This window comes from Schistocerca americana, chromosome 9, assembly GCF_021461395.2.
Source record: "Schistocerca americana isolate TAMUIC-IGC-003095 chromosome 9, iqSchAmer2.1, whole genome shotgun sequence".
Classification (NCBI taxonomy): Eukaryota; Metazoa; Arthropoda; class Insecta; order Orthoptera; family Acrididae; genus Schistocerca; species Schistocerca americana.
This window is the reverse complement of record NC_060127.1, coordinates 59,677,581-59,904,450: the sequence shown is the minus strand read 5'-3', so window position 1 is coordinate 59,904,450 and position 226,870 is coordinate 59,677,581. Positions and strand designations below refer to the sequence as shown.

Below are 226,870 nucleotides of genomic sequence, written 5' to 3'. Positions count from 1 at the left end.
TCCAACTAAAATGTTTGACTCTAAATGCACTCAAGAGCAGAACACATTCCTTGCCACATTGTCAGACTGTAGCCCACTACCCATGAAAAATTTTCTAAACCTTCTCAGACACTGTGGTCAGGTGAAAAATCTTGGAGAGGAGGCAGCAGGTGGTCACTTGTAATGAAGAAGCCTGCATGGTGCTAAACCCTTCAGCCAATTGAATGTGTGCTAAAAATGCCAGCATCTGTTACTCAAGCCTCCCACCAGTATGAAGAAGAGTTCAGTGTAAAATTCCATAGTTTGTGTGTTGGTTAGACAGACCAATAGCAAGACGAAATTTTTAAAAGAGCAGAAAAAGTTATCTCCAGTCTGGAAGCAAAAATTTAACATATTTTCCCACACTTCTACGTCGTGTGGCCTTACAGATTTCCTGCCTAGAAGGACTGGATACCACGTCTCGCCTTCACAGCAAACGGACGTCAAACGCAACACATTACCCGTCACTGAGGCACAGTTTGCATCAGTGAACATTGCGCAGAATCCCCGTACGATCCGTGCCTTTCCTACAACCCTGCAAGCACTGGTCCCTGGTCATTTTCCGAAGTTGCTGCCATTACAACCAGACAACCCAGTGACGTGGTTTACCTTGGTGGACAACACATTGGACATACACGGAATTGCGGATGACAGCACTCGTTTTGAACCACCTGCATGACCATCCTGATCTGATCAGTGCCTTGTTGCTGAACCCACCCAAGAGCAACAAATATGCCTCTGCCCGAGCATTACTCATCGAACGCCTTTCTCGTCCGCCAGCAGGTACGATTCACAACATTATTTATGACAAGGCTTTAGCTGTCAGAACCCCTTCACAGCTGTCACGACAATTGCGTGCGCGGGTCAGTACCGAGATCTTGCTGAACTTGGTGCTCTGAGCTTTGTGCGTGGTGAAAGTGCTGCAAGAACTATAATTACATTTGCTCCCAAGTACCGCAACATCACTTGAGGATAAACTACGGCTGGCAGACCAGGCATACACCATTATTCGGCACCGCCACCTCCGTCCGCGCAGCACAGTGCCTAATACCGCTGAAGTTGGCAATCCTGTGAGTTGGGCAGTAGAGGCCGAGCACATGCATATTGTGGACAGCACACTGGACAACAGCCATCTAGCGGCCAAGATTGGGAACCGCGGTGGGCCGGCACCAGCCTCTTCCCACCCCAACCAGTGCATCAACCAAGCCGGGCCATGTATACGCCTAACCGTCCTGCCACCCCACGCACATCTCGTGCGACGCACCTGCCCTATCACTCCTATCCGCACTATCACTCGGCGCTCAATCGCAATTTCGCGCCTCTGCTCAAGATTTCGCGTGCATCAGAGGAGGATCAGAATGAACTGAGAGCATGATCTAGCTCCCTCATAGTAAAGGCAGCATTGTAGCACTCATGATTTGGAGAAGAGAAGGGTATTGCCCAAACCGCCTCTGTCCATTTCCGATGGAGGAAAGCAGGCGGATAGTGGGAAGAGCCCCAAACTTCCGCAAAATGGCGGCCCAAGGTGTTGGAGATAGCAATAGGGTCCATGATAACATCACCTGCTAGTGTCGGGCCAGAAATTGGCGAATGGATCTTGGTTCCAGAGAGCCGTCGGAAGTTGGCCCACATGACAGAGGAGTAGGTGGAACTGTTAAAAGAACTAATGAATGACAATTACAAGAAATAAGCCCTCGGTCACTATTTAACATAATTAACCTGGTTTCGACACTACTAGGAGTGCCTTCATCAGAATTGAAAATGATTAAAGTGGCCTATAACATAGTCACAGAGTTATAGGGTAAGACTTTTTATATGAAGAGTGATAAATAGTAAAAGACATAACCAGTACTTACATGTCACATATAAAGTAATTAACACAGCTTTAGTCACAAAATATTTAAGATAAAATAAACGAAGGCGAGCCTCTATGGGCTGCTCATACCTGTACGGCCACAGGATGCAACAGACTGAGGTGCCCGCGTTAACAATTGTGTGGCATTGCAACGAGCGTGCCATCTAGTGGCCGTAGGCACGATTAGGCCACTACCCATTCAAGTGTAGGCAGATAAAATTATAATGAATAATGTTCAGTACATAATGAAAATCTACATTTGTTTGACAGCGGCAAACAACGTAACATTTTGTCTGAATCAGAGCTTAGAAGCTCAATATAAAACATAAAACGTTATTATGAAAAATACAGAGTGGGCTGAATGACAGCTTGTAGAAAGCAATATTACATGGGATATGGCAACAATAATTAAAATCATGAAAATGCATAAGGAGACCCGAAATCAAATGTCAAGTAACGACTTTATTTCGTTGAAGAAATTTTTATTACGTAGCTGCAGCTGTTAATTGAGAATGAGGCTATTGTTTCTAGAAAGATGTTTGAAAATCTGTAATTCTTCTAGAATATCTAATCTACGCCCTTTCTTTTCGATATGCAAAATGTTGCTACCGCAAATAGCTTTAGGTGCATGACCTGTAATCTGATGGTCGGCAGAGGAAGAATTCTGGGGGCTGGTGCCATTTTTTTCTTAATATGTGTTCATTATATCTGGTTGTAAAGGCACATCCTGTTTGTCCTATATAGTAAGAAGAGCAGGTATCGCAGACAATTTTGTAATGTCAGAATTTTCTAAAGGGGAACGAATAGATTGTAAATTATGAATGAAGTGGTTTTTTTTTTCTTTCCAAATTGTTGTTGGTAGAAAAAGCAACATTGCGATCGTATTTATTTCGAAGAAGGCGTTGGATCTGATAGGAGATGGGCCCCACGAAAGGAATGGAGAAATATTTTTTTGGGTTTGACCCAATAATAGAGGTGTCGAGCGTAGTAACTCATTTAGTAGTTTTCTTTTGAAGGAGGTCATCTACTATGTTAGGTTTATACTCGTTATTAATTGCTATCGTTTTGAGTAAATCGAGTTCGTGTTGTTTTGTAGGGTGGGCAACCACAGCCAAAACTGTAACATTTTCTCAAAGAAAATTCCGCACTGGCTGTATGGATGATTTGTATTAAATCTGTGACCGGTTTCGCACCTCTTGTTGGTGCATCCTCAGGCAATCTGTACAAAAAATAATATGGGCTCATATAAACTATTTGATCCCCCAATTCTGAGGTGTAATTAAACTTTTAAATAGCCAGTTTTTTGAATGCAACAAGAAGTACTCACTTACGCTGTTTATAACATAGTAACGTTGAACATTCCCTGTAGCCACTCCCAACCATTCACGCCCAGTATACCGTCATCTGATGGAAGCGGTAGTTAAAATTTCAAAATCTTTTTAAAAATTTTTTTTAAATGGTGGGAGCGGCAATGACCTAGAAAATAAAATACGATGCTGATAAGACTCCCCTAAACACAAACAACGAACACCGGAACCTTAGCATGAACAAACAGCGGAATTAGGGCCATGTAAACATATCAGAACATCCCGTGCAAGTTGAGAGGAGCCGCGCGGCAGCAGACACGGCCTGACTGACTGGCCGAAACCCGGAAAGCACTCACGCAGTGGCGCGAGAATCGCCGGATGAAGTGTACAAGGTGTGAGGAGTGGGGGGTGCTGAACATTTGATAAACAATTCCTTGTGTTTTTTTTTTTTTAAAGTCTAATACCATACTAAGTGGTCTATATAATAAATGGGCAGTTAGTTAAAACCATAAGAATAATAAATGTGGCGGTTCTGAATGCGTAAGGCCCAGAGTATGCATAAAAATATATTGGACAGAATCTACTAACAAGTAAGCTATAGGGGTAAGGCTACCTGTTTAAGTAATCAAAATTTTCTAAAAGACCCTTGTGCCTCAGATCGCTCTGGGCATTAAGTGAAGAGTGAGGGGATTTCTTCAGAACTCTGAAGATTTCAACCTCTTCCAAAACATTAACGTGTTGCCCTTACTTTTCAAGTGTAACACCCGCATGTTGTTATGGATACCAGTGATATGGTGACCCGTTTCCCGCGAATGCACACCTACGGCCAATTTTGAGCTTGGGTCGCTGATGTGCTCCTTAAAGAGGGTCTCAAAACTTCTTCCTGTCTGGCTTATGTACTCCGCATCACAATCATCACAGGTGATACTATAAATCCCTGACGACTTGAAACTATTCCGTGTTGCAGCCTTCTTGCGCCTGACCTTCTGTCCATTGTTTTTAGGAATATAAAAAGCCGGATTTATTCCCTTAGAACTTAAGCATTTGCCGATTCTGCTTGAAATGTTACCATAGAAAGGTATCCTGTGTAATTTATGCCCAATAGGTAATCCGCTATTTCCTGGCTGTAGGGGAAGTGTATGTTCCGGGTGTGAGTGGGGTGCGAGCAGTGTTATGTTTCATGTTTATCTTCCGTAATACACCCCTGTTAATCTTTACAGCAAAATCCGCATCGAATCCATTCGAAAAGACGATAAACTGTTTTACTTTAAATTCCCGATCACTGGCTTCTTGAGATAACACTGGGCAACAATGAAAATGTTTCGGTCTTAAAAATAGTAAATTTACATGTATTTCCATCTGCTGAATTCAAAAATCACCATAAAAACGACAGATTAGCTCTTGTTTTGAAGATAAAGTGACATTTCATTTTTTAAAGTGAAGATTTTAAATTTGGGGGAATTTTTGTTGGGAGTTGGCACGCCTGTCAAATAACAAAATACAAACGGTCTTCAGCTGTTTGTAAATCATAAACATAGATACTGTTGCTGTGACTGTGAATAACATGTATTTTCTACTCAAATTAATGCCAAATTTCTGATTCGCGAGTGCTTTTTTGGTGTAAAATTTGTAAAAGCGCCACGAAAATGTGTAAATATGGTGAATAACTTTTGTTATATTTGTGGTGAAATAACATTTTTCTCACAGAAACGCTATCTGACACCTCTTGTAAAGACTGCCTATCAGTATTATTTCGCTATGAAAGTAGGGGACCAGGATAAGTCTTGGGCTCCACATATATGTTGCAACGCATGTTCAGTTACACTGCCAGAGTGCCTGAAAAAGAAGAAACGATCTATGGCTTTTGCTGTGCCTATGATTTGGCAGGAGTCTACAAACCATACAGATCACTGCGGACATGACGACAGCCGATATAATCTTAATAACAGACCAGAATTTAATCAGAACTGGCAGGATTCAAACAGGGCAGGGCCCTCTCGACAAGTTGAAATTGTAGAGGTTAGATCTCCAAATCCCAATAACGACATGCGACAACAAAGAGATAGTAGACAATGACTCACACCGGTGGCAGCCAAGACTTACGACGCCGACGATGTAGCTGCCGTGTCTATTAAGGGGACCACACTGTGGTTGAGATCGAAAAAAATAGATTTTCAGTTTTCATTATATTTCGATAGATTAAGGTTTTATTTAAGTACTCTGAAAAGGATTTTGCTGAAAAAATTTTTTTTTCAATAATTTAAAGAGCATTTTCCTGCCACATGTGTTTATGTGCCACGCCCACTTTTCTGCATATATTTTAGTTCTTTATATCCCCTACATTGCACGCTAGGGATTTTATTTTTTACTCCCGAGTGTATTGGCTATTCTTGGTGCAGTAACATTATTATAAATTTGAGAATACAGTAGAGCGTCGATTATCTGAACGTCGGTCAACCGAAAGACTGCTTAGCTGAACTGTGTACTCGCTCACACCTGTTACTCTCCCACCCTACTGTCCATCATCCCCCTCACTCCCAAATCAAGTTTCCCACAGTAGTCGCCGCACTGGGCCACCGCTGGCTGAACATTGCTTCTAATGAGGCCTTCATCAGGCGCTGCTGACCGGCCAAGCCGCCAGTCACTGTGTTTCAACAATCAGCACACTTCTGTCGGCTTGGTACTGGTAGTAGAAGTAGCGGCAGTATCAAAGCTGTTCACAGCAACAGCTGCGCCAGCTTAGAGTTGAGGCGTGCTGCTCCACGCAGTTTGAAGGATTGCGCGCCCCCAAGAAGAGCTTCTCACGGTGCAAACAGTCACCTGTTCTCTGTTACGACCACTTGTGTGCTGCTGCATGAAGAAGTGAACTTGACGATACAAAATGCTTAAACCTAAACGTGTTGTCCTTTCTATGAGGGACAAGTACGAGATTATTACTATATATTCCTACTGAAGTTGCCTTTGTATGTTACTTTGTAATACTAAAAGCGATGCCTGTTTTTTATGAATAAATTTACTGTACATACTTCTTTTTGGCAAATAAACATGTACAGTTCGATTATCCGAACAAACCAGTTTTCCGAACACGCATGTCCCCCAATTACTTCGGATAATCGATGCTCTACTGTATTATCAGATGTAATTTCTAAATTTATACAATGTAGACAGTGTGGTGAGTCACAGAGTGTGAAAATTTGTGCGAGTGCCAGTGGGAGAAAAGGCCTAGCAATTGCTTTGGATTAAATTTACACTTAATGCTCAGCTGTGATTTCATTTATGAGTTCTTCAAGACCAGATGCAAGTGGGCCTTATGAAATCAATACTAGATTACTTTATGCCTTATGATCCATTGGCAAGAGCATGGATGCAGGGAGAACATTTTGTTTAGTGATGAATTTACATCAACCACCAAATAAATTTGAAAAACTGACTGCAATATTAGAGAAAGCTGTATGTGAGGTCAGTGAAGAAAGCATGAAACTGCCTGCTAGGGAAGCAGTGGAAGAAAATGATGAATGTTCAGGTATTGCAGTTGCACTTGATATAAGTTGGCAGAAAAGAGGACATACTTCTCTGAATGGAGTAGTGACTTCCACGAGTGCAGACACCGGTAAAGTGTCAGATGTGGAGATAATGTCTAAATATTGCAAATGTTGTAAAGTCAATGAACATAAAGAACACAAAATAGAATGTGTAGGCCATGTTCAAAAACGTTTGGGAACATGGCTGAGAAAACTAACTGTTGATATGAGAGGAAAAAAATTAGAAGATGGAGAATTGTTGACTGGACAGGGTCGGTTAACTAAAACTGAAATAGAAAACTTGCAAGTATACTATGGGCAGGCAATTAGGAGAAATACAGAAAATCAGGAGGCAATGAAGAGAGATGTTTGGGCCATATTCTTCCATTAGTCCTCTACTGATGATAAGCCATGTCATGGATTGTGTCGATCAGGAGAAAATTCGTGGTGCAAATACAATAGGGCTCAGGCAACTGGAGAATCTTATTCTCGCCAGCATTCTCTTCGTGCTGCTGTTATTGCAGCAATTAAACCTATTTTCAGAGACTTGGCTCATCCTGGCATTCTAAAGAAATGTCTGCATGGGCAGACACAGAACTAAAATGAATGTTTCAACAGCGTAATTTGGAACTGCCTTCCTAAAACTGTATTTGTATGCATGCATACAATGAAACTAGGAGTTCATGATGCTGTTATTACACTCAATTGTGGTAATATTGGAAACTGTTGGGTGCTGAAAAAGCTGGGAATTAATCATGGTGCAAATATGAGCGCTGTGCTGCAACATTGCGATAAAATGAGGATAGCCGATGCAGACAGGTCTGCATCTAATATGGCCAAGAAAGCAAGACAAACATCCAGGAAGGTGAAAAAGAAGCTGGAAGAGGCCAAAGAAAGGCCATCATATGCAGCAGGACGGTTTTAATTAACTGTAAGTAACAAATTTCAAAAGTTTTTTCTTTAAAGTTAATTTCCCGCAAACTAAAATTTTCAGTTCATATGCCCCATTATATCAGGAACTATCATAGATAAATGAATGAAATTTTCAACATAAAAAGCCACCTCTGGTAGTACATTCATTAATATTCCCCCATTAGGAAGTTCACAAAAAAATATTTTCTGCGGAAAAAATATTTTTGGTAATAAATTTAAGAAAGTATTTCTTAAAAACTATAAAATGGATAAAATAGATTTTAATAGAGTTGACTCTATTAGCATCATGTAACATACAGTAAAAATATTAAGGTACTGCATCAATGGGTCAAATACTTCTCTAAATTAACATGGGTTGGATAGGCAGGGTGTGGTCCTCTTAATTACGTAAATATGGAAGACATTAGGGACATCTTACTCCAGGAACACGACGTAAAACAGAACAATATTGCATATCGTGTAATTCACATTACAGTAAATGACGTAAAATTTACGGCAGTACTTGACTCTGGCAGTCCCATTTCAGTAATTAGTGATATAGCCTTTAGCACATGCAACAAATCGAACAATTGCCCCACACTTCCGTTACCTAAGATTAAATTACAAGGTGCAATCTTTGGAAACAGCGTAGATGTACGGCAACAAACCACGTCACAATTCTCTTGTCAGAGACAGTTTTTCTATGAACTTTCTTATTGTTCCATTATTGTCGACAGAGATTATATTTGGAGTAGACTTTTTGAATGAATACAAAGCAGTCTTAACTTTCACGATGCTGAAATAAGTTTAGAGAAAGAAGGCAAGTCAATAGCTTTGAAATTTGAAGATTGGCTCTCAAACCATGACGAGGAAATTAATCGGTTTTACCTCTTGTTAGACAACAGTTCGGAGCTTTCGACGGGACTTGACACTAACAATCACTCTGAAAGTATCATACAGTAATCTATTACATGTTGTTGAGAAGAAAAATGGATCGATCAGGCTTGTCTTAGATTCGAGACAAATCACTATTATCATCATTCCTGAAACAGACAGACTGCAAACGTTGGAAGAACTTCTTCAAAATTTTGTTGATGTAAAAGTGTTGTCCTCTATTGATCTCAGATCCAGCTTTTATCAGCTCGAACTTCATCCAGAATGTAGAAAATACACAGTTTTTCTTTGTTTCGGCGTTTGTTATCAATTTCGTAAACTTCCTTTTGGTTTGAACATTTCTTCGGCAGCATTCATTCGTGGGCTAAAATCCATGTTACCTGAGTTCTTAAAATGTCATATCACTTTATATGCGTTCGATATTCTAATAGCAAAAGCCTCATAGGAACAACATAATAGCATCCTCAACAGTGTGTTACGCATTTCTGCAGAATCTGGAATTACAGTTAATTTGGAAAAGTCTGAGTTAGGTAGGTCAAAGGCGAAGTTTTTGGGACACATTATTCCTTATGAAGGCATTCAGCCGGATGCTGAAAAGTTAGAAGCAATCAGAGCCAATCCAGTTCCATCCACAAAAAAAAAAGTCCGCCGTTTTCTAGGTCTCGTGAATTTTTTACCGTCGTTTTCTGAGTATGCAACTTTGTTCTCTCACTGGAAATAATACTATTTGGAACTGGAACGTACAGGCACAGTTGGAATGCAATTCTTTTAAAGAAGGCTACTTAACGCGCCAATACTAGCTCATCCAGATTTGTCACAAGATTTCTGCCTTAGCACGGATTCTTCTAAAGTCGGTCTTGGTACCCATTCATTTCCAGAAACCATAGAAAATGACACTACTGTTCAGCAAACCATTGCTTTTGCTAGCCGCGTGCTAACAAAATCTGAAAAGAATTATTCCGTCACTGATTTAGAAGCTTTAGCTATCGTTTGGGCATTTAACAAATTCCGTTTCTTTCTTTCTGGTGCCGGCCGGTGTGGCCGTGCGCTTCTAGGCGCTTCAGTCTGGAACCGCGTGACCGCTACGGTCGCAGGTTCGAATCCCGCCTCGGACATTGATGTTTGAGATGTCCTTAGGTTAGTTAGGTTTAATTAGTTCTAAGTTCTAGGCACTGATAACCTCGGAAGTTAAGTCGCATAGTGCTCCGAGCCATTTCTTTCTGGTAAACACGTAAAAGTATACAGCGATCATCGTGCATTACAATTTCTTATGTCTTCAAAATTAAATCATGACGGGTTAAAACGTTGGGCATTGTTTCTGCATAAATTCCACTTCACAATAGTCTACATTCCTGGCAAGGAGAACATTGTTGCGGACGCACTGTCACGCGCATCGGCTGGGCTTGAGAAAAGTAACATAGAAGGCAACATCGAGAAAAATTTCAGTATTCTTTACAGGGTACTAGGAAGAGTAAAGATTTACACCACATTTCACATGTAAAACCGTTTATTGAGAAATAATCTGCTTTTTTTTGTACTTGTACGCTTTGTCACACTTAGAAACTGTTAACATGCAACAATGTTTTGAAAACTATCCAGGCAAGAACCTAGGGAACTTATTCAGAATGTAATTACGAATGCATTTTATAGTGAACAGACGACACAGTGTTATTGTGTGTACATTCTTGCTTGTTAGTTGCACAGTTATGTACCGACTATAAAGCTTACATATTTGGAACATATACTGCTAATGAGATTTTCATGCAACATTTTGGTTTACTTGAAAATACATTCTGGTTTTAAAGTACTTTCTGTGAGGTTACAGATGGCTTAGTATTTGGCTTGTTTGACAGCTACACGATTATATCTCGATGCTACTAATGAGTGACACAATTTACATTGTTGCTTTTGCGCTGTATCTGTTTTATATCTGCACAGTTTTTCTGTAGTATTATGGAAAGTAAAACATGTTTTAGTAGTAACTTTTGTGGTATAGCTACAATGAGATAGGTATTTTTTCGTTACACAACAATACGTTACAGTACAGTACTTTTTTGGTCAAGGTAATGTATGTAATAACTACGATATCTATTCGCATAGCATTTCACTTTTGTTTATGATGAGGTAAGTACATTGACATTTGCAGAACTTTGCTTACGGAGGACGATAATTACGACACTTGTCACATTTTTACCGTTAAGTAATGGCAGAAATTATCTTACAGCAAGACGCGCATTTTAGCGCTACAGGACACCCATCTGAGTGATTATTTTTTGTGCTTAAACATTTTTTAAAGATTTTTGAACAACAAAGAAGGTTTTCAGTGATACACTTCATTCCATTGCTGTAATCTGTAACACCTGAGAGTATAATTACATTAATCCTCAGGGGGTACACGTTTACTTTGTGTACTAAGTGTGTGGCAAGCGCTAGGAGCCCTAGCTAATATGGTGTTTGCTTATACAACTTTACACGTCGGTACCATATTTCTGTAACACAGCTATCTGATTATTTAACAGAGAAACAAACATCTTTTTTTACCACGTCAGTGATACATGTTCATGCAATTGCACAGTCGGATAACTTAACACTTACAAAAACTGTATTTTGTCTGTACTTTGTGATCTGTTCATATTTTTTCGGAACCATTGTGATTCTGTGAGAGCTTTGAATGATGTATTTGGTATGGGATCATGATTTTTGAAGTATGTTTGAGGTAGATGACTTTAATGAAACGAGCAGAGAGCGTTTTTTAAAGGTTTTGAGATTATTTAAGAAAGCTACGATGTTTTTGAGACTTGACTGAAGTGTTATGATGTTATTATTGTGACGACGATGTGTATTGTGCCGTCAAGGTGCGGTTGTGATAGTGATGAAGAGTGAGTGTGTGTGTGAATGTGAGTACCACTATGGTAACAGAAATTTTGGACATTATTATACATGAGATTTTGTTTCTACACACTTCTACTGTAATTTTTCGACCTGCGAAATTTTACTGGTATCAGACTGTCACTGTAGCAGGAACTGCTGTTGTAAATCTTTCGGTAAGGAAGGTAGGTGACCTTGACATAATGCGCTGTGGGCGACCAGCTGCACAACAGTCACCTGGAAAAGCCATTAGCGTGGGCCTTTCAGAGGCACAGGTGGAGAAAAAAAGAGGTCATTAACCTCACTATTGACATTTCTTTGTAGAAAGCATCACAAATACGACACACTCATACTTGAAGACATATGATTACAGTTTGGAGCTCGTAATTTCTGATATTTACTGAAATGCCTAATGAAATGATGAGAAATACTTCAAGTCTACACACCTGATTATGACTACTGTCTAGTTGAGAAATTTTTTTACTGCCTTATGAAATGCCATATGGCTAGTGAATGATGTTTCATGCCATGCATTATATATATTTGCCTATATTATTTAATATCTAGTTTCTAGCTTCACTGCAGCATTGGTTAAAATAAAATTTAATAGATGTACTAATAGAAATGTTTTCTGTCTACAAATGCATTAAATAATAATTTTATGATCTACTTTCTAAAAAAATGGGAGCACAAATAGACATTTCCCTTCACAGAAATTGCATACGTAATTTTTTCAACGACTGGGTAACTTGTTTGTTACAGTAAGTTATTGTGATGCATCACAAGATTAAGATGTGACATAGTTATTAAGGTGTAAACAGACATTTCCTATCTTTACTGTAATATTTTTTCTGCTTGAGTTTTGTCATGTTTAGGTATAAGTTATTGCATTTGCTGCTGCTGTTTGCCAGGCATAGTCCTACTGAATTTCACTTTGTATTACTCTGCTAAGCCACTTTTAATACTGATTTATTTTTCTTGTAACAGGACATTGGCTCATATTAGTGGTAATGTTGCATTTGCTTTGTTAATTTAGATATGCTGCAACTTGCTTTGCCAATTTGCATTTTTTTTGTCATTGCTGTTTGTGTTAATTTTTTTTTGCTGCTGCATTGCCTCGTTCTTTAGTATATATATCTGATCTCAGTAGATTTAAGTTAGCTTAAGAGGGAGTAGGCTATATAAGAGAATGAGTTGTGATGAATTGGAAGAAATGCATTGAGAAGCTATAAGTAAAAGGTTTGGCCAAAAAAGTAGTGTGCAATGGAGAATAATTATTTTGAAAGGGGATATGAACAAAACAGTAGGGTTTAGGGACAACAGGTTTAGGTAGGATTTTCTTGGAAACAAATGATGAGGTAAGATAATGAAAAATAAATAATGAGGTAAGAAATATGTTAACATATAAATGTAAATCTATGGAATGAAGCTTTGGGTTGGACTGCAGTACCAATTACACTGAAAACAAACCCTGTCCTTTCCTTTTGTGTTATTCCGCTATGTGTTTGTGTACCCTTATGTATTTGTGTTCTTCCTGCCTTTGTGTGTTTATCTGATAAGAGTTATGTTGTAGAATTTTTCTAATACTAAGCTACATTCACTATGATGAGGAGTACTGTTATCCTCAAATACTTTGAAAAATGTTTCGATATTATTTACTGTGTTATGTTTTCCTTTAATGATCATATGTCAAATTAATGTTTGAATATTCTCATTTATTTATTTATGTCATAATTCCTGTGACACTGATGTATATGCTTATATCTATTCTTTCGTAAAGCCTGTATTACTACAAATGTCATCTGTATTATTGTGTTCTTTAACGATGTTTTCTGTACCTTTGTAACGGTATTCTCATGTCATAAAATTGTATAGACACCAGTTCTTCGATTTTACTTTCATTTCACTGCACACGTTTCCGTTGGTCATAGTATATGCACAATAAGTGAGAAGTTAAAAAAAGGGTACTGTTAGTGCTTGCATGTGTGTTGATAATTCACCAAGGGACTGGTTAACGGCGCTGCTGGTTCTAAGGACATTCCAAAAAGTTTGTGGCACGAGTGGTGGTTTATGGACTTGCTATATTGTCCGCAAGACTCCTCAATGGTGACTGTCCACCCGAACAGTCCTAACAGATCGCTGCTGGCCATCTCTACAAGGACTACAGTGGGTTTGCACCTTTGGTGGCCCACCAATACCATTATTTCTACTAGGACTCCAGTGGGTCTGCACCTTTGGTGGCCCACCAATACCATAATCTCTACTAGGATTACAGTGGGTCTGCACCTGTGGTGGCCCACTAATACCATTACCTCTACAAGAAAAACTGTGGGCCTGCTCTGTGATGACCTACCTACCAATATTCTTCAAAACTTCGACTGACTCTGCTGTGGGTTTGCTGTGTTGTGGCCGCTTACCTGTCTGCATGTCAAGAGTTAGCACTGTCTTTCCGTTGAAAGGATAACATTACTTCTTCAAGACTGCATGGAAATCTACTACTTCCGTGTGCATTTTTTTTACTGGTCATACTTCGTAGTACTGTGATGAATGATCAAGACTGTCTTTATGAACTGTCAGGACAATTTTTGCTTTTGACCAACAGTGTATCCATAATTGTGTGCATTTGATATATTTATTATCGTTAATGTAAAAAAAATTAGTAAATGTGTATTGACCACTGCCTAAAACAATTTGTAATTTTTTTGTGGGGTTGATGGGGGCTATGTAAGTAGGCTGTTTAGGTTTTTATGTTGGTAAAGCCACATAGTGCTCTGTATCAAAATCACTGACTGTGCTGTGTGAAGTCAGTGACTGGTTGGACTCATTGTTGGAATATTCGCTAGTATAGTGTTGGGCAGTTGGATGTGAACAGCACATAGCGTTTGGCAGTTGGAGGTGAGCCGCCTGCAGTGGTGGATTGGAGAGACAGACACCAGAGTTTTGAGAGGTTACTATAAGCGGACGATCTTGATGTGTGTCTGCCAGAAAAAGGAAATTTTTAAAGATGGTTGTCATGAATTGATAGATGTATGTGATGACTTTTAAACATTATTAAGGTAAATACATTGTTTGTTCTCTATCTAGATCTTTCATTTGCTAACTATGCCTACCAGTAGTTGGTGCCTTCAGTAGTGAGAGCCTTTTATTTAGCTGGCAGTATTGGCGCTAGCTGTATTGCAGCAGTTCAAGTAACGAAGATTTTTGTGAGGTAAGTGATTCATGAAAGGTATAGGTTATTGTTAGTCAAGGCCATTATTTTGTAGGGATTATTAAAAGTCAGATTGCGTTGAGCTAAAAATATTGTGTGGCAATTTAGTGATGATCAGAATAAGTAAAGAGAAAACTGTTTGAGTACCTTGAGTTTTGCTCAGCTGTTTGAAAATCAAATAACGTAGAAGTTTACCAGCACAGTCATTCAGAATTTTTCAAGGGGATGTTTCACAGTCCACAAACCAAGATATATATATATCGTGTAGGGCCACAGCGAGCTCGCAGAAGTGGCGCAACACAATGTGGCATGGACTCGAGTAATGTCTGAGTTAGTGCTGAAAGGAACTGACTCCATGAATGCTGCAGGGCTGTCCATAAATCCTTGAGAGTGCGAAGGGGTGGAAATCTTTTCTGAACAGCACTTGCAAGGCATCCCAGACGAGCTCAATAATGTTCATGTCTGGGGAGTTGGTGGCCAGCGGAAGTGTTTAAACTCAGAAGAATGTTCCTGGAGCCAATCTGTAGCAATTCTGGACGTGTGGGGTGTCGCACTAGCTTCAATACTCCTCTGCGGACATCCACGGTCCATCGTGTCATGAGGTTGTCTCGATACCCGTACACTTCCTCCTTGTGTTCATACTCGTACACGTCCATCCGCTCGATACAATTTGAAACGAGACTTCGCCGAGCAGGAAACATGTTTCCAGTCATCAACAGTCAAATGTCAGTGTTGATGAGCCCAGGCGAGGTGTAAAGCTTCGTGTTGCGCAGTTATCAGGGGTACACGAGTGCGCCTACGGATCCGACAGCCAATATCGATGATATTTCGTTGAATTGTTCGCACGCTGACACTTGTCGATGGCCCAGCAATGAAATCTCCTGCAATCTGCGTAAGGGTTGCACTTCTGTCACGTTGAACCATTCTCTTCAGTCGTCGTCGGTCCCGTTCTTACAGGATCTTTTTCCTGTCGCAGCGATGTAGGAGATTTGATGTTTTACCCGATTCCTGATATTCACGATACACTCGTGAAATGGTCGTACGGGAAAATCCCCATTTCATCGCTACCTCGGTGATGATGTGTCCCAGCGCTCGTGCGCCAACTATAGCACCATGCTCAAACTCACTTAAATCGTGATAACCAGCCATTGTAGCAGCAGTAACCGATCTAACTGCGCCAGTGATTTGTTGTCTTATACAGGGTGTATCATAATTAATGGCGTAAACGCATATAGTTGAAAGTACACGATACCAGAAGCAAAAAAGTCTCAGTAAACATAGGGTCGAAAATGCGTGCCTGAAGAGCTACGAGCAATTTTTCATCTTCGATACTGTGAAGCAAATCTTCTCTACTGCAAGCTCTTTGCTTTCCACGTTTTGGGAAGTAGTAGTATGGACAAAAACAAGAAAAAATTTACTGTAACCTTTGCTCTAAAATGCGCACCTTAAAAGTTAGGAGCAATTGTTCATTAGAAGAGTTGTGTTTCCAAGTAGCGAAGATGAGCACGTGCTCATAGCTCTTACGGTATGCATTTTAGAGCACATGTTTACTGGACAGTTTTCTCTTGTTTTGGCCCACATTACCGTTTCCCAAAATATGGAAAGCAAAGAGCTTGCAGTAGAAGAGATTTGCGTCACAGTATCTAAGCTGAAAATCCGACCGGTGTGGGCGAGCTGTTCTAGGCGCTTCAGTCTGGAAACGCGCGACCGCTACAGTCGCAGATTCGAATCATGCCTCGGGCATGGATGTGTGTGATGTCCTTAGGTTAGTTAGGTTTAAGTAGTTCTAAGTTCTAGGGCACTGATGACCTCAGATGTTAAGTCCCATAGTGCTCAGAGCCATTTGAACCATTTGAAGATGAAAATTTGTTCTTAGCTCTTAAGGTATGCGTTTTCGACCCTATGTTTACTAAGACTTTTTTCCTACAAGTATCGTGTACTTTCAACTGTATGCTTTTAACCCATTAATTATGATGCACCCTGTATAGACGTTGCCGACCGCAGAATCGTATTTGCCTGTTTACATATCGCTGTATTTGAATATGCATAGCTATACTAGTTTCTTTGGCGCTTCAGTCTATCATCTCATGTTAAAGGTTAACACAAATGTTAGTTACAAACGGCTTTTATGTCTTGATGCAGCATTTCTCACTGCGCGTAAATTATCCAGACTATGTTCAAAAAGTATTTAAGAATGAGAGCACTTAGTGATTTCCAACAAACTTTACACCAAAGTTTATCGTAACAGACACGACACTCCGTCTCGTTTTTCTTACCCACAGCGGTAGCAGCGCCCCAAGCGGCCAGCAAGCTACACTTCCGAATACGTTACTGGGTGAGCGCGAATACTAACGTTTATTGATTTGTAACAAAGTTACTACAATAGCGAGTCTATGTAATGCCATACAAATTGACCTACAAAATGACACCAGATTTGTCATTCTTCAGTTTCCTAAGTGCTGGTACCTGGAAGGTACAAAACGGTAGGTTACAGGTCAGTTTATTTACATTTCTTTTGTAATTTACAGATCTTTACCAAATGATGTCATTTTCTTTTAATAACAAAAAACTGCTAATAAACACCAGAAGACCTGACCTTTTGCAGGAAGACGATGTATATCTATCCAACAACGCGGAGTTTTGTTCGCTACACTTTCCGCCAAATCGGTGTATTTGGAACGTGGGGAAACCTATATGGAGCACAATACCTATATTATTATTACACGGGATAAGCCACCACAGCTGTGGCTTGAGAGAAAACGACACAGAAGTGATAATAAATCGTCAAAAGCGATAAGAACTGTTTCCCAACACAGAAGAAACCAATTCCACAGTTGTTGCTAAATTTGAGCCACAAACGGTAAGAATATTCAATGCATTCGCTTTTGAAGCAAAAGTAATTACATTTTCAAAATTATTCGTGTGTTAGAAAGCCTAGTGAACTGTAAGAATGGCCGAATCATTAGACTATGTAAAAAAAAAATGTTTAAGTGTCAAGGAAAGTGCCTAAGATGATAACAACAGACAACAATATATATATAGGCTTCGTATGCGTGAAGTATATGTTGATATTTTCTTGCGTTCAGCGGAGTAAGATGCAAAATACGCATATTCAGAATCATTTCTTCACGAATAAGTTGTAACTTGTGTCATTGAATCAGCGTAATTCTGATGGTTTTGCATGTACTTCACGATAATTCATGTCTCTTGGTGTTTTACTAACGCATGTTACACACTATTATCACAACTGACAACTGTTCCGTTAATTAAGTGGAGAATAATTAAAAACTATCAGTCGAGACAACGTGTCCCAAAAAGGAAAACTCGTGTAGAGGCTGAGCTAACCTTAGGTGCTTTCACAGTTAACACAGTTACCCATAAACTGCGCAAAAGCTAATCGTCTTGATCATTCTGGGTATCTCTTCAAATCGTGGAAAAATTTTTAGCGTGCAAAGGCGTGTGACAAGAATCACTTGTGGTGTAAATTCATGAACATCATGTAGAAACACTGTTCAGGGAACTTTGTGTTATAACCACTGTTTCTCAGTATGTTTGTTCCTTAATGAAATTTGTTGTAAGTAACATATCTCTATTTCCAACCAGTAGCTCAATACATAGTATCAATACTAGGAATAAGAACAATCTACATAAAGACCTAAAATCACTTACCTTGGCCCAATATTCAGGAACAGATTTTCAATAATTGTTAAGGCTTTCGTGGCACTTGTTGACAAACTGCCTATTGGCTTCTGTCTCGGGTTCTTCGGCCGACGTTCATCTAATGATTTTTCTGACGTTTCGCCAGCACGAGTGGTTGGCATTGTCAAAGCTTCACCCTCCATTGCCGGTCGTGAACAGGAGCCGAGCTCGCGGCCGCAGACTATATGTACACTCTTTGACATAAAACTTGACCGGCGGCCGGCCGCTTCAGAGGCTAAGTCCGTGCCGATCGCGACATGGGACAATAAAACTGGCCAACCCGCTAATTCTCTAAGTACGGTCATCTGCACAATCTGGCAACACTGCAGACTGCGGCACTTCCTGGAGGAAAACTTGTCCCATGATGGAGAAACTATAGGCTGATTGCACCTGTGGTCTAGCGGTAGCGTGCGTTGTTTCTGTTCACAATGTCAGTGGATCGAGAGCAGCTGGCATAAAATATTTTTATAGCCTCTTCTGCCTGAATACTGAACACGTGAATGTAATAGTAGCGCAGATTCAATCTATTTCGCTTTCTGACACACCGATATCAAAATTTTGTCCAGTAACCATTTTGCGGCAGATTTCCTGCAGACTGTCCTCCTCTGGACGCCGTAATCGGCAAAGCTCCGGGATCCATTTGCTGGCTACTGGCAGCGGCCGTGGCGACAGCAGCGGCGCTGCACTCCCCCGTTCTTTATCGAAAGCGCCTGCTACCGCTCATCGCTTTTGATGATTTAAAACGCTTTATTATTAAGTGTTGCTCCACAGAAAATTTCTACGATTTCCATTCACGCTCAAAAGCAACGGAGACAGACGCCCTGATTAGTAGGCGGGTATTATATTACATTAATCGGCAAGAGCTGAGTATGGCCTGAAATTAATTTTATAGACTGGGACGAAATTAAACCACCTCACTACATTCGATGAATTTATAAATGCTTCATACCTCGTTTCTTTTCCTTTCAAACTCAACTATTTGTGGAACTTTTGGTCAATGTTTGGATGTTTTCGTCAAGCCAGAGTGAGCGTCTGTGGTGTAAAGTGTATTACAGTTCTTGTTTCATTTCTTATGGTAAGTCTATGCGATAAACTGTGTGAATACCTTGCAATGCATGCTCTGTAGCAGTGCAGGAACACTGCACATTTGGAGTTCCATGTATGGGTTCATGAAGTATTTATTGTTGATCGGAAGTGATAGTTAAGGTCATCAGATTTAAACCGGAAAAATTTGTTTCAGAGAACGGAAAGGAATTGCTAACACCAGTGTTAGAAAACGTCTACAGTTAAATGCTATTGCAAAAATTTAGAAGAAGGGAACTATATTAATGAACATGTGCACTTCATAAACAACCTTCTGACATGTTAGACCTATATGACGAACAAAGCTCAAATTTATATCGTTGAAAGTCGGTTTGAATCTTTTCAGGACCTATTTTACAGTGAAGCACCTTGGAATTTGCAAAGCAGAAGTCCATGATATTAACTTAATTTACTAAGTCGAAATCGGACGAAGGTTCATGTTTAAAGGCATTCTTCAGATTTCGCATAAGAAATTTTTACTAGCAGTTTGCAACTCCATTAATTAAAATGGAAAGTAAAAGGTTGTAGTCAGCGGCTTCTACCGTGATTCGAACTGCTGTGTCTTATAGTACAAGCACTGCAAAGCACAAGGGAACCTCTGAACTAACGACACACTGGCGGCCAGAGGCGGACTATAGTCACTGCGATGTTGCCTGAGCCTCAAAACGCAACCTTAAACACACAGAGGAGGTGGAGATTACTGTTTTAACGTCCCGTCGACAACGATGTCATTAGAACGGAGCACAAGCTCGGATTAGGGAAGGATGGGGAAGGAAATCGGCCGTGCCCTTCCTAAGGAACCATCCCGGCATTTGCCTGAAGCGATTTAGGGAAATCATTGAAAACCTAAATCAGGATGGCCGGGTGCGGGATTGCACCGTCGTCCTCCCGAATGCACACACAAACAGGTGTTACTTCTGTGAAGAACGCCGTTCTTGGAGTCCAGAAATTAAATATACTTTCTAATTGTGTCATCTTGCAGTGGATTATATCGTACGAGTCTTCGATGTGGGAAACGAATGTCAAGTGAATTTAGCGAGGTAACGCCGACCTACACCCGGAAGTAAATGCACTATCAGAGTGTTGACAAATACTTGCTACGATGCTGCCATTTCTCGGCTCTCTGACGAGGCAGCTCTTCAGCGAAATGCTTGCCGTGATTCTCCGATACGGTTCTTCAGAGTGGAGACGCGCGCGCACGTTTGGTTTTTATGCGGCGTTCTCCCCTGATGGTTTCTGACGTCGCCTTGTGGGCTATGGATACATATGAGACACTCAATTATCATTAATCCGGAATGATACAAGTTTCAGCTTCCGGCGTGGAAGAAGGCTGTTGACGCCGACATTATATCATTTCAACGTAGGGAAAGCAAAACGGATCATTCAATGTTTCTCATTCAACATAAAGCATGTGAGATAAATTTCCGTAACGTTCATAATCATCTAAAAATACAAACGAAGTAAAAATACACCGGAAGCTTATTCGAATTGAATATAATGTAAGATACCAAACGCTTTGCACCTCGATGTCGAATTTGTCCACTTGCAATCTTTTGCAGCATACACATAGAATGTCATGATTACCACGAGAATGAAGAAATATGTTGGTAAGGATGGAAGCAAGAAAGGACGCAGTCAACAAATATTTTATTCCTCATGGCATACATTTCATTTGACACGTAAGAAGAGGTAAAGCGGGAATTTACTTTCGTTAACACGAAAGACATGCCGCACATATTGATAACGAGGAAGTCTGCGTCTTCATACGTTTCCTTAGCAAATATCAACTTTAAATTGCATAACGCAAACATTTTTAACAGACACGAATTCCTACCCAGCATCTATTGTCCCTGTTAACTTGAAAATAAAAGACGACAATTTTTGTAATAAACCGTGACTCCCATCAAGACCCTTTTGTCCCTGTTATCTAACCACGAAAGATGTCTGATATACCTCCATTCTGAAGTAACAAAGTGTGCATGCATTTAAAGATGAAGTGCATGATGTGAAGTTCTGTGACGGAGATACGAACCCAACACGTAATCCGATTGTTAACTAAGAAAAATCAAATGTTACGTATCGGTTTTTCTTACGAGCCGCTAGGTGTCTGAATCTAAAATAAGGATACAAACTTTTGTGCCTAAGCGACAATCGAACTGCACACCTACCGTGCATCCACGAATATAGCATAAGTATCAGTTGCTTACTCATGAACAGTAAGATGTGTGCGTGTTTGACCAGAAATAACGACACCTGTTGCGATTGTTGGCAACACATGAACAGACATTGAAATTGCGCGTTAATTTTCACTAGCAGGTCGGTGTGCACTTGATAAAGCTAGAAATGAAATTATGAATATTTTTGTACTGGATCAGGTTTCAGACCCACATACTTACCTTTGGAGACCTAGAGAAGATTGCAGTCTTGGGAAAAGGAACGAAATGACTGAACTATACTGTTCCGAGAGATTCAGATCCTCGAAAGAGGAGATACGAATTCGAATCACAGTCCAGCACCAAATTTTTAAACGTCTCTAGTTCAATCAAGTACAAGTGAAATAAGAGCCCTGTCCCTTTAAATGGCTATCGGTTCATCAAATAAAATAAAATTTGCTAATGTAAGTAAGCTTACTGGCGACTGTATTTCTGTTTACCATGATTTCCGCTGTGTCATTTCCCAACGTAAACCGGCTCTGCCCAGTCGGTAATGAAGGAACGTGATGTTTAAGGCGGATTCTGGATTATAACGTCTTTCTCTTGAGGTTACCAGAGGTAAAATAAATATGTTTGTGCCTCTTAAAAGTAAATGCCTGAACCCACGCATTGCACCTGTGATAGCTCGTTCCACCAGACCATTGTGGTCACATTACCCAGCCCCAGGAGTGTGCTGTAACGGATGATGTGCTTAGCTTACAAAATTAGTCACGGTGGAAAAAATGCGAGTCTATTAAATGGTCAAGTAGAAGCAAGCTTCTGACGCAGAGATTATGCTATTCTCATGTCAGCAGGATGTAAAGACTCTTCTAGGCATCATAGGCTGGATGTGAAGCCATTTTGATTTTTCACAAATTCAGCAAATTTCGTAGTTCTAGAAAATCCACTGTGAAGTGTGAAGTTGCCGGATAATTCGATTATTACTGTTATTATTAATATCATTTTAATTATACCGCTGCTGGAACTCAAGTGCTTGAACATCATTTAATGCCTTTTGGTCACTATAGAAGTAGTTTCCCATGAACAGTTTCTTTCCCTGTCTACGGAATCCTTTTCATGTTAATATCAAACACCAGCAATTAGTCGTAGATTACATTAAAACTAAAGTAATTGACGAAGACGTTACGTGGTAACAAAATCGCACTGCCTTTCTTCATTTACTTTCGCCTAGAAATGGCTATCGAGTACTGACAAACCAAAAGGCAAGTGATCTTACTGCCTTCCGATATACGTTGCTGTTAGTTCTTCCACATGATGTGGTCGACATGACCTGTTTCGAGTAGTGTATGACAGACAGTGTTTTAGAAAATCTATTGTTTCCCTTTGCAATAAACAGAAGTATTTTCATTCTAAGCTGTCCAAGTACAAAATTTTCGCAATATTAGTTCAAATTTAATATTCGCTTCTATAATGTAGGAAAGTATTTCGCAGTCGCAAACTCGCATCCTAAACGTTGACCTTACACTTAGTCGCTGACCATAAAGTCTAGCTCAGAGTGACGCCAGTTTAAATAACCTAATGTAGCGAAGACTGTTTGCCAGTGCTCTTTCTCACCGGAAAATACGCAATTCACTCATTTGGCTCCATAACTACACTGTAACAGTAATTTCTGTGTGAAATTTGTCAGTAAGCTTTCGCCTTCCAACCGGCAAAATACGGAAGAGTACGGCCGGTAAACAATTCACAAACCACGATTTAGTGCCGATAAGACGATTTCTTTAAACATTGTCGAAGCTGAGGGAACTTAGTTTCTGCTTAAATTGTCTTAAGCAGCAACGTTCACAGATATCTCAAATAGGAAAAAGCTGAATATCCAGGTACGAAAGTTGTAAAACAAACTTCCCACAGTTTGTGTCAGGTTGATCTTTTCGTCTGATAACACTGCTTAAGTATTCTGTCTATGAGGTATCACAAGTAGTATCCCTGTAGCTGTGGGAATCATTGGTTCAAAACGAGTTTAACACCAATGGGTACAGGGCTGCTAAATTTTCAAAATTATTATCAACCTAAGTCTGAGTCCATCCACAAACTGAGGCGTATTTATAATATTGAAGCTAGACTGTGTATCCTTGTCTTTCTTGAGTGGTCATTGGAACGCGTTTACACAGACGTATACAATACTATGAATACTTCGAACGGTATGGTTAACGTTGCTCTCTTAAAAAATACATTTTGTTTTAAATTCTTCTGGGTCTTAAGCGTACAATATGTGTTGTAGATACAGTCTCAGACCAAAAAATTGACCGCCGAGTCGTTCACGTAAGGTGGACAATACAGTCATGCTCCTCTCAGAATTCTATGTCTGGCAATATGCTCGATCTGGCAACATGTAGACTGCGGCACTTCCCAGAGGAAGTCTTGACTCCAGTCTTAGTACATTACTCTTGACTACGACCGTAGTCGTGAGGTAAAACGCGAGACCAGCTAATATGATATTGCAGATTCACTTGTATTACACTCATAGCTTCAGCACCGAGAGGAAAGGGGCGATAAAAATTTTGTCGATATGTGCTTTCGGTCGCCAGACGTCATATTAGCTGGTCTCGCGTTTTACCTCAAGACTACGGTCGTGTTCCAGCAGCGGTATGAATAAAATGATATTAATAATAACAGTAATAATCGAATTATCCGGCAACTTCACACTTCATAGTGGATTTTCTAGAACTACGAAATTTGCTGAATTTGTGAAAAATCAAAATGGCTTCACATCCAGCCTATGATGCCTAGAAGAGTCTTTACATCCTGCTGACATGAGAATAGCATAATCTCTGCGTCAGAAGCTTGCTTCTACTTGACCATTTAATAGACTCGCATTTTTTCCACCGTGACTAATTTTGTAAGCTAAGCACATCATCCGTTACAGCACACTCCTGGGGCTGGGTAATGTGACCACAATGGTCTGGTGGAACGAGCTATCACAGGTGCAATGCGTGGGTTCAGGCATTTACTTTTAAGAGGCACAAACATATTTATTTTACCTCTGGTAACCTCAAGAGAAAGACGTTATAATCCAGAATCCGCCTTAAACATCACGTTCCTTCATTACCGACTGGGCAGAGCCGGTTTACGTTGGGAAATGACACAGCGGAAATCATGGTAAACAGAAATACAGTCGCCAGTAAGCTTACTTACATTAGCAAATTTTATTTTATTTGATGAACCGATAGCCATTTAAAGGGACAGGGCTCTTATTTCACTTGTACTTGATTGAACTAGAGACGTTTAAAAATTTGGTGCTGGACTGTGATTCGAATTCGTATCTCCTCTTTCGAGGATCTGAATCTCTCGGAACAGTATAGTTCAGTCATTTCGTTCCTTTTCCCAAGACTGCAATCTTCTCTAGGTCTCCAAAGGTAAGTATGTGGGTCTGAAACCTGATCCAGTACAAAAATATTCATAATTTCATTTCTAGCTTTATCAAGTGCACACCGACCTGCTAGTGAAAATTAACGCGCAATTTCAATGTCTGTTCATGTGTTGCCAACAATCGCAACAGGTGTCGTTATTTCTGGTCAAACACGCACACATCTTACTGTTCATGAGTAAGCAACTGATACTTATGCTATATTCGTGGATGCACGGTAGGTGTGCAGTTCGATTGTCGCTTAGGCACAAAAGTTTGTATCCTTATTTTAGATTCAGACACCTAGCGGCTCGTAAGAAAAACCGATACGTAACATTTGATTTTTCTTAGTTAACAATCGGATTACGTGTTGGGTTCGTATCTCCGTCACAGAACTTCACATCATGCACTTCATCTTTAAATGCATGCACACTTTGTTACTTCAGAATGGAGGTATATCAGACATCTTTCGTGGTTAGATAACAGGGACGAAAGGGTCTTGATGGGAGTCACGGTTTATTACAAAAATTGTCGTCTTTTATTTTCAAGTTTAGATTTGGTTACTGGTATTGGCAAAACTTTCGGTAATTCATGACTCTTCATGGCTAATCATCAATATGATGTGATTAGATTAGATTAGATTAGATTACATTAGATTACCTCTTGTTCAATAGATCATGAATACGACATTTCGTAATGATGTGGAACGTGTCATTTTAATGAAAAATTTCTTTAAATACCATGATTCAATTTCTTTACAACAATTTTTTACACTCTCTCTCATTGCTTTTTATTTCCCTCTCTCTCTCTCTCTCTCTCACACACACACACACACGCACACACACACACACACACACACACACACACACACACACACACACACACATTCTTTTTTTTTTTATTTGTTTGTTGTGCTCGACTATCGGCGAGGCACGAAAACGCCTGTGAATGACTTTCTTAGTTTTGAGTACACTTACGAAAGAAATATAAAAACAACAATGAGAGTTACTGATTTATGATGCTCAGTTTGCAGTCAGTTCTGAGTATTATTAGTAACTACGCTCCAGGCCCTAAACCTAGTTACAGAAAGCGAATCAGACGCATTACGTATTCCAGGCCGTAGCAGCCGCGACTTGGAGACACCAGCTATGGTCACTTCCCAGACCGCTGTAGGATCACATCGGTTCGTCTTCTTCCTGCTGGTACTGTAACTGAGATTTGGCAACAAGGCAACGTATGTTTGGCAACTCTGTGATCGACGAGTTACTTCCTGGTGTGCACGGAATTAAGCCTCAAAGTTCACTTGATTTTACCTGTCATTTCCATTGAATAATCTGAGTTATTATCGCTTGAAGGGTAACAAAAGATTGAAAAGTTACGGTTTTCAGCCCAGGAAAGTCGTTGCAGGTGGAAACCGCAACTAATCTCGACCTTTAAATAGCGGTTTACGAGTTCTAGTTACTATTGCCCTCAAAATCGGAAGCTGAGACCCATACCTCCTCGCCAGCTCTGTGGTAACGTGCTGACCTGTGAAACAGCGTCTGTTACGGTTCGCAGTTCCAGTCTCACTGACTGTAACGTTTTTATCCCTTCTGTGAAAGAGCTACAAGCAGTCAGATCAAACATCAATAAGGAAATCGCAAGAAAACGCTTTCAGCTCATAGTGCAATGTTGAAAAACTTACAATGCTGCACAACAGGTAACGCCTCTTTCCGCTGCTGACAAGCGAATTTTGGGTTTCTAGGAATACGTAACTATATTTATGAAATGCCACATTTGCATACCTCTTGAGTATGACACAGCATACCAATTAAACACAGACCCAATCAAAATCTAAGTGAGTAGTATTTTACTAATTCGTGTCGATAGAGGCATGCTTGTGTACAGATACTTTCGTCGTAAGGTTATCATGGTTAGTTTTATTTCATTTCTTATAATACAGTGCACAATTTTCGTAAGGTTTCCTTTAGTGTTGTTAAAACAATAGTAAACATGAGAGGGAAATTAATCATCAACGATATATGCGTATTCTCCGATGTTACCTATGACAGTCTGACAATGCACATGCAGTTTATTGATTACATGCATGTAGAAAACTTGTTCTGAGTTAAAGCTGTCAAAGTTTGAAGAAGAATAAAATATCACTACCACACGACAGATAATGTAGAAAATACTTTTCTGACATATTATGGCACGATGCGCTCTCCCTACACATCTTCGAGATGCATCTGCTGCCTGCTGTCTATTAAACCTGAACAGAACAAAATGTCACAGTAGTTAGTCCTTTTTCCACATGCGACTACTTTGGGTTGAGAAGTGAAGGGAATTAAGTTCAAAGTTCCATTAGATTGATAACTTCAGCAGAGAGCAGAATTGCGTTTTATTAAATGTGGCACTGAATGTATTCGAACTCGCGACATCTTATCTATGCTACAAGCTGACACGTAGCTACAACAGCTCCAGAGCTCGGCAACTATTCCTCCAGAACTTTTGGATTCCACAGCACTGTGAGATTATGCATATGGCCAGGTCTTGACTTCTGAGAGACAAACAGTTACAGCTTTTCTTTTGGACTGAGCGACGTTTTCTAGTAACAGATAGCGCAATAGAATAGCTCAAGTGGAAAGGAACACTTCCCATTTAAACTTCTGCATCCTACACTGTTGGCAGTTGTGTGTAGGTGGCAGTTTCGTGATTTTATTTCTGTGATTACAAAATAGTCGAATGTATGCACTGGGTAGCCGAGGCAGCTAGTTCATGGTGATTCGGTCAACCAGGTAAATGAATTTACTGAACATGCTGCAAATTACTACAGGGAGCCTGTGTGTCAGAATTCTCATCCAGTGTGGCGCAACTGCGTTACGATAGAAAAATGACTCGCAGAGAAGGGGATTTCGTGGTCTGTTGGACGGATGGTAGGTTGTTATACCTATGGTCTGGGTTCGATTCCCACTTCTGTCAATGATTTTAGATAGGGAGAGACAGATTCCATTCTCTCCTGGCTACACCAAGTGAAGGAGATATAATGGCTGCGTGGTCTGAAAATTCACATTAAAGATGATATTCCTTCTTTACCAAGTAGACGGTAGGTTGAACCACAATAAAGTCTGGAGTGGCGACATGTAGAAACTCTATCACCAGTAACCTTTCTTATACTAGTTATTTATTTCAAGTGACGACACAAACGCTATGTATGGTCACAGGACACTTATTCCATCTTTTATTTGAGCTTCTGTATGTCGATAAAACTGGTTCTGAACTGGGAATGCAACTCAGACCGCCCTTAACGCGGAATTTGATCCCTTCGTGGCAATACAGCTCGGCTACAATTTGTTGTTTGTCCAAAACTGCAGATTCCTCAACACCTTCACATATTACGCGTGAATGGGATCGAATCCTGGCCCGGCACTAAAGATTTAATTATGTATTATCAAGCTCTATCATGAGAACACCTATCTGCTGGTGGATAATAATTTTGATTTTTAATGTATTTTCATTCGCTGTCAACACTAACGATATCTGACGTTTTTAACTCCCAGTGAGACACAGAACTATTTGCGAGATGACTGTAAGTTCAAGATGCTATTCTGAGCAGCTGGTGGAGAAAAATTCGGTAGCTGACTTCTCTTTGTGTGTAGTCAACAACGATATGTGTGGGGCTCTATTCCCAGTGAGCGCTGAACTCTTCGTCATATTATTTCAGTTCAAACATGCTCACATGTCACTGCTGGTGCAACAAACCCATATTTAACGTTCGTTTTCTCTAGAATATAACAGCGATAGGTGCCGGGTTGGAGTCCTGGGAAGGAAAAAATTAATGTTTCGTCTCGTCATTTCAGTTAAAACATCTAGCTACTGCCGCAAAATTCCGATATGTCACATTTGACTGTGCTTCGATAGCAATCCGATTAGGTTCCGGGTTCGAATCCGTGTCCAACACACAGCTTTACCTCACGGCATTTCAAGTAAGTTACTTGTGAAGAAGCAATATTTAACATCTCTCGTCGTTCGTTAATAGGGACAATAGATGCTGGGTAGGAATTCGCGTCTGTTAAAAATGTTTGCGTTATGCAATTTAAAGTTGATATTTGCTAACTGATACTGTCTAAAATCGAGGTCTATCACTCTCTGTATGCCTAATCAGGAATGACTGTTAGTGTCCGTCAGTCACGAAATCTTTGCTTAGTCTGCATGAGCTGGGTTTGAATCCAAATGCAGAACAAGACGGTTCGTCGTGTCATTTAATGTTAATACATATTCTCAACTAGCTGCTTGTGAATAACTTAAATTTTTAATGTCATTTTGTGTTAAATACACTCCTGGAAATTGAAATAAGAACACCGTGAATTCATTGTCCCAGGAGGGGGAAACTTTATTGACACATTCCTGGGGTCAGATACATCACATGATCACACTGACAGAACCACAGGCTCATAGACACAGGCAACAGAGCATGCACAATGTCGGCACTAGTACAGTGTATATCCACCTTTCGCAGCAATGCAGGCTGCTATTCTCCCATGGAGACGATCGTAGAGATGCTGGATGTAGTCCTGTGGAACGGCTTGCCATGCCATTTCCACCTGGCGCCTCAGTTGGACCAGCGTTCGTGCTGGACGTGCAGACCGCGTGAGACGACGCTTCATCCAGTCCCAAACATGCTCAATGGGGGACAGATCCGGAGATCTTGCTGGCCAGGGTAGTTGACTTACACCTTCTAGAGCACGTTGGGTGGCACGGGATACATGCGGACGTGCTTTGTCCTGTTGGAACAGCAAGTTCCCTTGCCGGTCTAGGAATGGTAGAACGATGGGTTCGATGACGGTTTGGATGTACCGTGCACTATTCAGTGTCCCCTCGACGATCACCAGTGGTGTACGGCCAGTGTAGGAGATCGCTCCCCACACCATGATGCCGGGTGTTGGCCCTGTGTGCCTCGGTCGTATGCAGTCCTGATTGTGGCGCTCACCTGCACGGCGCCAAACACGCATACGACCATCATTGGCACCAAGGCAGAAGCGACTCTCATCGCTGAAGACGACACGTCTCCATTCGTCCCTCCATTCACGCCTGTCGCGACACCACTGGAGGCGGGCTGCACGATGTTGGGGCGTGAGCGGAAGACGGCCTAACGGTGTGCGGGACCGTAGCCCAGCTTCATGGAGACGGTTGCGAATGGTCCTCGCCGATACCCCAGGAGCAACAGTGTCCCTTATTTGCTGGGAAGTGGCGGTGCGGTCGCCTACGGCACTGCGTAGGATCCTACGGTCTTGGCGTGCATCCGTGCGTCGCTGCGGTCCGGTCCCAGGTCGACGGGCACGTGCACCTTCCGCCGACCACTGGCGACAACATCGATGTACTGTGGAGACCTCACGCCCCACGTGTTGAGCAATTCGGCGGTACGTCCACCCGGCCTCCCGCATGCCCACTATACGCCCTCGCTCAAAGTCCGTCATCTGCACATACGGTTCACGTCCACGCTGTCGCGGCATGCTACCAGTGTTAAAGACTGCGATGGAGCTCCGTATGCCACGGCAAACTGGCTGACACTGACGGCGGCGGTGCACAAATGCTGCGCAGCTAGCGCCATTCGACGGCCAACACCGCGGTTCCTGGTGTGTCCGCTGTGCCGTGCGTGTGATCATTGCTTGTACAGCCCTCTCGCAGTGTCTGGAGCAAGTATGGTGGGTCTGACACACCGGTGTCAATGTGTTCTTTTTTCCATTTCCAGGAGTGTAGTTCAAATGGTTCAAATGGCTCTGAGCACTATGGGACTTAACTTCTAAGGTCATCAGTCCCCTAGAACTTAGAACTACTTAAACCTAACTAACCTAAGGACATCACACAACACCCAGCCATCACGAGGCAGAGAAAATCCCTGACCTCGCCGGGAATCGAACCCGGGAACCCGGGCGCGGGTAGCGAGAACGCTACCGCACGACCACGAGCTGCGGGCACATCAATAATAACCTCGTGTATTGCTTCAGTGACTGTTACCGTCTTGTTTGACACCGAGATGATGTAAACAACACAAATTCGGGTCCCTGACAGATAATTCTAGTCTCTTCAGGGACTTAGGCTTGTTTGGTTGTTGTTGTAGATTGGCATTCGCGAAGAATACTACTGTCGCAAATCCTGAGAGGTTTTCGAAACACATACGATACGGAGGGCTAAGAATAGTCTCTCAGTTTTGACCTTTAGAATAGTAGTTGCCGCGCGGTGTGTCACAGATTTCACGGCCGCTTCTGCCGGAGGTTCGGGTCCTCCCCCGGGCATGAATGTGTGTGTTGTCCTTCGAATAAGTTAAAGTTAGTGTAAGTAGTTTCTACGTCTAGGGACTGTTGACCCTAGCAGTTTGGTCCCTTAGTCATTAGAACTTAAAAAAGAGCGCTAGCGGAAGGAATTGATAAGATCAAGCTTCTGCAGAACAACTGGAACTAATGAAAAAAAAAGCAGCTATGGTTACACAATTTGAGCACTTTACTGCAGCAGTGCCTTGTTCGCACAGTAGTAAATACTGCCCTTACCATAATCGTAGCTGACGTATACAGCTCCCAACGTGAAACATGAAGAGTACGACCACCTTTCGCATGAAGCGACCATTTTGAACTGAAATACGTTTCCTAACTCAAAACCACTCCTTCTGTGATAATTATTGACAATATTTGATCGAGATGACAAGAAAATATTAGATGGATGTAGCAGATACAATGTAGCCCCACAACCGCAAATCATTCTCATACTAACACAGTTGCCAACAAAGGTGTACGACGTTGTGAGTCCTTGACTACGTTAGTGGCAAGAAGATTCCGTTTCCTTAGCAGGAATTCTTCACGAACGGATGCGGATGCATTGCAGTCCGAATGACAGGTATGGCGGTATGCCTACATGTCTAAAAAGAGCAGAAAACCTAATTGTTAACCCTTTGAGTAATATTCCCACGTCTGTGACTCGTATCATGGTTAAAGCCCATGTGTTACCACTGTTCGTGCTTACCTACATCATCAAATAACAGCAGAAACGGAGAGAAATACTTTCGGAGTATACGCCTTGATATTTGAATTCATTTTTGGATGTAGCAGATTTTATTTTTCAATAAAGCTATTGTTTCTATTTCCAGACAACATTTCATATCCTTCTTACTTCTGCGCAGCAGTTATTTTGCTGCCCACATGGGAAATCACGCCTACGACTACCACCGTCTCATTTCCTGACCTAATACATTCTGCATAGCCTTACGTAATTTTACTGCTGCTCATTACCCTTTTATTAAAGGCTATACATCAAGGAAAGAGAAATAACATCTACATGCAATGTTTACCGTGATGCAATCAAAAAATTGTGCTTATAAAAGTGCTCAGAACCGCTGAACGAGCCTTTCAATTTGCAGCACACTCCAGACCGAGTGAAACAAAATAATATTAAGAGGAGCAAGTTGACCATAGCGAGCGTCCGGAGGGTTTGATGTAGTGCCGTGAAGTTGGACCAGTTTCAATCGAATTTAGTTCCTGATAGAACAAAATGTGATCTTGATACAAAAGCATCAGTGTACTCATATGGGAGCTCCTTCCGACGTGTAATTGATAGAATACCTGGTCACGTAAGGGTAACGTTTCGCTTGCGACCATCACTGATTTTAATTTCAGCCCATTCCTTGATGACGCACATTTTTTCATTGTTTCCAGCCTCAGATAATTCCTAAAGCGTTATATCGTGTGTTAGTCACACCGTAAGTTAGACACCCATAAAGCTGTGGCTTGCTTTAGAGCATCAAATTGAGCAGCGATTCGAAAATACAAAAGACCACTTCTGAAGAAGGGCCTGCTGGCAGCAGCACTGTGGGCAGTATCAATGCCCATGTTTTACGTCACAAGATACAGAAGTGATTTATATACATTTCGAAAAATTCATTTACTGAATGCTTTCGAGTCTGGTAGCGTATGGGAAGGGTGTTTTTGTCATGATGAAAAGTCGCGTAACGCAGATTTCACTAGTTTCGTTGGATTTGAGAATGGGAGTCAGTTTCTGGGTAGTCGAGTGATGTGATCATGGTCAAGACCGACTGCTATTTTCACACCACGGTGGCTGCAGCAGCGTTCCTGTTTCGTCAACACAAACACCACGTGTCTGGGCCCACTGCTCATGACGTCACATGCTGCGAGTGGCAGTGTCAAGAGGGCGCAGTGTTTTTTCAACATGTTACTCAAGTAATAAGTCAAATAGATTACATGGATATTATAAGTGGGACAGAAACCTTAATTTATCTTTCATTGCTTATTTGTGGGCTGACTTAAATGAACAACAGCATCGTTTAATATTTTGCCTAATGATTGTCAAGAATCACTGTTAAGAAAGAAACGACAAAGCATTTTAACGAAGTTTATATTTTTGTGTGTCAGATAACTGAAAAAAGATATTCTTTTATTTTGTCAGTCGTTGTTTCTCCACTGAATTGTAAATGGTTCTCTCTATAAAACGCATGGTAACGTCACAAGGGCGACAGTCGCAATGCAGTCGCAGTGGAATCGAGGGAGTAGGGGGCGCGTGGTTGCACTGATTGAGCATGGCAACTACTCGGCATCAGAAGCTGGAGAAAAGTGTGGAGTACCGGCAAGAACAGCTAGACGCTGGTGGAAAGACTACCAGGAAAGGGGCTATATAGGGCGGAAAAGAGGAAGTGGCCGGCGCCGTGTGTCTACTGCAGCAGATGATCATCGTGTTTTGGAGAATATACGTGCTAATCCATTCCTCAGTTGCCGTGGCCTGAAAGAGCTATCTCAGTTTCCCGGCAGCGGAAAGACCGTTGCGAGGAGACTGAAAGACGCCGGATTATATTGTCGGAGAGCTGCTGTAAAGCAGTCATTGACCGACTATCAGAGGATTGACCGCATGGCTTTTGCCGCACAACATATCGACTTTGACTGGAGCAGAGTCATCTTTTCGGATGAAAAAATATTTTCTTCCTGTAGCGACGCCCCTGTTCAGGTGAGGCACGAAATTTTCTCTATAAAGTTATTAGTTTATGCTGTTAGTGACATTACATTTGTAGTAAGCACAAAATAATAAATATAAACAGTTCCCTATATCATGATTTTAGTAGTTCATCCCTCATCTGAAAAGTAATTGTAACCCCTGAATTTGTGAATATTTGCATTAACACGCAAATGTTTTTTGCGTTAGGTATACCGCCCACGAGGACAACGCTTCCAGCCAATGTATATTAACGAAAGACAAAGAAGTGGACGGTTCTCTGTAGCTGTATGGGGCTATATTTCGGCTCATGGGGCAGGTCCTCTCTGGAGAATAGAAGGAATTCTCAACGGAGAGGCCTACATTAACATACTGAATGCCATTATGAAGCCGAGTGCTGAAATGCTGTACCCAGACGGTGAAATATATCTTCTGCAGGTGTGAACAGTGGACGTGTGGAACAATTAAGAGTATTTCCGGTTTCTCCTACGATTTATTCATTACTTTGATAGGCTCTACTTCTTATCGAAGCGACTAATCTACTTTGTCCGACGTATAATTTTGATATCTCCACCTTGCTTTGATATTGATGGCCGTGAAATATAGCTTTCCCGGGCATCATCTTAGTCTCTTTCTTAGTGCCTCGTTCGATAATTGTATGTGTAAGGAAGACGCCGTGTATAAAAAACTGATATACATAAATTTTCCTACTTACCTTTTCTCTTCTTAGGCTTCTCTCCACAGTTACTTCTTACACGACTCTGCGATTCGTTTCTATCTCCGTCTACCTTGTTTTGGTCATTTTCCACAACATTCAGTATCCTGTTACCTGTAGGCGGATTATACTTTATTTTTTCAGATTCAGTCTTTCACTTCCAAAGAAAAGAGTACTCCACATCGTCCATTTTGCAGTGTGTTTCTATGTTTCTATCACTTGTATGTTTACTTGAAAGAATATTATTCGTAAACATAAATGGTTTGCTAGCACTTTTATTCGCTTTACTTTTGTTAAGCATCTATTTCTCTCTCATTCTGGTCCTGGCGTGGCTGAAGTGCTATACTTTTAATGCCATCAGTTTTTATTGCTGTGTTCCTATGTTTATTACTTTTTCTCATTGCCATTACCATTGGTGGTTGTTCTTACATTCCAGTGTTATTATCTTCTCGATTTTCGGGTAATACCTGCAAAATGTTGTTCATTTTGTTTCTAAATCTGGAATGATTAGGAAATTGTTAACAAATGTGATGCAGCGTATCTTTTCACAATTGAATTTAACTTTTAATGTTAACTGTTCCGTTGTTTGTATTGCTTCTGTAATATATATACACATCTGTCAAACAGGAGAGACGAGGCCTGTATCACCAAATCCCAGGTCGTTCGCGCTGGTTTCTGCCAGCCACTTTGACATTGGAAGTGCGTGGCGACGGGGCTAGGAATCGGAGAGTGAACGTACTGGTGACGTAGTTTGAGGTTCCTTGTGTCTCAACCTAAAGCCGCTCACCCTAGTGTGCTTTCTGTCAGGAAATATCGTCCCCGAAAAGTGGACAGGATGGTTTTCTCATCCTTTGAAATTGTGTGATAGCCGGATCAGCACGTTTCCAGGATAGTACACAGTTGTTCATGGGTTCGAGATTTGTTTCTTGTATATCTTTTTCATTATTCATCCTTTACATTCAGTTTTGATATCAGCTGGCAACTGCCCGCATTGTCTTGATTAAAAATTATATGACAAAGAAACAAACTGTTTTCGTGTTTAATATTCCGTAGGTGCATGCAAATATATGAATTGGGTTACGATTTGCAGATTTCTTGTTCTTAGTCATAACAGCAACGTTGCATACACGAATTGTTCTTGAGCAATGAGCATTACATAAAGATACGTACTCGTAGTGATATTTAGTTCTCACTAATATGAAGGGAAGATTATTTTATTAACATTCCTGAAATCAGCCATTTACCTCAACTGCAGGCGTTTACTCCGAGCGCGGGGCCGCGTTGGCACGAGGTGTGAACAGGTGACGTCAGCGGCCACGGCCGCCTTCCGTAAATGCAACACATTGAGCGAACGAGCACGTGTAAAGTCCGTAGAGAATATCTCACTATAAAACAGATTTTTTTCTTCTATATATCTTTGACAGTGGATGTACAGAAGAAAGAATTCTATAGTGAAGGCAATCAATCGTTTTGAATAAGCGAAGCAGATTAGCTTTACAACCATGCAACGAGTCTAACAGTTCAACAGACTGCTGCACTGTATTGAACAACCTACACTCGACCTCATCATTACCAAAGCATAGGAGTGGTCTCGCGGTTCTAGGCGCTTCAGTCTGGAACCGCGCGACTGCTACGGTCGCAGGTTCGAATCCTGCCTCGGGCATGGATGTGTGTGGTGTCCTTAGGTTCGTTAGGTTTAAGTAGTTCTAAGTTCTAGGGGACTGATGACCTCGGATATTAAGTCCCATAGTGCTCAGAGCCATTTGAACCATATTCCGAAAGAAGGCCTACCTGTGTGTTATAACTGGCGCCTTAAACTGTATTACCATTCGCTCTGTATCCTGATCTCCGTCCCAGCACCCTCCCCTTGTCAGCATAGGTTTTTGTCAACAGCTATCAGCAAAGTATTTTGGACTGTGGAATCCTCCGAATGATTTATAGACCTGTAGCTTAGACTACACAGCCATTGCAGTTGTCGAATTTTTTCACAGTATGGAAATTAAGTATTCATAGTATTAGAAGTACTGAATTTCGAAATTAATGGATGATCATTTCTTTACAGGATCATAGCCCGATTCATAATAGCCTAGCAGTCCAGAACTGGTTCCAAGATCAGCAGAGAATAAAACTTCTTCCTTTCGTGCCAAAATCACCAGACCTCAACCCCATTGAAAATATGTGGGCGGAGGTTACGAGGTCGTTACCACCTGGGTCAAGGAATTCGGAAACTCTGTGGGAAAATATAGAGAATACATGGTGGGAGATCAACGATCATCTCAACCTCTCGAGGAATTTAGCCTTATCACTTCCCAGACGCCTTCGAGCAATTATAGAAAACGAGGGAGGATGGGTAGGGTACTGAAAGAAAAATAAAGGTCAAACCAGTTGCGTGGTCCTAAAGTGTTCCGGAAACCTACTAAAGCTAAATGGTCCCTGTGTATTCTCATTAAATGTGTCACTGCGTGATTCTTCCACATAGCAACTACTAATTAAATTCTTTACTCAAGGAAATAAATAAACAAATGTATGCACAACGGACAAATGTTTGATTTTGTAGTATTAACCCCAAATTTGGTACACTGTTAATCACCTGACGGTGTTTAAAGAAAAAGCGTAAGTAACCGGAATCGTAACTGGACCTGCATAACAACTCCTCCTCCGTTCTACAATCTATTTCGTTTCATTCTGTCTTACTTTCATCTCTCAAAACATAATAACGGTATTACCAGTAACATACAGGATTAAATTCCCTAACAGATGATCTTGTAACAGCTCATATAAAGATATTTCTACTTCCTATGGTTTCTTACGAAGATAACCATTGTCTCACCTACGGGAAGGAACGAAGGATAACCCACAATGCTTGATTCATAATGTCACAGCCACACACTATCACTCTTATTACCATTGGACAAAGCAATGATCGTATCTCAACGCGGACTAGTTCTAGAAAAATTCTGTAACTTCTTCAATCACCGTCTCATCCCAAAAACACCTCTCACTTATCGATGTGCCTCGATGTTAACTAAGTCTCGCGTGGTTGGAAAGTTCGCGCGGTCGCGATTCTGAAATTTACGTTCCGCTCATATTCGTGCGCGGCACGTTATTCCAACTGAAAAAAAAACCTCCACAAGTTACTTAGACTGATTTCCTAATAATATCTCGAGACCATTAAATAATATACCATCCAAAACCTCCCTTCCAAAAGATACATAAATACACACACAGAACTTTTCACAATACTTACAGTTCGTGTATAGATTGCATAGCATGGCTACACGAATTACTGTTATGCTGGTTCCCCTTTATTTAATTCAGGAAACCGGTCTCACTGATTCCCACGTATCTTTCAAATCCTGTTGTTCTAAAAATCAGCTTCACACGTAAATTTCTACTGACTCATTTCACAAAACGTGACTTCTTATTCTTTCATATTAAATTAGCAACCTTTCCTTCATCCATGAATTTCAGAAACCCGTCAAAATACAAATTGAAACACATGCAAGCTACAAATGGCTTCTTTGAAAATTAATTTTTTCAGATCAAAATTAAGAACATTACTTTCTACCATGAATTTCTCGTAGCAGCTCGATTAGTTGAAGCCACGAGTTAATATGTTCCTGCACTTCCAGATCAGATTTTGATACAAACTAACCAAAATCATGAATTGAAATTGACCATTACTAAAAAATTATGGTAAATCAACACATTCCTACTTATAAACTAATGGTTCCGAGCACTCACAAATGGTTCAAATGGCTCTGAGCACTATGGGACGTAACTTCTCAGGTCACCAGTCCCCTAGAACCTAGAACTACTTACACCTAACTAACCTAAGGACATCACACACATCCATGCCCGAGGCAGGATTCGAACCTGCGACCGTAGCGGTCACGCGGTTCCAGACTGAAGCGCCTAGAACCGCACGGCCTCGCCGGCCGTCCTCTCAACCCAGTCGACGTATATTTAGGATACGATAAGTGGGAAAAGTGGGTTTTCATACATTATACCAAAATAATAAACTCATTCAGTTACTCTGATCAATTTCCTTAACACAGCAGGTTGATTCAATAAAAATTAACAGCTCAGATCGAGCGTCTGATAACACATACCTGATACCTGACGTAGCAAGGTATTCTAGCAATTACATGTGGATAGTAATTCCTGTGTGAATATGCTGATATTTTTGTAGTGACAGCGCCTTTGGGTTATCGGGAAGTAAATTCGGAGGAATATGGCCAAATTAAGGGCGCTGCGTTGACAGTGCCCACGCTCAGTATGAAGAGCCTGCTGCTCTTCCTGTTATTTTGTTTCTTTCGTTCTGAGGTGTACCACGAAGTAAAGTTCTCATCCGCTAAGCGATTTTCGCTTCTATTCGAAAAGCTTCTTGAGTAACCCCGCAGTGAACATTACATAGAGATGACACTTATACTTTTTGAAATATGGACATATTTCTAAGGATAACGAACTGTAGTCGAAACTAAACCAGATGATGCTGAAGGAATTAGGGTATGACATGCGACAGTGAGAGTGGTAACCATTGTTTGCTATGTGGGAAGCAAGACACCTGAGGCCTTCAGTTGTAACTTGTATGTCAAATGCAATAACAAGAAATCCTTTTTGATGGGGTAAGGATGCTAAAATGATATATGTCTGAGGTTCAGGAAACATTATCTGAAAGTATATGACAGGCTTCCTGCTATTATGTAATGTCGCTTGCTTTCAGTAAACATATAGATAACCCATAGCAGGGCTTTCTCGTCATCCGAATCACATCAATGGGAATAGCCATCAGAGGGTTGTTACTAAATTGTAGGCACATGGCCAAAAATTTGGAGAGCAGAATCTCTCGCGACAGATTGGATGTCTGGATCCTATCATGAAATATTCAGGCTACGAAAACACGTTCTTCTTGCTGTCAGCGTGGTCCTGACTGCAACGTTGTAGGCATCAGTTGGCAATCCTGTAGGCATAACAATGATTTGCAGCTGTGGGACAGATTTATTCTGCTAAATTCGCCTGACGTTTTCTTGTCTTCTCTATGAAATATTCTGAATATTTTGTGAATACAAGGTCATTTCATGCAGATGCTACCCCTTGTCTCATCTTTCATTTTGCGAGTTTATCAGTTATATACTGCAGCCGCGATTGTGGCAATGAGAGTGTTTATGCTGGAATTCCTTGGCAGCGTAGTTGTAGTGACTTTATAAAATGGTAGTTGCCTCCGAAAGCTGTTCCAGGTTTGCTGCAAACGATGTATCAATTCCTTTCAGTAAATTTTAAATCAGGTGATACCTGTCACATGTAAGTGTGTCCTAACAAGTTCGCAGAAGTTGCCATGATCGTAGACCTAACTGATCTTAAGTCACATCAAAATTACTGACAAAATTACTGAACAGATTCGAAGCATCTGTAAGAGTCACGAATTTGTACTTTTTTTAATCAACTTGGTCTGAAACAAGAGGGGAAAAAACTACAGGGACAATGACTAAGTTTGTCAGTATACATTATCTGTGGTAGATCTGGAGGTGAAAACGTACGAAAAAGTACAGCTGCGCTTTTGCGAACTGCTTTTTTATTTTCGCATCAATAGTGTTGTGAACCCACCATCTGGTATCGATGCATTACATTAGCATCCATTATATATAATCATTTTGATAGTACACCGGATATTATAGATGAGTAGGACACAAGACGGGACGTATATAATGTCCGTTTGACGTCAACAGTGTGTAACATTTTACTTTTTTTGAATAGGACAATGTTGCTCTCCAATCATTTTAGATTAGTTACAATAAGCTTAAGCTGCAAGAGAATTCGCTTGTATTTTTCAATATGTGATCTGTTATCGGTTTGAAGGTCTTCCATTACATCGGCAACTTAGTGCAGCTCCTCCGAGGGCTCTCTGGAGTAGGGTGTAGATAGCAATGTGAAAGCCGCGAGCTTCATACTGTTAGTGCGATTGGGACTTGGTATACTCTTGACGACGTTTAGCACCTGTGCGGTCAGTAACCCAATTTCAAAATTCATGTTGAGTAATCCTGCTCCATTCAAATAATATTGTCTTTTTACATTGATAAGTAATCTGGATAGTCGTCACGTTCATGTGCCATCTACATCGCAAATTTAATGTTACGATCCTAACAAGTAACCTGCAATACGTTTTGTATTTCATAATCGGAACTATCTGCATTAACCGTCATCAGAGCAGTGTCAGGGAACAGACTGCAGCACTGCCTTGGTAGCTACTTGGAGACCTGCTTGAGTCGTGTTCTAAGGTTCACATTATATTACACTAGCGAGAAGTATCGACTTTTCCTTTTTTTCTGCAAACATCCAGAACTAAATTCAGTAACAAAATGCTAAGAAGATTTTGCATTGTGCCAACTCAATGATCAACCTATTTTTATAGATTTTTATTTTCACAGCCATTCTCGTTCTGCATTGCAATAAACTTCATTCATCATTTGCTTGTTCTTGTTACGATTATTATTGTCATTCTCTCACTCGCAAGAGTTTTCACATCCCTATTTGCTATCGATGCACATGAAGAGTGGCTATGAAAGAAGGGAATACTGAATGTTACGTTATGCAGAATACACTCATTTACTTCTACTTCTCGTGATCAACGCTACAGGAGAAAAGAGATACATAAAGTTGACAATGGAGGGCAGATATGCTGGCACAACTCTGCAACTATTCCTGTTGTTTTAACACAGCGTTACCAGATAAACAGGTGCTGCGGAATCGAAAATGTAGTACGGACTTTGCCACAGTAGCAGAGAGCTGCTAATTTCGGACCATGACCGTGGATTACGCTTCGGTCAGCTGCTGGTTACAGTGTTGCAACTGTAAATGGATGACTTTGTTTGATAGTCTTGTGCTGATGTTGTCTGAATAAATTATGCCATTGGATAAAAAACGGTTTAGTTTTGAGACCTAACCCTCGAGGGGAGAAGGCACAGTGGTCTGCTTCATGAATTCCAAGCAAAAAACACAAACAATACAGGAAGGGTTCAAACAACTACTTTCATGCAGAGACACGCATTTGGAACCTGTTCATCTTTAAGGGCCAAACAAGAGCGTAACATTACGGAAACAATAATCAAGCTACTTAGTATATAATAGAGCATACAGATTTCAAGGAGGAAACGTATGAAGACGCATACTTTCTCGTTATCCATATGTCTGGTATATCTTTCGCGTTAACGAAAGTAATATCCCGTTTTACCTCTTCTTACGTGTCAAATGAAATGAATGCCATGAGGAATCGAATATTTGTTGACTCAGTCTCTTCTTGCTTCCATCCCTACCAACATATTTCTTCATTGTCGTGGTAATCATGACATTCTATACGTTGCTGCAAAAGATTACACGTGGATACATTCGACATCGAGGAGCAAAGCGTTTAATATCTTACATTATATTCCGTTCAAATACGCTTCCGATGTATTTTTACTTCGATTGAATTTTGAGGTGATTACGAACGTTACGGAAAATTATCTCACATGCTTTACGCTGAATGAGGAACACTGAACCATCCGTTTTGCTTTCCCAACGTTGAAATGATATGTCAGCGTCAACAGCCTTCTTCCACGCCGGAGGGTGAAACGTGTATCATTCTGGATTAATGATGATTGAAAGCCTCAAATGTATACATAGCCCACAAGGCGACGTCAGAAACTGTCAGGGGAGAACGCCGCAGGAAAACCGAACGTGCACGCGCGTCTCCCCTCTGAAGAACCGTATCGGAGAATCACGGCAAGCATTTCGCTGAAGAGCTGCCTCGTAAGAGAGGCGAGAATTGGCACCGTCGTAGCAAGTATTTGTCAACACTGTGATAGAGCATTTACTTCCGGGTGTAGCCCGGCATTACTTCGCTAAATTCACTTGACATTCGTTTTCCACATCGAAGACTCATACGATATAATTCACTGTAAGATGAGACACCTATAAAGTGTATTTAATTTCTGGACTCCAAGAACGGCGTTCTTCACATACATAACACCTGTTTGTGGGTTTAAGGTTGCGTTTTGAGGCTCAGGCAATATCGCAATGACTATCGTGGGCTTGTTGCCGGCAGTGTGTCGTTAGCTCAGTGGGGGCAAAAGAAAAAAAAAAAAATGGTTCCCTTGTGTGCTGCGATGCTTGGGCTATATGAGATTGCAGTTCCAATCTCGATGAAAGCTGCTGAGTACAACTTTTCAATTTTAATTAATGGAGTTGCAAACTGCTAGTAAAAATTCCTTATACGAAATCTGAACAATGCCTTTACACATCAATCTTCGTGCAATTTCAACTTAGTAAATTATGTTAATATCATGGATGTCTGCTTTCCGAATGCCAAGATGCTTCACTGTAAAATGGTTCCTGAAAAGATTCAAACTGACTGTCAACGATACGAATTTGAGCTTTGTTCGTCATATATCACTTCTGATCAACGTTAAATAGTTCATGAAACCATATATGGAACACCAAATGTGCAGTGTTCCTGCACTGCTACAGAGCATGCGTTGCAAGGTATTCACACAATTTATCACATAGACTTACCATAAGGAATGAAACAAGACTGTAATACACTTTACACCACAGACGCTCACTCTGGCTTGACGAAAACATCCGAATATTGGCCAAAAGTTTGCACAAATAATTGACTTTGAAAGGAAAAGAAACGAGGTATGAAGCAGTTATTAATTGATCGAATGTAATGACGTGGTTTAATTTCGTCCCAGTCTATAAACTTAATTTCGGGCCATACTCCGCTCTCACCGATTAATGTAATATAATACCCGTTTACTAATCACGGCGTCTGTCTCCGTTCTTTTGAGTGTGAATGGAAATCGTAGAAATTATCTGTGGAGCAACATTTAATAATAAAGCGTTTTAAATCATCAGAAGCGATGAGCGGTAGCAGGCGCAGGGTGGTTAGATTAGGTTTCGTTCCATAGACCCAAAAATGGGATGATTCTCGTGGGTATGGAACAAGTCAAAAAGTATAACACAAACATATACCATCTTAATAGAATACCCACTAACCCGATCACTCGTCAGGAAATTCTCAGAAAAGGTGATTTTCGGGTCTATGGAACGAAACCTAATCTAACCACCCTTAAGACGCATCTGACTGTCTTGATTTCTCACCGCTTGCAGTGCTAGCGTCGCTCCAGCAGTCAAATAGTAACAGATTTGACACCAGAGTGTCGTGATTATTTGTTAGACTGTGCTTTACACATAATTTTTAACTTCTATCGAATTTACTTTCCTGCTGATACGCCCCTCCCTCCCCCATAGAATAATGAAAGGGAAAAGGTTTATCGCTTGGAATACTTCCACTGCTCATGCAGTACGACTTCAGGATCAGACGTGACGTATTCATTTAGTACTACTTTACACCAACTCTATTGGCATTAACATTTTGCAAACAATATCTACAAATACCACTGAATAGTCCTGGAAGATTATATCTTTGTACGAGATACGACGTCAAAAACACTGAAATAAGTGAAAAATAAGCTTTTGCTCGAAAGGGAGCGCAAATTAGCCATACTATACTCATTGTTTGATAAATAGAACACTAAGCAATTTCCAACAAGTAACAAAGATAATTTCAAATCATTTCTAAGTTCACTACTGGCCATTAAAATTGCTACACCAAGAAGAAATGCAGATGATAAACGGATATTCATTGGACAAGTATATTATTCTAGGACTGTCATGTGATTATATTTTCACGCAATTTGGGTGCATAGAGACTGAGAAATCAGTACCCAGAACAACCACCTCTGGCCGTAATAACGGCCTTGATACGCCTGGGCATTGAGTCAGAGCTTGGATGGCGTGTACAGGTACAGCTGCCCATACAGCTTCAACATAATACCACAGTTCATCAGGAGTAGTGACTGGCGTATTGTGACGAGCCAGTTGCTCTCCCACCATTGACCAGACGTTTTCAATTGGTGAGAGATCTGGAGAATGTGCTGGTCAGGGCAGCAGTCGAACATTTTCTGTATCCAGAAAGGCCCGTACAGGACCTACAACATGCGGTCGTGCATTATCCTCGTGAAATGTAGGGTTTCGCAGGGATCGACTGAATGGTAGACCCACGGGTCGTAACACATCTGAAATGAAACGTCCACTGTTCAAAGTGTCGTGAATGCGAGCAAGAGGTGACCAAGACGTGTAACCAATGGCACCCCATACCATCACGCCGGGTGATACGCCAGTATGGCGCTGACGAATACACGCTTCCAATGTGCGGTCACCGCGATGTCGCCAAACACGGATGCGACCACCATGATGCTGTAAACAGAACCTGGATTCATCCGAAAAAATGACGTTTTGCCATTCGTGCACCCAGGTTCGTCGTTGAGTACACCATCGCAGTCGCTCCTGTCTGTGATGCAGCGTCGAGGGTAACCGCAGCCACGGTCTCCGAGCTGATAGTCCATGCTGCTGCAAACGTCGTCGAACTGTTCGTGCAGATGGTTGTTGTCTTGCAAACATCCCCATCGTGGCTGCACGAGCCGTTACAGCCATGCGGATAAGATGCCTGTCATCTCGACTGCTAGTGATATGAGGCCGTTGGGATCCAGCACGGCGTTCCGTATTACCCTCCTGAACCCGCCGATTCCATATTCTGCTAACAGTCATTGGATCTCGACCAACGCGAGCAGCAATGTCGCGATACGATAAACCGTAATCTCCGAACTTTATCAAAGTCGGAAACGTTATGGTACGCATTTCTCCTCCTTACACGAGGCATTAAAACAACGTTTCACCAGGCAACGTCGGACAACTGCTGTGTGTGTATGAGAAATCGGTTGGAAACTTTCCTCATGTCAGCACGTCGTAGGTGTCGCCACCGGCGTCAATCTTGTGTGATTGCTCTGAAAAGCTAATCATTTGCATATCACAGCATCTACTTCCAGTCGGTTAAATTTCGTGTCTGTAGCACGTCTACTTCGCGGTGAAACAATTTTAATTGCCAGTAGTGTATATAGTTACCAGTTTCGATGACTCAGTGCACCATCTTCAGGCGTTAACAGACGCTGAGGGCGTGACCTCCAATCGTATACGCGATCCTATCAGTGGCCAAAGTGTACGAACTGGTTTATTACATATGAAAACGGCCGAAGTCCCTCAAACGTTCAATCATAAGGATAACCGATGCATGTTCAGAAATCAGTTTACATGAGATTTCACAATAAAGCCTGGCCATAAAGTAGATGTAAACAAATTATCTCCATCTTTAATCGTCTGAAACTGTGACTTAAGATTATATTTCTTAAATACCGAAAATGTGTGCTCCACAATTATTATTTCCCTCTTGTCTTTGACTCACATCAATGTTACACACTGACTCCCACGCTATCTCACACTTAGTAACTCAAAATTTCAACGATTTATACTTCCCCATACATTCAGCAATTTCTCTCTCATTTCCTAGGACAATAAAACAAATGAAAAATGCTATCTACCGGGAAATAAAATAACAATGGAGGTTCAAATGGTTCAAATGGCTCTGAGCACTATGGGACATAACAGCTGAGGTCATCAGTCCCCTAGAACTTAGAACTACTTAAACCTAACTAACCTAAGGACATCACACACATCCATGCCCGAGGCAGGACTCGAACCTGCGACCGTAGCGGTCACGCGGTTCCAGACTGAAGCGCCTAGAACCGCACGGCCACACCGGCCGGGTAACAATGGAGGCTAAAACTGAAATTATATACTTTTTATTTACGTTAGGGATTGAAAACCTATGACGTCAAGATCACACATGAAAACTTTATTTGATCATAAAACATTTTTGATTAGTGTTGTGCCTTTACAGCTTCACACATGCTTAAAACCTTTCTTAAAATGACAACATTCGTACATACTTGAAAACAGCTTTTCATCATTCGTGGCCAGGGTAATTGAACGATCGTCATAAAACAAAGGCGTTCGCAGATACAATTTAGTGACTGATACAATCGGTATTTACATCAAATCGTGTCAGTTGCTAAGTTGTAATGGCGTAACGCCTTTGTGATATGATCATGTACATATGTATGTATTAAACCGGGGACCTACAAACGACGGAGAGGCTTCGTCCCGTCGTAGCCCTCACTGGTTCACAACCCCACAACTGACCACAGCAGTCCACCCACCCCACCGCCGCCCCACACCGAACCCAGGGTTATTGTGCGGTTCGGCCCGCAGTGGACCTCTCCGGGAACGTCTCATACCAGACGAGTGTAACCCAAAATGTTTGCGTGGTAGAGTAATTATGGTGCACGCGTATGTGGGGACTGTGTTTGCACAGCAATCGCCGACACAGTGTAACTCAGGCGGAACAAGGGGAACCAGCCCGCATTCGCCGAGGTAGATGGAAAACCGTCTTAAAAACCATCCACAGGGTGGCCGGCACACCGGACCTCGACACTAATCCGTCGGGCGGGTTCGTGGCGGGGACCGGCACGCCTTACGGGTCGGGAAGCAGCACTAGTGACCGTGTAGCTAGCCGGGTGAGCTTATATGACCATTGTTCAATTACACTGGCGACCAGCGACGAAAAACTGTTTTTAATTATGTGTGGATGTTATCATTTTAAGAAAGTAATGATCTGCGAAGCCGTATGGCACCAATACTAACCAAGAAAGTTCGATGACCTGAAGATGTCTAGAATGTTAATCGAAACTAGTAATCAACCCAAACAAAGAAGATTTCATGTGCGATCTTGACTGAAACACCTTACAGTCCTGACCTGGCTCCATGTGACTATCATCTTTTTGGGAAACTGAAAGACTCTGTTCGTGGAACAAGGTTTGAAGATGATGACTCCCCTGTGCACGCTGCCAAACAGTGGCTCCAACAGGTTGGTCCAGAATTTTACCGTGCGGGTATACAGGCGCTGGTTCCAAGACGGCCAGTTGAGAGGGATGGAAATTATGTGAAGAAATTAAAATATTGTTCCTCAAGGAACTTTCAAACATGTAGAATAAAAGATGGATTATAAAAAAAAGTAATGTGCATTTTTTTTGGAGTGACCCTCGTATCAGCAAAGCTTTGACATTTGACCTCACCTGAAGAGCGTTTTTTGGTGTTGGAGAACATTACTCGACCCATTGTGAGGAGTGAACCTTGGTCTCAACACCATAACCGTAGACCCACGTCTCATCACCAATTATGAATGTCTTAAGGAACGTCTCGTTCGCATTTGCGCGACCCAAAAGTTCTTCACAGATTGCGAGGCTAAGGTCTTTCTGGTCTTGACTCATGAGCCGTGGGACGAACTTGGCGGCAACACGATGCATTCCAAGACGCCGTGTCAGGATTTCATGACTTTGAAGAGTGTCCTGAACGAGGGTCATCTTTAACTTCCGTCCGGCCATTTTTAAACCGTCTGAACCATTCTTAACATCAAGTATGGCTTAAACACTCATCACCGTAGGCTTCCTGCGTCCTTTGGTGTGTCTCTGTAAAGGTTTTCCACGCAAAATTTAATGCAGATTCTGGTCGCATGTGAAGCATGTTAGCGGCAAGAAACAATCAATGCCTTCTCTGCACGATAGCAGTGGAGATACAATGGAAGACAGTGCTGCCAAAGCAGTGTTACTAAACACAGCCTTTCTAAATGCCTTCACAAAAGAAGACAAAGTAAATATTCCAAAATTCGAATCGCAAACAGCTACCAACATGAGTAACGTAGAAGTAAATATCCTCGGAGTAGTGAAACAAGTTAAATCACTTAATAAAAGCAAGTATTGTGGTCCAAACTGTATACCAATTAGGTTCCCTTCGGAGTATGCTGATGCGTTAGCTCCATACTTAACAATCATATACAACCGTTCGCTGGACGAAAGATCCGTACCCACAGACTGGAAAGTTGCACAAGTCACACCAATATTCAAGAAAGGTAGTAGGACTAATCCACTAAATTACAGGCCCATATCGTTAACGTCGATATGCAGCAGGATTTTAGAACATATATCGTGTTCGAACATTATGAATTACCTCGAAGAAAACGGTCTATTGACACACAGTCAACATGGGCTTAGAAAACATCGTTCCTGTGAAACACAACTAGCTCTTTATTTACAAAAAGTGTTGTGCTATTGACAAGGGATTTCAGACCGATTCCGTATTTCTGGATTTCCATGAGGCATTTGACACTGTACCACACAAGCGGCTCGTAGTGAAATTGCGTGCTTATGGAATATCGTCTCAGTTACGTGACTGGATTTGTGATTTCCTGTCAGAGTGTTCACAGTTCGTAGTAATTGACGGAAAGCCATCGAGTAAAACAGAAGTGATTTCTGGCGTTCCCCAAGGTAGTGTTATAGGCCCTTTGCTGTTCCTTATCTATATAAACGATTCTGGAGACAATATGAGCAACCGTCTTCGGTTGTTTGCAGATGACGCTGTCGTTTATCGGCTGATAAAGACATCAGAAGATCAAAACAAACTGCAAAACGATTTAGAAAAAATATCTGAATGGTGCGAAAAGTGGCAGTTGACCCTAAATAACGAAGAGTGTGAAGTCATCCACACGAGTACTAAAAGGAACTCGTTAAACTTCGGTTACACGATAAATCAGTCTAACCTAAAACCCGTAAATTCAACTAAATACCTAGGTATTACAATAACGAACAACGTAAATTGGAAGGAACACATAGAAAATGTTGTGGGAAAGGCTAACCAAAGGCTGCGTTTCATTGGCAGGACACTTAGAAAATGTAACAGACCTACTAAAGAGACTGCCTACAATAAGCTTGTCCGTCCTCTTTTAGAATACTGCTGCGCGGTGTGGGATCCTTACAAGATAGGACTGACGGAGTACATCGAAAAAGTTCAAAGGAAGGCAGCACGTTTTGTATTATCGCGAAATATGGAAGAGAGTGTCACAGAAATGATACAGGATTTGGGCTGGACATCATTAAAAATTAGGCGTTTTTCGTTGCGACGGCTTCTTCTCACGAAATTCCCATCACCAACTTTCTCCTCCGAATGCGAAAATATTTTGTTGACACCGACCTACATAGGAACGATCACCAAGATAAGGGAAGTCAGAGCTCGTACAGAAAGATATAGGTATTTATTCTTTCCGCGCGCTATATGAGATTGGAATAACGGAGAATTGTGAAGGTGGTTCGATGAACCCTCTACCAGGCACTTAAATGTGATTTGCAGAGTATCCATGTAGATGTAGACTAGCTGTTCTTCTGACTCTGCCATCTCGAAATTATCAAACTGTGCGACACAACATTCCACTCAATACAGCACTGAACAATAACTAACAAACATACAACAATGAAACTGCTGGCAGTTACACGATAAATACAGCCATGTGCAGAGATGCTAACCGCAATTTGCTCCAACACGCCATTAGCACGAAATTACGAATGTTCCGGAATTTTTTGAACAGACATCTTATGTCTCTTGTACTGTAACAAGACGTCAGTCAGCCGCAGCGGTTTGAAAAGCTGCGCGAACAGTTTTTACTGCGGTAGCCCCGACGCTAACGTTGGCGCGAGTTGGTGTATCGGTCGCAAGTAGAGAACTGGTCAGACCACAGAGCGAGTAGCATCACGGGAAACCCGGAAGCAACAACGGGCAACCAAACAGGATGTGTCTGACCGTGTGCTTGGGTAGCCGTGATCCAGTCAATAAGCGAGGTGTGGAAGTAAGCCACGTGCGGTTGCTGTTTGCCGTAGAGCAGTCTGTTTCTGGATGTTGCTGGGAAGTACGAAATGGGACACCGTCTTGAGATGTTAAAATGTATCGCCATAGAATGCTACCCTGATTTTCTCAACGATGTTGCTGTACGGTCGGCATTGCGCCTCTGGGAGATAGCAGACAATGCCATTGCCTCGTGGGAAGGCTTTTAATCTGCGCTAAGGTAACTGTCTGTTATTGCTATGTGGCGGAACGGTTCTAGGCGCTTCAGTCTGGAACCGCGCGACCGCTACGGTCGCAGGTTCGAATCCTGCCTCGGGCATGGATGTGTGTTATGTCCTTAGGTTAGTTAGGTTTAAGTAGTTCTAAGTTCTAGGGAACTGATGACCTCAGATGTTAAGTCCCATAGTGCTCAGATCCATTTTGTTATTGCTAGGTTTTTAAGTTTTTCGTTAGAAATTACTCCTGTTTCTGAGTAAGTCTTTGTAATGATTTAGTACAGTTCTCTAGCACTGGATCGGCGTATAAGTTCGTAGAGTTTTTCCACAAGGGGGGTAGGACGTGAAACGCGCCGACTTGGAGCAGGAGAGGCCCCACAGGTCATTTTAATTTCCACTGTCCATACTTTTACAAATAAATTCATCAATCTTTCTCAGCGTGACCAGGAAGGATTCACACTCACAGCAGCGGAAGTTCATAAATATAACAAGATAATTTTTTTTTACATGTGGAATTTCATCATTTTTTCACTTACTATTGGCCGCATTTCTTGCTATAGGTACACTTTTATTCATAAGTAGGAGAGATTCTCCGATGTATTTTGCAGAGCATACAAACCATACTTACAGGTGTATGAAACTCTAGAATTTATTTAATTTATCAAAAAATGAATGAGCTGTTAAATTTTAAATTTCATGCTTAGAAAAAACTCAAATTTTATAGTTAATTATCTCAATTTTTGAGTAGCATGTAGAGCTGCATCAAACCAGTCTCAGGACTGAAGACAACAACAACATCTCAATTTTTACCACAGTTTTTAATAGAATCAGAAAATTCTAGAGTTTTGCTGTAAGGAGTTGTGTATCATAAGCATATCAAGTTTGAAAGTAAAAGGATATCTATTTTGGAAGTTACGTGTACCTAATTACATAAATTTGTGTTTTGCGGAAAATGGCCGTTAAAGTTTCTGCTTTTATTTGGCATTCTTTTAAGAACTGTCCAGCGCAATAAGCAGGTTCTATTTCATTTTCTAAATTACTTTTCTTCCTTTTCACATTCCTATTATGCACCTGTCTTGATTTTTTCACCTCCAAAAATGATTTATCTACTTTCACTACACGCTGTCTGTCTATCGCATACAAAGCTTTGATGCAGTTCACTCCAGGCTTAATTCCCATTTTCTCTAAAATATATTTCCTGCTTTGCATACCATTATTAAAATATGAAGCTGAATCAGAAACACCATTAGTAAGTGCATTTGTTCCCATAAAAATGGTTTTTGGCGACTTTCCGATACACCTTGGTTAAAACTTTCATGTGGGTCTTGGGTACCGCCATGAAGAAACTTCTTCAATAAGTTTTCATTTTCAGGGTCCCTGAAAATAGGTTTGATGGCTTCCATTACAGTAGTTGGTAGAGAATTCCTGTGATGATATTCTTCACTTGCATATGACAGAAGAATGCTGTGCAAAGAGGTGTGGCGCTGCCTCTTGGTACACTTAAGACCGAATTGCGTGCCTTATAATCTCTCAATTATATGTGTTTTATACATCAAACTATTCAGCAAAATGTGCGCTACAAAATAGGCATATTTTTGCAAAATAGAATTTTTAAAATTTTTTACGTCCTACCCCTTTGAATAAACACAACAGATGCACATAACAGAGACTTAAGTCATCAACAAAAAATTCTCCTTCAATATTTACAAGTCTGTCAAAGCTGTGGAAACTTTTCGAGTTCGCGACTGTAGAAATAATGTAGTTTTGAGGTGAAGAACTCATCAAACTATTTTCTGAGAGCATTTTCATCCGGGAAGGAAGTTTTTCGAAGATTGTTCGATAGAGAGCGGAAAAGGTGAAAATATGAGGGCAGATCAGATGAATAAGGTGGGAGCGGAATAACTTCCCAATACAACTGCTGTATAGTTTTTTTTTTTTTTTTTTTTTTTTTTTTTTTTTTTTTTTTTTTTTTTTTCAGTGTAGCAGGTTGCGGTCGGGCGTTATCGTGGAGTCTTCCTGGTCGTTGTTCTTGGATTGCGTCTGCAAGACGTCTCAGTTGTTAAAAATAAACGTCAGCTGTGAAGGATATAGGAAACGGCCTTGCCGCAGTGGATACAGCGGTTCCCGTGAAATCACCGAAGTTAAGCGCTGTCGGGCGTTGTCGGCACTTGCATGGGTGACCATTGAAGCCGTCATGCGCTGTAGCCATTTTGCGGGGTGCACTCAGCCTCGTGATGCCAATTGAGGAGCTACTCGACCGAACAGTAGCGGCTTCATAACGACCGGGAGAGCGGTGTGCTGACCCCACGCCCCTCCTATCCGCATCCTCCACCGAGGATGACACGGCGGTCGGATGGTCCCGGTAGGCCACTCGTGGCCTGCAGACGGAGTGTGAAGGATATACCTCGAGGAAGCAATCCCTAACACACCACATCGTCTCTGTTCCATCAGATGCATAACATTATTTTTATGTGGATGCACGATGGTCTCTCTACGTGGAGTTGCTGCTTCGTTTGGGCTCAACCATACCCTTATTTTCCTTACGTTAGCACAAAGGCACCGTTTCTCGTCACCAGTAACTTTACAGGGCGGGAATGGTCGGTGTTGTTGACGAGCCAGATGATGATAAGTAAGCAGAGATGCACCGGCTTAGACCATACGGTACCCATACACCTGATTTCTGAACCTTCTGTACTGCATGCAGATGCCGCACTATGACGGAATGGTCACAGTTCTTCACATTTGACAGTTTTCTAGTGCACTGACGTGGATAGCTCGCGCTATTCGCCCACGAGACTCAGAGGGCCATAGACACGGGTTTACAGGTAGATGCCGTGTTTCTTGACTTCCGCAAGGCGTTCGATACAGTTCCCCACAGTCGTTTAATGAACAGAGTAAGAGCATATGGACTATCAGACCAATTGTGTGATTGGATTGAGGAGTTCCTAGATAACAGAAAGCAGCATGTCATTCTCAATGGAGAGAAGCCTTCCGAAGTAAGAGTGATTTCAGGTGTGCCGCAGGGGAGTGTCATAGGACCGTTGCTATTCACAATATACATAAATGACCTGGTGGATGACATAGGAATATCACTGAGGCTTTTTGCAGATGATGCTGTGGTGTATCGAGAGGTTGTAACAATGACAAATTGTACTGAAATGCAGGAGGATCTGCAGCGAATTGACGCATGGTGCAGGGAATGGCAATTGAATCTCAATGTAGACAAGTGTAATGTGCTGCGAATATATAGAAAGATAGATCCCTTATCATTTAGCTACAAAATAGCAGGTCAGCAACTGGAAGCAGTTAATTCCATAAATTATCTGGGAGTACGCATTAGGAGTGATTTAAAATGGAATTATCATATAAAGTTGATCGTCGGTAAAGCAGATGCCAGACTGAGGTTCATTGGAAGAATCCTAAGGAAATGCAATCCGAAAACAAAGGAAGTAGGTTACAGTACGCTTGTTCGCCCACTGCTTGAATACTGCTCAGCAGTGTGGGATCCGTACCAGATAGGGTTGATAGAAGAGATAGAGAAGATCCAACGGAGAGCAACGCGCTTCGTTACAGGATCATTTAGTAATCGCGAAAGCGTTACGGAGTGATAGATAAACTCCAGTGGAAGACTCTGCAGGAGAGACGCTCAGTAGCTCGGTACGGCTTTTGTTGAAGTTTCGAGGACATACCTTCACCGAAGAGTCAAGCAGTATATTGCTCCCTCCTACATATATCTCGTGAAGAGACCATGGAGGATAAAATCAGAGAGATTAGAGCCCACACAGAGGCATACCGACAATCTTTCTTTCCACGAACAATACGAGACTGGAAGGGAAGGGAGAACCGATAGAGGTTCTCAGAGTACCCTCCGCCACACGCCGTCAGGTGGCTTGCGGAGTATGGATGTAGATGTAGATATAGAGATCGTTGTGGATTAATGCACTTAAACAATATTCATCAAACCCGGAAGGTCTTCCTAAACTTGGACGGTCCATAATGCCAAAACAATCCACCTCAAAAAGGAGAGAACTATTTTCTTGGCGTGCTCTGTCCACTGGCACTGTCCCCAATACGACGCAAAAATTTCTGAATGCTTCCGCTGTTGTCAACTCTCTATTGGAGTCAAACAAAAGAATATGTCAGAAGTATTCCGATTTCTCCACCTCGCATTCCATTTCCTAGCGTCCACAGATCCACTCACTATCTCTAAATGACAAAATGACATTATGTAAACTCAAATAGCAACAGTGAACTACAATTGAAAAAGGACAATCGTTACATGAATCCATAGCAACAGGAATACCAACATGCAAAACAAAAGCGCTACGAAGTTATGCACCAACCTCAGTGAACCACTAAACTATGTTTTTGTACGCTACCTGTCGCCAGACTGTTTAAACTCGTTTGACTAAAGCGACCTCGTGCTGTATGTTAGGCGCCTTTGATTTAGTGTTCTTGTAATTACCGCTCTGGTTCCTTGTGCAATAAATGAGATATGAACGTCGCTTATACTTGCTAATTTTGTTGGCATAACCCTACTTGAGTACAAGGCCCAAAAACATTTCGGCAAGTATTTGGAAACGCTTTATTATCATGCTGTAATTTTGAATTTTCATGATATTCGTTACACCTTGTCATATTTATGATTTATTCACACTGCGTTATTTGCTAGACCATGGGCGCTATCATTTAGAGCAAGGCTTTTTATGTGTGTTCTCACGGCTATAGATTGTTGGCTGCGCTCTGGCCTGAATGCAGTAAGTTTATTTTGAATCTGATATGTATTTTTAGACTTGTAAATTGTACTTATTTAGTGAGTTGGCACAGTATAATTTTATTACGCTATTTATTTTAATACTACGCTTTGTATCCTTGGTGTCTGTTAACCGATTTTGACTTTTAAATAATTTTTCAAAATGGTTTTTGTATCTTACCTTGAATTTTTCCCTATACTGCCATTTGGCTTAAATTTTAACACACCTCTTTTTGAAGTTTCAAGATTGATTGTAGTATTCATTTGTTGATGTTAAACAAAAGTTTAAAGATTATGATGAATCACAGCTCAGTCTAGCCCTACCACTTCTTGTTGTGTTACACCTTTGGCTTCACTTATCTGAAACACAGTTAACCAGTGAACGTCGTACATTTATTAGCATTCTCTAGAGGTCTTCGTCCGCCCCGATAGCTGAGTGGTCAGCGCGGCGGTCTATCATGCCAAGGGGCCTCGGTTCGATTCCCGGCTGGGTCGAGGATTTTTCTCCGCTCAACAACTGGGTGTTGTCCTCATTATCATTTCATCACCATCAGTGGAAGGCAACGGGAAATCACCACTGGAATCACTTCCCTAGATGCTCGGACGTCTCTGCCGAGTCTTTCCCTATGACAATACCTGCCATAAGACAGAACACAAAATTAAGTTTATAGATCTTCGCCTGCCTTTGGAGTTTTTCCACTTTTTAACTGTTCTGAATGAAGTGGAAGACTCTTTACATACAAATCTTGACCAACTGTCGATGCATTTTTGAAGGCGATTAAAAAATTCAAAAGAAGTAATAACTATGATAGAAAACTATATAAGCACTGCTGTTCATCTGATTAATTTACCGCTCGACTCACGTTGTTACATACAGTTTATCACTTTAATCAACACAAAACTTCAGTGCTAGCCATGTACTGATCGATATCTCTGTAATACTGAGATATTGTGCGATCGGTGAACCTAAGAAAGCATGGTATATTTGGCAAGGCAAAGGAATTCATCACTGGTTCGCTTAGTTTGGTTATCGGAACCATCTGATGGGCCACTGTAACTTCAGATGGGAGCTCCTAACATTCATAATAAATTTTTTGTTGATTTATTCTTTTCTGTGTTATTTAATACTACTTTTATAATTCAGTTTATTTATAGAAGCCGAGTATAGGAGTTGAAACTGAGCTTTCACTAAGGGAAAATGTTATTTTAATTGCGATGTAATATCATAGTACAGGGTGGCGGAGTTAAAGGTAATCCACCTCGCCTTTGAACGAGAATGCAACATTTCCACTTATGAAATAGAGTAATAAACAGCTACAACAGTGGACAGTTATATGCAAAAATCGATAGTTGGCGTTCTTCTGTCAGCGTTTCAGTTTATTTCATCAGCGAAGTTAGACGTTTATCTTTGCAGTCTGCAAAATGACTTTCTCGATAGAAGAAAGGATAGAAGTTGTGAAAGCATATGTGAAAACAGGTTCGATTAAGGAAATTCATGAAATTTTCGGAGTTCAAATGGTTCAAATGGTTCTGAGCACTATGCGACTTAACTTCTGAGGTCATCAGTCGCCTAGAACTTAGAACTAATTAAACCTAACTAACCTAAGGACATCACACACATCCATGCCCGAGGCAGGATTCGAACCTGCGACCGTAGCGGTCACGCGGTTCCAGACTGAAGCGTCTAAACCGCACGGCCACACCGGCCGGCTTTTCGGAGTCAAGTATGCGTATAGAGAACTACTAGCAAAGAGAACAGTCAGAGACTGTATAAAAATTGGCGTACTTACGGATTTGTGCAAAAAGTAAAATGACAAAAAAATTCCTTCAGTTCGCATACCAGGAGTTATTTGCAGACCTTCGCTGAAGAATTATCCAGAAACCAAAGCAGTAAACTGGCCCAACAGGTGCATGTAAGTAGGAGAAGTTGCTAGCGGATTTAAAAAAAATCTTAATTTGGAGCCATATTACGGACAGTCAGAAACGTGTAGATTACTACACATGGCTTCTGTATAACATCAACGATAGTTTCTTAGGTCATGAATGTTACATCATGAATGATGAAGCACGATTTCATCCATCCGGTCATGTGAATCCAAAGAACACGAGGTACAGAGCAACGGAGGACCCTAACACTGTGTGTCAGCAACCACTCCATGACCAAAGATTCGGCGTTTATTGTGGTGTAACAGGAACGCACATCATTGGACCGATATTTTTTCACACTGCGCTCGACGCAGTTGCATATATGGAAATTTTTGATACATTTTGTACTCCACTCACTGAATGCGAAAGACAATGCAGCTTCTTCTCCCAAGATGGGGCAACAAGCCACACGTCTAAGGCATCCCTGGAACGAATCCATGGTGTCTTCACTGAGGAACGAACTGTCAGCAAATATTTATGGCCGCGACGTTCACCGGATCTAACAACATATGATTTTTTCCTGTGGGGACACTAGAAGAGCAAGGTCTATGAAACAATACAGGAACTGAAAGACAATGTCAGCCATGAAGTTTCCGCCATCGATAGCCGAACTTTACGCCACGTTTATCTGAATATGCTAAGAGGTGCACAGCTGTGAACTCATGTTGCACGGGGTCACTGCCAACATTTTCTATAAATGTATTTTTCATTTTCAATAAATCGTATGTCCTTTTCAGCTCTTCGTTCTGCAATTTCGCTGCATTTCTTTGATACATACATGGGCTAGTTTTATCTGGACCACCTTATATTTATGATGTTCTGCACTCAGCGGTCATCTCATATTTTAAGAGGGCTCACAACCACAATAATACAGTCAGTACTGAAACTTCTTGGCAGATTGAAACTGTGTTGCAGACCTGGATCTGAGCCAGGGACCCTTGTCTTCTGCGGTCAGGTGCTGTGCCAACATAGCTATCCACGTATGACTCTGGACACACCCTCACAGTTCTAGTACTGCGATACGATCATTGTCGGCAAGTATGATAGCAATGTTGTGAGAGGCCCCATGGTTCCACTGCTTTGGAGAGGCACAGCAGAGTTACTTCTGGTATCATCTTAAGAGGAGCCATCAGGTATCGTTTCTGGTCACAGGTGGTAGTATCTGACGGATCTCTGACGGCAGAACATTACATCATGAGCTTCTAGCGTCCTCATGTGTTGGCTCTCATACAACCGTATCATGATGCCATTTTTCAACAAGACAACGCCCAACAAGACACTGAATGTGTCTCTGTGATGGTGAGGTACTCAACGTCATCCAACGATGCTAGACAGCGTCAAAGGTACTGGCGCTGATACATGTAAATGTACATATATACAGGGTGATTCCGTGATGATGTTACATTCAGGGATGGCAGAGAAGGATAAATGTATCAATTTGAGGTAAGGGTCCCTGTACTGGAAGCAGAAGAGTCCAAAGTTATTAGTGAAAACCGTTCTAATTCCTATTACAGTGGAATATATGTATTGGTAGTGTTGTTGCTAATACTATAGGGTGTGCGTCTTTAGATGTGGTAACAAGAAGAATGTATAGTAAACAAGGGCTGTAAGATGCAAACCTAAGAGTTATGAGCACTTGCTCAATACAGGAGATGTGTTTCACACTAGCGAAGATGAACAAGTGCTTCTTGCTTCTCAGGCAAGTATTTTAGAGCCCATGTTTACTAGACATGCATGAATGTCCGAAGGAACGTTGCATCGTTATCAGGAATAACACAGGCACTGCAATATCGTATTTATCCGCCGCCAACAGGGATGCGACTTTCAAGTAAAATGTCTCTCCTATACGGGAATATACACAATGGGTGTACGAGTACAGGTTGTACACACATGGCTGGCTAAATATGGATGTTCGGCTGTGGCTGTGAGTCATGCTCGGGTAGCCTAATGGTAAAGCGACCGCTCGCGATTAGCGGGAAATCCAGGTTCGAGTCCCGGTCTGGCACAAATTTTCACTGTCGTCATTCCATTCTACAGCTGATGGTTGTCCATATTCGCTGTTGCGAATAAATTTCTTGTAGTTACAACGGTTGTGGACCAGCTTCTCTCAGGAGAGGATACAACGACTTTGTGACGCCTTTCCCAACCGAGTCAGTGCATGCGCTCAGGTGAGAGCGAGTGCAACGTTGTACTGATATGTGGACTCATACTGCCAAGTTATTAATAAGTTTGAGTCGATTTTCAGATCATTGAAATAACAGTTGTTTTCTATTTCATTTCGTTTCTTCCTTGTGGATATTTAATTCTTTTCTTTACGCAGTGTATGTACACTATATTTGTTTCAATATTCGTAAAGGGGATTAAAAGGCCCATAAAATGTAGACAAATTGGGCAATTGTCAGGTTGCAAACCCAGACGTCCAGGGTTTAGTTTCCAGATAGACCACGGATTTTTCTACGTCACTTATCGTTTCTTTCAGCAAATGGTTCAAATGGCTCTGAGGACTATGGGACTTAACTTCTGAGGTCATCAGTCCCCTAGAACTTAGAACTACTTAAACCTAACGAATCTAAGGACACCACACACATCCATGCCCGAGGCAGGATTCTAACCTGCGACCGTAGCGGTGGCGCGGTTGCAGACTGTAGCCCCCTAGAACCGCTCGGCCACACCGGCCGGCTTATGTCATCAGTCGCAAGGATTTGGTAATTGTAAGAACGGCAAATTAGTCTGTCGTTCACACGCCACATTAAACGGTAGGTCCCTCTATAACTTACTACGTAAAGCAGTTGACAGGTCAAGTGAAAGCTGGGGCATACCACCTGCAAGAGAACCATTCATAGCGAAGTACTGTGGTGTTTGAAGCAACTGTACCTTCGGATTGACAGCATTATTTACTACATACGGCAAAATAAGATTAAAGCTGCCATCAACCAAAATGTTGTTCTGAACACCATAGTTCTAGCCATGTTCCTGCTGTGGGTGGTAATTCGTTACTGTGCTCCATCCTTTTGAACAGACTTACGCAGCCAATTTACGGTTTAACGAGGATTTTCAACCACGCTGCAAATCAAGATTTTCTACATTAATAAACGCTGTCAGAGGCAAGGAAACTGAAACATAACTGATAAAAAAGCATTCGCTTTACCAAGGACTGAGCGCAAGACCTTTGGACCAGAAATTTTTTTCCTAAGCGTCACCTCCACCTGTTCAGCTTATGCACGCGAAAAAAAGAGACCGGAGGCGTCTTCCAGACAACCTAAACAAGTTTTATGAAATCTAAAACCTCATTTTGGTACTGGTTGAGTTTGTCCATGAAAGAGAACAAAATCTTCTTCACGTAAACAATTAAAATAAACATTTCTTGGGGGGGGGGGGGGGGGGGGGAGGGGCGGGGGCAAAAATAAGTAATTAAATCTCGTTTTGAAAAAATAACAGACATATAACAAATTATTGTTTTAGAAGGCAAAAACAAAGAAGGAAAACTCCAAACTAATTGCAATTCCTCTGTATTGAGGCAGCAACTCATACATCGCTGTAAATTCGGCCTTCACCACACCTGATCTTCTTACACGGAGAATTCTACATCTGAATCTTCTTCCTCACTCTGGAAACGAGTGTGAAGTGCATGGCAGGGGGAACTTCCAACTGTGCCAGTTATTATGGCTTTATCCCGACCATTCACATATGAGGCGTGGGAAGAGTGATTGGTTGAACACATCAGTGCACACCATAATTAGTGTAATCTGGTCTTCGCGGTCCCTGCTGGAGTCACATTAGTGTGATCACCTGTCAAGAGTCTGATTAAGCACCTTTTGCAGCAGGGACCTCTGCGAGGCGTGCAGAAGAGTGTCAGTGATGTTCTGGAATGTACTGACAGGGATGTGGGGTCATGTCAATTGAAGTGGTATGACCTGTTGCGCTACGTTTCTCGGTTGAGGATCGGTGGCGTGAACAGCTACACTCATGCTCATAAATGAAGGATAACTGCAGAATGTGGTGCCACACAACGTGGCACTACACAAAACTGGCGCTAGTACCATAGGAACATAGGGAACACACACGACACAGATCTGTAAGTCCACAGTATTGGTGATAAGTCGAGAAAACCGTCCCGAAACATATGTGCTACGAAACGCCACTGTTTCCTGCGCATGAATCCCGGCATCAATATGTGATATGTTCACCATGCACACGTACACAGGCCGCACAACGGGTTGGCATACTCTGGATCAGGTGGTCGAGTAGCTGCTGGGGTAAAGCCTCCCATTCTTGCACCAGTGCCTGTCGGAGCTCGTGAAGTGTCGTAGGGATCTGAAGATGTGCAGCGATACGTCGACTGAGAGCATCCCAGACGTGCTCGATGGGGTTTAGGTCTGGAGAACAGGCAGGCCACTCCATTCGCCTGATATCTTCAGTTTCAAGGTACTCCTCCACGATGGCAGCTCAGTGGGACTGTGCGGTATCATCCATCAGGAGGAAGGGGGAACCCACTGCACCCCTGAAACGGCGGACATATTGGTGCAAAATGATATCCTGATACACCTGACCTGTTACATACAGTTCTTCTGTCAAAGATATGCAGGGGTGTACGTGCACCAATCATAATCCCACCCCACACCATCAAACCACGACCTCCATACAGGCCCCTTTCAAGGACATTAATGGTTTGGTATCTGGTTCCTGGTTCACACCAGATGAGAACCCAGCGAGAATCACTGTTCAGACTATACCTGAACTCGTCTGTGAACTTAACCTGGGACCACTGTTCCAACGACCATGTGCTGTCTTCTTTACACCAGGCCTTATGGGCTCTCCTGTGACCAGGGGTCAGTAGAATGCACCTTGCAGGTCTCTGGGCGAATAAATCATGTCTGTTCAGTCGTCTGTAGACTGTGTGTCTGGAGACAACTGTTCCAGTGCCTGTGGTAAGGTCCCGACCAAGGCTACCTGCTGTATTCCGTGGCCGTTTGCGGGCGCTGATGGTGAGATATCGGTCTTCTTGTGGTGTTGTACACTGTGGATGTCCCGTACTGTAGCGCCTGGACACGTTTCCTGTCTGCTGGAATCATAGCCATACTCTTGAGATCACACTTTGTGGCACACAGAGGGCGCATACTACAATCTGCTGTGTTTGACCAGGCTCCAGTCGCCCTAGTATTCTACTCTTCATAACGTCATCAATATGTGTTCTTTGAGCCATTTTCAACACAGAGTCACTATTAGCACGTCTGAAAACGTCTGCACACCTTCTCGCTGCCTGCACCGTACTGTGAAATGCACCATCACGCCTCTGCATATGTGGACCGCTGCCAGCGCCACCATGGGACGACCGCAAGTCAAATAAAAATGGTTCAAATGGCTCTGAGCGCTATGGGACTTAACATCTGTGGTTATCAGTCCCCTAGAACTTAGAACTACTTAAACCTAACTAACCTAAGTACATCACACACATCCATGCCTGAGGCAAGATTCGAACCTGCGACCATAGCGGTCACGCGGTTCCAGACTGAAGCGCCCAGAACCGCACAGCCACACCGGCCGGCACCGCAGGTCAAATTTACTGCATGATCACACCCTGAGGTGATATAAATCAGCAAACTGCCCACCAGAGAGTTGTTTCACCATGTATCAGCATTATCCTTAATTTATGAGCATGAGTATAGATAGAGGTGGTGCCACGGATCTTCAATTGGGTTTAAGTATGGGGAGTCTGGCGGCCAGTGGAGTGCGATTAACTGCTCCTGGCATTCTTTGAACCACACACGAACACTGCAAGCTGCGTGAGACGTTGCTTTGTCCTGCTGACAGATACCCTCATGCTGAGGAAAAACAAACTGCATGTAAGAGTGGATATGGTCGATAGATTTGGGAGGAGGAGACCAGAGAACGAGGTCATCGGTCTCATCGGATTAGGGAAGGACAGAGGAGGTAGTCAGCCACACTCTTTCAAAGGAACCATCGTAGCATTTCCCTGAAGTGATTTAGGGAACTCGGGGAATATCTAAATCAGGATGGCCCGACGCGGGTTTGAACCATCGTCCTCCCGAATACGAGACCAGTTGGCTAACCACTGTACCACCTCGTTCGGTGAGTGGGCATGGTTCCCAAAGATAGACGCATGTTTGTGATGATCCATTGTGCCTTCCAGAATGACGAGATCACCCGAGAAAGCTACGAAAACGTCTGCCAGAACGTGATGCAGGCAGGGTGTTTTCTTTCAGACGTTTCGTGCCGTACGCGCCAACGGCCATCTGTCCATTGATCATGAAACGTGATTCATCAGAAAACGCCACCTGTCGCTGCTCAGTGGACGTCTGTTCGCGGTATTGGTGTGAAAATTCCAGCCTTCGTCGGCGATGAACAGTAGACAGCATGGCAGCATGCACCAGGTACATCGCATAGACATCCACAGTAGTTGATGGGGCATTGTTGGTAGTTGCTTGGTTTGTCTGGGAGTTAGTTGTGCAACAGTTGCATGCCTGTTCACTTGTACACATCTCCTGTCATCTATGGCCTGTGGTGCACTACAGTTGCCTTGGCGCCAGTTTTGGATAGTGCCATTTTTCCAGGCATGTATAAGCTCCCGTCTCCTTTGGAGATTATATAGGTTAATTAATGATTATTCTGTTACAATCCCCTTGTTGTAGTTGACCGTGTATATCGAGACTTCGTTCATTGTTAGACTGATGGAGACGCATTAAGAGCTCGTAAAATTTAATTTATTTCCTTTATCACACTGCACAAACATGAACACACTATTATTCAAACTGTGCGCCACTACTATTAAACATAGAGATAAATCATTCGCTACGCAACCGCCTTTGGCTCGCGCAGCCTACACCTTCCACAGCCTCTCAACAACTGCCTCTGCTTGCAACTCTCTGCGCCACTGGGCATTGTCGCCCTCCAAAGAACAACCACTTACAGATACTACACACCAGTACCCTCACACGTGGTATACTTTAACCTAAGTGGCATGCCAACAGTTTACAAACTTAGCGGTCTGGGAAATGCTTTCACCCTTGGTCTGAAAAGCCAGTGTTCATGCCCTTACGGATATCTGATGAATCACTCTGTTTCTGCATTAAAATGACTCCACTGTTTCCAGTGTCTCTCAGATGTGCTTTATATACCCTCTACCACTAAAATGCGCGTCATTTATGACGGCGGCCGAGTTTAGGTTCGTTCTGCGCATCTGACGTCACAAAACATAGTCAGCCAATGAACAGAGAACGACGTTGCCAGAGTTCGACTGCAGTGCAGAGCACGGACGAGTGTCTTTAGTTTTAGAAACGTTCAGTCATAAATAAAGTAACTGAACAAAAGCAATGTCTTGATAACAGACTTTGTTTTATAGAAAGTTTGAAAAAAGCATTCTTTATACCAATTGCTTAATATTCTATTAATTAATTAAACCAAACAAGCAATAAGCCTCCTAATTCAGGCGATAGCAAAGAAAGGTGTTTGTATCATTCTCACTGACCGCTTTTTCGTAATAAAGAAGAGCGGTAATTGTTTATTTCCTATTGTACTTTGACGAAACGTGAGTAATTCATAGTCATACCAACAGTGTTTGTCGATATTTTGCGTGATATTTTAAAGTCCTCCGGGAGTAACATTGAATGCGTTAGTGTAATGGTTAAAATGTTAATGAACACAAAGCTCTTGGAATGGCATTGACAACGTCCCTTTTAAAAATGACAGCAATAAATTGGCGGGAGGTGGCAAGAAAAATCAAGGGAGCTTTGATTGAAAACAGTCAACGTAGCATAGACCAGTTCCAGAGAATACTGTTTAACAACACGTATATTTTATCCAAGGCCTACTACATAGCACAGGTTCTCCCCATTCCATCAATGGTGGCGAAGACGATCATGTCCACCTTAGCAAAGTTCTTGTGGAAAGGGGAATTGTTTCGAGTGCCGGTGAAGACAGCAGTTTTGCATCCAAGCAATGGAGGAATGGGTCTAACCGACATCAAGTCTAAAGCGATGGCATTGTATGTCAAACGAACATGGAGCATAATGTGTAATTATCCAGGGTGCATTACAGCAAAACTATACGATATTGTCAGGCCAGAAAGTGGAGAGCCCCCGATAAATATACAAAAAATAAGTTTTAAGCTGAAACACGTTAGGGAGTATTATCTTGAACTAAGTTATCTCAGCAAAAAGCTTTTAAACTCCAAAAACGTTACAGCAAAGGCGATTTTTATGCTGGAATAGCATGGAATGTGGTCTGGAAAAACATCAGTAGTGATGTTCTTTCGTCTGACGTGAGAACAGCGTGGTACAAGGTAGTCAATAACATCATCAGCACTAATGAGCGTCTTTTTGCCATCGGTTTAAGTGACACTAACCTCTGCAGCAAATGCAACCTCGTTGATAGTGTGCCTCATCGTTACACTTGTGGAGATCGGATTATCAACTGGAGGTGGACCAGGGAGAAAATTGCTCAAAAACAAGAACTTCAGCAAACAAAGTACCGACTAACATTTTCTTCAGACCAGAAGAAAGTTACTACCCTCAGGCAAAAAATAATGCAGTGATTTGGTTAATGGGCAAATATACAAGTTATGTTTTTAACAATATTGGGAGCGATGAGCATATTGAATACAAGATGTATATGGAAAATGAATCCGAGAAAATACTTAAATATCAGAATCACAATAAGAAACATGGTAACATGCTCCAGATTGTCTTCAACCGAATGGGTATAGGTTAGGAACTGGATTCCTAGTAGAGAGGGAATGAGTTGGGTCACGTTCGCGACCCTAACCTCACTTTCAAGTCACACATGAAAAATAAATCAGTAGTACAGCAGATACAAGAATATGGCGACAAATATCTGGTGTCTGATATAAAGGAAGATCTTGAACTCCCTATAGATGCGTTTAGAAGGCTGGAACTGACAAAAATAACAAGGCAGTGAAATATTTTGCGATGTCACTGTTCAGGACTGCTCCTCTGTCCATGTAATTTACCCTGGAAGGAACACACATCAAGGATTTACTGAATGATTAATTTGGGTCTGGGAAATGATGATGAGGAACCTCAGGCTGCAGAAGAAGAAAATGTGCATGCTGAACTGCTACCAGTTGAAGGCGACAGTGAAGGTGCTAATTGTGAGCTACTGCTAAAGACTAATTTTTTGAATGCTGTAATTTATGACTGCAATTATCTGTCACCTTATTTATGTCATTTCATTGTAGCCATTTTTGTTACTGTTTTTGGTTAATTAAAAAAGAAAGTGTATTGCTGCTAAGCGAAAGGTTCTGAGTTCAAACCTTGGTCGGTGTTTAATATTTTTTTTATTTAAAAACAATATCGAAGTGTCTTACTCCATGAATTTTATTCGTTTGAATGTAATTTTTTGAAATTTCTAGTGGCAACTAAAATCGACCATATAGAAAGTATACGCTATGGACTTTTTTCCTCTGCAAACTCTTCAGAATTTCGTGCAATGGTTTACTACATCTAATGCTGCACAATAACTGCGTTGAACATCGAAACAAAATTAAGTCATTTAGGGGGGGTAGGTTCCAGTCAAGAAGATGTGAAAAAATCAAATTTTTGGGCCAAATAGTTTTTATGAAATCGAATGATAAAGTATGTCTAAGCAGTCGAAGCACCATGTATCTGCACAGGCGAGCAGTGCAATGTTGACAAAATCGCGCACATCGCGGAATGCGGGGAGCACGTCTCTGTAGCAGCGAAAGGGTTAATGCGGCCGTGGTGACTTTACTTCATAAACTGCGCGCTCCCCCTTAACGTAAGTTTGCGAACTATACTATGGTGCTGCTTCTCTTGGCGCGTACAACTGGCAATGCAGCAATCTCCCGTGTTTGGGCGGGCATGCGTGACCCGCCAAGATAAAGGAATTGAACTATAGTACTGCCACCTTCCTCTTGCATGGGGTTATTGCATGTCAGAGTCAAACATGGCGTTATTCACATTAATGTGAATGGACTTCTAGATTCGTCATTTAAAGTGAAGAGGTTTAGGAATACCACTACCGAAGCACCAGTGAGTAATAAAACTGCAGAACTCTGTTTACGAATAACCTCGTCTTTTATTTGAATAACAATATCAAGTAGAGAGTGATTTGCTTTGAGGCTCGGTGACCATACTAGTGGTATACAATGACAAACATTTTCACAAGATTGGAATGAGAATGTAGACTATGGACACTGGGAGGGTTTGTTTGTACTGTCAGGGTCGCCAGCCGCCATAGCTGGACTGCTGTGTCACGACCTCTTGAGCTTGCCGCCCTCCTGGAACAGCGCCGAGAGGACCTTCCTGGTGAGGAGGTACACAGCTGAGGACGCGGCAGCGGCGGCCAGCAGGACGAGTGCGGTGACGTCGAGCAGCCAGCGCTGGAACCAGTGGAGGTCCAGCGAGGCGCAGCGCAGGTGTGGCGCCCCCTGGTGCCTCAGGGCGTACTCCGTCCACCAGACGGCCGTCTCCAGGGCTGTCTGCGGCCGGTCCCGGTAGATGGCCGACAGCTGCTTCATGCGCTGCTCGTAGCTGGGGGCACAAACAGGTTCTGGTTCACAACCGTGCTATCGGCAGTAGTTATTTAAAAACATGGAAACAGTCTGAACAACATATCCAAATTGTCACACTACAGTTCAGTGATTGCTACTCAAATGTTACTTCCTTCGCCCTCTACCCTTCTTTCTGAACAACTTGGAACTATCTAGATCTACATTTATATGCTGCAAGCCACCCAACCGTGTGTGGCGGAGGTCACTTTACGTGCCACTGTCATTACCTCCCTTTTCTGTTCCAGTCGCGTATGGTTCGCGGGAGGAACAACTGTCTGAAAGCCTCCGTGCGCTCTCGAATCTCCCTAATTTTACATTCGTGATCTCCTAGGGAGGTATAAGTAGGGGGAAGCAATATATTCGATACCTCATCCAGAAACGCACCCTCTCGAAACCTGGCGAGCAAGCTACACCGCGATGCAGAGCGCCTCTTTTGCAGAGTCTGCCACTTGAGTTCGTTAAACATCTCCGTAACGCTATCACGGTTACCAAATAACCCTGTGACGAAAGGCGCCGCTCTTCTTTGGATCTTCTCTATCTCCTCCGTCAACCCGATCTGGTACGGATCCCACACTGATGAGCAATACTCAAGTATCGGTCGAACGAGTGTTTTGTAAGCCACCTGCTTTGTTGATGGACTACATTTTCTAAGGACTCTCCCAATGAATCTCAACCTGGTACCCGCCTTACCAACAATTAATTTTATGATAATTCCACTTCAAATCATTCCGCACGCATATTCCCAGATATTTTACAGAAGTAACTGCTACCAGTGTTTGTTCCACTATCATATAATCATACAATAAAGGATCCTTCTTTCTATGTATTCGCAATACATTACATTTGTCTATGTTAAGGGTCAGTTGCCACTCCCTGCACCAAGTGCCTATCCACTGCAGATCTTCCTGCATTTCGCTACAATTTTCTAATGCTGCACCTTCTCTGTATACTACAGCATCATCCGCGAAAAGCCGCATGGAACGTCCGACACTATCTACTAGGTCATTTATATATATTGTGAAAAGCAATGGTCCCATAACACTCCCTTGTGGCACGCCAGAGGTTACTTTAACGTCTGTAGACGTCTCTCCATTGATAACAACATGCTGTGTTCTGTTTGCTAGAAACTCTTCAATCCAGCCACACAGCTGGACTTATATTCCGTAGGCTCTTACTTTGTTTATCAGGCGACAGTGCGGAACTGTATCGAACGCCTTCCGGAAGTCAAGGAAAATAGCATCTACCTGGGAGCATGTATCTAATATTTTCTGGGTCTTATGAACAAATCAAGCGAGTTGTGTTTCACACGATAGCTGTTTCCAAAATCCATGTTGATTCCTACGGAGTAGATTCTGGTGAGCAAAAAACATGTTCTAAAATTCTACAACAGATCGATGTCAGAGATATAGGTAATAGTTTTGCGCATCTGCTCGACGACCCTTCTTGAAGACTGGGACTACCTGTGCTCTTTTCCAATCATTTGGAACCTTCCGTTCCTCTAGAGACTTGTGGTACACAGCTGTTAGAAGGGGGGCAAGTTCTTTCGCGTACTCTGTGTAGAATCGAATTGGTATCCCGTCAGGTCCAGTGGACTTTTCTCTGCTGAGTGATTCCAGAGTCTTTTCTATTCCTTGGACACTTATTTCGATGACAGCCATTTTTTCGTTTGTGCGAGGATTTAGAGAAGGAACTGCAGTGCGGTCTTCCTCTGTGAAACAGCTTTGGAAAAAGGTGTTTAGTATTTTAGCTTTACGCGTGTCATCCTCTGTTTCAATGCCATGAACATCCCAGAGTGTCTGGATATGCTGTTTCGAGCCACTTACTGATTTAACGTAAGACCAGAACTTCCTAGGATTTTCTGTCAAGTCGGTACATGTGCCAGTTGCAGGTTCTTTTCATTTGTTACTACTCAAATATTATTTCGTTCCCCTTTTTTCCTTCATTCTGGACAACTGGGAACCATGTGCCAGTTGCAGTTTCTTGTCATTACTCTCATTTTATTCCTTCCTTATTCTTTCAACTTTACTTCATTTTTGTTTCCTTTTACATAGTTCAGACTATTTCCTACTTGTTCTCTTGCTGCTACTGCTACGGATTTCTTACAATTTTGACATTTTGCTCCTAAAGCTATATCTTTCTGAAACGCCATCTGCTTTTCTGTTGTGAATGTCATCGAAATATCAGCTTAATGGTTCAAATGTCTCTGAGCATTATGGGACTTAACATTTGGGGTCATCAGTCCCCCAGAACTTAGAACTACTTAAGGCTAACTAACCTAAGGACATCACACACATCCTTGCCCGAGGCAGGATTCGAACCTGCGATCGTAGTGGTCGTGCGGTTCCAGATAGAAGCACCTAGAACCGCTCAGCCATAATGGCCGGCTCAGCTTAATGTGTGCTATCACGTATCAGTACCACCCAAAGGGTGTCAATGTTTCCGTTTGGCGCCAATTGCAGTCACATGGGATCTGGCTGACCCAGTGGTGTGCGTCTGCTGAGCCACACCCCCAGCAGCTCTGTACTTCAAGCCCCCTCTGCCATTGCAATACAGGACACCCAGCAGTAGCATCTCAGGCAACTCATTCTCAGAGCCTCTTCAGTATGGGAAGTCACGCAGACATGGCTCCAACATCATCGTTGTTTCTGTTGTATGAACTGGACTCTGTTTCTTGCTGCACAATGGGTATTGAGTCCTTCTTCTTCTGGAGAACATACATTCAAAAAATCTTTTATTTGCTGTGATAATCTGTTCGCTAATCAGTTTTGATTTCAGCTTTCCTCCAACGACAGTTGCTGCTCCACTCTGTAGCCCATCTCTCTTTACCACTGTGCACAAAGTCGAGTAAGATGGCAAGAACTTACATGAAGTCATTAAAGATCGCCGAACTCACATTGAGCGAACAGTAGGGCTGAACAAAAATGACTGACAAGGCACAATGCATCTTGTAGAGGGTATAGTATGGTCGTATTGGAATAATTAATGTCGGGTGATGGTTTTAAAGTAATTCACGTGACATGAAAACTTTGTGGAAACGCGTCGATTTACTGAAGGCTAGTTTATCCCGGGGAAGTACTCAGAGTTGACCACGTCCGGGTGGCGGCGCGCGGCTGGGGAGCGGCGAAGGGAAGCGACAATAGGCAGCTTTGGGCAGCTCAGACTCTGAGAAAGCAGTAACGGGGCACGGCCTCCAGCTGCCTTAAGATGAGTGACAGTGAGGGGGTGGTTGACCCCATGCTAGTGTACCGGGGAGCAGACAGAGAACTTGTACGCCTGTTGGTAAATGTCCGTCGTCCCATTTTCAGTGCAACATGCGAAAAAGCCGCGCAAAGCTACGGTGGAGCAGTCAATAGAGGCCGAAATATGCGTGTTTGTGACTATAGTAACTTCACACTGAATTCACGGTCTGCAGAATCTCAAGTAAATCAGGTGAAGAGTGACAGAATGAAATACGCCGGCCTCCGATGGGAATGTAGGACCAAGGAATTTGAAGCACTCTCCTGGGAGTCAGAATTTCGGAAAAATTGGTGTCTTATGCAGATGCTAACCTTGATGGGTGGCCTGGGAGGAGCTAAATAGCAGAAGTTGAGAGAAAGGGAAATTTTGTGGGAATTTGTTCACTTCCCAGAGCAGGCATTGGTTGCAGCTGGGAAGCGATGCATAATTAACGCGACTTGCGCTGCAACTGGCGTAAGTGATTTTGCTGGAGGGGAAACCAAGGCGAAGAGTGGACTGACAGAAGTCTCCATAAAGGTTTTCTGTTCCCAGCTTGCCTAGAGTGCGGACGTGGCGCTCTTTACTCAGCTTGCCTGAGAGAGAGTGAGCATTTCTGCAGTTTAGGACTTAGCAAAAGGAACGATTGAGCTTCGTTCAGCTATGTACTAAGCAAAATGGTTAGGAGTGAATAGACGAGCGCAGCCTTGCAGCATCACGAGGCCGGTCGACGTCCGCACAATGACGCCGTACCACCATTCTGAATTCGGTGATATTGCGCCCGCTCCGGCTTGAGTTAGGCTACTGATTAATTTGTTGGATCACGTCACCAAAGTTTCCACAAGGGTTTCATGGACCGTGTACTGCAGGATTCTTCTCGCACTTTGCATTATGCCTGGGTCAGCCAATAGGAATTAATTTTGATTTATCGCGCTTCACGTAAACGCAATTTATTCCCACTGCCTGTTAGGAGAGTCATGTAATGTGATGATTGAAGGTCGTGAGTCAAAATAAATTTGTGCTAATCGACTGCATCTGTTTTCAATCAAGTAGCTGAAATCCCAAGTCTTAATTCATTTTATGTTCAACATTTGCATCTGGTGTTCAATAGCTGGATATAACATCAATGTGCACCCCTTTTTAATTAAAAGGGATCAATTCTGAATCAATTAATGTCAACACTCCCACCGCAGTTCAATCAGGAGACACAGGACCTTATTACTTTCTTTGTGTTATCCGATATTGCGTCAGTTTTGCACTCTCTGTTGATATGTTAGTCAATTAGCTGGGGTGAACACACGCCAAAACCAGATAAGTGAGAGGTGGGATGTTACAGTCGTACATAACATAATGAGCCAAGACAGCAAAATACTGATACAGATTATAGAATGGGAAACTCGATAGAACGACTCCCTTCTGGAGGATGAGCTATGAAATAAAATGAAATAAGGATATGGCATTGTTGTCCAGGAGGCCCCATCCGGGGAAGTTCAGCTGCCGAGTGCAAGTCTTATTTTAGTCGACGCCACAATGGGAAACTTGCTTGCTGGTAATGAGGATGAAATGATGATGAGGACAACACAACACACAGTTCGCGGGCGGAGAAAAATCTCCACCCCGGCGCGGAATCAAACCTGGGCCCATTGCATGGGAGGCAAGCACGTAACCACCCAGCTAAGCAGGAGCACATCTGCTATGATTGTTGAGAAATGTAGGAACACACAAAGATGTACTGACTCTACGATCTATCTAAGAAGATAGGTTAAAGATAGCAAAGCCTATGTTTATACATACATCAAAAAAAGTTTTGCATCACCTCGGTTCCGAGAGTTCCGGAACCTGCACAGAAAATTGGAATAGAGGTCAATATAAACACCATTTTCGCCCTTTTTATTGCTCATGAAACCATACATTGCATGTTGTACCACCATACAGCAAGACCTTCACAGGTGGTGGTCCAGGTTGCTGTACACACTGGTACTTCTAATACCCAGGAGCACGTCCTTTTCCATTGATGCATGCCTGTATTCGTCGTGGCATACTATTCACAACTTCATCAAGGCAATGTTGGTCCAGATTGTCCCACTCCTCAACGGCGATTCGGCGTAGATCCCTCAGAGTAGTTGGTGAATCACGTCATATATAAACAGTCCTTTTCCATCTATCCCAGGCATGTTCGATAGGGTTCATGTCTGGAGAACATGCTGGCCACTCTAGTTGAGCGGTGTCGTTATCCTGAAGGAAGTCATTCACAAGATGTGCACGATGGGGGCGCGAATTCTCGTCCACGAAGACGAATGCTTCGCCAATATGCTGCCGATATGGTTGGACTATCGGTCAGAGGATTTCATTCACGCATCGTACAGCCGTTACGGCGCCTTTCATGACCACCAGTGGCGAATATCGGCCCCACATAAAGCCACCGCAAAACATCAGGGAACCTCGCTGCATTCGCTAGATAGTGTGCCTAAGGCGTTCACCCTGACCAGGTTGCCTCTAAACACGTCTCTGACGATTGTCTGGTTGAAGGCATATGCGACACTCATCGGTGAAGAGAACGTGACGCCAATCCTAAGCGGTCCATTCGGCATGTTGCTGGGCCCATCTGTACCGCGCCGCATGGTGTCGTGGTTGCAAAGATGGACCTCGCCATGGATGTCGGGAGTGAAGTTGCGCATTATGCAGCCCATTGCGCACGTTTTGGGTCGTAACACGACGTCCTGTGGCTGCACGAAAAGCATTATTCAACATGTTGGCGTTGCTGTCAGGATTCCTCCGAGCTATAATCGGTAGGTAGCGGTCATCCATTGCAGTAGTGGCCCTTGGGTGGCCTGGGCGAGGCATGTCATCGTCCCTGTCTCTCTCTATCTCCTGCATGTCCGAACAACATCGCTTTGGTTCTCTCCGAGATGGCTGGACACTTCTGTTGTTGAGAGCCTTTCCTGGCACAAAATAACAATGCGGACAATGTCGAACTTCGGTATTGACCATCTAGGCATGGTTGAATTACACACAATACGAGCCGTGTACCTCCTTCCTGGTGGAATGACTGGAACTGATCGGCTGTCGGAACCCCTGCGTCTAATAGACGCTGCTCATGCATGGTTGGTTACATCTTTGGGCGGGTTTAGTGGCATCTCTGCACAGTTAAAGAGACGGTGTCTGTGATACAGTATCCACAGTCGACGTCTGTCTTCAGGAGTTCTGGGAACCGGGGTGAGGCAAAACTTTTTTTGATGTGTGTAGTATTTAGAGATCTTGAGAGCTGTTGAACGTGTTAACTGGAATACATTTAAGGTAGCAGGGACAAAATACAGGGAAGTAAAAAGTTATTCATAAATTGTATCGAAACCAGACTGCAGCTGTAAGCGTCCAAGGACATGAAATTGTAGCAATCGTTGAGAATAGAACGAGGCGGTGTTGTAACCTATCGCCGATGTTACTCAATCTGTATATTGAGCAAGCAATAAAAGAATCCATGGAAAAATTTGGAAATAGAATGTATTAAAGGGGGAATTAATTAAACCTTTGAAGTTTGCCAGTGACATGGTAATCCTGTCAGAGACAGCAAAGGACTTCCAAAAGTAATTGAATGGAACGGTCAGTGTGTTGAAAAGACATGTAAAGCAAAAGTAATGGAAGGCAGAATTACATAAGGTTACGCAGAAGGAATTGTCGAGCTCGACGTCCAGACTGTGAAGGATTAAGGTATGTCTAGCAACAGCCCTGTCACCTTCTGGGTTGTGGGGTCATGAAGATGTGGTACAGAGGTGTACGCGGTCAGCACTTTTGCAGGGTCCGGGCCGAGGTGCCGCTACTATTCGATCAAGCAACCCCTCTGTTGGTATCGAGAGGTTGAGTGCACCCCACAAAAGCCCCCCCCGCCACCCCCACAGGAAAAATTCCTTGTCAGTTTCGGGAGTGGAACATGGGTCCTCTGTGTGGTAGGCATCTGTGCTGACCTCTCAGTTATGGAGGTGGGCATGGAGGGATTAGATTAGGAAACAGGATAGTAAAACTTGCAGAGAAGTTTCGCAATTTTGGTAGCAAAATAACAGACAAAGGTCGAAGAAGAGAGGATATAAAATGTGTATTGTTTTTAGGAAAAAAAAACATGTGTGATGAAGAGGAATTTGTTAACATCGAACATAAAGTTCTGAAGGTATTTGGAGTCTAACCTTAAACAGTAGTGTAACGTGGAATATAAATTGGTTAGACAAGAAGAGTATAGAAGCTATTCAAATGGGGTGCTACAGAAGTATAGTGAAGATTAGATGTGTAGTTCGAGTAACTAATGTGGAGGTACTAAACTGAACTGGGAAAAAAGAAGTTTATAGCACAACCTGACTACATGGAGGTATCGGTTGATAGGACATTCCGGTAGTACCAGCTTGGTAATGGAGGGTAGTAAATAAGATAAAAATTTTAAAAGGAGACCAACGGACGAATGCAGTAAGCAGATTCAGATGGATGTAGGATGCAGCAAGACAACAGCAACGTTCCTATACATAACTTCTTGGATCAGTTGTGTTGATTTCATATTCTAGGAATACTTCAATATTTATTTTGTCAGCTGATTATCATTCGTTTTGTGTAAATACCCATAAAATATTAGTCTTCTTTCCGTTAGTGTTTCTCTTATTTTTTTCTATTTTTGGCATCAATCATCATTGCTCCTTAGTTTCCTGGTACCTTTTCTTCAAGATATTCTCTTCAATACTTCTACTTTCTGTGACCTGTAATTCATTTCTAGGTATTGATTTTCGTAGAGGCATTTTGGTTTAATGCCGTGTTATAATGCATTCTATTTGTGTTCCTTGATATGTGGTTTATAACGTAAATATTTTTTAATTCCATATTTCCTTTCTATTTTCTGAGTCCTTTTATTTATAGCACGTTTTTCTAATTAATCTTCGTCGTTTAACACACTTATACTTTTTGAACAGCAATAATTGACAAATGTCCAGCAGGAAAAATTTTCGTACATTTTTTGAGTTAGAGAAAACTTGGGGTTTGTCTGCTGAGGTCATAAATATTATGTACTTTCTGTCTGTTCCAAGAGATTGGCTTGTATTTCTGCACCTGCTAAATTTTCAGACAGAAGTGCAGAATCGTCTACAAATACCGGGCAGTTAACTGGTTGTACTTGATATTCTTACACAATTTCATTCCAACTTCTTTTAATCTTTCATTTCAGTTCCTTAATTTTAATAATACACAGTTGAAAATGACTGAACATCAGCCATAATCTCGTTTTACAGCTATATTTATTTTGCAGTGCTTAAAAATTTGGCACCCTTACATGGTCTCGAGACCGTTTCTGACCACCCTGAATATAAAAACTATTTAAACATTTGTGCCAACAATATTATGTGTAACTTGCAAATAATATACTGTAAAATTATAACATTAGTTGCAATGGCAATGGCAGGTACTTAGTATGATGTTAATTCTGAAACTGAGTGCTAGATTAGAGCATAATCTTTGACAGTGCAGTACGGTTGCAATACGGTCTTTGGCGGAGTTGAGAGTAGCCATCGAGATCAGTAGAGGTGGAAGTGTGGGAAGGAGGGAACGGACTGTACTATACCATCGCCTCTTCTGTGTCAGTATTTCCCACTCACCTTCAGCCACACCTCAATACATTCCTCCATCCCTATAGCTAATGTTAGCAGTCATCCTTTCTAAACATCCAACTTCTCTGCATAGAGTTGTCTATTTCGATCCTACTGCACTACAAAATCCCTACATGTTCACACCCAGTACAACCATTCATACCTGGTGGTCGATCCTGCAATGTCACACACTTTGTAACTTGTTCTGTTCAGCATTAATCGTTTCTAAGCTTATAAATTCGCCTTCCACAGTCAAGTTACACAAGGACACTGAAATGCATCAACTTTCCTCTAAGTATCCAAATTATCTCGGACACATCGTTTACTAACCTTCCTGAATGATACTGACAAGGGGTTGAAACTACTAATCAGCAAAATTAACTGTGGAGTAAGCACGACGTTGATGAAGGGAGTGTAATTTATCAGCTCGTCGCTTTCTCGGCGTGCTGCACTAATAAAAATCTCTCGGGTTTCCAGCCGAGTGTGTTCATCGAAATGGCACGACGTTTCGTCGAGTGTGACTCCTATCAACATCTTCGCCACCATATGTCACGCCATTTCTGTGAACTCACTCATTTGGAAACCAGAAAACTTGGGCATGATTCCGGTCTTTTTCCCACACCTTTCATCATTCCACACAATTTTACGACAGCGGTATGCACATACTGATAATTGAAGTGGTTCCTTCTGGCTACGTTATGTGGCACATGCACCGTTGCTTTATTGCTTTCTTCATTTTATAGTTTTTGTTGGTCATACGGCCCACTAATGTCTGTTCACTCTCATACATTTCCACAATTCGTTAAACATAAAAATGAGCTGCTACATAAATAAGCGGTGTGGGAATAATTATTCCTCACTGAAAGCAAAGGTGGAAGAAATCCATCCGCAATAATGTTACAAATGATTAAGGCCACTTTTCATCGGTGATAGTCAATATTTTTACCTGTCGCCCACTTTTGTGTCTCTACATCTACATCTATCTGTATCTATATTGTTACTCTGCAGTTCACACTTAAGTGCCTGGCAGAGGGTTCATCGAACCATTTTCATATTACTTCTCTACCACTCCATTCTCGAATGGCGCGTGGGAAGAAGGAACACCTAAATCTATCCGTTCGAGCTCTGATTTCTTCTACTTTATTATGATGATCATATCTTCCTACGTAGGTGGGTGTCAACAAAATATTTTCGCATTCGGAAGAGAAAGTTGGTGATTGAAATTTCATAAATAGATCTCGCCACAAAGAAAACCGCCTTTGTTTGAGTGACTGCCACCCCAACCCGCGTATCATATCATTGACACTCTCACCCATATTGCGCGATAACACGAAACGAGCTGCCCTTCTTTGCACTTTTTCGATGTCCTCCATCAGTCCCACCTGGTAAGGATCCCACACCGCGCAGCAATATTCCAGCAGAGGACGGACACGTGTAATGTAAGCTGTCTCTTTAGTAGGTTTGTCGCATCTTCTAAGTGTTCTGCCAACAAAGCGCAGTCTTTGTTTCGCCTTCCCCACAATATTATCTATGTGGTCTTCCCAATTTAAGTTGCTCATAATTGTAATTCCTTGGTATTTAGTGTCTGTTGCCCGCCCCCAGTAACTGAGTGGTTAGCGCGACAGAATCTCAATCCTAAGGCCCTGGGCTCGATTCCCGTCTGGGTCGGAGATTTTCTCCACTCACAGACTGGGTATTGTGTTGACATAATCATCATCATTTCATCCCCATCGACGCGCAAGTCGCCGAAGTGGCGTCAAATCGAAAGACTTGCACCCGGCGAACGGTCTACCCGACGGGAGGCCCCAATCACACGACATTTACAGTTTAGTCTCTGTTAGCAGCAAAATTTTCTAAACGCCTACTGGGTCCCCAAAACCTCAGTAATGATCATTTATGAAGTAGCAAAGTAACGTTACTTTATGAAGTTCATAAAGCAGATATACAGCGATTTAAAGCATATAATAATAATCACTCACCAAATAATTTGTGTCAAAATGTTATGAAAACATAATGAAAATGTTTTTATAATCGCTACCGTCTATCACACAACAGGAAAGTTTCCAAGCCCTCTGGTGGGCGGTAGGGATTTGGTTGACTGTCACCGCTTTCAATTAACTGGCAACAATGGAGGCGCTGCCACAGCCAATTTTGTAATTTTATTTGTTTGTTTACTTCGACTTATTTTCGAGGGTGGAGTAACTCAGAGCATTACTGTGGGTCTTTGCTGAGCTTAGCCCAGTATATGTATATTCTCGTAATCATAATTCCCATTGTTTCGCTAATACCCCGTCGCAGATTTGTGATACGTGAAATTTCCATGATTCTGCCACTGTGTCTATTCCGCAGTGTTGCGACCGTGTGTACTGTAGAGTCAACTTTCTGGCAAGAAATGTGTTTCTAGAGTACTGAATGATACATTCCCGTCACTTAACATGCCACACTGTGACTACACACTGGTTACTTATTTACACTCGCATTCATTCTCCATGCCTTTCCACGAGGGTTGAGGTGAGAACAATACCAGTTATTGCCATTGTATGATGTTACAGAACATCAACATATGTATATACAAATAATTTACAGGTTAATGTTTGAATCTGACAAGCAGAAGGCAGCATTTTGTGTCGCTTCATATACGAGGTGCATTCAAGTTCTAAGGCCTCCGATTTTTTTTCTAATTTACTACTCACCCGAAATCGATGAAACTGGCGTTACTTCTCGACGTAATCGCCCTGCAGACGTACACATTTTTCACAACGCTGACGCCATGATTCCATGGCAGCGGCGAAGGCTTCTATACGTGTCTGTTTTGACTACTGGAAATCGCTGAGGCAATAGCAGCACGGCTGGTGAATGTGCGGCCACGGAGAGTGTCTTTCATTGTTGGAAAAAGCCAAAAGTCACTAGGAGCCAGCTCAGGTGAGTAGGGAGTATGAGGAATCACTTCAAAGTTGATATCACGAAGAAACTGTTGCGTAACGTTAGCTCGATGTGCGGGTGCATTGTCTTGGTGAAACAGCACACGGGCAGCCCTTCCCGGACGTTTTTGTTGCAGTGCAGGAAGGAATTTGATCTTCAAAACATTTTCGTAGGATGCACCTGTTACCGTAGTGCTCATTGGAACGCAATGGGTATAGATTACGCCCTCGCTGTCCCAGAACATGGACACCATCATTTTTTCAGCACTGGCGGTTACCCGAAATTTTTTTGGTGGCGGTGAATCTGTGTGCTTCCATTGATCTGACTGGCGCTTTGTTTCTGGATTGAAAAATGGCATCCACGTCTCATCCATTGTCACAACTGACGAAAAGAAAGTCCCATTCATGCTGTCGTTGCGCGTCAACATTGCTCGGCAACATGCCACACGGGCAGCTGTGTGGTCGTCCGTCAGCATTCGTGGCACCCACCTGGATGACACTTTTCGCATTTTCAGGTCGTCATGCAGGATTGTGTGCACAGAACCCACAGAAATGCCAACTCTGGAGGCGATCTGTTCAACTGTCATTCGGCGATCCCCCAAAACAATTTTCTCCACTTTCTCGATCGTGTCGTCAGACCGGCTTGTGCGAGCCCGAGGTTGTTTCGGTTTGTTGTCACACGATGTTCTGCCTTCATTAAACTGTCGCACCCACGAACGCAGTTTCGACACGTCCATAACTCCATCACCACATGTCTCCTTCAACTGTCGATGAATTTCAATTGGTTTCACACCACGCAAATTCAGAAAACGAATGATTGCACGCTGTTCAAGTAAGGAAAACGTCGCCATTTTAAGTATTTAAAACAGTTCTCCTTCTCGCCGCTGGCGGTAAAATTCCATCTACCGTACGGTGCTGCCATCTATGGGACGTATTGACAATGAACGCGGCCTCATTTTAAAACAATGCGCATGTTTCTATCTCTTTCCAATCCAGAGAAAAAAAAAATCGGAGGCCTTAGAACTTGAACGAACCTCGTAAGTCTACCAGACTGAGCCGTGCTCTGTCCCAGCTACGCGTTTTCGTGAACTTCGCTGTGCATCTGTGTTTGGTTTCCCGCCCTTGTCGCGGGCCGGCCGAAGTGTCCGAGCGGTTCTAGGCGCTACAGTCTGGAACCGCGCGACCGCTACGGTCGCGGGTTCGAATCCTGCCTCGGGCATGGATGTGTGTGATGTCCTTAGGTTAGTTAGGTTTAAGTAGTTCTAAGTTCTGGGGGGACTGATGACCTCAGCAGTTAAGTCCCATAGTGCTCAGAGCCATTTGAACCTTGTCGTGGTGACTTTGTGGTTCTTCTTCCTTGTACGTGTGGCAGCACTGATGTGTATCGATATTTGCGCCGTGTACCATCTTTGGTTTGGTGCATACAGTTTCCGGCTAGGGGGTCTGGAGTGAGTCGGTCGGTTGTTGGCCGACGAGGGAAGTTACCTACGCGCGGTGCTGTCGGCTGGGGTCGCTGGCAGCCCCTGCGCAGTGTCGGAGTGCGTGTGGAGCTGTTCGATGGCGATGAGCTTCGTGGTTCACCGACCCAGGACGTCAAAGTTGAGTAGTGGTTTCAACTACCCAAGCCACGTCTACTCATGTTATGGTGGTTCACTTCGGTGGTTTGCTGTTAGGGAGCTTTTCCAAAAAAATGGTTCAAATGGCTCTGAGCACTATGGGACTCAACTGCTGTGGTCATTAGTCCCCTAGAACTTAGAACTAGTTAAACCTAACTAACCTAAGGAGATCACAAACATCCATGCCCGAGGCAGGATTCGAACCTGCGACCGTAGCGGGCTTGCGGTTCCAGACTGCAGCGCCTTTAACCGCACGGCCACTTCGGCCGGCGAGCTTTTCCAGTGAGCAACACTGAGTGGTTCTACGGCTGAGATTTAGCAGCCATGCGGTGCAATTAACTATTTTGGTCGACTACAATTTGAGTGCACCAGTGGAATTTTCTGTCTTGTGGCCGTTAGTGTTCTGATTACCTGCCCTGGGCACTGACGTAAATTCAGGCAGTGTCCTTTTGAGTGAAGTTAACTATATTGCCGTGTTTCAAATTCAAGTGTACCAACGGAATTTTCTGCCTTGTGGCCGCTAGTGTTCCGATTACCTGCCCTGGCCACTAACGTAATTTCAGTCAGCGTCCTTTCCTCGCCTGTTGTCGCTGTCAAACATGGTGTGTAATTTTGACAGCTAATACATACTCCATTGTGGATTATCACGTTTGTAGCATTGCCGGTTTGAGTTCTCATGTACTGATTGATGGCAAGCAACTCATTGTGTCGGTCGGTCCATGGCTGTCCCCTGGTTGGGTTCCGCGGGATCAATTATAGTTTGGCTCACCACCTCTCTTACGAAAGTGAACGAGGGCAGACCGACCTCCCTGGAGGCCTTCTGAGTGACACCGGTGTTTAATCATCTGTTGTCAGCTATTTTAAATTTTAGGCTTATGGTTATTTGTTTTGTTTTCTTAAAATTTTGCAAAATTGATTTTTAAATTTATCTTTCAAGCTTAAACACAAGATTATGGTAATACATTTTAAAGTTTTGAAACTTAACTGTGGCCTTCAGCCATTGGTACTGCACCTTGCATATGTTGCTTCTTTAAATTATTTTATTGCTGTCTTAATTCGATTTTTATCTTTTTGATTTTGTAAGATTTCTTGTTGTTAAACATGCTGGCCTTCTGACTTTAAAGGGTCTATGGTAATATATTCTGAAGTTTTGAAATTTAATTGTGGCCCTCAGCTATTTGTGTTGCACCTTGCATGTGTTGCTTTTTGGGTTTTAAATTATTTTATTGCCATCTTAATTGAATTTTTGATTTTTTTAAGATTTGTTGTTGACCTACTCCCTTTAAAGGTCTATGGTGATATATTCTAAAATTTTGGAATTTAATTGTGCCCCTCAGCCATTTGTATCACACTTTGCGTATGTTGTTTTTTGAATTATTGTACTGCTGTCTTAATTGGATTTTTATCTTGTTAAGAATTCTTGTTGGAGGCCTTCAGCCGTGAAAGAGTTGCATTCGGTAAAGATTCGGCTATGTGCCGCTTTGGTTGTAAAGGTTATTAAATTACAATAAATGACAATTAGAAGCAGAAACTAACCTCAACCTTTGGCCCTTTCCACAATCCTATTACCTGTTCTGACCAGAGAGTTTAGTGGGCGTCTCACAGACCACATATGAAAACGTGGAGTGGGGAATTCTTCATAGTACATCATGCTGTCCGTTTCTCCTCTACATTGTCTTCTTAAGATTGTGCAACTTGTCAGCTTCGCTTTTCAGATGGAGAGGCAATACTGAACGGAACAGGCAACCTCTGAATCGCGGTAGATACGGCAGCGCCTGTGAAGGTCCTTGTGGCCTCATTCAGACGAATGTCTCAGTTCTTATAATCAAATTTATCTCAAGACATTGGTGGCTCATCTTTATCTACAATAATCATGGAAGTCTTGCTTACAAGGCAAGAATGCTAGCCATTTCTCCACCATTGCCGCGCGGACTACACCGACCTCCACTGCCCTCCCCAACACAAACGTCAGTTCACATCTTCAGATTATTTTCCCCTTCTTAAATCATCACTATTGCTGAGGCTTCCCGGCACTGGAATAGCACCCCAGCGTTGGATGTAATAGGGAAATCCTGCACCTCAGGTGCAGGTGACCTATAGATCTTATAATTAAATTTTCCTCGACACATTTCAATCTAATCTTCATCTGCGAAAACGATGGAAGCTGAAGAAGTGAATTAAAATTTGTGCCATGGTCAGGAAAATAAGCTAGAGATGTGAAGTTTGCACTTGGGTAGTCCACGCAGCAACGTTAACTATAGTGCTGTGGTGGTGTAATGGCGAGCATTCCTGCCTAGTACGCAAGGAGACCCAGGTTGAAGTCCCAGCCGTGGCACGAACTTTAATTCGTTTCTTCAGCTTCCATCATTACTGTAGAACGTCTTAGTGTATGTGCGCTGTTTCTCCCATTCTGTGGCTCAGTATTCAACAGCTGAATACACGAGTGAAATTTCAGCATTTTATAGCATAACCGCATTTGCTGCCCAACTAATTACAGCTATTTGGTCGAGATATCTAGCCATGTTAACTCTGAGTAAACTACTTAGCTTCTGAAATGGAATTATATCAATAAACTTTAGTATGTCTCATGTCTTGATAACATCCACTGTGTCAGGCAGTTATTGGAGAAATGAATATAAAAACGTGTACATGATCTTTGTGGGCCTGCAGGAAGGCTTGAGCAGTGGTGCTTCAATATCCAATTCGCAGTGACAAATACTTCACTTTATACCTAATTGTTATGTAGATGGAATGTTGTGGCCGCTCGTTTACTTGTTTGTAATTGGACTGTCCACTCGCAAAATTACTTGTTCAGTATGATGAAGTGACTCGACAGGGTAGCCTACTATTACAATGCTTGATAATATTTGTTCTGACATTTTACCACCAGATCATCCGCATACTGGATTATCTTCGAGGTCATAGCTGAAATGCTGTGGAGATACACATTAAACCAAATGAGAGCCAGTACTGATCATTCAGGCTGGTTATTGTTGAGAGTACTCCATCTATTAGGTTCCTTAACCATAAAAAAAACTGGAAACCGTCAATCAGAGGGCAATGTTGTTGAGCAAACTATTTAGCTTCTCAAATGGAATTATATCAACAACCTTTAGCATGTCTCATATCATAATAATATCCACTGTGTCAGGCAGTTATTGGAGAAATGCAGAAATGAAAATTAAAACGCATGCATGATCTTTGTGAGCCTGCTGAGAGCGTATGACAATATCCCTAGAATAAAAGTTTGAAAAGCAATGAAAAGGGGTAACGTGAGAGGAAAGAGGATTAACTTGTTTGTGATGAAAATGCGAAACAACGCTATCCATAATATTTTCGTTAAAAAGGCCTGAAACAAGGTTGCGGCACATCACCTGCTTATTTAACATTTACTTGGAAGAGTCGCCGAATGGCTGGTACAAGGAGTGCTCAGGCATGGGAATAAAGATTGGTAGCGACACTCATCGGTTTCTTTTTATTTGCGGATGACCAACTAATATTACCTCAAGGTGAAGAGGATATGGAATGCATGCAGAGAGAGCTTAGAGAAGGATATAGCAAATAACGTTTGGAAGCAAATCTGAACAAGTCAGAGTGTATGTGTTTGGAGCAGGATTCGGTGAAAAGTGACATAGAGGAACGAAACAATGATGTTATTTCCTGAATAGCAATGGGGAAGAGAGATGGCTGCAGTTAATGAGGCAAGATAACATACGAATGAGAAGGAGTGGAAGCGAATGGAGATAACGTACTCCATAACAAAAGCTTTGCAGAACAGAGTGCTTCAGAGGTATGGGCACGTGCAGATAATACCTAACCATAGATGACGAAGAAAGATTTTAAACCGGCAGCCGCGAAGAAAAAGAAAGTGAGGAAGGCGAGCGCAAAATGTAAATGTCGTGTGACCCAGGCCTCCCATCCGATAGACCGTACGCCAGGTGCAAGTCTTTCGATTTGACGCCACTTCGGCGACTTGTGCGTCGATGGGGATGAAATGATGGTGATTGGGACAACACAACACCCAGTCCCTGAGCGGAGAAAATCTCAGACCCAGCAAGGAATCGAACCTGGGCCCTTAGGAGTGACATTCTGTCGCGCTGACCACGCAGCTACCAGGGACGGACATGGGAGCGCCAACATTGGGAAAATACACTACTGGCCATTAAAATTGCTTCACCACGAAGGTGACGTGCTGCAGACGCGAAATTTAACCGACAGCAAGACGATGCTGTGATATGCAAATGATTAGCTTTTCAGAGCATTCAAACAAGACTGGCGCCAGTGGCAACACCTACAACCATTTCTCATACACAAACAGCAGTTGGCCGGCGCTGCCTGGTGAAACGTTGTTGTGATGCCTCGTGTAAGGAGGAGAAATGCGTAGCATCACGTTTCTGACTTTGATAAAGGTCGGATTGTAGCCTGTCGCGATTACGGTTTATAGTATCGCGACATTGCTGCTCGCGTTGGTCGAGATCCAACGACTGTTAGCAGAATATGGAGTCGGTGGGTTCAGGAGGGTAATGCTGAACGCCTTGCTGGATCCCAACGGCCTCGTATCACTAGCAGTCGAGATGACAGGCATCTTATCCGCATGGCTGTATCGGATCGTGCAGCCACGTCTCGATCCCTGAGTCAACAGATGGGGATGTTTGCAACATAACAACCATCTGCACGAACAGTTCGACGACGTTTGCAGCAGCATGGACTATCAGCTCGGAGACCACGGCTGCAGTTACCTTTGACGCTGCATCACAGACAGGAGCGCCTGCGATGGTGTACTCAACGACGAACCTGGGTGCACGAATGGTAAAACGTCATTTTTTCGGATGAATCCAGGTCCTGTTTACAGCATCATGATGGTCGCATCCGTGTTTGGCGACATCGCGGTGAACGCATATTGGAAACGTGTATTCGTCATCGCCATACTGGCGTATCACCCAGCGTGATGGTATGGGATGCCATTGGTTATCATCTGTATTTGTTCTTGGTGTAGCAATTTTAATGGCCAGTAGTGTACATACAGCATGCAATGGAAGACAGAAGTCTAATGACGGATGATTGGAACGAAAGAGGCCCTTGGAGGTTGGAAGAAGAAAAGAAGAGAACCCTAGCATCAATCCTAGTCTCAATACCGTACCGTAAGCTCCTTCAGATTCGCTTCACCCGATTTGACACCTCTCTTAAATCTGGATTAAACCAATGTTGTTAGCCCCCGCATCGGATCGCTGCACTCCCAGTTATTTCAAAACCCACCCTGCTCCCCTAGGATTGTTTTCTCAACGACACGAAGTAGTGCTCTACCCCAAGTACATCCCACATTGTGGGGTGTTCGTGGTGTAGAGCACTAACCCATACGCTCCAGTAAAGTCGTTACGTGAGCTGTCTAAAGTTGCTTACGGCAGAAATGTCAGAATTGCGGACATGCGATGTGACGAAAATTTTCAAAACTGTACCTGGGGTTTTTGAGTATCTTGTTGATCCCCTCGAGGACCGACTCCTTGGTGAGTCTGAGCGTGTCCAGCTTGACGGCCGCGCCCTTGGCCACGTTCTTGCGCAGGTTGGCGTACTGGTCGGCCAGGAAGGGGACCCCCACCACGGGCACGCCGTGGTACACCGCCTCCATGGTACTCAGCATCCCTCCGTGGCTGATGAACACCTTCACATTGGGGTGTGCTGAAAACCAGACACTTTTGACATGCAGTGAGACATATTTCCAGCGGAAAGAGACAGCTTGGAAGGATACTACACTGAAGAGCCAAAGAAACCGGTACACCTTCCTAATATCGTGTAGGGACCCCGCGACGAAGCACATGCGCCACAACACGACCTGGCATGGACTCCACATGTCTGAAATAGTGCTGGAGGTGAATGACACCATGAATCCTGCAGTGCTGTCTGTAAACCCGTAAGAGTACGAGGGGGTGGAGATCTTTTCTGAACAGCACGTTACAACTCATCCCAGATATGATCAATAATATTCATGTCTGGTGAGTCTGGTGGGATGCGGAAGTGTTTAAACTCAGAAGAGTGTTCCTGAAGGCACTTTGTAGTAATTCTGGACGTGTGCGGTGTCGCATTGTCCTGCTGAAATTGCCCAAGTCCGTCGGAATGCACAATGAATGGATACATGTGATTAGACAGGATGCTTACGTACGTGTCAACTGTCAGAGTCGTATCTAGACGAATCAGGGGTCCCATATCACTCCAACTGCACACACCCCACACCATTACAGAGCCTCCAGCGGCTTGAACACTCTACTGCTCACGTGCAGGCTCCATGGATTCATGAGGTTGTCTCCGTACCCGTACACGTCCAACTGCTCGATACAATTTGAAACGAGACTCGTCTGACCAGGCAACATCCACCGTCAGTAGCTGACGGGCCCAGGCGAGGCGTAAAGATTTGTGTCGTTCAGTAATCTAGGGTACACGAGGGGTCCTTCCTCACCGAAAGCCCAAAAAAAGTGGCTCTAAGCACTATGGGACTTAACATCTGAGGTCATCAGTCCCCTAGACTTAGAACTACTTAAACCTAACTAACCTAAGGACATCACACACATCCACGCCCGAGGCAGGATTCGAACCTGCGACCATAGCAGCAGCGCTGTTCCGGACTCAACCGAAAGCCCATATCGGTGATGTTTCGTTCAATGTTTCGCACGCTGACACTTGTTGATGGCCCAGTATTGAAATTTGCGGAAGGGTTGCACTTCTGTCACGTTGAACGATTGTCTTCAATCCTCGTTGGTTAAGTTCTTGCAGGATCTTTTCCCGGCCGCAGCGATATCGGAGATTTGACGTTTTACCGGATTCCTGATGTACACGGTATACTCGTGAAATGTTCGTACTGGAAAATCCCCACTTCATCGCTACCTCGGCGATGATGTGTCCCATGGCTCGTGCCCCGACTATAACACCACGTTCAAACTCACTTAACTCTTGATAACCTGCCATTGTAGCAGCAGTAACTTATCTAACAACTGCACCAGACACTTGTCGTCTTATGCAGGCGTTGCCGACCACAAGGCCGTATTCTGCCTGTTTACATATCTCTGCATTTGAATACGCATGCCCATACCAGTTTCTTTGGAACTTCAGTGTAAGCAATTCAGAAATTCTACATAAGTATACTGTAAGATTCCGGGAGAACTGCCGGATGTCTGTAACATGTCGGTACGACTTTTCGGAGCAGAGTCTTCTAGCCATGTTCAGGTGAATACTAACGGGCAGTACACGGAGCCTCCCAATTTAAGATCGCACCGGTATATGCGTGGTATCCCAAGTGACAGTGCGCATGCGTTACCTGAGTGCATGCCCTTTTTCTGTAAGTCTGTGAGTCGGCCGGAGGTCGCAGGTTCGAATCCTGCATCGGGCATGGATGTGTGTGATGTCCTTAGGTTAGTTAGGTTTAAGTAGTTCTAAGTTCTAGGGGACTGATGACCTCAGAAGTCCCATAGTGCTCAGAGCCGTTTGAACCATTCTGTAAGTCTGTGAGCTGCTCTATGCGTTCTCCATGGTGAAAGCTCGTCTCTTCGGCATCAAAACGATTGCCTTTGCACGGTAAGACGGCAAGACGATGCCCATTACGCAGCACGAAGTTTTTCTGTAATCGGGTCCCAAGCAGAATTTATGGAAACCGCCGTCCCGATTTATATGGGATTCAGACAGGCCTATTTCCACTGTGCTCCAAAAGTTTGATATGTGAGCCACAATTTTTGTTTCGTTGCATTTCATCGAATGATCAGTGGGAATACAGTGTTCAGCGATAGCGGACTTCTTTGCTTGGAGAAGGCGAGTATGCCGGTGATGCTCTGAAAGGTATTTCCGTAAGAGCGTGCATAAATGATTACTGTTTTATAGCTTATTTGAGACTAACATGCTTACAAGTTTACACATACTGCGCTGTTTATTTACATGTACATTCTTTATTTCCTGCAAGGAAACAAGTAGGACGAGCCTGGTTACTAGGAAATTATATTGCAGCTTTTATTTACTTTACTTATCCACAATGTGGCTTTGTTGTATCGTATTTACGTTGTCCCATGACAGAACTTGATATGAATCAACCACAGATCCATTCATTACTCAGTGTTTTTCAGAGGCGTACAGTACAATGATGGAGTAGCACCGGTACAGTATTTCCCGGTCGCTGGATTGGAAGGAGAGGTCCTATTCCATGGCCTGCGAGTTCTCCAGACCTGTACCTTCGATTGTTTCCTAGCGGGATATCTGATGTCACTCATGCATGAGACTCCAGCGGATACAGAGATAGAATTAGCGGTCAGAATTGTAGCTATCTGTGATGTGATTTGAAACACACGAGGAATATTTGTCAGGGTGCGTCAGAATATTATTTGCCGATGTCATGATTGCATTGAGGTTGATGGCCATCAGTTTCAGAAGATTTTGAAAGATAGGGTACAAATAGTACGTTCATTGTGTCAATGATGGTATTTGCGTTTAACAACAAATAATGTAAATAAAAAAGTTCACAGTATTCAATGAACTGTGGACGAAGCCCGACCAACAGGCATTACACGCATTGATCAAAAATGATAGTGCATTGAGAATGGCTAGTTTCTAGCTGGAATCTAGATCTGCCAATAAAATTTTAAAAGGACGGACTGATAGCTGAAATCTGTTATTTACAAGTCAATATAGCAGTCACTGCGTGCAACAGCTTTCTGAATGGAAGGTAACCTGATGAAGTATGTTAACCTTCAGTTCCTATATTATGGGTCTTGAATGTTACCTATTATGTTGTTTATATAATAAGTGTTCAGTTACAAGTGTTACATCCCAACAGCAGTATAATGACCGCAGAGCGGATATGCCTGCTGTTTATAGTTAAGCTAGAACAGGTTTACAGGATTCATTGCACTACAAGTACAGTTTAATTATTCTAGGTGTTGTGTAAGGTTGTCAGCAGTACATGTTGGTGAAAGTGTTTGCTGTTTCAGTGAGTGTGTGTTTCGGTAGTGCTGTCTGTGTTGGTGTACGAATTGGAACTGCTGTCTTAGGTGCTTCGTGTGCCTTGCAGTGTTCTGTTATACGGCGGTGTCTGTCTGTATTCGTCATGTAATGTCCTTGAAGCATCATCAGCGATTTTATTTGTTACCTCGTCTTTGTCTCTTATTGCCCGTATTGGTGTCTGATGTGCTGGTCTGTATCGGTGACAGTGCAAAAGTATGTGTGAAGGTAGGAGACGAGGTACTGGCGGAGGTAAAGTTATGAGGACGCGACGTGAATCATGCTAGGATAGGTCAGTCGGTGTAACACTTACCCAAGAAAGGCAACGGTCCCGAGTTCGAGTCTCGGTCTGGCACTCACTTTTAATCTGCCAGTAAGGTTCATATACAGCTGCTCGCTCGTCTAAAGATTCTCACCTGTTGTTGTTGTGGTCTTCAGTCCAGAGATTGGTTTGATGCAGCCCTCCATGCTACTCTATTCTGCGCAAACTTCTTCACCTCCAAGTGACTACTGCAGCCTAACATCCTTCTGAATCTGCTTACTGTATTCATATCTTGGTCTCCCTCTAAGATTTTTACCCTCCACACAATATTAAATTGCTGATTCCTTGATGCCTCAGAACGTGTTCTACCAACTGATCCCCTAACCCAGTCACGTTTTGCTACAAATTCCTCATCTCCCCAATTCTATTCAGTACCTCCTCATTAGTTTGTGGTCTACCCGTCAAAAGACTGGAAAATTGCTCAAGTTACACCAATACCCAGAAAGGGAAATAGGAGTAATCCGCTGAAATGCACTAACGTCGATTTGTAGTAGCGTTTTGGAACATACACTATATTCGAACATTATGAATTACCTCGAAGAAAACGATTTATTGACACACAGTCAGCACGCATTCAGGAATCATCGTTCTTGTGAAACACGACTAACTCTTTATATTTATGAAGCAATGAGTGCTATTGACAGGGGATGTCAAATTGATTCCATATTTTTAGATTTCCACAAGGCTTTCCAAACTGTTCCTCACAAGCGTCTTCTAACCAAACTGCGTGTCTATAGAATATCGCCTCAGTTGTGCTACTGGATTCGTGATTTCCCGTCAGAAAGGTCTCAATTCATAGTAATAAAGGAAAGTTCTCTGTATCACCAGATTTCGAAAGCTTCTATTCTCTTTTTGTCTAAACTATTCATCGTCCATGTTACACTTCCATACATGGCTACAGTTCATACAAATACTTTCAGAAAAGACTTCCTGACACTCAAATCTATACTCGATGTTAACAAATTTGTCTTCTTCATAATCGCTTTTCTTGTCATTGCTAGTCTACATTTTATATTCTCTCTAATTCGACCGTGATCAGTTATTTTACTCCCCAAAACAGCAAAACTCATCTACTTCTTTAAGTATGTCATTTCCTAATCTGATTCCCTCAGCCTCACCTAATTTAATTCGACTTCATTTAATTACATAAAATTAATCGCCGGTAAAGCAAATGGCAGACTGAGATTCATTGGAAGAATCGTAAGGAAATGCAATCCGAAAACAAAGGAAGTTGGTTACACCCAAGTTCGATTCCCGGTGGGGTCAGGGATTTTCTCTGCCTCGTGATGACTGGGTATTGTGTGATGTCCTTAGGTTAGTTAGGTTTAAGTAGTTCTAAGTTCTAGGGGACTGATGACCATAGATGTTAAGTCGCATAGTGCTCAGAGCCATTTGAACCATTTGAAGTAGGTTACAGTACACTTGTTCGCCCACTGCTTGAATACTGCTCACTGGTGTGGGATCCGTACCAGATAGGGTTGATAGAAGAGATAGAGAAGATCCAACGGAGAGCAGCGCGCTTCATTACAGGATCATTTAGTAATCGCGAAAGTGTTACGGAGGTGATAGATAAATAGTGGAAGACTCTGCAGGAGAGACGCTCAGTAGCTCGGTACAGGCTTCGAGGACATACCTTCACCGAGGAGTCAAGCAGTATATTGCTCCCTCCTACATATATCTCGCGAAGAGACCATGAGGATAAAATCAGAGAGATTAGAGCCGGCCGGCCGGAGTGGCTATGCGGTTCTAGGTACTACAGTCTGGAACCGAGCGACCGCTACGGTCGCAGGTTCGAATCCTGCCTCGGGCATGGATGTGTGTGATGTCCTTAGGTTGTTAGGTTTAATTAGTTCTAAGTTCTAGGCGACTGATGACCTCAGAAGTTAAGTCGCATAGTGCTCAGAGCCATTTAGATTAGAGCCCACACAGAGGCATACCGACAACACGAACAATATGAGACTGGAAGAGAAGGGAGAACTGATAGAGGTACTGAAAGTACCCTCCGCCACACACCATCAGGTGGCTTGCGGAGTATGGATGTAGATGTAGATGGAGATTATCCTCATTTCGCTTTTATTGAGACATCAGATTCGCACCTAACGACTAGAAAGCTGCACAGGTCATACCAACACCCAAGAAGTGAAATAGGACTGCTACCCTTACAGAATTAGGAGCTACCACACTGACAGAAAATTGCACCAAATCGGAGGGGCTGTCGTCGACCCTTAACGTTTTGTAAGAATCCATCTGACTTGGGGGTTGCAAGCCACTATGGAATAGGAGGTAGGTGCGATCCCGTTGTGAGGATTCGTCGGCAAAGGGCTGTAACGCATTCTGACGTGAATGTAAAGGCTACATGCATTGGCCAGATCGCTGTGGGAGCGCCTGTGTGCCTGGAACCCTGAACAGCTACCTGCACGACTTCGTGGGGCGACCCGTGGGGTGAGGGGCTGGTGGGGAGTGGGGACTCTGAGCGACCTGGGACTAGCGCGCCGGTACTGTGGGGTCTCTTGCTGGCGTAGAGGGTGTGGGTTTGGTTGGGGAACGCCTCACTCCACCTGTCCTCTGCTGCACTCTTGTCAGTCTGCCACCTGACACTATAGCCCACAGACACTGCGCTGTGTTCCGCGGGGCTGCGAGGCGCACATGTGTTGCACACTGCCAGCCTGCTGTTGGTACACCGCATGTGTTGAAACACAGCTCTTAAATGCCGCAACAGCTAGTGCATCTCCAGTGCATCAGCCCTTACTAAATAGAATATGATCCCTTCTTCCCTGCAACTTCTGTTACAGTGTGGGATGGACTATCCCTTTTTGACCTGTGTTCTGTGGTATGCATTTGTTTTGAGTTGACTGTGTACATATGTGTTTTTTTGTGTGTCATATTTCGTAAGTCTTACATACACAGCTTTTTAATGTCATACAGTCCGCAGCCATTTTTTTTCAATGTATACATATATGCAACAGTAATTTCCCATTGTTTATGGTAATTAGAACAACTACTTTGGGTATGTCATAGAATAAGTATAATTGCCAAAGTGAGCGACATAAACTGAGGCGACAAAATTCGTGAGATACCGATATGATCATACACACATGCAGTTAGTATAGCATACACAAGGTATAAAAGGGCAGTGCATTGGTAGAGCTGTGATTTGTACTCAGGTGTTTCATGCCAGAAAGTGTCAGATTTGATTATCGCCGTACGACGGGAATTACTAGACTTTGAATTCAGACTGGTAGTTACAGCTAGATGCATGGGACATTTCATTTCGGATATCATTAGCGAATTCAATATTCTGAGATTCACAGTGTCAAGGATGTGGTGAGAACACCAAATTTCAGTCATTACTTCTCACCACAGACAACGCAGTGGCCAAAAGTCTTCACTTAACGATCGAGAGCAATAGTATTTCCTTACAGTTGTCGCTGCTAACAGACAAGTAACACTGCACGAAATAACCACAGAAACCAATGTAGGATGTATTATGACAAATGCACTATGTGATCCAAAGTATCGTGACACCCCCTCCCCCCAAAAAACAAGTTTTTCATATCAGGTGCATTGTGCTGCCACCTACTGCTAGGTACTCCATATCAGCGATTTCAGTAGTCTTTAGACATCGTTAGAGAGGAGACTGGGCGCTCTGCAGAACTCCAAACGTGGTCAGGTGATTGTGTGTCGTTTGTGTCATACCCCTGTACACGAGATTTCCACATTCCTAAACATCCCTGGGTCCACTGTTTCCAATGTGATATTGAAGTGTAAATTTTAAGGGACACGTGCAGCACAAAAGCGTACAGGCCGACTGACAGAGACCGCTGACAGTTGAAGAGGGTCGTAATGTGTAGTAGGCACACATCTATCCAGACCATCACACAGGAATTCCAAACTGCATCAGGATCCACTTCAAGTACTATGACAGTTATTCGGGACCTGAGAAAACTTGGATTTCATGCTCCAGCGGCTGCTCATAAGCCACACATCACGCCGGTAAATGCCAAACGACGCCTCGCTTGGTGTAAGGAGCGTAAACATTGGACGATTGAACAGTGGAGAAACGTTGTGTGGAGTGACGAATCACGGTACACAATATGGTGATTCGATGGCAGGATGTGGGTACGGCGAATGCCCGGTGAACGTCATCTGCCAGCGTGTGTAGTGCCAACAATAAAATTCGGAGGCGGTGGTGTTACTGTGTGGTCGTGTTTTTCATGGAGAGGGCTTGCACCCCATGTTGCTTTTGTGGCACTATCACAGCACAGGCCTACATTGATGTTTTCAGCACCGTATTGCTTCTCATTGTTGAAGAGCAATTCGGGTATGGCGATTGCATCCTTCAACACTATCGAGCACCTGTTCATAACGCACGGCCTGTGGCGGAGTGGTTAACGACAGTAACATCCCTGTAACAGACTGGCCTGCACATAGTCCTGACTTGAATCCTATAGAACACCTTTGGGATGTTTTCGAAACGCCGATTTGGTGTCAGGCGTCACCGACCGACATTGATACCTCTCCTCAGTGCAGCACTCCGTGAAGAATGGGCTGACATTCCCCAAGAGACCATCTAGCATGCTGAACGTGTGCCTGCGAGATTGGAAGCTGTCATCTAGGCTAAGGGTGGGCCAACAACATACTGAGTTCCAGCATTACCGATGGATCGCGCCACGAACTTGTGAGTCATTTTCGGCTAGGTGTCCGGATACTTTTCATCACATAGTGTATATCCGTTAGGACAATGTGGCAAAATATGCGTTAATTGGCTGTAGCAGCAGACAACCAATTTGAGTGCCTTTACTAACAGAACGACATTGCCTGTAGTGCCTCTCCTGGTCTTATGGCCATATCAGTTGGATCTTAGACGACTGGCCTGGTCGTTTTCTGTAGGTAAGAACTGATAGTAAGATTCAAGTGCGACGCATACCCCACAAAGCCAAACGCAAATCGGCAATGAGACTGTGCAAGCTAGTGATGGCTCCATGATGGTGTATTTACACGGAATGGACAGGTCCTCAGGTCCAACTGAAGCGATCATTGATAGGAAATGCTTATGTTTGGGTACCTCCAGACAATTTTCAGCTATTCATGCAGTTCATATTCCCAATACTTTGTGGACGACTGTGCGCCATCTCACCAGGCTACAATTGTTAGCAACTGGTTTGAAGAACATTCTGGAGTGAATGATTTGACCATCCAGATTACCCACCATGAATCCTATTGAACTTTTATGGGACGTATCTGAGAGGTCAGTTGAGGCACAAACCCCTGTACTCTCAAAACTCGCAATTATCGACGCTATGGCTCAATACGTCTACAGGGGACTTCAACGACTTGTTGAGTTCATGCCATGTCAAGTTGGAGCACTATGCCGTGCAAAAGGAGACCCGACACGATACTGGAACGTATCCCAAGGCTTTTGTCACCTTAGTGTAAAAATACATACACTACTGGCCATTAAAATTGCTACACCACGAAGATGACGTGCTACAGACGCGAAATTTAACCGACGGGAAGAAGATGCTGTGATATGCAAATGATTAGCTTTTCAGAGCATTCACACAAGGTTGGCGCCGGTGGCGACACCTACAACGTGCTGACATGAGGAAAGTTTCCAACCGATAACTGATACACAAACAGCAGTTGACCGGCGTTGCCTGGTGAAACGTTGTGATGCCTCGTGTAAGGAGGAGAAATGCGTACCATCACGTTTCCGACTTTGATAAAGGTCGGATTGTAGACTATCGCAATTGCGGTTTGTCGTATCGCGACATTGCTACTCGCGTTGGTCGAGATCCAATGACTGTTAGCAGAATATGGAATCGGTGGGTTCAGGAGAGTAATACGGAACGCCGCGCTGGATCACAACGGCCTCGTATCACTAGCAGTCGAGATGACAGGCATCTTATCCGCATGGCTGTATCGGATCGTGCAGCCACGTCTCGATCCCTGAGTCAACAGAGGCGAACGTTTACAAAACAACAACCATCTGCACGAACATTTCGACGACATTTGCAGCAGCATGGACTATCAGCTTGGAGACCGTGGCTGCGGCTATCCCTGCGATGGTGAACTCAACGACGAACCTGGCTGCACGAATGGCAAAACGTCATTTTTTCGGATGAATCCAGGTTCTGTTTACAGCATCATGATGGTCGCATCCGTGTTTGGCGACATCGCGGTAAACGCACAAGGGAAACGTGTATTCCTCATCGCTATACTGGCGTATCACTTGGCATGATGGTATGGGGTGCCATTGTTATGGGATGACACGTCTCGGCCACCTCTTGTTCGCATTGACGGCACTTTGAACAGTGGACGTTACATTTCAGATGTGTTACGACCAGTGGCTCTACCCTTCATTCGATCCCTGCGAAACCCTACATTTCAGCAGGATAATGCACGACCGCATGTTCCAGGTCCTGTGCGGGCATTTCTGGATACAGAAAATGTTCGACCGCCACCCTGGCCAGCACATTCTCCAGATCCCTCAGCAATTGAAAACGTCTGATCAATGGTGGCCAAGCAACTGGCTCATCACAATACGCCAGTCAGTACTCTTGATGAACTGTGGTATCATGTTGAAGCTGCATGGCATGGGTAGCTGTACCTGTACACGCCATCCAAGCTCTGTTTGACTCAATGCCCAGGTGTATCAAGACCGTTATTACGGCCAGAGGTGATTGTTCTGGGTACTGATTTCTGAGGATCTATGCACCCAAATTGCGTGAAAATGTAATCACATGTCAGTTATAGTATAATATATTTGTCCAATGAATACCCGTTTATCATCTGCATTTCTTCTTGGTGTAGCAATTTTAATGGCCAGCAGTGTATTAGCGGTGATACCAGATGGTGACCTTTCAATAGTTACAAAGTGGGCTCTGTGCTATACTGGTACTGTACAATTCTTCCAGCGTGGGTGCAGCGTAGGCGTTTGGTACGAGCGTTGTCAACTGCTTGATAAGTAAACTCGTAGTAGAGATACTGGCTGACTTGCATTAATGGAAAGAGGTAGGTACAGAAAATGATGCACGATGTCGTGCACGTACCCAGGATGTCGTTCTGGGGCGCCCACTTGATGATCTTGACGTTGGGCGGCTGACCAGGCAGGGAGTCGGACTCCCACTTCCAGAGCACCTTGTGGGGCAGCGTGGCAAAGGCCTCCAGGAAGGCGCGCCTGCTGGCTTCGTCCAGCTTGTCGCTCCGGATGTTGCTGCCCAGGCTCATGAAGATGGCCCCGTCTTTTGCTGAGTCCAGGAACTCCTTCAGGTCCTGCAGTGAAAAAAGTAAATGTTTGGTAATGATCGTGATGATATTAATATTTAGAATCTCGACGATGATGTCTTTAAGGGGATCTGGATGTCGTAAGGCTCCAAAAAATGGATTTTTTTAAAAAATTCCTGTGATTCCTTCTGATTATCAAAAAATATACATTACGTATAGTACCTCATCATTTTCGTGTTTAAATGCAAATTAAAGAAGATGCGGTGCGTGAGTTGTAGGGAAGCAGCCTACTTACGCCATATAGAATTCATATGCTTTCCATTGTGTGCCACCTGGTCCGCTATAATCAGCTATGACGTCACGAATGTTGGGCAGTACCTTAAAAGTAAAGTAAATAATCTGAAAAATTAATAGCGTGTCAGGAACGATGCTAAAATGATAATGTGTTAAGTTTTAGTTGTAACTTTAACAGTTTTCGAAATTTGGACGTGTTACGTAAAAATCATCGGCGCATCAGGAAGAGCTAGAAACTTCAAATTTTATATTCGGATTCCTTCCTCACTGTAATTTACTGGAAACAGCATGCTGGTTCTCACAAAGTAATATTACGGTTGAAATTCATGGTTTTCTGTTTTTGTCTCCTAAGAGTATGGAAGCAAGACAGATTAAGTAAGTGATTAGATAAAGCTAGGACGTTTAGATTTACGTAGAATGGAGATACGCTATAATAACAAAGATGTGAGAAGTTTCCAAAACATAGCTATAAAATTATAGCTGTAGCGTCTCTCCAAAGAGCACGTTCAGAGCTCATCTATTGCGTGCAGTGCAACTAAAATAATTCTCTCGCCAAAAGTATTTAACCTAGCCACATCAGAATTTTATTACAGATACTTACCTGTGTGCTGATAGCACAATTAAATTGAGAGCTTCATTGGCCTTCAGCGAATGTAGCAATTAATTATTTAGTAACTTGAATTGGCTTTTTTCCAGCCCAGCGGCTAGTCTGGAAGGCAAATTTTGTCGGCTGCGCCTTCGGCGGTCCGCACCGCGGCTACATAAATAAGAACGCTGCGATCTAGAGATGGGCAAACTGAAACACGAAACTGTTTCGAAACAAATGAGACAGTAAAATGTAGTCAGAATGAGATTTTCACTCTGCAGCGGAGTGTGCGCTGATATGAAACTTCCTGGCAGATTAAAACTGTGTGCCCGACCGAGACTCGAACTCGGGACCTTTGCCTTCCGCGGGCAAGTGCTCTACCAACTGAGCTACCGAAGCACGACTCAGGCCCGGTACTCACAGCTTTACTTCTGCCAGTATCTCGTCTCCTACCTTCCAAACTTTACAGAAGCTCTCCTGCGAACCTTGCAGAACTAGCACTCCTGAAAGAAAGGATATAGCGGAGACATGGCTTAGCCACAGCCTGGGGGATGTTTCCAGAATGAGATTTTCACTCTGCAGCGGAGTGTGCGCTGATATGAAACTCCCTGGCAGATTAAAACTGTGTGCCCGACCGAGACTCGAAGGTCCCGAGTTTCACGAAATGGTATGTTGTGTTTCAGTACCTGTGCCGAGCCCGAATCTCGTCCTACACAGAGCGGAATGAAACATCAGTTTCGATACAATTAGTCCGATCCAAGCACAGGTGGACTGAAACAGCCTTATTTTGAAACAACGATACAGTTTCTGTGTCTGGCTCGAGATCGAATCTGGTCCGGTTATCCGAGACAGGGGCGGAATGAAACACCACTGTTTCGAAACAGTGAACCACAACCGTTCCGAAACACTGAAACAGTTCCACGTATCGATACACTGTATCGAAACATAGAAATAGTGGCCAAGTCTACTGCGATCTAGAGCAGGGGTCTCCAAACGTTTTAGTCTGCGGGCCACATTGATTCCTCCACTAAGTCATAAGGGCCAAGATCTACCTAGTGGGATTAAAGAACCCTAACACTCCATGATCACCGTAATGTAAGGCTAAAAGAAAGATGAAATTGCAAAAATCTAAGGTTGTGGGAATAGCTAACACTGAAACGAACTACGATTTTTATTTATTTACATAATTTTGATTGGTGGACGTACCTGACCGAATTTCTGGCATATTTTATACTGGCGAATTTCGCCGACAAAAAAGTATGTCACTGCAAATTCTTCACGATAGCGTCCTGCACAAGTTAACGAAATCTCAAAATCATTGTTAGCAACACTATTACTACAAGACGTAACTGAGGTAGAGTTTGTCAACGCATTGTTATTTCAAGCAGCGCAACAATAAGTTTAGTTATGTAGTCTTGTAGCGAGTAGCAGAGCTAGAGCATATATTTGATCTGTTGCGTGATTGTGTCTATGTTGCGAGTGTCTCACGAGTTTTTTAGTGTCTTATGCGCTTTACTAGTAGGTGTGGGACAATTCAAAGTTTAAATTCGAAGAGACAAGGAAATTCTGAAAATAGAAATACGTAAAGAAAGTGAAACCTTGCTTAAGAAGCATCTTCCATAATAATTGATTACTAAGGCTAGACGCCGAAGTGGCGTCCATTTGAAAGACTTGCACCAGACTTGTGAGTAGAATAAAATGCAAAGAATTTTTTTACTTAAAATGTTTTCGCCAAACTAGTCTTTTAACCGTTTTTTTTCACTATCGCACGGAGAATGGTCTGTCTGTTTATTGTGGATAGCCCCAAGTTTAACTATGACCTTCCGCTTTGTGCAGATAGAGCTCCGACAATGTTGCGGTGTATTGGTCGCGATAGGCAGTATAGGCACCACCTCAAATACACTCCTGGAAATTGAAATAAGAACACCGTGAATTCATTGTCCCAGGAAGGGGAAACTTTATTGACACTTTCCTGGGGTCAGATACATCACATGATCACACTGACAGAACCACAGGCACATAGACACAGGCAACAGAGCATGCACAATGTCGGCACTAGTACAGTGTATATCCACCTTTCGCAGCAATGCAGGCTGCTATTCTCCCATGGAGACGATCGTAGAGATGCTGGATGTAGTCCTGTGGAACGGCTTGCCATGCCATTTCCACCTGGCGCCTCAGTTGGACCAGCGTTCGTGCTGGACGTGCAGACCGCGTGAGACGACGCTTCATCCAGTCCCAAGCATGCTCAATGGGGGACAGATCCGGAGATATTGCTGGCCAGGGTAGTTGACTTACACCTTCTAGAGCACGTTGGGTGGCACGGGATACATGCGGACGTGCATTGTCCTGTTGGAACAGCAAGTTCCCTTGCCGGTCTAGGAATGGTAGAACGATGGGTTCGATGACGGTTTGGATGTACCGTGCACTATTCAGTGTCCCCTCGACGATCACCAGTGGTGTACGGCCAGTGTAGGAGATCGGATCGCTCCCCACACCATGATGCCGGGTGTTGGCCCTGTGTGCCTCGGTCGTATGCAGTCCTGATTGTGGCTCTCACCTGCACGGCGCCAAACACGCATACGACCATCATTGGCACCAAGGCAGAAGCGACTCTCATCGCTGAAGACGACACGTCTCCATGCGTCCTTCCATTCACGCCTGTCGCGACACCACTGGAGGCGGGCTGCACGATGTTGGGGCGTGAGCGGAAGACGGCCTAACGGTGTGCGGGACCGTAGCCCAGCTTCATGGAGACGGTTGCGAATGGTCCTCGCCGATACCCCAGGAGCAACAGTGTCCCTAATTTGCTGGGAAGTGGCGGTGCGGTCCCCTACGGCACTGCGTAGGATCCTACGGTCTTGGCGTGCATCCGTGCGTCGCTGCGGTCCGGTCCCAGGTCGACGGGCACGTGCACCTTCCGCCGACCACTGGCGACAACATCGATGTACTGTGGAGACCTCACGCCCCACGTGTTGAGCAATTCGGCGGTACGTCCACCCCGCCTCCCACATGCCCACTATACGCCCTCGCTCAAAGTCCGTCAACTGCACATACGGTTCACGTCCACGCTGTCGCGACATGCTACCAGTGTTAAAGACTGCGATGGAGCTCCGTATGCCACGGCAAACTGGCTGACACTGACGGCGGCGGTGCACAAATGCTGCGCAGCTAGCGCCATTCGACGGCCAACACCGCGGTTCCTGGTGTGTCCGCTGTGCCGTGCGTGTGATCATTGCTTGTACAGCCCTCTCGCAGTGTCCGGAGCAAGTATGGTGGGTCTGACACACCGGTGTCAATGTGTTCTTTTTTCCATTTCCAGGAGTGTATTTGGCGGGCCGGATACCAGGGATGTCCGGCCAGCTAACGCGGGGCGGTTTGCCGTCCCTCGCGGGCCGGTTTCGGCCCGCGGGCCGTGGTTTGGAGACCCCTGATCTAGAGTCAGGCTCCATTTCTCTTCTAGATTCGTATCAGCGCACACTCCACATCGGAAGCCGCGTCGCGTTTGCGCAGCTACAAGGCATAGTCTTGGATGCCGTATTATGTAACTCTGTATGCACGTAACAATGAGTTCGAATTGGAGTAAAGTGTTAATTGCAGAACGACTCCAGTGATTTATTCTCAGTTTGTGTATGTCGTATTTTCATGTGTCGCTGCAGGACAGACCTACCATTACTAGCGTGGCGTTTGATCAGTATTAACATCAAATTTTGGCGAGCATTCACTTTGAACATTTACATCGATAACGGTTACTGAACAGTTTCGTTATCTAGGGATAATAGGAGCCGCGCAATAGACTCTGAACAACTCTGAGAGTACAATAGCTGATAGTAGCATTGCTTGGTTAAACATTAATTTGTTTGGAATTTTATGCTTTATCGTTTTCAGAATATAGTGTAAATTGTTATAGTAAACTGCATTTTCTATGAATCCCACACATCATCCTATACCCTCAGCATAGCGAACTTCAATGATCAATAAATCTATTTCTCCATCACAGTGGGCACAGTGAAATTTAATTACGGGCATCACGTTTTTGCTAATCACTTTCTTGTTGTCCGCAGCTCGTGGTCGTGGGGTAGCGTTCTCGCTTCCCGCGTACGGGGTCCTGGGTTCGATTCCCGGCGGCGTCAGGGATTTTCTCTGCCTCGTGATGACTCGCTGTTGTGTGTTCTTCGTCATCATTTCGTCATCATTGGCTCGCAAGTCGCCGAAGTGTGCCAGCTAAAAAGGACTTGCAATACGGTGGCCGAACTTCCCCCGCATGCCATACGATCATTTCATTTCACTTTCTTGTTGCCAACATAGTAGTTACAGAGCCTGTGTTGAGAATGGCAATAATACAATAGAAGATATAAATTTTCCACCCGCCGCCCCACAGAGTGCCTAGGTGTCACACTACTGTCAAACACGAAGCCTTGCTATAATGTCCCATAATGGTTATTTCGGAATCGCTATTTCCATAATAACTCATTTGTGTAATATCCTTGAAGAACATGCCGAGTCTACAATGAGCAGGGACTTATTGTCGATGCGAGTAGATTACTTGACTTTGCTCATGTTTTTTGCGTGTGTTCGTGTTGTAAACTTGTTGTTGTGAATGCATTTTCAAGCATTTTGCATCGTAAAATGCCAAAAGTGAAGAAGTTTAATTGCAGTCATACATTTTACGATGATCCACTTGATCTTTGTTGGAAATGGTAAAAATGAAGAAATTGTTTCGTCGCAACAAAGCGAGGTTAGGCCTAAAAGTTCGTCAGGCAGTGCTTGAAAACGCAGGTTGAAACACCTTGCCGAAAATGAACGAGAAGGTGTTGTAAATAATGAAAATAACTGGTACACTTTAATTAGGAAGTGCAAGGTTTCAGAATTGTTTTCTTTTTCTTGCTAAATGTAAAGCTGTACCAATGAAAAATAATTTACGTTTAATGAGGACGTAAGTAAGAGAGAAGGCCTATCTAGCAAATTTGTATTGGAATGTGAAGTGTGTAAAACAACGAAATGTACAGCGACATCTCCTATAACATGCACAAAATGTAGGACATGAATAATCGCCTTCCTTATGCCATGAGACGTTTTGGCAAGGAAAGAAAGGCAGCCCAGATGTTGTGTGCTATAATGGATTTTCCATCACCAGTTGAAACAAATTTGAGAGCTATTATAAACGTTGGCATCATGCCCTAACAGAAGTCAGTGAACATCTATGCGGAGGAAACCGAAAGATGCCATAGATGTTTGTCAGTCTACTGATATTGTTGCTGCATTGGGCGGTTCCTGCCAGAGGAGAGACTATGCGTCGCTGAATGGAGTTGTCACTGTTACCTCTGTAGATGCAGGCAAGTTGATGCACTGTGAATGCCTGACAAAACACTGCCAAGGCTGTGCCAGTAACGTAAATGAACAAATGGTTCAAATGGCTCTGAGCACTATGGAACTTAACATCTGAGGTCATCAGTCCCCTAGAAATTAGAACTACTTAAACCTAACTAACCTAAGGACATCACACACATCCATGCCCGAGGCAGGATTCGAACCTGCGACCGTAGCAGTCGCGCGGTTCCAGACTGAAGCGCCTAGAACCGCTCGGCCACTCCGGCCGGCCAAAACACAGAATCCGAATTGAATCTTCAGTAGTTGCATTTGGGTCTGCTTGCCAATAATTGCTTTTGTAGGCCTGTCTGGTTTTCAGACTGGTGTTATAAACGCTGTAATATGTTTTAATGAAGGAGTAACAAGAAAATTAAAAGCCGTGGGCAGACTAGGCATCAGAACTCGGCGCAACATGAAAAGTGGGCTGCTACAAGTGGACAGTGTAACATTATGTGATTGCCTTATCATTTTAAATCATTCACTAATCGAGCAGTCGCTCGGCAACAGCTACAGTCAGCAAATAATGTTGCGAGAATGTAAAAGGTGAACGACCTGTGACGTAACTTGTTTATTGTCGAAGCGCCGTCAGAGATGCTGTGAGTTGTTGACTTTGGAAACCGCGGCGCGAAAAACGGACAGAAGAAGAACACTTTTTTACACTTTTTTTTTTGATGTACGAGATATTCTCGATGAACAGTTACTCATTCTTCTCTTGTCTCCTGTAACTTGTGTCGGACGCGCATGTCTTGCCGCCGTATTATTATTGTTAAAAATAATATTGTTCTAGTGTAAAGTAAATGTGTAATACTAAAAGTGCCTAGCAGTAGATTTATTGTGCGACGTGTATGTGAAAACGTCGAAGGAATTGTTTTCATTACGAGAAGTGCCAGTCAAAACGGCATCCATGTTAAATCCTTCATGGCAGTGTAAGTTCGTCTATTAATTGCCATAAATTCAGACTTAAATGGAACTGGTGTATGGACTATTTATTTAATATAGAATCTATGTCTCACTCCTTCATGAAGTTATTTAATTTTCTTTATGTTTCTTCCAAATAGAGAGTTCACAGTCACGAATTCTTTCGTCGAGTTCGGACGGAAGTTGCATGCGGCGAAATATTTTCTCCGCGTCATATTCTACTGGTAAATGCATGATAAGCTACGGTCCCTTAGGAAATTCATGTTGAGCTATCCAAAAATAATTATATTTTGAAGAGGCATTTACTCTCTTCCGCAATGCAACTTCCGACTGATCAGACGATCCAACAAGAAACAGCCGCACACGGTCGGCGTTCGCAAATATATTTCCACCGCTGATTATAGCTATATGTTACAGCACAAAAGTAAACATATTGTTATAATTAGCGGCTACGAACGGGGACATTTATAACTGTATGTTTATGTATACACATTACGTAAACATATCGTTATAACAGGCAACGTCTCACTGACGCTGAAAAAGCTGCTGAAACCATGAAAAAGAGGCCAGAATACCAAAGAAAGGAGAAAACTAAAGAAGATGAAATGACACACAGAATCAGCAAGGTTATGGAGCTGAAATGTTGTGGCATGTTGTCATTGAGAAGGAAATGACATGCAAATCTTTAGTTTCAATTTCTCATTATCAAAGTTTATATATACTTAGATATCATTATCCCATCCAATATTGCGTGAATAATAATATAGTGCTTTCCAACACAGTGAACCACATTATTCAAGAACTGTTAAAATTTTTAAGCTGGGAACGTCATATTTTCTTAAAAACTGACTACTAAAAACATTTCATTAATACACAAAATAACAAATTGGTGAATATTCCTGTTTGACTGTTGCAACAACTGAATAATTAATAGAATAAAATTTGTTTAGGTTTTTTATTTTGAATAGTGTGGAAGTACAGTGTACTAAAAATAAAAATTACATATAATTTAGTATGCGTGATTAAATTCAGTATTCACTCCACTTTGTATCCCATGTTTCCCAATTTTTTTCTCATAGAGGTCACAATATACTCATTGTTCGGTAAAAGTTTCAATTCAATACCTACTAAAGTTCTTCAGTTGTTAGATTTCAAATTATTTGTAAATGCTACCGGCTATGACGTCTACGTCTCCTTAATGCTGATTGGTATTTGAAGTTCAGTGGATGTATGGAGTCTAAGTACAATATGTGTAGACAATAAGAGGAACGTATGCAACTGGTTATATCATCGTCTCTAAAGCATTTATCAGACACTTCCAAAATGTACAAAAGTGCGAAATACAATCTATGTGTACACTAAGCACTCCACCAGAGGGCGTGATACAAAAGGGGCCTCCGCTGCCATTATACTCGTAATATCCCTCTGTCCTGACCCATTGCTTTGGAAGGTCAGTATAGAAAACATCAACTGGAACAATCGCATAGAAAATGTTGCGGGGTAAGCCAATAAAAGACGGCTTCTTATTGGGAGAACACTTACATGATGCAAGAAACCTATTAATGAGACTGTCTACCTCAACGTTTGCTCTCTTCTGGAGTACTGCTGTGCGCTATAGGATCAGACAGGACTGATAAAGGATATCGAAAAAGTTCAAAAAGGCTAGCTTGTTTGGTGTTATCACGAAGTGAAGAGAGTCATTTGGATATGATTCACGAGTTGAGGAGAGAAACTTTAAGACAAAGGCATTTATTGTTGTGGTGAGGACTTTTCACGAAATTTCAATCACCAACATTCTCCTCTGAATGCCAAAAATACTTTGTTGACTCCTACCGTCCTAGGGAGAAATTAACATCTTATTAAAACAAGAGAAGCCATAGATTAAATTGTAAGATTTAAATATTGGTTCTTCTCACATGGGGTTCAACAGTCGAAAGGAAGTGAAATAGGTGGAGTGTGTTTCGATGAACTCTCTGCCAAGCTCTTAAATGTAAACTGTAGCGACTTAGATGTAGATGTATAAGCTCTAATATCTTTCATTTTCCCGTTGTCATCCATTTCCAAGGTGGGAGGAAGTAGAATGTCGCCTATCTCTTCTTACACCGTCGTTTCATGGCATTTAAATAGTAAACATCTGAAAGATTTAAATGTCTTATAAACCAGAACATATATTAAAATGTGCCTGTTGCAGTCCCCATCTTATACATTTAGCTAATACGCGTTGTGGTCCGTATATCATGTGCATTTAAATTAATGCCGATAGCTTTGTGAACAACGCGCTCTCAACTCTTCATACACTCATTACATGAAGTACAATCTCAAAAATATGCCAGTATTCGTACACAATACGCAAATGCTTTACAGACACAGAGAGCGTCAGAGAGAGAGAGAGAGAGAGAGAGAAAGGGAGAGAGCGGATACTTCTGTTGATGAGGGAAGACACTGTACTAAACAACATTAAATCAATATTTACTACATTTGCAGACAAATAATTAAAGCTATTACACTGAAGGGCCAAAGAAACTGGTATAGGCATACGTATGACCCTGAATAAGGAAAGGGAGAGAAAGGGAGGCATACGTATGACCCTGAATAAGGAGAAGTGTGAAGCTAAATTTCGATTACGCGATAAGTCACAAATCTGAAGGCTGTAAATTCACCTTAATACTTAGGGATTACAATTACAAATAACCTAAATTGGAACGATCACACAGATAATATTGCGATTCATTGGCAGAACATTTAAAAGGCGCAACAGGTCTACTAAAGAGACTGCTTACACCACGCTTGTCTGCCCTATTCTGGAGGTGGAACTGACGGATGACATCGAAAACTAGAAAGAAGGGTAGCTAGTTTTGTATTATCGTGAAATAGGAGAGATAGTGCCACAGACATGATACATGAATTGGAGTGGAAATCATTAAAAGAAAGGTGTTTTTCGCTGCGACGGGATCTTCTCAGGAAATTTCTATCACCAGTTTTCTCCTCCGATTGCGAAAACATTCTGTTGGCATCCACCTACATAGGGAGAAATGATCATCACGGTAAAATAAGAGAAATCAGGGCTCGCACAGAAAAATGTAAGTGCTCGTTTTTCCCGCATGCCGTTCCAGAGTGGAACGGTAGAGAGACAGCTTGAAGGTTGTTCATTGAACCCTCTGCCAGACACTTTATTGTGAATATCAGAGTAATCACGTAGATGTAGATGTATTCAAATACAGACATATGTAAACAGATAGAATACAGCCCTCCGGTCGGCAACGATTATACAAGACAAAAAGTGTCTCGCGCAGTTGTTAGCTCGCTTGCTGCTGCTACAATGGCAGGTTATCAAGAATTTAATGAGTTTGAACGTGGTGTTATTGTCGGAGCACGAGCGATGGGATACAGCAATTCCGAGCTGGCGATGAAGTGGGGATTTTCCCGTACGATCATTTCACGAGCGTACCGTGAATATCAGGAATCCGATAAAACATCAAATCTCTGACACAGCTGCGGCCGGAATAAGATCATGCAATAACGGGACCAACGCCGACTGAACAGAATCGTTCAACGCGACTGAGGTACAACTCTTCCGGAAATTGCTGTAGATTTCAGTGCTTGGCCATCAACAAGTGTCATCGTGAGAAACATTCGATGGAACATCATCGATATGGGCTTTCGGAGCCGAAGGCCCACTCGTGTACCCTTGATGACTGCACAACACAAAGCTTTACGCCTCACGTAGGGCCATCAGCACCGACATTGGACTGTTGACTGGAAACATGTAGACTGGTCGGACGAGTCTCGTTTCAAATTGTATCTAGCGGATGGACGTGTACGATTATGGAGACAACCTCATGAATCCATGGACCCTGCATGTCAGCAGGGTACTGTTCAAGCTGGTGGAGGCTCTGTAACGGTGTGGGTGTGCGCAGTTGGAGTGATATGGGACCCCTGATGCGTCGATATACGACTCTGACAGATGACACGTACGTAAGTCCATTGTGCGTTCAGACGAACTTGGAAAATTCCAGCAGGACAATGTGACACCTAACACGTCCAGAATTGCTACAGAGTAGCTCTTCTGCCGGCCGAAGTGGCCGCGCGGTTAAAGGCGCTGCAGTCTGGAACCGCGAGACCGCTACGGTCGCAGGTTCGAATCCTGCCTCGGGCATGGATGTTTGTGATGTCCTTAGGTTAGTTAGGTTTAACTAGTTCTAAGTTCTAGGGGGCTACTGACCTCAGCAGTTGAGTTCCATAGTGCTCAGAGCCATTTGAACCAGTAGCTCTTCTGAGAGTTTAAACACTCCCGCCGGCCATCACACTCCCCAGACATGAACATTATTGAGCATATCTGGGATGCCTTGCAATGTGCTGTTCAGAAGAGATCTCCACCCCCTCGTACTCTTACAGAATTATGGACAACCCTGCAGGATGCATGGCGTCAGTTTCCTCCAGCACTACTTCATGCATTAGTCGAGTCCATGTCACGTCGTGTAGCGGGACTTCTGCGTGTTCGCGGAGCCCTACATGATATTAGACAGGTGTACCAGTTTCTTTGGCTCTTCAGTATTTTAACAATATGTTTTTAGGGTGGCTACGTGTCACAAGCAAGCTATTAACGTTCATCTTTCCCGATGCAGTAGGTCAGATACAGAAGTGTGGACACGCAATGGAACGTCTATGCTAACAGGTGTAGCCCTCTTTGCGGCATAGTAACATCAGATAGTAAATTTTGTGATGTGTTTATGATAGCAAAATTTTGTGATGTGTTTACGATAAGATCATTAGATGCGGAGGGAAAGACAACTTACCCCCTGGAGTGGGTACATTTTAAGATACTAATCATCACAATATCTGTACCAGTACCCTAACACCAGTTTTGAAAATTTAATACTTCGCGGAGTAATTTAGGAACAGAGTTAAAAATTGATGCAGATGCTTGAATTGACATGTGGTTTATTCAAACAAAAAACGTGCACGAAATTACCAACCGATGTTACTTCATTTGGTAATAAAGCAATAATTAGCAGAAAATTGATTTTTTGAAAATACAATTATCTATATAGCACACGTTCAGCGTGTCAGCCATCATTACTTGTAGTCAAGGGACAATGTTGTGAACGACACTATGCAGCATATCACTAGGTTTGTTGAGGAGTTGCTGTCGGATGTTGTCTTTCAGCATCTTTAATGAGGTCGGACGATCGTGGTAGACTTGCAACTTAAGGTAACCCCATCACCAATAATCACACGGATTTATTGTCTTCGTTTCATAAGATTTGGTTACTGATAATAACTTGACACCAGTGCCTATGAGTTTAATTTGTACACCACAGCACTGAAGATGATCACTATGTGATTGAAAATCGATTTTGCTGTCAATAAGCCATCAATATTACGGCCAACGCTGACCTTCTCTCTAATTTCACGTTTATGGTCGTTGTACACACAGCACTGTATGGAGTCGCCAATTAATAAGTTATCTATGTGCTGCGTAAATACCAATCCCTGCATCGCGCGTCCGTACTCTGCAATTTTACTTGCAATTAGCAGCCGTTTCATCGCATTACTCCGTCAAACCTATCTGGCAAGGATCCCACACCGCGCAGCAGTATTCTAACAGAGGACGGACAAGCGTAGTGTAGCCAGTCACCTCAGTAGATCTGTTACTTTTTCTAAGTGTCCTGCCAATAAAATTGAGTCTTTGATTAACCTCCCCCCCCTCCCCCCCAACATTTTCCACGTGTTCTTTCCAGTTTAAGTTGTTCGTAACTGTACGAGGGTGAGTCAAATGAAAACCTTAAATATTTTTTTAAATATTATTTATTGTGCAGAAGTAGTACAAAGCTGTATCACTTTCAACATAATTTCCCTCACGGTCAAGACAATTCCTCCAGCGCTTACAAAGTGCATAAATTCCTTTAGAAAAAAATTCTTTTGGTAGTCCGTGCAACACTGATGCACCGCGTGGCGTACCTCTTCATCAGAACGGAACGTCTTTCCTCCCACTGCGTCTTTGAGTGGTTCAAACATATGGAAATAACTTGGGGCAAGGTCTGGTGAGTATGGTGGATGAGGAAGACACTCAAAATGCAGGTCTGTGATTGTTGCAACTGTTGTACGGGCAGAGTGGGGCCTTGCATTGTCATGTTGCAAAAGGACACCTGCTGACAGCAATCCACGTCGCTTTGATTTGATTGCTCGCCGCAGATCATTCTTTAGGAGACCTGTGTATGATGCCGGCCGCGGTGGTCTAGCGGTTCTGGCGCTGCAGTCCCGAAACCGCGGGACTGCTACGGTCGCAGATTCGAATCCTGCCTCGGGCATGGGTGTGTGTGATGTCCCTCGGTTAGTTAGGTTTAAGTAGTTCTAAGTTCTAGGGGACTTATGACCTAAGATGTTGAGTCCCATAGTGCTCAGAGCCATTTGAACCTGTGTATGATGCACTGGTGACAGTGGTCCCTCTAGGCATGTAATGCTCCAAAATGACGCCTTTTTCGTTCCAAAAGAGAGTCAGCATTACCTTCCCTGCTGATGGTTCTGTTCGAAACTTCATTGGTTTTGGTGATGAGGAATGGCGCCATTCCTTGCTCGCTCTCTTCGTTTCCGGTTGGTGGAAGTGAACCCAGGTTTCATCACCAGTAACGATTCTTGCAAGGAATCCATCACCTTCTCGTTCAAAGTGCCGAAGAAGTTCTTCACAAGTATCAACACGTCGTTCTCTCATTTCAGGTGTCAGCTGCCGTGGCACCCATCTTGCAGACACTTTGTAAAACTGGAGCACATCATGCTCAATGTGGTTCAAAATGGTTCAAATGGCTCTGAGCACTATGGAACTTAACATCTATGGTCATCAGTCCCCTAGAACGTAGAACTACTTAAACCTAACTAACCTAAGGATATCACACAACACCCAGTCATCACGAGACAGAGAAAATCCCTGATCCCACCGGGAATCGAACCCGGGAACCCGGGCGTGGGAAGCGAGAATGCTACCGCACGACCACGAGCTGCGGACTCTCAATGTGGTGTGCTGACCCATGACTAACCAGTAAACATTCTGCAATGTCATTCAATGTCACTCGGCGGTTTTCCTTCATTATGGCTTCAACTGCTGCGATGTTCTGTAGAGTCACAACTCGTTGTGCCTGACCTGGACGAGGAGCATCTTCCACTGAAGTGACACCATTTGCGAACTTCCTACTCCATTCGTAGACTTTCTGCTGTGCAAACATGCATCACCGTACTGAACCTTCATTCGCCGATGAATTTCAATATGTTTCACACCTTCACTACGCAAAAACCGAATAACAGAACGCTGTTCTTCGCTGGTGCAAGTCGCAAGTCGGGCGGCCAACTTTATACTGATATAGCGACGGTATGTGTGCATCTGCACTATGCTGCCAACTACAGGCCATTCTGCTCGCTGTGTATAGCACGCTCACCAACTTACAGGATAACGGCGCGAAATTTCGATTTGTTATTACAAATTTAAGGTTTTCATTTGACTCACCCTCGTAATTCCTAGGTATTTACGGCCTTTGGATTTGACTGATTTATCGTGTAACCGAAGTTTAACGGATTCCTTTTAACACTCATGTGGATGACCCCACACTTTTCATTATTTACGGTCAGTTGCCAATTTTCACACCATATGCATATCTTTTCTGAACCGGTTTGCAATTTGTTTTCATCTTCTCATGACTTTGCCAGATGATAAACGACAGCATCATGTGCAAACAAACTAAGACTGCTGCTCAGATTGTCTCCTAAATCATTTATATAGATAAGGAACAGCAGAAGGCTTATAACATTACCTTGGGGAACGCCAGAAATCACTTCTGTTTTACTTGATTACTTCCCGTCGATTTCCATGATCTGTGACCTCTCTGTCAGGAATTCACGAATCCAGTCAGGGTATTCCATAAGCACGCGATTTCACCACAAGCCTCTTGTGTGATATAGTGCCAAAAGCATTCTGAAATAGCACTGAACACTTCGTGTTGGCGATGTTATTACTGATTGCGTCCAAATAGGACCAGTGTGCTGCTATTCTTTTCTTGGCTGCCGAAGCACAAACACTAGTAGACATCCATCGGAGAATGAAGAATGTATACAGGGCAGCATGTCTGTCGAAACCCATTGTTGTGGAATGGTGCGCCAAGTTCTGCGCTGGTTGCGATTCGACACAAGACGCCAGTCCATCTCGGAGGCCAGCCTCGTCACGGAAACTATTTTCACCACAGGGAACCGGAGACGAAAGCGTCGATGATCAGTGGTGTCATCCGTGACCTCCTCGTCCCATCGAGTTCAAGAGCCAGCCAACTGCTGCAAAAATGATGCTCACCGTGTCCTTTCATTAGCGCGCCCATAGGCTTTTGATTTCAAGGAACCTGGGGTCTCCATCACTGGGGAATAGTACTGTGCAACGTTGGACCAATCGCGGGTGTAGTTGACGCTAAACGTCCAGAAAAACTGGTCCAGAAGGTGCTGGTTATTCATGATAATGCATGTCCCCATATTACAAATGTCGTAACACAGAAGTAATGCCAGTTCCGTCGGGAGACACTCGAGTACCCGCCTATAGTTCTGATCTCCCACCACGCGATTATCAGGTCTTCAGTTGCTTAAAAAAAGGCCTTGGAGGGTCGACAGTTTCTTTTAGAGGAGGATCTGCAGGAGGCAGTAACGGACTTCTTCACGCAGCGGGACACGGTTGATGGGGTGACTGCCTGAAATTGGAAATTTGTGGTAAGGTATTATGGGACCAAATTGCTGAGGTCATCGGTCTGTAAGCTTACACACTACTTAAGGGGACCACACCCTGCCTATCTAACCTGTGTTAATTTAGGCAAGTATATGACCCATTTCTGAAACAACTATTTGAAAGAGGACCTTACTATTTTTACTGTATGTTACACGATGACAATAGAGTCAACTGTACTAAAATCTACTTTATCCATATTATAGTTTCTAAGAAATACTTTTTAAATTTATTAACAAAAAATATAAGTTTTTTCTACAGAAAATATTTTTTTGTGAATTTCCTAATGGAGGAATATTAATGAACGTACTACCAGAGGTGGCTTTTTATGTTATGCAGAGTCTCTGAAAATTTCGTTCATTTATCTATGATAGTTTCTGATATAATGGGGCATATGTACTAAACATTTTAGTTTGCGGTAAACTGACTTTAAGGAAAAAACTTTTGAAATTTGTTACTTAAAGTTAATTAAAACTGTCCTGCTGCATATGATGGCCCTTCTTTGGCCTCCAGCAGGTCTTCCAGCTTCTTTTTCACCTTCCTGGATGTTTGTCTTGCTTTCTTGGCCATATTGGATGCAGACCTGTCTGCATCAGCTACCCTCATTTTATCGCAATGCTGCAGCCCAGTGATCACATTTTCACCAGGATTAATTCCCAGCTTTTTCAGTACCCAACACTTTCCAATATTACCACAACTGAATGTAGTAACAGCATTATGAACTCCTAGTTTTATTGTATGCATGCCTACAAATACAGTTTCAGGAAGGCGGCTCCAAATTATGCTGTTGAAACATTCATTTGGGTTCTGTGTCTGCTCATGCAGACATTTCCTTACAAGGTCAGGATGAGCCAAGTCTCTGAAAATAGGTTTAATTGCTGTAATAACAGCAGCAGGAAGAGAATGCTGGTGAGAATAAGATTCTCCAGTTGCCTGAGCCCTATTGTATTTACACCACGAATTTTCTCCTGATGGACACAATCCATGACATGGCTTATCATCAGTAGAGGACTTAGGAAAGAATATGGCCCAAACATCTCTTGGCTTATCATCAGTAGAGGACTTATGGAAGAATATGGCCCAAACATCTCGCTTCATTGCCTCCAGATTTTTTTTATTTCTCCTAATTGCGTGCGACATGGCACACATCCCGTGAAACGATTTCTCTTGTGAATGAAAAGTTTTCTCAAAAAATTATCTCTTTGCGTGGCAAAGAGGAAGGGTGTGCCAAATCATGCAGGCTTACGCCTTGTGACTTCTTTTGTGGGGATTTGTGAAATCATAAGTGTACGTGAAGAAATCACAAACAATACACCAAGTGAAGGATAAAATTAAAAGGATTATTAATGGAATTCCACCAGGTGTTTGTGAGCGCGTCATCGAGAACTTCAGTGAACACGTTGCTCTTTGCTGCGTGGCCCAGGGTGGTCATATGAAGGATATAACTTATCATACATAAATGGGAGAAGTTACTTAATGTGTTTGTGCAAAAATTTACATTTTTAATAAATTTTGTGCTTTCTATATTCGCCCCCACTCCCCGGACTCCCTCTACTACCTCTACTCGCAATAAATTTTGCAGACAGTATCCACATACAACTCTAAATGTACCTGCAAGGTTATATTATTATATGCCACATATACAGAGTGTTACAAAAAGGTACGGCCAAACTTTCAGGAAAAATTTCTCAAATACAAATAAAGATAAGATGTTATGTGGACAAGTGTCCGGAAACGCTCAATTTCCATGTTAGAGCTCAAATGGCTCTGAGCACTATGCAACTTAACTTCTGAGGTCATCAGTCGCCTAGAACTTAGAACTACTTAAACCTAACTAACCTAAGGACATCACACACATCCATGCCCGAGGCAAGATTCGAACCTGCGACCGTAACGGTCGCTCGGCTCCAGACTGTAGCGCCTAGAATCGCACGGCCACTCCGGCCGGCTGTTAGAGCTCATTTTAGTTTCATTCCAACGTGATCAAATTGTAAATTTTCACAATCAACATGTGTGGGCTGACGAGAATCCGCACGCATTTGTGCAATCACGTCAACAACACAGATTTTCTGTGAACGTTTGGGCAGGCATTGTTGGTGATGTCTTGATTGGGCACCATGTTCTTCCACCTACGCTCAATGGAGCACGTTATCATGATTTCATACGGGATACTCTACCTGTGCTGCTAGAACATGTGCCTTTACAAGTACCACACAACATGTGGTTCACGCACGATGGAGCTCCTGCACATTTCAGTCGAAGTGTTCGTACGCTTCTCAACAACAGATTCGGTGACCGATGGATTGGTAGAGGCGGACCAATTCCATGGCCTCCACGCTCTCCTGACCTCAGCCCTCTTGACTTTCATTTATGGGGGCATTTGAAAGCTCTTGTCTACGCAACCCCGGTACCAAATGTAGAGACTCTTGTGCTCGTATTGTGGACGGCTGTGATACAATACGCCAGTCTGCAGGGCTGCATCAGCGCATCAGGGATTCCATGCGACGGAAGGTGGTTGCATGTATCCTCGCTAACGGAGGACATTTTTGAACATTTCCTGTAACAAAGTGTTTGAAGTCACGTTGGTACGTTCTGTTGCTGTGTGTTTCCGTTCCATGATTAATGTGATTTGAAGAGAAGTAATAAAATGAGCTGTAACATGGAAAGTAAGCGTTTACGGACACATGTCCACATAACATATTTTCTTTCTTTGTGTGTGAGGAATGTTTCCTGAAAGTTTGGCCGTACCTTTTTGTAACACCCTGTATATGATAACGTAAACACAAGTTTCTTGAATAACTAGATTTTCTTAAAACGGAGCGCAAGTTATCCAGAACAAACTCATGTGCTATGTCACAATGAAAGCGTTCCCTTAGCGAGTTGCAACAGACTTCTGGTCCAGACTGTATGCCAATTAGGTTCCTTTCGGAGTATCCTTATGCATTAGCTCCATACTTAACAATCATATACAACCGTTCGCTCGAAGAAAGATCCGTACCCAAAGACTGGAAAGTTGCACAGGTCACACCAATATTCAACAAAGGTAGTAAGAGTAATCCACTAAATTACGGGCCCATACCGTTAACGTCGATATGCAGCAGGATTTTAGAACATACATTGTGTTCGAACATTATGAATTACCTCGAAGGAAACAGACCATTGACACACAGTCAACATGGGTTTAGAAAACATCGTTCCTGTGAAACACAAGTAGCTCTTTATTCACATGAAGTGCTAAGTGCTATTAACAAGGGATTTCAGATCGATTTCGTATTCCTGGATTTCCAGAAGGCTTTTGACACTGTACCACACAAGCGGTTCGTAGTAAAATTGCGTGCTTATGGAATGTCGTCTCAGTTATGTGACTGTATCTGTGATTTCCTGTCAGAGAGGTCAGAGTTCGTAGTAATAGACGGAAAGTCATCGAGTAAAACAGAAGCGATTTCAGGCGTCCCCCAAGGTAGTGTTATAGGCCCTTTGCTGTCCCTTATCTATGTAAACGATTTGGGAGACACTCTGAGCAGCCGTCTTCGGTTATTTGCAGATGATGCTGTCGTTTATCGATTAATAAAGTCATCAGAAGACCAAAACAAACTGCAATCGATTTAGAAAAAAGTATCTAAATGGTGCGAAAGGTGGCAGTTGACCCTAAATAACGAAAAGTGTGAGGTCATCCACATGAGTACTAAAAGGAACTCGTTAAACTTCGGTTACACGATAAATCAGTCTAATCTAAAAGCCATAAATTCAACTAAATATCTAGGTATTTCACTTACGAACAACTTAAACTGGAAAGAACACATAGAAAATGTTGGGAAGGCTAACCAAAGGCTGCGTTTTATTGGCAAGACACTTAGAAAACGTAACAGACCTACTAAGGAGACTGCCTACACTACGCTTGTCCGTCCTCTTTCAGAATACTGCTGCGCGGTGTGGGACTGACGGAGTACGACGAAAAAGTTCAAAGAAAGGCAGCACGTTTTGTATTATCGCGAAATATGGAAGAGAGTGTCACAGAAATGATACAGGATTTTGGCTGGAAATCATTAAAGGAGAGACTTTTTCGCTGCGGCAGAATCTTCTCACGAAATTCCAATCACCAACTTTCTCCTCCGAATGCGAAAATATTTTGTTGACACCGACCTACATAGGGCAGACCGATCACCACGATAAAATAAGGGAAATCAGAGCTCGTACGGAAATATATAAGCGTTCATTCTTTCCGCGTGCTGTACGAGATTGGAATAATAGCGAATTGTGAGGGCGGTTCGATGAACCCTCTGCCAGGCACTTAAATGTGATTTGCAGAGTATGTAGATGCAGATGTAGGTGTAAAGACGATCAGAACTCTGCGTTTCCAGACGCAAACCTTTCACTTGCTCAACTTGCAATATTTAACAAACTAACTCATTTGTAAGGCAATCAAGTTGTGATGCTGTTTTACGCGTTGGTGTTCGATGTTGATATTACTGGCTGTTTCACTAAGCAGCAATCCAGAACTGTATCCAATGTCTTTCTGCAGTCAAAGGACACTGATTTTGTGTCGGCCGGAGTCTACAGTTGTTACTGTAAGCTTCAAAAAGATTTTAATTTTGCGACAGAATCACGTTTACGTTTTAAGAAAACTAGTTTCGACTCTCAGTTGACAATCCTCAGTTCCAAGTGCAACGCATAATGTTCCTGTGCTGCACTGAGGATTCTTGTTTCAGACAGTCGAAACGAGTTTTCTGAAAACATAAACCTGATTCTGTCGCAAAATAAATCTTTGTACCTTCGTTGCATCTGATCCTAAGTCCTCACATGCACGGCGATAAGCATCGCATCTGCGAAAACTATCAAATTAACAAAAAAAAAAAAAAAAAAAAAAAACGAATCTGTAATCATTTCAATTTTTACCATTCACTCATCACCTTAGCAATATTAGGGCAATCGGGTGCCCTCTTACGTATGGGCTTTAGAGTGTAAGTTACTAAGACCATTGCGTAACAAGAGTAGAGCATTGCCAGAAGAGAGATCGTGTTCCAGCTTTCCAGCAAGTGCAGGTCTGTTGCGTTACGGACGAAAGGTGTGCGATTGAAATGGTGCAGAAACTGAAAACGCAGTCCACAGATCAAGTAAGCGAGTCGTGGGACGAATCTTGTAGGCGAAACATCGAAACTGCACCCAGATTTCACGTGAAATGGACCAAAAGCACTGTCGCTTCCAACTGTAGTGAAATAGTGCCAAAAATTTGACCAAGGCCACAACCGAGATGGATGATGCTGATAAGGAAGACCAGATCTTGCGCGATGCGATTTCCATCTTTTTGGCAAACCGAAAGAGGGAGAGAGCTTCCACCGGTGAGGAAGTTCACAGAGCGCTTCTCGAACAGCTACGTGATCAAGGACCGGGTTTCGATTGTTGAGGAACTGAACGACTGATAGAATCTTCCGATTTTGTTTGCAATGTGTAGGCGACTGTAATGAAAAATATGATGATGTATATGTGTCACTTTGAAGCACAGTGAAGCATTCAATAGCAAAAATGTTTAAGCTAATTTTTGATGTCCCCACGTACATCCAAGCAAGCATTCTATATATTTTACGTTATGTTCAGAGCGACACACATTTTATGATAAGTTTCGTATTTAATAAGGGATAAAACATTTAGGAATAACTGGGGGGGGGGGGGAGGGGTGTGGTTGGCAAAATAAAATTTTCTGCACCTGAAGGTAGGCAACCCATCTTACATTGTCCACACACAGGACAATTGGGTGGCCTATCTTAAGGCGCAGAGAATATTTTTCCTGCCAGTTTTACTTTGTCTGCACCATGCAACATGAATAACAGCAGCTATATAAGAAAAAATACACTTCATATTATTCCCCGAGAAGTACATTGACAAAAACAAATTAGAGGCAGATGGACTTAAACTGAGGGCGCTAGCAGCAATTAAAGTAAGTGAAAGGAGGAAGGAGGAGAGAAAGAGGAATATGGTAGGAACACAAGTATTGAAGAGAGGGCGAAAGACAGTGGCCCGACTCACTGAGAAGTGAAAACAGAAACAAACACAGCTGGGAGAAGATGGGAGCTTCTACTTTATTGTTTGACAGGGGAAGCTGGTACTGTATGATAATCTTTTCAGCGAAATGTTATGAGGGTGACAAAAGGAAACGATTTTGCATTTCCTAAACATGCAGCAGAGCATTCAGTTTTGCGCACACTACAGGGCAGCGTGTTCAAAATGGTTCAAATGGCTCTGAGCACTATGGGAATTAACTTCTGAGGTCATCAGTCCCCTAGAACTTAGAACTAGTTAAACCTAACTAACATAAGGACACCACACACATCCATGCCCGAGGCAGGATTTGAACCTGCGACCATAGCGGTCACACGGTTCCAGACTTTAGCGTCTAGAACCACTCGTCCACTCCAGCTGGCACAGCATGTTCCACAGGCAGACAGCAGCAGCAGAGGATGAGTTTCTGTTTTACGGACGGGCACAGCTAAGATACTAGAAAAGCGAGACGTTGTGTTGGGACCGTGATGGCATAGCATGTATATGATCTCTGATGCTAGATACTGAGGTGGTTACGCGGTAATGAGCTTATGAAGTAGACGCACAGTGTGGTAGTCACATAACTTGTCTGGCCAGAACTATCCCAACTGGACATATCATGCGTTGATGTGGTGTTGTGTACATAGTTCCACGAAGTCAGTGCGTACACAACTTTCCCACTAGAGCGCGCCCCCCTAAGCACAACTCCACAGGCGCAGCACTCGTCCATCTCTGCACTACGAGATGGCGCTGCCATAGAGACGGACCAAATTCTGCTTCCACTGATCTGCGTATTAGTATGTAACGCAGCCAATGAGATTGCTGCTAATGTAGAACCGTTTCTCCTCGAGGATCACACTCGTACAGTGATACATGAATGCACGAGGTATTATAATGAGTGTAAGACCTCCGATTAGTTAGTCTGCATTTGTCTGCACCAGTCTGTATCAGTCTGCATTAGTCTGTACCAGTCTGTACGAGTTCTACATTTGTCTGTACCAATCTATAGTCAAGTTTCAGTCTGCACCTAACAAGATTACCATATTCCTGTACATAGCCATGAAGATAAATGTATAGACACTTTTGTCAAGTATCAGAGATATATGTGAGAATAAGATTAACGTACCAATACCAAAGGAACTTCAGATGGTCGATTGTAAATAGCATCCAGAACCAAGTTAGGTAATTTTTATGCTTGTTATTATTTTAATAAATGTGTGTGGAAATTAATCAAGTTCTGTTTAAAGTTGGTCACCGTCAATCTGCTACTCTAAGCGTGCATGTGGCTTTTCTATCATCTGACCTAACGGCAGAAGATAAACACGCCACGATAAGACCACGAAACATATTGCTGACACTCGCCTACTTCGTTAGAGCGACAAGTCAAATAATCTGATGGTGTGTGTACTGAAGGTCTTACAGTACGCACACCACATGTGGTCAAATATTGTTGCAAGATAAACAAGCATTGACGTTTTTTTCTGACTGTCTACAGTTTTCTCTACTCATGTAGTGCTGGATTACATGACAGTACACTCTTATCACAAAGTTCAGCGAATTCTAAAATCCGTGTTTGGAAGGGCACAGTGTGACAAGGTTCAACTCACCTTGGATAATGGCTGTGGAGGTTTCGCTTGCAGCCCTCCGATCTCTATGATGGCCGGCACCAGCGGTTTGGGGTAGTCCGTGCTGAAGTGGGTGTTGACCATCACGAAGCTGACGTTCTTCTCGATCTCGCTGGGCAGCGGCGTAGAGTCGCCGAAGAACTTCCTGCTGAGCTCATTCTGCTCTGGCATGTATAAAAACCTCCGATACAGACCCACATACGTGTCGAGCAGAAAGTTTTGCATCCTCTGGGTGAATGTCATGTGGTCAGTGAGAGGTAACGTGTACGTATTCACGTAAGACGGGTTCTGGAAGTTTCCCGTCAGGTCGTTCGCCCACGGAGGACAGGCGTAGGCAGTGATACCGATGACTGGAGGGTTGCCGAATTTACTGACAAATCCCAACACGCATTCCGGTAAGGCGACTTCCGTGATGACGAGGTCGAACGTCTCGTTCTTCGCCAGCTCTAGCAACTGTCGAGCACCTTTCGAGCTTAAGGTGTGTCGGCAAGTGGTTAGTCCCCAGGTGAAGATTTCCCCGACCATGCCCATCTGACTTACTTCGGCAAAGCTCTCGTAGTCGTAATCTTCGTGTATTGCCTCGTATGCCCCTTCTATCAGGATCTCCCGGAGGTTGGGAACGGGTTTCTTCTCCCGGTCTGGAGCGAACACGGTCACCTGGTGACCGCGTTTGGCGAGCTCGAGCGTGAGGGCCCGGTTGAAGATGTGGTGGCTGCGAGAGACGGTGGTCATCAGGCAGAGGATCCTGGCCGACTCACACTGGCCGGCCAGGCACACGACCAGTACGACTGACGCCCACGCTGTAGTCTTCCTCATCCTGAAACAGCAGGACATCATCAACTAATCACAGACGTTCGTCGATTAAAGGATCTTGGCTGGCTTACAGAATCCTACAAGTCACAAGCAAAGTACAGACACTCACGCCCTGAAGCTATGGGGACCCATCAGCAGGTGAATATGTGGTAACTTCAAGAGATAGTGTTTATCGAGTACAATAGTTTTCCTGGGTCTCAGGGTCCCGCCAACCCAAGTGTAGTGTACTCACGAGGAGTCTGTTGTCTGTTTCATCGTGAAATACTAGGACATAAACCAGTTAAAATATACGAGGGTAATCCCAAAAGTGAAGTCTCCTATTTTTTTATAAGTACATATACCTGTTTATTTCTACAATGGTTTACATCCGTTTACAGCTTGAACATTTAGCTATTTTTCGACATAATCACCATTTCTGTCGAAGCGTTTTTGTAGACGCTGTGGCAGTTTTTGTATGCCCATGTCATACCAGCTCGCCGCCATGCTGTTCAGAAAGTTATGAACCTCTTCTTTCACCTCGTCGTCGGAGCTGAATCACTTTCCGGCCAAATGTTCTTTTAACCTAGGGAACAGGTGATAGTCACTGGGCGCCAAGTCAGGACTATAGGTTGGGTGGGTGATTATGTTCCACTGAAACTGTTGCAGGAGACAACGGTTTGCCGAGCGATGTGTGGGCGAGCGATGTCATGGAGAATGTGTACGCCCTTGCTCAACATTCCTCTTCTCCGGTTCTGAAATGCCCGTTTAAGTTTTTTCGGAGTCTCACAGTACCTGTCAGCGTTAATTGTGGTCCCAGCGATTCAGCTCCGACGACGAGGTGAAAGAAGAGGTTCATAACTTTCTAAACAGCATGGCGGCGAGCTGGTATGACATGGGCATACAAAAACTGCCACAGCGTCTACAAAAATGCATCGACACAAATGGTGATTATGTCGAAAAATAGCTAAATGTTCAAGCTGTAAACTGATGTAAACCATTGTAGAAATAAACAGGTCTATGTACTTATAAAAAAATAGAAGACCTTACTTTTGGGATTACCCTCTTAGTACTATGAGAGATGGTGTTCATCACGTAAGGAATCTTCACTGAGTCTCATTATACGCAAGTACAATGTAGCTTATATCCAGACTGAAGTCTCCCACGTCCTGAAACATTAGGACGTAATCAACCAGTGAACGTTTGGTGTTGTGACGGATGTTCATCAGCTACATCATCTTGTCAGACACAAAGATGCTCACCAGGTAGTGAAAATCTCCTGGCTGTGCAAAATGGTGTTCATAAGGTGATTAGATTTTTTCCTCACATGGGTCCACCAATAGCTAGATTAGTCTAGCTGACACAGCCTTCACTTAGCAAATGAACGAATACGTCACCGGTTTGAGGATACTCCTCATCTACAGTACGTTGGACGACAACAATCTAACCTGTTAGGGCGTAAAGTCAAGCGCTGCCACAGCAGTCGGGAATGGTAGAGCGTAGATGGCTGTGAGAAGACGTCAGCCAATCGCATGCTGACTGGACCTCCCTCCAGGATGACAACGCAACAGCAGTGGCCCTATGTGAAGAGGACATAAGCGCCGCGCGCGACTGATGCGGCCCGATTCAACAGCAGCTTCAAGACTATTGACTGGGATATCAGCGTCAACTCCACTTACTGCGCTTGTAGAATCTACGTTGCACATACTTGTGATAGTTTATACAGAAGAAGACTGCTTATTTTGTTCGTCGCTCTTTGCTTGCAACACTTCTGTGTAGATGTCAAAGTTAAGTATTGTCATTTACTTTCTGTAATAAAAGTCATTAATACGATTTGTTTAAATTGTTTTCTAGCGAACCGAGTATCGTCGAGAATAAAATGGTCGACACCAGAGCGAACCCTTACACATTCAAAATAGTACAAAATTCTGATTTTGTGAGAATGTGGTGGTTGCGGGAGTTGTGCCCATCTACACGGCTTGTTGTTAGATTTCAACAACGTGGAGGGTCAGTATGGCCAAAACCTAGACGGCAGTCTTCTACATACTGAAACAACAGGACATTACGAACGTGTGATTAATGGTGTGCATCAGAAATCATCGTGGGCTTACAGGGACGACCAGTGAGAGCCTTAGAATGGCCAAAACACAATTGTACTCTCATAAGGTAATTGAGTGTGTTGGCCTCACAGGGACGAACCAGAAATAGGGTCAGCTTTGATGACACAGGATTTTATAAATGGCTGTACAAGTGATGGTATGGAGGAGACTCAGTACTTACAGTATCTTGCAGTACTTACGAGATCTCCCACCAGAGGGCAGGAGGGCCGACCCCGAGACTAAAGCCTCCCACTTCTTAAAACTATGTGACAGTATTAATTTGTGAGGATGTGTTGACGATGAGAGGTGGTACTTAACATACGCACGTTATTGTTGGATTCACAAACTCGCAGTAGAAAGAGGGGCAGTATACCCAGTCTGTGGTTTTACATGTCCAGAAACCGTAGATTATTATCTATGGATGAAGATGTGGTGCTGTGACAGTGATGCTCTTCAGGAATACGACCTTGGCAGACTCTCAATGGCTAACTACACAAAAGCCCAGTATGATCGACACACAGACAGATAGTTCATACACTTAAATACCAGGACGTTACCAGTGGGATCTGCAGCGAACTGACGCATGGTGCAGGGAATGGCAATTGAATCTCAATGTAGACAAGTGTAATGTGCTGCGAATACATAGAAAGATAGATCCCTTATCATTTAGCTACAAAATAGCAGGTCAGCAACTGGAAGCAGTTAATTCCATAAATTATCTGGGAGTACGCATTAGGAGTGATTTAAAATGGAATGATCATATAAAGTTGATCGTCGGTAAATCAGATGCCAGACTGAGATCCATTGGAAGAATCCTAAGGAAATGCAATCCGAAAACAAAGGAAGTCGGTTACACTACGCTTGTTCGCCCACTGCTTGAATACTGCTCAGCAGTGGGGGATCCGTACCAGATAGGGTTGATAGAAGAGATAGAGAAGATCCAACGGAGAGCAGCGCGCTTAGTTACAGCATCATTTAGTAATCGCGAAAGCATTACGGAGATGATAGATAAACTCCAGTGGAAGACTCTGCAGGAGAGACGCTCAGTAGCTCGGTACGGGCTTTTGTTAAAGTTTCGAGAACATACTTTCACCGAAGAGTCAAGCAGTATATTGCTTCCTCCTACGTATATCTCGCGAAGAGACCATGAGGATAAAATCAGAGAGATTAGAGCCCACACAGAGGCATACCGACAATGCTTCTTTCCACGAACAATCCGAGACTGGAATAGAAGGGAGAACCGATAGAGGTACTCAGGGTACCCTCCGCCACACACCGTCAGGTGGCTTGCGGAGTATGGATGTATATGTAGATGTAGATGTAGATGATGTTGTCGCTATGAGGGTGTGGCTCATTAGTGGCAGGACACTGGCTGACAGTTAGTGGTCTACTGTACAGATGGCCGAGAGTGAAAAAGCAGGATATTATCACTGGGTAAAGATGTGCGAAATACAGTGCTCATCGTTCACAGAATCGTGGATGGCTTTCATAGTTCCACCAGGCAAAGGGTCAGCAAACCCTTTATCTGGAATTTAGTCACCAACACCCCGAAATTGTCAGACTACCTGCTTCCTTTGGAATTGGAACTATTACATTCTTCTTGAAGTCTGAGGGTATCTCGCCTATCTCATGCGTCTTGCACACAAGATGGAGGAGTCTTGTCGTGGCTAGCCCTTCCACGGCTGTCAGTAGTTCTGACGGAATGTCGTCTCCTCCGGGATCCTTGTTTCGGTTTAGGTCTTTCAGCGTAATGTACGGAGTGTGGCCATTTTTGAAAGTGATACATGGATGATACACAATTTAGACAAGAAGAGAATAGAAGCTTTCGAAATGTGATGCTATGGAAGAATACTGAAGATTAGGTGGGTAGATCACGTAAGTAATGAGGAATTACTGAATAAAATTGAGAAGAAAAGAAATTTGAGGCACAACCTGACCAAAAAGAGGGGTAAATTGGAACGACACATTGTGAGACATCAAGGGATCACCAATTTAGTATTTAGGCGAACTGGGGAGGCGGGGGGGGGGGAGGTAAAAACCGCAGAGGGATATCAAGAGAGGAATACAGTAAGCAGATTCAGAGGGATGTAGGTTGCAGTAGTTACTCGGAGATGAAGAGGCTTGGACAGGATGTGTAATATACTGATTACTCCTTGCTACTGTAGTGTTATCTTGAAACTGTGAGAAAGGAGGACAGGCGTTCCAAGGCGCGGAAGCAGAGACGATGCTGAGGGCAGACGAAACTAGGAGAGATATTGTTACATGAAGTAAACAGTAAGGGGAGAGCCTTGCGAAAATGCAGACGCCCCCAGACGCGGTCCCAGGGCGTTAGTTACTCCTCAAGGAATTAACATGTAACTTCATATGTCGTCTAGACGCTGTAGTAGGTTGCCACTGTAGAACTTTGTAACCAACAGGCACGTACTAGCGTATAAAGCCAGCTTGATACCAGCCCTGAGAACAGCAACATCAGTAGGCTCACAAGGGTTAGAAAGAGAGCGAAAACGCCAAAAACTGTTGACCCAGCAGTCCCTACTCCGGGGAGACAAAGGGGCGGGGCTAAATGACGTATAACAATAATGTTTCAAGCCTTCTTTGACAGAGCAGTTACATTTACCTTTCAACTGAACAGTGTTGATACCAAATAGGGACTCAGTGCAACTGCATTAACATCCCCGCCCTAGGAGCAGTAGTGGGGACCTAACATGTGATTGGCAGGCAACTGCAAAAGACCTACGGGATTAGCTGGGTGGCTTTGAGTGGGAAAAACAGTGCCCCCACGCGACTCTTTAAAACCTCTAGATTCCGCATTTCGGCAGAGTTCTCAGTCAGACGATCTGGGCACGGAATCCGCGACCGTCGACTCCAGCCTCGGTCCAGCTCCGCGCAAGTCTGCTCTCTCACTTGGAGTGCCTCAGTGAACTGTGTCACATTCGGTTTTGCAACTAATCTGTTGCCTTAAGAGGCTGCTAGTGTTTGCTACTGTGGTTAGCATCCACTCCTGGGACTTCTGCAGTGGCTTCTGTTGTAACAGTGTTGTTCATGCTTTTTCTAACCCTAGAACAAGCCTAGAGTGTATCAGTCCTGTCTGGAATAAACAGCTATTTCAAAACCCTGTTTGTCCAAGAGTCTCCACAACGAGTTCCCTACCGAGTCTCACCACCTGCATTTCTAGTAAATGCCTGCACCAGTGTTGGCTCATATAGAAGAAAACAATCAAATGCCTTCACTGTGAATTGTCCTGCCTTCTGCTCTGTACCGCCCGGGAGCGCAGACTGACCAGTAACCCCCTTTTTCCCCCTCCCACCTATGTCAGGACACTACAGATGGAGTAGCATGGAGAGCTGCATCAAACCATTCTTTGGACAGAAAGCCACAACAGCATCAGTAATGAAGATTCTCATCAGAATCTGGACAACGGTAGGACCGCAAATGATTATATTTTGGGGAGACCAAATTTGTCAGTAAATGGTCCATGATACCCCACATCCAACAACTGTAAGATACGATTTTGTCTTGCCACTGCACTAGTCACGGGTGTAATGCCTCCGGAAACATACTTTCAATCAATTTAGTACTGTGTTGGATAAAATCATCCTTCCTAGTTTCTACTTTCCTTTCAATATTACTGCCTTCTGACTCTTTCTATGAAACTCATCGCAGGTAATCTAAGTATTGCATATTTCGTCCTTAGACAACTTGCGAGCCATTTCTAGTACCAGCACCTATCACGACGTACACACAATAAACACTTCAGGCGCAGCGTCAATCAGCTACCACCTCAACAGCATTTATTTATTTATTTAAGCATCGCCTCCCAGCCATGAGCAACGCAACTGAACATTTACAGTACTCCCAGAAGATTAGATAAAGGGTAGTTTCAAGCCATAGGTTTACTGGATAATTCACCGATAGATAGCTTCTTGAAGAAAGAAATTCAGATGAACACTCACTGCTGGGGCTTAAGAAATCGTTACGATATTTTAGGTACTGTAAGAAATGGCGACAAGAATGTATATGTTCGTTTTTAAATAACTCATTTCAAAATGTAATGTATGGAAAAGTGCTCCATTTGTTAGCTATGTGTTGGGCCATCAATAAATAAATTTAAAGAAGTATAGCTCCTAGGGAACACATGTGCGTAAAGAATAACCTGCCTGTATTACCACTGCCGCGGTCCTAGGCAGCGATTGAGAAATCAGTGCATTGAATATACCTAATGAACAGTAATTATTCTGTGGTATCACTGTTTACAGAATATGAAAGTCACAAAATTCAAAGTTTTACGAACATAAATACTTTCTTTATAGATATACTAATTTTCAAAAAGTACAATTTGACCGCTTTTCTGACTCTAGTACTCACATGTCATAAATGTCACACAGGAATTGTGCGTGCAGATACCATATTTAATATGTTGTTGAAATATAGCTACAAAAGTAGGCAAAACAACTGAATAGTTCCAACTATGCGACGGGGTAATATTTTTATTTATGAGTGGTGATTTGATGGGAGTAACCTTCCAAAGAAAATGTCAATAATTTAGTTGTAGGACTGTATGAGTTCTTTCGCTCATTTTGAAAAGGGACAGTTATAAAAGTGACCATGTCTTCACACAAATAGATAACATTACAATACAATTAACAGTCATACACTAGTGGCCATTAAAATTGCTACACTACGAAGATGACGTGCTACAGAAGCGAAATTTAACCGACAGGAAGAAGATGCTGTGATATGCAAATGATTAGCTTTTCAGAGCTTTCACGCAAGGTTGGCGCCGGTGGCGACACCTTCAACATGCTGACATGAGGAAAGTTTCCAACCGATTTCTCATACACAAATAGCAGCTGACCGGCGTTGACTGGTGAAACGTTGTTGTGATGCCCCGTGTAAGGAGGACAAATGTTTCCCACTTTGATAAAGGTCGGATTATAGCCTATCGCGATTGCAGTTTATCGTATCGCGACACTGATGCTGGCGTTGGTCGATATCCAATGGCTGTTATCAGAATATGGAATCGGTGGGTTGAGGAGGGTAAGACGGAACGCCGTGCTGGATCCCAACGGCCTCGTATCACTAGCAGTGCAGATGACAGGCATCTTATCCTCATGGCTGTAACGGATCGTGCAGCCACGTCTCGATGCCTGAGTCAACAGATGGGGACGTTTGCAAGACAACAACCATCTGCACGTACAGTTCGACGACGTTTGCAGCAGCATTGACGACTATCAGCTCGGAGACCGTGGCCAAGGTTACACTTGACGCTGCGTCACAGACAGGAGCGCCTGCGATGGTGTACTCAACGACGAATCTGGGTGAACGAATGGCAAAACGTCATTTTTTTCGAATGAATCCAGGTTCTGTTTACAGCATCATGATGGTCGCATCCGTGTTTGGCGACTTCGCGGTGAACGCACATTGAAAGAGTGTATGCGTCATCGCCATACTGGCGTATCATCCGGCGTGATGGTATGGGGTGCCATTGGTTACGACCCGTGGCTCTACCCTTCATTCGATCCCTGCGAAACCCTACATTTGAGCAGGATAATGCACGACCGCATGTTGCAGGTCCTGTACGGGCTTTTCTGGATACAGGAAATGTTCGACAGCTACCCTGGCCAGCACATTCTCCAGATTCTCACCAACTGAAAAGGTCTGGTCAATGGAGGCCGAGCAACTGGCTCGTCACGATACGCCAGTCACTACTCTTGATGAACTGTGGTATCGTGTTGAAGCTGCATGGGCAGATGTACCTGTACACGCCATCCAAGCTCTGTTTGACTCAATACCCAGGCGTATCAAAGCCGTTATTACGGCCAGAGGTGGTTGTTCTGGGTACTGATTTCTCAGGTTCTATGCACCCAAATTGCGTGAAAATGTAATCACATGTCAGTTCTAGTATAATATATTTGTCCAATGAATAGTTTATCATCTGCATGTCTTCGTGGTGTAGCAATTTTAATGGCCAGAAGTTTTTAATACTAGAGTGATTCTTTTCTTCGCATTGACCAACTGCCCCACACCCATTGATTTCTATCTTCACAGTGGTCCTCCATCGTCATGTATCTGTTCCTTTCTTCTGTCCTGTTATTCTTGATTTTTTTCTGTTTTTGCCCGATTGTTTAATGTTTCATTCTAGACGTTTTTATATTTCCCTAATTCGTACTGTTTTACCTCCTTGTTCAGAAAACACAATACTATTTGTTTCCCCAGCTTGTTACACATTCGGTAGAGATGTCGAAAGAAGTGTGACTTTCACTTTCCCACCACTTCCGCGTATTTTGGTAAACATTATTATTGCGTCCCACTTTCCTACCATCCGTAGTTTGTATATTTATATTAGGTGACGACGATCAAAGATCCATTCTTTCGGTGCGGACGCATACCGCGCCCGATCTCTTACGGGAATCAGGAACTGCGAGCGAGGAGTTGACGGTTAGGTGACGCTACGCGAGTAGTGTTCAACGGGCTGCGAATATGGATCGGATAGGAAGCGCGTTCAGATAGCGGATGTCTAAAAAAAAGTTAATGAAAATAATTTACCGCTATTGATTTCCCCTCACCATTCCTAATAACCTTGACGACGAGGTGTACACCGTGGCCAGGCATTGGATTACGACCCCTGCCCACTCTGCCCTCAATTCCATGCCCTACTTCCTTATAATAAAAAAATAAAAATAAAAGACATGAAAAAGTAGTTAAGGCGACAGCTCGCGTTAAGTGGGACTCTGGCAAAAATTTTCTCTCGTTACCATTGATTCATTTGAATGCGGAAATGCGGCTAACGTCATTAAAACTTTCGACAATGTTTTAATTTTGAATTTGTAGAGATCAATTTCTTGTTGTTGATATCTGAAATTAAAAGCACATTATCTTCCCATTTAACTGTTACATATTCTGGAAATTCTTCTAGTCCATTCTGCTGTATCGTTTCTCCAAGTTATTCAGATTCATTAACTCATTCCGTTTAATCTTTTAGTGTTTTCTGTTTATTTTGGAGCATTTTTTATGTGCCATGAGTTTTACTTTCTTTTGGCTCAAATTCTGGGACCGTTTCAATTGGCTCTTCTTTGAAAAAAATTTCTCGACATAAGCGTTTTTGGCAGATTTTCTGAAAGTACTAACAAACCGTCTCCAGCAGCTAGACGTAAACGTGTGGCGGGCACACCTGGGTACCGACCGTCCGCCGTGTCACCCTATGTCAGTGGCGTCATTGCGTGCAGCATGGAAGGGAGAGGAGTCAGCAAAGTGCTCCCAGCCAATGTCAGTTTTCGCGACCTGGAGCCGTTGCTATTCGGTCAAACAGCTCCTCAATTGGCAACATACAACGCTGGAAAAACACCGGTTCCAGTCCTCGCCCCAAAGAAATTTCCTTGCATTGCCAGGAATCGAACGGGGGTCCTCCGAGTACCATTCAACGGCGCTGATCTAAACCTACGGAGGCGTTCGCAAGAGCTAGACTATCTTAATTCCATTTGAATTTTTCCCCGTCATTACTGGTGAAACTATGTGATGTTTAGTTACAGATTATGGATCATTATGGTTTTTTTAGAAATACAGTTAACACATCAAAAATGGTTCAAATGGCTCTGAGCACTATGCGACTTAACTTCTGAGGTCATCAGTCGCCTAGAACTTAGAACTAATTAAACCTAACTAACCTAAGGACATCACACACATCCATGCCCGAGGCAGGATTCGAACCTGCGACCGTAGCGGTCGCTCGAATCCAGACTGTAGCGCCTAGAATCGCTCGGCCACTCTTGCCGGCTAGAATTAACAATTGAAGGTGACAAGCCGTTCCCTTGTACATCACTAGTTTTTATTACGAAAGTTAAAGATATTTATCCTATTATTTGACTTGAGCTATCGCATTCCTTCCAAGTACTGTGTCTGTTAATTTTTCTTCGAAACGAAATTATCTGATTGTATGTATTGTATGTCTGCCTACAGAATCGAAGACATTCTTGATGTTAACACATCAGTGCTAATTATTTTCTTTTCGTTTGTTGTTGACCCAGCGTGGCAACTTGGGTGCACAGCGACAATCGCTCCATGACGAGGCGGAAAGCAGTGGCCTTGCGCGACGTAACCAGCTTGTAAATACTGCATGAAATGCAGGAAGCGCTGATCAGTGAGCGGGGGCAGATAAGAGAAGCATTTGCTGAGCGTTCGAGATAAACAGATGCTCTGAGGTCGACGCTTCTGCGGACACGTGCTGAACACGTGGCGTTGCCGCATGTCTCCCTACGCAGACGCGGACTGTTAACAGTCCTCATTTTGATCCCTTGTACTAATACATCTACAAAAGTACTTCGCAAACCATTGTACGGTGCGTAGCGGAGGGTACATTGTAGCACTGCCAGTCATTCCCTTTCCTGTTCCACTGCCCGAATTTCTCATACCTTGTCTCGATCTACATGTACGTGATTACTCTGATATTCACAATAAAGTGTCTGGCAGAGTGTTCAATGAACCATCTTCAAGCTGTCTCTCTACCGTTCCACTCTCGAACGGCACGCCGGAAAAACGAGCACTTAAATTTTTCTGTGCGAGCCCTGATTTCTCTTATTTTATCGTGATGATCATTTCTCCCTCTGTAGGTGGGTGCCAACAGAATGTTTTCGCAGTCGAAGAAGAAAACTGGTGATTGAAATGTCATGAGAAGATCCCGCCGCAACGAAAAACGCCTTTCTTTCAATGATCACCACTCAAATTCACGTATCATGTCTGTGAGACTATCTCCCCTATTTCGCTATAATACATAACAAGCTGCTCTTCTTTGTACTTTTTCAATGTCATCCGTCAGTCCCATCTGATGAGGATCCCACACCACACAGCAATACTCCAGGATAGGATGGACAAGCGTGGTGTAAGCAGTCCCTTTGGTAGACGTGTTGCATCTTCTAAATGTTCATGGTCGTTACGCGAAATGTACATTGCTCACAGCAGAACTGTTCTACAATAAACCGCAAATGCCGGTTCTCTAAATTTTCTTGCTAGTGTTTTGCGATAATAAATCATCTTCCCTCCATATTCAAGTTCACAAGGTTTCTCCGTAATACTACCGGTAAAAAACCTAACATCACGCTTGTGAGTTGCTTAAATGTCTTTAATGCGACCTGGTGGGACCCCAAAAACTCGAGAAGTACTCAATAATGGGTCCGATTAGTGATTTATGGTTCAAATGGCTCTGAGCACTATGGGATTTAACGTCTGAGGTCACCAGTCCCCTAGAACTTAGAACTAATTAAACCTAACTAACCTAAGGACATCACACACATCCATTCCCGAGGCAGGATTCGAACCTGCGACCGTAACGGTCGCGCGGTTCCAAACTGTAACGCCTAGAACCGCTCGGCCAGAGCTATACTTCGCTAGAATCCTTCCAGTAAACCAAAATCGACTATATGCCTCCCCTGTAACGTAGTTGCTCATTTCATTTCGTACCTCTTTGCAACGTTGTGCCTAGGTATTCAGTCGACGTGATTCTGTCAAACTGCGCCCCATTCATGCAGTATCCCAAGCATTACAGCATCTTTTCCTTTTTCATATGCATTAATTTACACTCTTTTACATTTAGAAGAAGGTGTCATGCATCCTACTGCACAGAAATTCTGCCTGAGTTACCCTGTATGTTTTTACAAAACGTCACTTTCCCCTAAAATAGTCGGCCGTTGTGGCCGAGCGGTTCTAGGCGCTTCAGTCCGGAACCGTGCGACCGCTACGGTCGCACGTTCGAATCCTGCCTCGGGCATGGATGTGTGTGATGTCCTTAGGTTAATTAGGTTTAAGTAGTTCCGAGTTCTAGGGGACTGATGGCCACAGATATTAAGTCCCATAGTGCTCAGAGCGATTGTCTGAACCGGTAAAATAAATTTCTTTTATTTCCGTTCATGATCACAGGATTATTAGGTCCTTAGACTACCGGTTATGGTCAGCGATGGCCATCTTCAGGTCTGTTGTAAAACATGCCCTAATATCATGAAGTCATATTAGAACATATTTTAAAAGAGTTCCGTAGATGGTGGTCGCTGACCGAAACCGGTGTGTAAGGATCATGGACAGAAATAAACGGAAATCGTTCTGCACGTTCTGGATCACTGCTCTATTCGGGACCGTGTCGTGAAATTTTCCCGTACACTGCAGCGCCATCAGCAAAGAGTCGCAGATTGCCTCTCGGCCTATGCGTCAGATTGTTATTGTTTATGAAGAGCAAGAGCGGCCCTATCACGCCTCCAACTATCTAAAGTCTAAACTGGAAATAACAGTTAAAAAAGCCGAGACGTCGCGTCTTGCTCTTACTTATGGTCTTGCTATGTTGTCCGAACAAGAGGGAGCCAGGGCAGAAGCACAATAGGCGCAAAGATGCGAGCTGGTGCCGTAGAGACTCGCCACTTGCGCGAATTCCACCAGCGCCACAGGTGAGAATGAATATATAGACTTCGCCTCGGCCTATTGCAGGCCGAGTACAATCCACCAAAGGCCGGACGACAACGGACAGAAGTCTACTCAGAAGATAGAAGAGCAGCCCTCGCCCACTTGCTAATAGATCATCGTCCAGAGCTGACTTACACAGTGAACTCTTAGAAGTGGGAAGTTGCTGCAAATTGCATTCTCTATGTATAGTGCAGTTGACCTACGATTATTTGCACTTAGCCATTGAGAGTCTTTTTTATGTAATGAGGGTCACTCCAAAAGAAATGTACAATTTTTTTAAACCATCTTTTATTCTACATGTTTGAAAGTTTTACAGTGTGTAGATATATCCTTTAGGAACAATATTTTGCCTGCCGGAGTGGCCGAGCGGTTCTAGGCGCTACAGTCTGGAACCGCGCGGCCGCTGCGGTCGCAGTTTCGAATCCTGCCTCGGGCATGGATGTGTGTGATATCCTTAGGTTAGTTAGGTGTAAGTGGTTCTAAGTTCTAGGGGACTCATGACCTCAGAAGTTGAGTCCCATAGTGCTCAGCGCCATTTGAACAATATTTTCATTTCTCCACATAATTTCAATCCCTCTCAACTGCCTTAGGCCATCTTGGAACCAGCGCCTGTATACTCGCACGGTAAAATTCTGGACCAACCTGTTGGAGCCACTGTTTGGCAGCGTGCACAAGGGAGTCATCATCTTCAAACCTTGTTCCATGGAGAGATTCTTTCAGTTTCCCAAAGAGATGATAGTCACATGGAGCCAGGTCAGAACTGTAAGGCGGGTGTTTCAGTGTTGTCCATCCGAGTTTTGCGATCGCTTCCATGGTTTTTTGGCTGACATGTGGCCGTGCATTGTCATGCAACAGCAAAACATCCTGCTTTTCCCGATGTGGTCGAACACGAGTCAGTCGAGATTGAAGTTTCTTTGGTGTTGTCACATATGCATGAGAATTTATGGTTGTTCCACTTGGCATGATGTCCACCAGCAAGAGTCCTTCGGAATCGAAAAACACCGTAGCTTTTCCAGCAGAAGGTGTGGTTTTGAATTTTTTTTGGGTGAATTTGCATGATGCCATTCCATTGATTGCCTCTACGTCTCTGGTGAAAAATGATGGAGCCATGTTTCATCACCTGTCACAATTATTCCAAGAAATTCATCTCCACCATTCTCGTACTGTTCCAAAAGTTCGCTGCATACCGTTTTTCTTGTTTCTTTGTGAGACACTGTCAACTTCCTGGGAACCCACATGGCACAAACCTTTATAACGCCAACATTTTCAGTATTCTGCAAACACTTGCTTCCCCTATCCCAACGTAGCGTGACAATTCGTTCACTGTGATGCCTCTGTCACCAGTCACCAATTCGTTAACTTCCTGCACATTGTCTGGAGTGTGTGCCGTACGAGGCCTGCCGCTGCGAGCACAATCCTCAAAATTGCCGTGCCCGCTTTCATCACGTAACCTGCTTGCCCGCCGACTAACTGTACTGCGATCGACAGCAGCATCTCCATACACCTTTTTCAACCTCTTGTGGATGTCTCCCACTGTCTCGTTTTCACAGCACAGGAATTCTATGACAGCGCGTTGCTTCTGACGAACATCAAGTGTAGCAGCCATCTTGAAGACATGCTGTGACGGCGCCACTCACGGAAACAGGTTGAACTAAGTTTGAAACCAAGCGGGAAGGATGTATCTACACACTGCAAAACTTTCACACATGCATAATGAAAACTGTATTTTCACAAAAATAGTGTGTATTTCTTTTGGAGTGATCCTCGTATATTACATGCAGTATTGCAGACTTCATTATCCGACAAGTCACAAAGATAAGCAAAATTTTTTAACTCATTTGTGTGACTTTGTTACTAATTTGTTGGGGTGTTGTAGAACATTCTTTCTCCTATGCTGTTGCCTGACCCTAGGGCATAGTAGTGTAATAGTGACAGGAAGAAATTATCTGAGCAGTGTGCTGCACTAGAAGAGGTTTCACGAACTTACAAATTCTGCCTACCGTAGCAACATTGGCAACTGGGCCTCCACAGCAGTAGTGGCGAAGCCGTTACAAAACTGGCGACCAAGGTTTACAAAACGTCTAACTATAAAAGTGGCACCTATGGTCTAGAGCGGCGGTCGGCAGCAGACGGACAGCAGAAGGTCAAAAACTGGTCCGTCAAAGATATTTTCAAAGTATAAATAAGATACTCAAATTATTAAAAAAATATTTTTTTACGAGAAAAAGTACCACCACAGCTGTATCTTGAGAACGGCTTTCCTCAGGCCCCACCACTGCCAAAACAGTACTTGAGTTCTACATCTATATCTACATGGACACTCTGCAAATTACATTCAAGTGCTTGGTATAGGGTTCATCCAACCATCTTCACAATTCTCTATTATTCCAATCTCGCAGAGCGCGCGAAAAGAGTGAACACCTATATCTTTCCGTACGAGCTCTGATTTCCCTTATTTTATCGTGGTTATCGTTCCTCCCTATGTAGGTCGGTGTCAAGAAAATATTTTCGCATTCGGAGGTGATAGTTGGTGATTGGATTTTAGTGAGAAGATTCCGTCGCAACTAAAAATACCTTTCTTTTAATGATTTCCAGCCCAAATCCTGTATCATTTCTGGAGTTATACCCTTAAAACTGTCAGACATCGAACACTGTAGCACTGTCGCACGATGTCAGAGGTGCGTGACAAGCACCATGTGGACTGTAAGAATTACGAGCAGAGGCTATTGGACGTCGGTCCTAGCTCAACGATGACTCACTCGGCCCCACTGAAGCCTGTTGAGGGAGTCCAATTATCTCATGGAGCTCGTCCGCTGACTGCCGTCGCCAGCAACGCAAGCTGCTTTCACACGATGGAATCTGCAAGTCACCTAGCACGAGTGTCGTTTCGATTCCTCTCTCAATGACTAAAGACTGACGAGCCAAAACATTACGACCACCTGCTGTTGGCCATCTGTCTAATGCGATGTGTATGGCCATTAAAATTTGTTAAAACGGCCTTGATCACAAAAATATTTTGTTTAAACTGGTGACCGGTTTCGATCTGTTGTACTGTGATCATCTTCAGACCTTGTACTCTGCAAAGAGAGTAGTAAATCAGAGTAGAGGTATCAAAATCATTATAAAGCGAAATAGTTGTAATACATAATTAATATGAATAGTATGCCCATGATGATGGCGGCTGGAGCTGGGTTGGCTGAGCTAGCTGCTCCAGACAGATGTAATACACCGCTGTCTGTAGCTTAGCTGCTCGTGGCTAAGTAGAGACAGACACGCCCCCCCCATCGCCAGCATGGCGTCATTACTGGCCGACGGCTATGAGTCTGTAATGTCTCTTGCAGCGGTCTCTCCGCGATATTTTCAGAAATTTTATAAATTATTTAACTCAGTACATATCTCGAAACACCTCTTCTTGTCTCACCGATTCCTAAACTTTAATATACGACGATTATCAATGCAAAGTAGTTTCAAGCCCTATTATTCCTTGGAGCGTCCATTTACTTCATGGAATAACTTCTCTGCTATCTATGTTTTATATTATGAAAAGAATGAAGGAGATCTTGCCGATTAGCCGTGAAAGAAGGAGGATGTATATGTATGTATTGTTGAGCTAGTCACCATCTTGATGAGATTCTGTATGAGAAGGAATTTAATACATGAACTAAACTAAAGTAAGTGTGTTCGCGTATTATTTAACTGATTATTATTGACAGTGTCTGCTTACTACGCTGTGGTGCACGGGATCAGTGGGGAACGGCTGATTTACACTGGACGAACCTGCCGTTTTGTATGCTCAAGATATCCAGTTTATTATTTAAAAAAAATAGGCTAACACGGTTTTACCAGCAGATCTCCGGTCTTCCCCATGTGATCACCGGAAGTTAATAATTATTACAAATGTTTTCAGGAGATCGACTGACAATTTTCGTCGCACCGAGACTTCGAAATTGCTTCACTGCCTTATGGAATTTAAGTTAAGCTCAGTTTAATCAGGACAGAACAGTATTGAACTGTGTGAATGTGATAAGCTTGCTTTGTGAATGAAAATTCCCATGTTTTTTACTATCCTGATCAGTGAAGCTAAATCAGGCCGATGTGAGAGAGGTTTTCAAATTTTTTAGATCCCACAAAAAAAAGAAGAAAAGTCGTCAGCATAAGTAATAAAAGCTACTCCTAAAATATGCTGACTTTGGCCATAAAAGTGAAAACGAGAATAATTATTCATTTTAAACTCAAACTTCATATATAACAGTTTAAACGTGGATAAAACTTCGTTAATCATGAGAATGGTCGTGTGAGAGTTGGCTGCCCTCTACAGGTGACGGATGGTGGGACGCCAGATTGGTAACTATGGAAACGACACTTTCATCGATTCCTCTATAGACCAAATATGTTGTGATGGTTGGCTTGTGCAAAGGATGCCATCCAGTGCCCATGGAGACGATGTAAGAATCGATAATGTATCAATCTTTCGTGAAATTAAAAGATAATTCCTTAATATGCGTTTACACACATGAAATTATGTGCAGGGTCTGTCATAAAATGTGCATATCACGTACTTAAAATAAAATATAATTAAAAGAAAGAGTACATTCTTCTAATAATTTTCGGGTGTGCAGCCGGACCCATTCGACATTCTGCCGCGATATTTTGGTGCAGAGGCTTCCGGCCATCTGCAGGCGAGCAGGCAACTACTGAAGAAGCCAGTTTTTTTTTTCTTTATTGCGTTTCGATGGCAGCAGTGTAATAGGCCGCACTTCAGCCTACAGAAAAGTTGAAAAACATAATGAGAATACAAACAGACAATAAAAACAGGTGATAAAACGGTGACGTAAAAAATATAAAATGGCGGAAAGTTGTGGAATTTAAAATATAAAAACACGGGGCTGACGATGCGGATGAAGACACACAGTAAGTAGACAGGTACAACTAAAAAAACACGGCGACAGTCTGGTGTCTGTTCACACGAGATAAAAAAACTCAACTACCGACAGTATGGTGGCTGTTTGCAACACCGGCAGGGGAAGCACAACACTGAACATTCACTGAAAACAGAACTATAGAGGCGACACGGCGGCAGATGGGGGCGGAGTAAGGATCCGGACCGGGAGAGGAGAGGAAAAGGGGGGAGCAGTTGGAGGGAGAGGACGTAGAAAAAAGGGGGGCAGGGTGGATGCAGAAATGATTGGGGAAGCCAGTGGAGAAAGCAAAAGGACTCGGGGGAGAGAAGGAAGACTGAGAGTGGGTAGGTGGAGAAAAAACAGGATGGAAAGGGGGAGGGAGAGGGAGCCCAGGAAAAGCTCAGAGGGAGGGAGGGGAGGTGAGGATTGGAGATGATAGGAGGGATAAATGGAGGGAGAGTGGGCGTCATCTGGGAGGGAGAGTTGATGGAAGAAACCTTGGGAAAGGAGATGAAGGGTGTAGAGATGGAGGGTAGGGGGGACACAATGGTGAAGGCGCGGCAGAGGGCGGGCGGGGATGGGAGAGGAGAAATCAGGGGATGAGGGCGATGAAGTCGGCGGGAGGAAGCGAGGTACGTTCACGGTATTTATGCCAAATCTCGCGCATGCGAAATGAGCTGACATCTGTCGGCACATGAGCCAATTGATGACGTGCGCGGGACAATGGAGTTGCTTGTGCTGCCTTCGGTGGTGGAAGTGAGAGATGATCTAATCATTGAGTATCGAATGAACCCGTCGATTCTGCTGTGACTGAATAATTTTAATTATAGAATTCAAATTTTTATCCAGTTGAAAACCGTTGCCACGATTTGTAAGATTATCGGCAAGACTTATTTCTACCTATTCTTTGATTACTGAATCCCCAAAAGTGGAAACTGGACCTACATTTTTTGTTCTATTTCATTCCATTGAGTGTCCCATGGAAATACAGTGTTGTGATATTGATGATTTTGACGGTACCGAATATGGGCGTATCTTTTGTATTCTGTACAACGCTCGTGGACAGTTGGTGTCCTTTCGCCTATAACGTATGCAACACCACATTCACAGGGAATTTTGTGAACGCCCCCTTTTTGCAATTGTAAGTCATCCTTAACAGATCCTACAAGGGGCAGGATTCTCGTTGGTGGACGGAACCATCTACTTGTCTTAGAAGACACATTTCCGGCATATGGCAGAATCGCAGTTGATTTGTAGTCTTCATTAGTGTCCTCCGTGCGTTGCTTCTTGTTATTATAGCTATGCATGGCCTTCCATATTTGGCGTGAAGTGTAGCCATTCTTTTTAGAAACATCGTCCACTTGTTCTAATTCTGCGTGCAAGTTTTCACTGTCCGATAGTACGTGCGGATGATGTATTAAGGTACTAACAAGGTAACCTCCCCATCGCACCCACCTCAGATTTAGTTATAAGTTGGCATAGTGGATAGGGCGTGAAAAACTGAACACAGATCAATTGAGAAAACAGGAAGAAGTTGTGTGGAACTATGAAAAAATAAGCAAAATATACAAACTGAGTAGTCCATGCACAAGATAGGCAACATCCAGGAGGAAATGAGCTCAGGAGCGCCGTTGTCACGTGTTTAGCCTGAACAGCTGCGGAATGAGAGGTCCTTGGTTCAAGTCTTCCCTCGAGTGAAGCGTTTATTTTCTTTATTTTCGCAAAGTTATGATCTGTTCTTTCGTTCATTGACGTCTCTGTTCGCTGTAATAAGTTTAGTGTGTGTGTTTTTTGACCGCACAGCAAAACCATGCGATTAGTAGACGAAAGGACGTGTCTCTCCAATGGGAACCGAAAACGTTTGATCGCAAGGTCATAGGTCAAGCGATTCCCCCACAGGAAAACACGTCTGATATATTCTAACGACACTGGTGACGGCATGTGTGTCACATGACAGGAACATGTTGTCGACCCACCTAACTTGTACACTTGGCGAATGGGTGAAAATATTCTTCTACCTTGCCCGATTTAGTTTTCTTGTGGATGTGATAATCACTCCCAAAAAAGTGATGAAAACATAAGAGTTTGTCACATAAGCTGTAACAAATGAATGCAACAGTTTCACTGTAGCAGAGTTTTCCCTGTACTCAGTCAAAACATGTTTTTAACGTTTTCAAATTTTTCCTTGTGTAGACCGTCAAATCCTGCATATGTCCAAGCAAATCTGAACTTGTCCTGGAATTTTGGAGAGCGAAGTTGATTATGTGTGAGTGCCTGAACTTTGATAATTGTCTGAAAATAAAAAAAAATTAACTTTTCACTCGAGTGAAGACTTGAACCAAGGACCTTTCGCTCCGCATCTGCTCACGCTAACCACGGGACTGCGGCGCTCCTGAGCTCGAACTCTGCTTGATGTTGCCTATCTTGGTCATGGACTACTCAGTTTGTTTATTTTGCTTATTTTTTTCATAGTTCCACACAACTTTTTCCTGTTTTCTCGATGGATCTGTGTTCAGTTTTTCAAGGCCTATCCACTGTGCCAACTTATAACTAAATCTGAGGGGAGTGTGATGGGGAGGTTCCCTTGTAAGAACACTGGTGGTTTCTGGGAGGCTGAAGGCAGCTAGACGCCTGTGTGCGTGGATTTTCTGTGCACAGAATGTCCTAATGACCCATTATTCTTAAGGCGTACTAGCACGTCTACAAAATGTAAATTCCGATATTTCTTAATCTCCATCGTAATCTTTACGTTCTCGTGTAATGAGTTTAAATGGCAAAGGAATTTCTGCAGTTTTTATCTGCCATGAGGCCATACAACAAGAGTATTATCTACATAACGCCAGATAACAGTAGACTCAAGCGCTTTCTCCTCAAAGTCCTCAATAAAAGCCACCACAGGGGACAAAGGGCTCCTCATGGTGACGCCGCCTGTTTGTTCAAAGAATTCGTTATTAAATACCATACGAAGTAAAATGGTTCAAATGGTTCTGAGCACTAAGGGACTCAACTGCTGAGGTCATTAGCCCCCTAGAACTTAGAACTAGTTAAACCTATCTAACCTAAGGACATCACACACATCCATGCCCGAGGCAGGATTCGAACCTGCGACCGTAGCGGTCTCGCGGTTCCAGACTGCAGCGCCAGAACCGCGCGGCCACTTCGGCCGGCCATACGAAGTAGGTTGAGGAGAGAGTATGCTCAGACAAAGCCGTCAAGTCAGTACTAAATAAGTTGCCAATAGGATTTAACGAGTGAAATGCACTTTGGTAAAAAGTAGGACCACATCAAAGCTAGTAAATCTGAGCTGCTAAGCTTAGCTGTTTTCAAGCGATTGACAAAACCCACAGAATTACCTTTATAGTGACAACACTTGCCCACATATGGCTTGAGCAGAGGGGCCAGATGTTTTGAATAGGTCGAGGCACAAATATTACTCACTATTAATCGTAGTGGGACACCATTCTTGTGAATCTTGGGAGGACCATATAGTCTTGGTAGTACTGCATTATGTGGTCTCAGCCTCAACGTCGGTCTCACAGAGTACCTTGCCAGTAAAAGTGATGCGTGTGCAGACAACACACACGAACGCCAGTTCTTACATAACAGGTCGCTAAATGACAATGAAAAAAATAACGAAACGGCTGCCTAAAATGTATTCTAGAGCAGACAGTGACAGCGAAGTTAATGTATACGCATGAGAAGAGATTTGCCTAGTGCATTTTAACATACTTTAGCCGGGTATCGACTCGTGCTACACGTTGTGTTTAAATTGCATTGGTTTTCCTTTTCTTCCGCTGACGCGTTTGTTTGATATGTTGTCTGTCATTAAGTGGCTGCTTGGTTGTCTTTTTCCCTCTGCTATCGATATCTGCGTTTTGCATCCGGGAAGCTGCTATGGAGGAAGTGAGATCTTTGACCGGTGGTAACTTCGTGTGGTGGCGCGGAGGTCTGGTTGTGCGCTCAGAGAGTGTTGTGGACACGGGAGTACAGGGTGGCTCGTCAGCGCGGACCAGGCGTGGTGGGTTGTACCGAGTCGCCACGTGATGTATGTCGGTTGTGTGTAACGAGCGAGTCGAGTCGACGGAAGAGCTCCCCGCGGGTTGGTTGTATACAGAATCGCCCCACGAGTAGTTGCTGTTCATTTCACCTTGGGGGGACGTTAACAAGCTGCTTTAAGTCCTCCGTTTCAACAATGGAGTTTAAAAAGGAGACACCTAACATGGAGGAGCGGTCACTATCCGTCAACGTTGCAGAGAAGACGTGAACTCCGGTGACAGAGCGTGTTGGGTACGCTGGCGACGCGTGCGCGGTTGGATGTGTGGATCCTTGCCATCGGAGGTCGTGTACTGCCTGTTCGAGCATAATTGCAAGTTAAGTTCGTGGAAGGTCTAATCATTAAGTAATAAGTTCGCGTAACCATTGTATCTTCTGCCTTGGGCCTCCGCCGGCCGAAGTGGCCGTGCGGTTAAAGGCGCTGCAGTCTGGAACCGCAAGACTGCTACGGTCGCAGGTTCGAATCCTGCCTCGGGCATGGATGTTTGTGATGTTCTTAGGTTAGTTAGGTTTAACTAGTTCTAAGTTCTAGGGGACTAATGACCTCAGCAGTTGAGTCCCATAGTGCTCAGAGCCATTTTGAACCTTGGGCCTCCGGCGATCGGATTTCCTGTCCCCGGCACCGGTGTAATTGAAGACAGTGATCTTTCCTCCTCCTCTCGTTACTGCCCGATGGGAGGTGTAGTTAGGTTGGATTACAAAATCTGCAACTGTAAATTCATCAAATCGCAATTATTACTCGCAAAATTATGTGGAATTACATTCGGTGCATATTTAAAAGTATCTTTCACAACAATAATAATCGTTATCAATGTCCTATTACTTTCCAGAATGAGATTTTCACTCTGCAGCGGGGTGTGCGCTGATATGAAACTTCCTGGCAGATTAAAACTGTGTGCCCGACCGAGACTCGAACTCGGGACCTTTGCCTTTCGCGGGCAAGTGCTACCGAAGCATTGCTTTGTCTAAGCAAAAAATTGTCTCTCTCTAGCTCAATGTTTTTCAGTTTCACTTGTTGATGTTCTTTTTCGAGGCACAGCCAAAAACAAATACAGTTCTCGTGGAGTAAGGGTAGTCGTAACACTTCAAACTGTAGAAATTGAAAATCAAAAAACTTACTTCAGAATTAGTGGTAACGGCATCTGATGAACACAAAGCTACTTCCGTTTACTCTTAGTCAGAAGTGAGCGAAGAAACGTCAATACACTGCGTGATGTACAGTCTTCGTTGCCGCCTAAGGCTTCTTCACTACGACGTATTGTTTTCAACGACGTAGCAGTTGTGGTATCGCAGCTGCCCGGTATGCGTGTGCAGCTACGAATGGCCGGCCGGAGTGGCCGAGCAGTTCTAGGCGCTACAGTCTGTGGCCGCGCGACCGCTACGGTCGCAGGTTCGAATTCTGGCTCGGGCGTGGATGTGTGTGATGTCCTTAGGTTAGTTAGGTCTAAGTTCTACGGGACTGATGACCTGATATGTTAAGTCCCATAGTGCTCAGAGCCATTTGAACCATTTGTGCAGCGGGAACATTAGTGTCGGAGTACATCACCTCTACTGTTTATCCTCTTTATGGACATCCTCATCCTCTGTATGACACACGGCCTACAGTCATCCCACCATTGGTCACTCCTATACGCAGACAATGTTTTACTGGCAGGCGAACGCTGTAAAGAGCTCCAGGAACAGACGCAGCAATGGAATCAACGACCTGGCAGATTTGGCCTACGACTGAATGTTAAGAAGACAGAACATATGGTGTGTGGTATTCGAACCAGTAAGGCCGTTGGGGTCGGTGGGGGAGACCTGAAAAAAGTGGATCAATTCAAATACCTTCGCTCACTGATATGCAGTGATGGTGAAAGTATGCGGAATGTCCGTGCCCGTGTTTACATAGCCTGGCGCCAAGTGATCGGCGTCCTGTGTGATTGCTCTATACTTTTACGCCTTAAGTCAAAGATTTATAGGATTTTAAAAATGGTTCAAATGGCTCTGAGCACTATGGGACTCAACTGCTGAGGTCATTAGTCCCCTAGAACTTAGAACTAGTTAAACCTAACTAACCTAAGGACATCACAAACATCCATGCCCGAGGCAGGATTCGAACCTGCGACCGTAGCGGTCCTGCGGTTCCAGACTACAGCGCCTTTAACCGCACGGCCACTGCGGCCGGCAGGACTTTAAAGGTCGGAGTGTTGGCCAACGACAATGAAGCATGGGCAGGCTCTCCACGTGATGGAAATGCGTGGTCTCTTGGGCTTACCCGGTTTGACCATGCCACAAAGGTCGACGATCGACGGCGACTTGGAGTTGGACCTATCTCAGACAAACTATGGGAAAGTAGGCTATGATGGTACGGACACGCCATGTGCGGTAAAGCAGACTTGGTGGGAAGAACAGCTGTGCATCTGGACATAAATGGCCGACGAGCTCTTGGCAGACCCAAGACACGATACACGAATACACGTATACACGCACGTGGTTACATCTGAACTACTGTGTTGCGTCCGTCGCGGTGCTCTGACTGAATAGTTTTGAGGCACTCTTTGCTACTGGCCGCGGGATACAGTAGCTTTCTTCAAGGCTGGAGAGGAGGTAAGAGTTGCATGTGTTTCCTCTGAAGGACAGACACCAGCGTCGATTGGAGTAGGTACCACGTGCCTGCTATCCGTCACGGAAGCCGGAGCCCGCGGGCGTACTGCTGTGACGCAACGCGTTTGTCCGTCGCCTCCTCCCGTGATGGAGCCAGCTTTCACTCCTAACGTCCGGAGACCTCTAGAATCTGTTACAACAGTTGCACTATGGTCATCGCCCTATCATCATACGTGTCCTGATCGTCATCATAATCATAATCTTCATTTATCTATACTGCTGGAGTCAGGCCTATTCCAAATACCTCCATTCATCTTTAGGTTATGTGCATCCAGAATTGTCCTGTTTATTATTATTATTATTATTATTTTCCTTATATCGTCAAATCGTGAGAAATCCAGCGTAGAATCACTGCTTTTGTCCATTTTACATTTCCTCTCGGTATATAGCAGTCTGCCTTCAGGCCATAAGTGGCCCATCGGGACCATCCGACCGCCGGGTCGTCCTCAGTTGAGGATGCGGATTGAAGGGGCGTGTGATCAGCACACTGCTCTCTCGGTCGTTACGATGGTTTTCTTTGACCGGAGCCGCTACTATTCGGTCGAGTAGCTCCTCAATTGGCATCACGAGGATGGGTACACCCCGAAAAATGGCAACAGCGAATGGCGGTCTGGAAGGTCACCAATCCAAGTGCCGGCCACGCCCGACAGCGCTTAACTTCGGTGATCTCACAGGAAACGGTGTATCCACTGCGGCAAGGCCGTTGCCTTCTCGCTATATAGGGTGTCCGGAAAGTCCCATTGCAAACTTCTAGGACTGGTAGAGAGGAGTGAGTACATAATACACTCCTGGAAATTGAAATAAGAACACCGTGAATTCATTGTCCCAGGAAGGGGAAACTTTATTGACACATTCCTGGGGTCAGATACATCACGTGATCACACTGACAGAACCACAGGCACATAGACACAGGCAACAGAGCATGCACAATGTCGGCACTAGTACAGTGTATATCCACCTTTCGTAGCAATGCAGGCTGCTATTCTCCCATGGAGACGATCGTAGAGATGCTGGATGTAGTCCTGTGGAACGGCTTGCCATGCCATTTCCACCTGGCGCCTCAGTTGGACCAGCGTTCGTGCTGGACGTGCAGACCGCGTGAGACGACGCTTCATCCAGTCCCAAACATGCTCAATGGGGGACAGATCCGGAGATCTTGCTGGCCAGGGTAGTTGACTTACACCTTCTAGAGCACGTTGGATGGCACGGGATACATGCGGACGTGCATTGTCCTGTTGGAACAGCAAGTTCCCTTGCCGGTCTAGGAATGGTAGAACGATGGGTTCGATGACGGTTTGGATGTACCGTGCACTATTCAGTGTCCCCTCGACGATCACCAGTGGTGTACGGCCAGTGTAGGAGATCGCTCCCCACACCATGATGCCGGGTGTTGGCCCTGTGTGCCTCGGTCGTATGCAGTCCTGATTGTGGCGCTCACCTGCACGGCGCCAAACACGCATACGACCATCATTGGCACCAAGGCAGAAGCGACTCTCATCGCTGAAGACGACACGTCTCCATTCGTCCCTCCATTCACGCCTGTCGCGACACCACTGGAGGCGGGCTGCACGATGTTGGGGCGTGAGCGGAAGACGGCCTAACGGTGTGCGGGACCGTAGCCCAGCTTCATGGAGACGGTTGCGAATGGTCCTCGCCGATACCCCAGGAGCAACAGTGTCCCTAATTTGCTGGGAAGTGGCGGTGCGGTCCCCTACGGCACTGCGTAGGATCCTACGGTCTTGGCGTGCATCCGTGCGTCGCTGCGGTCCGGTCCCAGGTCGACGGGCACGTGCACCTTCCGCCGACCACTGGCGACAACATCGATGTACTGTGGAGACCTCACGCCCCACGTGTTGAGCAATTCGGCGGTACGTCCACCCGGCCTCCCGCATGCCCACTATACGCCCTCGCTCAAAGTCCGTCAACTGCACATACGGTTCACGTCCACGCTGTCGCGGCATGCTACCAGTGTTAAAGACTGCGATGGAGCTCCGTATGCCACGGCAAACTGGCTGACACTGACGGCGGCGGTGCACAAATGCTGCGCAGCTAGCGCCATTCGACGGCCAACACCGCGGTTCCTGGTGTGTCCGCTGTGCCGTGCGTGTGATCATTGCTTGTACAGCCCTCTCGCAGTGTCCGGAGCAAGTATGGTGGGTCTGACACACCGGTGTCAATGTGTTCTTTTTTCCATTTGCAGGAGTGTACTGTATGTCCGGAAACGCACTGTTTCTGTTCTATGACAGTTTCAACTCAGAAGTTTACCTCATACACTTCTGCTTGTGGAACAGAATTAGGCGTGTCGCAGTAGAGTTATTAGGTAACAATTCGCAAGGAAACATATCGAAATATCCATTTATCAATTAAGCGCATTTATTTGTATGGGCACTTGTACATTATGTGTTTACGTTGTTACAAAACGAGAAAGAACCCAGTTACTGTACTTACAGAACAGCACTGACGCATTACGATTGAAGTTCGATGTGACGACCACCAACTTTGTTACAGACATTGTACATCTGAAGCATGTTCTGGTGCACACTCACCATCCCACCTGGAGTCTCTTCAGTTTCTAATGCAGCGGCCCGAATTCCTGCCAGCAGATCTTCCTCTTCCTGTACAGGAGTTTCCTAAATTAAACTTTACATACGACACTACAAGAACAAGTCGACAGGAGTTAAATTGTGTACTGGGGCAAGCAATTCTGAGAAATTTCTCTTTTCCTCAGCAGACGTGGACGCGCCAAATATCTGAATTGAAACGGTACCTTTCCGAACATGGGTTCCTATTGCAAGTTTTATGTACTCACTCCCCTCTATATGATTCCTAGAAGTTTGTACATGGAATTTCCGAACACCCCGTATACAAGGTGAAGAAAAATTCGCGCACTCGGACTTCGCAGTGCGATTCCTCACATACTGGCAATAGCCGGCCATTGTGACCGAGCGGTTCTAGGCTCTACAGTTTGGAACCGCACGACCACTACTGTTGCAGGTTCGAATCCTGCCTTGCCGGCCGGAGTGGCCGAGAGGTTCTAGGCACTACAGCCTGGAACCGCGCGACCGATGCGGTCGCAGGTTCGAATCCTGCCTCGGGCATGGATGTGTGTGATGTCCTTAGGTTAGTTAGGTTTAAGTAGTTCTAAGTTCTAGGGGACTGATGACCTCAGAAGTTAAGTCCCATAGTGCTCAGAGCCATTTGAACCATTTTTTTGAATCCTGCCTCGGGCATGGCTGTGTGTGATGTCCCTAGGTTAGTTAGGTTTAAGTAGTCTAAGTTCTAGGGGACTGATGACCTCAGATGTTAAATTAAAACTGTTAAGTCCCATAGTGCTCAGAGCCATTTGAACCATACTGGCAATACAAAAATGTCTGTCACAAAAGTTCGTCCTGCGCATATTTCGGGCAGTAAGTGGATGGTAGACTGGTAGTCTGGCCACACTGTAATCACGTGTATGGCAGCTGCCTGTGTCAGCAGAGCGAACAGTGTTACGTGGTCGGTGGAGTGGATAGCGTGTTGGGTTTGCATGGAGGAGGTCGAGGTTGATTTCTTTTTATTTGCAATCTGTAATGCATCGCTAACTCAAGATATTTTCTCAGACAGGTTAAAATATGTCATTGTCAGGCCTTCCTACAAAAAAGGTGACACCTCAGATGTCAACGCTTGCCTGCCAATATCCTTGCTTACAATATTTTCAAAAATCGTTCAGAAAGTAATGTACTCAAGAGAAGTTAGCCATATCAGTAGTAATGGGATACTTAATAAATCACATTTTGAATTTCAAAAATACTGTTCTACTGAAACAGCAATATTCAATTTCACTGCTCACATAATAGAGTCTTTAAGTACTAAAATGTCACAAACTGGAATTTTCTGTGCCTTCTCCACAGCATTTGATGCAGTGATGACATTACGTTACAGAAAATACAATCCTACGGTATAAATGGAACAACATATGAGTCGTTTAAGTCATATCTACATAACAGGAGGCCAAAAGTTTCTTTATATGGTTTAAGCGATTTTAGGAAGTTTCCCACTTCATCTAACTGGGGTGAAATTACATTAGGGTTCTATCATGGGTTCCCTTCAGTGCTTGAAATATGTGAACGACCTCCCTTCTTATCCGAAACAAGAAGCTAAACTGACACTGTTTGCTGATGATACAAGCATCATTATTAATCCAGTGAAAGAAACTCCAATAGAAAATGATACAAATAATGTCTTTAGAAAAGTTTTTAATTGGTTTTCTGCGAATGAGCTTGCTCTGTACTTTTAAAAAACACAGTACATCCAATTTTCTACTGCAAGGAGTACAGTTCCTTCAATGAATGTAACTCCACGCGGGATCAGCCGAGCTGTCTAAGGCGCTGCAGTCATGGACTGTGCGGCTGGTCCTGGCGGAGGTTCGAGTCCTACCTCGGGCATGGGTGTGTGTGTTTGTCCTTAGGATAATTTAGTAGTGTGTAAGCTTAGGGACTGATGACCTTAGCAGTTAAGTCCCATAAGATTTCACACACATTTGAACATTTGAATATGGTTCAAATGTCTCTGAGCACTATGGGACTTAACTTCTAAGGTCATCACTCCCTTAGAACTTAGAACTACTTAAACCTAACTAACCTAAGGACATCACACACATCCATGCCCGGGGCAGGATTCGAACTTGTGACCGTAGTGGTCGCGTGGTTCCAGACTGTAGCGCCTAGAACCGCTCGGTCACACTAGCCGGCCGAACATTTGAATAAATATAACACATCAACAGATGTCAGTAGCCAGGGTAGAGTATGCTAAGTTTTTGGGTGTACGTATAGACGAGAATCTTAATTGGAAAGTTCATATTTTGAATTTCCTAAAGCGACTAGGTTCAGCAACTTTTGCGATCAGAATAATTGCTAATTTTGAGGATATAGATATTAGCAAGCTAACATACTATCCATATTTGCACTCTCTGACGTCATACGGAATAATATTTTGGGGTGACTCATCACTTTGGCAGAAAGTATTCAGTGCTCAAAAGAAAGTGGTTAGAATAATGTGTGAGGCTCATAGTCGCACATCTTGAAGGCATCTGTTTAAAAGGTTAGGAATTCTTACAACAGCCACACAGTACGTTTACTCAGTAATGAAATTTGTTTTCAACAACATGGACCAGTTTAAAAACAACAGTGACATTCATGATTATAATACCAGAAGAAAGAAAGACTTACACTGTCCGTCAAATAACCTATCACGGGCGAAGAAAGGGGTAAAATATGCTGCTGTAGAACTTTGCGATAAATTACCAGATGAAACAAAATATCTGACAGACAGCAGTAATAGTTTATAAAACAAATTGAAATCATATCTCCTTGAGAACTCCTTCTATACCATGGATGAATTCTTGAATAGGAATAACAGTTGCTATTAATCGATTGGACCACTGCGGGTGGGTACACACAAAACAAGTTAGAAATCTAGTAGAGCAGGCGTGCGAAACAATGCACGTGCACGATGTACAAAAGATTTGTTTAAAAGCTGAGCAATGAAAACGACTGTATTTCCATTTCTGTTTTCGTAATACGTAACTGCAAATGTTTTGTAGAAGACGTGCTGTATTCTTTGTATGATGATTAAGACGCCAGACACCGTACCACGCAGACTACTTCTGCCAGATAAAAAGAATAAGCCTCGATCAAGAATCGAACCCTCGACCTCCTGCACCCTAGCCCAAAACGCAATCCACTGCACCAACAGAACAGCCCTGCTATGGTATCCTGACAGAGGTAGTTAGTGTACACGTGATTACAGCGTTACCAGATTGCCAATCTTTAACGTCCATTTACTGGCCGAAATATGCATAGGACGAAATTTTGTGACAGGCGTTTTTGTATTGCTAGCATGTGAAGACCCGCCTTGAAAAGTCCGAGTTCGCGAATTTTTCTTCACCCTGTATGTATCCAGCTCCTCTCCACTTCAGCTACGTAACACTCACTGTCCTGTTCTTTTCTCTTAGCCATTTGTTTACTTACCACTCCCCTCTTCTTATTGCTACAGCGCATTTGTCCATTACTGATTGACAACCCTCGATTTGGAACTGTTTGCCCATTCAGCGTCTGTGTTTTCCCTTTCGTAAGTCAGTACTGACAGTATACACTGATTACACACTTTTTTTCAGTACGGGCGTCAGTTTCCCAAATGTACTAAGAATAATTTTTACGGTCTTGTTTATTTCTCCAAGCATCCGTCGACGACTTTATTGTAACTGTTCTAAGCATATCCGTTTGTCAACTGTTTCTGCCGTCCACTAATTCGGTTTTACTGAAGTTGATGACCGGGATATTGTCGTAGTTGCTCTGGCCGCAAACCATCGGAGATGAAGATTTTTCTAGTACAGTGCAGCACACGCATCTAATTGCTGAGCGCAGTAATTATGGATTTTTTGTTGTTGTGATATGTTACAATACAGCATCACCGGTCTATTGCGGTCTAACTGTGTTGGTGAGGCAGTAAATTTCCACAGGGGCAGTGACTGCGTCACTGCAATTCACTTTGGAGGTGTGGCGGTGGGACTTGTGGTCCCGTACCACCCTCTGACGGTGACAGTACTACATGAGTCAGGCAGAAAAATTTAGCCTAACATGGGCAGGTATGATTGGAAAGTATTGGACGTAGAATGGGGGCTAGTCCCGCCAAAGGATGCGCCCGTGGTGGGCGTGCCAGACCTATCGTTAGCCATGGTCGGAATCCGTTTCCTCTAGGATGGTTAGGGGAACCGGATGTCGATGCCAGCGGCGTGGGAGTGTGGTCCCAACGTGGCGTAACCCATGGACAGTGTCCCGCAAGGCATCCACTTTCTCATAGAGCCGCCGCGCGTTGTTGCGTATGGTCGTCTTTAGGGGGACGATATCCGCTTCCTCGTGGAGAGTGACAATTCTCGTGAGTGGCGGGGCGTGCAGGCTCCACCTGAGCACCTTGTTCTGCAGGCGCTGCAACGTCCGCATCCTGGTGACACTAATCGTGGCCCATGCAGCAGATCCATACTTGAGGGCAGGCAGGATAAGTGTTTGGTAAATGCGGAGCTTGGTATGCAGGTTAAGTTCCCTACTGCGAAAGAGCGGGTACAATGCCCTGGTTAGCTTTTGCCCCTTGTTGGTGACATACTCCGCATGACAGTGGAAGAGCAACTTGTGGTCCATCTGGACCCCGAGATAGGTGGTTGTCGGGGACCAGCGCACCTGCACACCTGCAATCGAGATATTGCGGCGGAGGACTGGGCTCCGTTTGGTGAAGTAGACTGCCGTAGTTTTGGCGGCATTGAGAGCTATTTTGTTTGTCCGGCACCAGGTGATGGTGGCGTCCACCTGTCGCTGGAGGCGGGTGACGACGGCGTCAGTAATGCGGCCAGTGGTGTATAGCGCTGTGTCGTCAGCGTATTGTGCAAGGTGGCAATCGGGGATGACCGGCATATTATTGACATAGATATTAAATAGGATGGGAGATAGCACCGATCCTTGCGGAGTGCCTGCCGACAACTGGCGAATGCCAGAACGCATTCCCCGTTGAGCCACTATGAAAGTCCTACCACGGAGGAAGTCATCCACGATCTTGACATAAATATCCGGTATAGGGGTCTGTGTCACCATCTTGTGTACGAGGTTGTCTTGCCAGATCTTGTCGTAGGCGTTTTGCAAGTCCAGAGAAACGGCAGCTGTCGACTTGGCAGTGTTGAAGCCTTTGCTGATGTGTTCAGTGATCCGTAGGACCTGAAGTTCAGCAGAGAGGTGCGAAGTGAATCCAAACTGTTCAGGACGGATCGTCCCAGCTGCTGCAAGAGGTTGGGAAAGTCGGTGAAGGATCACAGATTCAAGGACCTTCGCCATAGTGTTTAGGAGGCTGATGGGCCTGTTGTTGGTGGGGACTGTAGGGTCTTTGAACCTCTTGGGGATCGCAATCAGCTTGGCTTGTTTCCACTGAGGGGGGAAAAGGCCAGTCCTGAGACAACAGTTTAAAATCTTGGTGAACAAGATGAGTGGTGTGCGGGGAAGGTGGCAAAGATGTTCATTTAAAATTCCGTCCAATCCAGGGGCCGACCGGCCACGTTTCTGTCGAAGGATGCACTGAATTTCTGCCATGTACGTAAGAAGGGGAGCAGACTGGGGTGGGCGGTTGCGGAAAGCAGCAACAGCTGTCAGGATTTCATGTTCTTCCTGTAGTTCGTTCGGAGAAAGGTCCTGGACCAGAGGGCGGTTTTGGGCTTCGAACGCATCTGCCAGCGTTTCCTCAATTTGCAGCGTATCATATGACAAGCCCGCTGCTGTGCGAATAGGATGGGCAGTCGCTGGCTTAGAACGCCGCAAGGTGCGAATGACAGCCCAGTCAGATTTTTGATGGAGTAGGAAAGTGGACATCCTGTCCTCCCACTGTTCAGACCACCATTCGGCGAGCCAGTGGCTGAATTCGCGTTGGAGGCGTCTCATTTGGCGTTTGTCCTGGGTGTCACGAAACTGCTTCCACCTCCGGCGGTAGCGGTTCTTTTGCACCTTCAACTCTCGTAACAGAGGGAGCAAGTCGTCCAGGGGTGATAAATTTCGAGGTGCAGTGGAGGTGGAGAGTTTCACTGCTTTCTGTATTTTGGCAGTAAGGTAATCCACAGCACGGACTATATTGGCCGGTGTTGTCAAATCGAGGTCGTGTCGAGTGGTGTTATTAAGTACCCTGGTAAAATTGTCCCAATTGGTGAGGGTCGCAGTGGAACGAGCATCAAATGAAAGGGCAGCATTGGTGAGGTGCTAGAGTACTGGCTCATGGTCAGAGGCCAGTTCGTGGAGAACTTCCAGCGAAAACTGAGCAGTGATGTTTTTGAAGATGGCCACATCCAGATCGTCTGGCTGGCAGTTAGTACGGACTGGGATATGGGTAGGTTCGTGGGGGCCATAGACTGATAGTGCTAAAGTATCCTCCAGGTCAAGGAGGAGCCGGCCTTTGGGGTTAGACACGCGAGGATGCCAAGCTGGGTGCTTGGCATTGGGATCTGCCCCAATGATGAGCCTGTCAAAGGATGACAATGTGCGGAGGTCTGCTTCCAGCAGTGGCTTGTTTGGGCTCAAATACGCTGCTGCAAAGGTAATGGCACCAAGGCGTGTGGAGATGGTAACTGCTGTGGCCTCTATGTGTTCCATTGGCTGGAGAGTCTCTTGGGTATGGACAAGAGCTTTGTTGAGGAATACAGCAGTGCCTCCACCATGGCGGTCGAGGCGGTCAGAGTGGTAACACACCATGTTGCGAAGGTGGAAATCGTCTGCCAGTTTGAGGTGTGTTTCTGTGACCAGTAAAACATCCACACGATAGTCATGGAGGAAGGTGTTCAATTCTGTCTTCATACGTTTTATGCCATTGGCATTAAAAATGCAAGTGACAAGATCCCGAGGGGGCTGGTGGTGGTGTGGAGGTCCATTCGCCATTACAACAATATTTGACTAAGCCCCTCCACTAGGGCGATGACCTTGGAGAGCCCGTCCTCCGACTGACGGATTTTTTGTACAGTGTGACGAATAACAGCCCAGATGTGGGGTTCCGTGAAAAAGGAGATGACCTGGAGGATTTCACGCATGTCTGCCCGAAAGGACGCATCAGTCTCCACCACTGGGGCAGGGTCCCGGGTGGTCTGCTTGCCCCTATGGCGCGCAGGAGCAGGTGTAGTAGTTGGCAGAGTGGGGGTAGGGGCAGAGGGCTGAGACAGAGCCACAGATGGACTGGAGGGAGCTGCAGCTGGCTCCTGTAGTTGGTGAGCAGTGGGAGCCGTCACGGAAGACAGTCAATGAGGAGGAGACTGGGCTGCAGCAGCAAAGGATGTCGTGGGAGTCTGGGCAGGATGGGGCACAGGAGCCACCGAACCATCTGGTGCCTGAGTGGCTGGAACCAGAGTGGCTGCTGAGGACAGTGCACCAGGCTGACCCCACAAAACAGGGTAGTTGGTCATGTCCCGTAGCGGTGGAGGAGGTCGATTTGTTCTTGGTTTCTTTTTGGGTGGACGAGAAGACTTCAGTGCCTTCTGGTAAACAGGGCACCCCCTCCAGGATGCCATGTGGTGGGGATCGTGCGTTGTTCCCAAACATCTGGCACAGGTAGGTTTCTCCAAAGGAGGGAGTGTGCAGTTCTCCACTAAATGTGGGCCAGCACACTTAACACACCACAACGGCAGGGTGCAGTAATTCTCAGTATGTCGTAAACGTTGGCATTTGCGACAGATGGCTGGCCCGTTGCGGCCCTCGTACGATTCAATCCGGACTTTCGTGTACAGAAGATACCGGATTTGGTAAATCCGCTCTATGTCCTCCCTCCGGGAAAAGGAGACGACGTGGGTAGGGCAGGGGATCAATGCCCTGGTCTCAGGATTCCTCTTGCTATACTGGTGGACCAAAGGATCTTCGAAATCGAGTCGAAGCAGTTCCTCCTTGACCTCCTCTGCCGTAACCTCTGGTGGCAAGTCCTTGATGACGATGTTGGCGCGGCGATTACCCGACGTCTGGTGGGTAAAGTAAGGCATCGCCTTTGATTTTGCGAAATCGAGAATGGTAAGATAGTCGTCCCTACTGTCAAGAAGGTATTTCACATGATCTTTTTGGTAAACAGCTCTCAATTGGCCGACAATGAGCCGCTGGAGCTCAGTGTTCAGTTTCGTGTAATTAGTGACATTATATACCACAATGGGGGGTATCCTCTCTTTCTTCAGAGAGCTTGACGGGATCTCTTGAGAAGGGGGGTCGGGAGCATGAGCCATTTCCTCATCCACAGGACCATCCGGTGCGGCGTCCCCCGGCAGGGGGGTATCGGAACACGATCCGCTGCCACCACAGCCCGCGTGGGCGGAGGGTCGTCTGGAGCGACGGCCAGAGGACTTTCTGACTGGGTCAGGGTGTCCAGAAGACTCGCCACGGTGGCGGGACGGCGTAGAGGGGGGTACAGGTACAGCCGGGTGGTGGTCAGACAGAGCCGATGTGTTCGCCGCCTCACTACGAGTAAGGCCAATTACTAGGCGGTCAGGTGAATCGTCGGACAACGACGACGACGCGGATGAGCGGACCCTGACACGCGACGGTGGACAGTCTTCATGATGATCGGTTTCAGTGCCGGTGGTGTCCACCGGCGATTTGTGGCGGTTGGCGCGATTCAAGCGATCCTTCGCCCGTTGCGAGGTGGGCAGAGCATTATGCGCGACGGGAGGCCGGGACGAGCGGCGTTTCCGACGCGGTTCTCCCCGAAGGGCGGCGGTGCAAGAGTCGGAGGGTCGCGAAGGCTGCTCCGCGAGTTTCTCCATAGTGGACGCGGGTCCGCCTGACATGGCCAGTGGCCCGGTACGAGAGGACTGCGCACATCAAAAACTTCCCAGCTAACCAGGGGTAATAACTACTAAGACACCAACGCCGAAATAGTAGATATACAAACGCTGTTAGGCGGTGCGAAAACTATAAAGATACGACACGGTAACGCACTCGTATAAATTATAACACTTTCAGGGATCCAACCTGAAGCACGAGTAATTATGGAAATTTGTTAATGTATTATAAGGAAGAAGCAGCAATATTCGCCTACGAGCGCCTTCCGCACTGTGAGACATTCATCATCATTTTTTGTTTTCACCTATGCTAATCTTAAGTTGGTAAACAGTATTCACTCGTAATCGATTCAGAGTACGAAATAGTCGAGCTTTCTGATAACGATAGCCTTTCTATGGCGGTACATTATTAAAGGCTGCCGTTGAGTAAATTCTTATCTTGGGAAAGTTCGAGTCATAATATTGACTAGACAGTTAATTACTTGTAGACATCTGTAGTAGGGAGGTGTTATCTAGAAAATACAGCTGAAGATTCTGAAACAAAACGTAGTTTATTTATCGATTTTCAACGGATTTCACATGAGCAGCATTATGGCGTCGCTTATTGTGAACTGATATGGTGGTCGAGCCTCTTCGTGGTCACGATTATTGCAAGAATCCAGTTACTTTCTCGCCTTGAATTACGGACATTTGTAGGACTACCAATAGGACTACCAATAATTCGTCATTAATGAACTGTCACTGCACAAGGACAGGCTCAAGTGGACCCAATTAGAGAAGAATAAGAACTACGTAACCCTAGAAGTGTTCACCAGGGCGTCTCTCACCCTGGACTTTTTTGTTTGTTACTGTGCATGCATCATTGTTACTGTGCATGCATCATTGAACATACACAGCAGGATGCCACCAACGTTAATTCAGCACCAAGTGATGCCTTGTAGAAGACGGACGTTTGAAGTCGTGAGACACTGTTGTTTAATTGACATATTTTTTTATTGTGTAACTGTTCAGTCGCTGAGTCTGAATCTCATTTACGTGTAAAAGGCACACTGGAATGACATTTTACTAACGGAAGATGCTATACTGGAAGCGTTGTTAGAAGAATTCAAACGTGAAAGTGACGTAAGACACTTTCGTGATGAAAATTATTCTGAAGCCGATGGTTCGCTAGCAGTTATGGACAATGGTGAAACTTATCACTCTACCTACGGTGAAAATACCGTCGTCCACGGTAAGGACGGTCATTATTGGAAAACAACTGTCTTTAATAGAACAGGACTGCCAGCTGCCGATAACATCCAAGTCTATATTCCGAAAGTATGGAAATAATGAAGGAACGGATTCATGAATAAATGAGAACTCCTCGAGATATTCGTATAATATGTGAATTTCATTACACGATAGCATCTTCATCTAATTAAACTGCAAATAATCATATTCACTGAAAAGTTTCCGAGAGAGATTTCACTTAGTCTCAAATTTTGGATGCATTAATACTAACATTGACTGAAAAAGTAAATGACAGAGGTGAAATAAAATGCTTTTATTATAAGAGAGTCAATTTTCCTGATAAAGTATTCTATTTTGGGGCAGTTTCTCCAGCAGATAATGGAGGTACCCTATGACCCTGGTGTACACGCCGTGTGACACGTTCAGGGGTGTACACTACTGGAGTTGAGGTTGCAGTGTGAGCGAGATCTGCTGCTCCAGCGGAGAGAATTCCACCAGATTCTCCAGCACTCAGAACATTGACTTTAGAAACTTTAGTGCTCGACTGGAACTGCTATTGGTATTCTCACTTCCATTGAAATAAATCTTGACCAGAAGATCTTAATTCTGCGAACTAGTAGTTTCCAGTTATCTGTTTCCTTACATTTGCGCAAAGAATTTATTGGAAATTTGTGGTAAGTACTATGGGACCAAACTGCTCAGGTCATCGGTCCCTAGGTTACACACTACTTAATGTAACTTAACCCAACGACAACACACGCACATCCATGACCAAGGGAGGACTCGGATCTCCGAGTGAACCGTGACAAGGCGCCCAAGACCACACGGCTACCCCGCGCGGCGAGAGATTTATTAAGCTTCCATTAATCAGGGAAAAAATAATTAGTTTACAACTAACTCAAACCACTAACTTTTCAAGAGATTCACACTTAATTCAGGTCACTAAATATATTGTCTTTGCGAAAGTGTATTTTGAAGAAAGAAGTAAAAAAAAAAAAGCCAGACGAAAATCGTATAAAAATACTGAAATGAACCACCACGATGCCACGAGACTGTTTTCCTAACTAACTCCTCCCGTACAGGCCTTGGAAGGCCCAACGGTACCGATCGGCCGCCGTGTCATCCTCAGCCGACAGACGTCACTGGATGCGGATAAGGAGGGGCATGTGACCAGAACACCGCTTTCCCTACCGTATGTCAGTTTCCGAGTCCGGAACCGCTACTTCTCAGTCAAGTAGCTCCTCTGATTGCCTCGCAAGGGCTGAGTGCATCCCGCCTGCCAACAGCGCTCAGCAGACCGGATGGTCACCTATCCAAGTACCATCCCAGCCCGACAGCGCTTAACTTGGGTGACCTGACGGGGAACGGTGTTACTACTGCGGCAAGGTCGTCGGCTCACAAGACTGTCTTGTACATGTATAAAGATACACCTTCGAGCTATATTTTCTACGTTATAACTAAAATACTGCCAGTAGCGCTCTCCATGATGCAGCTAGCTATCTCACCTGCTCGTCGCTCAGCGTGCGTCGAGTCGAAATGGAGGTGACTCAGCTAACAAAAGGCGTTTTGCGTTTTCCGTTTCAGCATCAGTAGTTGCGTTTCTACTGTGCGGCGTCATTTTCGTCGAGAGTGCGGTACTGCACTTCCTAATTCTCGAACCGAACTATGACACGAGACAGTTTGAAGACACTGGCTGTTGATGTGAGGATATTCACGGGCAACGGCCGTGTTACTGCTCAAGGCGTGGAGCGCATGCAGCAGAACTTGACACGTAGGCCGAGGTGATAGCCATGCCTCATGTGTCACTAAACCGTGCTTTAAGGCAGCGGTTGTGTTTCATACCATACAGTACACTCCACTGCTACAAGCCTTGAAGTGCTTCAGTTTGGCTTGGGTTGTGTGATGGTTTGTTATACTTCATCTCATGCACCAAATACTAAAATAAGTTGCTACCCGAATACTCCGTTTATGCTATTGTGGTCTTCAGTCCTGAGACTGGTTTAATGCAGCTCTCCATGCTACTCTGTCATGTGCAAACTTCTTCATCTCCCAGCACCTAGTGCAACCTACATCGTTCTGAACCTGCTTAGTGTATTCATCTCTTGGTCTCCCTCTACGATTTTAACCCTCCACGCTGCCAACCAGTACTAAATTGGTGATCCCTTGATGCCTCAGAACATGTCCTACCAACCGGTCCCTTCTTCTAGTCAAGTTGTGCCACAAATTTCTCTTCTCCCCAATTGTATTCAATACCTCCTCATTAGTTATGTGATCTTCCCATCTAATCTTCAGCATTCTTCTGTAGCACCACATTTCGAAAGCTTCTATTCTCTTCTTGTCCAAACTATTTACCATCCATGTTTCACTTCCATACATGGCTACACTCCATACAAACACTTTCAGAAGCGACTTCCTGACATTTAAATCTATATTCGATGTTAACAAATTTCTCTTCTTCAGAAACGCTTTCCTTGCCATTGCCAGTCTACATTTTATATCCTCTCTACTTCGACCATCATCAGTTATATTGCTTCCCAAATAGCAAAACTCCATTACTACTTTAAGTGTCTCATTTCCTAATCTAATTCCCTCAGCATCACCCGACTTAATTCGACTACATTCCATTATCCTCGTTTTGCTTTTGTTGATGTTCATCTTATATCCTCCTTTCAAGACGCTGTCCATTCCGTCCAACTGCTCTTCCAACTTCGTTGCTACCTTGACAGAATTACAATGTCATCGGCGAACCTCAAAGTTTTTATTTCTTCTCCATGGATTTTAATACCTACTCCAAATTTTTCTTTTGTTTCCTTTACTGCTTGCTCAATATACAGATTGAATAACATCGGGGAGAGGCTGAAACCCTATCTCACTCCCTTCCCAACCACTGCTTCCCTTTCATGTCCCTCGACTCTTATAACTGCCATGTGGTTTCTACAGAAATTGTAAATAGCCTTTCGCTCCCTGTATTTTACCCCTGTCACCTTCAGAATTTGAAAGCGAGTATTCCAGTCAACATTGTCAAAAGCTTTCTCTAAGTTTACATATGCTAGAAACGTAGGTTTGCCTTTCCTTAATCTATCCTCTAAGATAAGTCATAGGGTCAGTATTGCCTCACGTATTCCAATATTTCTACGGAATCCGAACTGATCTTCCCCGAGGTCCGCTTCTACCAATTTTTCCATTTGTCTGTAAAAAATTCGAGTTAGTATTTTGCAGCCGTTACTTATTAAACTGATCGTTCGGTAGTTTTCACATGAGTCAACACCTGCATTCTTTGGGATTGGAATTATTATATTCTTCTTGAAGTCTGAGGGTATTTCACCTGTCTCGTACATCTTGCTCACCAGATGGTAGAGTTTTGTCAGGACTGGCTCTCCCAAGGCCGTCAGTAGTTTTAATGGAATGTTGTCTACTCCCGGGGCCTTGTTTCGACTCAGGTCTTTCAGTGCTCTGTCAAACTCTTCACGCAATATCTTATCTCCCATTTCATCTTCATCTACATCCTCTTCCATTTCCATAATATTGTCCTCAAGTACATCGCCCTTGTATAGACCCTCCATATACTCCTTCCACCTTTCTGCTTTCTCTTCTTTGCTTAGAACTGGGTTTCCATCTGAGCTCTTGATATTCATACAAGTGGCTCTCTTTTCTCCAAAGGTCTCTTTAATTTTACTGTAGGCAGTATCTACCTTACCCCTAGTGAGATAAGCCTCTACATCCTTACATTTGTCCTCAAGCCATTCCTGCTTAGGCATTTTGCACTTCCTGTCGATCTAATTTTTGAGGCGTTTGTATTCCTTTTTGCCTGCTTCATTTACTGCATTTTTATATTTTCTCCTTTCATCAATTAAATTCAGTATTTCTTCTGTTACCCAAGGATTTCTACTAGCCCTCGTCTTTTTACCTACTTGATTCTCTGCTGCCTTCACTACTTCATTTCTCAAAGCTATCCATTCTTCTCTACTATATTTCTTTTCCCCATTCCTGTCAATTGCTCCCTTATGCTTTGTATGATAGTCAAATTTCGCTGCTCCAGCTTCGTTAGTTTTCCGCTAAGATGCGTTGTATACCGTAGTGAAATAAAAAAATAAATAGCGAATATCGAGAGAATCAAGAACCGTGCTGTGACTTAATATCTTCATTTGAAGCGAATGACGCCGAAGGAAATTGCGGACTATATGCGGAATACACTTAAGGACAGTGCTCCGTCTTATGCAACAGTGAGAAACTGTATGTCCGGCTTCAAACGTGGAAGGACGAGTGTGGAAGATGCGCCAGGGAGCGGAAGGCGTATCACCGTTGCCACTGATGAAACTGCGACTACAATTCACGATACAATTTAGCAGGATTGTCGAATAACTTTGCAGGACATTGAACCCATATTCCGAATCTCGATATTTTGGGAATACGGAAAGTTCCATCTCGGTGGGTCCCGAAAGACTTTAATGTAGATCAGAGACGGGAGCGTGTGCAGTGTTGCGAAGAAATCACCCGCCAATTTGAAGCGGTTGAAGACGGCTTTCTTGCAAGGTATGTGACAATGGACGAAACGAGGGTTCACCATGTAAGTAGGCTGTTTAGGTTTTATGTTGGTAACGCCACGTAGCGCTCTGTATGAAAGTCACTGACTGTGCTGTGTGCAGTCTGTGGCTGGTTTGCATTGTTGGATTATTTGCTATTGTAGTGTTGGGCAGTTGGCTGTTAACAGCGCGTAGCGTGGCGCAGTTGGAGGTGACCCGCCAGCAGTCGTGGATGTGGGGAGAGAGATGGCGGAATTTTGAGAGCGGACGATCTGGACTTGTGTCCATCAGAAAGAGTATATTTGTAATATTGGGTATCATGGGTGATATATAAATTATGACTTTCGAACACTATTAAGGGGCTCCGGAAAGGCTCAAAATCATGAAAAGTTCAATTTTTACTTTTTTGCGTTTTCTGAATCTGCAGACTATTACCTTTTAATAGATATATAATTTATTCAATTCCGAAGACTACAACTATTTTAATTTTTTTTTGAAATGTGTTCTACATGGGCGTGACCCACTGTGGCGCTGTTAAACTGCTGTCAAATGGTGTTATTATTAACGTCCGTGTTCATCAGGTACATTTTAGTGATGTGAGATGAAGTATGTGTTATGGCTAACCTGTGATGGTTCAATATATATCGCTGGTGTGATTGTCGATTGTTTCATGTTTATTTACTCTGTCGTTATCTCGAAAATATTCGTAATTAATTCTGTTTCTTGAGTCTCTGTTTTGTTGAAGTATAATAATGAGTAAAAGTAAAGTTATTAGAAATCCTCTGAAGGCTTTTAAGAAAAGGAGAAATGTTGGAAAGCCAAAGGTATGTGTTATTACTGTAAACAATAAAGACGATAACCAAGTGAGTGAACCTAACCTCTCAAGTACACCTGCCCATAGCAGTCAAAGTGGGAAAGAAAATACTTCACAGAAGAAGCTTGGTTCAATGAGTGAAAACTATGAATGTTTTATGGGCGAATCGGATGTGAATGAAATATTTGATATGTCGGTTCTCAAAGGAATTTTTTCAAACTGTGTAAGATGTATTCATTGTAGTGAAGTTGGTCTGGAACTCTCCATAATAAAGCACGTAGGACCTGCTAGTGAAATACAACTGAAATGTGATAAGTGTTCATACATGACCACCTTTTGGAACAGTGTTGCAGTAACTGCAACTGAAGAAAATGGTAGCAAACTCTACGAACACAACAACGAGCGATGCTTGCTTTAGACAAGGAACGTCTTCGGGCTGCAGACAGGGCTGTAAAGAGTCTAGAAATACAAGCAAGAGTAAACAGGAGGAGGAACAAGAGGAAGCTGGAGGACGAGTTTGCAGAGGATGAAGATAATCCATGCTATGGACCTGGAATGCACTAAAAAGTTAATCCAATCCTTGTCGCTCGATTCCCAAAACTTTTATTTTCTCATACTAATTACATGTTTTCTAAGGATCTTCCAAACATATTTGTTTCAAACTTTCAATAAATGTTACACAGTACCTTCTGCATAATTTAACACAGCCTTTTTCCAAAAAACTGTATATTTTTGAATATATAAATAAAAAATTGCAAAAAAATGTTGTGAATTTTCATTACAATTGAAAAAAAATCATCTTTAATAACTGAACTAAAATTTTGTAAAATCCCTGTGTTAAGTTGTAGCCCACATTCCAAAAAATAATCTGTAAAAAGTTCAACTTCCTACCTCAAATACTTAGTGAGGAAAGATGTAATTTATAAGCATTATTTTAACATTGCAAGTATAGGGCGTTCCGGAGCCCCTTAAGGTAAATACATTGTTTGTTCTTTATCAAAACCTTTCAATTGCTAACTATGCCTATCAGTAGTTAGTGCCTTCAGTAGTTAGAATCTTTTATTTAGCTGGCAATACTGGCGCTCGCTGTACTGCAGTAGTTCGAGTAACGAAGATTTTTGTGAGGTAAGTGATTCATGAAGGGTATAGGTTATTGTTAGTCAGAGCCATTCTCTTGTAGGGATTATTGAAAGTCAGATTGCGTTGCGCTAAAAATATTGTGTGTCAGTTTAGTGTTGATCAGAATAAGTAAAGAGAGAAATGTCTGAGTACGTTCAGTTTTGCTGAACTGTTTGAAAATCAAATAATGCAAGAGGTTTGTCAGCACAGTCATTTATAAATTTTTCTAAGGGGTCGTTTCAACCAGTTTGATCCTAAGACAAAACAACAGTCACAACAATGGAAACATCCTTCGTCACCTACCCCCAAAAAAAATGTTCCGGGTGCAAAAATGAACCGGTAAGGTGATGGCATTGGTCTTCTGGGATGCAGAAGGGGTAATTATGGTCGATTACTTGCATAGTGTCCGATTAACTATCAATGCATTATACTACTACACCCTACTACACACGGAAAATTGGTGCGTGGAGACCTTTCGCATCTGGATAACGCACTGGCGTACAAAACTCTCGTAACACTGGAACCTCTGACTGCAGGCTCGCATTGTTACGTCATCCACCATATTCTCCAGATTTGGCTCCATCGGACTTTTTTCTTTTCCCAAATCTAAAGAAAGGCCTCAAAGTTGTTTGGGGAAGGAGAGCAGACAGCGAGGTCATCGGTCTCATCGGATTAGGGAAGGATGGCCGTGCCCTTTCAAACGAACCATCCCGGCATTTGCCTGGAGCGATTTAGGGAAATCACGGAAAACCTAAAGCAGGATGGCCGGACGCGGGATTGAACCGTCGTCCTCCCGAGTGCGAGTCCAGCGTCTAACCACTGCGTCACCTCGCTTCGTGATTCGTTGGACTCGAAATCGAAGACCTTTTATTTGAATGGTTTTCAGAAGTTTTTTGAGCGTGCCCACGACTGTATTAGTGTACACGGGCATTATATTGAAAAATTAATTGCACTCCGCCTTCAGGCCACGAGTGGCCTACAGGGACCATCCCACCGCCGTGTCATCCTCGGTGGAGGATGTGGATATGAGCCGGCCGATGTGGCCATGCGGTTCTAAGCGCGTCAGTTTGGAACCGCGTGACCGCTACGGTCGCAGGTTCGAATCCTGCCTCGGGCATGGATGTGTGTGATGTCCTTAGGTTAGTTAGGTTTAAGTAGTTCTAAGTTCTAGGGGACTGATGACCTCAGAAGTTAAGTCCCATAGTGCTCAGAGCCATTTGAACCATTTTTGTGGATAGGAGGGGCGTGGGGCAGCACACCGCTCTCCCGGTCATTATGATGGCATTCTTGACCGAAGCCGCTGCTATTCGGTCGAGTAGCTCCTCAATTGGCATCACGAGGTTGAATGCACGCCGACAAATGGCAACAGCGCATGGCGGCCTGGATGGTCACCCATCCAAGTGCCGACCACGCCCGACAGCGCTTAACTTCGGTGATCTCACGGGAACCAGTGCATCCATTGCGGCATGGCCGTTGCCCAAAAATTAATTGGCATTACGAAATTTTTGCCATTCTTCAGTTGTTAGGCTAGAAAGTTTTCGACCCCGCCCTCCCTTTGTGCTGGTATTATATCATCCACCACCAGGATTCGAACTGCCTTACCTACGCGCCTAGTGCCAGCGCACAGACGTGCGTTAAGCCGGTATTACACTATCAGATTTCTTTTTCAAAGATTTGATCAAAGATGTGATCCAATATATTTGACAAAGATCTTTGACGTGGCGCTAAAAAGGGGTAATACACTGTCATCAAATTTTTCGTCAAAGTTCAAGATGGCTGATAACAACAAATTGTTATTAACCGCAGCAGTTGCTTGTACCACAATTGCACTGTGTGCATTTGCGGAAGAGAAGCGGGAAAAAAAGGAAACGTACCTGGGTGAAGCAGTTGGTTTTACGACGAGACGATAAAAGCAATCAGCAAAACTTGTTAATGAGCTTATAGTGGAGGACGTCAAGTCGTGCATCAGTTACTTACGAAAGGGTGAGCATACATTTCAGTATATGCTCAGTGAAGTGTTTCTTCATACGACAAAGCACAATACTCACTTAAGAACTGCTATATCTGCAGAAGACAGGCTCACTGTAACACTCCAATTCCTTGCTACAGGAGAGGGTTAGGTTAGGTTCGGTCAGGTTAGGTCTCTAAATCTTCTTAATCTATTTTTGTATTCAGGGTGCTTCACGTCGTAAAGCGCCTCATCAGCTTCATACATCTGTATTAATTTTGTAGTTGTCAGCACACACCAATTGTATTTACTGGCAATGTTTATAAAAACACTACAGGCGACAGGACGCTGCAGCGATTCTAGCGCTCCACGTGGTAACATGTCACATTGCAGTGAACAGAAGACAAGCGACTTCTTTGATCAAATCTACAGCGAGGCCCTAGATTTGATCAAATATTGGACGACATTTGATAAAGTTACCTATTACACCATCAAATATCTTTGACAAAGATATTTGACAAAGAAATTTGATAGTGTAATACCGGCCTTAGCGACCTCGGCTACGTAGGCGGGATTTGTCGCCGCTTGCCTCGGGAGATATACGAGTATCGCATTCGGCATCGTGGATGGAGGCTCCAGTGAGGATCACTTATCTCGTGCCTGGTCACTGGCCACCACGGCTGAGCGAGCCGCCCTTGAACTGATTTCGAGGCCGGAGACTGCTGACTGAATTGCCCTTGGTCTGATGTGTGAAGTCCAGAGCGTCGCTGCGGAGTGATACACGAGTCCAAAAAGTATTCATCTAGCTGCATATTTCTTTTTTTTAAAAAAAAGTGTCTTTGTGGCACCTGAAAAGTAGCGAATACAACATCTAATGAGCCAGTCCTGCCGAAACTACCTCAGAAAATCATTTTCACTGAACAAATACGTAACAAAATAGAGCTATAGCGATAACAAGGTCATCCAAATAGAAAATTTCATACGAAGGCGATTTCATAAATTAATCGTCCAATCATATTTTCTTCACATTTACACTGTGTAAGTAGGCTGTTTAGGTTTTTATGTTGGTAACGCCACGTAGCGCTCTGTATGAAAATCACTGACTGTGCTGTGTGCAGTCTCTGGCTGGTTTGCATTGTTGGGATATTCACTATTGTACTGTTGGGCAGTTGGATGTGCACAGCGCTTGCGCTAAAAAAATATTGTGTGTCAGTTTAGTGTTGACCAGAATAAGTAAAGATAGAAGTGTCTGAATACGTTCAGCTGTTTGAAATTCATATAAGGTAAGAGGTTTATGCGCACAGTCATTTATAAATTTTTCTAAGGGCATGTTTCAACTGAAGTGACAAAAGTCGTGGGATACGATATGCCCATATACACACGGCGACGTTATCGCATATACAAGTTACAAAAGGGCTGTGTATTGGTGGAGCTCTCATTTTTACTCAGGTGATCCATGTGAGGAGATCTGCGACATGCTTAAGGCAGCACGACGCGAATTAACAGATTTTGAATGCGGAGTCGTAGTTGGAGATAGATGCATGGGACATTTCAACTCGGAAATCCTTGTTGTTATTGTTGTCGTTGTTGTTGTTGTTGTTGTTATGGTCTTCAGTCCAGAGACTTGTTTGATGGAGCTCTCCACGCTACCCTATCCTGTGCAATGTTCTTTATCTCCCAGTACCTACTGCAACCTACATCCTTCTGAATCTGCTTGGTGTATTCATCTCCTGGTCTCCCTCTACGATTTTTACCCACCACGCTGCCCACCAGTACTAAATTGGTCATCCCTTCATGCCTCAGAATGTGCCCTACCAACCGATCCCTTCTTCTAGGCAAGTTGTGCCACAAATTTCTCTTATCTCCAATTCTATTCAATACTTCCCCACTAGTTATGTGATCTACCGACCTAATCCTCAGCATTCTTCTGTAGCACCACATATCGAAAGCTTCTATTCTCTTCTTGTCTAAAATATTTATCGTCCACGTTCACGTCCTTACATAATGCTGCATGCCACCGGGAAAACTTACGGCTGTGGTTTCCCCTTGCTTTTAGCCGTTCGCACTACCCACACAGCAAGGCCGTTTTCGGACATCCATAAGGCATTCAATAATTCGAGGTCCACAGTGTCAAAAATGTGGCGGAGGTACAAAACTTCAGGTATTACCTCTGACCACTTCACGTGACGACCGAGAGCAACAGCGTTTGCGCTGAGTTGTCAGTGATAACAGACAAGCAATACTGCGTGAAATAAGCTTAGAAATCGGTGTTGAGTGCACGGGGAACGTATCCGTTAGGACTGTGTGGCGAACGGAGTTGATGGGCTGTGGCAACAGACGACCGACGCGGGTGCCTTTGCTACATCTACATTTATACTCCGCAAGCCACCCAACGGTGTGTGGCGGAGGGCACTTTACGTGCCACTGTCATTACCTCCCTTTCCTCTTCCACTCGCATATGGTTCGCGGGAAGAACGACTGACGGAAAGCCTCCGTGCGCGCTCGAATCTCTCTAAGTTTACATGCGTGATCTCCTCGGGAGGTATAAGTAGGGGGAAGCAATATATTCGATACCTCATCCAAAACGCACCCTCTCGAAACCTGGACAGCAAGCTACACCGCGATAAAGAGCACCTCTCTTGCAGAGTCTGCCACTTGAGTTTGCTAAACATCCCTATCACGCTTACCAAATAACCCTGTGACGAAAAGCGTCGCTCTTCTTTGCATCTTCTCTATCTCCTCTGTCAACCCGACCTGGTACGGATCCCACACTGACGAGCAATACACAAGTATAGGTCGAATGAGTGTTTTGTAAGTCACGTCATTTGTTGATGGACTACATGTTCTAAGGACTCTCCCAATGAATCTCAACCTGGCACCCGCCTTACCAACAATTAATTTTATATGATCATTCCACTTCAAATCGTTCCGCACGCATACTCCCAGATATTTTACAGAAGTAACTGCTACCAGTGTTTGTTCCGCTATCATATAATCATACAATAAAGGATCCTTCTTTCTATGTATTCGCAATACATTACATTTGTCTATGTTAAGGGTCAGTTGCCACTCCCTGCACCAAGTGCCTATCCGCTGCAGATCTTCCTGCATTTCGCTGCAGTTTTCTAATGCTGCACCCTCTCTGTATACTACAGCATCATCCGCGAAAAGCCGCATGGAACTTCCGACACTATCTACAAGGTCATTTATATATATTGTGAAAAGCAATGATCCCATAACACTCCCCTGTGGCACGCCACTTTAACATGTGTAGACGTCTTTCCATTGACAACAACATGATGTGTTCCGTTTGCTAAAAACTTTTCAATCCAGCCACACAGCTGGTCTGATATTCCGTAGGCTCTTACTTTGTTTATCAGGCGACAGTGCGGAACTGTATCGAACGCCTTCCGGAAGTCAAGGAAAATGGTGTCTACCTGGGAGCGTGTATCTAATACTTTCTGTGTCTCGTGAAGAAATAAAGCGAGTTGGATCTCACACGATCGATGTTTCCGGAATCCATGTTGATTCCTACAGAGTAGATTCTGGGTTTCCAGAAACGGCATGATACGCGAGCAGAAAACATGTTCTGAAATTCTACAACAGATCTACGTCAGAGATATAGGTCTATAGTTTCGCTCACCTGCTCGACGACCCTTCTTGAAGAGTGGGACTACCTGTGCTCTTTTCCAATCATTTGGGACCTTCCGTTCCTCTAGAGACTTGCGGTGCACGGCTGTTAGAAGGGGGGCAAGTTCTTTCGCGTACTCTGGGTAGAACTGAATTGCTATCCCGTCAGGTCCATTGGATTTTCCTCTGTTGAGTGATTCTAGTTGCTCTTCTATTCCTTGGACACTTATTTCGATGTTAGCCATTTTTTCGTTCGTGCGAGGATTTAGAGAAGGAACTGCAGTACGCCGGCCGAAGTGGCCGTGCGGTTAAAGGCGCTGCAGTCTGGAACCGCAAGACCGCTACGGTCGCAGGTTCGAATCCTGCCTCGGGCATGGATGTTTGTGATGTCCTTAGGTTAGTTAGGTTTAACTAGTTCTAAGTTCTAGGGGACTAATGACCTCAGCAGTTGTCCCATAGTGCTCAGAGCCATTTTTTTGAACTGCAGTGCGGTCTTCCTCTGTGAAACATCTTTGGAAAAAGGTGTTTAGTATTTCAGCTTTACGCGTGTCATCCTCTGTTTCAATGCCATCGTCATCCCAGAGTGTCTGGATATGCTGTTTCGAGCCACTTGTTGATTTAACGTAAGACCAGAACTTCCTAGGATTTTCTGTCAAGTCGGTACATAGAATTTTACTTTCGAATTCACCGAACGCTTCACACATAGCCCTAATCATGAGGAGAAAAGTTTGGTGCAGAAGAGGACGTCGTGACAGGCCACGCCAAAGCAGTCGGAAGACTGACTACCTAATAAAAACATGAAAGGAGTTGTTGACGCAAATGCTGCAGATGTACCTTCCGCTACAAAAAGCGCGGCTGATTAATGAGTGGTGTAGGAGCTGCTGCGAAAGCAAACACTTGCGCCACGCAGATTGTGTCGAGTGGTACCTTGGTGCCTGCGAGCGTTCTCTGCGGCCCCCCGACGCCTCGCTGTCAGTGGAGTTGGCGCACTGCGCTGAGACGACCGCCTCCGCCGTTCAAATAGACAGACGAGCGGGCTGACCTTGAAAGGGTGTTACGAAACGGGTCTGCAGTTCGCTATTCGTCAGGGCGGGACGTCCAGGAGCGCACTGTGCGAGGTCAGGCGCAGACGCGGGGCCGAGGGAGAGGCTCGCCGCGGGCAGGGTCGCCGCTGTCAAGTCACGTCTACATCTACATGCATACTCTGCAAATCACATTTAAGTGCCTGGCAGAGGGATCATCGAACCACCTTCACAATTCTCTATTATTCCAATCTCGTATAGCGCTCCGGAAAGAATGAACACCTATATCTTCCCGTACGAGCTCTGACTTCCCTTATTTTAATATTTTGATCGTCTCCTCCTATGTAGATCGCCGTCAAAAAAATATTTTCACATTCGGAGGAGAAAGTTAGTGATTGGAATTTCGTGAGAAGATTCCGTCGCAACGAAAAACGCCTAACTTTTAATGATTTCCAGCCCAAATCCTGTATCATTTCTGTGACACTCCCTCCGCTATTTCACGACAATACAAAACGTGCTGCCCTTCTTTGAGCTTTTTCGATGTACTCCGTTAATCCTATCTGTCGAGGATACCACATTGCGCAGCAGTATTCTAAAAGAGGTCGGACAGTCATAATGTAGTCAGTTTCCTTAGTAGATCTGTTGTATTTCTTAAGTGTCCTACCAATAAAACGCAGTCTTTGGTTAGCCTTCCCCACAACATTTTCTATGTGTTCCTTCCAATTTAAGTTGTTCGTAATGGTAATACCTAGGTTGATGTTGTTGTGGTCTTCAGTCCTGAGACTGGTTTGATGCAGCTCTCCATGCTACTCTATCCTGTGCAATCTTCTTCATTTCCCAGTACCTACTGCAGCCTACATCCTTCTGAATCTGCTTAGTGTATCTATATCTTGGTCTCCCTCTACGATTTTTACCCTCCACACTGCCCTCCAATACTAAATTGGCGATCCCTCGATGTCTCAGAACATGTCCTACCAACCGATCCCTTCTTCTAGTCAAGTTGTGCCACAAGCTCCTCTTCTCTCCAATTCTATTCAATACCTGCTCATTAGTTATGTTATCTACCCATCTAATCTTCAGCATTCTTCTGTAGCACCACATTTCGAAAGCTTCTATTCTCTTCTTGCCCAAACTATTTATCGTTCACGTTTCACTTCCATACATGGCTACACTACATACAAATACTTTCAGAAACGACTTCCTGACATTTAAATCTATGCTCGATGTTAACAAATTTTTCTTCTTCATAAACGCTTTTCTTGCCATTGCCAGTCAGTATTTAGTTGAATTTATGGCTTTTAGTTTAGACTGATGTATCGTGTAACCGAAGTTTAACGAGTTCCTTTTAGCAATCATGTGGATGACCTCACACTTTTCGTTATTTAGAGTCAACTGCCACTTTTCGCACCATTCAGATATCTTTTCTAAATCGTTTTGCAGTTTGTTTTGGTCTTGTGATGACTTTATTAGTCGACAAACGACATCTGCAAACAACCGAAGACGGCTGCTGAGATTGTCTCCAAAATCGTTTATATAGACAAGGAAAAGCAAAGGGCCTATAACACTACCTTGGGGAACGCCAGAAATATTTCTGTTTCACTCGATGACTTTCCGTCAATTACGACGAACTGTGACCTATCTGACAGGAAATCGCAAATCCAGTCACATAACTGAGACGGTATTCCATAAGCACGCAATTTCACTACGAACCGTTTGTGTGGCACAGTGTCAAAAGCCTTCCGGAAATCCAGAAATACGGAATCGATCTGAAATCCCTTGTCAATAGCACTCAACACTTCATGTGAATAAAGAGATAGTTGTGTTTCACATGAACGATGTTTTCTAAACCCATGTTTTCTTCGAGGTAATTCATAATGTTCGAACACAATATATGTTCTAAAATACTGCTGCATATCGACGTTAACGATATGGGCCTGTAATTCAGTGGATTACTCCTACTACCTTTCTTGAATATTGGTGTGTCCTGTGCAACTTTCCAGTCTTTGGGTACGGATCTTTCGTCGAGCGAACGGTTTTATATGATTGTTAAGTATGGAGCTAATGCATCAGCATACTCCGAGAGGAACCTAATTGGTATACAGTCTGGACCAGAAGACTTGCTTTTATTAAGTTATTTATGTTGCTTCACTACTCCGAGGATATTTACTTCTACGTTACTCATGTTGTCGGCTGTTCTAGATTCGAATTCTGGAATATTTACTACGTCTTCTTATGTGAAGGCATTTCGGAAGGCTGTGTTTAGTAAATCTGCTTTGGCAGCACTGTCTTCGATCGTAACTCCATTGTCATCGGGCAGAGAAGGCATTGATTGTTTCTTGCCACTAACATACTTCACATACGACCAGAATCGCTTTGGATTTTCTGCCAGGTTTCGAGAAAAAGTTTCGTTGTGGAAACTGTTATAGGCGTCTCGCATTGAGCTCTGCGCTAAGTTTCGAGCTTCTGTAAAGGATCGACAATCTTGGGGATTTTGCGTCTGTTTAAATTTGGCATGTTTGTTTAGTTCTTTCTGCAACAGTGTTCTAACCGTTTTGTGTACCAAGGAGGAACAGCTCCGTCGTTTCTTAGTTTATTTGGTATAAACCTCTCAACTGCTGCCGATACCATTTCTCTGAATTTAAGCCACATCTGGTCTACACTTACATTTTAATTTGGAATGAGTGAAGATTGTCTCTCAGGAAGGCAACAAGTGAATTTTTATCTTTTTTTTGAATAGGAATATTTTTCGCTTATTTTTCGAGGATTTGGGGATTACAATATTCAATCTCGCTAAGACAACCCTGTGTTCACTAATCCCTATATCGGTTTTGATGCTGGTTGTTAACTCTGGATTAATTGTTGCTAAGAGGTCAAGTGTGTTTTCACAACCGTTTACTATTCCCGTGGGATCATGAACTAACCGCTCGAAATAATTTTCAGAGAACGCTTTTAGCACAATTTCGGATGATATTTTATGCGTACCTCCAGAATTAAACATGTATTTTCGCCAACATATCGAAGAGAAATTAAAGTCACCACTAACTATTATCGTGTGAGTCGGGTACGTGTTTGAAATGAAACCTAAGTTTTCTTTGAACCTTTCAGCAACTGTATCATCTGGACTGGGAAGTTGGTAAAAGGATCCAATTATTATTTTATTCCGATTGCCAACAATGACCTCTGCCCATACTAACTCACAGGAGCTATCTACTTCTATTTCACGACAAGTTAAACTACTTCTAACAGCAACAAAGAAGCCTACGCCAACCTTGTTTAGCCTATCTTTTCGGAACACCGCTAGGTTCTTCGCAAAAATTTCGGCTGAGCTTATATCCGGCTTTAGCCAGCTTTCAGTGACTATGACGATTTGAGCATCAGTGCTTTCTATTAGCGCTTGGAGCTCTGGTACTTTCCCAACACAGCTACGACAATTTACAACTGTTATACCAATGGTTCCGGTATCTATGTTCTTCCTGCGTTCAGCCTGCGCCGTTTGTGACTGAAGCCCTTCTTCTGTTTTCCCGAGATCCTCTAACCTAAAGAACCGCCCAGTTCGCGCCACACAGCCCCTGCTACCCATGTAGCCGTCTCCTGTGTATAGTGGACACCTGACCTATTCAGCGGAACCCGAAACCAACCACCCTTTGGTGCAAGTCGAGGAATCTGCAGCCTACACGGTCGCAGAACCGTCTGAGCCTCTGTTTCAGACCCTCCACTCGGCTCTGTACCAGAGGTCCGCAATCGGTCCTGTCGACTATGCTGTAAATGGTCAGCTCTGCTTTCATCTTGCAAGCAAGACTGGCAGCCTTTACCACTTCTGTTAGCCGCTCGAAACCAGAGAGAATCTCTTCTGATCCAAAGCGACAGACATAATTGGTACCGATGTGAGCAACCTCCTGCAGTTGGCTGCAACCTGTGCTGTTCATGGCACCCGGGAGGACCTTTTCCACATCTGGAATGACTCCACCAGGTATGCACACGGAGTGCACATTGGTTTTCTTACCCTCCCTGTCAGCCAAGGAGCCCCATAACGCGCCTAACGTTCTAGCTCCCAACTATCAATAATTCCACCCGCTGCGATTGCCAGGATCTTGCAGGATCAGAGGTTTCCGCTGAAACAGGACAGGCGACAGCATCTGGCTCAGCGACAGTCACAGACAGCACCTGGAACCTGTTTGTCAGACAAACCGGGGAGGCCTTAAGTGCGGCCGCCTGGGAAGTCTTTCGCCGCCTACTTCGCCCCGGGGCGACCTCCCACTCGACCACAGGTGAGGAGTCAACCTCAGGGCTAACAGTAACTGGGTTGGCCACCGGTGAGGACCGATCGGAGGACTCTGACATGCTGGTCGTCCGTTGGATCCCCACGGCCGGCCCACAACAGTGGTGCCCATCCACTGCAGCCTCAAGTTGTGTAACCGAAGCCATCACAGCCTGAAGCTGAGAGCGAAGTGTCACCAACTCAGCTCACATCCGCACACAACAATCGCAGTCCCTGTCCGTACCAAAGGCCGTGGAAAACTAAACTATGGAGATAAACGGACTATCGGCACGTGCTGCGCAGCTCTAGTGTAGACCCTGACAAAGACGCACGAACTGTGTCTAGCAGTACGCAGATATTCAAAAAACCAACTACCGAAGCACTCAGGTGAAACTAAATAATTTGCCCCTGATAAGGAGCTTATAATATATCACACAGTCGGTTTACTTTCTGACGCAAACGAAAACGCAAGAACTCTGGCTATTAGATTTTAAATTTACACGCAGAAACTCAAGAAAATAAACTATTAAAGGACACAGATGATACAATAAAACTCGCTCCTGGTTAGGAACTCGTAAATGACACAAAAGCGGTTTACTTATCTGTTGCTGCGTCTGTCGCGGTCGGCTACTACTGCCTGACTAACACCATTTCGCTATTCCCCTATTTCGCGGTAATAACTAAACCTGCTGCCCGTCTCTGAAGTTTATCGATGTACTCAGATAATCCTACCTGGGAAGAATCCCATTCCGCGCACCTATACTCCAAAAGAGGGCGGACAATCATAGTGCAGGCAGTCTCTTTAGTAGGTCTTTTGCCTCTTTTATGTGTTCCGCGAATAAAACGCTGTCTTTGGTTCACCTTCCCCACAATATTTTCTCTGTGTTCTTTCCAACTGAAGTTGTTCGTAATTGAAAGTCATAGATATATAGTTGAATCTATGGCCTTGAGATTTGATTTATTCATCGTGTAACCGAAGTCTAACGGTTTCCTTTTAACACTCATGTACATGACTTCACACTTTTCATCATTTAGAGTCAATTGCCAGTTTGCGCACCATTCAGATAGATTATCAACATCGTTTCGCAACTTGTTTTGGTCTTCTGATGACTTTGTTAGTCGATAAACGATGGCTGCTCAGATTGTCTCCTAAATCGTTTATATAGATAAGTAACAGCAGAGGGCCTATATCACTACCTTGGAGAACACCAGAAACCACTCATGGTTTACTCGACGTCTTTCCGTCAATTACTACAAACTGTGACCTCTGTGACAGGAATTCTCGTATCCAGTTGCATAATTGAAACGGCATTGCATGAGCACGCAATCTGTGTACAAGTCGCTTGTAAGGTACGGTGTCAAGAGGCTTCTGGAAATCTAGATACACGGAATCAATCTGAAATTTCTTGTCGATAGCACTCAGCACTAAGTGTGAGTAAAGACCTAGTTGTATTTTTTGTCAGCTATTTTCAAAAAAAATTGTAAAAAGTAGTGCAATGTTACCGCGATTAACTGTATTATTCTAATGGCCCTATTCTGCAGTTTGACTAATGTGTATATGTTTAATTTACGGGATCCCAAAATGTTTCCATAGGTAGGGTTGGAGTGTACGTAGGAATAAATACGTAGTCACTGGAATGGATGGAAGAGGTACCAATAAAACTGCATGCTGGGTTCCAGGAAATGAGAAACGACTAAGTTGAGAACCTAATCGAAAACGATCAGGTGAACGTGATTCACAGAGAAGTCTATGGAAAGCTTTTATTCAGAAAGCGGATGTCAGATGGTTAACGTGCATAACGTCTGAAGTTTCACTAGGTGGCTTGTGGATGATGGTGTAATATATTTAGAAGTTGCAATGCTATAAAATTGTAGCTTAGTGCACAGAGTGGCAGTTGACGCTCCACATAGTCGATTGTAACGCACCGCACGTAAATAAGCGGAAACACCAATTTCCTCTATGCATTACTAGTTTTAGCAGTACGCTCCCACATTGGATCTATGTACCTAGGATTCTACCTGTAGGCAAGACTAGGTGGCCGCCTAGCGCGACTAAATTTTAGGAACGGCGAAGGGCGGAAAAAATTAATTTCAAGCCAAACAGCGGAAAAAAATGGGGAAATGAGGACAGAAATGGAAAAGAGGGAAAATGAAAACTTCGAACTCTTTTCAAAAGCATAGGGAACAATTATTCAATAAGTCTTTACTTGCTAACTCAAAATTAAAGCAGCCACTAATAAGTACGAAACGGAAACAGCGGAAAGAGTCACTGCCTTTAGAAAACTACAGAATTCATCCCTCGCCGGGATCAGAGGCCAATCGCTTAGACCACTCTGGCTAACAAAAGTTTAAAACCCTCAATACGAAATGGAATCAAGGCGTCATTTATTTAATGGCAAGAAAGTGGATGCTGAAAAACATTAGTCATTATTTTAAAATTATTTCAATTAAAACAGATACGAAATAACGCCACGATCACCAAATGACCTAGTATGATGCTTCGCAATGTCTCCCATCGGTATATAGCATAAATTCTAAATTGAAGGAAAAATTCGTTCATACCAGAAATCAGTCCCACACCTTTATTTGTCTATTTCCTTGCAATTAACGAACTACTCGACGCCAAATCTGGGTGCATTGGTGTATTCAGTTGAGTTCTAGTTTAAAATGTTCAACACATTCTTCCTATTACAGTTATTTTGTGAAATTTCAAAAATTGAGGACAAAAAATAGGAAGCTGTCGACATTTGTTGTCCTCAGTCCGTTTCAAAGCATTTGAGGACAAAGCCTGCAACTGAAGGCTGTCCCCAGACAACAAGGACGGCTGGTCATCGTAATATAATGACTAAAACTACGGTGGCTCTTCGGAAAGTAAGGGACGTTAGGTCGCGAAACGGAAACAAAATGGTTCAAATGGCTCTGAGCACTATGGGACTCAATATCTGAGTTCATCAGTCCCCTAGAACTTACAACTACTTAAACCTAACCAACCTAAGTGTGGTGTCACCGCCAGACACCACACTTGCTAGGTGGTAGCCTTTAAATCGGCCGCGGTCCGTTGGTATACGTCGCTCCCGCGTGTCGCCACTATCAGTGATTGCAGACCGAGCGCCGCCACACCGCAGGTCTAGAGAGACTTCCTAGCACTCGCCCAGTTGTACAACTGACTTTGCTAGCGATGGTTCACTGACAAAATACACTCTCATTTGCCGAGACGATAGTTTAGCATAGCCTGCAGCTACGTCAATTGCTACGACCTAGCAAGGCGCCATTATCAGTTACTATTGATATTGATTCATGTAGCGTCAAGACCGACGTTCTTCATTAACGGATTAAAGTTAAGTATTCCACCAGCTACGTCCGTTTTTCTAAATTCTAATTTCCTTGTCCTGTTCCAGACCTCACGCCAGCCTGCGTGAGCTAAAGCGCGTGCCTTTTCGGCCTCCTCTAGTAACACGGTGTTGGCTCTCCTGCCAACCAAAACATTGGCGACGAGGATGGGATCTGCTGCTCGCCGTCTGCTTTCAGCGAAGGTGCCGTCCGGACAGCGCCCTGGGGACCCATCCACTGGCTCGCCTCAGCCCCAGGTGTTACCGACGCTGCCTTCCATTTTGCCCCATGGCGACACGCCGCCGCCACCGCCGCCGCCGCCTGTTCTCCCGCCGGCGACGCCCGCAGTGGACGCGTCGCTGCAACTGCCGGGCGCCTCCCTGGGTCACGCGCAGCCGATCGCTTCCCGTGACCGGATGTCCTCCGACATGGAACTCTTGGCCACTCCGGACCATATGTCGTCTTCGCCCGTCGGGTGCCCCAGCACGATGGAGGTCGACCCTTCGGCCCCTCCTGTCTCTCTGCGGGCGTATACACCGCATGTTGGCGTGCACACTGGAGCAGGTTTTCAGGCGTTTCCTAGCTCCCCGCGGTCCGAATGGCAGGGTGCGGGTGGCACAGCCTCGGCTATTGTTAGGCTCCCCACCTCGTCGCATACGTCAACATGGGGTCCTGCCCACGGCGGGCGGAAGCCTTATGCCACCACCGTACGCCGATTTGCGGGGGAGGAATGTGGTGTCACCGCCAGACACCACACTTGCTAGGTGGTAGCCTTTAAATCGGCCGCCGTCCGTTAGTATACGTCGGACCCGCGTGTCGCCACTATCAGTGATTGCAGACCGAGCGCCGCCACACGGCAGGTCTAGAGAGACTTCGTAGCACTCGCCCCATTTGTACAACCGACTTTGCTAGCGATGGTTCACTGACAAAATACGCTCTCCTTTGCCGAGACGATAGTTTAGCATAGCCTTCAGCTACGTCAATTGCTACGACCTAGCAAGGCGCCATTATCAGTTACTATTGATATTGATTCATGTAGCGTCAAGACCGACGTTCTTCATTAACGGATTAAAGTTAAGTATTCCACCAGCTACGTCCGTTTTTCTAAATTCTAATTTCCTTGTCCTGTTCCAGACCTCACGCCAGCCTGCGTGAGCTAAAACGCGTGCCTTTTCGGCCTCCTCTAGTAACACGGTGTTGGCTCTCCTGCCAACCAAAACACGAAGGACATCACACACATCCATGCCCGAGGCGGGATTCGTACCTCCGACTGTAGCGGTCGCGCGGCTCCAGACTGAAGCGCCTAGAACCGCTCGGCCACAACGGCCGGCGCTCATGACGTGGTCACAATGTCTCGTTGTGGTCACAACCGAGTCCAAATCGGGAATCCAAGTCGTCAACGGAGCACAACACTCAGCTCTGTAAGCACGTTATTACGAACCAAACATACAGATGGAAGAGAACTGCCTCCTGTACGAAAAGTGATAGTAATTATAGCAAGAGATGACATACAAAAATATGCAAATACCGGAAACGTAAGAAACTTCTAGAAATGATAAATAGCAAGTAGCACACATTTGGTGGTGATCGGATTTGAACTGTGCGACCGGTAGCACGCCACACAGCGACGCGAATCGCTGCTTCCACATTCACGCAGGACAGCCTGCGGCAGTAGTTACTGTTTCTTATTTCTTTAACTCCTGATTGTTTCCTTACATCATCCATCCATGCGCACAGCTACGTTTCCTGCACACTGCGATTACCTTTTGATTACTACGATATGAGAGGCGTTCAGTAAGTAATGCAACACATTCTTCTTTTTCGAAAACAGATTTGCTTTATTTAGGTTTCCCGTACTCCACATTATTCCCCACACCTTTGACTACAAAACCCTGTTTTCCAACGTAATCTCTGTTTAATGTGTTAGCCTTTCGCCACATTACTGGCTGGGCCAGTATGCCCACTGTTTTGGCTACAAAACCCTATATTTCAGACTCCGTCCAATGTGACGACCTTACGCCATCTTACTGGCAGGGCCTGTAAACCTGAAGGTTACCACTCTACTAGTCGACGTCGGAGCCAACGTCTCGCTGTATCAGTAACCTCCCCATCAGCCACATACTGCTTCCCCCGGAGAGCATACTTCATTGGGCCAAACAGATGGAAGACGGAAGGTGCGAAATCTGGGCTGTAGGGTGGATGAGGAAGAACAGTATAGCGAAGAGCTTTGTGAGCGCCTTTCGTGTGCGCCGAGTTATGTGAAATGTTGCTTTGTCATGGGGAAGGAGAAGTTTATTTGTATTTTTGTGGCTACGAACACGCTGAAGTCGTTTCTCCAATTTCCTGAGGGCAGCACAGTGCACTACTCATCAGGGAGAACATCAAACACTATAACCCCTTCAGCCCCCAGAAGACGGTCGCCATGACTTTACCAGCCGAGGGTGCAGCTTTAAACTTCTTCTTCAGGGAGAGGTGGTGTGGCGCCACTGCATGGACTGCCGTTTTGCTTTCGTTTCGAAGTGATAAACCCATGCTTCATCACCTGTGACAATGTTCGCAAAAAAAAAAAAGAAAAAAAACCTGTGACAATCAGCATCGTTAATAGAAAGTCTCTAACCAAGATATTACGTTACACAAAATATTACACTACTGGCCATTAAAATTGCTACACCAAGTAGAAATGCAGATTATAAACGGGTATTCATGGGACAAATATATTATACTAGAACTGACATGTGATTACATATACACGCAAGTTGGGTGCATAAATCCTGAGAAATCAGTACCCAGAACAACCACCTCTGGCCATAATAACGGCTTTGATAGCCTGGGCATTGAGTCAAACAGAGCTTGGATGGCGTGTACAGGTACAGCTGCCCATTCAGCATCCACATCTGGCGTATTGTGACGAGCCAGTTGCTCGGCCACCATTAACCAGACGTTTTCCATTAGTGAGATATCTGGAGAATGTGCTGGCCAGGGCAGCAGTCGAGCATTTTATGTATCCATAAAGGCCCGTACAGGACCTGCAACATGTGGTCGTGCATTATACTGCTGAAATGTTTCGCAGGGATCGAATGAAGGGTAGAGCCACGGGTCGTAATACATCTGAAATGTAACGTCCACTGTTCAAAGTGCCGTCAATGCGGTCAAGTGGTGACCGAGACGTGTAACCAATGGCACCCCATACCATCACGCCGGGTGATACGCCAGTATAGCGATGACGAATACACGCTTCCAATGTGCGTTCACCGCGATGTCGCCAAACACGGATACGACCATCATGGTGCTGTAAACAGAACCTGGATTCATCCGACAAAATGCCGTTTTGCCATTCGTGCACCCAGGTTCGTCGTCGAGTACACCATCGCAGGCGCTCCTGTCTGTGATGCAGCGTCAAGGGTAACCGCAGCCTAGGTCTCCGAGCTGATAGTCCATGCTGTTGTAAACGTCGTCGAACTGTTCGTGGAGATGGTTGTTGTCTTGCAAACGTCCCCATCTGTTGACCCAGGGATCGAGACGTGGCTGCACGATTCGTTACAGTCGTGCGGATAAGGTGCCTGTCATCTTGACTGCTAGTGATACGAGGCCGTTGGGATCCAGCACAGCGTTCCACATTACCCTCCTGAATCCAGCGATTCCATATTCTGCTAACAGTCATTGGATCTCGACCAACGCGAGCAGCAATGTCCCGATACGATAAACCGCAATCGCGAAGGGCTACAATCCGACCTTTATCAAAGTCGGAAACGTGATGGTACGCAGTTCTCCTCCTTACACGAGGCATCACAACGACGTTTCACCAGGCAACGCCGGTCAACTGCTGTTTGTGTATGAGAAATCGGTTGGAAACTTTCCTCATGTCAGCACGTAGTAGGTGTCGCCACCGGCGCCAACCTTGTGTGAATGCTCTGAAAAGCTAATCATTTGCATACCACAGCATCTTCTTCCTGTCGGTTAAATTTCACGTCTGTAGCACGTCATCTTCGTGATGTAGCAAATGTAATGGCCAGTAGTGTATTTCGTGTAACCTGTAAATGTTGAATTAATTCTCCGTTCTATCTATGGCTGAAGATTAGTCATCTTTTTATGGCTAGCCGCTCCAACGAGCGAGTGAAATAAGGCAAAGAAAAGATAGCGAGCATTTGACGGGCAGTGACGGTGCACAAACGCCGGCCTTTTATCCAGAAGCTAACAGAGACTCGCTTAGTAAACACACAGTAGTCACGAGAGAGCTACGTCAACGGCCCGCTGTGATTACGCGTCTCTTCTGGGAAGTCTTTGTCTCACGTGGAAAGCACTTGGTCGGTACCAGCTGTTATCGGTGGGCTGCAGAAGTTTATCGCAAAGTACGAGCTGCTCAGTCACGAGTTCGATCCGTAAGTGTCGTGATAGCGGCTTCGTCACACTTCTGACTTGGTTCTCCAATCAGCCCTATTTTGTGTGACGTTAATCTTCGGATTTTTGACGCGTATGTGTCACAAATAGGTACAACGCGATAGGCCTATATCGCTCAGCTGTGGTGTTTTTATAATGAGTTCTATGATCACAAGTTGCGTAAAATGGTCCTAGAGGTGCGAGAAAGGTGTAATCTATGGAAAAATACGTACAAGTACCATTAGGGAAAAATAAGAACAGAGGATAAAGATCGAGATGCTAGAATTAGGATGACGTTGCTTTTCTCAGTGGAGCTGGAAAACACACAGAAGAGCCAAAGAAACGGGTACACCTGCGCAATATTGTGTAGGGCACCCGTGAGCACGCAGAAGTACCGCACCATGACGTGGCATGGACTCGACTAATGTCTGAAATAGTGCTCGAGGGAACTGACACCATGAATCCTGCTGGGCTGCCCATGAATCTGTAAGAGTACGAAGGGGTGGAGATCTCTTCTGAACAGGACGCTGCAAAGCATCCCAGATATGCACAATAATGTTCATGTCTGGGGAATTTGGTGGCGAGCGGAAGTGTTTACATTCAGAAGAGTGTTGCTGGAGCCACTCTGTAGCAATTATGGACGTGTATGGTGTCGCATTGTCCTGCTGGAATTCCCCAAGTCCATGGGAATGCACAATGGACTTGAATGGATGCAGGTGATCAGACAGGATTCTTACATACATGTAACCTATCGTATCTAGACGTATCAGGGTTCCCATATCAATCCAACTGCACATGCCCCACGCTAGTATACAGAGCCTCCACTAGCTTGCACAGTCCCCTGCTGAGATACAGGAATATGGATTCTGAGCCAAGGCTGGCTCATGTTATGTGTTGGATTAAACCTTGGTTGCTATTCTGTGTTTAGTCTCCCGCGGTTATCGCGATTATGGTGTTATCCTCTCTCTCTGCAAGTGGCAGCAGTGGTGTGTATCGATATTACCATCTTGTACTATCTTTGGCCTGGTGCTTATAGATTCAAACTGTGTGTGCGCACCAGTTGGTCGGTTGGCGTGGAGCAGCGAGGAAATCTCCGCTGTGCGTCGTTTGGCCAGGGCCGCTGGCGGCGTCTACATGCGGTCGGAGTGTGTGGTGCTTCTCCCATTGCTACGACGTCCGTGGCTCACCGATCCTGGACACGAAAGTTGAGTTTTGACTTAACCTACCAGCAAGCCACGACTTTTCAAATTGTGTCTTTTGGATTTCGTTGTCGGCTGTCGGGACATTCCCACGAGCAACATCGTGTGTTTTCAAGTTGGCAAATTTTAGCCACCCTCCGGTAGAGTTTAACTGTACTTGGTTATTTTGAATTGAAGTGCACAAGCGGAATCTTCCGCCTCGTGGCCGTTAACGTTCCGGTTACCTGCCCTGGCCGTTGACGTAAATTCAGGCAGTGTATTTTCCTCATCGTGTTGTCGCTGTCCAGCAAGGTGTGTAGTTTGACAGCTCAGTGTATAATTGGTTGTGTACGCCAATACTTTGTGTGTTGTTCCATTTAACTCTCTGAAGTGTGCTGGTCGGGTGGAGCGGAAGTTATCTTGTCAGTGGGCCCGTTGACTGTCTGTCGGCTGGGTTGTCGTCGAATCGAGAATGATTGGGCCGATTCCCTGTCTCACACAAGCAAGCGTTAGTGTTTGAATTCCAGACAGACCTTCGGAAACTTCTGAGCGCCGTTGGGTGTACTGCCTTTTCTTATTTGTTCTTGTTGTTTGTATTTGTATCGCTTCTAGCCGATATTTAAATTAAGGTTGTTTTGCGCTTAAGGCGTAAGATTGTTTGGGCCTTCAGCGTAATTAAAGAACTGTTTTAAGATAAGGTCTTTTGCCATTTAAAAATTTTAATTTGGGTTTGAGTCTTAAGTTATTAGCTTTCAGCCGATTTTAAATTATAGTGGTCTTGCCCTTAAGGCGTATTCACCCGGTTATTAAGTTCCAAAAATGAATGCTGTGGCCGGCCGATGTGGCCGAGCGGTTCTAGGCGCTTCAGTGTGGAACCGCGCGACCGCTACGGTCGCAGGTTCGAATTCTGCCTCAGGCACGGATGTGTGTGACGTCCTTAGGTTAGTTAGGTTTAAGTAGTTCTAAGTTCTAGGGGACTGATGACCATAGATGTTAAGTCCCATAGTGCTCAGAGCCATTTGAACCGTTTTTTACCACTTGCCTCGGCTGACAAGAGGGAGGGACATATGTTCAGACACCAGGGAATAACGTCCATGGTATCAGAGGAAGCTGTAGAGGGTAACATGTGTAGGGAATACAGAGACAGGAATGTAGTCAGCAAGTAATTGAAGATATAGGGTGCGAGTGCTGTTCTGAGGTTAAACTACACGCATTCCGCAGACAACGATCGTTTGCAACCTGGCTCGCTCTGTTCAACCACGAGACCGCAAGTCAGTAAACGGCGGCGCCAAGGCTGATAACGCCTTCCTCGACTTGCGAAAGGTGTCAAGTTCTGTATTGCAGTATTCTAACAAAATATAAGCGTTCCTAATAGCACAGCAAATTTATAATGCAATTGAAGAGTATCTAGCTGTAAAATTTGAAGTTTTCCCCGGCGAATGAACTGTTCAAAAAGATTTCGGGCTTGCAGCCGGTCGTCGTAAGCTTCATTGCACGATATTTCGGCTGGACAACCGCCAGCCATCTTCAGGTGAGCCGAACGAGGACTGACGATATATCTCCTTCAAAATAGCGAGGATTCTTAATAATTTTCATGTGAAAGTGGGTTTTCGTCCGCCTTCTAAGATTTCGGATTTGCTGGGATCGGTGAAGAATGATTTGTTACTAACCAAGGCGGGAATTTACAAAATACCGTGTCGATGTGGACAGACAACGCGTCCAGCGTAAGAGCTTTGTACAGAACATCAACGTTGCCCTCGCCTTTTGCAGCCCAGTAAGTCTGCAGTTACGGAACATTGTATTTATAACGGACAATCAATGGAGTACGACAAAAATTCGATTTTGGCCGCAGTAACAACTTTTTGGGACTCCATCATCAAAGACCCAGTGACAGTGGTTACCAATTGAATAACGCGTGGAATCCCGTCATCTCCGAAATTTGCTCGAGACGAAGACGCCAGAAGACTTCGACAACTGCGGCCAGCGACAACACCGATGGCAGCTGAGTATTGCAGTTTCACCAGCGAGGGCGCTGTCGCTGGGCGGTGTGGCCCTTCTGTCTCTGCGACTGCAACGCATGTGTGGCAGTACCATCAGCTCACTATATAAGATGGAGCGGAGAACGTGTTCGTCCCTTCCACCATCCCTCAGACTTAGAAATCCGTGATCCACTCCATTCTCTGTTATGCCAGCGTAGCTTGGATTTCTGCCCCTCCCCAGTTCTATATATCCCTCCAAATCCTCGAACGCCACGCACTCCGCCTCGCCTTCCGCATCCGCCTTCCGTCCCCCACGGGCATCCTCTACGACCTCATCCCCTTCCCTCACTTTCTCCTTTCCCTCGAACACGTCCACACACTATATATTGTCCGCCCCATTGATCCCCTTCACCCCCTGGTGTCTCCCTTCTTCTCCACCCCCATCCCGTTGCCGCGCCTTTACCGTTGTGTCCCACACTCTCTCCATCTCCACACCCGTTGCCTCCTTTCCCAACGCAACTTCCACCGTCTACCCCTCCCGGATAATGAGCTTCGCCCTGACATCTACCCCTCCTACCAACTCTAGCCCCACCTTCCTCCTGCCTCCTCCTCAGGGCTCCCTCTCCTCCCCCTCCCTTCTCCTGAGCGGCTTTCCCCTCCTACTCCCCTTCCCTCTCTTGTGCTCTCCTTCAGTGTCTCTGCACTCCCTCCTGCCTTGTCTTCCCTCTTCATCTCCTGTACCTGCTGACGCCCCTACTCTTTTCATCCAGCCCCCTCCCCTGCTGCCCCTTGCTCTCCCCTCCTTTTCCATCCTCTCTGGCCTCTCCCTCGGCAGGTCCCACCCGACAGTTTTATTCTTCATTGTGTGTGCTCCAAGTGAGTTTTAAGTGTGTTGTTCTCGAGTAAGAACCAGAGGTTGTAAAGAGTTTCAGGGCGAGTGTAAGGGAACAATTGACAGGAATGGGGGAAAGAAATACAGTAGAAGAGGAATGGGTAGCTCTGAGGGATGAAGTAGTCAAGGCAGCAGACGATCAAGTAGGTAAAAAGACGAGGGCTAATAGAAATCCTTGGGTAACAGAAGAAATATTGAATTTAATTGATGAAAGGAGAAAATATAAAAATGCAGTGAATGAAGCAGGCAAAAAGGAATACAAACATCTCAAAAATGAGATCGACAGGAAGTGCAAAATGGCTAAGCAGGGATGGCTAGTGGACAAATGTAGGATGTAGAGGCTTGTCTCACTAGGGGTGAGATAGATACTGCCTACAGGAAAATTAAAGAGACCTTTGGAGATAAGAGAACCACTTGTATGAATATCAAGAGCTCAGAAGGAAACCCAGTTCTAAGCAAAGAAGGGCAGGCAGAAAGGTGGAAGGAGTATATAGAGGGTTTATACAAGGGCGATGTACTTGAGGACAATATTATGGAAATGGAAGAGGATGTAGATGAAGATGAAATGGGAGATATGATACTGCGTGAAGAGTTTGACAGAGCACTGAAAGACCTGAGTCGAAACAAGGCCCTGGGAGTGGACAACATTCCATTAGAACTACTGGTGGCCTTGGGAGTGCCAGTCATGACAAAACTCTACCATCTGGTGAGCAAGATGCATGAGACAGGCGAAATACCCTCAGACTTCAAGAAGAATATAGTAATTTCAATCCCAAAGAAAGCAGGTGTTGACAAATGTGAAAATTACCGAACTATCAGTTTAATAAGTCACAGCTGCAAAATACTAACGCGAATTCCTTACAGACGAATGGAAAAACTGGTAGAAGCGGACCACAGGGAAGATCAGTTTGGATTCCGTAGAAATGTTGGAACACGTGAGGCAATACTAACCTTACGACTTATCTTAGAAGAAAGATTAAGGAAAGGCAAACCTACATTTCTAGCATTTGTAGACTTAGAGAAAGCTTTTGACAATGTTAACTGGAATACTCTCTTTCAAATTCCGAATGTGGCAGGGGTAAAATACAGAGAGCGAAAGGCTATTTACAATTTGTACAGAAACCAGATGGCAGTTATAAGAGTCGAGGGGCATGAAAGGGAAGCAGTGGTTGGGAAAGGAGTGAGACAGGGTTGTAGCCTCTCCCCGATGTTATTCAATCTGTATATTGAGCAAGCAGTAAAGGAAACAAAAGAAAAATTCGGAGTAGGTATTAATATTAATGGAGAAGAAATAAAAACTTTGAGGTTCGCCGATGACATTGTAATTTGGTCAGAGACAGCAAAGGACTTGGAAGAACAGTTGAACGGAATGGACAGTGTCTTGAAAGGAGGATATAAGATGAACATCAACAAAAGCAAAACGAGGATTATGGAATGTAGTCAAATGAAATCGGGTGATGCTGAGGGAGTTAGATTAGGAAATGAGACACTTAAAGTAGTAAAGGAGTTTTGCTATTTAGGGAGTAAAATAACTGATGATGGTCGAAGTAGAGAGGATATGAAATGTAGACTGGCAATGGCGAGGAAATCGTTTCTGAAGAAGAGAAATTTGTTAACATCGAGTATAGATTTAAGTGTCAGGAAGTCGTTTCTGAAAGTATTTGTATGGAGTGTAGCCATGTATGGAAGTGAAACATGGTCGATAACTAGTTTGGACAAGAAGAGAATAGAAGCTTTCGAAATGTGGTGCTACAGAAAAATGCTGAAGATTAGATGGGTAGATCACGTAACTAATGAGGAGGTTTTTGAATAGAATTGGGGAGAAGAGTTGACAAGAAGAAGGGACCGGTTGGTAGGACATGTTCTGAGGCATCAGGGAATCACAAATTTAGCATTGGAGGGCAGCGCGGAGGGTAAAAATCGTAGAGGGAGACCAAGAGATGAATACACTAAGCAGATTCAGAAGGATGTAGGTTGCAGTAGGTACTGGGAGATGAAGAAGCTTGCAGAGGATAGAGTAGGATGGAGAGCTGCATCAAACCAGTCTCAGGACTGAAGGCCGCAACAACAACAACATGTCGACTTTTTTAATTGTCCCCCCATGAACGTCTCCATGTCAGTGTATTTTTACCTCCATTATCTCCCCTTACTCTGTTTTACATCCCCCTTTTTTATCGCCTGATATGTAACATTTTATTCTTATTTTAAGTTGTCATCTCACTCGGCTGAAGAGCGGCGGATTGTGCTGCTGACAGCCCTCCCCTGCCCATATGGGGCAGGGGAATGAAATCACAATAAAGAAAAAAAAAATCTTCGTCAGTCCTCGTTCGGCTCACCTGAAGATGGCTGGCGGTTGTCCAGCCGAAATATCGCGCAATGAAGTTTACAACGACCGGCTGCAAGCCCGAAATCTTTTTGGAGAGTATCTAGCTAATAGAATACGGCTCGTCCTTCATAAGGGAGCGGAATATTCTGCCGAGAAAATATGTTCGGCGGTATCCGTTACGATCCGCTATAGCACCATTACTTTTCACTATAGTTACAAATGACGTAGTGGAAAACTGCGGATGATGAGAGAATTCGCAACGCCAGAAAATTGTAGCGAAATACGTGAAGACCTGCAGAGGATGTACGCTTACTGCATGGATTGGCAGTTGACCACTAACATAACCAAAAATTAACGAATAACCAACGAGATGTGACCATGTATATCATTATGGTACAAAACCAATGAATCGTTTCACCACAAAATCTGGCGTTTCTGCTGTGGTGTCACCGCCAGACACTTGCTAGGAGGTAGCCTTTAAATCGGCCGCAGTCCGTTAGTATACGTCGGACCCGCGTGTCGCCACTATCAGCGATTGCAGTCCAAGCGCCGCCACACGGCAGGTCTAGTCTAGAGAGAGTCCCTAGCACTCACCTCCAGTTGTACAGCCGACTTTGCTAGCGATGGTTCACTGTCAGCTTACGTTCTCATTTGCAGAGACGACAGTTTAGCATAGCCTTCAGCTACGTCGTTTGCTACGACCTAGCAAGGCGCCATATTCAGTTACTATGTCTTCTGAACAGATAATATTGTGACTCATGTACCGTCAAGAGCGACGTTCATCATTAATGGATTAAAGTTAAGTATCAAACCAGCTACGTCCGCTTTCTGAATTCTAATTCCTTGTCATGTTCCAGACCTCACGTCAGTATAGTCCTTCCCTCCTCACGCCAGCCTGCGTGAGCTAAACGCGTGCATTTCGGCCTCCTCTATTAACACGGTGCTGGCTCTTCAGCCGTCACAACATCTACATCGGCGTTGAAATAGTAAACACACATATCAACAAAAGTTTTGCATCTACCCATTCTTTCGAAACTGATGACACAGAAAACAAAAACTCGCTCTGAGGCATGGCTGTAAATTCATTTGAAATGTGTCATCGATTATCAAATAGAATAAAAAGTGTAATGACAAAATCTTCTGTTACCCATAGGTTGTTCTTCACCGTATTTTGACAAGGGAGACTTCCCATCGCACCCACTTCAGATTTAGTGGTAAAATGCCCCATTGGTCAGCCCTTCAAAAACTGAACGCAGATCAGGCATGAAAACAGGAAGGTGGTGTACTGAACTGTGAAATAAGAATCATGGCATCGTGATGCTGTGGTTACGGTTTTGGACTGCTAACTGGGATGTCCGTGTTCAAATCTCCCTCCCAGCCCATTTTTTTTCCCACAGAAAACAATCGGTCACTGACGTGTCTGTTCTCCTTCTCTAGTCTTCGCAATTGCCATGCTGTACCTTGGCTATAGAATATGATGCATGTGGTAAGAATATATTACCATCGCAAGTTAATGCGATGAACAGCGAGAGCAGACGAGATGTCGCATAGACCGCTCACAGACATGAAAACAACAAATGATCGGATGTGAACTACGTAACAACAAACCAATTAAATAGCGAAAACTTCCAAATCGGAACATATATTATATGTTTAGAACGAACAGGACGTACATACGTCTGTAAGTCCCTTCCCTAGACCTCGCTGTCGCAAACGGACGTTACAAAATAACATAGACAAAAATCTGAACGCAGCGAAGAGACACGTCCGATAACCGGACGGTCAGTTCAAAATATTGTGAAAACAAAAATAATAATAATTATAATAATAATAATTGGGCGCGAGAGAGGCCTCCCGCTTCGTGTTCCAACAGCGTGACCATATAACCATGACGTCACAGATTTTCACAATTGCTCGATGTTGCACATCTTGAACTTGTACAGTTCCCTGTTTCGAGTTTTCTTCTTTTTCCACAGTTTAGTATACCTTCTTCCTGTTTCCATGCCTGAACTGTGTGCTGTTTTGGACGGACTATCCACTTGGGCATCTTAACACTAAATCTGAAGGGGATACGAAGAGCAGATTCCCTAGTGAGCTGCGTGATGGTACGTCCACTTACTCGGATGATGATGATGACGTTTGGTTTTGCGGTTATCAGCGCCCGTACAAATTGACAATCTTTACTCAGTCCAATCTCGCCACTTTCCTGAATGATGATGAAATGAAGAGGACAGTACAAACACCCAGTCCCCATGCGGAGAAAATCCAGCCGGAAATCGAACCCGGGAACCTGTGATCCAGAGGCAGCAACGCTAACCAATAGGCCACAAGCTGCGGATACTTCATTATAGTACATTATACTCTGCAAGCCACCTACTGGTGTGCAGCGGAGGGTACTTTCGGTACCACTATCTGATCCCTCCAAGCCTGTTCCACTCGCGGCTAGCGCTTGGGAAGAATGCTTGTCGGTAAGTCTCTCTATTGGCTCTAATTTCTCGAATTTTCTCAAATGATTCAAATGGCTCTAAGCACTATGGGACTTAACATCTGAGGTCATAAACCCCTAGACTTAGAGCTACTTAAACCTAAATAACCTAAGGACACCACACACATCCATGCCCGAGGCAGGATTCGAGCCTGCGACCGTAGCAGCAGCTCGGTTCCGGACTTAAGCGCCTAAGAACCGCTCGGCCACAGCGGCCAGCTGAATTTTCTCCTCGTGGTCAGTACGCTAGATGTATGTGTGTGTGGGGGGGGGGGGAGTAATATGTCGTCCGACTCCTCCCGAAATGTACTATTTCGAAATTTCAATAGTAAATCTCTCCTTGATGCACAACGCCTCTCTTGTAACGTCTGCCAGTGGAGTTTGTTTAGCGTCTCCGTAACGCTCTCTCGCCAGCTAAACGATCCCGTCACGAAACGCGCCGCTTTTCGTTGGATCTTCTATATCTCCTCCTGATAAGATTGATGAACAATACTCAAGAATCGGACGAACAAGCACGTTATAAGCAAATTCTTTCATGGATAAGTTACGTTTCCTTAAGATTCTTCCTATGAATCTGAATCTGGTATATGCTTTCCTCACTATCTGCTTTATGTGTTTTTCCACTGTAGGTCGCTCTGGATAGTTACGCCTGGATATTTTACGGCAGACACTGTCTCCAGCTGTTGTGTAGCTGTACAGTAGTGGATTTCTTTTCCTATGTATGCACAATATTTTACATTTATTTAGAACTTAATCTCTTGAAAAATTCGTCCAAACTCCCGAGGTGTTCCTTCCACGTTGTGGATACCACTACTATATCATCCACATATAAGAACACTTTATCCCTTAATTCATTACCTGTTGCCTTATCCAATGCCCTTATCAATACTGATATCGAAATATTTAGATTAAAATCCAGTATTTGATATTGATATGATAATCCTTCGAATAAAAATTTTGCATATTTTCGTGAATCGTTCTGTAGTGCAATTTGGTTATATCCACCCATTAAATCCATTGTGCTTGTATACCCTGCGCCTGATAACTTTGTTTTCTTCTATTATAGTTGGCCTGCCTCTTTCTCGTTCAGCTCTTATACTAATAGTGTGTGTATATCTAATCCCAATTGCACAGTAACATCTGATTTTCAATGACAACATTATAAAGCAATCATATTTTCTTTTTTGTTTTCGCTGGGCCACTCTTTATTTATTTCTAGTGCTGATCATATCATTTTTATCAAACAGTAAATTGCAGTTGCGTAATAGGTGTTTGGTAATTTGTCCTAGCTGCACTTCTGTCATAAGAGTTAAACCCAATTAATGTGTAGCTATTTGTTCATATTATATCATAACTATTTCTTCCTGTTATGCGTGTGTAAATGTTGCTACTCCATTACAGAAATTTAATGCTACCTTCTGGTCTGAAAGCCAGTCTACACCTGATATTAGAGGTGCGTTTAAACCTGCAACGACTAACACTGGTTGCTGAAATGTATAATCTCTTAATGTGAATGTAACAAATAACTCACCATGTACTAGTTTATCCATCATCCTTGTTATTCCCGTTATGTTTAGTCCTCTTATTGATAGTCCTGGGAATACATCCAGCAAGTTATTTCGTTCCAATAAATGGTGATCAATCACCAAAATATCACTCTGAGAATCTAAAATTATTAATACTTTTACATTTGCCACTATATCTCTTAATTTTGGTTTAACACATTCTTTTGTTGGTTGTTAATTCACAAGTAGTAATTCTTCTCTTAACTTATTGTTATGCTCATACCTAATCTAGCAGTTTCTTCGCATTTCTCCAGAGGACCGAGCCCCTCCCCAGGTGCATATTACTTTTCCCTTTCCGTAATAAAACTTTTGTTGAATGTACTGTTCTGAGTGTTTCTGTTATTATCTCCGTTTCTGTTATTATTTCCAAATCAAATATGATTCTGGCTGTTGTTTTCTTTGATTTCTACATTTTCAGTCTTATCTAGGTACACTTGATCCTCTACTGTTATTGTTATGCTGGCTAGTCAGAAAGCTGGCAAACCGGCATCGTTAGCAACGACTCTGTCTTTCCACCGCGTGTACTTGTTCCAGTCGTTCTAATAAACTGTTAACTTTTGTCCAACCTTTTTCTACAAACTTGTCTTTCACTTTCAATGGTAATCTACGAATTACGTCCACCAGTAATTGTCCTTCTCTTATTGTCTCGTTTAAATACTTTGCATTGTTAATGTGCCATCCTAGGAAACGTGTGTAACCACTACATAAATTTAAACGCTGGAACCAAAAAGTTCTAGTCGTAAATCCTTTTGTGCCCCTTTACTTCAGTATTTAGGTTTGTAAGCAATTCTGAGGTCTTGATAAGATACAAAATCTTCTAATTGCTGCAAACTCTATTGTGCTGCGTCACCTGTCGTTTGACTCATTACAAATAGTCTCTTATTGCAATCTGTCAGAGATTCTGGAAACACTCTCTTAAAAGAGTTTATAAACAGCTTACGATGAATGTCTCCTGAAACTACAAATCTTGGGAACTTTAGATTCAATTATTTAGTTCGTATCGCAGTAAATAAGTTACGATTATGGCGTACTATTCTACTCTTGGTCAAAAGATCTTCTAATTCCTTCCATCCTTCCTTACTTCCTTTTTGGTTTTTTCTAAAGCTAAGGTGTTGCCGAGTTACCCTTCTTTTGTAATGGTAATAAAATTCCCGCTCCTATTCCTTAGTGAAGCTCCCATACCTACGAGTGTACCTGCCAGGGACATAGACCTGTTTTCTACAAAATATTTAGGGCTATTTGCACTGGTTATCACACACATCAAAAAAGTTTTGCATCACCTCTGTTCCGAGAGTTACGGAACCTGTACCGAAAATTGGAATAAAGATCAAAATGAACATCATTTCCACCCTTTTTGTTGCTCATGAAAACCACACACTGCATGTTGTACCACCAAACAGCGACACCTTCAGATGTCGTGGTCCAGATTGCTGTACACACCGGCACCTCTAATACCCAGTAGCACGTCCTCTTGCATTGATGGATGCCTGTATTCGTCGAGGCATACTATCCACAATTTCATCAAGACACTGTTGGTCCAGATCGTCCCACTCCTCAACGGCGATTCGGCGTAGATCCCTCAGACTGGTTGGTGGGTCACGTCGTCCATAAACAGCACTTTTCAATCCATCCCAGGCATGTTCGATAGGGTTCATGTCTGGAGAACATGCTGGCCACTCTAGTCGAGCGAAGTCGCTATCCTGAAGGAAGTCATTCACAAAATGTGCACGATGGGGACGCGAATTGTCGTCCATGAAGACGAATGCCTCGCCAATATGCTGCCGATAGGTTGCACTATCGGTCGGAGTATGGGATTCACGAATCGTATAGCCAATACGGCTAGGGTTCTTCCACGACCACCAGCGGCGTACGTCGGCCCCACATAATGCCAACGCAAAACAGCAGGGAACCTCCACCGTGCTGCACTCGCTGGGCAGTGTGTGTAAAGCGTTCAGCCTGACCGAGTTGCCTCCAAACACATCACCGATGATTGCCTGGTTGAAGGCATATGCAACACTCATCGGTGAAGAGAACATGGTGCCAACTCTGAGCGGTCCATTTGGCATGTTGTTGGGCCCATATGTACCGCGCTGCATGGTGTCGTGGTTGCAAAGATGGACCTCGCCATGGACCTCGGGAGTGAAGTTGCTCATCATGCAGCCTATTGCGCACAGTTTTAGTCGTAACACGACGTCCTGTGGCTGCACGAAATGCATCATTCAACATGGTGGCGTTGAAGTCAGGGTTCCCCCGAGCCATAATCCCTAGGCAGCGGTCATCCACTGCAGTAGTAGCTCTTGGGTGGCCTGAACGATGCATATTACCGATAGTCCCTGTCTCTCTGTATCTCCTCCATGACCGAACAACATCTCTTTGGTTTAGGACTGTGCAGCTGGTCCTGGTGGAGGTTCGAGTCCTCCCTCGGGCAGGGGTGTATGTGTTTGTCATTAGGATAATTTAGGTTAAGTAGTGTGTGAGCTTAGGGATTGATGACCTTAGCAGTTAAGTCCCATAAGATTTCACACACATTTGAACTTTTTTTTTCTTTGGTTCACTTCGAGACGCTTGGACACTTCTATTGTTGAGAGCCGTTCCTGGCACAAAGTAACAATGCGGACGCGATCGAACCGCGGTATTGACCGTCGAGGCATGGTTGAACTTTAGACAGCAGGAGCCGTGTACCTCCTTACTGGTGGAATGACTGGAACTGATCGGCTGTCGGTTGTTTACATCTTTGGGCGGGTTTAGTGACATCTTTGAACAGTGAATGGGACTGTGTCTGTGATACAACATCCACAGTCAACGTCTATCTTCAGGAGTTTTGGGAATAGGAGTGATGCAGAACTTTTTTTGGTGTGTGTATTATAAGTACCTTTCTACAGTATTTCATGCTTTAGTAGTGTTCTAATTAATAATTCAGGATGGAACGAAAAGTGAAGTTTCTAATGAATTCAGGGGTGATGAATACGAAAATGATGATAAAAATGCTGACTTGGTTCCAGTGTAAGGTGACCACATGAGTCAGTGTTATTGGGTGCTGTTGAGAAATAAACGGGATGCACTCAACGGAAGTGATAATAACATAACTCACCTAGATATTACAAACGGCACCTTTTTGCCTTTCGCTTGCATTGTGGATCTGGAACATCTCTATCTTTCGTCCAACAATAATCTATAACACTGACTTGCTCCAATGGCTCTGAGATTAATTTTCCACTGTAGACATCACTTGGTGAAAATGTATCCCTTGATGATCGCTGATTGCTGCGCAAGTTTCTGGGAAGAAGTGTGTGTGGCAATGTAACATATACATTTGCAGATACATACGGAACCCCATTGCTTGGTGCGATGATATGAAGTGCTCCACTAAGTCCTTATAGTTCTGAGCTCGAAAATATCCCGAGAAATTTGCGATCACTTTTCGGAAAGAATTCCATGTAATCTTCGCCTTATCTTGTAGCAATGCGTCAAAGTCGGTATCAATGAGGAGTTCTCGAGATTGGGGTCCAACTTTACTTACCTCCATGACTTTACCTTTAGGAATTCGTGGAAGTTTACTCAGAGCGTATTTGAATGAATCTCTTTCTCGGTTTATACTCTTAACAAACTTCTTGATTACACCTAGTTTAATAGGTAAAGGAGGAAGTAAAACCCTGTTGGAATCCTTTAAAGGAACATGCTGAATGGTCTTTTTTCCTGGGTCCCAAGATTTACAGAATGGCCAGTCTTTTTTTACGTAGTGGAAAGTTTTATCTCGGCTACCCCCGGCCCCGCACAGAAAACAGCTATATTTTGTGTAGCCGTGCTGCAGGCCGAGAAGTGTGGCTAGGATTCTGAAGTCACCACAGATATTCCAATTGTGTTCACTGTAATTTACTTCTCTCAATTGTTTTTCCAAGTTGATATGTGTCTCCTCCCAGTGCAGTGCATAAACGATTGGAATTGATGGCCAACACATTTCCACTGGTCACAAACACAGCTTTCGGACTTAGTTTGGATGCGTCTATGAACAGTCATTGGGATTATGTTCTATGTTAAATTTGCTTATAACGCCAATTACATTTTTACAATACACTAGATCACTTTACACTGAAAAATAATCTTCGAGAGTGTCCGAAAAACACATACCATAACATCTTAAGCAAGAGCACCCCATTGCTGCAATCTAGATGCCAACAATTCTGCGCCACTTTTTGACGAAAATTCAGATTTGTGGTAAATTCCTAGGAGACCAAAGTGCTGGTCATCGGTGCCTAGGCTTATAGATTACTTAATCTAATTGAAACTAACGTACGTCACGGTCAACGCTCATGCCCATGCCTGAGGGAGTGTAACACCTATTTTCCACCTATTTTATATCTGTATCGATAATTCTGTCAGTTTGTAGTGTTCCTTATATAGAATATTGTACCTACACTACTGCCCATTAGAATTGCTACACCACGAAGATGACGTGCTACAACGCGAAATTTAACCGACAGGAAGAAGATGCTGTGATATGCAAATGATTAGCTTTTCAGAGCATTCACACAAGGTTGGCGCCGGTGGCGACACCTACAACGTGCTGACATGAGGAAAATTTCCAACCGATTTCTCATACACAAACAGCAGTTGACCGGCGTTGCCTGCTGAAACGTTGTTGTGATGCCTCGTGTAAGGAGGAGACATGCGTACCATCACGTTTCCGACTTTGATAATGGTCGGATTGTAGCCTGTCGCGATTGCGGTTCATCGTATCGCGACATTGCTGCTCGCGTTGGTCGAGATCCAATGACTGTTAGCAGAATATGGAATCGTTGGGTTCAGGAGGGTAATACGGAACGCCGTGCTGGATCCCAACGGCCTCGTATCACTAGGAGTCGAGATAACAGGCATTTTATCCGCATGGCTGTAACGTATCGTGCAGCAACGTCTCGATTCCTGAGTCAACAGATGAAGACGTTTACAAGACAACAACCATCTCCACGAACAGTTCGACGACGTTTGCAGCAGCATGGACTGTCAGCTCGGAGACCATGGCTGCGGTCACCCTTGACGCTGCATCACAGACAGGAGTGCCTGCGTACTCAACGACGAACCTGGGTGCACGAATGGCAAAACGTCATTTTTTCGGATGAATCTAGGTTCTGTTGCCAGCCGAAGTGGCCGAGCGGTTCTAGGCGCTACAGTCTGGAACCGCGCGACCGCTACGGCTGCAGGTTCGAATCCTGCCTCGGTCATGGATGTGTGTGATGTCCTTAGGTTAGTTAGGTTTAAGTAGTTCTAAGTTACGGGGACTGATGACCTCAGAAGTTAAGTCCCATAGTGCTCAGTGCCATCGAGATTCTGTTTGCAGCATCACGATGGTCGCATCCGTGTTTGCCGACACCACGGTGATCGCACATTGGAAGCGTGTATTCGTCATCGCCATACTGGCGTATCACCCGGCGTGATGGTATGGGGTGCCATTGGTTACACGTCTCGGTCACCTCTTGTTCGCATTGACGGCACTTTGAACAGTGGACGTTACATTTCAGATGTGTAATGACCCGTGGCGCTACGCTTCATTCGATCCCTGCGAAACCCTCCGTTTCAGCAGGTCCTGTACGGGCCTTTCTGGATACAGAAAATGTTCGACTGTTGCCCTGGCCAGCACATTCTCCAGATCTCTCACCAACTGAAAACGTTTTTTCAATGGTGGCCGAGCAACTGGCTCGTCACAATACGCCAGTCACTACTCCTGATGAAATGTGGTACCGTGTTGAAGCTGCATGGGCAGCTGTACCTGTACACGCCATCCAAGCTCTGTTTGACTCCATGCCCAGGCGTATCAAGGCCGTTATTACGGCCAGAGGTGGTTGTTGTGGGTACTGATTTCTCGGGATCTATGCGCCCAAATTGCGTGAAAATGTAATCACATGTCAGTTCTAGTATAATATATTTGTCCAATGAATACCCGTTTATCATCTGCATTTCTTCTTGGTGTAGCAATTTTAATGGCCAGTATTGTATTACGGAAATTCTTTGACTATGTATACATATTTCAGTTACGTAAACTTTTAGACAATGTTGTTGAAACTGTTCTTGTGAATTTAAATAACTACTGGATAATTGTTGTATAATGTACTGTAAATAACTTGGCCCATAGTCAGGGAAAATACTGTTGAATGCAAAAGATGTAGTGAAGCCCCACAGCTATGGAAGTAGCCTGGCGGAGTGGAAAAAGTGTCGTTGGCACGGAAGTGGCAACTCGTCCTTGGTGACGGGTAAGGAGTCTGGGCTGAGCAGTGCTGTGATTAACACCTCGCAAGCAGTAACGGATCATAGTGGTCATATTCCTGGAGTTTTGAGGCCAGAAGAGCTTAAGGGCAGTATTTATGGGCCTCGGATGCTGCATTTGGTGATACCATTATCATGGCATGGTGTTGGCCATATAAAAATATAATTCCGACGCCAATAAGATACGTAACAGAACGAGGCCTGTAACACTTTCATGCCGATGTGCTCTTTGACCATTTTTATTGCATATATACTTGCTTTTATCTTTATGTAAATTTATATGTACACATTATATGAATTAATTTGTTTATTTTGCTGTATAATCAGATATGTATATTATGTAAATATCGCTGAGTAATCGCTGAGGGAATGTTAGGGAAACGTTAGGTTTTTGTCAACGAATAAGTATCGTTGGAGTAGCGGCGTCTCTGGACGCGGGAGGATGTTACGTCAGAGCGCGCGCTGCACAGAGAGAGAACTCTGGTGTGAGACTTGGTGAAGTGCGGACGCATGGATGGCGTGCACTGTACTGGAGGAATGATTGTTTAGCAGCACGTGGCAAGTGATGAGTGTGGGCGGTGGAAATATTGGCTGCAGCAACATCAAGAACCCGCCACGCCAATATCATTGCCAATAACTCCCGTGCTCTCTAATTATCACGGAAAGGAGCCAGCAGCAGTATCGTCGTCAACAACTTCGTCACGGCGAGAATGGACTGAAGTAAGGCTGCTGCATCACAGCTTATCGTCAACTAGTTTTGTAACGGCGTTACTCAGCTTTGTGGTGTTTTGCGAGTGAGTAATTACCATAGTTTAATCAAAACCGTTTACCCGTGATTCTCCTAAAATGATTCACCAAGTACGTTCCTGTCTTGTCCTATTGTTACAGTAATCCGTTTATGAAAAATGAAAATTGCAGTGCCAGTTAATTTTGGTTATGAACTAAATGATTCAATTAGATTAAAGATTTGAACTTAAAGCATTCAGTAATTTCAGTCTCACTAACTTTAAATTTGAACTTTAATCTGAGGCGATCTAATTGTTGCAAATAGTAAATCAACTAATCAAATTAAAACGATTCCTGGCACTATGAGCAAAAGCACTAACTAGAATTAACGATTGAGTGCAAATATCTGTGATTATTGTAATTTGTTGTTAGTAAAGTTCTGGTTCACAGTTCGACTTGCACTCGTGCTAAGGTATAATAATTACCTTTTGATACAGTAATTATCAATTTCTACTTCCCTGTTCAGAAGTCAATAGAGTTTCTTTTAATTATTTTTTGCCATTTTCCAAAATTCATATGAAAATAGTAGACGTTATTGTGAAGTAGCGCCATTAATGGACTACATTTTCTAAGGACTCTCCCAATGAATCTCAACCATTAATCTAAGTGTTATCTTGTATGTTTTCAAAATTTCAACTCTATTAGTTAATGATACTTCGAGTGCAAACTGTTTTCTTTCTCGCTTTGTTACGTAAATTTTTCAATTGCTTTTGCTAACGTGCGTGCAGCCCTCTGTTGTCGCGCGTGTTCGAGTAATTCTTGACATTGACTGTTCAGCTCATTAATTCACCTACCGAACAGAAATTTTGCCCAATTGGGCTGGCGACCATATTTCTTTTAGCTATAATTAGTTCAGTAATTCTTATTATTCTGTTCGTATCCACGTGGTACCCCTTCTCGTTGGCACAGTACGTGAATGATAGCACAAACCTTTCGAACAACCATACTAAATTTTACAGTAATTAAGTAGGCAGAATAAGTTGTCCTAGAAGGCATCTTCTTGTTCACCTCCCGCTCGTTTATCGACTTTATATTGAATCTTTGGAACGACAGCATTTTCAAAATTTTATTCCAATTGTTTAGACATATACTTACACGGTCATATATTTCTAACATTGTCGATAGAAGGGAAGGTGGACGTTACAGGCCAACGGTATTGTTATGACTGCATCGCTGCCAGGTTAACAGCCACTGCAAATTACGCCACCACTGCCACCAGCCTTCCGTAATTTGTTTATATTTGGTTCTCTGTAAATGGACCTGATATTTGTGAAATTTGGTTCATTTTATAATAATAATTGTGGTGTTGCTAAAAACTCTATCTTAAATCCGTGATTATCCCAAATCAAAAACCTGGACAGGAATCCTGTCTTAATTTGTTATGAGAACGTGTTTGAACTTGAATTTAATGTTGTGTTGTCATTTGCACAACCAATTATACTTTTGAGTAGATCAAAAGACTACTTATCAACGTACAATTGTTATTTAAAGAGTTGTAGTTTGTTGTGCTTTATTTAATTAATAATTATGATAAGAATACCTACCATTTCTCGTACATACTGGCGTTGTGTTAATGAGCATGGTTCTTCACTCCATGGAAGATTAAGGGTCATCATGTACTAGACTAGTTAGTTAATGAAGCAATGCAAAGGCTCCTACAGAGCCAGTGTGGTTATATTTGCATTCTGCTTCGTTGCGTCAAACCGAGTTTAAGAAACAACTATTTGCCGTGTTATACCTTCTAATTAAGTTGGTTAATGCGCAGGCGTAGAGACTCGTTACTAGGCAATGAAGTTATAGATTATGATCATTAGCGGACCCCCAGGTTTAAATTCAGAACCATTTCAAGCTTTTCCCTGTTCAGTATTGCCACTAGTTCCATGTGTGTCGATAATTGGTTTTATAAACTGCTACACCTAGTTCACTATCTCAATAGCCATTTGTTCGTTAGTAGCACATTTATCTTCAAGGTTAGGTTACTGTGTTGTAGTACGAACAGTTATAAGGAAAGAGTTTAGTGTCTCTGTGTCTCAAGGAAAGTTAGTTTAACCTTAGCACTGCCTTCTCCTTTATCATTTTATTTGACACAGGAATGCTTAATGAGGCTGGCGACTGGTTTCAGCATCTAATGCTACAACTTGCTTTTGTGCTGGGAAAACGTCTGTTCCTGACCGACATGTTACTGTTAGTTATACTCCGCTGGAGTGTTTTGGAAATGAGTTCCAGTTCGATTGTTCTATTTCCATAATGTTACCTCACTGTCAACTTTCTCAGAAAACCCTCGCAGAGGTATAACGTTAGCATCGATTATCGTTTCTACATCTACATCTACACTCCGCAAGCCACCTAACGATGTGTGGCGGAGGGCACTTTACGTGCCACTGTCATAACCTCCTTTCCTGTTCCAGTCGCGTATGGTTCGCGGGAAGGACGACTGCCTCCGTGCGCGCTCGAATCTCTCTAATTTTCATTCGTGATCTCCTCGGGAGGTATAACTAGGGGGAAGCAATATGTTCGATACCTCATCCAGAAACGCACCCTCTCGAAACCTGGCGAGCAAGCTACACCGTCATGCAGAGCGCCTCTCTTGCAGAATCTGCCACTTCGAGTTTGCTAAACATCTCCGTAACGCTATCACGCTTACCAGATAACCCTGTGACGAAACGCGCCGTCCTTCTTTGGATCTTCTCTATCTCCTCTGTCAACGCGATCTGGTACGGATCCCACACTGATGAGCAATACTTAAGTATAGGTCGGACGAGTGTTTTATAAGCCACCTCCTTTGTTGATGGACTACATTTTCTAAGCACTCTCCCAATGAATCTCAACCCGGTACTCGCCTTACCAACAATTAATTTTATATGATTATTCCACTTCAAATCGTTCCGCATGCATACTCCCAGATATTTTACAGAAGTAACTGCTACCAGGTTTTGTTCCGCTATCATATAATCATACAATAAAGGATCCTTCTTTCTATGTATTCGCAATACGTTACATTTGTCTATGTTAAGGGTCAGTTGCCTCCCCCTGCACCGAGTGTCTATCCGCTGCAATCTTCCTGCATTTCGCTGCAATTTTATAATGCTGCAACTTCTCTGTATACTACAGCATCATCCGCGAAAAGCCGCATGGAACTTCCGACACGAACTACTAGGTCATTTATATATATTGTGAAAAGCAATGATCCCATAACACTTCCCTGTGGCACGCCAGAGGTTACTTTAACGTCTGTAGACGTCTCTCCATTGATAACAACATGCTGTGTTCTGTTTGCTAAAAACTCTTCAATCCAGCCACACAGCTGGTCTGATATCTCGTAGGTGCTTACTTTGTTTATCAGGCGACAGTGCGGAACTGTATCGAACGCCTTCCAGAAGTCAAGGAAAATGGCATCTACCTGGGAGCCTGTATCTGATATTTTCTGGGTCTCATGAACAAATAAAGCGAGTTTTGTCTCACACGATCGCTGTTTCTGGAATCCATGTTGATTCCTACAGAGTAGATTCTGGGTTTCCAGAAACGACATGATACGTGAGCAGAAAACATGTTCTAAAATTCTACAAAAGATCGACGTCAGAGATATAGGTCTATAGTTTGGTGCATCTGCTCGACGACCCTTCTTGAAGACTGGGACTACCTGTGCTCTTTTCCAATCATTTGGAACCTTCCGTTCCTCTAGAGACTTCGGGTACACGGCTGTTAGAAGGGGGCAAGTTCTTTTGCGTACTCTGTGTAGAATCGAGTTGGTATCCCGTCAGGTCCAGTGGACTTTCTCCTCTGTTGAGTGATTCCAGTTGCTTTTCTATTCCTTGGACACTTATTTCGATGTCAGCCATTTTTTCGTTTGTGCGGGGATTTAGAGAAGGAACTGCAGTGCGGTCTTCCTCTGTGAAACAGCTTTGGAAAAAGGTGTTTAGTACAGGGTGATTCAAAAAGAATACCACAACTTTAGGAATTTAAAACTCTGCAACGACAAAAGGCAGAGCCAAGCACTATCTATCGGCGAATTAAGGGAGCTATAAAGTTTCATTTAGTTGTACATTTGTTCGCTTGAGGCGCTGTTGACCATGCGTCAGCGTCAGTTGATGCTAAGATGGCAACCGCTCAACAGAAAGCTTTTTGTCTTATTGAGTACGGCAGAAGTGAATCGACGACAGTTGTTAAGCGTGCATTTCGAACGAAGTATGGTGTTAAACCTCCTGATAGGTGGTGTATTAAACGTTGGTATAAACAGTTTACAGAGAATGGGTGTTTGTGCAAAGGGAAAAGTTCTGGACGGCCGAGAACGAGTGATGAAAATGTAGCACGCATCCAGCAAGCATTTGTTCGCAGCCCAGGAAAATCGACTCGCAGAGCTAGCAGAGAGCTGCAAATTCCACAATCAACTGTATGGAGAGTCCTACGAAAAAGGTTAGTTATGAAACCTTATCGTCTGAGTTTGGTTCAAGCACTGTCTGCAGCTGATAAGATTAAAAGAATCGATTTCTGTGATTTTATCCTTGCTCAAATGGAAACAGATGAATCTTTCGTTTCAAAGATTGTGTTTAGTGATGAAGCAACTTTCCACACTAACGGGAAAGTCAACCGTCACAATGTCTGTATATGGGGCACTGAGAATCCGCAGGAAACAACTCAGTATGAACGTGACTCGCCTAAGGTGAACGTTTTCTGTGCCATTTCAGCCAATAAAGATTTTGGTCCCTTTTTCTTCGAAGGTGCTACTGTAACTGGACTACAGTACCTGGAGATGTTAGAGAATTGGCTGTTCCCTTAGCTCGAACAAGAAGCACAACAATTTATATTTCAGCAGGATGGAGCGCCGCCACATTGGCACTTATCTGTCCGTAACTATCTGAACGTCAACTACCCGAGGCGATGGATCGGCCGCCAGGCAGCCCGTGACAGAGCACTTCATCACTGGCCTCCAAGAAGCCCTGATCTTACCCCCTGCGATTTTTTCTTATGGGGGTATGTTAAGGATATGGTGTTTCGGCCACCTCTACCAGCCACCATTGATGATTTGAAACGAGAAATAACAGCAGCTATCCAAACTGTTACGCCTGATATTCTACAGAGAGTGTGGAACGAGTTGGAGTATCGGGTTGATATTGCTTGTGTGTCTGGAGGGGGCCATATTGAACATCTCTGAACTTGTTTTTGAGTGAAAAAAAACCTTTTTAAATACTCTTTGTAATGATGTATAACAGAAGGTTATATTATGTTTCTTTCATTAAATACACATTTTTAAAGTTGTGGTATTCTTTTTGAATCACCCTGTATTTCAGCTTTACGCGTGTCATCCTCTGTTTCAATGCCATCATCATCCCAGAGTGTCTGGATATGCTGTTTCGAGCCACTTACTGATTTAACGTAAGACCAGAACTTCCTAGGATTTTCTGTCAAGTCGGTACATAGAATTTTACTTTCGAATTCACTGAACGCTTCACGCATAGCCATCCTTACGCTAACTTTGACATCGTTTAGCTTCTGTTTGCTGAGAGGTTTTGGCTGCGTTTAAACTTGCAGTGAAGCTCTCTTTGCTTTCGCAGTAGTTTCCTAACTTTGTTGTTGAACCACGGTGGGGTTTTCCCGTCCCTCACAGTTTTACTCGGCACGTAACGGCTAAAACACATTTTACGATTGCCTTGAACTTTTTAAGGTGGTAGGTGGAACGGTTACAGAAGTACTCGAACCTCCGACGTGGGTGAGATTTTTTGACAACCCCAGGACCCTCACAAGACCATTTAATTTATATTGAGTGATCAGATGGCGATTAGATGACGAGATGTTGGCTGTGAAGTCAGGATCAGTGGATGACGACGTATCTACAACAGCGTTTGGCTTTTCTGCGTCGAGTTTATTGGAGCCTTGCTCTTGGTTGGATGAACCACTGGAATAAGCTGTGGGAGGTTGTGGAACAGGCGATTCTTCAGAATGTGGCGCAGGGTGAATAGCCAAAGGGATATTGGGGCCAGTGATAGTTCACTTTTTTCTGGATACGCCCTTAATTGGAGGAATCATGCAAAAATAGCAGTTTGTAGAATGTCCAGCCGGATCTCTCCACATCATGGGAACAACGAACGGCATTCTCGGTCTTTTCCCATGCAGCCTGTCCTACAAGTTTGCCAAATAAATTTTCTGTGCACACGGTTTAGGCGATATGTGTCAAATTAGTCACCTCAACTAACGGTAAGAGATGTGACACAACACAGTAACGTGACATATCATCACGACCACCTCTGGGAATGCAAATTATAACTACACAAGAACTCTACACAAACACATTTTCCCTGGCAAAGATTGTAATACAAACTAAAGCATGATATTCAGTATTGTTAATTAATTTCAACCAAAACCACCAAACGCTGGAAAATAAGTCCTGTAACTTTTATGTTTTCAACGTAAGAAAGCATTCGAAGGTTGACTAGAAAGTAATGCAGCGCATTTTAACCTCAGCCGAAAACAATGCTACGGATGCGCAACGTTACGTATGTATTATTTGATGTCTCCTGAGTGAGTGCGCCAAGTTTCTGTCACTTCTGACAGATAGCGTAGCTGCAGGACAGTTTCAAAATTGCGCCCGTTGGTGATGTACGTTACGAGCAACGTGGCGTCATTGAATTTATCACAGCACAGAAAGAAACTGTGAAGAATATTCAGAAACGCTTGTGCAAAGTCTATAGAGCATTTGCTGTCGGCAGAACAGCTAGTCGCTGGGCACGGAGGTTGTGGTCAACAGAAGTAATGGGGCCCCTTAGGGAAATGGCAGCAAGAGAGGGGAAGAAAACCAATGTGCACTCCGTGTGCATACCGGGGGGAGTCATTCCAGATGTGGAAAGGGTGCTTCCGGATGCCATGAAGGGTACAGGGTGCACCCATCTGCAGGTGGTCGCTCATGTCGGCACCAATGATGTGTGTCGCTATGGATCGGAGGAAATCCTCTCTGGCTTCCGGCGGCTATCTGATTTGGTGAAGACTGCCAGTCTCGCTAGCGGGATGAAAGCAGAGCTCACCATCTGCAGCATCGTCGACAGGACTGACTGCGGACCTTTGGTACAGAGCCGAGTTGAGGGTCTGAATCAGAGGCTGAGACGGTTCTGCGACCGTGTGGGCTGCAGATTCCTCGACTTGCGCCATAGGGTGGTGGGGTTTCGGGTTCCGCTGGATAGATCAGGAGTCCACTACACGCAACAAGCGGCTACACGGGTAGCAGGGGTTGTGTGGCGTGGGCTGGGCGGTTTTTTAGGTTAGATGGCCTTGGGCAAGTACAGGAAGGGCAACAGCCTCAACGGGTGCGGGGCAAAGTCAGGACATGCGGGGACCAAGCAGCAATCGGTATTGTAATTGTCAACTGTCGAAGCTGCGTTGGTAAAGTACCTGAACTTCAAGCGCTGATAGAAAGCACCGAAGCTGAAATCGTTATAGGTACAGAAAGCTTAAGCCAGAGATAAATTCTGCCGAAATTTTTACAAAGGTACAGACGGTGTTTAGAAAGGATAGATTGCATGCAACCGGTGGTGGAGTGTTCGTCGCTGTTAGTAGTAGTTTATCCTGTAGTGAAGTAGAAGTGGATAGTTCCTGTGAATTATTATGGGTGGAGGTTACACTAAACAACCGAACTAGGTTAATAATTGGCTCCTTTTACCGACCTCCCGACTCAGCAGCATTAGTGGCAGAACAACTGAGAGAAAATTTGGAATACATTTCACATAAATTTTCCCAGCATGTTATAGTCTTAGGTGGAGATTTCAATTTACCAGATATAGACTGGGACACTCAGATGTTTAGGACGGGTGGTAGGGACAGAGCATCGAGTGACATTATACTGAGTGCACTATCCGAAAATTACCTCGAGCAATTAAACAGAGAACCGACTCGTGGAGATAACATCTTGGACCTACTGATAACAAACAGACCCGAACTTTTCGACTCTGCATGTACAGAACAGGGAATCAGTGATCATAAGGCCGTTGCAGCATCCCTGAATATGGAAGTTAATAGGAATATAAAAAAAGGGAGGAAGGTTTATCTGTTTAGCAAGAGTAATAGAAGGCAGATTTCAGACTACCTAACAGATCAAAACGAAAATTTCTGTTCCGACACTGACAATGTTGAGTGTTTATGGAAAAAGTTCAAGGCAATCGTAAAATGCGTTTTAGACAGGTACGTGCCGAGTAAAACTGTGGGGGACGGGAAAAACCCACCGTGGTACAACAACAATGTTAGGAAACTACTGCGAAAGCAAAGAGAGCTCCACTCCAAGTTTAAACGCAGCCAAAACCTCTCAGACAAACAGAAGCTAAACGATGTCAAAGTTAGCGTAAGGAGGGCTATGCGTGAAGCGTTTATTGAATTCGAAAGTAAAATTCTATGTACCGACTTGACAGAAAATCCTAGGAAGTTCTGGTCTTACGTTAAATCAGTAAGTGGCTCGAAACAGCATATCCAGACACTACGGGATGATGATGGCATTGAAACAGAGGATGACACGCGTAAAGCTGAAATACTAAACACCTTTTTCCAAAGCTGTTTCACAGAGGAAGACCGCACTGCAGTTCCTTCTCTAAATCCTCGCACAAAAGAAAAAATGGCTGACATCGAAATAAGTGTCCAAGGAATAGAAAAGCAACTGGAATCACTCAATAGAGGAAAGTCCACTGGACCTGACGGGATACCAATTCGATTCTACACAGAGTACGCGAAAGAACTTGCCCCCCTTCTAACAGCCGTGTACCGCAAGTCTCTAGAGGAACGGAGAGTTCCAAATGATTGGAAAAGAGCACAGATAGTCCCAGTCTTCAAGAAGGGTCGTCGAGCAGATGCGCAAAACTATAGAGCTATATCTCTGACGTCGATCTGTTGTAGAATCTTAGAACATGTTTTTTGCTCGCGTATCATGTCATTTCTGGAAACCCAGAATCTACTATGTAGGAATCAACATGGATTCCGGAAACAGCGATCGTGTGAGACCCAAATCGCTTTATTTGTTCATGAGACCCAGAAAATATTAGATACAGGCTCCCAGGTAGATGCCATTTTCCTTGACTTCCGGAAGGCGTTCGATACAGTTCCGCACTGTCGCCTGATAAACAAAGTAAGAGCCTACGGAATATCAGACCAGCTGTGTGGCTGGATTGAAGAGTTTTTAGCAAACAGAACACAGCATGTTGTTATCAATGGAATGACGTCTACAGACGTTAAAGTAACCTCTGGCGTGCCACAGGGGAGTGTTATGTGACCATTGCTTTTCACAATATATATAAATGACTTAGTATATAGTGTCGGAAGTTCAATGCGGCTTTTCGCGGATGATGCTGTAGTATACAGAGAAGTTGCAGCATTAGAAAATTGTAGCGAAATGCAGGAAGATCTGCAGCGGATAGGCACTTGGTGCAGGGAGTGGCAACTGACCCTTAATATAGACAAATGTAATGTAATGCGAATACATAGAAAGAAGGATCCTTTATTGTATGATTATATGATAGCGGAACAAACACTGGTAGCAGTTACTTCTGTAAAATATCTGGGAGTATGCGTGCGGAACGATTTGAAGTGGAATGATCATATAAAATTAATTGTTGGTAAGGCGGGTACCAGGTTGAGATTCATTGGGAGAGTCCTTAGAAAATGTAGTCCATCAACAAAGGAGGTGGCTTACAAAACACTCGTTCGACCTATACTTGAGTATTGCTCATCAGTGTGGGATCCGTACCAGATCGGTCTGACGGAGGAGATAGAGAAGATTCAAAGAAGAGCAGCGCGTTTCGTCACAGGGTTATTTGGTAACCGTGAAAGCGTTACGGAGATGTTTAATAAACTCAAGTGGGAGACTCTGCAAGAGAGGCGCTCTGCATCGCGGTGTAGATTGCTCGCCAGGTTTCGAGAGGGTGCGTTTCTGGATGAGGTATCGAATATATTGCTTCCCCCTACTTATACCTCCCGAGGAGATCACGAATGTAAAATTAGAGAGATTAGAGCGCGCACGGAGGCTTTCAGACAGTCGTTCTTCCCGCGAACCATACGCGACTGGAACAGGAAAGGGAGGTAATGACAGTGGCACGTAAAGTGCCCTCCGCCCACACCGTTGGGTGGCTTGCGGAGTATCAATGTAGAATGTAGAATGTAGAAGTCAGTTCGTGTAGAACGGTTGTCACACCTGACATGTTGCAGCGAGGTGCAGCTGACATTCGCCAGTAAAGGTTGCTATTCGTGGAAGACATTTTGAGAACGATGAGGAGGTGATTGGTACCTACGGGGCATAAGCGCCCCTGATTCGCGCTAGAGGAAGGCCACGATTTGGAAGGAGATTACGTGGAAAAATAGGGTGTGTAGATGAAGTACCATTCTATCGTGTGTGCAACTCTCATTATGTTCAATAAAGAAATGTTGAAGAAAAAATGCGGTGCATTAGTTTCTGGGCAGCCCTCATGACTTCCCACTTAGCAATAGTTACGACAACCGCTAAACTACCATATAAGCAACGTAAAATTAGGAAGAGTATCTCAAATCCCTAGATTTAGTGACAAAACTACTAAATTGGCAACAGTGATGAAGTGGTTGATTTTTCTTTGTTGGTGTTACAGTGCTAGCGATAAGAATAGCGATGTAGCTGACCGCCAAACAGTGGATTTTTATTAAATAAGGACACAATTGCCGTTGTCATAAACTCTTTATTTTACACGCTAGGGCATATCCTGTAACAATGTATATCTTTGAAACCCGAGCCAATCTTCGAAACTAATGTCATGTTCGTTATCTGCGCTTTCAAATAAGGAAAAAAAGTGGTTACTTTTACCTGCGAAGCGTTTTCACTGTTGAGCAGTTTAATTCTCTTTCTGAAGCCTTAGTTTTTCGCAAAATTATATACTGTGTGTTTTTATATTATGTACACATTGATGTTTGTCGATCAGCTTGCCTAAACGTGTTATAATAGACTATGTTTCTGAAACGAGGAAGGTAGTTTCCAAGATATACACTCCTGGAAATGGAAAAAAGGACACATTGACACCGGTGTGTCAGACCCACCATACTTGCTCCGGACACTGCGAGAGGGCTGCACAAGCAATGATCACACGCACGGCACAGCGGACACACCAGGAACCGCGGTGTTGGCCGTCGAATGGCGCTAGCTGCGCAGCATTTGTGCACCGCCGCCGTCAGTGTCAGCCAGTTTGCCGTGGCATACGGAGCTCCATCGCAGTCTTTAACACTGGTAGCATGCCGCGACAGCGTGGACGTGAACCGTATGTGCAGTTGACGGACTTTGAGCGAGGGCGTATAGTGGGCATGCGGGAGGCCAGGTGGACGTACCGCCGAATTGCTCAACACGTGGGGCGTGAGGTCTCCACAGTACATCGATGTTGTCGCCAGTGGTCGGCGGAAGGTGCACGTGCCCGTCGACCTGGGACCGGACCGCAGCGACGCACGGATGCACGCCAAGACCGTAGGATCCTACGCAGTGCCGTAGGGGACCGCACCGCCACTTCCCAGCAAATTAGGGACACTGTTGCTCCTGGGGTATCGGCGAGGACCATTCGCAACCGTCTCCATGAAGCTGGGCTACGGTCCCGCACACCGTTAGGCCATCTTCCGCTCACGCCCCAACATCGTGCAGCCCGCCTCCAGTGGTGTCGCGACAGGCGTGAATGGAGGGACGAATGGAGACGTGTCGTCTTCAGCGATGAGAGTCGCTTCTGCCTTGGTGCCAATGATGGTCGTATGCGTGTTTGGCGCCGTGCGGGTGAGCGCCACAATCAGGACTGCATACGACCGAGGCACACAGGGCCAACACCCCGCATTATGGTGTGGGGAGCGATCTCCTACACTGGCCGTACACCACTGGTGATCGTCGAGGGGACACTGAATAGTGCACGGTACATCCAAACCGTCATCTAACCCATCGTTCTACCATTCCTAGACCGGCAAGGGAACTTGCTGTTCCAACAGGACAATGCACGTCCGCATGTATCCCGTGCCACCCAACGTGCTCTAGAAGGTGTAAGTCAACTACCCTGGCCAGCAATATCTCCGGATCTGTCCCCCATTGAGCATGTTTTGGACTGGATGAAGCGTCGTCTCACGCGGTCTGCACGTCCAGCACGAACGCTGGTCCAACTGAGGCGCCAGGTGGAAATGGCATGGCAAGCCGTTCCACAGGACTACATCCAGCATCTCTACGATCGTCTCCATGGGAGAATAGCAGCCTGCATTGCTGCGAAAGGTAGATATACACTGTACTAGTGCCGACATTGTGGATGCTCTGTTGCCTGTGTCTATGTGCCTGTGGTTCTGTCAGTGTGATCATGTGATGTATCTGACCCCAGGAATGTGTCAATAAAGTGTCCCCTTCCTGGGACAATGAATTCACGGTGTTCTTATTTCCATTTCCAGGAGTTATATCGAGCGCATGACTATCATGGCGCCAGAAATCGATTAGTTATCGCTGTTTTATTCAGTGTTGATAACAGTGATCCTAGTTAGCAGGCCGGCCGGTGTGGCCAAGCGGTTAAAGGCGCTTCAGTCTGGAACCGCGCGACCGCTACGGTCGCAGGTTCGAATCCTGCCTCGGGCATGGATGTGTGTGATGTCCTTAGGTTAGTTAGTTTTAAGTAGTTCTAAGTTCTAGGGGACTGATAACCTCAGATGTTAAGTCCCATAGTGCTCAGAGCCATTTGAACCATTTGAGCCTAGTTAACAGTGCTCTGCAGATGAGTGAGCTGAAGCCAGTGCAGTGTCGATTTACGTAGTGGAAGTTAATAACGAGCATCAAACCCGATTCAGGGATTAGTGAACACAGAGTTGTCGTAGCGAGGTTGAATATTGTAATCCCCAAATCCTCGAAAAATAAGCGAAAAATATACCTGTTCAAAAAAGCAGATAAAAATTCACTTGACGCCTTCCTAAGAGACAATCTCCACTCATTCCAAATTAATAATATAATTGTAGACCAGATGTGGCTTAAATTCAAAGAAATAGTATCGGCCGCAATTGAGAGATTTATACTAAATAAATTAACAAACGACGGAGCTGACCCGTCTTGGTACACAAAACGGGTTAGAACACTGTCGCAGAAACAACGAAACAAACATGCCAGATTAAACAGACGCAAAATCCCCAAGATTGGCAATTTTTTTACAGAAACTCGAAATTTAGCGCAGACGTCAATGAGAGATACCTGTAACAGTTTCCACAACGAAACTATGTCTCGAAACCAGGCAGAAAATCCAAAGAGATTCTGGTCGTATGTGAAGTATGTTAGCGGCAAGAAACAATCAATGCCTTTTCCGCGCGATAGCAATGGAGATACTAACGAAGACAGTGATGCCAAAGCAGAGTTACTAAACACAGCCTTCCGAAATGCCGTCACAAAAGAAGATGATGTAAATATTCCAGATTTCGAATCGAGAACAGCTGCCAACATGAGTAACGTAGAAGTAAATATCCTCGGAGTATTGAAGCAACTTAAATCATTTAATAAAAGCAAGTCTTCTGGTCCAGACTGTATACCAATTAGGTTCCTTTCGGAGTATGCTGATGCATTAGCTACATACGTAACAATCATATACAACTGTTCGATCGATGAAAGATCCGTACCCAAAGACTTGAAAGTTGCACAGGTCACACCAATATTCAAGAAAAGTAGTAGGAGTAATCCACTAAATTACAGTCCCATATCGTTAACGTCGATATGCAGCAGGACTGTACAACATTTATTGTGTTCGAACATTATGAATTACCTCGAAGAAAACGGTCTATTGACACACAGTCAACACGGGTTTAGAATATATCGTTCCTGTGAAACACAACTAGCTCTTTATTCACAACAAGTGTTGAGTGCTACTGACAAGGGATTTCAGATCGATTCCGTATTTCTGGTTTTCCGGAAGGCTTTTGACACTGTACCACACAAGCGGATCGTAGGAAATTGCGTGCTTATGGAATATCGTCTCAGTTATGTGACTGGATTTGTGATTTCCTGTCAGAGAGGTCACAGTTCGTAGTAATTGAAGGAAAGTCATCCAGTCAAACAGAAGGTATTCCTGGTGTTCCCCAAGGTAGTGTTATAGGCCCTTTGCTGTTCCTTACCTATATAAAAGATGTTGGAGACAATATAAGCAGCTGTCTTCGGTTGTTTGCAGATGACGCTGTCGTTTATCGACTAATAAAGTCATCAGAAGATCAAAACAAACTGAAAAACGATTTAGAAAAGATATCTGAATGGTGCGAAAAGTGGCAGTTGACCCTAAATAACGAAAAGTGTGAGGTCATCCACATGAGTGCTAAAAGGAACTCGTTAAACTTCGGTTACACGATAAATCAGTCTAATCTAAAAGCCGTAAATTTAACTAAATTCCTCGGAATTACAATTACGAACAACTTAAATTTGAAGGAACACATAGAAAATGTTGTGGCGAAGGCTAACCAAAGGCTGCGTTTTATTGGCAGGACACTTAGAAAATGTAACAGATCTACTAAGGAGACTGCCTACAATACGCTTGTCCGTCCTGTTTTAGAATACTGCTGCGCGGTGTGGGGTCCTTACCAGATAGGACTGACGGAGTACATCGAAAAAGTTCAAAGAAAGGCAGCACGTTTTGTATTATGGCGAATATAACAGAAAGTGTCACAGAAATTATACAGGATTTGGGCTGGAAATCATTAAAAGAAAGGCATTTTTAGTTGCGACGGAATCTTCTTACGAAATTCGCACCACCAACTTTACCCACCGAATGCGAAAATATTTTGTTGACACCGACCTACATAGGGAAGAACGACGACCACGATAAAATAAGGGAAATCAGAGCTCGTTCGGAAAGCTATAGGTGTTCATTCTTTACGCGTGCTATACGAGATTGGACTAATAGAGAATTGAGAAGGTGGTTCGATGAACTCTCTGGGAGACATTTTAATGTGATTTGTAGATTATTCGTGTAGATGTAGATGTAGATGTAGGAAGGGATCGTTGATGTGTAAAATATATTTCAAAGGTTGGATGGGGATCTCATAAAATCAGATTCCTTTGTGCTTACCTTCTATAGCACAAAACTCCCAGAGTATACCTCATCTAAGCATACAGCCACATGTCGCCAACTAGGTGCACTGTTTTGAATGCCAGTGCTTTGGGCACACCACCTTAGGATGTAAGGGTGCACACCACCTTAGGACGTCAGGGTGAAGCCACTTGTGACAAAAGTGGCAAGAGTGCCCACAATGGAGTTGATTGTTCCTCCCCTCTGAAGTTTGTAAATTGTTCTGAGGTAGGCATTGGAATATCTATCTTGAAGAAAGAAAGATACAGGAAGTTAAAACATCGAAACGCCTCCCATTTGACGAGGCAAAGAAGATCTATAAGGCCATGCAGCCTCCCACATTCACTACATCTTTTGTTTTGGCCCTTAAAAAGTCTATTTCGATGGCCAACACTTCTACGCAAATGTTGGTTGCTAGTGTCAGCACTGGTACCGGCCTTTGTCGGTGCACATGTTAAGCTGCAGCTGTTTCAGCCCTGCTTACAACAAGCATCAGTTGCCACGTCTGTGGACCTGCCTGTGTGTCAAAAGGCCGGGCCTGTTAAAAAATCCAGCACTACACTCACCGCTGCTACAGTAGCTCCCTTCCAGGATAAAAGAGCAAATGGGGGGCTTCCGTCACTGGTGAAAACAGACAGTAAATCAACTGGTCATATCGGTGTCATTCGACGTGATGGCTCTCCTGCTCACTTGCCCGCGAAAGGCAAAGGTCCCAAGTTTGAGTCTCGGTATGGCACACAGTTTTAATCTGCCAGGAAGTTTCTTATCAGTGCACACTCCGCTGCAGAGTGAAAATCTCATTCTGGAAACATCCCCCAGGCTGTGGCTAAGCCATGTCTCCGCAATATCCTTTCTTTCAGGAGTGCTAGTTCTGTAAGGTTTCGCAAGAGAGCTTCTGTAAAGTTTGGAAGGTAGGAGACGAGGTACTGGCAGAAATAAAGCTGTGAGGAGGGGGCGTGAGTCGTGCTTGGGTAGCTCAGATGGTAGAGCACTTGCCCGCGGAAGGCAAAGGTCCCGAGTTCGAGTCTCGGTCTGGCACACAGTTTTAATCTGCCAGGAAGTTTCAAGCACTTGTCTTGTAACATAAGTGCCCAGTAATTTTTCTGTTGGTAAAAATGCAATATTTAATTGAATTAATCTTCCCAACGAATTACAGACATCTAGTATGCTTCATAATCATCCTTCAGACCCTTTCTGGGTAGTGGGACGATACCTTTCCATATACTCCAATGTTCTCCCGGGGCCAAGGGACTTAATGTTACCCACGTCTAGCAGGTGCTGCCATCTGTAGATTAGAATTTAGACACTTGAAAATTTACGCTGCTGCCAACCATCAAATCAAATGGTTCAAATGGCTCTGAGGACTATGGGACTTAACATCTCTCATCAGTCCCCTAGAACTTGGAACTACTTAAACCTAACTAACCTAAGGACATCACACACAACCGCTGCCAACCATCGCACTGGCAACAATTGAAGGAGTATTTTATGTCCGCTGTGTTCAATGTTATGGCAGGAAGACGTCGTTTTGGTGTAACATCGTCGATTTTTTGTATGCATGCAGACAATGGCGTTTGTAAGTAACTACACGGTACTTACTTGATATTTTACGCAATTTTCTTAGTGTTAATGCATGAAAGAAAATTTGTAGTCCATTCTAACTCACTGTCTGTCGTCCACCTTCCACATCGCATCTCGCGTGCGCATGGTACCATTTTCTTTGACTGAGATAAGTACTGCCTCCTGGCCTTACTTAGTTGGAAACCCGTTGACCTTCGTCTCTTGCATCCGGCAATACACCCGAGAACCTTCGAAGCACGCATTTCTTTTATTTATAACCGAAAAGCGAAATTAAATTTTCATAGATTTGGCTTTAAAAATCATAATAAAATATTATCATCAAACAATCTCATCCCCTCTTTCAACCTCTTAGGAGTTCAATTTCCAAAAACACTGACACACTTATTTTTTTATTTGTAACCTAGAAGTCAAATACCAATGTTCGTAGAAGTAGCTTCAAATGCACTTCAGTAGTTCTTTAATAATAATACATTTTCGAAGAAGTCTTTCAGCCACTATTTCACGCCCATAGGGTTAAATTTCGAAAAATACTGGAATACAAATTTATTTCTTACCGAGAAACCAAATACCAATTTTCGTAAGTCTAGCTTCAAATTTGCCTTAATGATGCAATTAAAAATAAAGAAAAACCTCCGTCTCCTACTTCACCCCTTTAGGGTTGAAATTTCGAAAAATGCATTCTTAAACGACGGCTGCAGTGTAAGATCGGTACCCTCTTCAAATTTCGAGTTTCTGTCCTTAGTAGTTTGGGCTGGGCGATGACGAGTCAGTCAGTTAGTAACTCAGTCAGTCAGTCAGGACATCGCCTTCTATATGTAGAGACTGACACCTAATTCACACACTGATATTCAGCCAACTAAAAAACGCTATTACAAAAAGATTCCTCGTGTACTGACTTTATGCAATATGTTATGTTCGTATCCTTGATATTCCTTCTGTCCCCGTATGCTGCAGCACTCAATTTTGTGCTTGTGATGAAGTCAGTCATAGAGGTGCAATTCTTGTCACCTTATAAAGGCCATGAGAAATGCCTCAGGCAAGTAAATAAAACAACCACAACACTATGTGATTCACTATAAAACTTCACACATAATAAAGATAATTCTAAACCTCGAAATCACCTTTCTGATGAATTTTACTAAAACGAACAACTGTGTGTGCTTATTAATACATCAAGTTAATACAGGATTCTCCTCTACATGTTTTCCTTTCCTTTCACTCTTACCAATAAAACTGCGGAAAATAGCATACCCTCTTTGCTTTAAGGCTGCTGTAATGGTCGCCGATCAGTGGTACTTTCTTCTAGTAGTAGGTATGTTTTAAACACTTCTTCATTGTATCTTTCACGGCTTTTTACGTTCTTCTACTTTGCTGGAAGACCTATTTTTAATATTAGCAAACAGTGTTCCATTGACATGTCAGTTCCCGATATAAATGTTTGGCGATATTTCAAGTAAGGAAAGAGTTTCATTACTCTGATATTTTTGAATTTTTTGCATTTATATACTACTTGCCGATCAGACGGATATTTGAGTTAGTTGCCAGAAATCAAACTAAAGAATTTAATCAGTGTCACCGTCCCTGCTATTTTTCTACCAGCTTTTCCATCCCATGGGAGTCATCAGTCTACTGACTGGTTTGATGACGCCCGCCACTCGTTCCTCTCCCGTGACAATCTCTTCATCTCAGAGCAGCACTTACAACCTGCGTCCTCTACTATTTGCTGGATATATTCCAATCTCTGTCTTTCTCTACAGTTTATACCTTCTACAGCTCCCTCTAGTACCATGGAAGTCATTCCCTTATGTCTTCGCAATTGTCCCATCATCCTGTCCAGTGTTTCCCACATATTCCTTTCCTCTCCGATTCTGCGCAGAACCTCCTCATTGCTTCCCTTATAACTCCACCAAATTTCCGACATTCGTCAGTAGCGCCCCATCTTAAATGCTTCGATTCTTTTTTGTTCCGCTTTTCCCATAGTCCATGTTTCACTACCATACAATGCTGCGCTCAAAACGTACATTCTCAGAAATTTGTCCCATATTAAGGCCTAAGTTTGATAGTAATAGACTTCTCTTGGCCAGGAGTGCCCTGTTTTGTCAGTGCTAGTCTGCTTTTGATGTCGTCCTTACTCTGTCCGTCATTGGCTATTTTGTTGCCTGGGTAGCAAAATTCCTTAACTTCATCTACGTCGTGTCAATTAATCCTGATGTTGAGTTTCTCGCTGTTCTCATTCCTGCTACTTCTCATTACTTTCGTCTTTCTTCGATTTACTCTCAGTCGATATTCTATAGCCATTAGACTGTTCATTCCAATCAGCAGATCGTATAATTCTTCTTCACTTTCACTCAGGATAGCAATGTCATCAGCGAATCGTATCATTGATACCCTTTCGACTTGAATTTTAATTCTACTTCTGAACTTTTCCTTTTTTTCCTTCATTGCTTTTTCGATGTATCGACTGATCTTTATGGATGAAAGGCTAAATCCGTGTCTTACACCCTTTTTAATCCGAGCACTTCGTTCTTGGACGTCCACTCTTATTATTCCCTCTTGGCTGTTCTGCACATTGTATATTACCCTCTCTCCCTACAGCTTACCCCTATTTTTCTCAGAATTTCGAATACCTTGCACCAGTTTACTTAGTCGAACGCTTTTTCCAGGCCGACAAATCCTATGAATGTGTCTTGATTTCTTTGTAGTCTTGCTTCCGTTATCAACCGCAACGTGAGAATTGTACCCTGGGGCCTTTACCTTTCTTAAAGCCAAACTGATCGTCATCTGACACATCCTCACTTTTATTTTCCGTTCTTCTATGTATTGTTCTTGTCAGAAACTTATATGCATGAGCTGTTAGGCTGACTGTACGATAATCTTCGCACTGGTCAGCTCTTGGAGTTTTTGGAATTGTGTGAATGATATTTTTCCGAAAACCAAATGATATGTCGCCAGACTCATATATTTTACATACCAACGTTAACAGTCGTTTTTTTGCCACTTCCCCCTATGATTTTAGAAATTCTGTTGTTATGTTATCTATCCCTTCTGCCTGATATATACTGACGAAAACCGAGCTTGGTCGGGGGCATAGATAACAAAGAACAGAGTTGTTGAACTTTCTGTCAATGAGAATCATTCTTATAAAGAGTTATCAAAGTGCGAAGCCAATTGAAGAATCCGGAAACACGTTCAGCAAATATAGAAATAAATGGAAAGTAACACCACAGTGTACATAAACATTAGATTCTTTTGAAATCTATGAGAGCCATACAAAGGTTTCAGATGACAAAATTCAAGATGTCATAAGCAACAAGTCCGTGACATTAACATAGGTACTACTGAAGAATTTTTCTCCCTAAAGATTTGTTAGAACTATTCGTCTGTAGGTTGTCAGATCAGTCATTGCTCTGACGTAAGCAAATATTACGTAAAAATTCTCCTTCTTTCAAACTTTTTTCTGGGAACGAGGGATGAATGTACGTAAGAAGGGAAAACTAGATTTAAACCTTTTTTTGTTTCTTTTTGATTTTTTAATACCTCACGGAGTCTAGATTATGAGATATCATTACTATAAGAAGCCGCGCTCCTTGGAAGCCACAGAAACTCTGAGTGTAGAAAGCTATCACAATATTAACCATAACAGTGACGCACAGGAGCCACAGACAATAAATGCGGACTCCTTTAAAAGGATTACACGAAGGGTTGAACAACGCTAAAATATATAGTGAGAAGAAAAAGAAGACGAAGAGAGAAAAAAAAAGAAAAACACAATGGTGCATTTTAAATTGAAGAGCAATGGAATTTTGACAGTAATGTGAGAATATTATTATCCCCAAGAAAATGTTTTACTGAAGATCGAAATTTAGCACAGGCTACAAATCGACATACTTTTAATAGTTTCCAGAGTCAGACTTTGTCTCGAAGTCTGGCAGAAAATCGAGACTGAGCCCGCAGCGGCCAGATACAATCAATGCCTTCATTGCACGATAGCAATAGCAATGTTACCGATGATAATGCCATTAAAGCAGAGTTCCTACACGAGGAAGACAAAGTAAACAGCCCACAATCCGAATGAAGAGCAGATGAGAGCATTTTTTGTAACTTAAAAGTAGATATCCTAGGTGTAGCGAAGCGGCTTAAACCACTTACTAAAGGCAAGTTTCGATCCAGACTATATGCCAATTAGTTTCTTTCAGAAAACGGTGTGTGCAATACCTGCATACTTAGCAGCCACATGCAACCGATCTCTAGTTAAAAGACTGGAAAGTTGCATAGGTCACGCCAATACCCTAGAACAGGAATCGGAGTAATCTGCTAAATTACAGACCCTTTTCACTATCGTATATTTGCAGTAGAATTTGGGACGTATACGTGTTCCAACATCATTGATTACCTCAAAGGAAACGATTTGTTGACAAACAGTCTGCTATGATTCAGAAAATATCGCTCTTGGGAAACACAGCTAGCTCTTTATTCACTAGTTGTAGTAAGTGCTGTGTCAAATTGATTCAATATTTCTAGATTTCCAGAAGACTATTGACTTATTCCTCACAAGCAGTTCCCAAAGAAATTGCATGCCTATGGAGTAACGTTTGCTTTTCGGAAATGGATTCATGATTTACTGTCAGAAAAGGTACAATTCGTAGTAACTGAAGGAAAATCATCGAGTAAAATAGAAACGATATTTGGCTTTCGCCAAGGAAATATTATAGGTCCTCTGCTCTTCCTGTACTATATAAACGATTTAGGAGACACTCTGAGCTGTCATCATTGTTTGCAGATGATGCTGTCATTTACCTTGTAGTAAAGTCATCAGATGAACAAAACCAATTACCAAATGATTCATAGAACATATCTGCATGGCCTGAAGAAATGGCAATTGACTCTAAGTAATGAAAAGTGTATCAGCCACATGAGTACTGAAATGAATCCGCTAACTTTTGATTGCCAATTAAATCACACAGGTCTGAAAGCTTTGAATTATACTTAATATTTAGGATTTACAATTATATATAACTTAAAGTGGCAGGATAAAGCAGATGATGCTATGGGGAAAGTGAAGTAAAGGCTGCGAATTATTTGCAGAAAACTTAGAGGAAGGAACAGACCTACTGAAGAGATTGTCTACACTACGCTTGTCCATCGCACCTTACAGTGTTGCTGCAGGGTATGATATCCGCTTCAGATATGTTTGATGGAGGGCATCGAAAATGTTTAAAGAAGGTCAGATCGTTTTGTATTATCGCGAAATATGGGGTTAGGGGTAACTTCTGCCACTGAATGTAACAGCAACACCAAATTTAGCGGGAAGGGATAGAAAGGCACCGTATTAAGACTCGCCTGAGCTTTCCGAGTAATTTATTGTTTCCAACTGCATTGCCGCGTTCCCCTCGGTCTGCGTCACCAGGTCCCGCAATGCTGAGGACCACTTCACTGACTTCAAAATGGCTTGGCGTGGAATGGCTACCTCAGTGATCCGTGCACCCACCGCTGTGTGTCGGCCTAATACGGCAGCGACGTCAGGATGCGCTGACAGTCGGCTTAGTGGTCTTCACTCATGCTGCCTCAGTGCCAATCGCTGGGAGCTGCAGTCGGATTGCAGCACACATCCGAATCTGGAGCGCTTGCCCTGGATGTCTCCAGTGCGTGTTGGGAGCCAAGACGACTACCCACGGTAGCAAGCCGTGGAGTGGCCCGTCGCTGGCTGGCTACAGACCCTGTGTTGGCCTCACTGGATCGAACCAGTGACCTGCTGTGGACTCGGATGCTGGCGCTCTATCTGTTGCTGTATGTAGCCGGTGGTGTGACACGCCCCGGCACAAGAAAGCTGTCACACTTGAATGCCTCCGCTTTGGCCTCAGAGGGTCGAACCAGCGACCTGCCATGGACTGGAACACTGGTGCCCCATCTGTTGCTGTGTGTAGCCAGTTGTGTGACATGCCTCACCACCAGAGAGCTGTCAGTTGAATGCCTCCGCTTTGGCCTCAGAGGGTCGAACCAGCGACCTGCCATGGACTGGAACACTGGTGCCCCATCTGTTGCTGTGTGTAGCCAGTTGTGTGACATGCCCCACCACCAGAGAGCTGTCAGTTGAATGCCTCTGCTTTGGCCTCAGAGGGTCGAACCAGCGACCTGCCATGGACTGGAACACTGGTGCCCCATCTGTTGCTGTGTGTAGCCAGTTGTGTGACATGCCCCACCACCAGAGAGCTGTCAGTTGAATGCCTCCGCTTTGGCCTCAGAGGGTCGAACCAGCGACCTGCCATGAACTGGAACACTGGCGCCCCATCTGTTGCTGTGTGTAGCCAGTTGTGTGACATGCCCCGCCACCAGAGAGCTGTCAGTTGAATGCCTCCGCTTTGGCCTCAGAGGGTCGAACGAGCGATCTGCCATGGACTGGAACACTGGTGCCCCATCTGTTGCTGTGTGTAGCCAGTGGTGTGACACGCCAAACCACCAGAGAGCTGTCACACTTGAATGCCTCCGCTTTGGCCTCAGAGGGTCGAACCAGCGACCTGCCATGGACTGGAACACTGGCGCCTCATCTGCTGCTGTGTGTAGCCAGTGGTGTGACACGCCCCACCACCAGAGAGCTGTCACACTTGAATGCCTCCGCTTTGGCCTCAGAGGGTCGAACCAGCGACCTGCCATGGACTGGAACACTGGTGCCCCATCTGTTGCTGTGTGTAGCCAGTTGTGTGACATGCCCCACCACCAGAGAGCTGTCAGTTGAATGCCTCCCCTTTGGCCTCAGAGGGTCGAACCAGCGACCTGCCATGGACTGGAGCACTGGTGCCCCATCTGTTGCTCTGTGTAGCCGGTGGTGTGACACGCCCCACCACCAGAGAGCTGTCAGTTGAATGCCTCCGCTTTGGCCTCAGAGGGTCGAACCAGCGACCTGCCATGGACTGGAACACTGGTGCCCCATCTGTTGCTGTGTGTAGCCAGTTGTGTGACACGCCCCACCACCAGAGAGCTGTCAGTTGAATGCCTCCGCTTTGGCCTCAGAGGGTCGAACCAGCGACCTGCCATGGACTGGAACACTGGCGCCTCATCTGTTGCTGTGTGTAGCCAGTTGTGTGACATGCCCCGCCACTAGAGAGCTCTCACACTTGAATGCCTCCGCTTTGGCCTCAGAGGGTCGAACGAGCGATCTGCCATGGACTGGAACACTGGTGCCCCATCTGTTGCTGTGTGTAGCCAGTGGTGTGACACGCCCCACCACCAGAGACCTGTCACACTTGAATGACTCCGCTTTGGCCTCAGAGGGTCGAACCAGCGACCTGCCATGGACTGGAACACTGGTGCCCCATCTGTTGCTGTGTGTAGCCAGTTGTGTGACATGCCCCACCACCAGAGAGCTGTCAGTTGAATGCCTCCGCTTTGGCCTCAGAGGGTCGAACCAGTGACCTGCCATGGACTGGAACACTGGTGCCCCATCTGTTGCTCTGTGTAGCCGGTGGTGTGACACGCCCCACCACCAGAGAGCTGTCAGTTGAATGCCTCCGCTTTAGCCTCAGAGGGTCGAACCAGTGACCTGCCATGGACTGGAACACTGGCGCCTCATCTGCTGCTGTGTGTAGCCAGTGGTGTGACACGCCCCGCCACCATAGAGCTGTCACACTTGAATGCTTTGTTAGTGAACCGGTACCTATTTATATGTGGCTGTGCGCCTGTGTTTTTCTAAACACGCCACTCCGCATGACATACTCGTAACACTTAGGTTGTCCAATGGCCCCTTCTTCCTGTGACTTCCGCCATGCAAACCGCTGAGTGTACTTTTTCCGGCGGTTCTACGCCCTTGTGGCCTCTATTTTACTTCACAACTGCTTGTGATCGTAACTCACTGTGAACAGGCCTGCGCCTGGCTGTAACTTGCGCACTCAGAAATATTGCACCAAGACTGACTTTACCTATACCAAACGGTAGTACCGCTACATCGGAGACAGTGTCACATATATAATACATGAGTTGGGTTGGCATTCGTTGAAAATAATGCGTTATTCGCTGCGCCGAGATCTTTTTACGGGATTTAAGTCAGCGAGTTTGTCCACCGAATGCTTACTACATAGGCAGAAATGGTGGCTGTAATAAAAAAAGAGAAATCAGAGTTCTCACGTCGGAGGTTCGAGTCCTTCCTCGGGCATGAGTGTGTGTGTTGTCCATATCGTAAGTTAGGTAAAGTTAGATTAAGTAGTGTGTATGCTTAGGGACCAATGACCTCATCAGTTTGGTCCTATAAGACCATACTACAAATTTCCAAAAAATCAGGGCAGGCAAGTGAAGACTGAAGTGTTCGTTTTGCCTGTGCGCTCTTCAAGAGTGGAACGGTGGAGGAATAGGTTGAAGATACTTCGATGAATCCTCTGATAGGCACTTAATTATGAATACCAGCGTAGCTATGTAGATTTATCTATAAAATTAAAATTATCGATTGGTCTCGTTGCCAAAAGTTGAGCGACGGGAAATGCTGTACCAAAGGTCTAGTATTGGGCTACGTGGGTATTATTTAAATGTATTTTTTAATAACAATATACGTTTAGTTTTAGTTGCAACAATTGTTGAACAAACTTAAACCTCTTATTCATATAATGAGTCCATATTCCCACCAAGGCTCTAGACAGACAGGCAATAATATCTATCGGCAGCCACATACGTCGCATGCAGGTGGACTGCAGACGAAGATGTAAAGTAAGAAATAGTGTCGCTAAAGTACTTCACAGAGTCTAAACAATCAGGTGGAGTGTTGGCTGTCTGCGGGATACGTCACTACGAGATTCAGCTCCAGGTGACATGGGCACTGATAACGTCTGCTGACGGTGGTAGATCCGCTGATAAGTGAGGGGAGTTTAATTATTTATCACGAGAGTTACATGATAAGGTTCGAGTGGAGGAGATTATTGGCCTTTGGAACACCACTTAAGAAACAGAGTTCTGGAGTTTATCCCGTATTTCTCTTCAGAAAATAGTTAACTGTTGCGTGAGTCCTGGACTACTCGATAATAATGATAATAATGTCGAGTGACGAGGGCCTCACGTCGGGTAGACCGTTCGCCGGGTGCAAGTCTTTCGATTTGACGCCACTTCGGCGACTTGCGCGTCGATGGGGATG

At 43.9% G+C, this 226,870-nt stretch overlaps 1 protein-coding gene, 1 non-coding gene and 1 pseudogene across 2 annotated transcripts; all 3 read right to left on the bottom strand.

Moving 5' to 3' along the window:
* Window positions 1-67,216: 67,216 nt before the first annotated feature.
* Window positions 67,217-171,675, bottom strand: LOC124550895 (UDP-glucosyltransferase 2-like). The gene is made up of 5 exons (XM_047125672.1): window positions 171,617-171,675; window positions 121,163-121,997; window positions 97,428-97,650; window positions 86,537-86,756; window positions 67,217-67,695 (listed from the first exon to the last, which is right to left on the bottom strand). Exons 2-5 carry the CDS (start codon window positions 121,994-121,996, stop codon window positions 67,416-67,418), a joined length of 1,557 nt encoding a protein of 518 aa, XP_046981628.1. The 5' UTR covers window position 121,997; window positions 171,617-171,675; the 3' UTR covers window positions 67,217-67,415.
* Trnap-cgg lies at window positions 98,808-98,882 on the bottom strand. Its single transcript has one exon. It is a non-coding gene; the product is annotated as a tRNA-Pro (tRNA).
* Window positions 166,472-166,589, bottom strand: LOC124551403 (annotated as a pseudogene).
* Window positions 171,676-226,870: the final 55,195 nt, after the last annotated feature.

What these genes read in the sequence shown, in the direction of transcription:
- LOC124550895 (XM_047125672.1), bottom strand. Translation starts at nt 121,996, where the DNA reads ATGAGGAAGACTACAGCGTGGGCGTCAGTCGTACTGGTCGTGTGCCTG. An exon ending in GCCCCAGAACGACATCCTGG is followed by an intron (nt 86,757 to 97,427) that starts GTACGTGCACGA and finishes TCTGGTTTTCAG; the next exon opens with CACACCCCAATGTGAAGGTG. An exon ending in AAGATACTCAAAAACCCCAG is followed by an intron (nt 67,696 to 86,536) that starts GTACAGTTTTGA and finishes TTGTGCCCCCAG; the next exon opens with CTACGAGCAGCGCATGAAGC.